The sequence below is a fragment of the Candoia aspera genome, chromosome 10 (assembly GCF_035149785.1).
Source record: "Candoia aspera isolate rCanAsp1 chromosome 10, rCanAsp1.hap2, whole genome shotgun sequence".
Classification (NCBI taxonomy): domain Eukaryota; kingdom Metazoa; phylum Chordata; class Lepidosauria; order Squamata; family Boidae; genus Candoia; species Candoia aspera.
Window position 1 is genome coordinate 8,728,679 of NC_086162.1, and position 288,358 is coordinate 9,017,036.

Genomic DNA, 288,358 nt, shown 5'->3' on the forward strand with positions numbered 1-288,358 from the left:
TCCTAAACTAAAATACTAAAAATAAAGAATGAAACTGACCTCTTTAATGTGAAGTTGCCCAAATTTGAAATAATTTTTTAGAGAAATCGTGATCTCCCAGGAAACCCCTAGTGACCTCTTGGGGAACCCTAGGGTACCACAGAACCTGGTTGAGAAACCCTGAGCTAGGTCAAAGCTACCATGCCTCTTGCAGAGGGAGAGAGACAAACAGTGAATGTTCGCTAATCTAAACTCTGAGAAGGGCCATCAACAAACAACTGATGGTCATGTCTGTAGATTTTCTCCAGGATGATTTGTGTCCAGCTTGGTTCTTGAGGTCTTCCAGAATGAGGAGATGGGTGTTCAGAGACTCATACCAAGATTGCTCTTTAGGTTTATTCAAGAGGGGAGAGTCTAAGAGGCAGTGCAATGGAATGTGACCAGAGATCACTTCTCAGGGAGGACCTATTAAGAAACAGACCACAGAAAAAGAACAACAGAACACCACTGGTTGTCACCTACAGCTCACAAATCAGTCAAATGCATTATTAATAATTCACAGCCCATACTGGACAATGATGCTGCACTTCCTCAGGCATTTGGTGGCAGACCTGAACTTGCATACAGACAACCACCCATCCTGAGGCAGATTCTCACAAGTGCTAAGAATCAACAGGGCAATGATGCTAACAGACATCAACAAACCTTAGGTCTACTTTGCCTCCACAGCTATACCAACAGCACCATCGCAGGGCCCAACAAGTACCCACACAAGGTTTCAGGTACCTTCACATGTTCTTGTTCTGGTATGATATATGCCCCCATCTGCCAGCAATGCCCCTCCGGATTCTACATAGGGAAAACAGGACAAACTTTGTGCAAAAGAATTGATGGACACAAATTTGACATTAGGACTCAAAATGGGGACAACGTAATATCAAAGCATTTCATCCTCCCAGGACTCTCCAAGTGACTGTTTTGGAAAAGCAGGAGTTAAACAGCACCACTGAGTGACAAGTGTTGAACTCACATGCCTCAGAAGGTTTCAGACCATCTCAGAAGGTCTCAACAAATGCAATGGGTTTTTAACATGCTAAATTGTTAAATGATAAGGTACTTGCAATCTGTCTCACAGAGAGCCAGTTTGGTGTAGTGGCTAGAAACCAGGCTAGAAACCAGGAGACTGTGAGTTCTAGTTCTGCCTTAGGCTCCTGGCTTCTCTATTGTTCTGAATGCTTGGCATTGACAACTGGGCTATTCCTTATGATTGTGCTTATGATTCAGTTCTGTCTCAACAGTGATAGGGGCCATGACAACCTGACCTTTGATTTTTGGGCAGTTATAGCCTGAAATGATTTTTGTTCACTGATATCTGAGAGTGGCTGCTTGGGTGAGATTTCTTGAGTTAAGATTTCACCAGTGCCATGTGCAGGAAAGAAGCCTTTTCTTTGTCATGCAATGCTCTTTCTTAAATTAAGCAAGAATATCTCCATATACCAACCTCCATTTTTAAAGCATTGCTATTTCAGTGTTATATCCTAGAGCAAAAAACTGTCCAGAATTCCTTGTGTGTGGAGGGAAGATGAAGTTGCTAATGTCTTTAACACACCAGAAGTATCAGCCAATCACCTAACAATTGTGAGATTAAATGTGAGTGTGTGTGCACACACACAGACACACACTTGAAATCAATTGTCTTTGATGAAGAGGAGAAACTTAATCAGCAGAATATCCCATTTTTCTACGAAGGGGAAGCCATGGTTTCAAGGAATGGAAACTTACACGATCACACTTCTTCCTGACCCTGAGTGTAAGCTGTGTTTGCACAAGCAGAAGAAATGAGCATTAATGTGAAGACAATCACACCTCAAGTAGGCACTGGAGCTGAAATACTGCTTTCTGAATCTTTGTTATTTTTTTAATAACCAGCAGCCTTCAGGCAGAAGCATTTCTGGTTATCTAAGTAGTTAACTCCTTAAAAAAATAGGAAAAAAGAGAATAACTTAAACAATTTAGCAACATTTCCAGAAGAGGCTGGTTGTGACCTTGTCTTGCCTTGTCGCAAAACATACAAGACGACTAATGGTTTTTGGATAATGGCTGAGTTATATTTCCCTCTTGGCAAATACCAACATCATGAATCCATGCATTTATAAACATAGACTCTTCCACCAAAGTCATTCTGGGCTGTCCCAGAATATGCCTAGATCTCCAATAAGTACTGAGGCCCTTCTATGACCATATTACTTTTAACTAAGAGCTATTATTACTTAATGTTAACTTTCCTGGGTGACTTTGGGGAGTCTGAATATTTTCTGAAATGGCATCTTACCTTTTCCCTATGAAGCTCAAGATGGCCTATTTAGGATGAACTCCTTTTATCTTCATAACAACATCCCAGGGAGGAAGGATGGGCTGAGACTGTGACTAGCTCAAAGTCACCCAGGGAGCCCCATGGTTGGATGGGGACTTGAATAGGATTCTCACCAGTCCCATTCCATCTCTCTGACCCCTGAACCACACTGCCTCTGTTGCTATTACATGTCTCCCCTCCTGAATAAAACTATATAACAATCTTAGTATAAGTTGCCATCTCCAGAAACCCGTCTCCTTACTCCTGAGGACCCTCTATTGCAGGGTTTTTCAAACTTGGCAACTTTAAGATGAATGGACTTCAACTCCCAGAATTCCCCGGCCAGCATGCCTCCTTATATTTAGGTGTTGGCAGAGTGCTAGGAAAGCATTTGGCCCAGGAGAGATCAGAAAAGTCACACCAGGCATTTCTATAACAATTTTATTTACAGAAAGCAAACATGTTTAAAGGCTGTTTGCTGAGAGGAGAGATTTCTCTCAGCTGCATATTCTCTGCAAGCCTACACAGAAGGGAAACTGAAACTAAAACAAGTTCAGGCATGTTCCTCCCTTAGGCAATGCAACCATTAACACGTGAAAAGGGGACAATTAAATTCAACCTCTTCAAAATGATTAGTTACCATAGTAACCTTAATCTGTAGTAGAAAACATATTAACACTCCCCTTTTTATACTACAGAGTAAGATGCAAACCAATTTTCTTTGACAACTCTGTATGTCTTTCCATTCACAATATTTAAACATTATCTCCCCTTTGGTTTAACAGAAAGCTACCATCCTTCTTCCTGTGTATTTCCAAACCTAGGTTATTTCTTGCAGTTCCAAGGCTTTTTAATGTGAAATGGCTTTTCATGCAGGCTTCAAAATCAAGCCTTTGTTTTTCTGTTGATGTGAACAGCAGCAAATCATCAACATAAATGCACAGATACATACAGCCTTGTTTGTCTTTCTTCATATATACACATGGATCTGCTTTTCCTTTTTCAAAACCAAAATTCTGCAGTTTTTCATCTTAATTTTTGGTTCCAGGATCTAGCAGCTTGTTTTAACCCATAGATTGACTTCTGCAGTTCACAGACTAGATTCTCCCCTTTTTCATAGCCAGGGGGTTGCTGCATGTATAATTTGTGGTCTAAATCACCATAGAGAAATGCAGTTTGAATGTCATAGTGGTGAACTGACATTCCTTTGAGTGCAGCAATTTTTAACAGTAATCTAATTGATTCACCTTTAGTAACTGGTGCAAAAGTCTTGTCAAAGTCTAAATCTTTCCTTTGAGTGAACCCTTTTGCAACTAACCTTGCTTTATATTTTTGGATTTTGCCATCAGCATCCCTTTTCAGTTTGAAAACCCACCTACAACCTAGACAGCGTTCATTGGGAGGTAGATTTACCAGTTTCCATGTTTTATTTTCTTTCAAGGATGCTAACTCCTGTTGCATGGCAGAATGCCAATTTTGTGCAATCTCAGGTGGTAAAGCATTCACTTGTTCTAAAGACTCAGGTTCTGTGAATATGTGAAAAGCCTTTACTGTTTCAGCCTGAAAACGTGATGGAGGAATGCCTTTATTACTCCTCTGAGATCTGTGAGGTAATACAGGGCTTAAATTTTGACTCCTATCACTTTCCTGAGAAGCATCTGTCTCATCAGGCAAAAGATCACCATCAGCAAGTCCCTGCTGTTCTCTTGTGGTCAGATCAACTGGAGAGCTAGAATTTAATCTCCCCCAGTTTTGTTCAGCAAAAGAAGCGCTTTTGCTAATTATCAATTTCTCTCCCACTATGAACCTGTAGCTCCTCTGGCTTTGTTCATAGCCAACAAAAATGGCTTTCTTTGTTGTGGGGCCTCCTTTCCTTTTCTGTTTTTTTGGAATATGAACCCAAGCAGTACTACCAAACACTCTAAGATGGTTTACCTTTGGTTTCACACCATAAAACAAATGGAATGGAGTGTCCTGAATCACAGAGTTATACAATCTGTTTTGTACATAACAGGCAGTACATATTGCCTCTCCCCAATACTTAAACGATAAATGTGAATCTTTAAGCATGCATTCCATCGCATTTTGCAAGGTTCTGCCCTTTCTTTCAGCAACACCATTTTGCTGAGGGGTGTAAGGGTTAGAAATAATTTGTTCTATCCCCTTTTCCACTAAGAACCTTTTGAATTCATGAGAAAGGTACTCTCCTCCTCTGTCACATTGGAGTGCAGATACAGGCCTAGGGAATTTTCCATTTGCCCATGTCACAAAACCTTTAAATTTCTCAAACCTCATCTTTATGTTTTAAGAAGTAGATAAATGTGTATCTTGAGAATTCATCAATGATGGTCATTGCATACCTTGCTTGTCCAAGACTTGGAGCAAAAGGACCAATAATGTCAGAGTGTACAATTTCCAAAGGTCTAGTTGTAACTCTGTCACTGTGCTTACTCACAAGAGCTTTTAGTGTTTTGCATTCTTTGCAAACTACACAATCTAAGTATTTGTCACAGGGTTTTATCTTTAGGTCAGCACACAGCTGTGGGATTTGTGCTATATACTTGAAATTAGCATGACCAAATCTCCTGTGCATCAGGTGTACACATTGGTCATGATATGGAGTGTTGCCAATTGCAGCCTTGCAGCTTGGCTTCCTTGCATTTTGCACAATGTACAAGGAGTCTTTTAATATACCAGTAGCATACAATTTCCCATTTTTACGTATCTCACAACCATTTTTCTTAAATGTTATGACATACCCTGTTGCAGCCAATTGTGCCACAGATAAAAGGTTTGATTGTAAATTTGGCACATACAACACACCTTTTACAGTTTCTCCCAAGCAGGATAAATACAAGTCACCTTGTCCCATAATTTTAGTTACAGACCCATCAGCCAAAGATACACTTTGTCTTTCAGTTTTAGACAGTGACACAAAAGAGCTTTTACAATTACATAAATGACAATTGGCCCCAGAATCTAACACCCATACATCAGAATTACCCTTCTCAGCAACCTGTACAATTTGGGTTGTCTGAAGAGCCTTCTTCTGTGTTGCCCTTGTGTTCTTCTTCCCTGTCTTTCTACTCTTGGGTCTCAAGGCACAGTCTTTCTGCAAATGTCCAGCTGAACCACAAGTGAAGCATCACTGGCTGGCTAGTGCTGTGGCCTCAGCTTCCTTTCCCTTCTTTTCCCTTCTTTTCCCTTCTTTTCTGGTACTGCAGCTGTCCAGAAGAGATGGGGTGTGTGTGTCTTTCCTCTCTCTTCTCCCATTCAGCGAGTAAGCGCTGTGTAACATACGATGGGGTGAGGTCTGCTTCAGGCATAGCCTCCAGGGTACAAATCAGTGTGTCCCACGTTTCATTCAGTGAGGACAGGAGGATATAGGATTTTGTGAGAGGTGTAAATTCCATTCCTCTCTCCTGCAACTCAACAAACAGCTGCTGAATATGATGCAGGTGCTCAGGAAGGCCATCTCCTTCTGCAAGGTAGGCTTTGTACAGCTTTCTTGTCAGGGTAACTTTACTCCCTGCTGTTGCCTTTACATACAAGTCTCTCAAAGAGTCCCAAAGTTGCTTTGCAGACTGCATACCTCGCATGTGGACTAGCTGATTGTCCTCAACTCCCAGGATAATGGTGGCTCTAGCTCGCTCATCCTAAGCCATTCAGCACTGGGATTTTGGGGGGTTTGCTCACCAATTGGCAGCCAAAGGTTCTCTCTGCAAAGATACATCTCCATCTTCAGGGCCCAATTCAAATAGTTGGTCTCTGATAGGCGCTCCAGAGGCATCGCTGAGGGCTGGAAGGTAGTCATGGCTTCTTCCTTCTTTTGCAAGTTACCTTAGCTGGCTTCTTTGTCCTGTAGACCGGCAGTTGCTGGAAAATCTCCAGGTGGCTCCAAAGAAAATCTTCACAGGTTTTTGTTACCTGCCTTTAAATTGTGCATGAGGTGTGGAGCTGATCTCTCTATTCTCTCTGGGTTTTACTGGGCTGCTTACTGGGCCCATAACCTGTTGGCAGATTGCTAGGAAAGCATTTGGCCCAGGAGAGATCAGAAAAGTCACACACCAGGCATTTCTATAACAATTTTATTTACAGAAAGCAAACATATTTAAAGGCTGTTTGCTGAGAGGAGAGATTTCTCTCAGCTGCATATTCTCTGCAAGCCTACACAGAAGGGAAACTGAAACTAAAACAAGTTCAGGCAAGTTCCTCCCTTAGGCAATGCAACCATTAACACATGAAAAGGGGACAATTAAATTCAACCTCTTCACCTGGCCAAAATGATTAGTTACCATAGTAACCTTAATTTGTAGTAGAAAACATATTAACATTAGGGACTTAGGGCTTCCTCCTTATATTTGCGTATTTGGAAGAACACCACAGTGTAAACCACTGTGACATTTTTGTTCAAATAGGAAGCAGCACCCAACTCTTTCAAAGAAAGAAAGAAGTTGCAGCCCATGGCTTCTCCGTGAGCTATCCAAGGTCCTGCGTGGCCTTGCTGTCTTTCGCCTGATTTAACTTGGATGTGCCAGTAAGTATCTGCAGGAGTAGTTCCTCTGCTCCCTGAGATAGGATAGGACACACACCTTACAATTGCTCTCCTCTCCCCCGTGAAGCACTCAATCCCTTTTCCCGAAGAGAATTATATTGGTATAAAAGTTGTATATGCTTGTTTATGTGTAAAAGGGCAAAAGTAGAAATCATTGGTGTAATGTAAGTAGAAGTAAACCTCTTGCACCATTAACCAGTACTAACATTTGATAAGCAATGATATTGCCCCCATCGTTGCCTCCATTTGAACAACTTTAAATCTTTGCAAACGGGTCCGAGGACATTTAGCTGTTCCTGTTTTAAAAAATCTGCAAATGGAACGTAAACTGGACCAAAACAGTTGGCAGGCTGGTAACCCATCTTCTTTGTTGGTCTGCTCTAAGACCACAGAGCATGTGCAGAGTGCTAGATTGAGATGTCTTCCTACATATGTTATCCCAGTGGATTGTAATAAAACTGTTATTGTGCAAAGGAAAAACCTGGGGATAAGCTACTTGCGTATTCACTTGGTTTTAATTAATAATTGCCAGGTGGTTTACACTCTTTTTTTTTTAATAGCAGCCTGTTTGCTACACAGAGGGGAAAATCTATCCATCTTGATTACTTATTTCTGCAAATACATGAAGTTTAGTTTGTTGAACTTGAGAATTTGTTTCAAGTTTGCAGTAAAAATTGTACGTACCTTGCTGCACATTTCTCCCCACCTTTTTGCTTGCAGTTTGCAGACATGGTTTTCCAAATGCACCTTTTCTGTAATATAACACATTCCAAAACATTTGCTTTCATAACTCTTTGGACCCAGGGCATCCCCCTCCCCCACAAAAAAGTTCGCTAAATAGGATTGTGCAATTAATAGAACTGTGAATTTGGAGTAAGAACTACCTTGCTGGCTTATCTTTTGACTTGAAAATTCAGAGTTAACTAAGATTGCATTCAAGGGCAAACTCAACAGAATCTCCCCCCTCTGCTCCTTAAAGCCACCATGTGCCTCAATGGTCAGTGGTGGGCCAGGAAAGCTGTCATGGAGGATAAGTGCAACAGGCCCTTTAGAGTCAAGTTAAGCCTCTATCCCTGGGCCATTGTGCCTTTTTAAGTTGCAGATTGCAGCCCCTAGTTTCTGACTCCAGCAAGATGCAACTGCCTTGCAAAGCTGAGCTGAGTTAAGCTGAGCTGAGCTTCCACAGTGAAATCTGCTCTCTTGTCACTCCTCCCATCAGCCTTAAAGCACTTTGACACCCTGGAAAGACCTCCTGGGCGTTTGTTTTCAGAGATGGGTGAGTCTGTTCTCCATGCGGAGAGTGACCAAGAGGCCTAATCCCCTCTCTCTTTAATTGATTCCACCCAACCCCACCTTTTTAGCCTCAGGCGATGGGAATGGGGACCTACAGGCTGAAAAAGATTAGCACCCTTTAGTTAACAGATCAGACAGACTTTTCCTCCTGCTCCAGCAATGCCTAGAAATAACACTAATCTCATTAAAGCCCAGAAAGGAAACCTTCAGAGTTTATTAATAATGGGAAAGGACAATTATGAAGCTGGCTTCAGATGTGAAAAGGGGGTGAAGGGATCACAGACGTGTTGAAGGGCTTGCATTTGTTGTTGTGGGGGGGGGAATCTAAGGTGAGCAAGGGGTGAAATGAATTTTTTTTAAAAAAACAAACCACCTCTTTTGCAAAGAGAAATCCAAATGCCAAATCCCACAGAGCAGCATTTCAAGTTGTTGTTTAAATGAAATGGATGCATTGGTATCTGGTTAGAGATAAGCCATCGTAATTGTTGTGGGTTCTGAAAGCTGGGCATGTTGCCTAGATTCAATATATTCTGCTAAGAGATGCTTGGATGTTACAGGTAGTCCTCACTTAACAACCATTTGTTTAGGGACAGTTCAGCCTGACAACAGTATTGGAAAAAACGACTTAGGACTGGCTCTCACACTTATGACCATCGCAGCATCCCCATGGTCACGTGAGCACAGTTTGGGCACTTGGCAACCAGTTCACATTTATGACCGTTGCAGCGTCCCGGGGTCACGCGATGGCCATTTTCAACCTTCCCGGCTGGCTTCTGGCAAGCAAAATCAATGGGGAACTGTGTGATTTGCTCAATAACCATGCGGTTTGCTTAATGCCTGCAGTGATTTGCTTAACGACCACCGCAAAAAAGGTCGTAAAATCAGGTCGGATTTGCTTACTGACCACTTTGCTTAGCGACCAAAATTCCAGTCCCAATTGTGGCCGTTAAGCAAGGACTACCTCTAATATTTTTTTAAAAATTTTGAAACCAACCAGCCCAAGCTTCTAGACCTTATGACTACAGGCAAAACTTCAGAAAACTGGTGAGGGGCATAGGGGTGACAGTGAACAGAACTTGCTTCTTTCTTTTTCTTTTTCTCTTTCTCTTTCTCTTTCTCTCTCTCTCTCTCTTTCTCTTTTTCTCTCTCTCTCTTTCTCTCTTTTTCTTTCTCTCTCTCTTTCTCTCTTTCTGTGTCTCTCTTTCTCTCTCTCTCTCACTTTCTCTTTCTCTCTTTTTCTCTCTCTTTCTCTCTTTTTCTTTCTCTTTCTTTCTCTCTCTCTTTCTCTCTCTTTCTTTCTCTCTCTCTCTCTCTTTTTCTGTCTCTTTCTCTCTTTCTGTCTCTCTCTCTCTCTTTCTCTCTTTCTCTTTCTCTTTCTCTTTCTCTTTCTCTTTCTCTGTCTCTCTCTTTTTCTCTCTCACTTTCTCTCTCTCTCTCTCACTTTCTCTTTCTCTCTCTTTCTCTCTCTCTGTCTCTCTTTTTCTGTCTCTTTCTCTCTCTCTTTCTGTCTCTCTCTTTTTCTCTCTTTCATTCTCTTTCTCTCTCTCTCTCTCTCTTTCTCTCTTTCTCTTTCTCTTTCTCTTTCTCTTTCTCTTTCTCTTTCTCTGTCTCTCTCTTTCTCTTTCTCTCTTTCTGTCTCTCTCTCTCTCTTTCTCTCTTTCTCTTTCTTTCTCTTTCTCTCTCTCTTTCTCTCTCTCTGATGGAGATGGCATAGGACACGTGTCTCTTTCTTTTTTCTCCTAGTTTATGAAGCAGGAAGAGAGCAGAAAAAGTCCTCCTGGCTGTATTTAAAAGAGACAGCAAAAGAGGAAGAGGGTGTTCCATATTCAGCAGCTATTTTTATTTTGGAACCGACTGGAGAATAAATGAGGACGTCTAACGTCTTTGTCACACGGCTTCGGAAATCCATCTATTCCGAAAGCTGTGAAAGCCGCTTCTCAAACTATCATTTATGATAGATCATTTCAATTTCCTGCTAAGTTTCCTACAGGCTTTGTGACTCTGGGATGCCCGTTTTTCAAAAATTTATTCTGCATAAAGTGGAGCTGTATTGTATCACAGCACAGCTCTTTGATATATTGGCCAGCTTCAGAGGAGGAGCCGTGATACAAAGCTGTAACGGGCAGCGTGATTGGTGACTCTTCCACGCACAAGCCCCACCTTACGCAGGGGCTCGTCAGAGCAAATAGCCCCACAAAACCGGGGCTTTGCATACGTACAGTATATTACTTATTAGCGCCATGCAAAGGAATTCTCCTGGGTGGTTTTCCTACCAGTTCTCCCTTGGTGGGATGAATGAGGATTTGCTTTGACATTACTTTCAAAGGGGAAGAGGTTTGCAGAGAAAAGCTTCCGGGTGAAGCGGGGTGTTCTTGCACTCATGAGTGACACAACAGCCAAGAGGTGTGTGTTTCTGGGTGTGTGAATGTCTTGTTTTTCACTGCCCAGTCCTCCTCCTGGTGGTCTGCCATGGGGCTGGCTTTCTACAACCAATAAAATCTCAAGGGAAGATACAGAAAGGTGGGGGCAACCAGGGAGGCTTCAGGGTGATGGGAAGATGTGCCACAGTAAACAAGCCCACAATGACATTGTCACATAAACAGCCCAGGAGAAATGGGAAAGAAACCCTCACACCTTCGGAGGATAAGGTGGGGAGCCTAAGCTTCTTTTCCAAGGGCAGAAGACATGCCAGAAATTGCACATCCAGGTTCACCACAAAATTCATATTTATCGGTCTCCCGCATCCTCGGGATGCTCTCCGGTGTGTTGGATTTCAGCTCCCATCATCCTCAGCCTGAACACAGATGGTTCCAGATTTCCCTCCTACCTTCTATCCTCCATATATTCTTTCCCCTTCTTCTCCTCTCCCTACTCAAATTGGAAATGCTTTTAGGTCGTATAACAAGTCTTAAGTTACTCATTTTTGAGACTGTGTAAAAGTTCAGTTCATTACAATGTTTCTCAACCTTGGCAACTTCGAGCCCTGTGGACTTCAACTTCCATGCTGGCAGGAGAATTCTGGGAGTTGAAGTCCACACAGCTCAAAGTTGCCAAGGTTGAGAAACACTGAGTTCATTAGTTTCTCCCTCCATTCCCCAAATAATCACACCAGAATGTATAGTTGTATGTTTGCAAATGTTTGTTTTTAATATTGTTTTTAGCCAAAATTCTTTGTATTTCTAACTACCCTGATATTGTCAATTCATTTCTGGATATTTGCGTACAGATTCCCTTGTGCCGTTTAATGACTGCCGTAAAGTTTTTTAATCTTTCCAAATGTAGGCATACATGATTTTTGTAACCCACTTCCCTAGATACAAATACCTGTTTGTTTTTCTCAATATGTACGTTTTTGTACATGCATTTTCCCCAATATACACTTTTCTCAAGAAATGATAAAATGCTGAGAAACCCAGCATGAGACTGACTTTTGTGCTACATAGAACCCAAAGTTTTGCACTGCAGTCATTAACAGCTCTTGCCTACTTTTTTTGCAAAGAGATGTCCATGCTGAAGACAGACTGATCAAATGACAACTTCCCATCAGGCTCAGATGCTCAGCCCCACTCTCTGCTCCTTGCATTTTTTTTTCTGTTGGGACATGGGCTTTTGTGACTGCTGCGTCTGAATGTGACATGCAGTCATGATTCCCCTTTCTATTTGGAACATCCTAAAGAAGGAACAAGAGAAGAGGTCGCCAAGATTCCAGTTTTTTAGATGTCCCAGAAGCAGCTGAAATTTTCTTGGGTCGTGTTAGGAGGGCTGGATCCCCAAATGGCATTCCATGGGTGTCTTGAATATCATGGAAGGACCTGGGAATTTTAACTGTGAGAAGAGAGGACTGAAGGTGTGGTGGACTTCGGCAGTGCCACTGGTTCTCAGCTAGCAAATAAAGAACTGGAGTTTGAATGGATTGACTCTTTGTTGTTCTTGGGCTGGGCACGACAGAGGGACGATACAAAAACGGTCTTTGAGGGCCTGAAGGAATGTCACAAGAAGGTCAAATCCTGTTCTCTAACATCCCAAAGTGCTGAACTTAAGTTACAGGAAGGCAGATTCTACTTGCATGTCAGAAAAAACATTGCAACAGGAAGAGCAGCTTGGCAGTGAAATTGATTACCAAGGAATTTTGTGAGCTCCCCTCAATCAGGAGTTGAACTCTTCCATTTTTTTAAAGCACAAACTGCTGTGGTTTAAGACCCCAGGGTTAATCGTGTGCCCACTGATCCCATGATGAAAGAGACCAAGAGTTTGTTTATCCAAGCTCCTCAAATTCTCTCTAGGTGAAGTCTTCTCTGCCTTTGTCAAAAACTCCTGGGATTCCTGTTTAATGTGAGTGAGAATTACCTCTTAAAGTTTTTTTAGTATATATTTCTATAGTAGTTGTGTTCTACCAGTGTTCCTCCAACTTAATGCCTTCTGGATGAGTAGGACCAAAAGCTCTCAACATTCCCTGTATGTCAGCTGTGGATGATGGGAGTTACGACTCAGTACTTCTGAAGGGTGCTGGGTTCAAAAAGGCCAGCCGGCATACCATTTCATACTTCTCTTGTTCCACCACCCTGGCAAATTTGAGTGAAAAACAAATCTGCAGATGTTTCCCAACTGAAGACTCTCCACACCTGTTGGACTACAACTCCCATCATCCATAATCAGCACAGCTATGGGAGGACAACAGGGACATCTGGGGCAGGGTCAGAATAATCAAGATGGCAACCACAACCATGTGAGCACAGCCCCATCTTCACTTTTTTGATTCCACCCCCCAATCTTCTGGAGGACAGGGGGCTAGAAAAGGGTGGAGCTTCCTAAAGTTGGTTGAAGCACTGCTTAAATTTAAAATATAACTACATAACCTGTGACCCATTGGGTCATCATTTCAGAGATATTTCCTTACCAGATTCCTCAATGCCTTCAACAACGGGGGAGCTTCTAATGTACTGGGAAAGTTCTTAAAAATTCAGGGAGACATTCAGAGTTGTATCTGCCTTGAAAATAGCCCATGTTGAACTGTATAGCCCAGTCAAACATCAGGAGTTGACCACAGGAAATGTTTTATGACATTTTGTATTATGTTATAAAATGTTTCATGATCATTTTTATGCCATAGAATGTTCTATAAAATTTGCCAAATTTCTATTCCACAGGAGTCAGGGGTCCCAGATTTTGGACGCATTCTTTGAGTTAGCCTATTTGAGGTATTTTGGTTGAAAACGTTTTGCCCTGCGATGCCCCTTTTCGCCCAGGTAAAGGTTACAAAGTATCAAACAGACACGAGAGTTTTAGTAGTATATCAATAGATGTGGTTCAACAGTGCTTAGTGAAAATTCATCTGGAACATGGGGGAAGGGTTAGAAATTTGGGGCAGGGGGAGCTAGGGCAGCTGAGGGAAGAAAGCACAGAGGAGGGAGGGTGGGTCCTCATCTCCTTTCCCTCTAGGCCTAACCTAATCATGATCTCTCTGCTTTAATACTCTACCTAACACAGCATGCTTTTAAATAAAATATGCAAAGATTTCTCAAATTATTTCCTCAGGGCCCAGCACACTTCCTATCTTCTCTCGTGCATGTTAATCTGAAAAATGTAAATGCCAAAAGAAATACACACACCAGCAATCTGTTGAGATATGCCCATTTATTATGTTATTCCTCCCCCCCTCCTTGAATGTATTCCCCCCCACCCCCCATTCTTACAGAAAAATGGCTTTTAAAAATCTGGTTAAATGCAGAAAACATTCTGTTTTGTTGTGTTACCTCGCTCCAGTTCTCTGCCTATATTTATTTAGAGGAAACAATCTTTCCTTGTATGCATGTGAGCGTGAGGATGTTTGTGCCCGTTCTCTTATAACCAGGGATCACACAACGCCAGGCTTCAGACCACAACTGCTTTTCTCAGAGATTACATGGGGGCCCTGTAACAAAATGTTGCTGTGTTGGCCAGCCCTTAACAGAAGTACTTCACTTCAGGGCTCGGCCTGCTGTACTTAGAGTTTTTCTAATGCTGCTTGTGGGTTGCTGGGGCCAGGAGGATTCCAAGAACTAGGGAAATGGTTTAATTTCATCCCCAACATCCCACACTTTTGCTAAAAAGCATCAAACCAGACTTTCTTAACTGGTGCTGCGCAGGTCAGTAGCACTACAGTTCCCATCTTTCATGGCCACAACTCATTCTGCCAGGATGTGCTGGGAGCTGTAGTCCAGCTGGCCTGCAGTGCACCTGTGCTTAAAGGTCTGCAAGGGTTAGCCAGAGCCAACTAAGCCAGGGTAGATTATCACTATGTCTAGCAACCCCAACACGGAACCCAGGTCACCACTGAGCCCCTGCCTAATGCTTGACTTGGTTTTAGCAGTTTTTTAATGGTAAAAAATAGTATCAGTAAAGGAATGACAGACTTCAGAGCAGCATCAGCTTCTAATATCATTATTTCTGAGAGTTCCCCTCTGCTCCACATGGGTCTGTCTCTCTGTCTATCCATCATCTAGCTATCTACTGTATCTGCTCTGTGTACTCTCTCTCCCATCTACTGTATCTATGTATCTACTTATCTTTCATCTATCTTTCATCTATCTTTCATCTATCTTTCATCTATCTATCTATCTATCTATCTATCTATCTATCTATCTATCTATCTATCATCTATTGTATCTATCTACTCATCTATCTATCTACTGTATCTGCTCTATCATCTATCTATACCTCTACTTATCATCTATTATATCTATCTGCTCATCTGTCTGTCTGTCTGTCTGTCTGTCTATCTATCTATCTATCTACTGTATCTGCTCTATCTATCATCTATCTATATCTCTACCTATCATCTATTGTCTATCTACTCATCTATCTATCTATCTACTGTATCTGCTCTGTGTACTCTCTCTCCCATCTACTGTATCTATGTATCTACTTATCTTTCATCTATCTTTCATCTATCTATCTATCTATCTATTTATCTATCTATCTATCTATCTATCTATCTATCTATCTATCTATATCATCTATCTCCTGTATCTGCTCTATGTTATCCATCCATCCATCCATCCATCCATCCATCCATCCATCCATCCATCCATCCTCTTTCTATTTATCATCTATTGTGTCTATCTCCTGTACCTGCTCTATCTTCTATCTATCTATCTATCTATCTATCTATCTATCTATCTATCTATCTATCTATCATCTATTGTATCTATCTACTCATCTATCTATCTACTGTATCTGCTCTTTCTATCTATCATCTATCTATATCTCTACCTATCATCTATTGTCTATCTACTCATCTATCTATCTATCTACTGTATCTGCTCTGTGTACTCTCTCTCCCATCTACTGTATCTATGTATCTACTTATCTTTCATCTATCTTTCATCTATCTATCTATCTATCTATCTATCTATCTATCTATCTATCTATCCATCATCTATCTCCTGTATCTGCTCTATGTTATCCATCCATCCATCCATCCATCCTCTTTCTATTTATCATCTATTGTGTCTCTCCTGTACCTGCTCTATCTTCTATCTATCTATCTATCTATCTATCTATCTATCTATCTATCTATCTATCATCTATTGTATCTATCTACTCATCTATCTATCTACTGTATCTGCTCTTTCTATCTATCATCTATCTATATCTCTACCTATCATCTATTGTCTATCTACTCATCTATCTATCTATCTACTGTATCTGCTCTGTGTACTCTCTCTCCCATCTACTGTATCTATGTATCTACTTATCTTTCATCTATCTTTCATCTATCTATCTATCTATTTATCTATCCATCATCTATCTCCTGTATCTGCTCTATGTTATCCATCCATCCATCCATCCTCTTTCTATTTATCATCTATTGTGTCTATCTCCTGTACCTGCTCTATCTTCTATCTATCTATCTATCTATCTATCTATCTATCTATCTATCTATCTATCTATCTATATCTCTACCTATCATCTATTGTATCTATCTACTCATCTATCTATCTACTGTATCTGCTCTATCATCTATCTGTACCTCTACTTATCATCTATTATATCTGTCTGTCTGTCTGTCTATCTATCTATCATCAATCTATCTCTCTCTCTCTCTCCTTATCATCACAAAACTCTTGGTGGCTCACAAAATAAGAATGTACTGATACTATTTTTTACCATCAAAAAACCTTTGTTATGAAACCCACAGGAATTTTAGGTTATATTGTGTCTCTCCCCTTGCCTGTGGCTTCTGATCTTCTTTACAGCAGTTATAAGTACAATTATAAATTTACCTCTTTCTCTAAAGTTACAACATGTCTCTCTTCTTTCTATAATCTGTCTTGTCTAATCATCAAAAGCGTAAATCATACGATCATTTTTTTTTCTGCTTTCCACAAAAAGCCCATAAGGGGTTTCCAATCAGCAATAAACATAGATATTGTTTTTTCTCTAATCAAAGAACACAATTTGGCCATCTCAGTGAGTTCCATCATCTTTACCAACCGTTCCTCCATTGTAATGCCAAATCTTTCCATCTCTGTCCACATAATAATCTCGCTTCAGTTATCATGTACAAAAACAAAGTTCTATGACTTTTTTCCAACTGTGTGTCCATTAGTCCCAAAAGAAAGACCTCTGGTCTCAAGTATATATTAATCTTTAAAATCCTCTGTACCAGCATATGTATTTCAATCCAAATTTTCCTAGCTGTTTTACATGTCCACCAAGCATGATAAAATGTTCCTTCTTGTTGTTCACATTTCCAACATGTATTTGAAGTACCTTTATACATCGTAGACAATTTCTCTGGTGACATGCACATCATTTTGTAAAAATTCTCTTTAAGATTATAACATAGTGAAGACCAAAAAATTCTGGGACCAAATGTGTGTCAATATACAAAAGATTCTTAAACTGGACTTACCAAAAAAACCAAACAAACAGAACTGTTTCTCTTGGGAGTGATGGAGAAACAGCATGAGCAACAACATGCAGCAAGACTTTTATATGCACAAAGATGGAAAGATCCACAAATTCTTACAGTAGAGGATTGGATTATTAAGTGGATGGAATTGGCCCAAATGGTCAAGTTAACAGTGTTGATAAGAGAAAATACCCTTTCTCGATTTGTTTCAATTTGGCAACCACTTCTAGATGATTTGCTTGCGTCAGAAAAAAATGAAGCTTTAATCTTGGGCTTTGATGATTTAAATGTTCGATTTTATAGAAATAATGTTACTAAGGTTTAACTATCGGTAAGAGATTATATTTATAAATGCCCTTGGAGAAAGTCGGAAGTCACTTTCCTATCTCTTTCTAATTTTGCACTCTTATAGTTTTTCTTTAGAACTATACTCTGTCTTTTCTGTACTCTATTTTGTATTTTAACTGTGCCTTGAAAAATAATAAAGTTCTTTAAAAAAAAGATTATGTTTTGGTTATTTGATTGAATTTTTTTTTCGTTACTATTGCTTGTGTGTTTTGTAAATTGGATTTTAAATAATTTTTTTAAAAAAAGATTATAATATAGTGTACTGTAAATTTCAATCCTTTCAACCACAAATTTCAACCTTTCAACCACATTTATTTATTTATTTATTTATTCATTCATTCATTCATTCGATTACTATAGCCGCCCATCTCAGCAAGTGACTCTGGGTGGCTTTCAGGTGAGGATCTATGGTGGACTAGACATCCCTGAAGGAGGGGGGGACGGCATTGTGGCAGAGATCAGTGGCCAGATGATGAATTCTGGCCAGTGTTGTCTTTCTGGGTAAAGGAGAGGTCGTGAGATCACCCACTTGCACTCTGGACAGCTGCTCCTCATGAGTAGACTGCAGGAAATGAGTTTTTGGTGGTTGACTCATGAGCTGAGCGGTTGGGAGTCAAGGGATTTCAATCAAGTTTACAGCTGTGATGCAGCCTATATGGATGCAAGGTTAGCACAAGCCTCATTTTCTTAAACATTTTTGGATGTAATTAATTTATAGCTAGAGAGGGATTTTCTGAGTGGCAGGATAAAAGAATTCCACTTGGTGAGTCAACATTCCTTCTGGACTAAAAAGGAAAAACAAGGGTTTTAAAGATTTAAAAACTTTTGGCAAAGCACTTAACAAGGAGTGGATCTAAGAAAGTTTAAAATGGATAAAGGAGAGAGGGTTTTTTCAAAGATTATTATTTGGTGAAAGTGCTTTTGGATAAATTGGAATTAATATAGACAAACGAACCAGACCTTCGTGGGAATGCTTTTGGTTTACTATTAAAGAGTGCAGACAATTAGTGGATTTTACAAAACAAAAGATAAAGGTAATATGAGCCAGACTGTGATGCTGACTGTAACCACAGAGTGTAACGGTTGCCTATTCTAGAACAGCATCAGACTCATGAGCAGGATCACAAAGATATCTGATTTATTAAAGAATAGTATGCAGGATCACAAAGAAAGCTGAGAATGAAAAAAGCGCGCCAAAAGCGCAAACTAAAAACCCTCGGTACGAATGAGATCCCTCCCCCCATAGAATCTTCCCAAGCTCACAATCCCAGGTGCTCCTAACGGCTTCTGATGGTCCGCGGGAAAAGTCCTTGAGCAGAGCACATAACCCAAACACATTCCATTGAAATGAACATAGATACAGAGCTTGGCACAAGGTTTCACAGCAGCTCCCTCCCAAACAGAAACGTGCATCAGCACCATGGCATGTGAAACGTTACGATGTACAGTGCACATTGAAACAGTAAACATGACATACTGCCCCCCAAAAGAAAGAAAATACTAAGCGGCAGGCTTCAAAGGGTAAGCCAAGTGGAAACAGTTAACTAAATCAGGAGCATTAACGTGGCGAGCAGGCACCCATTCAGGATGAGGAAAGTGTTTCCAGTGGATCAGATACTGGAGGGTGCCTCGAAGCTTGCGAGAATCAACGACCTCCTTGAATTTGTTTAGGACTGAGACGCCGGGGGGTGCGGAGGGCTTCCAAATTCCTGTGATCAGTCCAAACCTTGAAAGGGCATTTAGCACCTTCCAGGAGGTGACGCCAGGCTTCCAAAGCGGCTTTTACAGCAAAAGCCTCTTTTTCCCAAACTTGCCACCGGCATTCAGTTTCAGAAAATTTTCTGGACAAATAAGCACAGGGTTTCAAGTGATTTTCAGAATCTCCCTGTAACAATATAGCCCCAACTGAGGAGTCAGAAGCATCAACTTGGACCACAAAGGGGCGTTCAGGATCGGGGTGCTGTAAAATAGGCTCAGCAGTGAAGAGGGTTTTTAACTTCTCAAATGCTGCCTGGCATTCAGGCGTCCAATTCAGCACTGCCCCAGGGTTTTTTACTTTGTGTGTCCCCCAAACCCTTGGTATGGAGTAAATCAGTAAGGGGCAAAGCAATCTCAGTGAACCCCTGGATAAATTGGCGATAGTAATTACTGAACCCTAGGAAACTTTCTTCAGCAAAGGATCGTTACCTTGTCGTGGTGCTGGAGCTTGAGCACCTCAATGATGCCATGAGCTAAACCATGAAGGGCCACCCAAGCCGGGAAGGTCATGACAGAGAGGTCAGACTAAATGCGATCCCTGGGGAAGGTAATGGCAACCCACCCCAGTATTCTTGCCATGAAAACTAAATGGATCAGTACAACCAGAGATATGTCGGTATACCATCGGAAGATGAGACCCCCAGGTTGGAAGATGGTCAAAATGCTACTGGGGAGGAACAGAGGATGAGTTCAACTAGCCCCAGACGTGATGACGCAGCTAGCTCAAAGCCGAAAGGATGGCTAGCGGCCAACGGTGCTGGTGGTGAATGGCGAATCTGATGTTCTAAGGATCAACACACCATCGGAACCTGGAATGTAAGATCTATGAGCCAGGGCAAATTGGATGTGGTTATTGGTGAGATGTCAAGATTAAAGATAGACATTCTGGGCATCAGTGAACTGAAATGGACTGGAATGGGCCACTTCACATCAAATGACCACCAGATCCACTACTGTGGACAAGAGGACCACAGAAGAAATGGAGTAGCCTTCATAATTAATAGTAAAGTGGCTAAAGCAGTGCTTGGATACAATCCAAAAAATGACAGAATGATCTCAATTTGAATTCAGGGCAAGCCATCTAACATCACAGTGATCCAAATATATGCCCCAACCACAGAAGCTGAAGAAGCTGAAGTAGAGCAGTTCTGTGAGGTTCTGCAGCACCTACTGGACAACACGCCTAAAAGAGATGTTATTTTCATCATGGGAGACTGGAATGCTAAGGTGGGCAGTCAAATGACACCTGGAATTACAGGTAAGCATGGCCTGGGAGAACAAAACAAAGCAGGACACAGGCTGATAGAATTTTGCCAAGACAATTCACTCTGCATAACAAACACTCTCTTCCAACAACCTAAGAGACGGCTTTATACATGGACTTCACCAGATGGACAACACCGAAATCAGATTGACTACATCCTTTGCAGACAAAGGTGGCGGACATCTATACAGTCGGTAAAAACAAGACCTGGAGCTGACTGTAGTTCAGATCACGAACTTCTTCTTGCACAATTTAGGATCAGACTAAACAGATTAGGGAAGACCCACAGATATGAGTGAGCTAGATATGAGCTCACTAATATTCCTAAGGAATATGCAGTGGAGGTAAAGAATAGATTTAAGGGACTGGACTTAGTAGATAGGGTCCCGGAAGAACTATGGACAGAAGTCTGCAACATTGTTCAAGAGGCAGCAACAAAATACATCCCAAAGAAAGAGAAAACCAAGAAGGCAAAATGGCTGTCTGCTGAAACACTAGAAGTAGCCCAAGAAGGAAGGAAAGCAAAAGGCAACAGTGATAGGGGGAGATATGCCCAATTAAATGCAAAATTCCAGAGGTTAGCCAGAAGAGATAAGGAATTATGTTTAAACAAGCAATGCGTGGAACTGGAAGAAGACAATAGAATAGGAAAGACAAGAGACCTCTTCCACAAAATTAGAACCATCGGAGATAAATTCCAGGCCAAAATGGGTATGATCAAAAACAAAGATGGCAAGGACCTAACAGAAGAAGAAGAGATCAAGAAAAGGTGGCAAGAATATACAGAAGACCTGTATAGGAAGGATAACAGTATCGGGGATAGCTTTGACGGTGTGGTCAGTGAGCTAGAGCCAGACATCCTGACGAGGGAGGTTGAATGGGCCTTAAGAAGCATTGCTAATAACAAGGCAGCAGGAGACGATGGCATCCCAGCTGAACTGTTCAAAATCTTGCAAGATGATGCTGTCAAGGTAATGCATGCTATATGCCAGCAAATTTGGAAAACACAAGAATGGCCATCAGACTGGAAAAAATCAACTTATATCCCCATACCAAAAAAGGGAAACACTAAAGAGTGTTCAAACTATCGAACAGTGGCACTCATTTCACATGCCAGTAAGGTAATGCTCAAGATCCTGCAAGGTAGACTTCAGCAATTCATGGAGCGAGAATTGCCAGATGTACAAGCTGGGTTTAGAAAAGGCAGAGGAACTAGAGACCAAATTGCCAATATCCGCTGGATAATGGAAAAAGCCAGGGAGTTTCAGAAAAACATCTATTTCTGTTTTATTGACTATTCTAAAGCCTTTGACTGTGTGGACCATAACAAATTGTGGCAAGTTCTTAGCGGTATGGGGATACCAAGTCATCTTGTATGCCTCCTGAAGAATCTGTATAACGACCAAGTAGTAACAGTAAGAACAGACCACGGAACAACGGACTGGTTTAAGATTGGGAAAGGAGTACGGCAGGGCTGTATCCTCTCACCCTACCTATTCAACTGGTACGCAGAACACATCATGCTACATGCTGGGCTTGAGGAATCCAAGGCTGGAGTTAAAACCACTGGAGGAAACATTAACAATCTCAGATATGCAGATGATACCACTTTGATGGCTGAAAGCGAAGAGGAACTGAGGAGCCTTATGATGAAGGTGAAAGAAGGAAGTGCAAAAGCTGGCTTGCAGCTAAACCTCAAAAAAACCAAGATTATGGCAACCAGCTTGATTGATAACTGGCAAATAGAGGGAGAAAATGTAGAAGCAGTGAAAGACTTTGTATTTCTAGGTGCGAAGATTACTGCAGATGCTGACTGCAGTCAGGAAATCAGAAGACGCTTAATCCTTGGGAGAAGAGCAATGACAAATCTTGATAAAATAGTCAAGAGCAGAGACATCACACTGACAACAAAGGTCCACATAGTTAAAGCAATGGTGTTCCCCGTAGTAACATATGGCTGCGAGAGCTGGACCATAAGGAAGGCTGAGAGAAGGAGGATCAATGCTTTTGAACTGTGGTGTTGGAGGAAAATTCTGAGAGTGTCTTGGACCGCCAGAAGATCAAACCAGTCCATCCTCCAGGAAATAAAGCCAGACTGCTCACTTGAGGGAATGATATTAAAGGCAAAACTGAAATACTCTGGCCACATCATGAGAAGACAGGACAGCCTGGAGAAGATGCTGATGCTAGGGAGGGTGAAGGGCAAAAGGAAGAGGGGCCGACCAAGGGCAAGGTGGATGGGTGATATTCTAGAGGTGACGGACTCGTCCCTTGGGGAGCTGGGGGTGTTGATGACCGACAGGAAGCTCTGGCATGGGCTGGTCCATGAGGTCATGAAGAGTCGGAAGCGACTAAACGAATAAACAACAACAAGGAAACTTTGCAATTGCCTCCGGGTGCGGGGACGTTCCCAACTTAAAATCGCCTGAATTTTTGCAGGGTCCATTTCCACGCCCTTGTCAGATACCCTATAGCCTAGATAGTCAAGTTGGGTCTTGTGAAACTCACATTTGGAAAGCTTGGCATAAAGCTTGGCATCTCTAAGCTTGCTTAACACCTGTTTGAGGAGGCATTCGTGTTTGTCCTCAGTTTCAGTGTAAATGAGCACATCATCCAAATAAACCAGGACCCCTTTAAACAAATGGTCATGTAATACTTCATTAATCAATTGCATGAAGACTCCGGGCGCCCCTGCTAACCCAAAAGGGAGGACTTTGTACTGAAATGAACCCAGTGGACAATTAAAAGGGGTTTTCCACTCATCTCCAGCTTGTATGTGGATGCGGAAATAGGCTTCACGAAGTTCGAGCTTGGAGAAAATCTTGCCCTTAGACAAGTGAGCTAACATGTCCTTCATGAGTGGCAGAGGGTATTTGTTGCAAATTGAGATGGAATTTAACCCCCGATAGTCCGTACAGAGTCGAAGCATGCCATCTTTCTTTCACCGGAAGAGCACAGGTTCAATAAACCCCCTTGACAGATTTTTGTCAATAAAGTCCCATAATGCCTCAAGCTCCTTCTGAGTCATTGGATAAATTTTTGGCTTGGACAATTGAGCGTTGGGAACCAACTCTATTGCACAATCAATTTTCCAATGGGGGGGTAGCTGATCTGCTTCCATTTCCCCAAAGACATCTGCAAAGTCTTGGTATTGATCGGGCAAGCCTTCTAAATGTGCCAAACTAGGGCGCGGCATGGCAATTGCAGCCCTTCCAACCCCCGCACTTGAAGCTCTCTCCGTGGTAGGGGCTTGGTAAAACCCATCCTTAAAAGTCAGAGTTCTGTGTTCCCAATTTATATGTGGGCTTCGATAGGTCAACCAGGGGATCCCCAGAATTACCAAGGGGTTGCCAACAGGTGCCACTACAAATTTTAAAGTCTCACGGTGGCTGCCCATTTGCATTGCGACAGTTCCAGTGAAATGGGTTGCCGCCCCCCCCCCCCAGCCATTGAACCATCCAACTGTGTGAAGATCAAAGGCTGCTGGAGGGGGAAGCTAGGCAGGTCCAAAGCAGCAACCAGATCAGGGTGAATCAGACACCTGGAACACCCAGAGTCAACTAAAGCCCAGACCTCTGTAGTTTTTGTGCGGGAGCCCAATTTCACTTTTACTGCTAAAGTGGGACAGTCAGCACTCACCATAGCATCCTCGCGCCCATCCTCCTCCACCTGCCCACAGGCGCTCTTCATGGCAGGTGGCTGGCATTTCCCGCCGGCTCCTTAGAGTCATCTTCAGCCTCTCCCGAGAAGTAGAATACTTCCTCAGCATTGGCTGCCCCCTTGGCTGCTGTCATCCGCCGCGAGGGGGGGGCGATTTGACCGGCAGCTTGCCCGCTCGATCTCCAGCCTTGGCTTTTGGGCAATCAGCTGCTCAATGCCCTTCCTTTCCACATCATAGACACTGACCCCTTGCATAGCGCCGATCTCTCTCCTCTTCCCAGGCTCTATAGCCTGGCTGGGTAGCAGTTGCAGCACTTCGGGGTCCCCTCATGGTGGCTGGTGGTTTTTCAGGTCTTCTGGTTTGCATGAAGGTATGCTGAGCGTGCTCAGCCTTGCCGGCCAGACAGATCCATTCATACAATGTCTCTGGGTCGTCTCTACACAACGCCCACCGCAGGACGTCCTGGTTGAGTCCCTCTTTAAACCGTTCTATTAAGGTTGACTGAGACCAGTCGGGGATTTTCCCAGCTAAAGCCTTAAACTCCAGGGCATAATCAGCTACAGACAGTTGGCCCTGGATAAGATCCTTCAGTGCCTTTTTAGCTCTTGCCTTGGCCAGAGGATCCTCAAAATGCAGCTTTAACACCCACATGAAGTCCTCAAAATACTCAAGCTCAGGGGAGTCAGCCTCACTTAATTGAACATACCAGTCAGCCGCTCGACCCTTCAACTTGGTGGCAATGGCAGTTATTTTAGCCTCTTCAGAAGGGAAGTATGCTCCAAACTGCCTCATGTAACTTTTAGCATTAGTGAGAAAGAAAGATAACTTGGTTGGATCCCCATCAAACTTGACAGAAAAGTCTTTCACCCCCACTCCTGTTGGTGCTGAATCAGCGGCTGCTTGAGTGGTTGGGCCCCAGGTTACCGTATTTCTCCTTCCACAGGGTGTGGACACTGGTGGTTGAACTCTGTGGGGTGGAGATTCACCCTGGAGCTGTCTCCGGCCCCGCTCCACTGGCAGTCTGGGTGGGGGGATGGAGGATGATTGTGTGGAGCTGGAATCTCCTTCGCGCCTCAGCTGCCCCCCCCCCCATTACAGAGACAAGTTTCTTAATATGTACTCCATTGATTCTATTTTGGCCTCCATCACTCTTAGCCTTTCAGGGGTTTGAGATTCTTCCCTCCCTCGTGTGTTAGGCTGTCTCCCTGTTGATACCGTGGTAGATTCTACGGTTGGGATCAGCGGGAACCGATACTTCCAGGATACCTGGGACGTCCCTGGCTGGGGTTCTCCCATTTCATCCCAGGTGATCAACTCTGCAGGCGATTCGCTGAGTGCCAGTTGCTCTGGTTCTCTCCCATCGTTGGATTCCTCCACATCAGGGCTGGAACTCGAATCCTGCCGGAAACCTGAAGGTTCTGGGGTGAGGCTCAGTTCTCCGCTCTTGACCGTTGACTCGGGCATCAAGCCAGTCGGTTCCTCAAGTCCCCTGGTCGTGAGCTTGGACTCGGCCATTGTCAACTATTTTCCCTCACAAGAAACTAATCTTGGTAGGAGCTAACGGTACAACTTCGGTGATTCTCAGCTTTATGTAAGGAATGCCTATTCTAAAACATTCTCAGACTCATAAGCAGGAATGCAAAGATATCTGATTTATTAAAGAATAGTATGCAGGATCACAAAGAAAGCTGAGAATGCAAAAAGTGTGCCAAATGCAAACTAAAAACCCTCGGTACGAATGAGATCCCTCCCCCCGTAGAATCTTCCCACACTCACAATCCCAGGTGCTCCTAACGGCTTCTGATGGTCAGTGGGAAAAGTCCTTGAGCAGAGCACAGAACCCAAACACGTTCCATTGAAATGAACATAGATACAGAGCTTGGCACAAGGTTTCACAGCAGCTCCCTCCCAAACAGAAACGCGCGTCAGCACCATGGCATGTGAAACGTTACGATGTACAGTGCACACTGAAACAGTGAACATGACACAGAGTGCCATTTGAGACAAAAGTATTAAAGGCACAGGAAGACAAAACAGAGAAAAAAAAGTGGGGGGGGGGGAGCCTGCCTTTTACTCCTTCCCTCTCAATTGAGACACTTTCACTTTTGGATTACAATATTACAATGGCAACTGCCAGCGAAACAGCCAAAATAGCAGAGGGGAGGAGAGGATTGCTAGAGCAAGCTGCAGAGAGAGGAATCACACCAGATTTACTTCAGAAACTGTTTGAGGACTTGGGCAATAAGTTAGCTGAATCATTTGATACTAAATTGACAGCTTTGAAAAAAGAATGGATTGAAGACTTGTAAAGATGAAAGAGGAGATGAAAGAAGATGTCAGGAAGAGGGAAAGCTCTGTAAAACGAGTGTCTGGAGATGTAAAGCAAACTAACGACGATTTAATGGATGAAAGGGTGGGTGCTGCTGAGAAATAGAAGGCTTTTGGAATTCAAAGGATGTGACCTGAGATTTGGGTGGCATGGGTATCTGTGATATGACAAAGTCAAGATTAATGTGGATTGTAAAAATCATTATGTTAGACGTGCCATATTGAGAATATGGCATAGATACAAATCCAGGTTGTGCCTCAAAACATCTCTGTGGCTCTCAGCACGAGAAGCATTTTATAGACGAGAAATAATAGGCAAAGAGAAATGGCTAACTTATCATGAGATACCGGAATTTTGTCAAGGGGAATGCAAAATAAAATCAAGAGAAGAACTGATGGCAGAGGGACATCGCTGCTGATGGTTTTCTTATTTACAGTTACTAGAAAGATACAGTAGATAAAAGAGTTTTTGGCTTTGAACATTGTAAGGCTGCGTTTGAAATGGAATTACGTACAAATGAACATGTGACTGCTAAAATGTATAAACTTCTATTGAAATCTGAAACAGAAGAAGAACAATTGAAAGGATGTATGATAAAGTGGGCTCAAAATTTTGGTTATATTATACAGATGGAACAATAGGGCAATAGGGCAGTGTTTCTCAACCTTAGCAACTTTAAGATGCGTGGACTTCAACTCCCAGAATTCTGGGAGTTGAAGTCCACCCATCTTCCAGTCGCCAAGGTTGAGGAACACTGCTATAACCATTGCTTTTCATTTTTCCTTTGGGTTTTCTTTAGATATTGGATGCTCTCTGCAGTCCAATATCTCAACAACGACAGTGGCTCTTTAAAAAAAAAAGGGGGGGGGGAGCATGCTCTTCTTTATTGCACTTTTTTTTTCCTTGCTAAAAGATGTCTGCAAGGGGAACTGCCAGTCTGAAAAATGATCCTTGCTTTTTGCCCATTTTCTCGGTATTTTCCTTCTAGCTTGTGATAATCTGTTCAGGTAAAACCACAGGCACATTCATTAAATCTTTGTCTTTGACACCTCAGCTGGTTTGCTGCCCTGGGCTCCCCCCTCCTTGTTTTCCTCATTTCTCTTTTTTTCCATATATATATAGAAAAGTATAGATCTGAACACCAGTATAGATCTGAACCTTCTCAGTGGTCCCCCTAACGTGAGATGGGCCGCATTTCTGGGTACATCATAGCCATTTTTTCCCCCTTAAATTTAATTTCCACTGGTAAACTGGCCTCTGCAAATCTTATGTAAATGTGGTTTCCCATTTATTTCCCCTTTGTTTTTGCTGATAAATTTCTTTGCCTGATCAGCTAAGAGAAAGGCTGTTGGAAAGGGGGAATCTGCAGTCAGTAGATCATGTGGATTTTCAGTCATGTGTGTATCAAATGTTGTGTGCTGGCCAGCAAGAAGAAATTTATCAGCAAAAACAAAGGGGAAATCAATCGGAAACCACATTTACATAAGATTTGCAGAGGCCAGTTTACCAGTGGAAATTAAATTTAAGGGGGGAAAATGGCTATGATGTACCCAGAAATGCGGCCCATCTCACGTTAGGGGGACCACTGAGAAGGTTCAGATCTATACTGGTGTTCAGATCTATACTGGTGTCACAGCGACAGCGGCCGACCATACCTTCGTTACTGTAAAGGACAGTCCTTTGTTTCAGAAAGCTGTCCTTTAGATTTATTTAGATTAATTATTTACTTTCTTGGTTTTGCTCTTGAATTTTCCTTTCTAAAGCAAAGTTAGAAACATGAACCGTTGTTATTTGTTTTTTCAATCCTTATGAACCTCTTTCAGATTGGCCCTTTTTTCAGGTTTGTCCTTTAATTTTTTTCCAAGAAAATACGGTCATTGTAGTTATAGCCCATCCCTGTGACAGCTGCCTGAATCCCTTAACACACAACACATGCTCACACTTGTCTTCCTGACATTCTCTCCCTGCTTTTCTGATCATTATTTTGGCTACTAGAAACAAGAAGAGGGTTGATTTATAAGCAGGGAGATGCCAACTGAGATTTTTTTTTAAGGGGCATTGTGAAATTGACTAGATTGAATTTTCTGATGAAAGCGTTGGGGAATTGACGAAGGGAGGACAAGAGGTAGGCACCTGTGGGGGAAGTTTGCGTGTCTGTTTCTATGTGTACACAAACACATTGGCACAAAGAATTCTTTTGCTACTGCTTAATTGCATCTCTCCTCTCACACACACCCTCACCCACTCAAGATTCCCTGGTGTGTATGACTTTTCCAGATATCAGACATTCTGGGGGAGACAATTGTTTACCAGGGGTGTGAACCAAAGCTGCCCCAGAAAAGAGGAGGTTATTTTAAGAATCTCAGAGAGAGACAATTTTTTTTTGGATTTTTTAATAAAGAAAGTGGACCATTAGAAAAGTGAAGAAGTGTGGAATGCAGCAGATGGTCTCCAAGTTACCACCCCCTCCCATCAAACTCCCCCAAACCAGGAAGGTCGGAAGGATAGAGCTACATGACACAGATATTTGAGCCTCTCTCTTTGTTATTCCTATTCATTTCTTAGCACAGGGGTAGAGACTCAAAATCCTGACTTCAGGCTCAGCTAAATGGCTAACCTGGATTACAGTGATTGGATCAAGGTCACCCCTTGATCTGAGCTGAGTGCTTAGCTTCGAAAAGGGCTACCAGACCAGAGCTGCAAAAATCCAGATGACCAGTAGATGGCAGCAAAGAATCAGACTTTGCTGCCACCTAGTGCTCTGGATAGGTGCAGTCTAGATCTAGATCTAGTTAGTCCTAGTCTGCAATCAACAGGTCTCTCAATAATGCGAAGACCTCCCAGCTTAGCCTTCAGTGGTCATGAAATCAAAACAGAGTCTTGAAGCATCTTAGGGAGTGAGTTTCATCTTGTGGAACTCTCCTCCCGAAGCTTTCAATCTGTCTTCTTGTTCTTCTTGAATTTAATCTAGCTTGTTTTGGTCATCCTTGGCTCCTCAGCTCAGCAGACCTCCCCTCTTTCCATACTGAACTCATAGTTGCATTGCTTCATTGTAAAAATCAAGCTTGCTACTATAGGCATCAGCTGGTGAGGCATGGGGTGGAAGGCGATGATGTCAGTGGAGCAGCATTGTGGTTTATTAAATGTTCTGCTTTCAGGGAACTATTTCCCATGTCATCTTGTTGGCCAAGGAACTTTGCACATTTGCCACAGAAGTCCAGCATAGGAAAGAGATTTTTTTAGGAAGGCCCATGTCATGAGTACTGATGGCGAGCAGGAGGGGGCCTCTATCCAGGGGGGAAAACGCATGAGGAATTAAGCGGCCATTCAAAGAGACACAGATCAGACCCGCCTTAGCTTTTGGGGTTTATCTGTCTGGGTTTTCCCATGCTTCTTCAGTTTGTTAGGATTTTCTGTCTTATGTAGCAGTAATAAACACTAGAGACCTATTCCTCGTCTCAGCATGATTCCTGACTGTTAGGACAGCCCATTTAAGTTTGCGCATTCCATTATACCAGCCTTTCTCAACTTTTTGACCCTGGAGGAACCCTTAACATATTTTTCAGGCCTCGGGGAACCCCTGCACATTCAGGCTCAAAGGTAGGCCAGAAGTTACAAAATTATTATCTTCGTTTCATGGGTAGGCCTGTCTATATGCATGAACGGTGTTCTTAAACTGAAAATAAAGAATGAAACTGACCTCTTCAGAGTGAAGTTGCCTGAATTTAAAATAATTTTTTAAATAAATCGTGATCTCCCAGGGAACCCCTAGTGACCTCCTGTGGAACCCTGGTTGAGAAACCCTGCATTATGTGATCATTGTTTGGATTCACACAACATGCATACATGTAACAATGGTGCAGGAGGCTGCAGAAACCCAGCCGTTGTCTTAGCATGTGGTATAAGCCAGGCCATCTCAATAAGTCACATTGTGCTTATCGGTGAGGGAAGGGGGGCATCGCCTGCTATTTGAACAAAGCCATTGGATGTCACATGTTGCGTGAACCCAGCCTCAATGTTGTGAACTGGGGAGCCCTAACCATTTCTTGATGCTAACTTAATTGCAAAACCTGATCCCCAGTGAAGGACCCAGGGTGTCTTGCGACAGTTTTTCCAACTGGTTGCAAAAAGAGAAGCCCTTCTGCAACATCAGTGGGGAGATATACCCAGCCACCATAGGAAGGCCTCTTGGAGCACTCTAGCAAGACTGCCTTGCATGCCACAATTCACCGCAGCGCACTTGGGGGCCAAAGAGGCTTCGGGAGGTGAAGGCGTCTCTGTGCCCTGCGATGCTGTGAATTCCTGCCGCGTTTTGTTCACAGGAGAGGCACACCGCCCGGTGCCCTGCTCCGAATTAATTATCCGCTGACACGATTTCGCTTCTCTCCCTCTTTGTGTTATTTTAATTAACGGAGCCCTCCTCCGAGCAAGCCAGCTGTCATATAAATTGTAAAACTGTCAGTGTGTGCAGGAACTTAATGGGGTTGGTTCCCCCCTCCTTGTTTGAAAAAGCATGGCATAAAGGGGATGGGCTTCTCTCCCCCACCCCCATTTGTAAACTTTAAGTAAAGTGTGAAAATTGTCAGGGTGGGTATGGGAAAGTGAAGCAGGCTGATTACAGAAATAAAAGTGCCTCCTTCTAGGTCAGGGTTTCTCAACCGTGGCAATTTTAAGATGTGTGGACTTCAACTCCCAGAATCCCCCAGCCAGCTTAGCTGGCTGGGGGATTCTGGGAGTTGAAGTCCACACATCTTAAAGTTGCTAAGGATGAGAAACACTGTTCTAGATTGTTGGGCTGGGTAGATAATTTCTAGGGAGGGGCCTTACTTTAATGGGAAAGCCTCAAGCACAGGTCCTCCGCAGGTCCCCCACAAGAAGAGGATCCAGGGAGCCAGTGATGAGAAGACCCTTTCTCTCTTTGAGACTAAAGAAAATATTCCCCCCAGGCAAGCGCCACTCCCTGAATTCCCTCCGCATGGCCGTTGCTGAGAATTCTGGGAATCGAAGTCCACGTATCTGAAATGCCAAGCGTGAGAAACTCAGCACTAAATGGCTGAATAATTCCATCAGGTCTAAAGCAGCTTCCGTGCCAGCTGGACTTGCACATCATGCTCAACTTTGCTTTGCTTTTCTGTTATGTGAACGAACCACGATTGGCTGGGTTCACATGCTATTCTAAGCTGGGGCTGGGCAACGCAAGACATGTGTCAGCCCTTCGAGGTAGTCCAGACAAGAAACCAGTGGCATGAGTACTAACACTATCTTTATTCTAAGGAACAGAATCTTGCAGGTCTGAAAGCACATCTCTCCCCCCTTGCCTTTACTTTCCAGGGAACTAGGGAGGGGATTTCTGCACCCCCATTCCTTCTGTGGGCTGAGATGTCCCTTACGTCACCGTTGCCCTGGCTGTGGCTCTTCCTCCTCCTCTTTCTCAAGGATATTCCCACAGACCATTACATCATGAGCCCCCTTATCTGATATTTGTGGCTTTTTGGAACTCCCAAATCTTACACCACTGAAATTCCACAGCAAAAAATTTGGCAATGCAACCATTTTGTTTGTACGTGGAAAAGAGGACAGAAGAGGCATAAATCTTCCACTAAGTTTCGTATCTTGGGTTAACTCCTCTCTACCATCTCTAAAAGGGTCCCAGAACATCCAGTCCTGTCCAGCCCTTGGCCCATGTTTGTATATTCTGCAGGGCTCAGTCCTCTCTCTGCTCCTGTTAAACATTTACACGAAGCTGCTGGGTGAGGTCATCTGACCGCACAGGTTGAGATACCCTCAGGATGCTGATGATACCCAGCTTCAAATCTCCACTTCAGCTGCCCCAGAGATGCTGTGGAGGTTCTGTCTTGGCGTCTGGAGGCTATGGGGATTTGAATGGGGAACAACAGGCTTCAGCTCAACTCTAGCAAGACTGAGTGGCTTTGGGTATTAGGGGCTCCTAGTCTGGAAACTTTCCATCTCTAGTTCTGGATGGGGTTGTACTACCCCAAACAGTATCTGTGTGCAATGTACTCTTGGCTCCTGTTCGAGGAACAGGTGGCAACTGTGGCCAGGAGGCCTTTGCACTACGTTGTTGTGTGCCAATGGCACCTGTTCCTGGACTGTGAGGCTCTGTTCACAGTCAGTCATGCCTTGGTCACCCAGGTAGTCCTTGACTTACAACCACAATTGGGACTGGACCTTCCGTTGCTAAACAACTCAGTTGTTAAATGCGTCACACCCGATTTCTGGTTGCCAGAATGCTTCCAAGTTCAATTCCAGGCAGGGCCACAACTGGGGGAGGGGGGAACTGGGACACATGCCCCAAGTGCCGGGCTGGTGGGGCGCCAAAATGAGTGCTGGGGGGGGCACCAAAATGCTGAGGGGGGGTGTCCCAAAATGGGCACGGAATCCACATTTGCCCTGGGCGACACAGACCCTAGTTGCGGCCCTGATTCCAGGTGATGGCAATGACCTATAAATCCCTTTATGGCATAGGGCCTGGTTATTTGGGGACTGCCTGTCCCTACCATCCCATTAGGTGTAAAAATAAAAACTTTTGCAGGGGAAGAAAAATGCTATGAATATGCAAGACAGATTTTGACTCTGTTTTTGGAAACTTATTATACTTGGTATCACCATTGGCCCCAAAGATCTGACATAAAATCAGTCCAGGTTAAAAATGGATTTGGTGAGGAAAACAGTACTTTTTCTGCCCTATAGCCAAAAGATGCCTAATTCACAATGTCATTTTGTGTTATGGAGTTCTTGCACTCATTTAGGCTGATGGAGCCTTTCACTCCATGTTTTTAGGTTTGAAGGACCTTCAAGAGTTGATGCTTTCTGACCATAATGGAAAGCCAGACCTACAAATGTCTCTCATCTAGTGAAATCAAAAATGTTTTCTTTGGAAGTTCTCAAATATGTCTGTATGTGGAGGATCAGTTGTGCTATTTATGTTAATTGGAATCATATGTTTTTGTTTAAAGGCAAGAACAACAAATACAGACTGAGGGTGTGTGTCCGTATGTGAGAATACCACATGGTTGGAGTTCAGGCAAGGATACTTAGTGGAACATCTTGTTTCTTGCATTTTTTTCACATGCTATCATGTTTTCGTTTCATGCCATACTTATCTAGCATATAATTTGCCTCCATGTTCCAGCCCATCAGACCTTGACATTTAATTGTGCTAAATAAACACTTCACACCAATTCCGTCACTGCCAATGTTTCAGGATTTAACTTAGAATTCTTAATGCTGAAGCATTTCCACATGTTGTGTTTGGAAATTTGGCTGTGGAAGGAAACTTCCAATAATTTCCCCTAAAGCAGCTTTTCGCCATCGATTCCTCCACCCCACCCCCACCAGCCAAACAAGTTGCAGTGGTTTCAGGAGGTCAGAAGTAAGAAGTTTAGTAGTGCCAAGTATTCTCAGAAAATAATTTTCTCAGATCACATTTCTAGGATTTTCTTTTGCAGTCTTGTTCCTTGAATATCACCCCAAGAGTATTAAGCAAAATGGCCTTTTCCCTATTTCAACCAACAAGTTTGGGTTGCAACCTATTTTTAATTATTAGCAAATATTATTTTTATCCATCTCTCTTTCTCTCTATCTCTCTATCTCTCATATTTATATAGCTGCCTATCTCACATAGTGACTCACAAACTCAGAGAATGGGAAGGTGCCTGGTGGTCTATAAAGAAATCTTTGCATTAAAGAAATCTTTGTCCAACCTTTCTTTGCTTAAACATCTACAACAAGAATCAGTAATCCTACTACTGTTACTACTACTACTAGGTTTCTGGTGGCTTGTCCCAGGCAGACAGACTGTATTGCAGTCATTTATGAGAAACACAAAACAGTGCAAACCTGAAAATCTACTTTCTCAGTGACTCTGTTTAATTTGCCTGAAACAAATAGCCTGTTTTTTGTAATATAATCACTGTTTGATGAACTTGGCAGTTCCTTGCCCAAAACGTCACTTCTGTTGCTGTCATTTCTGGATTATGATTGGATTAAAGATAACATAAATAAAAAAGAGACAATGAGATCTTTATGTGATTCCCAGTTGAAGGATCAGTAGAATAACACATGGTTTATCTAGTCCAGCATTTTTTCCCAGTGGTGGCCAGCTAGATGCCTTTGGGAAGCTAACAACAAGTATCATGAAACAACACAATACATGTTTCATAACAAATTGAATGTGAAGGTATTTTTTATTAGAGATCCTATGTAGCCACAATAATTAAATGCCACTGATAGAGTTATCCTTCTGGAATCTGTCTCAGCTAAGTTGATGGCCACCAATGTCTTGTGGGTTCTTGCCATATTTATTTATCTATTTCTTATTATATTTAGATACTACCTTTGCTCTGTGAGCTGATGCTCATGGGAAGAGTCCCCGTTTATTTTATTCTTAAAACTACTACCATCCTATAGGCTGGCTGAGAGAAAGTGACTGGTCCCAACTCACTAAGGGTGCCCTTTAACTGAATAAGGATTTCAACCTTGTTTTCCTTGATACTAGTCCAACATCTTAACCAGTCCAACACCTCTCAACCAAGCCTGGTGAAAGGTGAAAGGTCCCCTGTGCAAGAACCAAGTCATGTCTGACCCTTTGGGCTGACACCGCTTTTGCAACATTTTCTTGGTGGACTATAGAGTGGGGTGGTTTGCCATTGCCTTCCCCAGTCGTCACCTTCCCCAGCAAGCTGGGGACTCATTCTGCCGACCTCGGAAGGATGGAAGGCTGAGTCGACCTGAGCCGGCTACCCGAGAATCCGGCTTCCGCTGGGATTGAACTCAGGTTGTGGGGAGAGTTTTTGGTTGCAATGCTGCCACCTACCACCCTGCGCCACATGCAACCAAGTCTACGCTCTAGTAACTTAAAATAATTAAGTCCTATCCCCTTGGGCATCTGAGAATGTATGTTTGTTGTCTTTCATGTGACACCCTTCAGTCCTCTCCTCTCCTGTCCAACATGTTCATTTCCATTCCATCTTCATCTCTTCTGAAGCTGTGCAGCTCTATTTAAAGCCAAGTCAGAGGCTACCTGGTTCTGAAGCAACAACCCAGTTCTCTGCTTGAGAAATTTCAAGTGCCGCTGTCCAAGGTGCTGCCTGCTCTCTGAACTCTGACTTGCCAGAACCTAGATCAGGGTTTCTCAACCAGGGTTCTGTGGCACGCTCGGGTTCCACAAGACGTCACTAGGGGTTCCCTGGGAGATCACGATTTATTTAAAAAATTATTTCAAATTCAGGCAACTTCACATTAAAGAGGTAAGTTTCATTCTTTATTTTTAGTTAGTGCATATATACAGGCCTATCTATGCAATGAATGTAATGATTTTGTAACTTTTGGCCTATATTTGAGCCTGAATGTGCAGGGATTCCCCGAGGCCTGAAAAATATTTTAAGGGTTCCTCTGGGGTCAAAAGGTTGAGAAAGTCTGCTGTAACTTCACATGCATTTTCAAGGAAAAGATCCTTGTTATCTTTGGGAAGTATCCACATCAACCTAAAACGTCCTTGGTAATGCCCTAGAGCTGGATTGAATCCAGCTGTTTGCCATACCAAAGCAATGTTTTTGCTCCTCAGGGTTCATCCTTCATCCTTGACCCCATCTGGTTGCTGAGGCAAGGCTTTAATGTAGTGAGGCTTCTAATTAACAAGATTTGGAAGTTAATTATGATGATCTTTCAATCTCATTTAGATCTTTCAGTTAGAGCGAGGCACTCTTCCTGAGCGGCTGGGAAGGCACCGTTTCATCTGTGTAGAATGTGGTGTGAGTGTCTGTTAGGACTCAAGATGAGAGCCCTAGATGTCCTTTCAGATACTGTAATTAGCAAGTGGCAAGCTTACACTTTTATACATATTTTTATAACATTTTTTTAATCAATACCTTCTATTCAGTCAAAGTAAAAATTCACAGACATCTAACGTTCTCCAAAACAACTGAATCTAGTATTTGGCTTTTGGAATTCTTCATCTTCTCAGATCCTTTTCTCTTTGATTCTTTTTTGAATCAACGTTTATATTAATTTTAATAATAGAAGAGGTAAGGCAACATTTTACATTTTCTTGAGGAACTTATCCTGCAATTTCAGCCTACTGTGTGTGAACAAGGTAGGAATGAAAGTTCTGAGAACTGGCCAAAAATGGTTTATCTGGAAATCTATATCAATTTAACTGTGCTAATTTTTTGAAAATCTGTTCTACTTCACTAGCACAGGGGTTCTGCCATCTGAACTCTGAGGCTGGATGGGTGTATTTTTGCTTTCTCTAAAGGATTTTGTTGAGGGTCAACATTATGTTACTTTTTGTTAGCTATTGATCTTGCATTCTTTTAGCTGATTTTGATTTTACTGCCAACTCTTATTAGTTAAATCTGATTTTAGTTTTGTACTACTCATATTTTGTTTTTCCTGTAAAGTGTCTAGAAAAGGAATTTTTAAAATATGGCAGCAAAGGGTCACAGGGACAAGATTAGGCCACAAAAGGGGGTAGGTAAGGTGTCTGCAGGGCGTCATATATGTCAAGATATAACAACTGCACAACTGAAGCCCTGCCTCTTTTTAACATGTGCTGCATCCATCACACATATAAAAAAGGGCAGAGCTTCATCATGCAATCATGGCTGCCATCTTGATTTTTTTTATACTTCCCCATGATGCCCCTGAGGGAAGAGTTGAATGCTGAAGGCCAATGAAGGTTTAACATGCTTCTTTTCATGAATTCCCACTGGTCATTTTTTGGCAATTCTGGGGCAGCTCCAGAGGTCTGTCTGTCTGTCTCTGTCTGTCTCTCTCTCTCTCTCACACACACACACATGGATTAAGTGGGCCTTGTATCACTCAGCTGTGAATTAAGGTCTGCATCACCACGGTCAAATCTATCTTTTCTGGATAAGGGCAGAATTAAAGCACCAACTTCTGCTAGGCAAAAGACCTCTTGAAACTAAGTGCCACTTTCCTACCAACCCTTCCAAGATGAAGGCCTGTGTTTGGAAGGGGAATGTCACTCAGAGTTGGCTGATTAGCTTGGCCTATAAGCCCTGCAAATAAGTAGATAAACGGAGTTCCATTCAGAACAGGCAGAATTTTTATCAATACAAACCCAGCAGTCCTATAAAGTAAGAACCTTTCTGCTTTCTCTAGTTTTCAGTTTTAAGCTGCACTGAGCCCTGGTACTAATTCAACACTCTTGTGACTTCTCTGGTCTGGCCCAGACAGAAGATTAGTTGGGAAGTTTCCATACTTCAATTAACCACCACTAAAAGAAGGTGCCATCTTATTCTTGTTGTCATGAGGGCATTCTGAATGAAGTGACTTTAATTTAATATAAAATTCACGCTGCATATTACCAACTGGAGGTAGAAGTTGCTACTTCAAGAACAAAAGTGTTAAAAATCAAACTTTCTGAGCCCTTCCTTTAGCGTACGAAAGAGAGCTCTCTGTCTTCCATCCATGCCCCTTTAGAATAATCAAGCCCAGAGTTTGGTGAGGGTCAGACTGATAGCAGTATGGTCTTGGAGCAGTTTTGCTACAGAATGTAAGCTTTCCCCTATCTTCCTGAGACATCACTCCAGATTATGCTGAAGTTGATATGATCAGTGTAATAATATTGTTGGATTGTCCCTAATTAGTTCCTCTCTAATTATGTTATGAACCTCGGAGAAATCTTTTAAACAGCATGGCATTGTCTGAAGGGCTTTGTGCTTTGGACAGCTATGAAATGAAATGGAAAAATAAATGTGTTGGCTATTTGGAAACTGGAGGGCAAATGCTGGGTTTTTTTCCAAGTCAATCTGACAGTTCTGTGCAACTGATTGGATGGTGCCCAGTTGAGGAAAAGAACATGTTGCAGGTAAAGGTAACCAGAGAAATGCCAAAGCTGGTTTTTAAATAGCAAATATTTTAGCCAGCTGCCTAGCAGCCTTTCCCCCCAGGCAGGGGTGTCCATGGTGGAGGTCAAAAATGTCCAGATGGCAGCTGCAACTGTGGCATTGAAGCCCTGCCCCCTTTTTATGTGTGACACATGTGAAAAGGAGCAGGGCTTCTATCACACAGTTGTGTTCCAGCACAGCCCAGACAAGGTATTTGGACTGACAGATGATGGTGAGGCAACACAAGGCCAGATCCAAGCCCCGCTTCTTTTTAACAGGTGCCACACCTATCACATGCAAGTAAAAGGGGGTAAGGGTTGATTGATTGGTTGTGTCTGGTTACTTCCACATCCTTGACTGGCCCTACACACTCCCCAGTGTCTCTCTTTGGCACTTTGTTGATTCAATAATACATTTTCTAACTTGATCTTATCAGAGAACCTGATATTATCAGCTTCAGATTTTGAATCAAATCAAATTACACATTCAGTCGTATCTGACCCTTGGCGATTCCATAAGCCAGCTCTCTCCATGATTTCCGATCTTGTACAGCTTCTTTCAGTTGCTTTATATTTTGGCCTGGGTCTGCTTTGATTACATCCAACCAGCGTGTTCTTTGGCTTCCTCATCTTTTGCCACTGACCGTTCCAAGCATACCGTCTTTCAGATTGAGATGGCCCCAACCCTGTTAGCCTTTCATAAGGCATTGAAGACCTGACTGGGGTTTAGTTTATCCTTGGCTTATGTTTGATGGGTTTGTTGGTTAATCTTGTAAACCATCCAGAACCACTTGTGTGAGATCAGCAGCTATATCAATCACATAAATAAATCTCTTAGCCACTTGTCCACTTGAAGTTAGCTGATTGTTGTTCGAGTCTAGAACATCCTTGAAGACAAAAGTGCAGTTCCTAGGAAGATCATAATAATGGGATGATGGGGGAAATTGAGCTTTGCAAACTTTTGTTCAGTTCTAGATATAATCCAGGGACTGGATTCATGTTAAGATAGAGCTAACCAGCTTTGTACTTCCCAGTCTCTGAGATCTGAGATGCATTCCTAACAATTATTCATATGGATCTGTAGTTTTCGCCCGCATTTTTAAGTAGGAAACTTAACAAGGCCAAATTCAACATCATTCTCATCATGGGATGACTAGGGAGAAAAATTAATATGGTGCAGTAAGGCAGCTGTTTTCAGAATTCATATTTTGGATACTTTGAAACGTGCTTGAGGGGGTTTTGTTTTTGTTTTGAATTAAATGAATCCATTTTATTAATGCAAATAATGAATATTGGGAGAAATCATGAAATTCAGTGCCTAATTATTCTCTTACACTGAAAGGGTAGAAAGCCAAGTTTTCCGATATCATTGCAGGCTGATTATCTATAATACGAAATTATGCCAGCCTTTCCTCTCTCCCACCTTCAGCCGCCATCTCAGTGAAAAAAAAAAGCCTAGAATAATAATTAAAAGATGCCTAGAAACACTCTTGGAACAGCATAAATTCTGAAGATGAAAGTAAATTATTAAAATAATTAAATACTTCAAGTTGACAAGCAGAAGCAGAATCTTGCCAACGGACATTTGTCGGTAATTAGTTAATTAATCCTAACACAAATTATAAGCCATAACAAACCAGTCAGGCTGAACACAGCCGGCTGTTCAGAATTAAACTTAGAGAGGAGGAGAAAAGGAGAGAGAGAAAAACGAAAGAAGAAAAAAAGTTTGCAAGTTTCTGGCTAATGGAATGGAGGTAGTGTAGCGTACCAATTTTTTGGTAAGTGGGAGGTGGCAAATGAATTCCTGGAGAGGAATCACGACGAACACTTTATTTTATTAATTATTTATGTATGGAATTTGCACACTGCCAAATCCGGTTGTATTCGTGGTAGATCATAGAAAGACCACCAAAACCTCCGCAATTTAACATAACAATATCAACAGTGCAATGTCTGCAGTAATGCGGTAACACTAAAACATTCATAACCATCAAAATAAATAAACAGCAACATAAACACTCTCGTACAATAATTAAACTAATAATGATAATTAGTTTAACAATCCCAATAACATCCACACAGAACAATCTTATGATTACATGCACGATGACACTCCACCATTTTTCCAGCACGTCGGAAGCTGCCTCTGCTCCCAACATTGCACAGACCTTTGCCAATGGCCAAGCTACACATTATACATAAGCTTGAGTCATTGAAAGCATGGTGGACACTTTAAAGAAGAGGCACATGAGTACTTACAGTTTCATGCAGCCTATAAAAACATTGACTGTGGTCCTCAAGCACCATAAAATGTCATTTTCAAATGGTAACTTTTAAATTGATAGGAAAGGGATAATATAACATGTGCAACTGGCATCTGATCTTAATTAACTCCATTGCCATATAAATGGCATGAAACCAACTTGATCCCAACTACTATTTTTGAGAGTAAAGTTCATAATTTGCAATTTCTCTCCCAAGATGCCATGAAAGGTCCTGGACTTGGGCTGTGCTTGTGCTGATTGTTTGCCTCATTGAAATGAACCATTTCAATGGTGCTTATGCAGGAAACTTGCCAATGAATCCTGTTCTGTGGATTAAGTCTCTCTTCTATATCCTGGGTTATCAGTTCAGATATGAGTTTCATCTCAAAGCTTAATGTAATAGTAAATTTTAAGAAGATAAAGCAAGAGTTATAATGATGGATAATTTATAGCATGGATTTAAGGCATTATTTAATTCATTCATTTATTTGTTTATTTGTTTGTTCTTGATTTCAGGGCTGCCCAACTCCTTAATGATTCAGGGCAGCTTACAATTAAAAGAAAAACAACATATATCAGGAAAAAATACAACTAGCCTATATATAGTTTTATTATGTGTAGTTTTCTTTTAATGATTTGAACTGTGTTAAACACGCATTTTTAGCTTAAAGCTCAACAGGGGCATGTGGATTTTGATTAGAAAATGGATTTGAAATAGCTTACAATGCTACAAGATTCTAATGATGTCTTTGAATGTCTTTGTTTTATATTTCATATTAGTTGCTTATTTGCCCATGTTTCTCTACCTGTACATGATTTTCTAATCTATGCCATTTATGTCTTAGATTCTTTCAAAATACATTATAATAATATGTAAAAAAAAGTTTTATGTGTAAGTCACCACATACACCTTTCAGTATATTCTTTTCATGGGTAGCCTCAACAGGTTGCAGCATTTAAGTGACCTTGTCTGAGCTGGGAAGCTCAACAGGGTTGGCCCAGGTTAGTGCTTGGATGGGAAACCACGAGAAAAATCCCACAGCTGTTGGGTAGACTGGAAAGTTGAAACAACACTCTGGAAGAAAGCAAACTCTCTCTATGCATTGCCAAGTCACCAGGATCTGAGGCTGACTAAGACAAGTTGGGCTCAGAGTCCATTCTTTTTTCTGATAATGGATATTATATAAACCCCTTTGTGATTTAAAAACACTTGGCTTATTCTCGAGGAAGCAAAAGTTCTGGTACAGGCATGAGTGTATTTGTGCATGGATGCACGGGTGTGTTTTTAAGTGTTTTGCACAATGTGAGCTCTGACCTTCAGAGGGGAACAGCCGGAAAATGTGCTCGCCTGAGGCTCTCGCTGTCACTGCAATGTCTGTCTTCCATAATAATTTCAATTTGGATGACAGGGGACCAGGCATTTTTGCTCTAAACGAACGTACTGCACCAACTGTCAGATGGGATTTGTCTCAAGTCATGGTGTTTCCAGAATGCCACGTTCACAAGTGCTGGCATTCTGACCTGTGGAACATAGCACTGCTCCTTCCCACCCAAGTGGACCTTCTCAAGGCCTTCCGAACTGGGCATTTGGGATGGCATTGAATTAATTAATATTTTCATTACAGTCACTGACCAGAACTGCAAACAAACACATTAAAAAAAGAAATAAAGTAAAAACAAAACAAGATAAAATATTATCTTGGTGGTGGGTTTGTCAGTGGGGTGGCATTGTTCTTCTTTATCCACTCCTTGGGCACCTAGGCAAAGGAATCAACATGTTGCACTCCTCTGTTTTCCCTGTCCTTCCTCCCTTACAGAGCCAGCTAAAATCTACTTCAAAAGGGACAGAGTAAAAAAAGGAATTTCTCCAGTCTGGTGCCATCAAGGTAAACAGAGCCAGCAACTCCCAAGAGCAGTGTTTCTCAACCTGGCCAACTTTAAGATGGGTGAACTTCAACTCCCAGAATTCCCCACCCTTCTTACAGTTGCTAGGGTTGAGAAACACTGCCCAAGAGTCTCGAATTGTAAGCCCAACCCAACTAAGTTGAGTCAGGAATTGTAAGCCCAACCCAACTAGGAAGCACCATGTTGAGGACAATTGGCAAGGTATGACGCAGATTTTTTTTTAAATACGAGTAAAAATGTTTATGGATAACAATGCCAAGAAATTGGAAAATCTCTTTTTATTGAGATGTGTATCTTAGAGTCAGTGTAATGGAGGGCTTCAGGGGTTGAATCTGGGCTGGGAAACCCAGATTCATTGTCCACACTCAACTATGCAGCTCTCTAGTTGTCTTCAGGCAAGCAATTCTTTATTAGCCCAACCTAGCTACGGGGCTTGTCGTTAGGGAAAGAAAATGAGGAGAGACATCCCCACACACCATCCTGAGTTCCCAGAGAAAGGATGAGGTATCAGTGACACAAATAAAATAAACACTTCTCAGTTGCAATTGTTACGTTATTTACGTTTATAATTATTGGCTGTGCTTCTATTCTGTTTTTATCCTGTTTTAACGGTCCGCCTTCCCAGAGGTCATGTATATGAGGTGGGCAGCCATACAGATTTATAATAAATCAAATCAAATCAAATCAAATTTTTATTTACCGTCCAAGACCAAACACAATTAAAGACCAGCATACCATACAATAACCATAAAGGAACGTTTAAAAAGTTGCAAGGAAATCCTGTTAGGAGCTAACAGTTAATAAGATGGAGGAAGAACTAGAAGGTTTCTAATAGTCCTAGCTATCGATGAAAAGTTTGCAACCTTCTTAGAGGAGGCTGACTGTGTGTCCCGTTTTGAACGGGACAGTCCCTTTTTTAACGTTTCCAGACTGTCCCGTCGTTTTAATATAAATGTCCATTTTGTCCCGTTTTCTTAAAAACCTTACTTAAAAATTTGAACGTTCCCGCAAACCTGTCAGATGCAGCCTGACTTTGAGGGGAAGGAGGGGGAGCTCAGCAGAAATGGCGGGAAAAAAGCCGCAGAACTCAACCCGGCGGGGAACCTAAAAAGAAAAAAACAGCATCAGCTGATAGGTGGTGATCAAAGGGTGAGCCGATTGGCTCCTGCCTTGAAACAGTGGGAAGAAAAGAACATAAAAGCAGAGCTGGAGGAGGAAAGGCTTGTCGGGGACAACCATTCACTAGACTCTCCAGCCCAGCCTTGCCTCTCGCAAACGAAGGAATCCGAAGATTCCCAGCCCGAGAAAACCGGAGAAGTTCCTGCCTGCAGATCCAGCCTGTTGCCCAGCCCTGCCCCATTTTGCCATCCCAATGTCCCATTTTTGTCTCAAGGAAATATGGTCAGCCTATCTTAGAGGTTTCTGAAGAATGGTCACCCAGGAGAAAGGCAACAGCCTCCTGGTCACAATAGAAATAATTAGAAATTATTAACAATTGGGAGTATTAAACTTGATCACCATTGGGTGTACAATGGACGTTTTAATAGCACATGTGAGACAGATTCCACCTCCAGATCTGAACAGAAAAGGTTTGGCTTTCATAGGGGACTTTCATATATCTTCCAGTTGTTGCCCTAACAGGGAGTGCCCTGATTTGGGCCAGAGTAAATAGTCTCCTATGTGGAGCATGGAAGAAGTTTATAGAAATATCTAGGGACAGACCAGGAAGGAAGAGTGGTTGTGCTATAGAGGGGATGGGAGCCATTGGCTCTGTCATTTTGGATATCCAGATCCCAAATCCTAAACCAAATCAATTGTAGAAGGCCTAACAAGGTGGTCATCACCATTTGCAGGGGTGAAGGTATGATATATACCTGGATCGGGAGGCCCTTCAGACAGTCACCCTTGCCCTTGTTATCTCCCATATAGACTATTGCAATGTACTCCACATGGGGCTATCCTTGAAGAGTATCCAGAAGCTTCAGCTGGTCCAGAATGCGGCTGCACGGGCTATTTTTGGTGCCCCTAGAAGGGTGCACATAACACCTTTGCTTCGTGAGCTGCACTGGATACCAGTTACCTGAGGGACCGCCTCTTCCCCGCTTCATCAGCCCGTCCCACCCAGTCATGCAGAGAGGGCATGCTGCGGACCATGTCTGCAAGAGAATTCCATCTGGTGGGGTCCAGGAGGCGGGCCTTCTCTGCAGTCGCACCCGCCCTTTAGAACATCTTGCCCCTGGAGGTGAGATTAGCCCCATCGCTCCTGGCCTTCCGGAGGGAATTGAAGACTTGGCTCTGCCATTGGGCTTGGGGCAGGGAGGAGAATAATTATACTTGGGGTTGGCTAGTGCCTTGAAGTGCCCCTCCTATGCAAGGATTGAATGAGACCATAGCCATTGGGATTTTATTATATTTGGTAGTTTTTTTAATTGTTTTAGTCTATATTTTATATTGGAATTTTATTGTATAGTTATTGTTTTATGCTGTAAACTGCCCAGAGTCCCTCCATTCAGAGGAGATGGGTGGTGACAAATTTGATAGATAGATAAATAAATAAATAAATAAATAAATTCCTCTTTTAAATAAACGGATGAGTAAATATATCAATAGTAGAAGTAATGAAACATGTCCAATCTCATCTCAAAATGACATCTGCATTTCAGGCCCTGAAAACTATCTAAACCACATGGTGGCCGGGTTCATACAACGCACAACATCCTAACCCAGGTTAAGAAAATACAGTGCGGTGTTCACAAGACACACTGGGCCAAAACAAATAAGCCACACATGGTACTATAAATGATGGCCTGGTCCACCTAACATGGTAGAAAATGGCATAGGTTCCCACAACAGAGTCACAAGCTGCACAGCACCATTTATTGTGTCTAGGGTTAAGATTTCTTGAAATAGTCAGAGGCTGGGGTTGTTGTAAATATTTAGTAGTGAAGACCTCCAGGCTTTGGGAAACCAATATTTGAGGTATTGATCAGGTTTTTTGCAGACATTGGCAGACGTTTTTGTAGTATTTTTGCAGACCTTTCGCCCCGCGTCCCAGTTGTGATGTTGTCATGGTCCCTGTTCTAATGTTCCTGGAAACCATTGTAACCTGTTCCCATGCCATGCTGGTGCTGACGCGGGTTGCTGTCAGGGAGGGGGCTGCTCCTGTTCCCTTGTACCAGGCTGCGGTGCGAGGAGTGAAGAACGCATGTTTGGGTTATCTTGCCTGGTCAAGGACATTTTCCGAGGACCGGCAGGAACCGTTAGGGGCATCTGCAGGGCAAGGAATTGTACTGACTCTGGGGGGAGGGACTGGGCACTGCCTGGGTTTTTACTGGGAGAAATCCCACACTTTTACTATTCTCAGCTTTGCTTGTGATCCTGCATACTGTTCATTATTAAATCAGATATCCATAGAAGCCTTGTGTGAGTCTGATAGTGATTTTGAATAGGCAATCATTACAGATGTCTGCAAAAAACCTGAACAATATCTCAGTTCTGATCTCCTGAAGCCTGGAGAACCTGTCTACTAAATATGCAGTCTATTGTGCTGTGTGAACCCAGACCTTCTGTCAGTAGATTTCATAAGCAAAAAGTGCACTGGATGAAATCCTTTCTCTCTTTCTTTCTTTCTTTCTTTCTTTCTTTCTTTCTTTCTTTCTTTTTCTTTCTTTCTCTCTCTCTCTCTCTCTCTCTCTCTCCCCCTTCCTTCCTTCCCTCCCTCCCTCCCTCCCGTTTCCCCTCCTCTCTCTGCTGGCTGCACTTCTGCCTGTCCTGAGCATCTAAGTGCAAAAAAAAAAGCCCACCTCAGTTCAGCCAGCATGTCTTTCCAAAGTGACAGCTGACAGAAGCTCTCTCTAAAGTGATCCCAGTGGCCGTGGTATGATTCTCGCCTTGGCTAGCAAGCCCCTGGAAACAGATTGGAGTGCTAATCGCCGCCATTGACACCACTGGCAGAGGAACCCCTATTCATTTTCACCTGCAGGGACCAGTTGATTTTCCCCATTTCAGGTGGAGAGCAAACACTCCTTCTGCTAATTGGTGAGAGGCAAAGGTGGGAGGTGGGGAAGCATTGCTGGGAAAAGAACTGGTGGTATGTTAACCATCAGATGTTACTTTGGAGAACGTGAAGATACCTGCATCACAGATGGATCCATAGACCAGCTTCCAAAGCAAGGAATAAAAAATCCATTCTGCACCAAACACAGTCACCGTGCCTGGAAATTCCAGGAAAAGTTATTTATTTATTTATTTATTTTTCACATTTGTATAGCCACCAATCCAATCTCGGGGTCAATCTGATCTCCAGAGGGAGAATATTCCACAGGGTGGGCACAATGGCAGAAATGGCTCTCCTCCTACACTCCTTTGTAGGAGTAAAACTTGCAAGATTTACTTATAGCGTTTTACTCATGGTTGGTCCATCTTGTCTGGACTACCTCGAAGGGCTGACATCAATCTTGCATGTCTGAAAGGACCTTTCCCCTCCCTTACTTTTAGTTTCCCAAACACTAAAGAAGGTCCCTCCTGAGATGCTTTTTCCACCCCACCCCCCCTTTCAGACTCAGATTTTGTTTATCAGAATACTGTCTAGGTTGTGGCTCCTCCTCCTGTCTCCCAAGGTCATTCCCACATACCATTACACCCAGTCCCATGCCATGTAGGGCTTCGTAAGTCATTACCAGCACCTTGGATCAAACCCATTTCAATTATCCCAAACAGGCAACTTTACATCACTTTATAAAAAGTCAAGTTCACTTTTCTGTCTGAGTTAGTTGAGCAATAATAGTATTGCAGTCTGCTGTTTCCCTTCTCCTGGATTAAAAAAAGAAAATCGTGGAAAGGTCTGTAAGAGGGAATCTTTCTTTCCAGACTGCTAAATTTCTCTCTCAGTTTATGGGATAGGTTTTTAGTATTTTCAAGTTTGGGCTTAGAGGAAGCTGCAAATTTTATCAAATATTTTGAAGTTGGGGGAGGGGAGTTATTTTTATATTTTAAAAGCTGTCACTTGTGCCAAAAGTCTGTGTAATCACTAGGAGTTGAGTTTGACTTGAGGTCCTTAATAGTCCTTTAAGGATTGATTTGCTAACTGTTTGCATCTCTACATCAGTGCTTTCCAATCATGGTGTGGTTGACTTCATATCCCAGAATTCCACAGCCAGCATCACTATTGATGAGAATTCTGGGAGATGAAATTCCCACCCTCTGGAAGTTACGAAGATTAGGAAACACTGCTCTACATCAGTGTTTCTTAAACTTGGCAACCTTAAGACAGGTGGACTTCAACTCCCAGAATTCTCTAGCCAGTGGTGGCTGGGGAATTCTGGGCATTGAAGTCCACATCTGAAATCTGCCAAGTTTGAGAAACACTGCTCTACATGATCCCCCACATAACAGATTTGGGCAGGTTGTGTTTCCCCTTCTTGTAGAAGCTCGGTCCTTGTTTTAGCACATTATGTGAACACAGCCATGTGTTTGGTTAACTTTAGTCCAGGGCTTCCCATCTTGCACAGATCCAGTCAAGGGCTTTTGAGTACTCTGTGGGTACATATGAACCTAGCAGAGCCTTTGGAACACCATTCCCCAACCCAGCGCTCTCCAACTGTGAAGGACTTCAACTCCCAAAATCCTCTGCGGTCTACCACTGCGGGCTAAGAATTCTGGGAATTAAACTCTAGCTCTTCTAGCCCAAAGGCACCGGGAGGAGAAGGCAAGGGGCGGGACGGGCCTTGGGGGAATCACGTGAGCACTAAAGTTCCGGCAGCCTCCTGGGTAAAAGGCGGGCGGAAGAGAAAGACGGTCTGGGCGGCGCTTGATAGAAATCGAGGGAGGACGGGGAGGAGAGGCAAGACCTGCCCACGTGACCTTCGCGGGAACCATAGAGGCTACGCCTAGAAGGAGAAGGTAGGTGATCTCGCGGGACGTCTCCGTGACGTCACTCCTCCGCGCCGTGGCGCCCCGGCTTCTCGCTGTGTCACCGCGGCTCGGAGTTACGTTTCGGTCGCCCGGGCAGGCATGGAGTACCTCATCGGCATCCAAGGGCCCGACTTCGTGCTGGTGGCCGCCGATACCATCGCGGCCTCCAGCATCGTTCACCTGAAGCGCGGTCAGTCTCCGGGTTTCACCCAAGGGGGCGGCGGTGGTGGCGCTGAGACCGGTTGGAGGACCCTGGTCTGGGCATGAGGGGGAAGGAAAGCCGGGGCGCTGCGGAGGCCGGGATGAGACCGTGGGCCCTCCTTCGCGTTCCCTCGCCGCCGTCTCCAAAACGAAGCCCGCAGGCGCTCTTGGGAAGGGAAGGGCCGAGGGGTCGCGCGGGGCGCTTGCCTTGCCTGGCTCGTGACGGGACGGATCGAGCAGGAGCCGAAGGGAAAAGCTCTGCCGCGCCTGAGCTCCTGGGAAGAAGCTGCCAGTCAGAGCACGCCAAACAGTGCGGGCCTGGCCTGATCACTTTCTAAATTCCGGAGTTATCGTCAATCTTCTCCAAATGGGTTAAATTGCTCTTCTCGCCTGTTGATCCGTAGAATGTATGGGAGGGGATTGGTGACATTTCTCGAGATTTGGAAAGTTGGCGGGTGTGGGGGAGCCTCTTAGCAAAATGGCAGTCCGGGGGAAAATGAAACTAGGTGCAATAAATGCTTCTGAAACAGATTGTCTTGCACTGGATTAAAATATCAAATTGTATTGTTATATTTATGAAATATATAGGATAATCTGGTGTGTGCGTCACAGAGAAATATTACAGTAGCGGAGTACACTCTCGAGTGAAAATGTATACTTAGGTCCGCACCATATACTTAACTTGGTTACTAAATTAGCTTGTGTTCTGGATTTGCATAATGCATTGATTTATAGACTAGCCCAGTAGGCTGCAAATGCACAATATATTAAGATATAAAAGGAAAAGTAATCAAGTTTTGCCTGTGGTGCAGATGAAGCCATTAGGTTTGCCAGTGACTGGGCTAAGCAAATGTAAGCCTAGCCTTAGAATTAGATTTTTTTAAAATGTTCTGTGATCTGGATTATCTGTGCTAAACTGGTTTTTGCTGAGAGTAGGAAATACTAAAATGAAAATAGAATTTGCTGGATCAGAGTGTCAGAAAAGAGCAATTAGCAGCTCACCCCAGTGTCAATCCAGTGGTGATTAGCTTCCAGACTAATAGGCCATGTTCTAACTCCTATTTATTTGTATATTGTAGTAGAAATGTATTTTGTATTTGCATGTTGGCTTAGTTTCTAACATGTGCAGGAATTATTCTTTAATGTTGTGGATTACTTCCAATATACACCTTTGTGCTATACTTTCTGAGTACTGAAATCTTGAAAAGCTTTTCACTTCCATGCATTTCATAATGGAGCTTTTTCCCCCTAGAGTTTTCCCACTTTCTCCCCCCTAGAGTTCTCCAGAATGTCCCACTGAAAAATTGAATCAAATTTCTTGAGTGGGAATATCAACTATAGCAACTTTGTTCTTTATTCGTTCAGTCGCTTCCGACTCTTCGTGACTTCATGGACCAGCCCATGCCAGAGCTTCCTGTCGGTCGTCAACACCCCCAGCTCCCCCAGGGACGAGACCTCTAGAATATCATCCATCCATCTTGCCCTTGGTCGGCCCCTCTTCCTTTTGCCCTCCACTCTCCCTAGCATCAGCATCTTCTCCAGGGTGTCCTGTCTTCTCATGATGTGGCCAGAGTATTTCAGTTTTGCCTTTAATATCATTCCCTCAAGTGAGCAGTCTGGCTTTATTTCCTGGAGGATGGACTGGTTTGATCTTCTTGCAGTCCAAGGCACTCTCAGGATTTTCCTCCAACACCACAGTTCCAAAGCATCGATCTTCCTTCTCTCAGCCTTCCTTATGGTCCAGCTCTCGCAGCCATATGTTACTACGGGGAACACCATTGCTTTAACTACACGGACCTTTGTTGTCAGTGTGATGTCTCTGCTCTTAACTATTTTATTGAGATTTGTCATTGCTCTTCTCCCAAGGATTAAGCGTCTTCTGATTTCCTGACTGCAGTCAGCATCTGCAGTAATCTTCGCACCTAGAAATACGTCTTTCACTGCTTCAACATTTTCTCCCTCTATTTGCCAGTTATCAATCAAGCTGGTTGCCATAATCTTGGTTTTTTTGAGGTTTAGCTGCCAGCCAGCTTTTGCACTTCCTTCTTTTACCTTCATCATAAGGCTCCTCAGTTCCTCTTCGCTTTCAGCCATCAAAGTGGTATCATCTGCATGTCTGAGATTGTTAATGTTTCTTCCAGCGATTTTAACTCCAGCCTTGGATTCCTCAAGCCCAGCACGTTGCATGATGTGTTCTGCATACAAGTTGAATAGGTAGGGTGAGAGTATACAGCCCTGCCGTACTCCTTTCCCAATCTTAAACCAGTCCGTTGTTCCGTGGTCTGTTCTTACTGTTGCTACTTGGTCATTATACAGATTGTTCAGGAGGCAGACAAGATGACTTGGTATCCCCATACCACTAAGAACTTGCCACAATTTGTTATGGTCCACACAGTCAAAGGCTTTAGAATAGTCAATCAAACAGAAATAGATGTTTTTCTGAAACTCCCTGGCTTTTTCCATGATCCATCGGATATTGGCAATTTGGTCCCTAGTTCCTCTGCCTTTTCTAAACCCAGCTTGTACATCTGGCAATTCTCGCTCCATGAATTGCTGAAGTCTACCTTGCAGGATCTTGAGCATTACCTTACTGGCATGTGAAATGAGTGCCACTGTTCGATAGTTTGAACACTCTTTAGTGTTTCCCTTTTTTGGTATGGGGATATAAGTTGATTTTTTCCAGTCTGATGGCCATTCTTGTGTTTTCCAAATTTGCTGGCATATAGCATGCATTACCTTGACAGCATCATCTTGCAAGATTTTGAACAGTTCAGCTGGGATGCCGTCATCTCCTACTGCCTTGTTATTAGCAATGCTTCCCAAGGCCCATTCAACTTCACTCTTCAGGATGTCTGGCTCTAGCTCACTGACCACACCGTCAGAGCTATCCCCGATATTGTTATCCTTCCTATATAGGTCTTCTGTATATTCTTGCCACCTTTTCTTGATCTCTTCTTCTTCTGTTAGGTCCTTGCCATCTTTGTTTTTGATCATACCCATTTTTGCCTGGAATTTACCTCCGATGGTTCTAATTTTCTGGAAGAGGTCTCTTGTCCTTCCTATTCTATTGTCTTCTTCCAGTTCCACGCATTGCTTGTTTAAACATAATTCCTTATCTCTTCTGGCTAACCTCTGGAATTTTGCATTTAATTGGGCATATCTCCCCCTATCACTGTTGCCTTTTGCTTTCCTTCTTTCTTGGGCTACTTCTAGTGTTTCAGCAGACAGCCATTTTGCCTTCTTGGTTTTCTCTTTCTTTGGGATGTATTTTGTTGCTGCCTCTTGAACAATGTTGCGGACTTCTGTCCATAGTTCTTCCGGGACCCTATCTACTAAGTCCAGTCCCTTAAATCGATTCTTTACCTCCACTGCATATTCCTTAGGAATATTAGTGAGCTCATATCTAGCTGATCTGTGGGTCTTCCCTAATCTCTTTAGTCTGATCCTAAATTGTGCAAGAAGAAGTTCGTGATCTGAACTACAGTCAGCTCCAGGTCTTGTTTTTACCGACTGTATAGATGTCCACCACCTTTGTCTGCGAAGGATGTAGTCAATCTGATTTCGGTGTTGTCCATCTGGTGAAGTCCATGTATAAAGCCGTCTCTTAGGTTGTTGGAAGAGAGTGTTTGTTATGCAGAGTGAGTTGTCTTGGCAAAATTCTATCAGCCTATGTCCTGCTTCGTTTTGTTCTCCCAGGCCATGCTTACCTGTAATTCCAGGTGTCATTTGACTGCCCGCCTTAGCATTCCAGTCTCCCGTGATGAAAATAACATCTCTTTTACGCGTGTTGTCCAGTAGGTGCTGCAGATCCTCATAGAACTGCTCTACTTCAGCTTCTTCAGCATCTGTGGTTGGGGCATATATTTGGATCACTGTGATGTTAGATGGCTTGCCCTCAATTCAAATTGAGATCATTCTATCATTTTTTGGATTGTATCCAAGCACTGCTTTAGCCACTTTACTATTAATTATGAAGGCTACTCCATTTCTTCTGTGGTCCTCTTGTCCACAGTAGTAGATCTGGTGGTCATTTGATGTGAAGTGGCCCATTCCAGTCCATTTCAGTTCACTGATGCCCAGAATGTCTATCTTTAATCTTGACATCTCACCAATGACCACATCCAATTTGCCCTCGCTCATAGATCTTACATTCCAGGTTCCAATGGTGTGTTGATCCTTAGAACATCGGATTCGCCGTTCACCACCAGCACCGTCGGCCGCTAGCCGTCCTTTCGGCTTTGAGCTAGCTGCGTCATCACGTCTGGGGCTAGTTGAGCTCATCCTCTGTTCCTCCCCAGTAGCATTTTGACCATCTTCCGACCTGGGGGTCTCATCTTCCGATGGTATACCGACATATCTCTGGTTGTACTGATCCATTTAGTTTTCATGGCAAGAATACTGGGGTGGGTTGCCATTACCTTCCCCAGGGATCACATTTAGTCTGACCTCTCTGTCATGACCTTCCAGTCTTGGGTGGCCCTTCATGGTTTAGCTCATGGCATCATTGAGGTGCTCAAGCTTCAGCACCACGACAAGGTAACGATCCTTCGCTGAAGTATAGCAACTTACCTTCCCAATTTTGCTAGAAAGTGAAGCCACTAAAGTCACGAATCACATTTGGTGGAAATCCCCACTTTAGGATTACTTTTGCATTGGAAATGAATGTATTAGACTGTGTTCAACTAGTGAAATATTTTTCCAGCCATAAAGTGCTATGGCTTGGTTCATGCATCATGTTAAGTTCTGATTTGTTGAACAAGCCACAGGTAGGTTCACATAATACCCTAAGGGCCTAAGCAAAGCTTAAACCGCATGATGGCTAAGTACAATGTGTTGTAAACAGAACTTCTGCAAAATCTTAGTGGATCTATTGTTAGTGCTGGTAGTTTGTGCTAAGGATGCTTTACAGTAAATTATGTTGTGTTGATGGGTTTAGATTAAGAGCTACTTTGTTCACTGGCCTAATGAGAATTAGGACACTATCTTGCTTCTCAGTGCTTTGGATTTTGGATTCAGCTTGGATTTTTGAGAACTGCCAGTATGAACTCTCTTGGTACCTTGCTTCTCTTCTGTTACATTCTAAACAGATGCTTTTATTGATCTCTCTTCTTAATAGTTCTGGCTTCCATAATGCTGACTTTGTAAACATATTTTTAACAGCCACAAAATACTGAATTAATCCTATTAAAAAACCGTGGCATTAAACATGCCTTCCAGAGAAGTTAATTCAGCAGTATTCTAGAGGTAAAAATGAAAGTGTGATTCTGATATGGAGATTTAAACTGTTCAGTGGAGGATGCCCAAGAGATTGAGAGAACTACTTTATTGAAAAATGCAAAATGCTCCTGGAAAATAAATATATGTATTTACTTGCCATCTCCTAAATTCAGCCAAAGATAATGTGGAAGAGTCATTAGTAACACAACCACCCCACCCCACCCGCAATCGTGGGGATCCTGCCTCCCCCAGTTGGTTTGCTCTTTTTTTCCTTCTGCTTGAAAGGACCTGTGCTTTGGTTGTGGCCAGCAATATATTTGAAATGCTATGGCCAATGTGCCAGCTGTACCTGAAGATGCAAATTTGGGTCCTACATCTTAATGATGTGCCATATGAACTGTCACAACATCTTATTTGTGGGCCTTTGATAACTTTTTGAAAATTTCAGCTGGTCCAGAATCATCTGGACCAATTGATAGTGCTAGTTATAGAACACTTGTTATCCTATGGTTAAAAATGGCTGTTGTTCTAATTTGGGACATAATGATTTTCATTGATTTATTTATGTTTATATATACAGCACCACCATAATCTGCACTGGCTCAGAGTTGTTTAGAACAATCAAACAGTAACAACAATGTATAAAACCATAGACTATAAAGCTTTGTGAAGGGACGCGGTGGCGCTGCGGGTTAAACCGCTGAGCTGCCGATCGGAAGGTCGGCGGTTCGAAACCGCGCGGCGGGGTGAGCTCCCGTTGCTAGTCCCAGCTCCTGCTTACCTAGCAGTTCGAAAACATGCAAATGTGAGTAGATCAATAGGTACCGCTTCGGCGGGAAGGTAACGGCGTTCCATTTAGTCATGCCGGCCACATGACCACGGAGGAAGTGTCTACGGACAGACGCCGGCTCTTCGGCTTTGAAACGGAGATGAGCACCGCCCCCTAGAGTCGGACACGACTGGACTTTACGTCGAGGGAAACCTTTACCTTTACCTTTTATAAAGCTTTGTATATGACATGGAACCAGGCTATAGCTACTAATCAATCCTGCCTGATCATTATGACCTTCTCCTAGTCAAGTGGAAATGCAAGGAAAGATCTTCTTTATGAATGCTCTCAGTCCTTGGAAGTCCCTGACAAGAGAATTTAGACTAGCACGCTCTCTATTATTGTCCTGCTGGCAGGCAAAAATGTCTTCATTCCAGCAGGTCTTTGTAGCAGAAACTGTTTAAGTTGTGCTGTAATTGGTTGGGTGCTTTAACTATTTTCATGTTTGTAATTGTGTTTCTTATATTTGTGAGCTGCCTTGAACATTTAATAGTTTGGTCTAGTGGTTAAGGCAATGGGCTAGAAACCAGGAGACTGCGAGTTCTAGTCCCGCCTTAGGCCTGAAAGCCAGCTGGGTGACTTTGGGCCAGTCCCTCTCTCTCAGCCCAAGAGCCAATCAGGCCTGGTATGAGAGTTCTAGTCCCGCCTTAGGCACGAAAGTCGGCTGGGTGACCTTGAGCCAGTCCCTTCCTCTCAGCCCAACCCACCTCACAGGGTTGTTGCTGTGGGGAAATAGGAGGAGGAAGGCGTATTAGGTATGTTGGCTTTCTTGAGGTATTTTTAAAAATAATAAAGGTGGGATAGAAAATAATAAATAAATAAATAAATAAAATGATGCATTCAGTTGCCAACTGATCGGTCATCTGCCCTTTTGACTGTTTTGTAAATTTAAATATTTTTACATTACAAAAGCTTAAATCTTGATGGTTATTAGAGAACAAGAATCTAAACAACTTGGTTGTTTTTTGACTCTTCAGTCATATGTAAGGCTTGTTTATACATTTACTTTAGATCATGGAAAGTGAAAACAATGCTGTGGAATTAATTAGAAGAGTCATTACTCCCCTCCCTTTTGTTTTTCAGTATGAAAACTTCACATCTGGTTATTCTTTCTCTGACAGTGGTGCCTTGCTTCTTTTCTTCCTCCATAATGGTATAGATCATGACAAGATGTTCAAGATGAGTGAGAAAATCTTGCTACTGTGTGTTGGGGAGGCTGGCGATACTGTCCAGTTTGCAGAGTACATCCAGAAAAATGTCCAGCTCTACAAGATGAGGAACGGTGAGTGGTGTAGCTGAGTTCTCATGAAAAGGAGACAGTAAGAAGCTAGGGCTCCATATTACCACTGATTTATATTTTGATGTCTTCAGGTACAGAGTAGAAATCTGTCTATTCCTTCACCTATTTATGGCCTTATCTCAGTTGCTCAGTCACTTTTGTTTTCCCACCTATGGTGAACAGTATTGCAGGGTGACAGCCAAAAGTGTTGTAGACATTTAGTTTCTTGTACTTTTGCTGTTGTCTTGAAGTTTCTTAAGTCCAGTTTGCATATTCAGAGTAACAGGAGTGTATCTGAGTGAAGGGGTTTTTCATTAAATGCCTCTTATATTTGAAGTAAATGCAGCCACTCTGATTTCAGAAAATTAGTATTTCAAGTGTGAGAATAATAGCTTAAAAATATTCCCCGTAACATGCAAGACATGGGAATTTTTACTCCACCTTAATTCCTTTGTCTGCGTATCCTATGAATGCTAAATTTCTGTAGCACTTGACAGATTGACTATAATTACTCTACATAAGATTTTTTTTTCTGACTTCACTTTATAGGTTCTATAGATTTCTAGCTTTGTCCCCCGTCTACATGCATTTTTTGTAAGCACAGAGTTTGGGTACAAGCATTTTTGTAGCTGCTAACTCTATTTAGGTGTGGCAAGGGTATGTGCGAGTAAGGCTTTAGAGGTTTAGGGGACAAGGCAGCTAAGTCATCTTTCTGTGCAGCCACTTGTTCACAAGAAATTGAAGTCCTGCTGTCCTAGTTTAGTATTTACTGCTTTGCGCTCTAAAATTTAGCTGAAGCAGTTGCTTACGATGAGTCTAGAATGAATTTTACATTAGCCGTAGAACATATGATTTTGTCATTTTCTTAACAATAGGATACGAGCTGTCTCCAACTGCAGCTGCCAACTTCACACGCCGAAATCTGGCCGATTACTTGCGGAGCAGGGTAAGTCAGCCAGCTTTTATCAGCTGTTTGTGTTCGAATATGTCATGCCTTCTATCCAAGTCTTAGGATAAGAGAACGTAATGGAACTTGCAGATGTGTCACCTCCATCATTTCCTGATCCTTTAAAGATCCATGCTGTCTGTCTTTGAAGATAAAGGGTTGATCTGAAAATAATTTCAAGTATAGGACGGGGTATGGGAGCATGTTGAATAAGAAGTGAACTACCCAGCTACTTAGACATTCACTTTAGTTGGTGGATTCTTGTTGGAATTATCAGGGGTCAACTCAGCATTGTCTCATAAGCATAAGGGGGTCTTTCTAGTAAACACATCTCTATTGTGCTTATGGGATGTCACGTGGGTCACCTGATTTCCGCTTCCTCCTCCTCCTTGGGTTTGGGGATTAACAATCTCCAGTACCCTTCTGGCAGACCTGCAAGCAGGAGGTGCTGCAGAATGCAGCTCTCGTCCTCTTTCATCTCGCTTGCACGCAGACGTTTCTATTCCACATAGAAATGTGTCTACAAAGAACCAGTGATGATTAAGTGTTTTCTACTATGAATCTACCTATATCCAGATCTACTGAATAAAAGTAAGCTATCTCTATTTTTCTTCATCTAATTACTATGTGAAGACTGAATTTATTTCTGAATGTAATTAAGCTTAATGTGCAAGTTCCCTTTCGGTTCATGCTTCTACTTTGCCAGATTGTTGTTAGCTGCTTGGAGTTCTTTTATTAACCTTTAAAAACTCCATCAATTCTTCCCTTTTTCACTCTTCCCATGCCCAGCCCCATCCTGCTGGGGGAACCGCTGATCCTCCAGTGAGGCTTTTTGGGAATACAGATGGCTGCCAAGCAAGGATGGTTCCTCTGTAACTTTCTTATCTTAAGGTCCAGCTGTTCATTTCTTGCAATTCTGCCATTGCTTTAAGGAAACCGTCTACAGCCTGGTGCCTCCCAGATTCATTGAGTTTCGGCTTCCATAATCCAACAACCTGGGTACTTAAAACTGGCTTTAGTCTTTTAATGTTCCATGATTGTTCATAATGGCTAAGTGTTACTTCCCGAGTGACACTTCCTGCTTCGGTAGTGACCAGGATCTCAAGGGTGTGGCAGTTAACTTTGATAAAGGTGGCAATTGGCCACAAATAACTACCATGGCTGAGGCCATGCGTGAGAGATTGTTGGAAGGCTGAGATGGTAACAGAAGGTATGTTAGACATAATCTGCCAACAGATAGGAGAGGAATTTGTACAGGTAGTCCTTGCTTAACAACCACAATTGGGACCGGCAGCTTCATTGCTAAGTGATGCAGTCGTTAAGCAAGACATCACGTGACCGTGACAAGCTTACGACCTCACTTCCACCATGGCCGTTAAGTGAATCACTTGTGGTCGTTAAGCAAGACACCACGTGACTGCAACTTGCAATTTTACTGCTGGCTTCTCCATTGACTCTGCTTGTCAGAAGCTGGCTGTGAAGCACGCAGATGGCGATTGTGTGACTGTGAGACACTGTGATGGTTGTAAACACCCACCAGTTGCAAAGCTCCTGAATCTTCATTACATGACTGCAGGGAAGCTGCAACAGTCTTAAGTTATGTATCTTCAAATGGTCACTAAACAGGGCAGTTGTTAAGCGAGGACTACCTATAGCTTCTCTCCTAAACAGCAGCTCAGTCTGGATTGGAAAAAAACTGGGAAGAGGGATATTCCAAATTTCTATCACTGCCCATCTCTCCCGAAAAGGGGACTCTGGGCGGTTATTAGGGGAAAGATTGTAACACGGTGATGGAACAGTTCTTGGGTCCCTTTGAGACTAGCAATTCCTACAAATCTCAGTGAGGGCAGACAACTGGTTATAATGGTCCAACCCAGGTGCCTGATGTATCCCGTCTGCCTTTCCGAGTGACCTTGGGGCATTTCCTGCCTCTTTTGTCAGTAACACTGTTAAAGCTCTGGCTGATCTATGAAATATAGAGATGGCCTGGGTGGTCGAGACTGTTAGGTGCTTGAGACTGTTGTTCAACCTACTCTCTCTAGAAGAACTCAGTCTACACCTTGAGAGAATGAAATGGACAGATAGATGCAAATGAAGGAACAAATGAGACTGAACATGAAGTGGGGCTTTCTTTGAGGCCCAACTGAAATTCAGTTCCAAAATTCATGAAGGTTTACCTGTCTGCCTCCATTGCATCTGCACAGAACAGGCTGGCAATGCTTTTCCATATTGTGTGGGATCTCATTCATCAACATGTTGGGGAAGATGAGCTGGAACAGTTGGAGGCTCGCTTTGAGCAATTTTCCTTGTTCTCTGCAGACAAAGTTGATTGGTTTCGCCTTGGACTGTAGAATTGGGTAGTCACTCATAAGGAGGTGGCCTTAGCAACCACTTGTCAGGTTCATGTGGATTCTTTTCACCTTGTAGATTTCAACAATATGGACAGGTTATATGGTGAGATGAGGGCCTCCATTTGCTTGCTAAAGCCTTGCCCTTCCTGCCTGATTAAATCAGCCAGGTTGGGGCTGGGCCCATGGTTAAAGGAAGTGATTATGCCTCCTTGAGCACAGGATGGGTTCTTGCATGTGTAAAGGAGACATTTGATGTAAGACCTTTATTAGAAAACAACTCTATTCTCTTGACCTGGAAGAACTTTCTAATTATAGGCCAGTCTCAAATATTCCATTCTTAGGTAAGGTGATTAAGAAAGTGGTAGCCTTTTAGTTTCAGGTACATCTGAATGAAACTGATTTTCTGGACCCACTTTATTTGGGTTTTCATCTGCGATACGGTATTGCTTTGGATGTCTTGGCAGACGACCTTTTCTAGAAACTAGGTGGGAGACATATAAATCTGCTAGTTCTCCCAGGCCTCTCAGTGGCTTTGCGGCCACTGATACTTTCCTGGGCCGTCTGACAAGATTGGGCCTTGGGGCACGGTTTCACAGTGGTTCTGGTGCTTTTCATTAGGATGTACCCAAAAGGTGTTGCTGGGAGGATCTACTGTTCGACACCTGCTCATTGGCTCCTGGTGTTCCTCTGGGTTGGGCCTTGTCCCATATATGAAACCACTGAGGGGGGTTAATTCAGAGCTTTCGAGTGGGATACCATCACACTGCTGATGACAGCCAATCTTATTGCTCCATACCTTCTAATCCTAAGGAAGTCATCAGCATACTTGATTGTCTAAAGGGGCTGGATGAGAGAGAACAAGCTGAAATTAAAGCCAGGCAAGACAGAAGCACTGTTGGCAAAGGAAAGGCTAGACTCTGGGATTGAGGTGAAGTTTGTTCATCTCAGGTTTGCAGTCTGGGAGTGCTTCATGACCCCCAGTTGTCACTGGATTCGCAGTTCATAGTTGTGGCGGGGAACACATTAGCACAGTTACAGCTAGCACACCAGCTGTGACCTTTCCTGAGATGGTCAGACGTAACAACAGTAATCTACACCTTGTAATACCCTTTATGATGGGGCTACCCTTGGAAAAAAAAAAAAAAGTCCAGAACTTGCAGTTGGTGCAAAATGGGGTGGCCAAGCTGCTGACTGGTACCGGTTATGGGGATCATATAGTGCCTGTACTGAAGGAATGGTACAGGCTCACTGTTAACTATACCCAGCACAGTTTGAAGTGGTGGTGTTGACTTTAAATGGCATGAGGCCCAATTATGTGAGAGACTGCATCTCCCACTGGGAACCTGACCAGTAACTCAGATCAACAGGGCAGTCCCTTCGGAAGATGCCCTGTTACTTGAAGCTCCATGGACTTTCTCCTGCTTGGCTCTTACAGAGCATCTTCCCTAAAGAAACACGTTCAGCTCTCATTCTCCCTATGCTGAGGAAGATGGGAAGAAATATCTTTTGCCAAGCTTTTAATTACTAATGATTTTAATGACTGCTTTTAATTTTGATTTTCAATTGTAATAGTTTTATTCTGGTTGATACTTGGTGAGCTGCCTTGAGTGTTGGAATAACCAGAGAATTAGGTACGTCTTAAAAATAAATAAAGTAGGTGTTTTTTATGCAAAGAGTCTGTAGAGTGTCCTAATGGAGAAGATGTCCTGTCTGAGTCCCTGAAATTGCTGCTGTCAGTCAGTGTAGCTTAGCCATACTGATGTTTTGGACTACAGTTCCCGTTATCCCTGAAGGCTGGGCATACTGCCTGGATAAAATAGCAGCCTAAAAGTTCTAGAGGGCACCACGTAGAGAAGTTTGTGGATACAGGACTGAGATACAGTAGGTAATGAACTGATGGCTTGTTTTCACATCAGATTGCTTTTTGTGATCCAGTGTATCACAAATAGCCTCCCACCTGAGATCTGAGGGATCCCTACCCTTTTAGCCTTCCAGAGGGCCATGAAGACCTGGCTCTTCCCTTGAGCATTGGGCTAGAATGGGGGTTGAGCAGGAAAGCTGTTTGGTCTGGCTCCTGGGGAGAAGGGTATTTTGGTTTTTATCTCTGCTTTTATGGATTGTTATGAGCTGTCTAGAATTATTATAAGAGATAGGTGGCCATATAAATCCTGTAAATAAGTAAATAGATTTTCATGATCCATAAGAAAAAGTAAAGTCTGTGGCTTCTGCATATTTAATGAAACTGAGCAAATATGTATAATTCTGGAATTTGGTTTTTGCCTCCTTTATTCTGATATGCTAATTGTAAGGAGTAGGAAAGCCAAAAGTATGGAAATCAGGCTCTGGCCCAAGGACTTTGTAACATACATTTGCAGTCCCAGCAGCAAAAGAGCTCTAGGAAGATGGGCCCTGTGATTAGCATGGGGCTAAACAGTAGCCACTGTGCTGCTGGAAGGTCCCAAGGCATAGTTGCCACTGCTGAGCACAGTTGCATAAATTATGCTCTGAATCCTAGAAACTGTGGATTGTTCTAAACCAGTGTTTCTCCAGCATGGCAACCTTAAGATGTGTGGACTTCAACTCCCAGAATTCCCAGGAGCATGAGAATTCTGGGAGCTGAAGTCCACACATCTTAAAGTTGCCAAGTTTGAGAAACACTGTTCTGAACCATGGAATAAGCACTGATTCTCTTCCATCATTTAAGGAAGGAGATGAAAGCTCTTAAGCACAGACCAAGTGTATTTGCCTTGACATCTGGAAGATGCTTTTATCTTGTAAGGCTAACAAATATTTAAAGTAGGAAAGAGCATTCCTTGCATTGCAGATTAAGACTCAGAGTGGCTTTCTAAAACCTCCTGAACAGCATATGGTGGGTATATGATTCAAACCATCGTGAGCTTGTAGCAACTACAAAACACCTGCTCTGAGCCAGGTCTTCAGAAAGACAAAGAAAGCATTTATGTCCTCTTTCCTCATTCCCTTGAGTTCCGTGGTCCAGCATTTTTCTCCCAGCTGCTTCTGATATGGTTTGTGTCGTATCCTCCCTTTTAGGAAAATAAATACAAGCATGTGCCTACTCATGACTAAATGCTGCGGGGCAGAAAAAGCCAAGTAAAAAATGGAAGTTGCATGTGATCGGCCAAGTTTGCCTCATAGCTAGAAATGGTTGTTTTTACAGAAGGGAGGGACCCTGGCTTGGTGGAAGAGGATACCGCTGTGGCAGGCAGTGGGTACTAGATTAAATTTTTGGCATCTACAGGTGAAATCTCTGACTTGGTCAGAGGAAAGCAGTCTGGTGCACTAGATCTGTTGAGTGTCAATTCCCATAATCCCCAGGCATCAGTTTGTGGAGGACAAAATCAGCTAGATCAGTAGTCTCAATTCAGCAGTGTCCAGTGTTTGTGTTCTTGTTTAGGCCTGTGAGTTTTTAATTTAGGGTTAGTTTCAAAATCTACCTGGCCATCACTTAGTTGCAGACCAGGTTCCTACACAGCCATAAGTGACCTTCAGCATGTTCGAAATAATGGCTTCAGTGAAATCAACATGAAACAGATCTGCATTGCAAAGGCATATTTTTCTCTGGACTCTGCCTGTTGGTGCTGTTAATATGACACCGCTGCCCTCTGAGCTTCATTGGCTGCCAGTTTGCTTCTGGGTGGAATTCAAGGCGCTGATAGTTACCTTTGGGGCCGAGTTATTTCAGGACCATCTCTCCCTGGTTGTTTCTAACCATCCTATCCAATTCGCCAGAAGGGGCATGCTACAGGTACCAGTGTTGACTGGCAGAGCCCAGAAGGAGAGCCTTTTCTGCTGTTGCACCTGCCCACTTAAACATCACCCCTTCTGAGATTAGGCTGGCACCTGCTGGCCTTCCATGGGGCTTAGAAAACTTTGTTCTGTGCTCAAACCTTGGGCCCTGGGCATGTGACAGAGCCTGTCTCCTGGTTGTGTTGATGGTTCTTTTTATGACTTTTCTGGCTGCTGGGTGTTTTATAGTGTGTGTGTGTGTGTGTGTGTGTTTTAATGTGAGCCACCCAGAGCCATGTACTTGAGATGGGCAGCCACACAAATTGACTGAATACATAAATAAATAAATTCATCTGTTCCTGTTTGCCACCTTCTTTAATAAACCCCTTTGCATCTCAAATAAACCTTGGACAGATCAGTGCTTTACTGTACCATAATGGTAAATGCCAGCTTCTGAATAAGTTTGCATTTCATTCCCAGCTGATGTTCATGAGGATGCTGCGGGGTGCTGTCTGTGCTAGTTATGGAACGGCAGAGCGGTCCCCCCCAGAAGTGATGCTTGAGCAGGGTGTGATTCTGCATTGTCTGCTAGTATAGGTATGGTCTGTGAAGTTGGCCCAGAAGGCTCAGCTTGTTGAGAACCACACTGGAAACATCCATGGAAATAATAGTAGATGCCTGAGACAGACAGCCCTCAAAGGCCACGGTCACTCTCAGGCCTTCCTTGCGAGCTTCCAGCCTCACTGGCCTGACTGCTGTGAAAATTAGACCTCCTTGGTTCTAGCCAGCGTAGCAGTTCCAGCGCGTCACGTGCCAGAATTTTTTGTCCTGGCCGGCACTTCCATCCTCAGTCTAAATGATCCAACCTATAAAAGAGTTGATCATTCCAAAGAGTCAAAGAGCATCAGGATGGGAAACATTGGGATGTTCCATGCCCAGAGCATGGCAATTTTCTTCTGGAAGCAGCCAGCCTGGCCGCTCTGAGGGTGGTTTGTCATTTGTAAATTCAGGGCATTCCGTCCAGAATGTTACCGCTTGCTTTCTGTTCTGGAGAAATCGGTGTGTCTTGGGAAACAGCAAAACATCCTGTACTCAGAACAGAGAGATTTGTAAGACGTTTCTTGGAGGGTAATCTAATTTTTAAAAAGGGATACAGAAGTTTTCAGTTAGTTATGGTTATATATATGCCTGGAGTTTATTCCTAAGAAGCAAGTTGACATGAGTACAAGTTAGCTTGGTCGGTGGGCCTTGAGGCTATGCTGGGTTTGGGGCAGAAAGTTGGAAGAGCGGAATGGCAGGACTCTGGGTGGAAATATAGCTATAAAAGTACCTGCATGTGAATGGCAGCATGGCTTTCCTTTGTACAGAATTATGTTCTTTGCATTGAAACAAGGATATGCCACATCTTTCAAGATGGAATTAATTTAGTTATATGCAGACCATCATTGTTCCAGGGGGTCCAGCTTGTGCAGGGGTCAGGCTATACCTGAGCCATTGTCTTGCCCACTGCAACCCTTGCCTTCCCAAGGAACTGATGTGTGGCATCTAGCCATCAAAATGTTGCCTATTCCTGCAGAATCAGCACATTATGAGATTGTTTTTCTTTTCTTGCCATTCTTGATGCCATCCATTTTGCTTTTCTCACACCTGTCCTAACATCTGTCTTTTTCACCTGTTCAGCTGTGCATTTTACTGTTGTTCCATTGGCGTTTATGTTCTTCCCCCTCCTAGCCCAAGCTAGCCTGGCATATTGATTGATTGATTTAACTTACTGTATTTTCAGCTGCCCAGTTTATCTTTGAGTATGTTATGTCCCTTAATATTTATCTGTATAGAATTGAAGGAATGAGCAAACTGCAACAAAGCATGAGACAGTTTGGGTGGCCTGCAAAGCAAATGCCATACACCATTTTATTGCTTAGTATGTTTTAATGTGTCATGTTATTTTGCATTAATTATTTCTGGCTTGTTTGTCTTTTGTACACCACCCAGGGTCACATAGTTTGAGTGGGGTGGACATATAAGCTCATGCATGCACAGACAGACAGACAGATGCTTATGTCAAATGCTTTATTACGCCATCCTGTTTTTGCTGTGATAGGACTTCTTTACATCTCCAGCAATTGCAAAGCAAAGGATAATCCCACCCCACAAATACACACTAGCAACCTTAAATAGCAGAAAGAAATTAAACCATAAAAATAAAATAAGCTGAAATAAGGCCTCCGGTTCTCAGGCAAATCAGCAGATTCTGTTTAATTTCCCTCTGAAGACAAGTTAATAGAACAAAGTTGTTTGATTTAAAAATTGAACATGAAGCTTACAGTAAATGTAGTAAGAAGATCTTTGTGTGTATGTATATACACAGACTGGGTGTGCCATAATAGTTCAGTTTCTTAGTCTTTCTGCAAGAAACTGCCTCTTCCACAACTTCTTGAAAAGACTAATTTTTAATCTATTAACTTGTGTATTTCTTGACCCTCCATTGGGTTACATATCCCTTTCATTCCGCAGGGCAGGATTAGGGTTGAGATACTTCTTTGATCGATCACCAGCTATCTAATGCTCCTTAATTGTGATCAGCTTTTTCCATGAAGCCCAGAGACACAGAGAGACGAGGGTTTGCCAGTTGTGCTGGCATGGCAAGCTGGTCTCTCTTCATTCCTGACTGAGGACTACTTGCTGTCCAGCCCTGCAGGTCAGGTTCGTAGAATCATAGATTCAGAAGGGCAGTTTAGGCCATTGAATCCAGCCCACTGCTCAGTGTTAGAATCCAAATTAAGACATCTAAGGCAGGTGACTGTCTAGCATAGCCATTGTTTTCAAGCCCACCACCTTCGTGGGAGAGAGCCAGTGTCTGGCTCTCTGTGCTGTTTCCTATGGTCACTCACTGGTCTGAACAAACCATAGTTTGCCACCCTCATTAGGGTTGGAAACTTTTATTTGACCTGGACTGTGGTTTGCATAACCCAGGAACTGGAGCATGTGAGGGGAGGAGGCAGAAACATGCAAGTGTGAAGGTCATTTGCAGCTGAATTGATCTGAACCTTGTGATGTGTGTAATTTTGCAATATAGGCATTGCTCAGTTCATACTGACTTTTCTGCCTTTAGCCTTTCACTATAAAGATAAATTTCTTAAATCTGCAAATGGGATTGTTAGCAATACCTATATTTAGTGTGCTGAAAGCCAAAAACCATTTTAATTTCTACTGACAATGGTCAGATATCAATTATATTCTTGAGTTTAAGTTTCCATCTAGTTTTCTGTTTGTTTGTTTCTGTTTTTGCTGTAAATCTTTCTGCAGCATTAATACTTCCATTTTGGGAGGCTTTGGCTTGTCAGTTGAGTCGGTCTCTCTCTTGATTTTCAAATGAACACCAACCTGGCCGTTTTATATATTCTGCAGGTTCTCTCTCTCTCTCTCTCTCTCTCTCTCTCTCTCTCTCTCATCAATCAATCAATCAATCAATCAAACACATGGTTTTAGAAGACATATCTAGGTCTTAGGAACAGAAGAATCAAAGAAGGAATATTCTACAAAGCACTTCCCTTTTCTTTCTTTTTCTTTTTCTTTTTCTTTTTCTATTTCTATTTCTATTTCTATTTCTATTTCTATTTCTTTTTTTTCTTTTTTTTTTTGGAGGAGTAAATTTTCAGCTGTTCTGTTGCAGGCTGTAAGGAAGACCTCTGCTACTTCCCCTTCCCCCTGCAAGGATGTGTATGCATACAATTACTGGTCTACTTCCAAATGCTCTCCCTGCTGCGTGTTGCCTGCTTCCATGGCCTTGCAAGTTCACGTGACCTTTGGAGCAGATGGCCCAGGTGACACTGGCTTGGAGCATCTTCACTAACGAAGGCAATTTAACGTGCCGCTTGGCAGAGCCGGGTGAGCAGGATGTGACATGGCGAGACCGTGTCTCCTTCCTCTGTATGCCAGGTCCCTTGAGGCCTGATCCTGCCTCCTCCGCTCCCTTCCCTCCCTCCACGTCTGGGTTTGCCTTCTAGCTCACCTGCTCCAGATGGGCTGCGCAGCAGGGAGGACACTGGCAGAAGCAGATGTGTTTGTTTACCGGAGATGAAATGTTGCGCTTTGCAGATGGCAGGGCCCTCCAGCAGACAGTGCACTTTGACACCACCGTCATGCCACTTGGCGCAGCAGGGGGGGAAACGTCTTCGTCTTTTAATGCTGCCCCGCATTGCATTCTGAATGAAAGGCAAATCCACGTTCAGCACTGATTGGCACTTTACAGCATTGGAGAACCCATCTTTTTTTTTTTTTTTAAATCTTCCAATCTCTACAATATCGTTTTAGAGGCACGGTGACCAGGACCGCCTGTTTCAGATGTAAACTATCCATAGGTTATGTATAAGGTCATTATGTTGTGGGCAGTTCTATTTTCAGTTTATTTTCTAATGATTCCAAATGAAAAGAAAATGTTTTGGGGGGTGTTGGGGGGTGTTTAGGGAGCAACAGCTCACTGGGTTGTAATTCATCTGCTGTAATTCCCAAGGTGCTTTCTTTGAAAGTCATAGGAAGTCCCTCTAAGTGTAGATGAAGTCTGGGTGTCAGTTGCCCACGGAGCAGAGAACATAGCCAAGCAGGGAAGTGATTTCACAACAGAACTGGTGTTGCTAATTGCCAGAGCTGGGATACGCTCAGTGATCTACTGCTCAGTTCCCTTCTGTCCTGTGATTCTAATCACAAGATGCATTAAAAGTTTTTGGCCCTTTTGGCCGTAAATAAAATGGAATTGAATTAAAAGGGAATCTTATCATTTTCCCTAAAGGCTGAGACATCAGAAGGGCAGTGTTATGTTTTTGCGCGCCCACGGAAGTGAAAAATATGGATCTCCTAAAGTACAGTGTATCTGAGGCTGGATTGTGAAGGTCATGGTTCTTGAGAGAAGCATTTGTTGTCTTCACCCTCTGGGGTTTGGACTGATATCACAGAATAAGATTTTTATCTCCTTAGTCAGGCTTAGCTGATCACCACAATTAAGGCCAGTGTTTACAATCTTTACAAAGATGTCCTTTTTCAACAGAACTTGCACTTTAGGGCCCTTCCAGGGTTGTCATTCACTTCAATACCAACAAGCAAGCTATTTATGGACTGTGTGCTATTGATTAGTTAAACGGGGGTCTCCGATCTCTTGGGGCCAGTGGACATACTTGGCACGTTGAGGGGTGCCATTGGACGTGTACCCATTTGCAAAGCAGTGCACACTGTGGGAATCGCCCAATTTGATTGACTGAATACGTGCCATGAAGTCAGTGTTGGCTCTTAGCAACACAGATACTCTTCAGAACGGTCTGTCTTCAATTTGGCCTTTTAGGTCTCCCAGTAGTACATTCATTTCTGTTATGACTGAGTCACCCACCTTGCTGCTAGTCATCCCCTTAATTTTTCTTCAACTTTTCCCAGCACTATGGACTTCTCAAGAGGTCTTTGTGACATGTCCAAAATATGATAGTTTGAGTCTAGTCCTTTGTGTCTCCAGTGAAAATTCAAATTTATTTGTTCTATGATCCATTTGCTTGGTTTTCTGGCTCTCCATTGTATCCTCAAGAGTCTTCTTAATGGACCAGTTCACCAGAAGGCAAACAGGTGAAGTTGATTTCTGCCATTCTGTCTAGCAACCCTGGATGCTCATTGTCATTCCCCAGCTTATCTTTGTCTTTTGGGGAGCCAATTGGTGCATTTTTCTGCAGGTAGTTATCAGTTTGTTTTCAAAGAACACCTCTTCTCTAAAATAGAGAAGGGTAGAGGGTTTACCTGGCACCTAAGATGGAAATCTCAGGAGCAGAAGGTCGGGGAGGAGATGGGACAATTGTATAGCCTTCAGCCATAGGTGTGTTTTGTTATAATGTTGCTTTTAAAATTTATAGTTCACGTTTCGAATTTCTAGGTGCCCAGGCAGATGTGCAGAAGAAACAATCATGCACAAAGCAACTGTATATTTACAAACTGATTACAAATGTATATTAAAATCATCAGCATATTAAAAAAAAAAAAGATAGGGCCTCTTTGGGAGAGTCCTCAGAAAGCTGATCTGTATAGGTAACATTGTATCTTGCAGCTTGTTTCGTAAAGATATGCACACAGCTTAGCTGTGATATGACTTAATATCGTTTCATCTGGCTGCTGGCCTTGGCTACAGATCTTTGTGGCTCCACAAACAAGTTGCAGGACTCTTTTTTTCCAATGGACTCCTGCTTGTTGTTTGCCTGAAGCCTGATTGAAATTGTATGTTAATGTTTCTAATAATTGCCCTGCTTTACTGTCCCCTCTCTTTTCCAAACGTCTCTCTGCAGGGGAGTGGCACGTGTGAAGGTATTACCACCTTGCTCTGCAAAGTATCAGTGTTCTCCAACAAGGTGCCTGCTGAGGCTGGAATTCCTTGTGCTAAATGGCCTTGTCGGAAGCGCAGTGATTTTCTGCCTCCACTTTGCTCCTGGCTAAACATGCACAGTGGTGCTGAATTTCCTGTTCTAGCTCTAATTCATTCAGTCGTCTCTCCAGAAATGGAAAATTTTACCCTGCATCTAGATTGCCTTGCATTATGAATGCTAACTCTGTAAGCATTTGATGGATTCGTTTGGATGGGTGTTATCAGTCAGGGACTTGTGTTACTTGGAAAGGCTGTGTTTAAATGTTCATCCCTCCTTTCCCACTCTTTCCCTGTAATTGCAGTTCTTTAGAACTGCTTTAAATGTGCCGACTGCATCCGACCAAGATGGTAACGCGTGGTTTTAAGTATTCAAACTGTTGAGGACTAAATACTCAAAAAACAAAATCTTCCTTTAATTTGGTATGATCATTGAGCTTTATTGACTCATGTTAGGGTAAAGCTATGTGATCTAGAGTTTAAAATTTAACATGCAGAATTAGAAAATAGATATCCCTGGGGCCAGACTGGTTTGCAAATTCACATGAAATTTCATTGATTTGCTGCTAACTAGTTTAGCATTACACCTGCATAAACTTTTTGCTTACCAAAACCCCCCATCATTTTTCATCCTGCAGGGGTTGTTGTATGTATGTGTGTATGTATATATGTAAAGGGGGGGAGCACAAGAAGGACCTAAAAGCTACCATGATTTTCAAGATTTTCTTCTCAGTAGAATCTCCCTTTTAAAAACGTGGAATAAACAGATGGAAAGTTCCTTTGCAAACCATTCCCTGTGAATGACTGGGAAATGCCCCAAATGACTTTTTCCCCAATGACTTTCCATGTTTTGCTGCAAAAGGGGAAGAATTAGAGAAGCCGTATTCTTGGAGCTGGGTCCCTGAGGTTTCACCCACATCAGCCTATTTTCCAAATACTGAAACGGCAACTTTTCCAATTTGGCACGCTCTGCCCCAGCTTGATTGATCTCTTGCTGCCTTGAATTTCCTTGTCTGTGAATTCATAATCTCTATATGAAATCTGAAATCATTTGTATTTTCCATGTGCAAGTAATTGTTTCATATTTCTAGCATTTCGTTTGCTTGTGGTTTGTAATTCTATATTGCCCATGCTAAAGATTGGTAATTCTGTATTGTCCAGTTAAATACCACGTTATACCTAGTAAACCAAGAGCAATTAACTCCAGAAGTAAATAATACTCCACATGTAGTGGCCTGGGTAGAGAGAAAGGTATCCATCTGTCTGTCTCTGCACATAGGGTCCACAAAGTGTCACTATGTTCAGCCCAGATTTAGTGTCACCCAGAAAACTTGATTAGTGGTAGGTTTTCTTCATAATATTTCCCTTACATTGGAACTTACATTGGAACAGCAACAGCTACCATCCTGGATGGCTTTAAAGGTTAAACCAGGAGAGGATTATTGGGCACTACAGTTCCCTTTCTCCCTCGCAACCATGTTGGTTGTGGCTGATGGGAGTTGGAACACAAACAACTTCTGGAGGGTTTTAGAAGCCTCTGGAGATAGTTGGGTCTGCAATCATAGCTAATAATCAGTGGGAGGCTCATGATTTAGACCAATGGTCTCGTGCCCTACTTGAGGATTTCTGGGGCACTCTTTCTGGCCTCTGAAATGGATTGGGGTCTAATTGAGTCTGACAGTTTTTGAGCTAAAATGTCAAAGCGCATTGCTGGTCTTTTTATAAGATGTATAAGTCTGATAGGGCAATCTGTTTTATGTTACAGCTTCCCTCAAAATAAGTTGGGTGCTCCCTTTTGTCATAAAACCCTACATTTTAGCTTGTGTTATAATTCAGAGGAGCATCAGCGCTTGATAGCTGTTTCTCCAAATTCTTAATTTTGAAAAGCTGTGTGTTATTAAAATGACAAAGTAAAGAAGAAAACTAATGTTTTTGAGGGATGGGGTGGGGGAAGTAGCAGTCTTTTCAGGCAAAAAATTGACCTTTCAGTTAGAACAGATCATTTTCACCCCCCATGGCTTTCAGCTCTTGCAACATCTTCAAGATTCTTTTCCTGGTGAGATGCTTCCAATTCAGATCCACCTCCCCTGGCCTGAGGTCCTCTAGATACATTGGGTGGCAACTCCAGGTACTCCTTGTGAGCCCGGGAATGCCCAGGCTGTCCAGTAATTCCGTGAGCTATATTCTCAATCCATCTGGAGGATGCTTGAATGAGAGAGGGTTTTTTGAAGCCATCAGTGGGTATAAGTTGAAGTTAAGATTTTTTTCCCCTTCCGTCATTGTGCATCAGCTTATGCTGGGCTGAGTTGCATTGGCTTTTCTGTTCCCTCTGTCTTATTTGAAAGCTATTCTCTGTTCTTGGGTTTTCTCTTTTCCACAAATTAGGCGACCTTACAATTTGCTCCTGGCTAGATCATTTATAAATAATAGCAAGTGTCCCCACAAAGATTTTTTTTATAATAACTTTATTAAATTTTAAAACAAAGAGATGAAATCTAACAAACTAAGAAAGAGAACAGAAGTGCAGAAAGAAAAAAGAAAAGAACAGAAGTAGAAAAAGGAGTAACTCCCGACTTCTTTTACAACAGATATAAGTAAAACTTAACATTAAACCCTAACTCTAAGGTTACAACGTAACAATCATTTTTTTTTATTGTCAATATTATTAATCATCAATTTCATTCTTTTCTGTTTTATGCCAGAAGTCCAAAAGGGGTTTCCAGTTCACCATAAAATTAGTCAATGTCTTTTCTCTAATCAAAGCTGTCAATTTCGTCATCCCAGCCAACTCCATTCTACCATTGTAGGTAATATTGAGTCTTTCCACCTCTGAGCATATAAGTCTTGCTGCAGTTATCATATATAAAAACAAAGTTCCATATGACTTTTCCAGTTGCTTATCCATCAGTCCCAAAAGAAATGTCTCTGGTTTTAATTGTAGATTAATCTTTAAAATCTTCTGGATTGATATATGTATTTGAGTCTAAAAATGTTTAGCTTTTTTACATGTCCACCAAAGTTGATAAAAAGTCCCTTCTTGTTCTTTGAAGTCCCATTATACATTTTTGACAATCCTCATAAAGATTTTTGAGACCCACAAGTTACGTCTTTTAATGTTATTCTTCCATCTGTTCCCTTTCTCAGCCCTTAAGAAGATGAGAAGTCATTTCTGAGTAGCTGTTCTCTACTTGGGAACTTCCCCTGGATGGATGTCAGCAGCCTTGCTCTTTGTGTTTTTTTGTTTTGTTTGTTTGTTGACCACATTTCTTTTAGATTTCCACAACGCTAATGCTAACTTCCCCACCATCTGGAATGCTGCAAACATCAAGCAAATTTTGGAGGGTTTGGCTAGGAGTCAAGGGTCATGCTTGGCTTTTGAATGATGTGCCAGGAGCTAAAAAATTAGGCAAGACCAGGAAATTGAAAAAAATGCGGCTGAGACCAAAACATGATCATATATATTTATGTCTAATTATGATGAAATTAATTATATGCAGTTAATATGATTACTCACCATATAATACAAGTAATTTCCCAACATTTGAACTTAAAATTCAGTGCCTACTTTTGTAAGGGCTGCGAGGCCACGCTTGAGGCTTTTACTGGCCTTAGGATGTGCCTGTGTGAGTGATGTGTGTGTGTTTGTGCACGCATGTGGATTTGAACCTATACTTCACAACGCCTAGCTGAAAATCCATTCTGGCTGGCTCCTGTAGTACGGAGACCATATTCAAGAATCCTAAGCTGATTGATGATGGGGCAGCTGCATCCCTACAAACACCTGTGGCCAAAGGGAGTGCGGCAAAGGAAGCCTCTTGTCGCCCAAAGCCCGTTGATCGTCTGCAGGAACCTCAGTAGCGACAGGGTGCTTTTACATGCTAAGCATGTTCCAGCGCTGCAGCACACATGGGACAGTTAACGTCATGTCATTGCTAACCCAGAGCTTTTTGACTAACTTGGCGCTTGCTGGTCCTGCAGGGTAGATCATTTGACATAGGACTTCTCACTTTCCTTAAACCTCATCCTCCCATTTATCTCTGCGAATTGCTGTTGAGTTTGCATAGAGAACTGCAGGGTGCCATCCCTCTCTCGCTCAACGTGTGCATTGCCCTTCCCCAATCAAGTGCAGCTTCTGATGAAGCATTTAATTATAGGTGGCTCAGCCTGGCCTAGGTCCAGAGGCAGGGTATCGGTTCCTTGCTGATGGTCCATGCTTGGTGGGATGCCTTCCTCGCGCCCCATTCTCTCTTCCTCCCCTCCCTTGTGGCTTTGGCTTTCTCCAGATGTCGGATGCCAGCCCCCCCCCCATCTTCCGTCACCAGTTTTGTTGTGTGTGTGTTGATGGTGTAGTTGTCACCACTGTTCCTTCCAGTTGTAAATGTTGAAGGATGTCACGCTCTTTCTAATCACCGTTGTTATTTTAAATCAGAATAAAGGGGGTAGGGATGCATTCTCTCCCCCCATTTTTCTAACATTGTACTGACATTATTTCTAAACGCTCCACCTGAGTGTGCCCTGATAACCTGCCAGCCCGCAAGTGAATCTTTCCTAACTGCCCTTTAAAAAATTAACAGTTGTAATTATACGAGTCTAAAGTCTGAAATGAATCTTGATGCTTGTTGTGAGGGTTCATAGTTTAGAGGCAGGTAGCAATATTTAATTGAGGTTCCAGTTGCTATTCAGCTACAATACCTCCTGTGGAGCAGCTTTATTTTTTTCCCAGCAAATCCAGCACGTACCCACCTTGCCAGCAAAGGCAGACCAGAAATAAGCAAGCAAACAAGGCAGGAGCATTGTATCATACAGGGGGGCAGCAGGCAACTTCCATAGCTAGATAACCTAGGTTTATAGGACCCTTTGCTCAAGTGGTATATATTATCTTGATCTGTGCTCATTTATCTTTTCTTCCTTTCTGGGCAAAAACATCTAATGTAGGTCCTTCTTTACCTTAAAACAGTTAAGTTGCTCTTGGTGGGCTTTGCATGTGGCCTGAATTAAGCCTTGAAGGAGAGAGCTTGGAAGCTTGCAGCCTTCTCCAGCCTAGTGCCTTCTAACTGCCAAATCCCACGTTTCCCCAGCCAGCATGCCCACCCTTGCTAAGGAATTACAGGTAGTCCTTGCTTAAGGACCATTTGTTTACCAACAGTTCAGACTTACAACAGCGCTGTAAAAACTGACTTGTGACCAGTCCTCATGTTTACAACCGTCGCAGCATCCTGTGGTCACATGGCTGCCATTTTCAACCTTCTCAGCTGGCTTCCGGCAAGCAAAATCAGTGAGGAACTTCGTGATTTATTAATGACCACTTAATCGTTCGCTTAAAGGCCCTGTAATTTGCTTAGTGGTCATGGTGATTCACTTAATGACTGCTGCCAAAATGTCATAAAATCATGTCAGATTTGCTTAATGACCACATCGCTTAGCAACTGAAATTCCAGTCCCAACTGTGGTTGTTAAGCAAGGACTACCTGCATCACCTTCAGCAAAGGATTGTTACCTTGTCGTGGTGCTGGAGCTTGAGCACCTCAATGATGCCATGAGCTAAACCGTGAAGGGCCACCCAAGATGGGAAGGTCATGACAGAGAGGTCAGACTAAATGCGATCCCTGGGGAAGGTAATGGCAACCCACCCCAGTATTCTTGCCGTGAAAACTAAATGGATCAGTACAACCAGAGATATGTCGGTATACCATCGGAAGATGAGACCCCCAGGTCGGAAGATGGTCAAAATGCTACTGGGGAGGAACAGAGGATGAGTTCAACTAGCCCCAGACATGATGACGCAGCTAGCTCAAAGCCGAAAGGACGGCTAGCGGCCGACGGTGCTGGTGGTGAACGGCGAATCCGATGTTCTAAGGATCAACACACCATTGGAACCTGGAATGTAAGATCTATGAGCCAGGGCAAATTGGATGTGGTTATTGGTGAGATGTCAAGATTAAAGATAGACATTTTGGGCGTCAGTGAACTGAAGTGGACTGGAATGGGCCACTTCACATCAAATGACCACCAGATCTACTACTGTGGACAAGAGGACCACAGAAGAAATGGAGTAACCTTCATAATTAATAGTAAAGTGGCTAAAGCAGTGCTTGGATGATCTCAATTCGAATTCAGGGCAAGCCATCTAACATCACAGTGATCCAAATATACGCCCCAACCACAGATGCTGAAGAAGCTGAAGTAGAGCAGTTCTATGAGGATCTGCAACACCTACTGGACAACACGCCTAAAAGAGATGTTATTTTCATCACGGGAGACTGGAATGCTAAGGCGGACAGTCAAATGACACCTGGAATTACAGGTAAGCATGGCCTGGGAGAACAAAATGAAGCAGGACATAGGCTGATAGAATTTTGCCAAGACAACTCACTCTGCATAACAAACACTCTCTTCCAACAACCTAAGAGACGGCTTTATACATGGACTTCACCAGATGGACAACACCGAAATCAGATTGACTACATCCTTTGCAGCCAAAGGTGGCGGACATCTGTACAGTCGGTAAAAACAAGACCTGGAGCTGACTGTAGTTCAGATCACGAACTTCTTCTTGCACAATTTAGGATCAGACTAAAGAGATTAGGGAAGACCCACAGATCAGCTAGATATGAGCTCACTAATATTCCTTAGGAATATGCAGTGGAGGTGAAGAACAGATTTAAGGGACTGGACTTAGTAGATAGGGTCCCGGAAGAACTATGGACAGAAGTCCGCCACATTGTTCAAGAGGCAGCAACAAAATACATCCCAGAGAAAGAGAAAACCAAGAAGGCAAAATGGCTGTCTGCTGAGACACTAGAAGTAGCCCAAGAAAGAAGGAAAGCAAAAGGCAACAGTGATAGGGGGAGATATGCCCAATTAAATGCAAAATTCCAGAGGTTAGCCAGAAGAGATAAGGAATTATGTTTAAACAAGCAATGTGTGGAAGTGGAAGAAGACAATAGAATAGGAAGGACAAGAGACCTCTACCAGAAAATTAGAACCATCGAAGGTAAATTCCAGGCCAAAATGGGCATGATCAAAAACAAAGATGGCAAGGACCTAACAGAAGAAGAAGAGATCAAGAAAAGGTGGCAAGAATATACGGAAGGCCTGTATAGGAAGGATAACAATATCGGGGATAGCTTTGACGGTGTGGTCAGTGAGCTAGAGCCAGACATCCTGACGAGTGAGGTTGAATGGGCCTTAAGAAGCATTGCTAATAACAAGGCAGCAGGAGACGACGGCATCCCAGCTGAACTGTTCAAAATCTTGCAAGATGATGCTGTCATGCTATATGCCAGCAAATTTGGAAAACACAAGAATGGCCATCAGACTGGAAAAAATCAACTTATATCCCCATACCAAAAAAGGGAAACACTAAAGAGTGTTCAAACTATCGAACCGTGGCACTCATTTCACATGCCAGTAAGGTAATGCTCAAGATCCTGCAAGGTAGACTTCAGCAATTCATGGAGCGAGAATTGCCAGATGTACAAGCTGGGTTTAGAAAAGGCAGAGGAACTAGGGACCAAATTGCCAATATCCGCTGGATCATGGAAAAAGCCAGGGAGTTTCAGAAAAACATCTATTTCTGTTTTATTGACTATTCTAAAGCCTTTGACTGTGTGGACCATAACAAATTGTGGCAAGTTCTTAGTGGTATGGGGATACCAAGTCATCTTGTCTGCCTCCTGAAGAATCTGTATAACGACCAAGTAGCAACAGTAAGAACAGACCACGGAACAACAGACTGGTTTAAGATTGGGAAAGGAGTATGGCAGGGCTGTATACTCTCACCCTACCTATTCAACTTGTATGCAGAACACATCATGCAACGTGCTGGGCTTGAGGAATCCAAGGCTGGAGTTAAAATCGCTGGAGGAAACATTAACAATCTCAGATATGCAGATGATACCACTTTGATGGCTGAAAGCGAAGAGGAACTGAGGAGCCTCACGACGAAGGTGAAAGAAGAAAGTGCAAAAGCTGGCTTGCAGCTAAACCTCAAAAAAACCAAGATTATGGCAACCAGCTTGATTGATAACTGGCAAATAGAGGGAGAAAACGTAGAGGCAGTGAAAGACTTTGTATTTCTAGGTGTGAAGATTACTGCAGATGCTGACTGCAGTCAGGAAATCAGAAGACGCTTAATCCTTGGGAGAAGAGCAATGACAAATCTCAATAAAATAGTTAAGAGCAGAGACCTCACACTGACAACAAAGGTCCGCATAGTTAAAGCAATGGTGTTCCCCGTAGTAACATATGGCTGCGAGAGCTGGACCATAAGGAAGGCTGAGAGAAGGAAGATAGATGCTTTGGAACTGTGGTGCTGGAGGAAAATCCTGAGAGTGCCTTGGACTGCAAGAAGATCAAGCCAGTCCATCCTCCAGGAAATAAAGCCAGACTGCTCACTTGAGGGAATGATATTAAAGGCAAAACTGAAATACTTTGGCCACATAATGAGAAGACAGGACACCCTGGAGAAGATGCTGATGCTAGGGAGAGTGGAGGGCAAAAGGAAGAGGGGCCGACCAAGGGCAAGGTAGATGGATGATATTCTAGAGGTGACGGACTCGTCCCTGGGGGAGCTGGGGGTGTTGACGACCGACAGGAAGCTCTGGCGTGGGCTGGTCCATGAGGTCATGAAGAGTCGGAAGTGACTAAACGAATAAACAACAAAACCTGCATCACATTGTAGGCCTACACAGTAGGGTCTTGGTACATTACAATGTTGCTCTTGTAATCTCTATATTTGATTTCTGGATGCTCCACCTTTCCATTCAAGAAGGGTAGTTAAAGCTACTGAAAATGTAGTTGAAAACAAAACACTAAAACAATTAAAATGAATCAACCCAAGAAAAATAAAATTCAAAACCTACGCGAACTAATTGCTCCTGAAAATATGTCAAAAACTTTGTTTGTAAACGTACATCTTTCCTAAAGGTGAGGGAATAATATGAGTAACACACACACACACCACACCCATGAATTACATGTGACAGTATTATTTCTTATTAAAGCTGTTTACTTCGCCATTTGAGCCGAGTCCATTAGTTTAATTATCCATTCTTCCACTGTAGGTATTTGTGGCTCTTTCCATCGTTCTGCATGTACTAATCTCGCAACAGGGATCATATACAAAAGCGAAATTCCATGTTGTTTTTCCAAATCTTTCTGCATCAAACCCAATAAGAACAGTTCTGGGTTGTTGTTGTTTTTTGTATATTCACTTTAAGAATCTTTTGGATAGTAATACATATCTGATCCCAAAATGTTTTAGCCTTTCACAGGTCCACCAAAGATGATAAAAGGTTCCTTCACCCTGCAAACATTTCTAACAAACATGCATTATACCATTAAACATTTTTGACAACTTATCAGGAGTTAGATACCAAGGATACATCATTTTATAAAAATTTTCCTTTAAGTTACAGTTCAACGTACATTTCAAACCTTTAGTCCACATATTTTCCCACTGCTCCAACATAATACTGTATCCAGAGTTTTTAGCCCATTTAATCATACATTCCTTGACTTGTTCATCTTCCACATTCATCTGTAACAACATCTCATACATCTTAGTAGTGACACGTTCATCATTTGTACAAAGCTGAATCTCAAAATAAGTTGCTTCATTGACAAATCTATAATTCTTTTTATCCACCTTAAAACGTTCTAACAATTGCATATAGGTAAACCGATGTGCTGGGACGCTTTGATCCATTGCACCAGAGCTGCTAGTGGGTAACAGCTCGACATTATGGAAGCGTACGCAGCATAGTAACAAGACCCTGGGTAAATTGAATTACGCTTTGCCTGGAATGAGAGCAGAAGGTGGTTTGGTGGCAGCCTTCTGTCGTAAAGTGTGGCTCCCTGTGTCTGTGCTTCTCCCTGCAAACCATGGGAAAGGTGAAAGGAGACATTTTGAAAGAACTTTAAGTGCCTTCTGCAGTCCCCTGCATCAAGCAAGCCTTCCTAATCAAGTGGCTGCACAGCTGTCTGCCTCTAATTAGCTTGCACATCATTTATGTATGTATGCTTTGACATCTGACACAGACACGGCTCAAAGTTGGCATCTAGAAGCCATGTTTGTGGCCCGGAACTTTATTCTCCAATTACAGCAGAGCTTTGTGTTGACGGCTTCTAGATGTGCAAGATGCTTAGGTGTAAATAAAGGAGTGTTAACGTGGGCTAATTAATCAATGCCAGAGTTGAGGAGCAGCTTTCAGTCCCAAGCCCTTCTAACGTACTTCTTCCTAAAAATAACCTCTGTCAGTAGAGGTTGATTGTTCTAATACCTTAAAAGGAACAAATCCTGTTTGGAAGAGGTGGGAAACCTGTAGCCCATGGAGCCTTCTCTAATCATATCCCCAAATTGTCATGGGGCAGTTGCTGAAAATTGGCAATTTCCTACGTTTTCAGGAGGAAAACAACTGGTTTGTAAGTCCTCAACTCACTGTTAACCCCTTTAAAAGAAAGGGGAAAAAAGATCCCAATGGATTTACCCCAAAATGGAGACAGGGTAGAACTGGAAAAGTCATAAAGTGATAAGGCTTTCCCCACTCAGCCTTATTTCTGGGGAACCACCCCTTTTTTAAAGTTTTGCCTCCAGCCAGGACAACGTTAAGCCCTCTTCCTATAAGACGTGAAATGGGAGCTCGATAGAAATGGCCATAGTTGTATTTATCATGGTAGATACGAATCTTTTCTTGGTTTTAGGTTTAAATGACGTAAACTTGCTGCTTCCTTTCTGTGCATGAGGTTCTAAATACTGTTAATCTTTTGTCAGCGTAGGTGTCTGCTGCTTCAACCATCTTGGCTTCTTTGGGGGAAAGTGTGGATAAAATTGTATGTTGCCTGACCGTGGTTAAACAGAACTCTCTTCCCCAACCTGGTGTCTTCCCAATGTATTGGTCTTCAATTCCCATACTTAGGCTGTGTGGACAGGAACAGGACATGAAAGGCTGATGTTTAGTTTTTGTCTGCCTTTGTCTATTGTTTCTGGGGGGCGTTTGGTACCTTTGAGTCAGTGTTGACTCCTGGTAACTGCCTGGACTAGTCCCTGTAGTTTTCTTGGCAAGATTTCGGAAGTGGTTTGCCATTGCCAGCTTCCTAGGGCTAAGAGCGAGGGACTGGCCCAGGGTCACCCAGCTGACTTTGTGCCCATGGTGGGACTAGAACTCACGGTCTCCTGGTTTCTAGCCTAATGTCTTAACTACTACACCAAACTGGGTCTCACTATATTTATATCTCACTATTTATATTTATATTATATATTTTATATACTGTATATTATATATTTTATATTATTTATGTCTCACTATCACTGTTTGTGTTTATGGACTATCAATTCAACTTTCTCCCCTTCGTGAGCAGTGATGGATTACAAATACCCCACCCCAAAACCTGAAGTGTGGCTCCTGGAAACTCACCAAAAGTTCCTACTGATCTCTAACGTCCAACATCCCAGAAGGACTGAAGTATTAAACACTTGGAAACTAGCTACGTAATCACATTAAATTAAGTGAAATCAAGTTTAATTTTGTCCCAGTCCAGCCCACTTTATGGAGGGACACCATTCAACACCAAGTTCAACCTTTAACCTGAAAAGAGGGGTGTGCCCCATCCTCACCGCTTGGTGATCTCTAAAGGTGTTGGGATAGCGACTAAATACGTTAAAGGATGGCAATGACATCTCTAACTCTGAGTTCTAATCAGTGTTTAGCATTTGTTCTTGGCTAGTCTTGTGCCTTCCAGATCATTTGGGCTACATCACATATTATCTCAAGCCAACATGGTTTATTAACACACACACCCTTTTGCCTTGGTTTTGTTGCAGACTCCTTATCATGTCAACCTCCTCCTCGCTGGCTATGATGAACAGGATGGTCCTTCACTTTATTACATGGATTATCTGGCCTCCTTAGCAAAAGCTCCCTTTGCAGCCCATGGGTACGGGGCATTTCTCACGCTCAGCATTCTTGACCGCTACTACAAACCAGGTAAGTTTGACAGATGTGAAGCAGGCACTTGTGGGAACATGGAGGTTTCATCTTTGTAAAACAAACCCTTATCCATTGAGGTTTGTAGAAGGCAGACTTGGCATTGTGTAAGCCATGTGTTATTAATCAAAAGTTAGGCACATGGACCTAACCAACTTTTCTGGACATTTGGAAGCATCTAATACACTATGACTCTTCTCTAGATCTGTAGAAATCATTCTGTAGACTTCTGTAAAATAGAAGGGGGAGCTGGGCAGTGATTAATTTGGAAGATAGATAGATAGATAGATAGATAGATAGATAGATAGATAGATAGATAGATAGATAGATAGATAGATAGATAGATAGATAGATAGATGATAGATAGATAGATGATAGATGATAGATGATAGATAGATGATAGATGATAGATGGATAGATGATAGATAGATGGATAGATGATAGATGGATAGATGATAGATAGATAGATAGATAGATAGATAGATAGATAGATAGATAGAATCCTCCCCCATATACTTTTTGCAGGTTCCAGATTCTTAATGCAGATACGGGTAGTCCTCACTTAATGACCATTCGATTAATGGTGGTTCAGACTTAAGACGGTGCTGCAAAAATGATTTACAGACGGTGCTCATACTTACAACCATCACAGCGTCCCCGTCACATGATCACAATTTGGGAGCTTGACAGCTGGCTTGCATTTATGACTGTAACAGCATCCTGTGGTCACATGATTGCCATTTTCGACCTTCCCAGCTGGCTGATTTGCTTAATGATTGCCGCAAAAGACCATAAAATCAGGTCAGATTCGCTTAATGGCCACTTTGCTTAGCGACCAAAATTCCAGTCTCCGTTGTGGTCGTTAAGCGAGGACTACCTCTATACATACACATACACATTTTTTAAACATGTTTTGATTTCAACCCAGCCCGTGCTGTATTGTTTGCACTTGGGGCTGCTGCTGAAATCAGTATGAAAAGTTCGCTCAGACTGACGTCCTGCAGAATTCAATGGGATATAAGTACAACTAATTCAGTCTGCATAATGGCAGAAAACGACAGTGTGTGTGCTAAGCTTGCCCTTGCTTTTAAGCTGTTTTAAGATGTACTTGGCTGCTTTTTCTTTCCCGCAGCTCCACCACCCCCTGTGATGGAGCAGAATCATACTCTCTCACCCCCACAGTACTTTTGTCACACTTTGTTATTCTCAGCATGGATGAAGCTTTCTTCCGAAATGTAAGAATAGCCGAGGCACTTTGCACACGTGCCACTTTCATTGTTAAAACCGAATGCCCAGCAGGGAGCGAAGCACTAAAAGTCTGTGGAACACCTCCTCGCTCCCTTGAGCGATTCGCAGCCAACCATGGACAGATGGAGCTGATTTAAGGCACTAATAAGCTCAAGAAGGCTGAGGTGCCCGGTCTCTCCAGCACCCGAGCCCCTGGCCGTGGGAGGCAGGATTCTGCTGGGCTTCCCATTAATGCAGAACAAATCGGTTTTGGACGGCTCGTTGGGCCAGAGCGCTGGGGCACAGGTGGTCCTTCCTACATGTGGAATGAGTTTTCTCCGAGCTGGGAAAGTGACTTCAGTTCCTTTGTGCACCACTGAAAGGCTGTTCAAGCTTCATAAAGGAGTTTTGGGAGGGAGGGGGCTCCGAGACTCGGCCACTAATTAAAGTTGTCTGCCGGGGTCTCCTTTCCTCCTCCAGGTATCACCCGTGAAGAAGCACTGGAAGTTCTCAAGAAATGTCTGGAGGAGGTGAGTGACCTGCCTCGGCCCGGGAGACCAATACAGTACTCGCTTCCCTTCGTTCAGCCCATGGTTTCCCCCTCTTCTACCGCTGTGCTCTCTCCCCCTCCGCCCACCCCGGAGAAATATTCTTGCCAGCCGGAGCAATCTCTGTAAGGCAGCCAGATGTGAGATGGACTACTGGAGAATAAACCTTCCCCTCCCGCCCATCTTCCTTTTCTTCACGTCTTCCAGGTTCTAAATCCCAACTTCCCCTTTTAAAGACATTTAAAAATCTGATTCCGCTGTATCTAACGCTGATCGCCTGCCCAAGGGCCTCTTCTGGCCAAGGATTTTGTCTACTTGATTCTTGGGTTCATCGTCACTAGAAACGGGAAGGATGGAAATCGGTGTGCCCTGAAGGAGGACTTGGGGAGGTTTGATCGTGAGAAGGTCCCAGTCCAGCCAAATGCGACCCTTTTTGTGCTACTTCCAGAGAGGATGGGATGAGAGAAGTTGCTAAGAAGCACAGTTCTCTGGTTGAAGGTGAAATTTTCTGGTTGCCGTTCCGGGCTTCCTAAAACAGCCTTCAGGGCTGGGAAAATCCCAGTGGCCTTCTCAGTATAAATCTTGGCCCTCCGTCTTGTCTCCTCCTCGCATATTTTTTGTTAATCAATTCAGAGAATATTTTCTCATACTATACCTCAGTGTTTCTCAACCTTGGCGACTTTAAGATGAGTGGACTTCGATTCCCAGGATTCCCCAGCCAGCCTTGCTGGCTGGGGAATTCTGGGAGTCGAAGTCCACTCATCTTAAAGTCGCCAAGGTTGAGAAACACTGGCATACACTGATTAATCTGGAGGTTGATGTACAGATCCTTTACCTGCACACGACAAAAGGAGACTGCCATGTTGAAATTCTCCTGTCTCCCTCCTGATCCCTTTGAGCCTCTTCAACTTACGAGCAAGTTTCTCAGCTGGCGAAACTGTCTGCGCACTCTCAAATTTAGACTTTAAGGCACCCTGTCCAGTGTCAAATTGTGCAGTGTTCCTCCATCTGGAAAGTTGTAAATTCCTTGTTCCGTGCGGCTCTCTTACCACCGACATTCCAGAGATGAGAATACGCTGTGCTCCAGCCTCTAATTCAGTTTGGCGGTTTGACGATGGGTGGACTTCGACCCCCAGAGTTCCCCAGCCAGCATGGGAGTCAAAGTCTCCAGTTCTGGTGGTTGAAGTCCACCCATCGTCAAGATGCCGAGTTTGAGAAACACTGCTCTGATACAATCTGCAGGACTGCAGCCCCTGCTACATTGTTATCACGAGGCATTAAAGATACCTGTGGAATGAAATTCTCTGTGGTGGGTACCATATCTCCTCCGACATTCAGAAGAAAAGGAGATATTTCTTTTATGCCCTTTAGGTGATGATAAATGCTGCTTAGGTGGAATTTTCAAAGTACTTTCCTTAAATTTGTGAGGAGGTGGAACCTGGACCCTTCTCTGGATTCACTCCCCCGATAGGTTCAAACTGACATTAATTTCGTAGATGCTTAAATATGGACCATACAAGTATGCTGTTGCTTAAATATAAAACAAGACATTTCTTCCTAAAAAGATCCGATACGAGAAAGCTGTTCTACCAGGGGTGGGCAATCTGCTAATTGCATATTTTCCTGGTGTCCCTTTTTTTGCAGTTCTTGGTCCTGCTGAGATTGCAGGGCCAGAAATCAATGATGTGGTTTTCCATTCAAAAACCAACGGTTGTGTGTAAAAGATGGCTGTATGACTAGCATCTTAACTGCAATCTCCTGTGAATGTTTTACGGGTCTCTGCTTAAAAGAAGCGCAGCTTTCCTTAACTGAGCGTGCCCCAGATATCTTGGGACAGCAGCTCCCAGAATTCCCAGCCCTCAGGAGGGCACCAGTTTGGGGATGGTTGTTGGAAACAAAAGTTCTTTCTGTCCTCCATCTTTGCACTTTGATTCTAATGCTCCAAGCTTCTTAACTGTCCAAGCAGGGGTGGAGGGTGGCTTTAATATGTGGGGTGGGGGGAGGTAAGGGCATCATGGGCGCAAAGAAACCGAAAGAGGCTCCTGAGAAATAATACAAGTCTTAGGTGATTTGCTGCGAGCGCTGAACAAAATTGGTCTTTCTCCCCCTCACAGCTCCAAAAACGCTTCGTCTTGAACTTGCCTTCTTTCAACGCTCGGTTCATCGATAAAGACGGTATCCACGAACTGACCGACGTCCCGCTCCTGAAATCAGTGGCCTGAGCACCCAGGCCCTTCTTCCTTTGCCAGTCCCCGTTTTCCTTTTTGTACTTGTTTGAAAACCAGGACGACTTTAGTTCTGTTTGCAAATGCAAATAAAGATTTACTCTCTCAGTGCCTTTTCCCCCCTCTCTTTTAAACTACTTCTGCAAGGCTTTGTGCATGGTTTCTCATGCAAGGGTTAGGTCAGCCCTCTTCTGTGGCTGTGTGTGTGTGTGTGTATGAGAAAGAGAACTATTGAGAACCTAGCTCAGGTTGCTGTTTTTTAATTTGGTGTTTTGAAATAAAGTTTGCTTCTAGATTTTGTTTTAGGCAGTACAGCAGCCTGTAGCATTTAACAGTGAATTAAGTTTCCATGAAATAGAAGTGAACAAAGTTCCCTTATTCGGATTAGTTCATATCCCCCACTAAACCAAACTGCAGTTGCTTGGGTTCAGACAACAGAGAAACCCCTTGTGGATACACAAGATGTATGAATCCCAACAACAGAAGCAGGCACTGATCTATCTGGCTCAGCATCCTCCCAGATTGTATCATACTGGCCTGAGTCAGTGGAAAGCAGGAACAGAGGTACCACCGCCTGCTAAAGGTGTCCCTTGTGTACTGCTGAGGTTGTGGAGAAGGGTTGCAAAGTGTTTCTCATCCAGTGGAGGATCATCCTGGCTGCCAGAAACCTGGATGACTGTGTCAGAGTCCTGGCCAAACAGAGCAGTGTTTCTCAACCGTGGCAGCTTTAAGCTGTACGGACTTCAGCTCCCAGAATGGCTGGGGAATTCTGGGAGTTGAAGTTGAAGTCCATACAGCTTAAAGTTGCCACGGTTGAGAAACACTGAAATAGCATGAATCAACTTGGTATCTAAGAGACCTGAGAACTTCAGGAGACTGGAGATAAAGTAGGCATAACCAGGTCCAGCTGATCAGGGCCTTGGGCGATAGAAAGGAGTGGGCTGTTGGTACCCTATTTCTACCTGGATAGCCTTGCTGTAAATCTGACACGAATGAGGAAAGGTGTGAGCCAAGTATTTCATAGTATATATCAGCGTTTCTCAACCTCGGCAACTTTAAGATGCGTGGGCTTCAGTTCCCAGAATTCCCCAGCCTCATGCTGGCTGGGGAATTCTGGGAGTGGAAGGTCACACATCTAACAGTTGCTAAGGTTGAGAAATGCTGATACATGTTACATTACTGTAAACATTAGACATTGTGGCCGGGTTGACACAACATGCTACAATAGTCAGTTTTTGGCTTGGTATATTTTGCAAACCCAGCTGTTGTCTTGGGGGGTGTGGAGCTGACCACCGTGTTAAGTTAATTGATGTTTGTTAATGTTGTTTGCTAGCAGTTGTTTGATAGGGCTCATGTGTTGTGTGAACTTGGCACACTGGGTAGTGTCTTGCTTCAAGAACAGTCCTGCCTAGAATGCTCGCCAACCTATTTTTCTCCCATTTGGTGGGAGGCATTACTGGGCATCTCATGATGACTTTGAATTTTGAGTTACGGATACCAGCCTGGGCCTATTGTACTTAGCTGGAAGTAAACCCACTGAGGATTTTCTTTCAAGTCAACATTTTCCATCTTTAATTTCCTTGCCTTGGAGGTGTGACAAGACTCTTTCCTTTGCCCTTTCTACTTGCTGGCAGGGGATGCTGGGTATTGTAGTCCCACTATATCTCAAGAGCAGTCAGAGATACAGCTCTGGCAATTCTCACTGATCTGAAGCAGCGAGGATGGCCAATTTCCAACATTCTTGATGTCAGTTCCCTCCCCCTTTCACCTTGAATTAATGCCGCTCCTTTAATCGGCCTTTTAATTAATTTCACCATGGATCCCGGTGGCTTTCTGCATATTTTGTCATCCACCAGAAGTCACAGGTGCTTGCATGATGCTGAGTTGTAGTAAGGGTTTCTGTTCGTTAAATGTTGGGCAGAAAATGTATTGGACAGAGCTGCAAGTGAAGATGACCTTTGTTGAAGATGGGAGGGAAGAAAAAAAAATTAATGCTCATTTTTTTTAAAGCAAACGAGTGGTGTATTGCTCTGAGGATGGCCACTGTTAAATTGGATCCGCGCCTTGTGTGTGCGTGGGTGTTTGTGTTTGATAGTTGGTCCTGCTCTGCAGGCAGGTGTTAGTTTTATGTATATTAATGATTTCACCCTCAAACAGCCTGGTTGGAATTGCATTAGAATGGAACATATGTTTTGCCTCAGGGCAATGGACCAACTACAAAATCCCCTCTGACTCTATAGATATGGAGACACGTTATGCCAGAAAAAGGCAGAGTTGCAACCTCAGGGAGAAAAAAATAAAAAATGTTCCTGCATTAAGGTACAGACAAAGAACTGCCCAGTTCTCCCAAACCATTTATGCAAATCAAACACCATTTTATTCCACTTGATCATATTATTTTTTGAAGGAAAAATCAAGTTTTAGGCTATACTTGAATTTCACTTGATTACTTATGAAGACCCTCCAATTTTCCTGATTGGTTCAACCTTTTGTTCGCTTGTTTTGAATAAAAGAGAAACAGCTAAAGGCAAAATGCCTGAAATAAATAACTGCCATTTGCAATTGAACTTAGCTGCATATGCAACCCAACCTTTCCCACTCCCAGATTTCAAGAAAGAGAGCAATTGCCAGTGTTGGAAACAAGCAAGGAATAAAGCTAGTTGAGCTTGTATGTGTCCTGAAGTTACAGGCATAGCATTCAGATCTTGCGAAGGGCAACATTTCGAAATACAAGATCCTAGTCCTTATGTATGCAAACATGGAACTAACAATATCCTAATCAAGGAACTACCAAGGAGAGAACCACACCCCTACCAACACTGGCAGGACAAGCTACTGCATATAAATGGAGCAAACTCCACACTCCCTCACACTGATGGTATTACCTAGCTGGGTAATGCAACTGCAAGCAAAGAACTCAGAGAGCGCCAAGGACTCCACAAACATGGAACTATAGAGTGGCTCTTCCATTGTTTAGGGTATTTATGTTCTGGACGCTAAATAATATAAGGCAAATAAAAAACAATGCTACTTTGTATAACACATAAATACATAGTTAAGGTTCATTTGCTGGCTTCACCAACTGCTCGTATTATTTAAAGCTGGTGGCTGCATAGTCTACCTTCCAGAATGACTGACTGCGGGGAGCCTTTGAGGGAAACTAAGATGGGAATGATAATTTGGAGAAGGGAACCCATAGAGTAAACATACAACTATAGTACTTGTGCTGTAATAATGTGGGTGACCACTAGGAGGCAGAAAAAAGGAACAAAAAGGAACCTCTCTGGTTCCATCTACTGGTTGTCTCAATTTCTGTAGCCCAGACACTCTCCTTGCTATTGTCCCAAATTCCTGTGGCCTGTGGAAATGCAGTAGCTATACTAAAGAGGGAACTTTACAATGTACAGACTCTGCTTATGCTTGGTTCTAACCACTACAGATAGTCCTTGCTTACCAACTGCCTTGTTTAGTGATGGTTCTAAGTTAACGACGGTGTAAAAAAAAGCTTGTGGTCACTAAGCAAGGACTACCTGTACTGTCTATGACTGGTATGTAGGCCCTAAGAGATCACACTTGTAGGAATCCTTAATGCACACACATTCAGGGGACAAAAATCCCCCCCTTCCTTCTTTCTCAGGTAATTTCTATCCACTGCTTCTGAGTGTGTAAAGCAGAGTTTCTCAACCTTAGCAACTTTAAGTTGTCCGGACTTCAATTCTCAGATTCTGGGAATGTATTTATTTATTTATTATTCACATTTCTATCACCGCCCATCTCCCCCTAAAAGGGGGACTCTGAATTCAGTTGAAGTTGCATTTGAAGTCCGGACATCTTAAAGCTGGTAAGGTTGAGAAACACTGCTATAAAGGCTTTCACGTATGTTATATTGTTATCATTCTTGTGCTATGCTGCTAAAACAGGCCAATATTACTTATCTCCATGTTACAGATGAAGGCAGAAGCTGAGAATAGGTAAAGGTAAAGGTTTCCCTTGACATTAAGTCCAGTAGTGTCGACTCTAGGGGGCGGTGCTCATCTCCGTTTCAAAGCCGAAGAGCCGGCGTTTGTCTGTAGACACTTCCGTGGTCATGTGGCCGGCATGACTACACGGAACGCCGTTACCTGCCTGCTGAAGCGGTGCCTATTAATCTACTCACATTTCATGTTTTCCAACTGCTAGGTTGGCAGGAGCTGGGACTAGCAGAGGGAGCTCACCCTGTCACACGGATTCGAACCACCGGCCTTCCGATTGGCAAGCTCAGCAGCTCAGTGGTTTACCCGCAGCGCCACCGCGTCCCTTGAAGCTGAGAACTGTTGGACCTAAACCCATATTACTGGTTCACAGACAAGGGTTAAGGGTTTCCTTCTGTCCCCAGCTCTTTCTGGGTTTACAAGCGCAACCGAAAGAAGTGCTGGAGTCTTCAGATGGTAGAACAATTAAAACTACACCTCCTTCTCAACTGGTTGTTCTCCACACAGTTGGACTTGGACTCTCATTCGTCTTCATCGGCATAACCTTTGCCTCCTTCAATTAAGCTTCCAGAACTTGGACAAGACTTCTCCAGGGCAGCTATTCAGAGAAGAAAGAATAGCCACCCAACTCAGATCAAGAGGCTACTTCTCTGTCTCACAGTGGCCAACTGGATGCATTTGAGGAGTTCACAGGTACAGACAGGAGGACAGCTGTTCTGTTCCATTGTGGCTTCCAGCTCAGGGATGTCCACAGGATGTGGTCCAAAAGTCAAGACGGTAGCCATTCCAGTGTGATTGAAGCTCCACCCATTTTTATGTCCATCCAATGCATATAAAAAACACATGGAATTTCAACTGTACCATCTCGGCCACACCTTACGGACACCCTTGTCCCTGCTGCTGGCGTTTCAGGGGTGCTACCTCTAATTCAGAAAGTAGCAGGGGGCCCTCAAGACTAGGAGCCACTGAGAATCTGATCCTGCCTGTTCCCCCTTTACAAGCACTTTAGCTGCTGGCCATCAGCTCATTCTGAGGGCAGCACATCCCATAGTTGAACAACGCATTATATAAAGGAGGAAAGGTTGTTACTGGTCTTGGATCGCATTTTCCACACCATGTCTGGATTTAGATAGGCTGCTCTTCTCTAACGGTTTCCCTTGGCCATCTTTGTTACAAGCAAAAATTTGATTGATCTTTTCCCCTGATCTACAGTATCCAATATTCCCAATGTGCTCCCAAATGGGGCAATTTTATTTTCATTTCCATTCCTAATCAATCCAGGGGCGAGTTCTCCTCCTCCTCCTCCTTCTCTGCAGAGCTCCCTTCTCTGGCAGCAAAACCCTCATTTGCATATAGGTGAAATTTGGCCCTTTTTGCCCTACTGCGTGTGCGTTGCTTTGCATTTGCTTGCATGAAACTGCGATGGATAATTTACAGCTCCGTTGTCATGGAGGGACCCCTCTGAACTCTTGACAAACCTTGTTTCATTTTTCCCACCCTGCCTAGCTTGGGGTCATCAGCCAAAATGGTCCCTGCACTGTTTACTCTTCACACCAGGTAATTTAGAAAAAAAGTTTTAAAACATCAGTCCTGAAACATCCTGGGAGCAGAGGCCCACCAGGATAACGTGTATTCCTCCTTTTCTGCATCACGGTGCCCGTTCGGTTGTTCGTGAGCCATGAGATAAAATATCGATGGGATGTTTTTATTTCGTACAGCCAGAAGTTAAAACGTCCAAGAAAAATGCCCTTTATTAATGAAAACTGATCATTCAAGGAGGCAGTGTGTTGAATAACCCCCAAGGCACTTGAGACTAGCCCCCTCCTCTGCCTCCCTGCACGGCCACAGACCTGTGCTAGTTTCCAGGTCAATAAGGTTTTTGATACAGAGGCTGAAACATGCCTTGTCCAAATCTTTGTTAATGAAATTAGGCACTCAGGAAGTGGCAAAGGCTTGTAATCCCAGAATGGGCCTTTTCATTTGAAAACAAGAGATGGGGAGGTGGGGGAAAGTAAACCCTTGCATCGACATGCCAGCGTTTCCTCCGTTCCTCTGGACAGCTGGCTCCAGTTAAGCTACATGAACGCCCTTATTGGATAACTAGCTAATAGCACATTAGTGCCGAACCAAACGGCTCAGAACGTCATTTTCCATTTTCGAGACGGCTCCGTTTGTTTTAATGCCTAACGGGGGGTGGAGTGTATGGAAGCTTCCGAATTAGAATCAAAACATGCTGGTGGAGCAAGGGGGGAACAAGTAGAGTAAGCTGGCTGCCTTCTGAACTAGCCCCACCACCTGGGTTTGCACAGCTTGCAAGCAAAGTTCAGTGTGCGAGCGTGCGCTTGCGCACATAGACACTACACACACATTGCATCTGAGCCAGCTCAGCATGTTGTGAGAATGAAGCCATTGGAGTCTTTAGTGCAGTGTTTCTCAACCTCAGCCACTTTAAGATAGGTGGACTTCAACTCCCAGAATTCCCCAGCCAGCCACGTGAATACTGGGAGTTGAAGTCCATTCATCTTAAAGTTGCCAAGGCTGAGAAACACTGGTTTAGGTTCTAGGCTGAATGCTTTTAGAAGGAGCCCTTTTCTCTCTTGGATTTATATCTGCCTTTTGTACGAAAGGCAAGTTATAAATCCAAGAGAGGAAAGGGCTCCTTTTAAAAGCACTCAGCCTAGGATATAAACCAGTGTTTTTCGGCCTTGGCAACTTTAAGATGCGTGGGCTTCAACTAAACCAGTGTTTTCCCATAGCTAAGTTTTACACCTTGCAGAGTAGACCTATAATGATTAGTCTAAAGTATTTAATCTTTTAGCAAGGTAATGCCTGCATCTTATTGTTGCATTTAATTTGAATTTGAATTTTATTCCTAATGTACAATCAGTCCTCATTTAGCAACCACAACTGGGACTGGCAATTCAGTCATTAAGCAAAGTAGCCACTAAGTAAAGCTGCGACTGTGCTTATGATCTCACTACAGCTTTTCTTTGCTATACAGACCTGCGAAGGTTGTAAATGAGAGGATCGGTCACAAAATTACTTTTTCATCCCTGTTTTAACTGTGAACCATTGCTAAACAAGGCAATCACCTACTGAGGTCTACCTGTAGCTAAACATTTAATTGTACTGCATTTCTATTCTGTTCACTTCTCTTCCCCCCTACACTACACTACACTAGCTCTCTTCTATGGTATTTTAATTACGAAGTATATAACTGATTTGAAAAGAAGCCTCATTTTGCTTGGGAAAGTCATGGCATTTTAGATGATAGATGGAGAGAGATCCCCTGGCTTTGAAATGTTTGAGGAAGGGAGGGAGGGAGGGTCTTCTGGCATTCCTGTTCCAGCTGGCACAACAGCTAATGGCAAAGATCTTTGTTATGGTCCCCATCGCCAACCATCCGGGGTCCCTGATGAGCTTCGGATCGTTGGCCTCTGGCCATTCTGGGTCGCATCACCATTTGAGAAGCTGTGACTCAGCACTTTCACAATTACATTAGGAGTAGGCAACAAGGAGCCCTAGGGCCACATACAGCCCTCCCCACCACCGCCTTGCTTTGATGTCCCTGATATCTTTTCCAACCTCATTGCTGAATTGTAGCAACGCAATTTGTCAGTTATTAAATAGAAAATGCATTACAGCTGTTGCAGAAGCCTTAGAATAGGCTTAACCCTAGAGAGCAGTCTTTCTCAGCCTTGGCAGCTTTCAGGTGGGTGGACTCCAACTCCCAGAATCCCCCAGCCAGCCATGCTGGCTGGGGAATTCTGGGAGTTGAAGTCCACCCACCTGAAAGCTGCCAAGGTTGAGAAAAACTGTTATGGGGATAAGCCTAAATCGCTCCCCACCCCTCCATCCCCCCAAAAAAAACTGGGCAAAAAAAAGGAAAACCATATGCACTGGTGGTCTTCCCCTCATTTTGCTGCCCCTCTCACCTTCTGCTGTCCTTAAGCCCTCCACCTTAAGTGAATCCCACCCACCCCCACCCGCCATTCGCTGCCATAGCAAAATACAGGCCCGGAGATAGGTTCCAAATAAAAAGAGATTTTATTCAGATAATGGCGGTGACATTTTTGTTTGGTGGAATTCATACATCTATTGCAGCTTTTCCAGAGAAACAACAGGAAGTACAGAAGGGAGAGGAGGAAAAAAAAGATTCAAATGTGCTCAAATGTCTCTCGTTTCTTTGCATCGCAGGCTGTAGTCCATGCTACCACGTTGTGCATCCAAAACCTCATTCCAGAAGATTGCAAGGCCTGGCTTATTTTTCATAATGAAAAAAATTATAGAAGTCCCAACTTAATTGTTTTAAATAATGCACACTGGACATTTTAAAACTTTTTCTTTATTTAATTACACATAAATAAATATATACAGATTTCATAACAGTTCCATTTGGCCTCTCCTTCAAGGGCTATTCTTGTGCTTCAAATCAGTTATTATTAATTTATTATTTCCATTATTTAATATTAATATTATTATTATGAACGTTTTGGAACTTGGGAGGGGAGGCTTGGCTGAACAAGCTCACTCATCTTGGGTCCAGAGAAGCTGAAATGGCATTTTGCTAGTACAGAGAACAATAGCAGGAATTTTGTTCCGTTTAAAGTGGGGTGGGGACTGCCATGATGGCTCTATCAGCACCTCCACCATGAGGTCTACCTGGACCAAAATGTGTAAACGAAGTTGTAGGACATTTTCCAAGACTGTATCACTGGGACGTTTTCTTAGCCATTGAGACTGTAGCAAAGGAAAGCCACATGAAACTTTAGGATTGGTGATTTATAAGATCATGATTAAGAGAAGTGTTGATGGAGCCTACACTCGCTGGTGCAGATCTCCGGGCCTGTCACATGAGTCAAAAAAATCCAGTAGTCTTTGACTCCAAGCAGGCCTTGATTCTGAAAAGATCTCCTCTAGATTCTACCTGAAGACCTCTTTGTCTTGGCTTGCTCTTTTGCAATGCTCTCTGGAACCTCTCGACCTCTTAGGAGCATGGACTTTCCAAAGAAACAATAAAATCATCAAAATAATTGCACATGTAACGAGGCTTCCGGTCTCTCCTATGGAAAATCAGACGTGTCAACCCAAACCACCGACCGCTCTCATTTTTTTCTCTCTTTGTGGTGAGGTTTGCTCAGCCTCTTCTTCTTCAATCTTCTCTTTTCGTTGACTTAGTTTCAGAAACGCATCTGTCACAGTTCGGAAAACCTGGCAGGAGAGAGGAGGGTCCCTAATCTTCCCCCCTCCGCCCCCCAACACTGATGAGAGTGTTGAAGGACCTTCCTGTCTCACATCCTGGAAATGGGAAGGATCCCTCCAATGGGGAGACGTGGTGGGCCACTGCCTGCAGAAGGGGTCATTTCCGATGCTTAACATCCTTTTCTGACGTTTTGGAATCGCCCACCGGGTGGCTGTTGCCTGTGCTGTTCATGAACATTTTGTCAAGCCCTTTCAGGGACTCTACCAAGTAGTTCTGGAATGCAGTGAGAGCCGCACAGATCGCCGGCCCTCCGAAACCGTGGGTGATTAAACTGAAGTGCGTCAAGCAGCTTTGGACTCCAGGTTCCAGGATGAGTGATGGGCGGCTGTTTCCCAGCGGGGAGCGATCTTGAGCCATCATATCAGCAAATTCTTTGCAGATTTGCCTGGAGTGAGACAAGGGGAAACGGGATCTTCAATGGGGGGGAAAGAGCACATGTGATATTGCACCTCATGTTGTGCTCATTTTGGCACCCACCAACTGGTACTCCTGCAGCCCCCCCCCCCCAGGTTCAACCCCCTCCCTTTTCAAAGGAGCTAAGGGTGCTTTGCAAAGATTTTCTGTACTTCTAATGGTCAGTGGATGCCCTTTGCAATGGAGAAGGCTGTATATTTATAATTGGCCACCTGCAACTAGTCCTACACTTCCATGGAATTTTGCAAATTGCTTGAATTGTTTGCACCCAGAGAGAAAGCACAGATCAACTTTGGAGCAGCCTTCACTGACTTACAACTTTGGGGACACCAAGTGAAGTGTTCAAATAATCCGCTGAGTGAACTTGCTGGTGGCTATCCCAGCCACCTCCCCATTTCTACCTGGCAACCTCCAGATGTGTTGGACTACCTGCTTGTAATTCCCACCATGCTGGAAAAGGTTGCTGTATACAGTACCATGAAGGCGGGTGGAGAGCTCATGGCATTGTTGGGTTTTTTGGTGCCTTCTGTGTTGACTCCTGGCAGATGCCTGGAAAAGTCCTGTGGTTTTCTTGGCAAGATTTCAGAAGTGGTTTGCCCTTGCCTGCTTCCTAGGGCTGAGAGAGAGTGACTGGCCCTGGATCCCCCCAGCTGGCTTCATGCCTCAGGTAGGACTAGAACTCACAGTCTCCCAGTTTCTAGCCTGGTGCCTTCAGCATTACACCAGACTGGCTCCTCTACCCATTCTTGGTAGTCAACACAAAATATAAATGTCCAGGAGATTCAGCAGAATCCAGGACTTCAGTTCTTCCTGAATTCCTGGGACATATTCTTTGAGCAAGGACTAACCAGCATGTCTGCATTTTATTATTAGATTTTATGGGATTTTGGCTTAGCAAAGCAAGTCAGCAACTCTGTCCCATTGGTGGCCTTGAAGTGGGAATGGCCAAAATGTTTCCTTAGTTTTTTAGTTGTTGAAGGTCAAAGCATCTACTGAACCCATTTTTAAACTCCCTCCAAATGGGGTGATTTCCCCCCCCCCCACCTCCAGTTTGGTAGGGCTTTAGGGACAAAAATGTTGTGCTTCACAGGGCATAAAAGCAAATGATTTCCCCGGGATTAAAAAACTTTGACCACTCCAGTTTTAGCAGAGTGCTGGTTCAGAAATACTAGGCTAAAGCCAATTAAAAATACACTTAGTAACTAGATAATTAATAAATGGAAAACTGGGTTTGAGCTGGTGTGTATCTTGTCTTCACACCAAACACTGAACTTGGCTACTCAATGAACCCGTTTTCTGAACTAACATAATAATCTGGAGTTCGGATTATGAATCATAATCTAACCAAATGAGCTGAGTTTGTAGAATGCACCAAACCACTGAAACACTAGCCAAATTTAGTACTAACCAAGCCCAGCAGATGACGTGAATGCAATGCTCCTTTTTAAATTGACCTGGTCAGGTGTTTTGTGGGAACACAGCTCATTTGTATGCATGTGTGTAGGGGCATCGCAGGGAGGTCCAAAAAGTTGAGACAACAGCCGCACTGGTGCCATCAAACCCCTGCTACTTTTTAAAATGCTTTGGATGGGGCTTTGACCATGCAGTTACAGCTGCCATTTTGGTTGTTCTGACTCCCCCCCCCCTGCGTGATGGAGATGCCCCTCTGCATGTGTGCATTATCCTTCAAGCTGACCTTGATGCTAGCTTGTCTTCCAACCCAAAGGGTCATCACAGGTAGGATCTGATTACTCACTTGGTTGCTAGGAGCATGTTTTTCCGGGCGTGAAGTTCGCTGGGATCGGAGTGCTGGCGGCAGAGGTATTCGGCGGCAGCCTTGGCTGGGAACTCTGTTTCACACACATAACCAAAGTCTCTGGCAAGATGAACAGCCTCCCCTGGAAAATTAGAGCACCCGTAAGAAGGAAAACCGAGCTGGGTTGGTACAACTGTATTCTCTGGCTTACAGTCCTAGTGAAGGAAATCTTCTGGATCTGAAGGCGGCTAACTCCCTCGGTAACGTGGGATGGGACTACCATCATAACTCAGCCATCCGCCAACATTATCCCTGATTTTTAAGCGACTCCCAGACAAGTCTACAATCCCGTTGACTTACTTAAGTCTATATAAGCTGCACTGAATTCAGTGGCACTAACTTTTGAACAAGCCTGTCTGGGTTGATCCTGTATATGTTCTGGATTTCTACCCCACATTTCCTTCAACTGATCCAGGTGGTATATAGAGTATTCCCATTTCCATTTTATCCCTACAGCAGCCTTGTGAGGTAGGCTGGGCTGACTGAAAGCGATGGCCCAGTGTCTCCAAGGGAGTTTTCATAATGTGGTTGGACCTGAACCTGTCTCCCCAGACCTCTAGCCACTATTCCACACTGGCTGCCTTTCTTCCAAGATTGGTAGGCATAAACCTGTATAACCATGAGAGTTACACATTTATAGGATTTGCGCCCTGGCCTGATAGTTGATTCGGCTCAGAAGGACTGAACAGAGGCACCAGCTTTGCACCGGGAAGGAAAGGAGAAAGGGAGGCCAGCAAGTAGGTTAGTGCATTACAGGATGGATGGCTTAACCCCAAACACAGCAGGGGAGCCAAAATGAATTAGCTCTGTCTGTTTAACCTGGATTTCGGGAGCTGGGTGTGATCGATTGCCCATCAGCTCCAATTACTTCCACAGCAATGCCTGCAGCTGGATCAATTTCACCAATGAGGGGGCATTTCCACAGAATGATGGATCCCCTGCCGGACTGCAGTTGCCCCAAGGAGATCTGGGGCTTCTGCGCAGAGACCATGTGGACAGGCCAAGTCTCCCTTCCACATCCTTCCCTGTGTATAACAACACTGGCAGATGCCACCTCTTACCCTAAACCACGACTACCCCCACATACACCCCATATTGGTGCCCCTCCATGTGCACTGGGATTAATGCCACGCAAAAAACTTCATGTGCATTTTTTCCTATCAGATTGCGGAAATCTCATCTGAAAAGAGAATTTTGGAGAAGCCTTCCTGGACAGTCAGGGAGGATCTTGCACTCCGTGAATGACAAGGTGGCCAAGGCGGATGTGGGAATGTCCAGTGTTTCATTCTGCAATCCGAGCACCTCCCTGGATGCATTTTCAGATTGGGAAGCTGAAGGCAGCTTGGGAACCCCAGAAAATGCCTCTCTCAGGTGTAGCCTCACCTGCTACCTGTGGTCAGCTCCAAAGCCCACCAAGTGGAAAGAATTTCTTAAGGTAGGAAAACAGAAGCCTCTTTCATCGGGTAAGGAGGCTTTTGAGAAAATGCACTGTTAGGCTGGCTGGAAAATACGTTTCCCCCCCAAAATCTCCCCCTCAAGCACCACTTGGGTCATTGTCTCACTGGGGCTGGGCTTGGCAGCTTTTGAAAGGCTGCGTGGCTGGGATGAAGACACGGGCCGAACCAGCCCCGAGAGCTGCTTCCCCAAATCGCACCATCTCTGAAAGTGAAGCGAAGTGGCCGAGGCTTAGCTTCGTTTTGCTCCCTGGCAGTTTTGAGCCCATCCAGCCCTTGTGATAGCGGGAGAGGCTTTGAGCCCCCTTCTCAGGCTGTGAACATCACCGGAGGAGGCTCAGAGGGGGCTGGGAGGGGATGGAAGGGCTTCATCATTGCAAATCACATCGCCCCTCTGCCTTGAGATGGAGAACTTGAGTAAACGTGGCAGTACAAACTGCTTCTCTGAAGCAAAGCCAGTTTGCACGGGGACACTATATCCCGCAGTGTTTCTCAACCTTGGGAACTTTAAGAGGGGTGGACTTCAACTCCCAGAATTCCCCAGCCAACATGGCTGGCTGGGGAATTCTGGGAGTTGAAGTCCACCCCTCTTAAAGTTCCCAAGGTTGAGAAACACTGATATACCATTAACTTTGGTTGACTTTGATTTCCCTTTGAAACTCGGAGCTTGTTCCAAATAGTGCCTGGACGGCGGATTTTAATTTCTGCCACTACATAATTCATTCCATGAGTTCCTAGTAAGTTTCCAAGCTCAGCTGAAGCTGCTGACCTTCTCAAATCAGCTGCTGATCTGGCAGACTTTCCTGCTGATGTCAAGAGTCGGAAAAGAGTCGGGTGTGAGGGCTGGCCTCGCTGCCTTCTGGGGGCTGTTTCAGGCAGGATGAGATGTCAGCTGGGGCTGGCTGAGATGTCAGAATGGGCCTGGGTGGTGGGAAAACTGAGATTAACAAGTCCATCCAAGACTTAAAGAGTGTGCCCCGAAAAGAGCCAGGGACAATAAAGGGGGGCTGACATTCAGGATATTCAAATGATGAGACATTGATTTCTATGGTGTGATGAAGAGAAGGCTTTGGGCTGCAGAAGAGGAAGTACATGCAGCTCACCTTTATCATGAACTAGAAACACAGAGTCATCAAATCTTTGAATTGGAAGGGACCTTGAGGTCATCCAGTCCATCCCGCCTCTCAATGCAGGAATCCAAATTAAAGCATTCTATCCAGCTTTCGTTCAGACCCTTCCAACAAATAGTGGATGGGAGCCAGGAGGCATTGGTGACTTTAAACAGGCTTAATCTGTTTTATTAGCTTATAGGTTCCATTTCTATTCTTTTTTTTTTTTTAACACAGACTCTTTTTTTATTAGTTTTAACAGTTCCTAGGAACACAAATTGATGGGGAAGGCAAGAGAAGGCCATTTCAGGAACATGCAGTTTGGCCTGTGCCTCAGTTCTAGCAAAGCCATTTCTGCAAGGCAAAAAAAAAAGGCGGGGGGAGCTACAGGAGATGCTGGGCCCAAGAAGAGGACCCAGCTTTGCAGACTGGGATGTTTAGGCCCCGGCGCAAAGTCCTGAACGCTTCCCGTTCATTTGAAAAGAACCTCCTCTATCTCACCCCTGTTGGAAGGGCTGTGGCTGGGAGGAGACCTTTATGTTGCCTACCCCGTCTGGCCTATAAGTGCTAACTGGGGATGAGCAACTCCCTAAATTCACCCGAAATGCACTCTCCTGCAGTCCATTGATTGAGAGGAGCCCCGTAGATAGAGGGCTGCCCTCTAAGAATTCTTCAAAGGGAGGGCTACCCTTTGTTGAGTAGAACTGATTGTCCTTGGGCAAACAAGCCATCGACTGCCACGTCAATGACAGCTCCCAGCTGTCTGGGCCTAGCCCGAAATGTTTGTTTCCCTGCCCTCCTCTTCTTCCTCCTCCTCCTCCTCCTCTTCTCATGGAAATAAACTATTCAGGGGCGTCCGGTCCCGCTGCCTTCAGGAACAACTGCGGTTTCACGAGATCCCCCCCCCCATTTCATCTGCTGCCAACAAAGCCAAGGGGCTTCCTCTGTTCCTCTCCAGCAGCTGCCTTTCCATCACAATGGATGGCAGAGCTCAGACCGTCCCAAACTCAAGGATGCCTTTCTCCCCATCGTGGCTTTTCACACTGAAGCTGTCAAGGTGACAAATTCCTCAGCTTGCAGCTGGGAGCAGCAGAGAAATCCTGCAGCATTTTTTCCCCGACCGGCTCTCATTCAATCTGGTCAAACAGGATTTGCTTTCCAAGAAGAGAATGTTGGAGACATCTCCATGGATGGAACATGTTGCTCTTGTCTGTATTTAGTGACAAGGGGACCAAGGGGTGGCCGTCTTTCACCACATGATCCTCTATCCAGAGGTCTGCATCCTCCCTAGCTTCCCATCTTCCCAAGCGTTTGCTGCCTCCTGGCTCCCATCCTTCTGTTCAACTCCAGGGAAAACCATCAGGAGGGGATTCCTCCTGGGGAGCGTCTTCAGGTTGGAAAGTGTAGGCAGTCAGGGAGGTTTCCCTGAAGGAAAGCTGTGCAACCAAACACAATCACAACGATCAGACCTTGCCACTACCATCTAATCAGCTCAGAAATGCTACCGAGAGAAATTTGGAAGAAATTCTCAAGCTCCCCGTAAACAAGGTAGAAAAACAGAGGCACATCTTTGCCATTTATATTAAGGGCAAGGACAACCCCATTCTTCTTTCACAATCTATTTGAACTGTTTGACCACAATGCTTTTCTGAGACTCTTCCCAAACAGGCTATCCCTTGAAATCCATTTCTCTTCAGGGCAATATTACGGTATACAGAAGGCAGCAGGTCCAGACTGCTGTGAATTTACAGTTGAGATGCCCTCTAGAGGTCTACAGAATCCTCGCTCTCACAGTCAATCCTATGTCCTCCATATGTTCTGGACTGTAATTCCCACAGTCGATGGCCATTGCTCCTACAGCCCGAGACTAATGAGAATGGAAGTCCAAAACTTCTGGAGAGCACCCAATCGCCTGCCTGTGTGATTAATGATTTTGGATTAGGATGTATGAAGGACTCTTTGCTCCGTATCAGCACTGCTGCTTGCATTCATCTCTGGGAACCTGTCTCTGTAGCCTGTTGCATTCTCATGTTCTTCATTTGTGGCACCTGGACTATGGATGCCACCAAAGAAAGCTTCTAGAATGGGCTTCAGTGATAGAAATCAGCAAGACACCGATTTCACTCAGGTGGGTATGACAGGTATTGGGAGGACTCTGTGTGATACATTTGGATCGTACGCATGTTTTATTTGGGGGAAATGGGCAAATCCTATCTGACAGCTTACACAGTTTTATTGTTGTTTCCTCACAAAGCTCAGTAGAAATCATGCCTCCATTTCTTCAATGTTTTGCTGAACAAATTTGCACAGAAAGTTTGGCTGCATGGCTTCTGAAGGATCCAGAATGGTGGAAAATCAATCGCAAGCAGCTGGTGGGCTGTTGATGGCTTGCCCTTGCTTTAAGCAGGTGGTGATGACTTAACCCAAATAAATAAGCATCAGACTTTGAATCAAACTGAAATATCTTCTTGTTAGAGATTTTAATCCTCTGTCCAGGGGTGTCTACGGGGTATGATCTAAACAGTCAAGATGGTGGCTGTAACAGTGCAGTTGAAACTCTGCCTGTTTTTTCTGCACGTCGCACATTTGACACACATAAAAAACAAGTAGAACTTCCATCACAGCCACCATCTTGACTTTTTTGATCGGATCCTTCAGATACCCCTGGCTCTGCCTTTTTTATTGCTCTGTTTTATTTGCTTCCTAAAGGTTTTTTATTATTATTATTTTGCGTCTGAATTTTAATTCTTTCTGTGAAGCACCTTGAAAAGGTGAGTCAGACTGATGCAGGGCTGAAGGTAGTCGATCAATCAACCAACCAAGGTGTCAGAGAGATAATTCAAGATGGGTAAGATCAACCTTTCTCACTTTTAATGTAAAACGAGGACATTTAAAACCCCAGAATTCCTACCCACCCTCCATATCTGGCCATATCTGAAAGTCTTACCTTCTACCAGTGATGTTAACAAGGTGACGTTTGCTGCTTTGCGCCTCCCAGCAGGTAGATTTAACCCTATCTTCTCCAATCTTTCCCTTAAACATCTTCCACCATTTTTAGATTTTGCCCTAAAACGGGAAAGCAGAAGAATGAAACAATCTGAATGAGATGGAAAAGAAGACTAAATAATGAACCAAATCACCCCTGATTTCCACAATCTGTTCTTCTAGGAAAAGTCATATGACTGTTCATAATGAGCTGAGATTGTGTCCCTGTGGACAAGGGGCTGTTGAAACTACAGCTCATGTCCTGCTATATTGTACCTTCTGTAAGGACTCACAGACCAATTTTATCATGCTCTATTTGATAAAATAACCAGGAAATTCTGATCTTTTTTATGTACAGTTGTTGTTATCTGATCAGTATGATTCAGTTTCTTTGAATGTAGCTAAATTTTGTTATACTGTCTGTAAACTTAGGCTTTGATTGCCCTCTGATGATCCCACCATTAATATTATCATGTTTTGTCTTATTTCATTTTAATGCATTTTACTTCATATTTGTACAAATTTGTATTTTATTTGTAATTCTAGTTTGTGACCATAATAAAATATTGTTCGGAAATGTTGCAGCAAAGTTGTGGTAAGGGTTTCATGGTATAGCGATGACTTCTTATATGCATCAAAATTCATGTCAGAAATACATATAGTCCTATCTTAACTTGAGAGAATCTGTTCCGGGTGAGATTTTACCAAGATATTTTGGCTGACCAGCATTTGTATTTATTCATGACTGTAAAAACACACCCATCAATCACAGTTTAACATAGCCAATGTATGGGCTCGGCCCCACCTCCTCCTCCACCTCCCCACTGCCCCTTACTGTCAGAAAGTTTATCATCTGGTGGATTCTTTATAGGAAATCTGGACATTTTATACAAACAGGACCCAAGACAGCAAGGCCAGAGTTAGCACAGAGAGACAGAAACTCTTCTTGAAATCAGCAACAGCTAATTGCCAGTGGTCATTACAGGAACAAAGTGGTTCCAAAGCACTGATTAAACGAATGAATGTTCTGCATTCTTACCGTCGAAGGACACCACCCAGGAGAGAAGCGTTGAGGCATTCAGGGGGCGAGAGCCTCCTCTGAACCTCACCGACGGTCACTTTGTACTTGGAGGTGGAACTGAGGAGGGACAATCGTCCAGGGACAGAGCAGAAGACTTCATTTGGATTGGTCACCCCTCCTATCAGGGTGTCTTTGTTCATGGTCAGGCTAGAGATGGTCCCATTGGCCTTCGAAGGGATGGGCACTAGAAGATCAGAACAAACCAAGAATGAAGGCATGAAAGCTCCAAAGGAGCATGGGTTCATTGGGCTGAGCAGCCCCAATAACACAGCCATGGAGTAAGAATCCTAAGCAGGGGACCGGAGGGTGGGAAATGTGAGAGGAGCTTATTATGGAGAACAATCCTTCAGCAAAATCTTTCCAATCCACCAGAGTTTTTGTCAGCAGTGGAGACATATGGCCTTTAAGACAACCGAAGTCTCACCTTTGTTTTTAAACATGTCTAATGTTGAAAAAGAACATGGGAAAGACGAGTGTTTTCTAGTCAGAGTGAAGACACTGTAAAGACTGAATACCTTTTCATAGCATAAAATGAGCTTCTAAACAGAGATGATTCAGAACTGGAAAAGGAGAAACATTTGGCAGAGAAGTCATCCCTAGTATAAGACCATTGCCTCTAAAAGCAACTCAACCAGCCGAAAACAGAGGAAAGGCAGACATGCAGCTTTCCCATGGACTGGTGGCTTGTATGGAAGTTAGGTTTCATGGTGTTGTCAAGATAGGATTTGGGGACAAAAGTCCTGGGTCTCTAAGAAAAATGATCTGGAGAGTCTTCCAATGTGACAGGTCACTCTGCTACTATTTGTAAGGAAGTAAAGCAAGATACATTACTGCATAATGAAGGAGAGCCTCATAAAACATTCAGAACCTGACATTTCTTAACTGCACAAGGTGTGTTTGTAGAAAGGTGGAGCTGCCTTGTCTTCCCTTTGTGGGGTTGATGAAATAGTAATGGCAGGTGCAAAACTGAGTGGAAAAGAAGGGGAGAAAAGTTTGGGACGTGTTGGTCTGGACAGGAAGGAGGACAATAGCAATTAGACCACTCTGCACCCCATCTGCCATTTCACAACAGCCCATGAACTCAGTTCACTCGAATTGCCAAGCTATGTCCTGAAGCTGAATCTGAATGGCTTAACCTGAATTTGAACTCATTTGAACTAGAGGAACTCAACCATCACAAACAGCATCCAGGCTAGCACAGTGGTTCAAGCGCTGGACTCAGATGAGAGAGGCCCAGGATCAAGTTGCTACCTGACCACAACACTTCGGGCCACCAACTTTCACCCCAAGCTACCTCACAGGGTTCTTGTGGGGTGAAATGATGGGCGGCCTCCGTATGTGTCCTTGAAAGGAAAAGTGGAATATACAGACAATAAATAAATAAGAATAAGACAACTCCAAGGGATCCTTGCCACTTAGTTCCTGGCCAAAACTCTTTAAAAACATTTTTCTACCCTATTACACCCTGGTCATCCAACTCCACAAATCTTCTCTTTTGATTAAAAAAAAAAAGGAAACTTTCTCACTCCCAGCTTTTAATTTGTTTTGACAACTTAGGACTGGAAACAAAAGTTGTTTTCCTCTACATCAGTGTATCTCAACCTTGGCAACCTTAAGATGTGTGGACTTCAACTCCCAGAATTCCCCAGCCAGCATGGCTGGCTGGGGAATTCTGGGAGTTGAAGTCCATGCATCTAATTAAAGTTGCCAAGGTTGAGAAACACTGCTCTACATGGTATATATGATGCCTGGGAATATACAATCCGTTGTACAAAAACAACTTATGTAACCTGGAGTTCTTACACAGCAGATGGATGGATTTGTGATTCAGTGGTGTGACCCATTTTGCAGCCAATAAAACATATCATTGTGAATTCATAGGCACATGATGAATAGTGATGTATGAATTAAGAATTCAGGCAGAGACCTGTCCGCATCACGCCACTTCCCACCCGTTTTCTACCAGGATTGATTATATTAATGATAGAGAAGGAGTCATGGCTCTCCATTTTTTGGGAGTCAGAGCTAATAGTTTCTGCCTTGGCTCACACTAGGATGAACAAATCTGTCAATTGTGGTTTCTCTCCCCTTCTAATTTTTCAGTTCTGAGTTGACTCCATCCTCTTTTAGTTATTTATTTATTTATTTTGTTTGTTTAAAGGGTGCATTAAATTGTTTAGGTCATTTTGTGCATATTTCTTTTAACATGCCCATTTGGTTTGCCATTTTGCCTAATACACAGTTTTTGCAAAAGAAGAAAAAAATGCCATAGCATAATGTACATCTACACAGTTTTAAGGTGAATTTTGTGCAGATATTTCCCTGATATACTTTTTAAAAAATTGCAGGCTGCCCTGCAAAATCTTTTAATGCTCGTTGCTTGTTTCATGGTTTTAAGAAGACCCATTAAAATAAAACCAACTTCCATTTGTTATTTACAGCTTTTCCTAAAATGCAATATTTTTAAAACACAACTTGTTCTAATACATGTTGATTTAAATGTATATTTCCTTGAAATACTACTTTAATATTTCCTGATGCTTTGCACATTTATAAATATGAATTTCCCACTTTCTAAACCAGATAAGGACCTGACTTTTGGTTTCAATTGTAACCTAGTTCCTTGATCAGTTTGGATGCTTAAGATTTGGCTACTAGATTACTGCTTATTCTTCCAATTACTACGAACCCAATTCCGGCTGGGTTTATACAGGGCAGCCAAGATTCTGATAATATTAGATTTGTAACGGATATAATTGCTTTAACTCACAATAGATAGAATCCAACAGCCACGATGTTTTTGAACACTGAGGAACCTTTTGATATACCTTTTCTGAAACAGGTGTTGATTTATGGGTCTCCCCAATGTTTTAAATATATTCTGAATTGACAGGTTTTATATAACACCTAAACACAACTGATTAATTAATGGCATGGCTTCCTCTTGATTAAACCTATGCCATGGTTCCCTGGCAGGAATGTTCTCTTCTTAATTTGACTTTTGATTTTAATAGTTCTTGCTGGAGCTATCAGGAACCCTGAAATTATTAAAGAGATCATAACAGTGGACCATAGCATTTCAAGGACACGTTATTGCAGATCTCTAATTAACCATTTTGGAAAAAAGACACTTCAACAGTATAATTAAGCAAAAGATTGCAGAACATCAAAAGATTTCAGGCTATCTCAAAAAGCCTCAACAAATGCAATGGGTGTTTTACATGTTACCACTGTTAATTGGTAAAATATTTCTAATCTGTCTCACATGTAACCTGCATCTGCATAACTAATCATCCTTCCCTTCCCTTCCCCTCCCCTCCCCTCATCCCAATTTAAATCCTATATCAGTTTAGTCAATCCATGCATCTGATGAAGTGAATTTGTATCTTTTAATAAGATTTGTTAGTCTGAAAAGGTGTTACCAGATTCCTTCTGATTTATAGCAGGGGAAGCAGATGATAACATTCTTTTATACGTGAATGATAATGGTATGTTTTATACAGAAGCCACAACCTTCCATTCCTAATCTCTTTTCATTAATACATGGTGGGTAACCTGTCTGATTATCCTATAAAATGGAGCAAATCAGATTTGATGCCATTGGGTTTCAGTAGTAATGTTCATATGTACAGCGATTTGAGTTTTAGGTTGTGTTTTAATGCTTTGTTGACCCTAATATAGATTCCTAGAAACTCTCACAAGTGGTAAATTTGACAATATATTACATAGGGACATAAAGGAAAGAAGATTAAAAAAATAGCTGGTAAAGCCGTATACGGCTTAGGGTGAATTGGGCATTTGATGGTCTCATTACTTTGGATCAGGTTTGTTCTGATAGGGCTGTTTCTAAATGTTTGTAGGACTTAGAACTGATTTTGATTTCTCTGAGCGTGTTTCTTCCCAGATTGCTTAACCTAAGGTCTTTTTATTTTAGATCGTTTTGCTTTGATGTCATTCTGAAATCCCATGGCTCTCAGATGGTTTGAAGGACTCAACGGAGGTCCTAAGCCAGTAATCTATTTCTTAAGAAGTTGAAGGAAGTTGATGGAACTGATATGAACTCCCTACCTTCGCAACCTTTGGAATTACAAGCTGGAACTTTCTGGTTTTGTAAACCAGTGGAAGGTCGCTTCAAAGCGTATGAAATTATTTCCTTTTATCTTAAAGTGAGGTTAATACGGCAGAAAATTCTTTCACGTATACTGGATACCCAAGAGAATGTTTAATAAAGGTTATTGATTGTTGCAGATGCAATTCAGGAATTGAAATATTAATTCACATGGTCTGGACTTCTCCTCGTATTGCCTCCATGCCATATTCAGGGTTGAAATTTATAGGACTGTAAATATGATTAACTGTTGTAGGTAAAGGACAGCTATATTCAGCTTGGCTATATTCCTGGTATTTGGATTTCAGAAGTTGTGGCTGTTTTGTGCACAGGGATGGTCAAAATAATTGTTACCCAAAAGTGGAAGATAAATCTACACATTGATTTGCAGCCACAATACACACGTGGTTGGTCAAAAGTTGAATTGGCCAAAGCGGCCAAGAAAGGGTCAAATGTCTTGGAGTTGTTTTGTTTTTGAGATACTTTTCCAGCCTCCTCTTTTTCCTTGCATTCCTAATTATATTATTATATATATTATAATATTATAATATTATGATATTTTGTTAAAAGTGCTGTATGCATGTAATTCTTTTTTTCCCTGCTAATTAGTTTGAGGTCATAAAGATACGTTTTTAAAAAAAGAATTTAAAACTATTTAAAGCACCTAGATTCCCAGTATGTACTCAGCTTTTAGAATGGCCTATTCTTTTTCATACTCAATTTTTTAGAAATCTGCACTCTTTTTTAGGTGCTTCTTTTTGCGGGGAGGGATTAAAATAGAACATCCTTGGTTCTGTTTAGTAATGCTATCTATGCTGTGGTGGATTCCTCTTTAGTGGACTTTGTCTCATTGAAAAGTGTGGTTTCTTATACTGGATTTACAAAAGAGGCTTGTTAAAGCTTTGAAGAATTTGGTGAGAAGGGATAAAGAAAAAATGAAAAGAAATCAAGTTCTAGGACACTATTTGAAGGGACTAAAGATCAAGACTGTTGGAAGTCAAAGGAAGGAATATAGAGTTGGTTTATTTGCTCAAGGTTAAAATAGATACGTTGTTATCTCTGGTAACTCTTAGTGGACTTTTGCTGATCAGGACTGAACGATGAGGTTTTAAGGATTTGTTTATAGACAAGGGATGGGATATGGGAAGAAGAGATCATTTGTTGTATTTTAAGAGAAGGTGATAAGTTACTAAAATGATTTATACTTGTTGTGATGAAGGGGGAAGTCACTTCTTTATATATTTTTCTTTTTCTTTACTGTATTCTTATTTTTTCTTTCTTTTCTTTCTATTTTTTTTCTTTTCTACACTTTCTGTTTTTTCTTTTTTCTTTTTAGTTAGTTTTTTTTTTATCTGTTCAACTGTGTCCAGTTCTCAGAGACTGCCTGAACAAGTCCCTGCAGTTTTCTTGGCAGGTTTTTCAGAAGTGGTTTGCCATTGCCTCCTTCCTAGGGCTGAGAGAGACTGACTGGCCCAAGGTCACCCAGCTGGCTTTGTGCCTGTGGTGGGACTAGAAGTTTCACAGTCTCTCTCTCTCTCTCTCACACACACACACACATATAAAGGGGCAGGATTTTAACTGTGATGCTGCAATCACCATCTTTCCTGTTTTGACCCTCTGTGCACACAGTTGCTAGCCATCACCTTTTTGGCTTTAAGCTCAGCTTCCTGCCTATTTCTTATATGGACCTATAAGAAATGTGCAGCTTTTTAACATTCTCCAGTCTCGCGGCCAGATTAAAAAAGATGAAAAAGTAATCCTGTTTATTCCTGTTGGCTTTGATGGTGTTTGGGCTTTGTCTTTGTTTAATTACAGATGGTTTTATGCACATGTTAAGCAACAATGCTGGATTGAAATGGAAGGAAAGGTGGAGTCTAAATATTTTAAATAAACATATTCTAATGTATTAAAACCTGTGTAGAAGATGAGGGTGCTGCAGAGGAGCACTGAGATGACTTTGGAGAGGGAATCTGGTGATTGTAAACAAAACATGGGAAAACAGGAAAGGTTCAGAAAGAAACGTGAGACTGGCTCACCTTGACTATCTTGGATATAAGAGGGAGGGGAAGGGGAACACTGTCTGGCTTTCAAGACGCTGTTATCAAATCAGAAATGTTGCTGTTACAGGGTCCCAGGACTTCTCTTTAGCACACAGTATCCAAGAAGATCACACTATGTGATCTCATGTGCCACCCTGCCCAGATTAGAGTTGGTTTGCAGAGGATGTCGCACCTGGTTTAAAAAATAAAGGCAAATACAGGTGTCCTCGCTTAACAACCATTTGTTTAGCGATGGTTCAGATTTACGATGGTGCTGGAAAAACAACTTGCGACCAGTCCTCACGCTTACGACAATCGCAGTGTGGTCACGTGATCACGATTTGGGTGCTTGGCAAACGGTTCACATTTATGACCGTCACAGTTTCACGTAGTCACATGATCACCATTTTCAACCTTCCTGGCCAGCTTCTGGCAAGCAAAATCAATGGGGAACCATGTGATTCACTTAACGATCAAGTGGTTTGCTTAACACCCATGGTGATTCACTTAACGACTGCTGCAATAAAGGTTGTAAAATTGGATTGGATTTGCTTAATGACTGCTTCGCTTAGCAACTGAAATTCTGGTCCCAATTGTGGTCATTAAGAGAGGACTATCTGTAAAGTTGACCTTCATGGTCACATTCAGAAGTGGTTTGCCATTGTTTTCTTCTAGTCTATTTTTTTAAACTTACATTATTTTAAACTTTCTGGTCTAGCTTAAACCCCTGGAATTGGTTGCTTATCCAAGTTCTAACCAGGCCTGACACTGCTTCCTTCCAAGCCCAAACAAGGCTGGTCAGATGCCAAAACTAAGGATCAGCTTATTCCTGGGCTCCTTTTGAATGCCATAAGCCATCTGGGGTAGAATATCATTTCAAAGCAACAGATACTGTGTCTTGCCAGTTGTTTTGACAAATGGGATTCATAGGGTGATACCTTATGAATAATGTAATTTCTAGGCACATGCATTTGGGGGAAGATTCAAATTATTTTTTTCCTAGCTATTAGATAGGTCATGGCAAGTCAAGAGAACCTGTTTGGGTGCTTTGCAGGTTGTAAAGTGGAAAGCGGGGTTGAAATCTTTCAGCTGCTACCTTGCATTGGCCACATCTGCTTACATTGTTCTAGAACACCTTTGTTACTCATCTTTAATAGTCTAATCATTATGTATGAAAACACATCGTGCCTTATTCAGCCAGTTTAACATATATATTATGTAGGTCATCACTTACATGTTTCCTGCATGGAAGTAAAGCAATCCAGATCTAATCTAATCTAATATGTAGATCAGTGTTTCTCAACCTCAGCAACTTTCAGATGGGTGGACTTCAACCCCCAGAATTCCCCAGCCAGCATGACTGGCTGGAGAATTCTCAGAATTGAAGTCCACCCATCTGAAAGTTGCTGAGGTTGAGAAACATTGATGTAGATTATTTTCAGCAACCAAGAGATGCAGGGGCAGGGCAGGTGGTGTCACAGAGGTCATGACATCAGTGCACAAATGACACAACTTATGTTATTTGTACATTATGTAATTCATGCCATTTGCATTATGATATCATGACATGTGTGATGTCATTGTGGCTTCTACCAGATGCCTAGGTGCTTCTCTTACCACTTTTCCTACTTTTAAAAAGCAATAACAGTGATGAACAGAGAGGGTAGTGATGGCAGGAACAGGTCATAGTTCTGGACTTGACTTGCCACCAGCAGAAGACAAACCATTTTGGTATCTCAACAGCGTTTCTGATTCCATCAAGGAATCTCATTTCTCCTCCAAAATACTGGTTTGTGATGGAGGGATGGATGGATCAGCTGGCTAAGAAATGTTTTTAAAAGGAAGTAGGAGTGTCTGCAGGGGTGGCCAAAAAGGTCAAGAGGGTATCTGTGACAATGCGATCAAAACTCTGCTTGGTTTTTATAGGCTGGCTACTACCTTTATTTATTTATTTATTTATTCATTCATTCAGTTTGTCCCCACCCATCTCTTCCTATCAGAGGACTCTGGGCTGTTTACAATAATCGATTAAAACAACAACCGCACAATAAAATAAAATATACAAATATAAAATTATTCTAATAAATAAATATAAATAGGAGTAAAAAAGTCCAGGTGGCAGGAGAATCTAAAACAGTCCAAGTGTGGGAGGAGTGGTCTATAGCAGCCATCCCCATGTAGATCTATTCCCCTCTTCCCCCCAAGCAAGGCGGCAGAGCCAGGACTTCAGTCTCCTCCGGAAGGCCAGGAGCGATGGGGCCAATCTCCTCACTGGGGGCAGCATGTTCCACTTGGAAGGGAGACTTATATCTTTCATACCTTCTCTCTCTTAAAAATATTTTTAGATTATATACTTTAGATTTTATCTCTTTTATCTATTCTGTGTCAGAGGGAGACAGCCAGTTTGGTGTTAAGGCACTAGGCTAGAAACTGGGAGACCATGAGTTCTAGTCCTGCTTTAGGCATGAAACCAGCTGGGTGACCTTGAGCCAGTCCCTCCCTCTCAGCCCTAGGAAACAGGCAATGGCCAACCACTTCAGAAATCTTGCCAAGAAAACTGCAGGGACTAGTCCAGGCAGTTGCCCAGAGTCAACACTGCCTCGAAGGCACACACAAAAAAAGTCACATATATACATTTTACATTTTATATGACAACTTCTTTCACAATTTCACTTTTTTCTGTCTTGTATACCTTCTATCATAGATACATATTTTCTCTTGGAGTGCCTCCAACAGATCGCAGGAGCAACATCAGAGCTCTCTGTCCAGAAGATGCAGTGCTAGGAACAGCTAAGATGCTGCCCAGAACCCTCAAACTCCCAGGCCTCTGGCAGAGGACTCAAGGTTGAGGAAGACACATACCACCCATAGGGGTGAGAAGGGGAATTTTTTAAATTCAGCTTTTTACTTTATACAACTTTTAATTTTTTATGTTTTTCTATTGTTTCCTAGTGACCTAACCCCATCCTTTCATGCTGATCTATGACCATAATAAAAATTTATTTCCTATGATCACACCCTGACGGGTGGGAAGACAAGTATCTTTGGGAGTCCTGGCACCCCTTCAGCTGGCTCAGATGCAGGTGTTAGGCTAGCCACTGCATCAGCCTGATAGGGCAGCAGATGAAAGAGATGTACAGAGCCATTTGTAAATATCCACCCACACACACGACGCCTTTTCCATCCTTTTCCATCCAGCCGTTTGACATGGGGTCTACTTTGCTGCTGCTTCCGTAAGCAGTTTTGGGTACCAGACAGCTCTTTTCGAATCCAGTCTGCAAAAGGATCCTAAAAATGCACCACGCAAAGATGCACATGAGATGCCAGGTGCTGTTTCACAGAAATGAAGTGCTGCTTTGGCGGGAATTGGAACGAAGCAGAAGCAATAGGAGATGAGGAAAGAATTGGGGTGGGGGGTAGAAATAGCCCTGCTTCTGCTTGCCGTCCTTTTTGAGCTTCAAACTGGCCCACGAAAGGGTTTTTGTGTTTATTCTTAAAACAGCACGGGAAGTGTGGGATGTAAATTTTATCAATAAAAGTGTGGGATGTAATTTTTATCAATAAAACATTTAAATACATATACACATAAATAAAGCCAGACAAGAAGCCGCATTAGAACTCTGAGAGATCCTTGGGGGACTGAGACCTCCTTGGTGAACTATTCTTGAGCATTTGGACCTTTTTCTGAAAAACCTAAGCAGAGGTAGACCTGGTTGATATTGGAGAGAAGACCACAAGGAAGTCCTAGATTCTAGGTGGGAAGTCAAAAAAGCATCCAAGAAGAAGGGAATAGTAAACCACTTCCATACCTATTGCCAAGAAAAGATCATGGACACACCCATGTTGTCCATCACAAGGAGCGTTATATTTTTAATGCTGGAGGTGATGAAGGCTACAGCTGCACTGATGTTTTCTCTGGCACATCTTTCCATCATTTTAAAGCCTCCTTGGCTTTTCACACTTCCTACACTGAAGGAGGCCCACGGGAAGCATTCCTTCCTGACATCTTTCCTTGGGATTTCATAGGGGCCTGGGAAGCCAGGGAGGCTGCAGATGGCTGGAGAGACGATGGCATGGTGAAAGACAAGACATGCTCGCACAATCCTAGGCCACCTTCTAACTGAATCATTACAAGAGCATCAGCTTCCATCTCTAGACACCAAATGAAATGGTTTTCAAAGGAATGAGAAAACACCCCAGAGCAGTGTTTCTCAACCATGGCAACTTCGAGCTGTGTGGACTTCAACTCCCAGAATTCCCCAGCCAGAATCACTGGCTGGGGAATTCTGGGAGTTGAAGTCCACACAGCTTGAAGTTGCCAAAGTTGAGACACACCGCCCCAGGGGATCAGGGTCTCGGTGGCTACAATTCTAGATGGCTGTTCACTATCTCCAGAATCACAGGAAATATCCCCAAAATCTCAGCTGCCAGGAAGGGTGTGATTTTGAAACAAGATCGTTCCCTCCTGCCCATCTTTGTCAGCTTCCTGAATGCATCCAGTTAGCCATGGTGGGATATAAATAATACACTAAATGGACCATTGGCCTGATTCAGCTGGGCTTATGCCTCTATAGAAGGTCTCTCAAACTCATAGGTGTCTGCATGGGGAAAACATCAAAACATGCACTGCAACAACGCAGCCCCAATTCTGTGCCTTATTTGCTTGCACGGGACAAAAGGATGGGTGTCCGTTGTGACATCGCAATGCACATTTCATTGTTTTTGCATCACAGTGCTTCAAAACAGACTCAAATTTCCTTCTCCCTTGAAAGAAACATTTAAAGTAAATCCTCTTCAAATGCAGTGAGAACTGGGATTAAAACATGCAGGAGTTTTGCAGAGGACAACCGGATCGTAGCCTTCCCCAGCCCATGTGCGCCAATACGTTGGACTGCAGTTTTCCCTGCCAACTGGGGAGTTCCTTCCCACCATCATGGGGGAGATAGAAAACAGGGATGGGTTCATGAAAGAAGGCCTATCATCCCTCGCAGGCAGCTTTTCCTACCATTAAACCTATCTTTAATCCAAAGTGATGCGTGCACATTAAAAAGAGGCGGGGTTTCGGTTGCCTGGCTGCAGCTGCTGTCTTGACGTTTTTGAGCCCCTAACACGAACACCTCTGCTCCGAAGCGCCCCAGAGTTCACAGGCTTCCCTTTTGCTAGCAAGCCAGCAGGGGAGGTATTTATGGCAGGGTCTGCAGAGGTCAACAGCCTTGGCCATATTTCAGGCTGTCCTCTGTCATTTCTCCTTTCCCCCTGAAGGGCTTTGCTTGTGCTTTTCTCAGATTTGCTCTCCTTATCTGGATCCTGTCATCTGAGGGCAGCCTTTGAGCCCAAGACAGCTGAAGCCTCCTCTTTTGAAGTGGGAAGGCAGCACTGTTTCCTGCATCTCTAGAATATGTTAGATGCTCTGGGTCGCTCCAGGGAGAGGGGCAGAAGGACCAACCGGCAGGACAAATGTCATGCAGCCAAGGAGGAAGAAGGGTTGCCAAACACCGGATGCCGGACTGCAGAAGGCCTCCATAACAATGGAACCTGCGCACAAGGAGCTTATTGTATCTGATGATCTGGCCGGGGTGTAAAAGGTACATGTACACTCAGACCTCAGGAAGGGACTAATCCTTGGAACCACGTGCCGCTGGAGCTCACTTAGCCCCCTCCTTGTTAATTTCAGAGATGGTCTGAAAAATTTCTTTTTCAACAGACCTATCAGAATTTTGGTTTTTATTTTTCATTTTAAAAGAGATTTTCCTTCTGGCATTTAATCATTTAGAGATAGGTATATAGAGATAGGGATAGAGAGATATAGAGTTAGATATCAATGTTTGTAAGCCATCTAGGGCAGAGTTGCTCAAGCTCAGCAGCTTTTAGCGGTGTGGGCTTCAATTCCTAGAATTCTGGGAGTTGAAGTCCACAGTGCTTAAAGTTGCTGAGCTTGAGAAACACTGATCTAGAGCAACTACAAGGAGTGGGCTGTGTACAGAATTTTTAAATAAATAAATATTATGCTATACAGAAGGACCCTGGACTTTAAAAAGCAAACAACCATTCCCTCTGTTCCTGAATATAACATGCATTGTTAGCCTTCTCCTTCTCCTTCTCCTCCTCCTCAGGAAAAACATTCTTAGACTTACTAGCTGGAAAAACTCAAATGAACAGTTTCAGATCTTTTAAATAAAACAAATCACCTAGTATTGCATTCCATTCCAGCAGATCGCATTGTTATCTAAGTTAGGCAACAACTGGTCCTAATAATATTTTGCAAATTTGGGGAGGGGGGGCAAGGAGGGAGGCCATAGTTGGACCAGCAGGCAGAAACTTAAGCAGTTTAACCTGCTGAATTCCTGGCTGATGATGCAGGGAAGCCCAGTGATGCATGCCTGCAGGCTATGTGGGGCTGTGACAGGCGTTGCAGCAGCCCTGCTTTGACACTGCTGTTTTCACTTGAAATGGGGGTGGGGGGTGAGGGGCAGCTAAGCAGCTTCCCTTCCTGTTGGCCATAGAACCAGGCTACCACAGGGAGTGGGTTGCCGGTCCTATGGGGTAGACCAGATCAGGAAACTGACTGCACAGGAAGATTAAAAACCAGGAGCCCAGATTCCACCTGAGAGACAGTACCCCACGTCTATTTGAATGTTGGCTACCTTGAGGAATTCCTGGATGTCAGCTTGAACAAAGGATTTTATCCCCCTTCCAAACCTCTAGCTTTTGCACCTGCTCTTGTGCTAACAGCTTCTGCTCTCTTCTCTAAGGTCATCTCTATAGCTCCCTACGTGGGTCAAGAGGAGCAAGCATGGCAGAGATGCCACGTAATGCTATGTGGGAACGACCTTGGGAGACAGGGGGAAGAGCCACCGCTGGGGAACAGTCGGATAAGAGGCAGCTGAGCCCGCAGCAGGAATGTGGGTGTGGGAAACATCTCAGAAGGGACCCTCCAGGGTTTCTTGGGCTGTAAAGGTGATGGGAGGGGGGAATTTACTTTCAGACTTGCAAGATTGATGTCAGCCTTGCAAGGCACTCCTGACAGGAAGCATGATCAGATGGACTAATTCTGCTTTATGGTAAGGTTATATTGACAGAACCTTGCAGGTCTGAAAGGTCCTTGTGGTAGGGGGCCACATACAGTATTTCCGTGTCTGCCCTATTGACTTTTGGTGGTATTTTCTGTGCCTACTGCAGAGTTTGATTGCTAAGAATTGGCTATCCCATGCAGGAAAGGCAGCGATATAAAATTACCCACTCCTGATACAGGGAAATTGTGATGAAAAATAACAATGCCTCACATCTTCATGATCCTGAAATTGGAAAGGGTACACTGAACATTCATGGGAGGGCAAAGAGGAAAAAGGAGGAATACCTTGGTCCTGCCTACTTGAGTGATATGGCTTCACCCCCCTTTGTTACATGGCCACACCTCTTTGCAATATGGCCCCACCCACTCCAGCCCTTGCCTTTCCCTCTAATATTAAAAATGGCTCTCTAGCCATAAACGTTTGCAAGTTTCCTATGCTCCCATTTTTGGCTCCAGTAATATCACCCTAGACCAGTGTTTCTCACCCTTGGCCACTTTAAGATGTATGGACTTCAATACCCAGAATTCCCCAGCCAGCATGCTAGTTGGAGAATTCTGGGAGTTGAAGCCCACACATCTTCAAGTGGCCAAGGGTGAGAAACACTGCCCTAGACCTAAGGAAATCAGAAGGACTGAGCTGCTAGAGAAGAGTGGTAGGACTTCTCCCACAGGGAAACTGGTCAAACAAGTTTTATTTCCATGCTTCAGGGCTAACAGATCATTCTGTTTGGCGCAGATGAGGAATTTCCCCAAAGATCAAGTGACCTTTGGTTTGCTGTATTGACAAGAAAGAACAATGAAGAAATCTTCCACTTCCATTGGGATCTTCTCATTGGCTGGGTTCGTAGAACATGCTGAAGTTGGGTACTGAGCTAATTCATTTCCTTGATTTGCACAACCAAAAACCTCTGGTTTAGTGCCATCTTAACACTGAATGGTCGCTAAACGAGTGGTTGTAAGTCAAGGACTACCTGCAGAATTTTACTCTCCTGTGTACAGGTAATGCACTTATGCAGCACTCAAGTCTTCAGCATTTGGGATTTTGTGTCAAGGGTTTTCGGCCATGGCATCTGCAGTTTCTCACTGCTTTTGTCAGACTCGTGAAAGCAGCTTTGCAGCTTCTCAGCTTCTCGACACAAGCTTTGCCCCTTTGGAGGGTGCATGAAACATGGCAACATGGCTGGCTGGGGAATTCTGGGATTTGAAGTCCACACGTCTTAAAGTTGCCAAGGTTAAGAAACACTGCCTTAGATTATAGCCACCCGCCATTTTTATTTTCAAAAAATGCCTCTGGTGCTTCTGAAGGACACAAGAGATTCCCACCATTTTTTTTTATTAAAATATTAAAATGGTGCTGGGTGCCTGTCTGCCACCTAAGGAGATATCTACAGGCACACTGGTCCCTGACTGCGCTATGTTGCCTACCCTTGCTCATGCTTAATATTTTTCTCATCACTTCCACCAAGGAGAAAACAGACAGACTGTAGTTCTGTGCTCACCCAAGAAAAATGTTGTTCTTGATCAGCAGTGTTCACAGCTAGCCATGACAATGCAAAATGGCGCAGTGGCGTCTTGGCACCTGATACAAGTCCCTAAGTCACAGCATCTGCAGGATTACAAATCCACCACATCAAATCATTCAACCCCTTGCTGTCCCCTGTCAGCGGCCATGTTCTTCCCTGAACCTGCTCCTTCCTTTGCCAAGGAACGGATTAAGTAATGGCACTAGGCTGGCTGGTCACATTTAGATCAGGGTTGGGTATCTTCTTGGATATTCTAAATGGCATGTAGAAGCGTTTCCCAGCTAAGAAGGAACCCAGGGGCCATTAGAAAACATCAGGTGCAGAAGAAACATAGGTTATGTCCAGAGAGGTGGGAGACCACTGTTGAGAGACTCAGACTAACAGAAGAGAATCTCTGTAGCTCAGGGTTGAACTGTGAAGTCCTTGGTGCTCTCTGAACTTGGTTCTTTGCTTGCAGACGTTTCATGACCCAGCTAGGTAACATCATCAGTGTGAGTGAGTGTGGGGTTTGCTCCCTTTTAGACCATTGTATACTCAGACAACGCCCCCCCCACCTCACCTCCCTGGGAGGGAAGGGAAGACAAGGCAGATGCGCAAGACTGGGTGTGGGGTTGAACCTGTATCATGGTTGTGTTGATTGTGTTGGTTGTTTTTATCTCGGCTATTGTACATGTTATTTATTGTTTTATTATTGTTTTTTAAATCTTGTTTGTATTCATTGTAAGTCACCCACAGTCATATCTTAGAGATGGGTGGTCGTATAAATTGAATTAATAAAAATTAAAAAAAAATAAAACATCTGTGTATGCTTGTCTGTAGCCATGCGTGTGCTGATTTATGTAGTGTGTGTGTGTGTGTGTGTGTGTGTGTGTGTGTGTGATAAATTTGCCAAATCCCATAAAATTTTGTGGAACCTTGCATCAGAACATTGAAACAGCATGACCTTTCAGGCAAAATACCATCAATAGATGGGCCAATTTTCCACTAGCCAAATGCATTCTATGCAATTGTGATTCATTTAAATTTTAGATATTATCACCTTTCTGTAATTTTAGATGTTATATTAGATTATATAATTTTAGTGTTTATTTTATAATTTAAATATAGACTGCACCCTGGACCTCACTCAAAGATGTTAGTTAGGTTGTTTTATAAATGTATTTTAATTTTATCTTAAATTTTATTTTGTTAATAGATTAGATTTATATACACGCACTGAACACTCTGTTTGTACTGGTCTATGACTGTAATAAATTGAACTGAAATACCATCAATAAAATCTCGCCAGCCATCATGGGGAGAAGGCTATGATGCACCGTTGCAAAGTGGCTGGAAAGACTGCCGCTCTGCATATCAGACATTTCTTTGACTTCAGCAAAATATAAGATTAAAAAAAAACCTCTGCATGGAAACTGGTTGGATCTTTGTGCTTCTTTTCACAGACCAAGGGGGGTACATTAAAAAAGTCAAGATGGTGCAACCAAAATCTGCCCCTTTGCATGCATTTAAAAAAGAGGACTTCTATTGTGCAAATTGGTTCCCATTTTGACTTTTTTTGACACCCCCCCCCCAAGAAGCTGCTGCTTGGTTCAAGATGGCTTTCAGTATTCTTCCTGGTTCTAGATCCCTGGGCAGTCCTCTCCCCCTTCCTATCCCCATAAACATAATTTTAGCTATTTGGTTTATTTTCTTTCTTGGGACATTCAGTTACTCCCAGCAGACTTCACCAAATGTAAGAAAGGAGTTTCTGTGGGTTACTTCAAGAAAATGACTATTACACATGATGTACTCGAGGCACTTTCTGCAGAAAGAACTGGATGTGCTCAGTTGGGCACCTACGAACCACAGGACATGTTCATGAACCCAAGAGTCAGGAATAATGTTGCCCTGTCTTTGCCAGGCAGGCCGCTGTTCTCATGGGTGTGTGCTCCTCCATTTGTTTGCATGCGTTTTCATTTCCCACAGCCAGGAGTATCTCTCAGCAAAGTTTATGCTTGGTGAATTATAATGACGATAGCAATCATCCTTGTATCATCCTGTCTGTAACACTGGCAGGCAGATAATCCACCAGGCTCTGACGCAACCATCTTACAGCCGTGGCTTTCGGAATTCAAGCGTGCCTTTTCCACTTGCCCTTGTAGAATTTCTTAGCTGCAGTTTTTCCAGGCAATGCGTACCAACATTTCACTGTGTCAAGCTGGACACAAGCCGTCAGACTGTCTGCACTGCAAGATTTCTGCTGCAAGGGCTTGCTCTTAATTATCGTTGTGGTTTTGATAAGATGGCGCTTCAGTAAGCAGTTTGTCATCTAAAACAAAGGTGGGAGGCTCCTTTATAACCCCGTCCCAGATTACAACTGCTGAAAGCTGACAGCGCTGGTCCCCCCCACCTCACCCTTCCCAGCTTTGAGGCAGGAAGGACAGGAAAACTGTACAGCAGTGTTTCTCAACCTTGGCCACTTTCAGACGGGTGGACTTCAACTCCCAGAATTCCCTGGCTGGCCAGGGAATTCTGGGAGTTGAAGTCCACCCGTCTGAAAGTGGCCAAGGTTGAGAAACACTGCTATAGAGCAAGCACCAAACCAGGCAGATCAGTTTGAAAAACTAAACTTCCGACAGTGTCTGCTCAAACCCACTGCTCGTTTTAATTTAAAGCAGTTTTTCGTTTTGTTTTCAAGATGGTTCAATGTGTGTTGATTCGTACTAACAGACTGGAGAACACTTTTAAACACTGATAATTGTGAGCTGTCACTAGATATTGTGGATTGTCCCAGAAAAAAAAGAAGCAGTGCAGATTTTAGATCAGCCTTTCTCAACCTTATGACCCTGGAGGAACTCTTGAAATCTTTTCAGGCCTCAGGAACCCCTGCACATTCAGACTCAAATATAGGCCAGAAGTTACAAAATGATTATATTCGTTTCATAGGTAGGCCTGGATAGAGGCATGAACAGTGTTCTTAAACTGAAAATGACAAATGAAACTTGGCTTTTTAAGGTGAAGTTGCCCGAATCTGAAATAATTTTTTAAATAAATCGTGATCTCCCCGAGAACCCCTGGTATCCTCTTGCAGAACCCAAGGGGGCCACCGAACCCTGGTTGAGGAGAAGCCCTGCTGTAGAGATTGCCTGATATAGAAAACTGAAGAGAGAAAGATGCTGGACTCGTCGCCAGAAGCTCAACTGTGAGAATTTGGTTGTGCTATGACAAATGGCCGTCCAGCAACCGGCAGTCGAAGTCTCCCATTTTCAGGCTGGTGTCAGCGGAATGACAGCCAAGGAAATTCTTGCGCAAGAGGGAGCCTGGGATTAATTAAACATGGTAAATAGTGCTATACCAGCAGCCAGGACTGCTAGTTCAGACAATCTGACACCAAAGTAAACAGGTATGTCAAAAGGTAATGCGTGGCAGCTTCCAGTAGCTGAAGGGAGTTTCCTGGGGATGAATTGTGTTTCTGGATAAACTTCATTCCTCCAGGAACTGCCCTGCCCTCTGAGGCTGGCCTGCTTCCTCACCGTTGGAAGGGAATTAGCCAGACTCATGTTAGCAAGGTCCATCTATGGCTATCTTCCAGGATAATGAAATAAAGCCTCCAGTGCCAGAGGCAGTATGCTTCCAGGACACTTTTGGGGAAGCCTCAGAAGAGAGAACAGCTCGTACGCTCTTCACATCCTTCAGGAATGTGAAGTCGTCAAGACAGCAGCCACAACAGTACGATTTTTATGTGCAATGCGCATAAAAAATAACAATGCACATAAAAAACAGGCAGAACTTCAGTTGCACTGTTGTAGCCACCATCTTGACATTTTTGACCATGACCTACAGACACTCCTGACATCCTGCTTGGCAATTAGTTGCCCGTTTTCCTGGAAAATCTCCTGGCTGGCTGGACCAATTCTTTAGTGTTTTGGATCTGGGTGCATTTCAGTTTCATTGTTTGTGTGAAGGGCATTATATATTTTAAAAATTAAAGCTGTACTTTAAATGTCTGGAATACATTTGGATGATGTTTGATTCAGAACATTCTGATATATATCACTGCCAAGCAAGATCCCAAAGTCCTGGTATGTGAAAGGTTGGCACATTGTGACCCGTTTTTCCAGTTCAGACAGACCAGGATGGCAAGCACCCCCCAAGCTCACTTTTGTGGCTCCCAAAATCTATTTTGATCAAACTTGCTCAAATCTGATAATCTGTATTCAAAACTCATTTTCAGATGGATACTGTAATGCAGTGTTTCTCAACCTTGGCAACTTTAAGATGTGTGGACTTCAGCTCCCAGAATTCCCCAGCCAGCTGGGGAATTCTGGGAGCTGAAGTCCACACATCTTAAAGTTGCCAAGGTTGAGAAACACTGCTGTAATATAATCACTAGAATAGACTGCAAATTATGAACAGAAAAAGGGGTGGGGGAAGAAACTGACACACAAACGCACACACAGACAACCCAGAAAATACTCTACCTACATGAATGATACTGCTCTGCCTTCTTTGCAGTATTGAACAGGGTCCTCCTAATTGTTAATTGCAGCCCCCAGCTATTAAAACTTGCCCTACCACTGAGATAAAAATGTATCCGAACAGGGTTGGGACCTATGAAGCATGCCGACTGCAAACAGAAGAGATTTCATTCATCATCCTAACTTCAAGGGCTAGATGAAATAGGAATGGAAATTGTTCCTCTTTCACCCACACAGCAGCCTTGCAGAGTAGGACAGGCAGAAGGTCATAGAGTAATAACTCAATTAAGGTCACCAAATGATCTTTAGACAGCCTTGTAGCATTTTAAAAAGGATCTCGGGCCCCAAATCTTTCAGCTTCAGGAAGCCACCGTTCCTAAACTTTCGCATACTTGTTCACTTGTAACTCATGGTTTGAATTCGCCTGCCCTGCTGCTCTTTGGACATATCTATCGATTTTAAAAATGTGCAATTCTCCACGCATTTGCTGCAGAAGCCCCCCTCTGCCTCCCACGACATCCACACCAAACCTGAAGAAGCTGTGAATGGAAAAGAAAACTTAAAGGATAAGTCCATCTCCTTAAAAGGCTTCTGGATTATGCCCTTGTTTTGTTTCAGAGCTGAGGTTCATGCGTCCAAACCTCCTAAAAATTATTTGCCAAAGACGGAAGATCCAGCATGGAAAAAAAAAATCTTTAGCTCCTTAAAAAGCCTTCAGCAGCTCACTTGCCAGTCTGAGCCATGCCTGATGATGGCGACCCAGCTGTGGACCTAAATCTGCAAAATCGCTTGGTGAGTCCAGACACCCAAACCTGGTTCATACCAGCATCCCTTTTGTACAAAAGCCAAGTGCTGCTCTTTCACCTGTCAGGGGCACAGGGGCACAATCCACTGTGTTTTGAACCTAAGCGCATATCCGCAGGAAGAAATATTAACTGTAGAAAGTCTACACCGTTTGGGTGACCAATGAACTGGCAATGCAGCTTAGAGTCACTCAAGGTTGTTTTCTGTCCATTTTCTCTCTGCAGGGGTGCGCAGTTTTGAATCATCCTTCCTTCATTCCAATGTATTTGTTTAAAGAAATGAATCACTTCCCGCCCTTGGGAAAAGCCAGGATCTGAGATGTCCATTTCCTCCTATCCTTCCCTTGGCAATTTGTCTGCTCCCTCTAATCAGTTTTGCAACCCCACGTTCTAGTCAGTTTCACAACCCAGTTTTGTTCAAGAACCTCTAGATAGTTTCACAACATCAACAGAAAATTCCCAGCGTTGTTTTCCCCTGCTTATATAAGCTCTGTGTATCTTCTCCCAGTAGCATTCCATTAGTAATACCACCCCTCTGAGACATCAGAGTACTTTTTCCAACTTATTTTATTAAAAGGCGTAAGCGTTCGTGACGTACAGCTCATTTTACCAGATGAATCTATCCCATTTTTTACTACCATCGATTAGCATGGTTCTCCTACAAACACTGAAATAGGTACTTGGCAAGGCTTAGAAACTGCATTTGCCCAAAAAAACTTTTCATAAAAATAGCCAGACCCAAGAAAGGAGGAAAAAACAGATTTTCAAGGGAAAAAAAGCATCAGGAGGGAAGATTATGTATTCTGTGGGTGATTCATTTGTCATCCTGATGGGGAGAAAATCTGGCTATATGCACCTCAAGTTTCCACCACTGTGTTGGGCTGGCTCTGAAAGTAATGCCAGGGGTGTGTAAAACTGTCCCTGCAAGATTGTCAACATTTCTGGAATCTTAATCAGGTTGTGGCCTATTCAGGGTTACCCACCATTGAACTATAGGGCAGACGGCATAACGCTTCCGTGTGAATGCTGCCCTGGATATTCCTGCAGTCAGCTCAGCTTTGACACGAGCCTGTGGGATTCCAGCAGAGACATTTTTTTACACACTCCCATCGTTGTCTTTAAACTGGGACTTGGTGTGTAGCCTCAGGTTATTTTTATCTGCAAAATGCTTAATCACAGGGTTGTTTTAAGGGCAACTGCAATACAAATTATGACTTCGTTTGCCAAAGAAAGTGTCATGTCAGTTGCAAACAAGGGCAGGAATACTGGAACCAAACCTGGTAGAAGCTTGGATCAGTCCCCATTGAAATACAAACCTAACCATGATCCCAGCAGGAATTACCTACACATTAGTTAGGATTCACACAAGTTCCTTTGTCCTCTTCCAGTCTCAGCAGCAGCTTTGGCTGGTTTATGGCGTACAACTCTGGTTTAGTGTAAAATTCAGAGCATTTGTTTATGGTTTTCCAGCTTATTCTTGGTCTGTATTTGCATCCCATCAAGCCAGAAAAGCACGTGGCAAAACCAAACAATGAGGGAAAACAAACTAAGAATTAATCAAAGGAGCTAGATTTCTTTGCTCTCTAAAAGACTGGCTGGCTTGTTCCACAAGCCATAGTTCGGAAACATGGCTGAGCAGCATGTGGGAAACCCAACATTTCCTCCCTCACCAAATTAAATGGAAAAAACACACTCGCGTGAGTGCATGCGTGTGCTTGCCCATAACGCCAGAACTGAGCCGCCAATATTCTGCAATCTGCTCCCCCTGAAGCCAAACGGCTCCAGAGGCCCCATTTCTCAAAACTGACAAAACCCACCAGCTTTGCATAAATGGAAGTGCCGCAAATGAGATCCTGTGCCAAAAAAAAAAAAATTGACTTTTTGAACATTTTACTCCTACCTAAAGCAAAACCCCCTCCGATTTGTGAACATGCACACCTCTAATTAGACAAGTTATAACAAAGTAGTAGAACTGAGACACTAAGTGCCTGGCAGGCACGCAAAGGAGAAGGAAGCGTTCGAATCCTTCCACGTTGCCCAGAAAACTTTATCTTGTGTACACATGCACACCACAAAAGACACACACACACATTCCTGGCTTCTATATTCGTCTTAATTAAGCATTATAAACATCATATTAAAAAGGGGGGTTGCAATTTAAGCTTGGCCCTGAGGGAGAAAACTCTCTTTTAAGTTGCCTTTGTTTCGCTGATGAGGTATTTTTATACTGAAGAAAAGCAGAGGAGTATGCCTGAAAGAGGGAGAAGGAATTGCATGACATTATTTTTGTTAAAATGCTGAATTTTTGAAGGGAAACCACAGGGCAGCAGTTCACCATCAAGCCCCTCATAGCCTCCACATCACTTCACATCACAGCTACTTAATTTGAGGAGAAATCCTCATTTTCTGGCAAATGGGAGCTGGATACGTAGGGATTCAAGCACAAGGTTATTTTGAAGATCAGATATTCTGTAGATCCAAGTGTTTTGCTTTCTGCTTTCAGATCCTTTTGAATTTACATTTTAATACATATTTGTAGGGAGCCAACCATAATGTGAGAGGAAGGCATTTTACACGTTCAAAGATTTGGGGATTTGGTTCACAAGTAGCACTAAGATAGTGTTTCTCAACCTCAGCAACTATAAGATGTGTGGACTTCGACTCCCAAAATTCCCCAGTCAGCATGCTGACTGGGGAATTCTGGGAGTTGAAGTCCACACATTTTAAATTCACCAAGTTTGAAAAACAGTGCACTAGAACATGTTTACTTTATGATTCACATTAAATCATAAACCAAGATTCACAAACTGCTATGGCTGGGTTCATACAATATAGAAGACAAAACAAACTAAAAACACATTATGGTGGAATGGGGACCTGCAGGGGGTTCAAAAAAGTCAAAAAAGCAGCTGCAGTTGTGTGAGAGAAGCCCCCATCCTTTTTTTACTTCTGGCGTGCATAAAATGGAGTGGTGCTTCAGTGTGGCAGCTGCAGCCACCATCTTAAATTTTTTGACACCTCCTCCTCCCACAGATGTGCTTGACACTAGGTTAAAACAAAAAACACTTGTAAGTGGGACAAAAGGCAAATGATTTGGCTAAGCTTCTCCCAAGAAAATCTTCCAGGGCCTATATCTACGAAGAAAATCAGTTCACACTTGCAAAATGTGGAAAATCCTGAAATGGCCAAGAGCTAAAACAATAAAAACTAAATAAAGTCTGAAATTCCAGTGATGGTATTATGGTGTCTGCAGCAGGATACAAGGGGAGGCAACTGATTGAAAAACGTGCATGGTCCCACACGTTTCATGATTGCAGCATTGTTGTGACTAGAAACCTACACCATGGTGGGCTTGCCACCTGTTCCACATTTCAAGCAAGTGCTCCTTATTTAGAACTAAAACCCCTTGTTCATTTTTGAATGAATAAGGAACTGAGGTTCCTCAAATTCATGCCACTTTAATCTACTTTTATTCAGACTAGATTATTCAAGGGTCACACAACGGAAATCAAGATAGTCAGTCATCACGGCTAAGAAAGTCTCATGAATTTCCACGGCCTTCTTCATTTGAATGCCACTCATCAACTGGAAAAACAACTCGCTTAGAAAGACGGTACATAAACCTCTGAATTACATAAATAGGTGTGACAATATCGTCTCATAAAGTCCTACTTATGTTTTGGCACTTGTAACGCTCTTAGTTCAAGCCTTCCAACATGTTCTTTCTTTTGGAGCTGTTGCGGTGACAAGCCGAGATCGGTGTGAAAATTACATGTGAATTTAGAATTCTGGCAATCCCTAAGGGCGTTTCCCAACGCTGCAGAGACAAGGATGCATCGTCTCGATCCATATGAAGACCCAGGAAAGCAGGGTCTGCATTTTTCAAAAGGGTGAGCAGCCATGACCTCCAGCAGAAAATCACGGGTTTTGTTAAAGGCTTGTCAGCCAGCCTCTGCCCTACCGTCCAGTTACTCCAGTGCTAAACAGATTGTGTTAAATTCTCACTGACTCCGTGTAAGTATCAATTTGTGCTATGGGAATATGGATCTGCTCCAACCAGATCTATAATTACAGCACTGCACTAAAGAGGCAGGGACCAATGTGCCCAAGGGGCTTTTCTACAGGCAGGTCCTCTTGTTTACAAGCCTGATCTCAGGTCAGTAATGGAAAGAATTCCCTTTTCTTCAGCTTTGCTTCTGCCCGAATAGATCTCTTCCTTGGTTTCAGAGAAAGACCTTTGGGGGCCACATCTGGTACAGGGAGACCTGGAAGCAACAGTTTGCTCCTAATTTCCCCTGGTTCTCTCATTCTCTCATTTCTTGATTGCTCTTTTTAAGCACAAGGGTACATTTGTCCAATCTACGGAATGAGCATTTTATAGGATTGCTGATTTAATTATGGACAGAAAAGCTGTTACCGCTGAACCAATTCTACAGAGGAACTGATTCCAAGTTGCAAGCAGGAGAGACGGGTTTGATCATTCATAAGCTGATCAAAACCAATCAGCTGGAAGTGTCAGCCTCAATGGAGAAATCGCGAATCTCTAACTCATTTAAAATCAAGGGAATCTCTTTGACATTATGTAAAACGCTTCTTTCAAGCGCAACAGTCTCCCTTGAAAGCCTCAGATCATTTCAACTTGATGGTTCTGATTGAAATAATTTTTGGCCTAAAATACTTTCACATCTATCTTAGCCAGTTTTCATGACTTCACCATAAAAACAGTGCGTCGATGTCTCTAAATGCCTCTAAAATTGTGTTATGTCAATGGTTCCCTTTCTAACTTGTGCTGGAGGGATTGTTAGCAAATGCTTAGTACTGGTGATGACAGTGCCCAGCTGATGATTCATTTTGGTCCACAGTTTTTGAAGAAAGTAAACACATCTGCTGACCAGCCAAATACAATTCCATTATATTTGCATCGATCAGTTAACACCTGGAGTACAGCCTCCAGTGTGATGCCACCACATTTTAAGAAAGATGTAAATGAACTGGAAACTAATTCTTACAAAGAGTGATTTAAGGAGTTTGGATTTTTTAGTCTGGGGAAGAATCAAGTACCATACAGAAGAACCTTTTTGGCACCATCTAAAGAGTGCAGGACACAGAATTAAGATTCCAGACAAGTGCTAAGAAAACCTTCCAAAGACAGCAGTTTGATGGTGGAATCAATTACATTCAGAAGTGGTGGCCTCCACTTTGCTGGATGTGAGGAGGCTAAATGGCCATCTGTTGAGGATCCTTTCATCTGGATTCCTGCACCGAGCAGGGTGTTGGACCTAAAACCTAAAGACTTCCTTCCTGTGCTAGGCTTCTGCGATTCTACGATCACTCAACAGTCAGAGGCAATTAATCCTGCTCTTGGTTCACAGATGATTTTTTTTTTAAAAAGACTTACACATTGTGTAACATGAAAAAAAAAATGGATTCACTTCCTACTGTTAGCTGCCAGACATACTGTCGCAAAACTGGAAAACTAAAATACATCTCACTTTGAACATGTGGAAAATTGCATTAGCTGAAAAATTGAATGTAACAGCAAAGAGCTTTGAAGAATGTTACAAATAAAAACAGTTTGTACTCATCTAGTCGCTTGGCTATATTATTTTTTTCCCCCTTCAATAAATGACTTTCATCTGTACAAATATATTTCTGGATAGAAATCTTAAATATGGATAACTTTCTCCATATTATAAATACCTCCATCAAATTCGGAGCTATTTTCCTCCTTTTTGAGGAATATTAAGGGGCAAGATGGCTGTTGAGTTTGTAAGGCTTAAGAAATCAATACTGGAATATCCCACACTCTCAAAAATATTGAGTCGCTCGATGTGTTGTGGGCATAGGCCTGTATGAGATTATGGCAGAGACAAACAAACAAACAAGGTTAAAAGTGACAGGTTGCATTTTCCCCCTCCATTTTCTATAACTTTAGAATATAGGACCATCCCACAAACTTGATTAGATGTAGATGTGAGACTGATCCTTACTCAATTTCTTTATGGAATTTGCTGACCCAAGATGTGTCATTGGGCTAACAGCTAAGATGCGTTTAAAGGAGGGATAGACAATATCTATTTATTTATATTCAGAATGTTTGAATACTTCTTGCTTCTGATACATGAAATAAAAAAATACAATATAAGACTATAAAATGAATGTAAAATTAAAAGCAAGTCAAAATAGCATCAGAACAAAGCCAGAAGTGACCATGTCAACCTGAGACACTACCAGTAAGAAGACCACCATTTCATCTGTCTCACCTGATGGGACACTCTGAGACTCTTGAGGCCTAGCCAGGTACATCTGAGAAAAGATACCTCAGAGAACTTAATAACAGCCAGGCATGCCTACAATCCAAAAAGTCAAGATGGTGGCTGTGAACACACTATCAAAGCCATGCCTTTTCATAAGGGCCGGGGTTTACATTGTGGCCACCATCTTGACTTGTGGCAAGATTCTCACTTTCTCCAGCTCTTTCTTTCTGGGCTGAGTGACCACCACTGGCACTTTCTTTCCTTTCAGTGTCCCTTAACGTTTTCTTCTCAAGCAGGAACACACTTCAGGTTTTCATCTTCAGCACTGAAGATTGAAAATGACATAGGAGACTTCACCCAGAGAAAGCCCACAAAACACACTTCCCCTGGTCAGTTACAAACATAGCAGCTGCATGGCTCACATTAACCCTGATTAGATTTGGAAGAAGGTTGGGTTAGCATGTTGGTGTAAATCCAGTGTGTAGTTAGAATTCAACACAGTATGCAAAACCAAGAAAATAAGCTAATTCAATAACCAGGATAAATAAATAAATAAAATCTCTGTTGTCAATATCTGGTTTGACGTGAGCCAACCCCAAGCACACATTGGTCTTTCACTGTATCACTGCTTTCTTCCTGGGTCCCATCAGCTTTCCAATCCTCCATCAGAAGATACTTTAGCTAGCCAGGTAGACTCTAAGAAGCAACAGATCCCTTGGGCTGGATTCCTGTCATCAAACAACTGTTCCTGCTTGTCTCCTTTCCCAGGATGACTTCCATCACCCTAGGGAAACTCACTGAAGAGGCTTCTTCAAAGGTGGAGGTGAGATGAGCAGAGACACATGATGCAATCCTACCCCGAAATAAATGCAGTTGTGAGGGAATTCATTTTGCTTGATGCCAGTTATGGTTCTGGGTGGCCTGTTTCATTCTCTTGTTGCTGGGAGGGGGCCTTCAAGTCAGAACTGACTCCTGGTGACCATGTGAACAAGTCCATGCGGTTTTCTAGAGAGCATTTTCAGAAGAGGTTTCTTCCTAGGGCTGTTTAGGGCTATCAATTTGGGGCTGGAAAAAGGTGGATGACCAGTAGATGGCAGAAAAGATTAAGGGTGTTCTATATCTCTCTGCTGGTCATCTAGAGTTTGGCAGTCCTGATTTGATAGCCCTGCTGTCCTTATTTCACTCTCCCCTTTAAACCACCTTTGATTTAAAGTAGTGTTCAGTCCAAATCCAGTTTAAGCTTCAGCTTGTGTGTGTGTGTATTTGTGTGCACGTACACACACACACACACACACACACACACATCAATATACATTAAATCAGCTTTTCTCAACCTTTTGATCCTGGAGGAACCCCTGAAATATTTTTCAGGCGTCGGGGAACCCCTCCACATTCAGGCTCAAACATAGGCCAGAATTACCTTCATTTTATGGGTAGGCCTGTATATCTGCATTAACAGTGTTCTGAAACTGAAAATAAAGAATGAAACTTACCTCTTTCATGCGAAGTTGCCCGAATTTGAAATAACTTTTTAAATAAATCGTGATCTCCCAGGGAATCCCTAGTGACCTCTTGCGGAACCCGAGGGTGCAGGAACCCTGGATGAGAAGCCCTGCATTAAATGCTCATATTCAGAAGGGAGAATAGCCCAGTTGCCCAGCAGTTTGTCTGGGTTTGTAAGCAAAAAATGGACAAGTCCATAGATTCCAATTTCTGCCTATTTCATTCAGAGTCGCTTGTGAGATGGGTGGTGTAGAAATATGCGAAATAAATAAATAAACAAATAAATAAATTTTCTATTCCCCTCCTGCCAGTTTCCAAAACGCTTTCACAAAGTCATCACAAAAGTGCGTATACCTTTTTGTAAGCATTTTTCAGAACACACACATTCTTCCTCATTGGCAAATTTGACCTGACGTTCTTGAACAAGCCATTTTTCTCCACGATATAAACCACTTTTTCCCCATGCCTTACTGCATGCATTCTCTGCAGTCCGCATGTTAATGTCCTTTTCTCAAAATCAGAAAAAGGCACCACAAAATTCAGAGAACCATGGGACTTAAAAGAGCTTGGTTTGTATATTGATCCAGGAAGTGTGAGTTAAGTAAATTTGCACTGGAATTGGGGGGAAAAAGTCCTCCCTCATGCCTGATGTTAAAGAATTTAGCCTAAGAAGAGCAAATGTCTAACAGAGACCAAAACTGCAGACACGTCCAACTGGCAAACACGCTTAGCCTTTTAAACTTACGTTTCTTTAAACAAAGACTCTTCAGATCTTGGATACAGACCTTTACTCTAGCCAAAGAGCCTAAGTGGATTTGTTTTCCACATAATCATGAGTTTTGACAAGAAATTGGACCACGCTGCGATTACAACTACATTTTCCAGTCTTGTAAAAAAGAATATAAATAAATTAATCATTGCTGAAACACATTTTCTCTGTGTTAATTTGGCATATGAATGCAAAAAAGAAAAAAAAAAGACAAATAGTTGCATGAAATGAATGCATAAAACACACCCTGTGTACCAGGCTGGTAAACCATTTCTTATTCAGCGGTATTTAATGAAAAGCCTGTTATGTTCTAATTAAAGCAAAACCGGAAACCAAATAACCAATCATTACGGTTGTTAGTGTTCAGCTTTCTTTTTTCCTTTCTGCATTTTTTTTCTGACATAAAGAAACATTAATCTAGAAGAACAATTTTTCTTTATTGGAAAGGATGATGTAGCCCGCCGGCAGCTTGGTAACTACTGCTACATTTTATTTATCTGTGCTTTCAACCTCCATCATGTAAGGAGGCATTAAAAAAAATTAAGGATGAATTTTATGCTTGCGGTGTGACATATTGACTGCACCAACTATCTGGGGTGGGGAACAGGAGCTGGGTTCACACAACACGTTGAACCAGATGAATCCTACACCTAGCAGCTGCAATGGGTGAAAAAAATCTGTTAATTTCAACCTTTTACATGTATTTCCCAATTTCTACATGCTTCACTAGGCATATTACTCTGGATGGTGCACAGCAAGTGCAGGAAAAAATAAACAGTTCATAAACACAATAATCATCTAATTAAAAATCCAGTGAACCAGTTAGTTGCTAGTTTTTCCGTTTTGTGTAAACTCAATTAACCAACCCAGCCAATGGGTGAATGTAGAGTTCACAGGATTGCACAATTCAGTCCCCTGCTATAATTCCAGTATGGGGAAACAGTGGAGTCTCCAGATGCTACTGGACTACAGCGTCCATAATCTCAACCTAGCTAGGCCGAATAGAGACAAAGGGAGAGTTGTCATCAGTCACCACCATCTGTGGTCCTGCAGTTGGGAAAAACCAGAGTAAGTACCTTTGGTCTTATCCAGCAAACATACTTCTGATAGAAGAGAATCTCTGTAGCTCAGGGTTGAACTGTGGAGTCCTTGGTGCTCTCTGAGCTTGGTTGTTTCCTTGCAGACGTTTCATGACCCGACTAGGTAACATCATCAGCGCTAGAAGGGAGTGGGGATTGCTGCCTGTTTATATACAGTAGCTTGCCCTGTATGTACAGTATACTTGCAAGCTACGGTATATAAACAGAGAACACACCCCACTGCCTTCCAGCACTGAAGATGTTATCTAGTCGGGTAATGAAACGTCTGCAAGGAAACAACCAAGCTCAGAGAGCACCAAGGACTCCACAACCATAGTTCTGTTAAAAACGTGTCCAACTGGCTTCTGTACAGCATTGCCACCACATAAACAAACACAAATTCACATGTGTGCAAAGTGGAAGAATCCTGTTTCACATGTTGCTCTTGGGTCCAGCAGCAGAGTGCCAGATCGTCCATGTTTTGGTAAATCAGAGAGGCCAAGTCCACATGACTTAGTCTTCCCAAAGCCAGGCTAACAGAAGACCATTGCCCTATTGCGTCTGCGGTAATCCTCAGAGATGCTGGACTTCAATTCCCAGCATTCTCAGCTAGCAATGGCAGAATGGAGGAACTGAAGTCCCTTCATCTAGAGGGCAGCAGGACAGGAAAGGGTGCTTCAGAGCTTACACTGTCGCTCCATGAACAGCTTAATTTGTACATATATAAACAGCAGGAGCCATGGACTGGGTTCATAAACATGCAACCCCTAAACTCAGGTTAACCAAACTCATATAACATACAATGACCCCCAAAAGAAAACACATCATAGCTTAAGCCAGTGTTTCTCAACCTTGGCAACTGTAAGATATGTGCACTTCAACTCCCAGAATCCCCCAGGCAGCATTGCTGCCTGGGGGATTCTGGGAGTTGAAGTCCACTCATCTTACAGTTGCCAAGGTTGAGAAACACTGGCTTAAGGGATGGCCTGGTTCACACAAAGACGACAATAAAAGGCCGACCCACAAACTACCAGACCCCATTTTTATCCTAGACTTATATGTTGTGCAAGCTACTCAAAGGCTGCCCAGTACTTAAAGTCAAAGGTACTTTTGAGCATGTAGGTGTGCAAACCTCACACTTGTCTGCAATCCCTTAAACCAGAGATGGCTTTTCCTGGGAGGAGGCAGATTGCCTTCAAATCCAAAATGTGGCACAGCCCTTTCAAATACCAGCTTCTCATTCTGAAGGAGCTCCCAGCTCCTGCCCTACCCCTTAAAGCAGTCAAGCACATCCTGAATTTCCAGTGCCACCCCCCAGAATCCTTGAACATGCCCAAGCTATCCCAAAAGATGCCACCGAATGATGATTGTCAAGTTAACAGAAGGAGAAAACGATTATCTGATAGTTTATTCTATGTACGTGTTGCAATCAAGGAGGCTCCTCTTGAGACGATGCACAGAGCAGGTCCTACCTTACATGATTCTCTAATAAACATTAACAACAATAACGATGCCGCTTGGCTCTTCAGAAATTTTGGAAGAGTTTGGCCATCGGATCTGGTTCATTCTCTAGCACCTTCCCTGCTGTGAGCTGATAATCAGGTATGTCGAAGAGCTAAACATGAGGAGCAGTTATATCAATGGTATTTACTTTAATGTTAATGCAGTTTTAATGCACTGTAACTGAAATCAAATCCCATTTGATTTTCGCCCTGGCCTTGGCATCTTCTTTGCTCTGATCCAGATCTCTTTGAAGGTGCAGCCACTGGCATATCTCTCAAACACTCATTTTTAAACACCTAGGAATGGAAAACATTCGCTCTCTCTCTCCCTCTCCCTCTCTCCCTCCCTCTCTCTCTCTCTCTCTCTCATACATACGCACGTACACTCCCCACCGTTGCCCCCACAAAGCAATGAATTGGGATCTCAAAGAACATGACTGAAAGCAGGTAATTCACAATTCTGTTGGAACGGTTTCCAACAGGCACTCCAAATCTCATCCAGATAAAACATGCAAGCCAGGAATGGTTGGAATTAAAGACCAGCACATTTGGAGGCCACCAGTTTGAGGGGGTAATTCCAGTTTTAAAAAGAGACCCCCAAAAATCCTGCCTGCCTGATCACTGTCTCTGCCCTCTCCCTCTCTCCTGGGGAGATCCCGTGCACTGACTGCTTAAGGCAGTGTTCCTCAACCTCAGCAGCTTTAAGATGGGTAGATTTCAACTCCCAGAATTCCCCAGCCAGCAATCTTGAAGTCCACCCATCTTAAAGCTGCTGAGGTTGGGAAACATCGCCTTAAGGGATGTGCAGATTCCCCCTTGCACTGTAAAGGTCCACCCTGGACAAGGCTTGCATGCTCAACCACACACACAAAATTGCGCATTAGAAAGCATGCATCTCAGTCGTTTCAAGATGCTGAGCCTTGAAAGGCTGGAAAATGAGGGCAAATGAAAGAAGTTGGCATGCCTGCCTGACCCCACCTACAGCTCTCACATTTCTCAACAACCTTCCCAAGATCAGAGGCCCTTAAGGTCCTATATTTGCTTGATAATTGAGGCAGCTGATTAAATATAAACAAACCAGAATCCTCGAGAAGGACCATCCATAAGGGTAAGCCTGCTTTGCCCCCTGTTTGTGCTGTCTCCTGCAGCCCCTGCTCAAAAGAGAAAGGGCCACATGGCTGGGTTCATGTAACATGTGGAATCAGACCCGTTACTAATCTAGCTGCCACCTTTAAGCTTAGCTAACATTAACCATGGTTAGTTTTTCTGACTTGGGTGAATCTAGGCCATTTGGTTAGTGTGTGGATCAAGATATTGGGCAAGAATCAGGTTCAAGAATCAGGTTCAACGTGGTGTGTGAACACAGCATATCTTACTACATATCAGCCTGATCCCTGCCAACCTGCCAACGCTCTGATCTAGCAGAATTTTTCCAAGTGCCTGGCGGGTTGTGGTGAGTTGTACTTATGATCTGGTTGCAAGCTCCAAAAATTCCCTAAAAGTGTTTGATAGGTGTCAGCGTGGTGGCCTGCAGAGCCTCTGTCCTACTCCAACTCACCGTCATTGATATCATCACAATTCAACTATCTCAAAGGTCATCAGCCCTGCAGGACAAACCACCCCTGACGATGCTCCCTTTGCTTGGGCAAGAAATCTGCAAGATGTCGTTTGGGTCATCTGAAGACAAGGGAAGCCCTGCACTGCTGCCTGACTAGTTTAAAGCAGCACTTCCAAATCCAGACCATTTCTACATGTGGGCACTTCACTCCCAGAACTTCCCAGCCAGTGAGGCCATTGCTGAGAATCCTGGGGGTTGAAGCCTGTGAGTCTGGCAATTGTCCAGGTTGGGAAACACAGCTTTAAGGTGTGTGCGGTTTGTCTTCCAGAGCATAACAACAACTGGAAAGAGGGATATGGATACTCACCACACTTCTGCCCCTGAGAGGCAGCTCTGGCAGAACTTTGAAGTCCTTCAGAGCTGCCAAACCTGTTTGACCAGAGCAATGCAGTGTAGAGAAAATCTCCAGCTTCTCTTTTGGCCTTTTCTCACTGCCAGGTTAACCAGCTTTCATGCATTCTCAAGTCAGAAGGAAACTCTACTGACACAACATTAGTGGACCCTGTTTTCAATCCCTGTTCTGCCTCTACTGCCTTCGCAATCACCTTTACTCCCCCACCTTCCCTCCAAGGTAATGGGAGATGATGCCGATTACATTTTACATTCCTTGAGGCCACCCTTGAACAGGATGGGAATAAGAGAAAATCTCCCTGAATGCTGTTACAACTAAGGACAACTGAAGACTCTCTCTCCTGGGGTGGGGATGAGATGAAGGAGTCCCATTGCACCCACACACAGTTGGTAGAACATGTCTGTATCATGTATATGGCATGGGGCTGGGGTATTTGAGGAACCACCTCTCCCTGGTCACATCTATGGTGGGGAGCTCTTACAATGGTTGGGTTGAGCTGATGTTGGATGAATTCTGCCACTGATCATGATTTTCTGTTTTAAATTGATTATGGAGGGTTTTTATATGTTTCTATATTGGTTTTTAACTTGTTTTTATTGGATTGGTTTTACCTGTAATAAGCTGCCAAGAGTTGCTTAGTTGAGATGGGTGGCCATACAAATTGGAAAATAAATAAATAAATAACTAAATCGTTAGACACAGATGAGCACATGCTCTTTAATTCCTTTCCATTTTCTTCAATAGCTAGAAACTTTTGAGAACAGGTGTTTAAGACAGAAGCAGCTGGCTTCCTAGGTGGACTCTTACCAGACCAGCGTTCTACAGACTTCCCTATTTCTTTGCCACTTTTCCCCACCCACCCCATTCTGAAAGAGAAAATGGAACATCTTTGAGAGGAGTAGCATTCATCCACTCTTAGACTCTTCTGTTCTTGCTTCCATTTCCTTGTTGAAACAGCTGTAAGCAAAGAGATGGTCAGAGGGCCAATGTGCACTTTGGGGTGGATTGGAGCCCACAGCCATGAGAGGCCAGTGCAGCCTGCAAAATACTTGGCTCCATTCAGGCCACAGAAGATGTTAACACATTGCTGTCATGTGCTCGGCTCCACCTCATCCTATAGTCTTACTTCAAAACCAGCCAACAAGCAGCTCTTGGTAGTGGTGGTGTCAGAAAAGCATGCATGGGACTCCTGCCAAGCTTCCCTTTGACTTTCTGAAGAACTAAGGGGCATCATTCATCAACTAGTACATAATGTATGGCCTGTTTCATTTAAGTTGCACAAAAGGAGATCCCAAATATTACCCTCTGCCTCTACCTTCAGAAGGATAGTAAAACCCAGGATGCATTTATGCCACCCCATGTCATTTCCCATTCTTAGATGGAGCCTGTCATCGTTCTCTTTAAAAGTCTCATCCAGGTCTACTTGCTGGTTTTTCCCTTTTTCTTCTCTCACATGGATACAGCGGTGTCCGCAGGCAGGTACAAAAATTCAAGATGGCAGCCACAGCCATGCAATCAAAGCCCCACCCCTTTTTTGTGTGAAGTTTCAACTCCCATCCATTCTGGAGAAGTTCCAACATCCCTCCCTTGCCATGTGTGGCCTTCCGCTATCAAAATAAAAGCAACCATGACAACAATAATAGCAATAGGCAGCCCCTAGGCAAAGAAAGATTGTCCTTCCCAATCTATAGAGCTCCCCTCACTTTTTTAAAAAAGTATTTATTCTCAGAATTAAATGCAACATCTAAATCAGTGTTTTTCAAACTTGGCAACGTTAAGATGGATGGACTTCAACACCCAGAATTCCCCAGCCAGCATGCTGGCTGGGGAATTCTGGGAGTTGAAGTCTACCCAACTTAACGTTGCCAAGTTTGAAAAACACTGATTTAGACCACCAATTCCACAGACATTTCCTGCCACTGGGAAAGAGGCTTCTGTTTGTCTGCTTCATTCTCCAAGTGCCTGAGAATCTCTCTTCAATTTCTTTGGGTGATGCTTGGAACGGCTTTGGAGGGGGCAGAGGGGGCTACTGAAGTGTGGTTTTCTGTTATGCACACCCCACCCTGAATCCTGCCCCCACTTCCCTATCTGGAAGATAAGCCATGGGAGGAATGGGGGTCTCTCCTTGGGATTTCATTAAACACGAGAAGCGAGGAGACTGCAGATCTCCAGAGAGATGATTTCCCAGTGAAAAACTGGAAACTCACCTGAAAGTCTTGGTGATCCAGAAGATCTAAAGGAACTAAAGACATGCAAGTGCAAAGACATGATACTTCTCCCTGTTGGTGCCCACTGATGGGTGCCAAATGAGGAGTTGTGTGTGCACTGTGTGTACATGTGAGTCACAGACCAGCATCAGATGATGTGATGCAAGTACAAAAGACCAGCCTTGCATTTTGCCATTGCGATCCATGTTTCAACATCTTTTGTTATCACCGCTTCTTCTGGACCCCTTTGCTTCTATCAGAATGTCACTGAAATCCTCTCTGAAAGGACTTTCAGGAGCAAATCCAAAATTTCTCTTTCCTCAAACTGGATGAGAACTAGTGGGGGAAAATGCAGGATTTCCCCCCCCTTCAAGGCACTAACACTGTATTTAGTATAGGTTTATGACTTTCCATACCTGGAGGGAGTATTATGCAGGGAGGTCAAAAAAAAGCCCAAATGTGACCGTGTGCTTCATAAACAGGGGCAGGATTTTGATCACAATATCCTGGCTGCCAATTTGACTTTTTTGACCCCCGGTGGACGCCCCTGCCTGGCCGTGCCCAAAATCAAATGATGTTACATTGGTACATCTGCTTCTTTGAACTGTGTGTACCATTCAAGCCAATAAAAGTATCCCATATCGATTCACTCCTGGCATTCTGCTTTAGATTTTTCAGGAGTGGCTGAGCCTTGGGTAACAGCTGCAAACAAAGACACAGATAAAAGTGTCACCCTGCCTTGGGATGTCACACTACAAAGGGCGAGGCAGGCAGACATCAGCTACCGGGTTGTTTTAAGGATGTGAAATGTGGGTGATATACGCACTGATTAATTATTGGTGTTGCGCTGTTGAAAGAGCGGAGCTCCAGGGCAGAGAGTTTGCATAAACAGAGCCTTCATAACTGACCTCCACTTCGGAGGTTCTGCATTCACTTTGGCTGGGCCAAGCCTTAAGACAAATTGGAAAGCTCTCAAAGAAAGGCTCCAAAAATGATTAAAACGTCTGGAAGGCATTGTCCTATGAAGGAGGAGAGAAGGAACTCAGCCCTAGGGTGTGAAAGGATGGGAGGGGCAAAGGGGGAGGTCTGGGAAGAAAGGAGAGGCCCATCAAGAATGATGAAATATTTAAACGCATGCCAGGAAGAAGAACTATCTTTTACCATATCCACTGGGTATCACAGGACATTGAGGAGGGGGCTGAAATGATGGGTTGCGATGTGTTCAGGAGTGTATTAAAGGGGGAAGCTGCTGCTTGCGGCCTCTCTGTGGAACACTTGGAGACTGGAGCTACAGCTACGTGGCTGGGAAAATTGCTAAAAAGCCTTTGAGGCACAAACGAGTGGTGCAGACATGCGTAAGACGAGACAGAAAGTTTTTTGTGAATAAATTCTGGGGCACCATGTTGTAGGAGTGCAAAGAAAGCTGTGGAGTACAAGGGCCAGACTTCTTTTTTTAGAGCAGTATTTCTCAACCTTGGCAAATTTAAGCTGTATGGACTTCAACTCCCAGAATTCCCCAGCCAGTATGTATGCTGGCTGGGGGATTCTGGGAGTTGAAGTCCATACAACTTAAAGTTGCCAAGGTTGAGAAACACTGTTTTAGAGACACTTGGCTAATGGTTTTCAAAAGGTCAAGTGAAGGCTGCTAATATATTCTTGGAAGTTCTAGGACCCCATTTCCGGTTCCATGATGCTGAATATAATTTAACGGCATTTCGTTCCTGCCACAAACAATGGGACATATTGCCTAACTTGCCCCTTTGATTTCAGTTCAGTCTAAGTTCAAGCAGTGAAGTTAGACCATACATTAAAGAGCATCAGCTGAAAAATATCCTGAATTCAAATCATTCTGGGCTCCTTGGCAACAGTATTTGTGATAAAAAATAACAGGTCTAGAATGTCCCATTAAAAAAATAAAGGCTGTTTCAGGGGAGAGGTCAATATATCCCTCCCTTCATAAATATCATGCAAGCCATCACACTCTGAGCATTCATGAAAATCTACTGCTGAGGTGTGCAACTTTTTTTCAGTGGGGCAAGAGACACACTCAATCTTTCAACAGTGTCCCAAACACGGGTCCCCCCAAAAGAAGAGACAGGGACAGATAAAACTGGAGATAAAAGCAAGACTAAGACAGAATTAGTCTGAAGTAGAATCTAAATTAATTAAGTTGTCATAGATATAATAATTCCCCCAGTTTTGTCCTGTGAAAGTTTATAATTTGATGTACCAAAACACTTCTGGGGTCTCAGATTGAGAATTTTCCTTTCTACTGCATCTCCTGGGCAATTACTATTATTATTATTATTATTATTATTATTATTATTATTGCAATCAAGTAATCTCCCACAAGTAATGAAACACCAAGAGAGCATTATACATTCTTAGAAATTAGGCAGAAGCATTTGCAAACAAAGGACAAGTTTTCTCTGTTTTCCTAATTTTGTAAAACAACAAAAAAAATTAAATCAAAACTGAATTTGGGGAGGTTAGTTCTCCTTAGCCCCCCCCCCCCACACACACACTGCATTTGCCATTGTCATGTAGTAGCAACTGGCTTTTTCCTCCATCTTTTGTCTTCTACCTCTTCTGGATTACAACTCCTATTATCCCCAGCCAGGGGTCCATTAGAGGACAGCCAACTAGGTTAAGAATGTCACAGTGGGGCTTGAAGAAACAACTTCTGTCCCTCTTCTGCTGGATCCTATCTTTCCTCCTATCCTACCTGGCAACATCATGCTGATAAAAGGGTGTGTGGAGCAACATATATACATATACATATACATATACATATATATATATATATATATCCATATATGCATTATACATATACATACACAGTACATATACATATATAGTACATATACATATACGGGGGTGTCAATCAGACAGTTGCAGTCCCCATCTTGCCTTTTTTTATCTCCTGCACTGACACCCTTGTTTTTGACACTTTTTTTTAACAACTATTTTCTTCAAGCTGCACATTGCCCAGCAGATAAAATCCAGAGCTTAATGATGTGCTGGAGTCTTACCAAAATATGGCAAACAGTCCTGACTGATACCTGCCCATCTGAGAGTCAGTCTCACTGAATGGATGCCATTTACTCCAGAGCAGAGATTTGCAAGGCCTCTCTGACCTTGCCTGGGGTCCTTGGATGGGGAAACCTAGAGCTATAAATTAGATTAGGAATTTGAGAAACATCTGGGAGGAAAGCAATCCCCCTTCTCTAGCGTTGCCAAAATATCTGCACAGGGTGGACTAGGGCATCTCCATGAAGAGGCAAAAAAATCAAGATGGTACCCATGACCCCAAGATCAATACCCTGCCCCCTTTTTAACGTGCATTCAATCATGTGGTTATGGGTGTCATCCTGACTTCTGTTTACTTCAATACCCTGCAGATAGCCCTGGGTGGGTGGACCTTATGTCCTTTCTTGAAGCTCATGCTTTCGATGCAAGCTTCAGAATCTGGCAGATCAGCCACATGCCTAATTCGTCCCGCCCACGTATGTGCTATTTTTAAAACATCACACAAAGAGATAAATATTGTTTGTGTCATTTTAAAAAACACGTTAATAGCTTCGCTGTTGCATTTTGAATTGCAGATGCAGGCCGGCAGTACCCACCCTCGGCAGATACACCCATCCTTTCCACAGCCAGTCATCTGGCAGCTGTGCAAAAGTGGTTAAATGTGAGCTTGTTGAGATGGTTAACCACTTGAGGACACACTTCTTTTAGCAACACATAAAACTAGTCCCTACTGGATTTCTACTTCTATGGGAGGGAGGGAATGTTTTTTAAAATAATTGTATCCCATCTTCCTACCCAAACATCTAAAATCAGGGGGGGGGGGAAACAATTATACAACAAATCTTTCTGGCCAGACGTTCCGTTTTGTCCCATATTAGTATTTTTTTTTTAGTCTCTGGGGAGAACATACCTTCGTTATTTTAAGGTAGCCCAAATTTGGGGTGAGGACAAATCAACATTTTTTTAAAGAAAGAAACTAATGGTTCAAGTTTTTTTAAAAACTACTCTGCATAGAGGAAGGAAGATAGCATGGAACTCATTATATTCAGTGACTGTTTCTTCAGAATGAATGCATATTTATTCAAGGAAGGAGGTGCAGCTCCTGTGAAACAGACACCCAACCCCAGACTAACATGGGTAGTTACTTCAGAGGGCTGTATGTGACTGCTGCCTCATCTAACTTATTTGGGTTACAGAGGGAAATTCAACTAACTTTAAGTCCACTTTCCTCCCCAGTGGGTACCCATTGGATTTGCTGTCCCATCACATCTGGAGGAAATCAGAGGGAGCAGGAGAGGGGGAAGGCTTTGCTACTGTAGAGGATATGGTGGGGCTAAGAGCTACCAACTGATGGGAGCCAACCTCTCACTGGAGTCAATACCCCTTAAGTCCAGAAAAGAGAGCCAGTTTTGGTGTAGTGGTTAGAGGTACCAGACTAGAAACTGGGAGACTGATTTCTAGTCTTGCCTGAAGCACAAAGCCATCTGGGTAACCTTGGGCCAGTCCCTCTCTCTCAGCCCTTAGGAAGAAAGCAAGGGCAAAACCCTGTACGAACTTCTCCAGGCAATCACCAGGAGTCAAGATGGACTTGAAGACTGTCCATAAGCCCACAAGAAACAGGGAGAGAATATTGCTGCAGAAGCTGACCCAATAGATGGATTTGGTGTCAGTGACGGTGATGCAATCCCTAAAGTCTGGGCACTTCTTCAGAACTAGTTTGCTCTCCAGCCTTTCCCCATCAAGAAGCCTGCAGAGATGCTCTGCAGACTCAGACTGAATGTTAGAGAACTTTCCTAAGGGCAGTTTAACAGTGGAACCAACTTTTCAGAGAGATGGTGGACTCCCCTTCATTGGAGGTGCTTCCATGGGGATCCAGCTCCTTCCAATACAATGGTACTACATCTCCCATGATTCCCAACCACCTTGGTTGACTATGTAGGTTGACAATGATGGGTGTGGCAAACTAACACATCTGGAGGGCTTCGGGTTGTGGCAGAAGTCTGATGATGATGATGAAGATGATTAGGATGATGATTAGGATGGAAGAATTAAAGTGGGAAAGAGAGAAAAAGAAAACTGGGATACCATATCCTCTCATTTGGGTATAGATCCTATTGAATGAAAATCTGCAATCCTGGCTTCTTGTTCGAGAATAAGCTCCCCACTGCCACATGGAACTTCCTGGCCTGGTTCACAGGACCCATTTAGCTTGGTTACTGAGTTGGGACAGGCTGCAAAACCCAATACTAACCAAGGTATTGTTCACAACAATACCCAAGCCACGCTATCCAACCACGATTCAACCGAAGCAAAGGTATCCTTAAATTCTGACCTGCCTGAGCCGCTTAGTGAACTCAGAGTCTTAACCTGTGTTTCTCAACCTTGGCAACTTTAAGATGTGTGGACTTCAACTCCCAGAATTCCCCGGCCAGCCTTGCTGGCCGGGGAATTCTGGGGGTTGAAGTCCACACATCTTAAAGTTGCCAAGGTTGAGAAACACTGGTCGAACCTGAGCCTGGACCATGCCTTGCCGCCCTGCTTCGCAACTATTCGTCTTTCTTGCCCGCCTCCCCAGGAAGAAGCCGCTCGGGCAGAGGAGGCGGCGGGCTGGAAAAGCTACGAGATGCAGCGACGCCCGGGCGCCTTTCGCTCCCCACGCGGGGCTGAGCCCCTTCCACTCGCCGCGCGTGTTTCGAGCTCCCCCGGCGCGGTTTTGCGGAATTCATTTTTCGCTGCTTCCGTGGCCAGAGCAAGAAAAAAAGCAGGGCGGCGGCGGCTTCTTCAGGCTTCCCCGGGAGAAAGCTCCCTGAAGTCCACGGGACCTCTTCCAGCCGGAATCTAGGTCAATTTTATCCGGCAAAAGCGCAGCTATTTCCGTCTTTGCGAAGTTTCATCAAAGCTTTGCCCGAGGGATGGATTCCGAGTCCCATAAGCTCCCTAGGTTGGGCTTCGCCTTCTATCATCATTCCCGTGCCGGCTGCGGATGATGGGAGACTGGAACAGCTACTGGGAAAGACTGCCGACAGGAAAGCTCCCTTTGAAAACCCAATCATATTGGATCGAAATGGTTTTTTTCAGGGATCTTTCCCTTTTGCTTGCTTGTCCACGTTGACCCCCTTTCCTTCTCATCTGAAATAGACCCAGACCCAGACCCCTCCTCGAAGGGAAAGCCTTGTAAACCGCCTGAAATTATTTCCTGAACTTGAAATGATCTGTCCAAATATTGTCATTTGGAGTTGAAGCCCATCCACCTGGAAGTTGCCAAGGTTGAGGAACCCTGCCTTAACCCCTACACCAAACTGGCTCTCAGTAATTACATGCTGGTGTCATTTGGGGGCGGGGGGGGGGGCTTGCTGACTTAAGGCGGGGCAGAGAGCTCTTCAACTCATTGAACCAGAAGTCTGGCAGCACCTTTGGTGACACATTTTATTCAAATTTGTTCATCAGGAAAGGTGCTACTAGACTCCACATTTTTGAGGCCACCATAGATTAAGCCAGCTCTCCTCCTACAACGTCTCCAACTCATGGGAAATTTTATCCTCGCCCTACAAAGGTAAGATCTTGCCAGTGCAGGAAGTCCAGATTCCAGCTGTTCTCCCTGCTGGTTCCCAAAGATGCATCTTCCTCCTTGATGGGGACAGGGCTGCAGGGAATATTTGGAAGATGCTGGTGGACTGATGACCAGCCCGTGTTGCCTTTCCCACTTCCAAGATACAAGCACCTCCTTCCAAGAACCTACCAATGACAGATCAAGGCAGAAGAGGATGGGGGAGAGGGATGAAGTCTACACATGCTGGCTCCATGGTGGATGAATCAAGTAAAACTGGCTATTGAGGGGAATTTGCAGGATTGGCATGTGTGTTGCAGGGTGGGTGGGTGGGTGGATGGATGGATGGATGGAAGGGAGGGAGGGTGGGAGGGCAGGCAGGCCAATTGCAATTGCTAGGCAAAAAAGTCTCCGAGTTCTAGTCCGGCCTTAAAGCCGGCTGGGTGACCTTGGGCCAGTCACTCCCTCTCAGCCCAAGAGCCAATCAGGCATGGTAGGAGAGTTCTAGTCCCGCCTTAGGCAGGAAAGTCGGCTGGGTGACCTTGGGCCAGTCCCTCTCTCTCAGCCCAAGAGCCAATCAGGCATGGTAGGAGAGTTCTAGTCCCGCCTTAGGCACAAAAGCCGGCTGGGTGACCTTGGGCCAGTCACTCCCTCTCAGCCCAAGAGCCAATCAGGCGTGGTAGGAGAGTTCTAGTCCCGCCTTAGGCAGGAAAGTCGGCTGGGTGACCTTGGGCCAGTCCCTCTCTCTCAGCCCAACTCACCTCACAGGGTTGTTGTTGGGGAAAAGAGGAGGAGGAAGGAGTATTAGGCATGTTTGCCACCTGGAGTTATTTATAAAAAATAATAAAGGCGGGATAAAAATTAAATAAATAAAAATAATAAATAAAATAAAAGCTGGGGCAAATTTCACAGAGAATCTTGAGGGAATTGCTCACCCTAGTGCCATCTTTCACACTATTTCTTTGCAGTAAATTTTATTAAGTCTGAAGAAAAGAATAAAAATTACAAAAAAAAACTGCAAAAAAAAAAGCTTTAAAAAGGGCAAAAACACAGAAGATTTTTTTTTCAAATTTACAAAAAGATGTGGCTTCTGACTTTTAACAGCAAGGATATGCAAAAATGTCCATAATCAATCTCTTACTCTGTATTAAACCGAAACACCACATTCTTTCTATAAGTCATTCCACTTTAACACACAACAAAAATTCCTAAGTACAGTTACTCCTCCCCCTCATATTAAAATAAAGATTTGATTTAATCCACAAGCTCTACTCTCCAGTGCCTTGGTTTTAATTCTTCTGCTTTATGTCTGCTGCAGTATTGAAACTGAAGGCCAGCTTAAGCATTCGGTAGTCCCCCATCCCTTTCAAAGGCACTATCCGGAAGAGTCTAAAAATGCCTGAGATGCTGTCATGGACCACAAGGGTGGCCTATGCTGGAGTTCTGCCTTCAATATATATTTTTTTCTCTGTGGTTTTCATAGTTGAGACTTCAATAAATATCTTCGACACATGTGTGAGGAAATGGTATTTTTTTTAAAGCTATGACAAGTTTAATTTTAAGTTGCATTCTGCCCTCAGATGTGTAAATTGCTTTGCCAAGAAGCTCACTTGTGAGCTGTCCTGCTGTACGCTGGTGGAGCAAAAGAACTTCAGTGAGATTTACTTCCAAGTAATTCTCTACCTGGCAGGCATTGCCATAAACACAATTTGTTCTCTTCCAGAAATAAAGAACAAACCCCATGGCAGCTGAAATAATAATTCTTGTGTAACTCAGCAGACACAACTAAGACACACCACCATCTAGAGCAGGGTTTCTCAGCCTTGGCAGCTTTAAGATGCACAGACTTCGACTCCAAGAATTCCCCAGTCAGCATGCATGCTGGCTGGGGAATTCTGGAAGTTGAGATCCATGCATCTTACAGCTGCCAAGGTTGAGAAATATTGTTCCAGAGCAAAATGTCTCAATCTGATGCCTTCCAGTTCAACTTCACCTCCCATCTCCCACAGTCAACAGGCCTTTTTGAAGTGGAGTCTAGCACAACTGAAGGACAGCAGGTTGAGGAACTCTGCTATTCTCACTTTGCAGGAATAGTGAGGACTGCAGGGAGTGTGGTGTGCTGTAGAACCGTAGGAAGGATCCTCATTTGATTAAGCTCCTGAGCACATTCCATGAAACAAAGCCTTGTAGCGTAAGCTCTGAGCATTGTTTGTAGAGACACTGGTCTAAATCAGGGATAGGCAGCCTGGGAACTCCAGCTGCTTGGGACTTCAGCTCCAATCAGCCCCAGCAAGCATGGTCAGCGGAAGTGAATGATGGGATCTGTTGTTCATATTCCCTGCCCCTGAGATACATTAAATTATAGCACCAAAGATACTATCAAATTAACAGCCATGGGTATTCAGAACAAGCCAAGAGGACATTGTAACCATGTCATTCTGCACAGGAACTGAGCTCTGTGATTTGCATCTGTGCAATGACGTTGTGACATATGTTGTCACCCGCTACCCCCACTGGAATTGCCCATGTTAATAACAATAATACAATCTAAATTACACTTAGAGCAAGGAAGATCATGAACCCTGGCTGTTTTACCGACGGGGACATTGTCTAAGGCACCGTTTCTCAACCTTGAGAACTTTAAGATGTGAAGACTTGCCCGGACTTCCCCAGCATGCTGCCTGGGGAATTCTGGGAGTTGAAGTCCACATGTCTTAAAGTTGCCAAGTTTGAGAAACACTGATTTAGATGATCGGGATAGGTAAGTAGACAGGTAGGCAGGCAGGTGTAGATGGACAGGCAGACAGATAGATGGGGCACCTGCTTGACCTTGTTTGGGGCTCCAGTGCTAAGGAGGGTCAGGCCTCCTTAGTCCTTGGATAGGAAACCACCAGGAATTTCCAGGTCTATAATCCTAGAAGGAATTCCCACTATGTGGGAAAAAACTTCTCAGAAACACATAATGGCCAACTACCACTTCTGCATTATGGCCAAGGAAACTTACATATCCATACGTCAAACTCCAGAATCTTTCAGAGTGGGACAGCTATAATAAATCTAATCAATCAACTTCAGTTTGAGGCATACAGATAGATTCAATATTAAGCTACCCTGAAGGTAAATGTGACTATCTTGCCTCTTTTAACTTATTTTTGCCTATTTTGAGGTTTATGCTACAGTTTTTCTGGTGCTTACGACTTCAGAATGGCAGAAATCCATGCCATTAGTTTTCCTCCACCGTTATTGTTGTTGTTCTTGTTCTTGTTTCAGGTAATCTGAAAAAGGAACTCAGGGCTGCGGGAGTGGAAGGAGAGAATATCTCTTTCTTGTATTTCCCTCCGAGACTAAAATTCCAATATATGGTTTAGGGATTAACAAACATTAGAACAGAATGAAACAAAGGATCTTAAGGATGAGACCCATTCTTTATAATACAAGACTAATTCTTTGCAGCTTCTGAGTATGGTTCTGTCTCACCAAGCTTTCTTCTATCAGCCCAGTTCTGGAGGACAGGAAACATTCCACCCAAAATCAGCTTTAGCAACAGAATAAATCCCAGCTGTTTTGATCCAACCAAATTAATGTAACCCAATGTCCAAAGGAATGATCTCTACCTGGACATACAGTTGGCCCCAATCCTACAGGAGCTTAGGAAGGGAGTTAAGATAATAAGCTCCTTCTCTAGGCTCAGGATGAGCAGAATCCCTAATGGGTGAGTTGCAGAAGTTTCCACTTCTGTTTGCCATTTTATTGTTTAGGTGTTTTAATAAGCTATATTCTTTTGTATTAATTGTAGTTTTCTTTCTGTTTTTTGTATGTTGCCCAGAGTCACATCACTGGAGTTGGGCAGTTACATAAAGGCATAAAATAATTTTTTTTAAAAAATATGGCTAAATGCTACACATGAGACCGAACTTAACAACTCCCACACACGCACGCATGCGTGCACACACACACCAGTTTTCATTCAACTGGAAGTCCTTCTTTGATGTTTTGGTTTTTGTTCACAGCAGGACAAAGAACCCGAAGCTGGCTCCTGGCTGCACCCTATTATAAAGGGGTCTAACCAATCAATCAGCCTGAGCTGTAGTTGATTAATGTGGCAATTTAAGCTATTCAGACTTGCACCTCCATCCAAAGTGGGCAGCTGCCATTTCCTGTCTCTCACATTCACATATAAACCAACATTTTTTTAAAGCAAGAATTTAATTTAAAATGTGTTTGCCCTTGTTGTGTACAATGCTACCTACCAACACACACACACACTTGTTCCCATTTGCGAAGCCATTATGGTATTTGATATGCCTATTAGTGACAGCACACTATAAACATCATCTGGAGACTTAAACAACAGCATTTCTTTTTAAAAGCTGCTGAATGGGACAAGAACTTTGCTTCCTTCCAAATTTTTCCAAATAGAAACGTGATTCTCTCCATGGGAATGACCATGAAGGTCTCCAAAAGCTGATACCAAATGGTACTTTTTAATGTGAGAAAAGGGGAAGATTATTAAATACTAAGACTGTGCAGCACTTCAGAACTGGATCCAAAAAGATGTTTCAGGGGTGTGAATGCACCACCTGTCTGTAACTCTTTAAAGCAGCTGCATCTTTCCCGGGTATTGCAGCTACCCCATCATCACCAGAAAAACAGCAGCTGGGGACTATATTCATGCTCCAAAGGGCTTTTCTGGAATCACATCTCAGGGGCTCCACAACTCCACTCAATACAAAACTGAAAAGTCACCATAGGAGCTATCACTACTTTGAATTGCAAGTAAATGTAAATTAAATCCAGTTTTGGTTTCCTCTGGGCTCCACCCATAACTTATTGATATGCACTGCTGACACATCCTTCAAATGCCAAATGTGATGTCTGGCCTAAGAAGTGGGATGCCATTGCACTCCACCAACCTCTGGGCATTTTTGTATGTCATGCCCCACACAGGAGTGTTGGCCTTGGATTTTACAAATACACAAATATTTGGGGGAACCGAGAGAGGAGGAGGAGGTCTGTTGCTTGAGAGTTCAGCATGGATTGAGCAATATACCACTATCCCTACTAGTTGAGTTTCCTGGAAATATTAAGAATCACCAAGTAGTTCTGGCATAATACTGAGGTTTTCTTGGAGTAGGAAGTGTCCAAGTTTGCATGACCAGTGGTGGTGGGGGGTCACATTCTTTCTCCCCAGCCACTCATTTGTGAGATGTTCCTGGGGAATAGCAACTGATGCTTATCTCACAATCTCTTCGGAACTCCATGCAGCTCCGCCTGAGCTTTAGAAAAACAAACTCCCAACCCAATTTGGGGTAGTGGTTAAAAGGTTGGAGGGAGAGAGAAAAGTCCAAGTCCACATCCAGTGGTCTCAGCTTGCCCGACCTTACAGGATGGGTGTTGTGGGGGGAAAATGAAGGGAGATTCAGTCCCATCTAAGCTACTTCGAGCTTCTGGAGAAAAGGCAGGTTGTAAATCTAACGCATCAATAGATAACAACCCCCCCTCCAAATAGCAAAGCTTGTTGAGATTCACAAGCTTAAGATGCTCCATCTCTTTCTCTTTCTCTCCATTTCCCTCTCTCTCTCCCCTCCCCCCCCTTCTCCTCCCTTCTTGTTCTGCCTGATTTTGTGCAAACTATTCAGTGGGCTTTGCTCCCGGAGAAATTATCACCATATTCCAAGAAAACTAGTGACCTTCATCCCAGTCTTAGAAAAATCATAAATTTGATCTGACAGCTAAAAGGAAGCAATCTGATGCCACCCCAAAGTTTGGGATGACAATGCCCATAATCCCTTGCCAAGTTAGCTGCGGGAGTGGGAAGTGTAGTCTAATGCTTTTGGATAGCCCTCGGCAGTGAAATGCTGAATTAATTTTTAACTGATAGGTCACGGACTCACCACTGACTGGGTCCACACATTGCCTGAAGTTACATTTATTTAACTGTGGTTCTTAGCATGACATTAAGACATAAACAATGATTTACAACCTCAATCGCTGGTTTTACACAACATGCTAAACCCAAACCAAGCTATATTAATCTTAGCATGGTGTATGAACTCAAGCACTGACTCACAGACTGACTCAACCTCAGCATTATTGCTATACAGAGAGACGGCAAGAAATTGAGTCCTGGGTCCCCACAAACCCACTTGGCTAAAGCAGGGAGGCCGAGATGGAATTCCTGAAAGTGTCAGCAGCTTCCAAGAGCGGGTACCACCAACTGCCTGTTCTGACAAGGTGCAAGGTGCGGCACAAAATGTCGCAGTTAAGTCTTCACTGTTCTCATGCTCAGTACCTTTGCACGTCCGTGTTTCTCCAAAATTCGATCTGTCGCCTAGGCTGATAATTTGGAGGTGAACTCAGAAATGGGAAGGATGAATAATGATTCGCTGAGCAATTTATTTATTTATCAAATTTTTAGCACCACCCATTCCCCCCCCCCCGAAGGAGGGACTCTGGGCGGTTATATATAACTAGACATAGTAATATCTACAGACCCACTCTTGATGGTTTTTCAGTGTATATATAGAGAGAGGGGGGAAGATATATATATACATACATAAAAGACCCAGAAAACCAGCTCAGACAACAACTGGATAGAAAGCAAGGTTTGCTTCTAATGCCCCCCTTTGTTTTGCTAAATACTTGACCCTAATGGTCACCCATTAAAAGGAAGGGAAAAAACGCTGCAGACAAGCCCAAACTGCCTTCAGGAGGTAAAGAACAGGAAAACTCAAATCAGCGCAAAGCTGGTGCATCTGTGCTCCTCCAGCTCAGATCCCTTCTGAAAGACCCCCAAATCCAGGAACAGGCAAGCCACAGCGAGGACCCGAACTGGTACCTGGATGGCCCAGCTGGAAGTTGGGGGCGCGCTCACACGCAGATACTCTCTCCTCACCTCTTCCAATTACAACCCCTGAGATCCCCCTTCAGTCCTGGCCATCCACTTTCTTCCTCATGAGCTGCTTTCCCATAAGCCACATCCTGCTGGGGTTATGGGAGTTGTAGTCCACGGGGGATGGGGCTGAGGGAAAGGAGGTTGCTGTGAGCAACTGGACGTAGAAGGACGGACCGACACCCAGAACACCTTGCTAGACCGAAGGAGGCGGATTGGATTGCTTGGAATGGCGGCGATCAGATAGTTCTTTTGGAGCGTGTGGGGAGAGAGAAATGCCCCGCTACTTCTTGGCCAAGACAGACCTTTAATCCCAACCGAAACGTGGAAGTAGCTTAGCTCAGAATGCAGAAAGGGGAGAAAGCAGAGCCAAGAGGCCCGGGCTCAGGACCTGGGTTCAGTCGCCGGATTTCTCTTCGACAGACTTCCCCAGCACCCCAGACTCCAGACTGAGGCTGTTCCCCAACATCAAACGCTCCAAGCCATCAACGCTGCCTTACCTTTCTTGATCACCGACTGGTCCAAAAGGTTCATGCCGGCCTCATCCACCGCCTGAAAGAACAACGGGCGTACATAATTACTCAGCCCCACCGCACAGAGTTCTGGTAAGGATCAGGAGATTAATCTATCCGAAGTGTCTTTTGCCCTCCGGACATTTCAAACGCTGCGAAAAATGAAAGTAAACCAGGAAAGTTAACCCCCATCTTCAAAGCTGGGGCTTCTCTAGAGGGCTTCTTAGAAAGGAGAAAAGTTTTCTTCCCTTATTTTTTAAACAACGCGCCCAACTTCTTCAAACCTGGGGTTTCCACCCGGGGTTTTTCCGAAGAATGAAGGAGAAAGAAGCCTATCCTGCGCTCTCCCATTTCTCAAGCAACCATCAAACAATCTGGGTCAGAGCAATTGATATTTTGAGAGAGTCACAGAAGTCAGCGACTGAACTGACCCATTTTCCGTTTTCAGCTGAACCATTACCCAGCCCAGCGGGCAGACTTCTCACAAAAAACAGAAAGCAAGAATTTTATTATTTTTTTTAAAACCTCCTCTGCTTCTTTAACCGACCTGCTCTTACAAAACTCCATCCTATATTTTTTGAAAGGGGCAACAGACAACCTGGCTACTTCTGATTATTACCACAAACAAACAAACAAACATCTAATGCTTCTAAGAAGCAGAAGAAAAAAGCCCTCGAGAGGATTCAAAATTGCTCTTTAAAGAAGGCAGGGCGTAATTCAGCTAAAGGCATTTTTAAGCTTCATTGATTCCCCAAAGGGAAAGGCTCTTGCATATGTTTAACTATAGCATTCAAACCACTGGGACCCAATCTTGCAATTTACTGTTTAGGAATACTGAAGTCCTAGGAATGAAGGAGGATTTACTCCTGGACAGATGCTCACAGGTCTGGCCAGAGTAAGATTGTAATTTTTAAGGCACCTTAGTCTAGGGCTGATCTCAGTAACACAATTGTAAGAAGCAAAGGTGGAAGAATTCTTTATGGATTGGGGGGGGGGGTGAATTCCCCAGGGAGTTTCCCCTTCTAGCTTTTTATCAAGTTCCATTTCTAGTATAGAATAGAATTTTTATTATGCTCACAGATTACAGATAGAATTTGTTATCAGAATTACAGATAGCAGCACATTAAAAGGTCCATTTCTATTCTGCTGCCGAAAACAAATTGTAACAGGAAGTTTTCTCTCCCTCTCCCTTATGGCACTTTCCTAGCTAGCATTTCTAGTTTTCTTACCTGTCTTAGTCAGTGATTTTTTTTTTCAAAAACCAAAATCAAAAGGCATTTTTAAAGGGACCAATTGTGACCTTTGCTTTTTCATTGAAATAGAAATTATTCTTTACAACAAGCCATATTTTCATTTTAAAATCTTTGCCTTTGGGGAAGTTGTTCCAGTGAGCTGGGAGGAGAGGACAGAATATAGCTGGCAGAAAATGCAAAGGCAGCTGAAAACCAAGGTTGGAGGCAGCAGCTTATTTGCAAGAAGAATTTTTTTTTCCAGAAGGGCTTTGGATTTTTCAACAGGACAAGGTGCGTTGCCACGTCTGTTTTTAGAAAAAAATTCTCGGTGTTAATCGGCTTAATCGGCAGCCGAATAAAACGCGAAAATCGTGGGGGCGGGATCGGGGTGAGAAAGAGAAAGGTTTGATCCGGAGAATAAAGGGCAGATCGAAAGCGATAGAAGGTCTTCCTCCGTTTCAGACAACCACATTCAAAATTATAGAACACGGTTTCGGATGGATGGATGGAAAAATAAAACAAAAATGCCGAACAATAAAAACTATACAAGCTAACATCCACGAACCCTGCACTGAGAAACAAGTCCCACGGGGAATTGAGGGGAGTTTATTAGGATCAGATAGGAGCTGGAGTGCAATCCAAAACAGGGTGATCCACAAGTCCCACTGAGTTAAACAGAGATAGGATTGAAGCCTTTATTTAAAAACAAAAAGCAAAACGGGAGCTATTCTAAGGTGGAGATGCGGTCGCGGATCAGCCGGCTAAAATCCCATTGAATTCAATGTGAGAGCGGTCCTGGGTTTATTCTTATCTTGACTAAAGCTTCCGCTGAAGTCCGTGGGACTGAAAACGGCTTGGACTTTGGCAAGATTTCGCCCAGTCGTTCGAAACAGTTCCGTCCAGAAAGAACGCGAAGACAGAAGCAGCCAGATTTCTTTCCCTTCCGCCCGCGCTCCGAAGCGGTGGACTGGAACTCCCTTTCCCCGTGGGGAAAAGGAACATTGCAGCCCACCTCACCAGCGCCGGGGAAGGCTGCTTAACTGGAGAGGCAGGAAAACCCTCAGGAAGTGTGGGGATGTGATTTACACGGGAGTAAACATGGGGAGATCAGAATAGTGAAAAAACAGCGGAAAGGCGTCGACTTCGGCCCACCGCGACGCAGTCCTCAGGACCTTGCGTTCCCAGGTTAAGAAAGCCAAAACTAATAAACCACGTTTTGATAAACAAGGCCTAGGTCGTCCGGGACCAGACTCCAATAGCTTTGCAGCGCGAAAACCCGAAAGCGGGGCCGGCCTTTGGTCTCCTCCAGGATCAGGGCTCCTTCCCCGCGGCTCCCGGTTTCCCGAAAAGTGGAGACTTAAGGTTTGTTCCCACGGAAAGTGAAACGGCAGATTTGGGGTTGAGATCGAGAGAGGGGAGAAAAGGAGAGAAGAAAAAGCAGATGCGCTGGGGAAGACGAAAGAAAATAAAAAGAAAAAAACCTCAGCCGTGGACCACACCCCTAACTGAAATATCTACTCGGAACTCAGCTTTGCCGATTTTAAGGAGCATTATCTTTCCCCCAAAAAGTAGGCGTACAAAATTAGCCCCCCCCCAGCCCCCCAAACTCTCACCAGCTTATTCAACGTTTTACAGTTCTTTAATTCTGTTTGCACGGTGGAAATATGCAGATCGAATTTGGATTTTTTACTTGACTCGGGAAAGGGTCGGTTTGGGTTATCTATTGCAGACGAATGGTCGATTTGCTTCAAAATCGAGTTTAGGGCCCTACAGTAGTTTATTCTCACTTTTTTATTTTTAAAGACAGAAAGGACAGTTTTAAGCAGCGGCTGGAACCGCGAATGCTGGCCCCGAAGATTGCTGCGGTCAGCCCGTCTTTTCCGCGTTTGGCTCCTCGGGGCGGAGTGGAAACAAACGGGCTCGTCCCAGGAGTCCCCGAGGAACCCTTCATTAACCGGCCGGGCAGATGCCACTGGACCGAGTAGGAAGGCTTCCTGGGTGAGTTAATAGCCCTGGAGGCTGCGAAGAACCCCGAGCCCAGCGCTTCCACTTCCCACCGGGCGCAGTGGGCGAGGCCGGAGACGCGGGACCGGTACCTGGATGTCCTCGAGGCTGGGGTGAGCCAGAGCGTGGAGTCCCAGCGGCCCGTCGGTCAAGGCGTGCGCTCCGTCGGCCAAGCCGTGGAGTAAGCGCGGCACGCCCGGGTAGTCCCTGCGCGGATCCAGGCCGAGGGCGCGGTGCGTCTGCGAGAGGAGGCCCGCCGCCGCCGCCGCTTCTTCCTGGCGCGCCCGCTGCGAGGGCCAGCCGCTCTGCTGGTGCTGGTGGATGGGGTTGAGGCCGCCATAGGGGTCCCCCAGGTGCGGGTAGGCGCCCTCCTGGCTCTGCGCGTAGGGCAGCGGCGGCTGCGGGTAGGGCGGCGGGAAGTAGGGCGGCTGGAAGTCCGAGGCCGGCGTGTGGCACAGCGGGGGAGCCGAGGAGTACGCCGCCGCCTGGTTGAGGGACGAGAGCTGCGGGAGGCGACCGCCGGCGGTGGAGGTCCCGTTCAGCCCATCCGAGCGGTCCTGGAGGGGGGACACCAAGGGGAGGGAAAGGTCACCACACGGCCACCCGCGCTCGGGCGCAAGAGATCGGCCTTCCTCCCGCTCCAAGCAGAAGCAGCGCGCGTCGCCAGGGCGCCCGGTGGCGGCGGCTCCCTGAAGGCCCCGGCTCGCAACACCTGAGCCTCAAGGCAAGGCGCAGCCTTCTCTGCCCAGCCGAGCCTGGCCCTCGCCTTCTCCCCCGGGCGGGCACGCCGAGAGCGCACCGTGCCTTCGGGGCTTGGCGCGGCGCAGCCCTCCTAAGGCCGAGCCCTTCGCCTCCCCTCCCGCTCGTCCGAACAGGACCCGGAGCAGGCAAAACTTTGCCGCTGAAGAAGAGTTGCGGCGCAACCGAGCAAACCAAAACAAACGAGGCGCCGATGGTCGTCTCTTGCCGGCCTTGAAAGCGCGCCTTTGGCGACCGGCGCGCTTCGGAAACCACCGGGGGACCCCGTCTGGAGTCCTTTCCCCCTTTCTTGTTCTGCCTTCATAGGGGAGGCCAACGGAGACCCGCAGACAGGAGACCCCTCCCCCGTGCCCAGGCACAGCCTAGGTTTTGCGAAGAAGGAAGGTGGAGGGGGTCCCTGCCTTTCCGGCCAATCTCTATTCGTTGCAAATCAATCCGATTTACCCCGCAAGGGTCTCTTTCGTTCCTTCTCTGCCCCCCCCCCCCAGTTTTGTGATCGATTCAGCCGTCTCTGCGCACTCCTCCTTCCCAACCCGGGGAGGGGGGGTTAAACCATCAGCTAGGTCACAGTTACAGAGCTCCGACATCTGGGACATATTAAAAGGCAGAATCTCTCTTAATCCGGAGGTATCAGGGCGCTTCAGTTAAGTTGCTTTTCGAAGGAGCCCTGCCGGGAGAAGAAAACTTCCTCGCTTCTGCTCCCTTTCTTTCTTACACGCCCGTAACCGGACACACAAGCACGCCCGCCCCACGAACCCCCGAAATCTAACTCACCATCGCGGAATAAGTGTGCACCAACATCTCCGCGGTAGCCAAACCCCCAAATCGTTTAGAGAAATGCCTCCAGACGGGGGGTGGGTGGGGGGTCAGAAAGATGCCAACAACCGCGACCCGACAACTACCAAAATCTGTAGCCTAGCAAAAGTATCCGTTAAAAGCGGGCGGCGAGCGGCGCCTCCATGGACGATTCTTCCAGCGCGTAGCCAACCGAGCTGTCGGCTGGCAGCGACTCCTCCTTTTCAAAACCCCGACCTTCCCCCTTCCAAGCCTGCGCTTGGCTGCCAGCTCTTACTCCCTCTGAACTCAATACTACTCCATGGACTCCAGTTATAGAGGCGGGAGCGCGCGCCGAGCGCCGGGAGCGCGCCTTAAAGAGACAGAGCGCACTCCGGGGGGACTTCCAAGCGAAAGCTGCAGTGCGCGTGCCTTGGGGAGAGGGAGGAGGGCGGAAGAGCGCTGCCACGCGCTGTGGGTGAGTCTTCAGGGTGCCACAAGGATCTTGGTGGCTTCAGCCCCACGGCCCTCTCCCGAAGCAGCCCAGGAAGAGAGGGACCGAGCGCCCACTCTTCTTCCCGTCTGGACCGGGGCTGCAATGCTACATGTATTTATTTGCAATTGATTGGGACGCGGTGAAGTTCCAGGCGAGGGAAAACGCGCAGGATCAAAGGAGAGAGATGCAAACAGGAAGGTGTAGACTGCCGCGGCCTTCTCTCTAGGAAACACCCTTGGCTTCGAGCTGCATCTTTTGGACAAGGTGGGGGACGAAAGAAAGCCTTACTAGAGCGCTGTAACCGGAATGTAAAGGAACGATTTGTTTATCGGTTTGAGCTATTAATCACCCCTGGCGGAGAATTGTCCGCAGCTTTCTTTTGCTGGGCTCGATAAAAAAATTTAGCCAAACCACAAGCTGTCCCCTCTCCCCGGCGTTTAACAGGAGCGGAGTCTTGTCTGTCTATACTGTACACGCGTCCGATTTCCCTCCCCCGCCGAGCCCCCCTCCCCAAGTCATTGCTTAACTCGAGCGGTGCGAAAACGGGGCAGTTTCAAACCGCGGCCAGCTCCTTTCCTGGGATCTGAAAAGCGCGTTTATTTCTGGCCCTTTTCCTTCAATTTGACAGCACAATAATCCACACGCACACTTCCGCCTCCCTTCCTCTCTTTTTCCAGTCATTTCCAGTCATTCGGGCATTGATATGAAGGACAAAGCACCTTTCGGTCTGGCGTATTTCTCAGTTTCTCAATTAATTCGCAACCGAGAAAAGAAACGCGGGGCTGGGCGGGTAGAAACGTCCCTTATGCCTGCAGATTCAACTGGATTAGTATCCGGGAAGCGCGTCCGCCTCGGGAACAGCGATCAGCAGGTAGATCCCAAGGTTCGGCTGTGGGGTTGGAGGACAGGCGAGGGGGGAGGCGGGGGGGATAATAATCTTATTCGACCCAACAGGGGCTAACCCACCTCCCTCCTGCTTCTTCTTCCGTGCGAAGAAAAGATCGCGGGGGTGGGGGGCACGGCTAGAGGGAAGCGAAGGCCCCGCAGCCAACGGAGATCAAGTCTCGACCCCCCCGCCCCCAGCTCGCTCAGAGTGACTCCGGGACAAAGCCGGCTCCCTGAGCCGGGCTGGTGACACTGACAAGCCATTGGCTGCTCCGCCTCTCACCCGGGGAGGGGGCTCGCACCGTTTTGGGGGGCTTGAGGCCTTTTTGAAACTCGGGTTGGGTTCCTACAAGCCCCTGCACACTGTTTTAACTTTTTAATGATGTTTTTGACCGTTGTAAGCGGCCGATAGTCGGATAAGGCGGCCGCAGAAATGGAAATTTTAAGTACATTATAAATAAAATAAACTTGGCTTGGGAATTAGTCCGTTATGTGGATTTGCAAGAGACACTAAGTTACTACCAAACCGGCTGGGTTAGGACACTAAGCCCCCTTCCCCAAAGCTAACCAAAGTTAAAAGTGTGCGGGTTTATCACAAAGTTGTGCAAATGCCCCTCTAGGTTTACTTGGGGAGACTCAAGACAGAGCGAGATTGTTTTCTTTCCGCTCTTAGTATCAGTGATTCCTCCCCTCACCCCTTCTCCCCCGCCCCCTTGAATTCAACAGCTTGTCAACGAAATTGGGTCCGGAGATTCAAAATACCCGACATCATTAATATTTATTCGGTCCATGGCCAGCAAAATTTAAAAGGAGAAAAACAGAGTAAAACAAGGAGACACAATAATATACTACTGATACCGGACGCCATTGGCGGGACTTCTTTGAAAGAGATGTTTTCCTGCCTTGATTGAAAAAGTCCCCGTCCTTTTGACCATTTTTAGTGCCGAACAGACTTTGGAGTAAGTTCTATTTATTTGTGGGGCTCAAGGCAATTATTCTACCACCCCAGACAAGCCCCGAATTATGCCGAGAAAGGCAGCAGTCTTAGCCCACTCCCGCGCGGTGACCCTCAGCTGCTGTTCTCCGCTATGGAACACCCTTCAAGTCTTAAAGGTTTCTCCCGTTCCCAACTCCCTCGCCACCAGCCATTAAAAGAACAGGCGCGGATACAGTATTTCTAAACGGCAGTAGTATATGGGAAGCAGTGATTGCTGTTGTGGGAACCTGCTTTCCAGTCTGTACAATTTTTGTTTGTTTGTTATTTGGGTTAGATTTCGTCATCACGTCAAGCCATAATGGGGAATGGGGTGCTCTGGTTGAGCTTGTGGTATGAGCTTCGCTGCTGCGGTTTGTAACCTACAATTTATGGCTAGCCCACTATGCTAAGACTAAAAACTGTGGCTTGTTCAACAAACTTCAGTTAAGCAAACCATGATTTAGAACCCTGTGGGGACCCAGCTCTGTGTGCATTGAGAAATTCTTGCTAAAGATTTTTGGGGGAGGAGAGGTGGCTTGTTCATGGTAAAATACATAGAAAAGCCCTAGCTTTCAATTCAAACTTGATCTGCCTTTCAGAACCACAAGATTCCTGGTTATTTTAGCCACACTGTAGAGGTTGATACTGTTGATACTGCAAGAACAGTGATTCTCAACCTTGGCAGTTAAGTCGGGTGGACTTCAACAGGCTGGCTGTGGAATTCTGGGAGTTGAAGTCTATCCATCTTAAAGTTGCCAAGGTTGAGAAACGCTGCTCTAAGAGGGAGCGATTCACACATTGCTCAAAGCCAGGAAGGGCTTAACCACAATGCACTGAATCAAACACAGTTAGCTGGCTTCACACTGGAAACCTAAACTGTTATTTTAGAAAACCCCAAAGAACTAGAGATTTATGCCATACACAGCGCCTGATCATAAGATGCTTCTTGTTTTTATTGCAGTGGACTAGCAAGGCCTTTCTCACTAGGAAGGAAGGAAGGAAGGAAGGAAGGAAGGAAGGAAGGAAGGAAGGAAGGAAGGAAGGAAGGAAGGAGGGTGGGTGGGTGGGTGGGTCTCTGGTAACAGTGGAGGGAAATAGAAACAAGGAAACCCAACTCCTGACCTAGAATTTGTCTTTTCCTTCTTTTGAGGAAATCCAGGTCTTCTAATGGGTAAAACCAGCTACAGAGTCAGAAGGTTGTCTAAGCACTTCTGAGCCCAAAGAGGAAGGACCCAAAATTTAATGAAAAGGGGTAGGATCTTGATTGGATACTTCGTTTTTTTTAACTGCTGGAAAAAATCCATATAAAGACAATTCAGGCGATACTTGGTTGGTGGTTGAAGGAAGAAGTGTTCAAAACCATGTTTTGCATCTAAAAATGACTCCTCAGGCTGGCTGCATGGTCGGCTGAATCTTCAGCATAGCAACACAACTGTTTGACCACAACTGCATGTACACCTGTGCACTTAATTATACACGCATGTGATCTCCTGGCTAAGAGGCAGCCAGTGGTAGGCCTAGCGAACCCAAGATGCTCCTGGGTCCCACCTGGGAGGGGAATAACCTGTCCTCCCTCTCTTGTGAAGATGGAGCTACACTCACCCTGCAGGAATTGACATGCATACAGCACTTAATCTAGTTCCTGTATTCAATCATTTTCTGGAGTTGCACAACACACAAAGCCATAAGCTAACCGGAGGGGCTGGTTTCACCCAATACATTCAGCTTTAAAATTTAACCTAGCCAAACTTAGCCCTTTATGTGAAGTCATCCCCTTGTGTGTTACCTGACTGAGTTACACATTCTCTCTGTCTGCTCCAAATGAAATGGCACTGGGTTCTACCCACCCACTCACTCACTCACTCACTCAAATATTCTTCCAAAGATTCAAAACTATTCCTCCCAGCCCCCCAGCAAAAACAGGCACCAAAGACCCTAGGAAGGAGAGCTGGGGGTGTTTTGGCCCAGCCTTTGCCACCCAGAGTTGGATTGAATGGGAAGCTGGTGTGCCTGCTGGAGCCCAATGCACCTGGGAGACCAAGAGATGACCCCCTTCTGAAAAAAAAATGGATGCTGGGGTAGAGTGCCTCTTGACATGGAGGTTCCAGTTGGTAAGCAGGGAATGCATCGCTGGATCACAGACTCCTGGCAGGCCAGCCAGCATGAGAAATGGTGAAGGCTAGACACCCAGAGGCTGCTTTCTCTCTGGGCATCCTAGGTCGTGGGCTCCCACCACTTCGTTTTAATAGGGAGCTTCAGAAATTTAATTTAATTTAATTAGTGTAGGAATTAAAAACCATTGGGGAGGTTGCAGGGAGGAGCCCTCAAATCCCAAGCAGTGATGTCATGATTGGAAGAAGGGGGGAAAGACCATTCTCTCCCAGAAGCCTCTTCTAAAGTGCTCCCAACCTTTCCTATGGAAAAGAAATCCCGATGAATTTAATGGGGTGCAGGTTTATGCAGAGGGGTACTTACTTCTGAGTAGACAATAGCAGGGTTTTAATACAGCCTTCCGTCACTCGCCTATCAGGAAGCTCCTTAAACCCCGTGCTTTCATTCCGCAGCAGGCAGACTGACTGCGTCTGCACTGCATGCTTAAGCAGACCCGTCAAAGTCCCAGGGGATGCATTCTCACAATACCCTCCTCTCGGTGTGTCTTAGTTCCTAGCCTGGCACATTGCTGTGGCTTCATGAGTTGCGGGAACCAAGCCAGTGATTAACTCCTGACCTGATGAATTGCACCAACTTAAAAAATAAGCATGGCATTATTAAATGAGCATGATTTAAGCCGAGATAAACATGGCTAGTTTGGACTGTCTAAGTCAGTGTTTCTCGATCTTGGCAACTTTAAGATGTATGGACTTCAACTCCCAGAATTCCTGGCTGGGGAAGTCTGGGAGTTGAAGTCCATACATCTCAGAGTTGCCAAGGTTGAGAAACACTGGTCTAAGTTCTCTGAAAATCTTGCCTAACTGGGCCTGTACGGTTGCCCAGCGTCTTCCCTGCTTTGCGGCTGCTTCTGCAGGCTAGCAAAAAGTATTGTCCTGGCGGAAAGAAGGGAGAGAAAATTTGGGGAACCTGATTGGGTGATAAGTAGCCAACGGCTTGCATTTCCACCTCCTCCTCTCCTCAGAGGCGGGCACATCCCCCAGGAATCCATCAATGACGGATCAAAGCGGAGTGGTCACGTGGTCGGGAAAGCAGAAAGAAGTTTGCACACTTTGGCTCTGCCGCGGATTAAGCACGAAAACCTGCTTATTTGGAGGAGCTTGAAGAATCAGCGCTAGGCTGCTTAAATCTTGGTTTGGGGGTACCAGAAGACCAGCGATGGGTGATTAAGAGGGAATATTAGCACCTAACTGTCCTGGCAACTCCACCGTAAACTGCAAAGAAATGGCCTCGATTTCCCCATTTTTTCCCTTAATCGGAACAGCACCTAACACGTTACTAAAATTGCTTTTTTTTCTTCTCCTAGGGAAGGTGTTCCATTTATCTGTGGGTCTTTTGATTGCTCTTCCTTGCACCTTTTCCCGTCCTATAATGTTCTGAATTTTCCAAGGGTTGATGGGTTAAGTCATCAGCCATTTCAAAAGACCCACAATTAACCTCTCCTGGGGAGGGGAGGGGAGGGGAGGGGAGGGGAGGGGAATCACGCAGCAGAGAAAGCGGAATCCAGGCTTCTCAGTTACGGAAAGTAAACAAAGTACAGTAATAATACCAACACGCCTCGTCATCATGAGATCCCCTCGGAGAAAGCGCCTGAAATAAAAGACGCGCAGCTGCTGATTTATAGGTTCAAGATTAAGCTTGTGCTGAACAAGACGCAGGAAAAGGAAAATGCAAGTTCCGAAAGGCTCCGAGACCTCCTTCCTTTCTGCTCATTCCGGGCCTTCTGAATAACACGCAGGACAAACCCATCTTCCCTTCCAAGCGGAGCCCTTTTGAAATCGGTGGATTTCTACACCGGAACTCGCCAACTCAAAAAGTCAGGAGCCTGGGATTAGCGGACGTTGCTTCGGAGTCAGCGGGCGAAAACGAAAGGCTTCCTCGAAAGCAAATCCCCTTCCCCTCCGATCGGCACAAACACCACGCAGCGATCTCTGGGGCTCGCAATCAGGGACCGCGCTGACTCCCGCGCAGCCTCCGCCGAACCGAGCGAGTCTGGCGCCCCCTCGCAGCGCCTTCTCTGCCGGCTGGTCGGCCATCCGTCCCCCTCCCCGTTCCTTTGTAGGGGCTCCCCCGAGCCTCTCGCACCCTACCAATAAATCAGGGCCCCGCTCGGGACGGGGTAGCCCGGCGCCGCTCACAGCTGGGCCTTTTCTTCGCGCCGGGCAGGGGGAGAGGCAGGTGGCCGGGAGACGGCGGGGGAAAGGGGGCGCCTCCCCGCCCGACCGCGAGTTTCCCTGCATTTCCATTATCATCATTCTCTTTAATGACACCGATTAGTATTGGTAACCTAGCCGACATCAGTAGCCAACAATAGACCCCAATGATCATAGTAACGACAGTAACCGCGGTTGGTGAAATCCAGGCACAGCCACAAGGAGGTTGCAAGCGGAAGCCAACCCAGTTCGAGAAACGAGGCGTCGCGCGGACGGATGGACCGACGGCTGGCTTGTTTCAGTCGCTCCCCGCATTTCTCGGAGCGCCTTTGCAAGCAGCAGCCCTGACTCTCGGAGGTGCCCGGTCCGGGCCCGGGAGAACAGCCGCTTGGACGATCCCCAGCCTCGATTACCAGGATCCCGCTGAGAATGCTGACCTTGGGCCCACCGGGTCGCCAGGAGGCTCCCAGAGAGGCGGGGCAGGTCCGTCCGCGGGAGTTTCCACGGGCTCAGAGAGGCATAAATCCCCCCGCCCACTTTCCTGGGGGGCAAGTCTCAACAGGCTGGAGGTAGGGGTACGAATCGCCCCGGCGAGCTGCTTCGGACGAACTGGCGGCTGGAGGGTTTTCCGCGCAGGAAATCTCTGCGATTCCGCCGACGTCCTGCCTGCTGGCGAGCTGCTCGTGCCGTGCCCAGCGCGAAGCAATTCTCCTTTCGCCGAATGTTTGGCCGCGCAGACCCACCTGGTTTTCATTTCATTTCATCGGAGAAGTGCTCTGGCGATTGGAAAAACCTTGACCCAGAAAGTCTGCAGGAAAGGGATTTTTGCGGTTCTGCAAAGCCGGTTCCGTTCAGCGAACAAGCGGAGCAGGAAGGAAAGAAAGCCTGTAACGGCACGAGAGACGCCTTCCTTCTTTCCTTCCTGTTCATAACCCTGACATTAAAGGGAAGTTTAAAAAAAGGAAGGAAGGAAGGAAGGAAGGAAGGAAGGAAGGAAGGAAGGAAGGAGAAGGGGAAAGGACTGGAGACAACCGGAGTGTCACGCCTAGGAAGGCCTCTGAGCGCGAGCGAAATAATTGCCGGCGCTGTAATATAAACGTTCCCGTTTTATGGCCGCAGAAATTGAGGCCCAGGATATCTCAAAACTGGGGGAACAGTTACTACTGCCCACATCTTCAGGTCCCTACGTAAATAAAACTCAGCCTTCAACCCTCCAACCTTCCCTCCCTAACAACAACAAAAAAAAGTGGGGGGCGTACAATCCCCTGGCTGGGAAGGACGCCCCACTGAGCGCCCAGAGATTTACTCGCGGGCAGGCGCCCCTCTTAACACCCGCCCAGCCAGGGCACTGACTCTCACAGCAAAACAGGGATAGGCAAGGGAGCGCCCCCGGGCGAGGTGCCTCGATCCTCCCTGCCCGTGGATGGGGTGGCGCGCGACGCCGGGCCACTCCCGGCGAAACAAAAGTCGCGGAGCCCTTCCTCGAAGTCCGCTGGCGAGGTTTGCTCGGGGCTTTTACGCGCAGCGCAGGCAACGCCGGGCTGCGGCGCGCCTCCCTGAGGCTCTCCGCCTCCCCGCGCATCCTGCCGGGGCTGGGGCTGCACCAGCGCCGGCCACGGCGCCTCCCCGGGCCCTGCCTGCCTTCCAGAGATCAGGCGAGCGAGCAAGCGAGTCCGCGCGGCCCCGGCAGCCGACAGAAAAATTTCAGCTTCGAAGCCGTCCGGAGAAACTCTTCCCAGGCTGCCGCCGGAGTTTAACAGCAGCTGCTCTGCCGTCGCTGGGGCCGCCCGAAGCTCCACCGGAGGTGCCGGCGGCAGTGGCGGCTGCTGTGGGGCCGGGGTGTGTGTGTTCATTTCGGGCGCCCCGTCCGAGCCAGGATAAATCCATCTGTTACTGGCATCGTTTAGCCCCCCTGCAGAAGAGTGCTGGACGGGCCTCCTGGGCCGGTGTGGGGGGGTCGCTTTTGCAGACCCCCTGCAGGGAGGGTGGGGTCCCAAACGGTCAGCTATTATCGTTGCTAGCGGAGCTTTGCAGGGTAGGAGGGGGCAAAATGCAGGGCTTCAAAGTTGCTGGTGCTGAAAGCATCTATTTCAGCCCTTAGCCCCTCCCTCCAAAGTGGGGTGGCCCCCACGTGCAACGCGGAGCTGCCCGGTTAAGTGAAGGAAAGTTGTGCATTGAATTCCTAACCTTATCTTCCTTTTTAACTCACCCCAAACACAGGGCTGGCCAGGGCAGATAGAACATTTCTCTCTTTTTCCAAAGACAGAGGTTTTTCTCCTAGGTGGAAAAAGGATTCCTTTAGAGTGGAGGGTCTGGGGACTGCTTAAGAAAGTTCTTTTTCTTGGGAAAAGAAAGCCAGGCAATTTTAAGGGATGGGGCTGTATACAGCCTGGCAAACCTCAGCTCCAACTTCTTAAAATATAATGATTTGATATATTATTAATATCTTAATGATTCTGCATATACTCCATGTGCTCAGAGGCATTTTTATATCTTGCAGAGTAATAACTATCAGGGCTGAAATCCACCTGAAAGTTCTGCAGGGACAGATCTCGGATTTGGGAGGGAAGTCAATCAATTTCTTTTTTAAAAAAAAGCTTGGGTGGGAGAGAAAATTGGGGAGATTGGCCCCCAGCCAGCTTCAAGCCTGACACTAATGATGATTGTTGATTCATGTAACTCAGTGTTTTTCAAACTTGGCAACGTTAAGGCATGTGGACTTCAACTCCCAGAATTCCCCAGCCAGCCTTGCTGGCTAGGGAATTCTGGGAGTTGAAGTCCACATGCCTTAACATTGCCAAGTTTGAAAAACACTGATGTAATTATATGGAGGAAGTGGACAGGAGGACTAACTTCAAGCCTGCTGCCCCTTTGACCTCCCCTGTGTTCAGCCCTGGCAGCTAGATTAGACAAAACCCACGCTGTAGAGTTACTGCCATGCTCAGATGTCTCCTGGCTGGAGTGACAGTCTGGCTGGCCGCATCTAATTGGCATGGTTTCTTTGTGACAGCTGACTGTGTGTGGTGTGAACCCAACCTATTGTGGTTTATTTGATAAACAGTGATTTATTCGATCATCCTTGGTTTCAGCAAGGCATGGCTAAACACGAGGCATGACCCCAGTACGTATGTATGTGTACACAAATACATTAAAGAAGGATTAGATTACTTGCTGATTAAATAGTTAAATCTGCACGCTAAGTGTTTTTTCTAGGTCTGAGCCCTTTCATTCTCTTTCTCAGCTCCTTCCAATGTGTTCTCTATTAGACTGTGTGCGGAGTGTTTTTCTCCATTTAAACTTTTCCCTCTTTCTGCAGGGATGGATAATAGGGGGCAAAATTCCCTCCCACCAGTTTTAGCCAGTGTTAGAAGTTGTGGTCCAACATCTGGTGGCCCACAAATTTATAGTTTAAAGTAGGTTCATTGTTAGTAACAACAGCAACATTTTGTGATTGAGTTAATACATCATGCTAAGCCACAGTTTGTTTGTTGGCTGAGTTCACACTGTTTGCTAACCATAAACCATACCAAGCCTGAACGTGGTTGGCTTCGCTTTTGCTGAGTGCAGGGCATGATCTCAACTAACATGGTTTGTTAACTATGCTTTGTGGCTTCATGAGGAAGCCACATAATGGTTTAGGGTGATCTGTAAACTTAGCCTGGGCTGATGTTATTGGGTAAACTGGACCAATTGTTTGATTTACCAAAAAGTAGATTAATTTATTTACCTATTTATTTGTTTGTTTTAAAGAACCGACTCTGGATGCCTTATCTAATAAAAGTCAGAATAAAAAAGAGGAACTGATGTGTTCTTGTGTTCCTTTTGTTCTGCTTTTTAAGCAGTGGAGTTTACTTGGGGTTTTTGCAGGCATCCCTATTAGGTGTGTTTACAGTTTGTGGAACTAATGTCTGGGCTCACACCGCATTAAGACATGACACAGCTCAGGACGTTGTGTGTGACTCCTGCCCATGTAGCCTGTCAGTCATGCTTCAGTGCTTAGCGTGCCATCTGAGTTCGGCTACTGTGGTTTGTGAACTGTGTCTTATGGTTAAGCATGTTGGATAAGCCCAGTTTATCGTGACTTACTCAACAAATGTCTGCTTCATTGCATTTAGTCTGAAACTCCAGTTGAAGGAAATGAGGCAGGATTGAGAAGAGGACGGCCCTTGCACCACACAACCAAAGATGAGCTGGTGGGGTGCCATTATCCAGACCCATAGAATGGGTGAACTGGTTCCTGATAGGCGGTCACTTTTCCCTGAAGAATTTCCTCCTGGGTTGGGATATCTTCAGACTTCCCACTACATCACTGAAAGCTCCTTGCCTGAGAAAACAATGTGGAGTTTCTTTCTGTTAATGTTGGGGGGGGGGGGCACGAGAACCACTTTATCCTCAGCTGTAATACAGCATGATGTGTGATAGACATTAGCAAACAGGATCCCACATTAAATTTAATTTCATTCCACTCTTCCTGCCTGGAGCAATGATTCCCTTCATTTTCATTTTTCCTCTGAATTCCCACAACTCGGGCCTCTTTGAATTCCAGGTTTAATTAACAATACTCATTAAATGAATTTTATTCCTTTCTTTTAATATTACTCTGCCACCTGTCTTTAGACATTGAGGGCTGGCTGTTTATTCTAATTTATTTCCATTAAATACGGCATTAAAAGAAGCAACGAAAGCATGCCGGGGGAAGGGAGAAATAGCAGCACCAAGGAGGGGGCCATTCAAAAGAGCCTTTGCTCCATTCCTACCACCCGTCTCTTCTCTTCCTCTGACAAAGAAACTAAAATGGCTTTTAAAGGAAAGCCTTTGGAAGTATATTTTCCACCAGACCTGTTTCATTTGCTAAAATTGGATCAGGCATGCTATATTTTGCAGTGATTTTCCACATCATTCTTAAAACCCGTTACCCATCTAGGCTGCATAACGGCTGTTCTTTATTCAGTGGGAGAGAGCCAAAATGAAGTTCAGAGGTGAGGGAGCTGACCCACGGGCCTCAAGAAGGTCAAGATGGCGTCCTCCGTAAACTAAGCCACAAAGGAGGCATCCCTGTGATTTCTCTTGAAAAAGAGAAAGACAATCAAAGCAGCAGCAGCAACAAAGCATTATACCTTTCTCAGCTGGTTCCAGTTTGTCTTACATTCCAGTACGTAGCTCAAGCCTCCATATGCAGGAGCAGTATTCTCAAATATCAAGTTCTAGAGCAGAGTAATCAGAGAACGTACCCAAAGCAGCAAACATATATATACAGTGATGGTAGCATTTGGTGGTTTCAAAGGGAATATTGTTCCAGCCTGATGCTACTGGAAGGGCTTCCTTGATGTGTTTTCAGTTCAATGCACCAGATGGGCAGGATCAGTCTCTCCATGATCTGACAAAGTTGCTGAACTAAAACTCCCAGTGTCCTTCACTACAGATAGTCCTCACTTAACAACCATTTGTTTAGGGACAGTTCAGATTTACAACAGTGCTGAAAAAACGACTTAGGACTGGCTCTCACACTTATGACCATCGCAGCATCCTCATGGTCACATGAGCACAGTTTGGGCACTTGGCAACCAGTTCACATTTATGACCGTCGCAGCATCCCGCGGTCACGCGATCGCCATTTTCAACCTTCCCAGCTGGCTTCTGGCAAGCAAAATCAATGGTGGGCTGCAGGATTCACTTAACAACCATGTGGTTTGCTTAATGCCTGCAGAGATTCACTTAACAACTGCTGCAAAAAAGGTTGTAAAATTGGGTCAGTTTCGCTTAATGACCACTTCACTTAGCAACTGAAATCCTGGTCCCAATTGTGGTCATTAAGCGAGGACTACCTGTATTGGCCATGCTGGCTGGGGGTGTTGGGAATTACTGTTCAACAGCATCTGGAGAAGCCTATGTCTCATGTCCTGGACTGTGCAAATCAGGGTTGTCTACAGGGTATGATTGACACTATGATTGAGGCACCACCTGTTTTTTTGGGTGTGTTGCATATAAAATGGGCAGAGCTTCAATCATACCACTGCAGCCACCCACTTGCCTTTTTTTCACCATACCTTGCGGACATGCTTGGTATAAAGGAAAAGAATACCCAGCCAGCATGCTTTAAAATAACCTTTTCCGAGACAGGTGCTCTTCTGATATGGTGAAATCGGCCATGCATGGCTGGCATGATGAGTATTGGGGTCCTACATCTGCAAGATATGACATTGGAGCAAACTGCTTTAGAAGGCATCTTATCACTTTGGCTGGCCTAGATTCCCAGACAGGAAAGATGGCAAAGCCCAGAAGATGGGTCTGAAATTCTGCCGCATCCAAACCATTCACCCTTTGATATGCTACTGTTCTACCTGCAGGATGTTTTCCACAAGAACCCTTACCGTGTGTACTTCTGACGAAGTAACCATGTTTATACTTCTTAGGAAGTCAAATTTTGCTTCTTTGCTTCAGTTTTAGCTTAGTGTGCTGCGTCAACCCAGCCAAGTAGGGATTATTCAATAACCAGGTTTCACAAACTGGCTTAGTGCAGTGTTTCTCCACCTTGGCGACTTTGAGATGGGTGGACTTCTGGAATTCTGGGAGTTGAAGTCCACCCATCTTTAAGTTGTCAAGGTGGAGAAACACTGGCCTAGTGTGTGAATACAGCCAGTGGACATCCATGCTATCTCCTAGGAGATAGCCCTAGGAGAACCATGCAGAGACTCCTCCCTCAAACCCCATATTTGTTTGTGTGTGTGTCAGGTCAGCCCTGAACACAACCCCAGTGTGGCGAATATGTACATCCAGCCTGTCTAAACTAGCCTTCAGATGGTTTGGTAGCTCGTCAGCTTTTCCATCTGCAGATAGAACTGTAGAAATCTTGTATTAGCAGTTGGGCCAAAATCCAGAGACCTTAGACTTAAAACTTTTGCTTTCTTCACAGGAGAAGTTCTATGTTCCAATGTGCAAACAAGTGTGCAAGCATTGAGTAGGCCATGTGGGCAGGTATGACCTCTGAGATGCCTTACACCAGTTCATTTTATGAAGCCAGATTATGGTGCTTCATGGCAGGCAGTAGATGGTATGTAACCAGGATTTGTTAATATAGGATTGAAGGTATTGTGTGAACCAGAAAATGTGTTGGTGCTGTAACAAGAGTAAATGGGTTATGTGAATGCAGCCAATCATCTCAAGGAAGGTTTTTCCAGAATCCATTTTTCCTGAATTAAACAAAAGCACTTTGCATCTGATCCGTAGTGAATAAGTCTTCCCCACCTTTGAGAAGAGCTGATTTGGTGTGGTGGTTAAGGCTCCAGGCTAGAAGCAGGAAACTGTGAGTTCAAGTCCCACCTTAGGCATGAAGCCAGCTGGATGACCTTGGGCCAGTCCCTCCATCTCAGCCCAAGGAAGGAGGCAATGGCAAACCACTTCCGAAATCTTGCCAAGAAAACTGCAGGGACTTGTACAGGCAGTCATCAGGAGTCAACACTGACTCAAAGGCAAAAAACAAAACAAAACCCTGGAGCAAATGTACCAGAATTTCTCAACCTACATATACCTGGGTTCACACACCAGCTAGGTCTACTGAAGCAGGCTGCATACATCCAGATGACCACTAAATGGCAGATGGCTTTTGATCTTTCCATATTTCTCTGCTGTCATCTCATTTTAGCAGTCCAGATCTGGTGGCCCTACTCAAGCCATGTTGGGTGTTTTACAAATCATGACAGGTGCTTCTACCTATATGAAGGCCAAACCAACCACATTATGGCTCAGCACCATGTGTGAATGCTACCAGTGAGGAAGGAATGAGGAGACAGAGACCCAAGCAGGAAAGAGCTTTCCACACAGCACTGGATCTCCAGAAAAGCTGAAGACAGTGTTTGGATTCACATCATGTATGGTTTACTTTTTTGCTGTAGCACTAAGGCTCCCATATCTGGGCTGCAAAAATCCAGAGGACCACAAGATGGCAGGGATGAACCAAATGTCTCTTTTTGCTGTGACTTTGTGACCCTCTGGATTTTTGCAGGCTAGATCTTGTCATCCTACCCATTGCACCAAGCCATGGTTTAGCTTCACTGAGGTTTGCTGAATCTGCCATAAATGTCTGAGTTAGGTGGACATTAGTCAGTGGACTAAGCTGCAAATTATGGTTTTCACACCACAATGGCACGGTGTCCATAGTATGTTGAGCCATAAACCATGTTATGGTTTACAGCATGCACTGTTCTAGCTTGGAGGCTGGTCCACAAATTGAATTAAGCCATTGTTTACTTAGGTATGATGTGTTAGCTATACTGCAATTGACTCCATGCATCCCACTCAGCCATAAACCATGGCTTATAAAGTTACAGGGGCTAGGTTCACTCAGCCTACTCAGCCAAAATAAAGCAAGTTTTGCGCAGACCCACGGTAGGCGCAAGGGGTTCAGCTGTGCCATAAATAAATGTCAGGGCAGCATTCACAATTCTCCCCCTTCCTTCTCTCTAAACTTCTGAATAGGGAAGATGGTACAACTAAAGAAATCCACAGAGAGTCATGGACAGCCTTTCCCAACTGGGTGGGAATTATGGAAGCTGTAGTCCCAACACTCGTTGGAGGAGCTTCCGGTTGAACGATTGAATTGGCAAAGGGATTGAAAAAGGAAGCGTTTGCCTTTACTTAACATAACAGTGACCTCTTGTGGTAAATGCTGGTAAGTAACTGACAAAAATGAGCTTGATTTTTTTAGTTCTTCATTACTAGCCTCGATTCACAGAGCCATGAAGATTTTGGCTTCCCCCTCACCCTAAGTTGTAATGTGGTGCAGGTATTGTGCAAATGCATCAGTTGCTTTTGCTTCAACAAAGCATGGGTAAATATAATGTGGAGAGCCAGTCTGGTGTAGTGGTTAAGGCACCAGGCTAGGACCCAGGAGACCGAGAGTTCTAGTCCCACCTTGGGCCCAAAGCCAGCTGGGTGACCTTGGGCCAGTCCCTCTCTCTCAGCCCTAAGAAGGAGGCAATGGCAAACCACTTCTGAAAAACCTGCCAAGAAAACTGCAGGGACTTGTTCAGGCAGCCTCCAAGGATCAGACACAATTGAACGGATGAAAAAATAAATGTGGCTTCCTGCAATTTGCAAAGCCAGCTTCCTGTTTGCATATGGCAATGCTGCTCCTTAAAGATTCCCACAGTACTGAGTTTGCTTGGGGGAAATATAGAGCAACAATTCTCCTAGTCCTAGCCCCGGACTTGGTGATTATGTGCCACCCAGTCAGTGTTGACTCTTAGAAAATCCACATAGGTAGATTTTCTCCATGACGATCTGTCCCTAACCAGGTCCTACAAGTCTCCCAACAGTGCTCCCATCACCCCCATGACTGAGTCCACCCACCTTGCTGCTGGTTGTCCTGTTTTTCACTTTCCTTCCACCTTTCCCAGTGTTAGAGCCTTCTTTGGAGAGTTAGGTCTTTGTGTAAAGTGTTTGAAGTAGGATAATTTGAGCCTGGTCATTTGTGCCTGGAGCGAGAACTCTGGGCTGATTTGTTTGATGATCCATGTTTGTTTTCTTGGCTGTCTATGGTACACTCAGGAATCTTCCCCAACACTAATGGTCAGAAGTGCCAATCCTCCTCCTATCCTGCTTCTTCAAAGGCCAACTTTCCATAGAGTGAACTTGGTGATCAGAGATAATTGGAAGAATTCATTGGTTCTGAATCCAGTTACCCCAACAAAACTGGGCAGAGCCCTAACCCTTCCCGTTAATGCAAGAGAAAAGTACGGATCACCACCTGTTGCATTCCTGGTGTGACTAGAAGCACCTAATTCCAGAAAGGTCTTTGCTGGCTCACTGCAACGCTCATTCTTCAGCAAAGTCAGCAGGGAACTATAGGAAGATGCCCTTTCCAAAATTCCTGTGTCCTTGCAAGGCTGCACCAGTTGAAACCATGGATATACCCTTAACCATTGCTTCTTCCATACAGACATTCAAACCCTCTTATTTTCCCACTACTTTTCAGGCTACTAAGTCACAGAGACAAATTCTACATTAGTTTACTTTTTGGGGACAATGTCTCGTTTGTGACAGAAAGTGTTAATCAGACCTGATACAGTAGATCCCACATCTGTACTCTGATACTGTAATTTAGTTTCATAGTTAATGATATAACCTGTTTTTAGCTTTGGGTTATTCTTGTTATTCCTTGTTATTTTTATTAGTCATTGTCGTAGATTAAGTATTGGTTCTAAGCCTTTTAATTGTTTTGTGCTCCACAGCAACTTCATGATTTTTATCATGAGTTCTATGTCACTGTTTCAGTGTTGGAGTTACTGCCTTCATAGCTTAGAGCAGCATTTCTCAACCTTGGCAACTTTAAGATAGGAAGCTGGCTGGGGAATTCTGGGACTTGAAGTCCACCCATCTTAAACTTGCCAACACTGAGAAACACTGATGCGTATGTTTAAGGAATTTATGTGGCTGCCCAACTCGAACACTGCAACTCTGGGTGGCTTAAAATGAAACCAAAAACCAGTAGGCAGTTGGGTTAAAGTGAAGACAAAACCTCGATTGGCAATCAAAAGCATGCAGTTGTTACCCTCATCCAGACTCCAATCTTCCCAGCCCCAGAGGAAAAAGCCAGATGTGAGGTCCGTGGTCCTTGAAATCTTAAAATCAGCAACTCACAATACACACCATGTAGGATATATGGAAGTTCTTTATTAAGATAGGTACCAGGCTCCCGCAAAGCCACAAATGAGATTTCCTGCTCAAATCTTTCCCTAAAAGCATTTCAGTCTCTCCCCCGTCTCACCCCCTCCTCGCTGTGAATTACTGTCTAGTGAAATTCCCCTTCGTTTTCAAACTCTTACTTCCCTTTCACCTCGTTCCAGAAAGTGCCAACCACCCCACTTTAGGTGCATTCTCGTCTACCCATTTCTCCAGCTGTGCTGCTGGAATGCAAGCCTCCTTCCCCCTCCTTTGTTCTACAGTGCTCTAAATTGCACACCTCTAATCTATACATGTGTCTAAGCTCTACTTCCCCCTTACTACCTAACCCACGTCCAGGCGAGGCATCCGGACACAATTAACTATTGCTTCTGGATTGCTCCATCCTGACACCAGATTTGCAATGCCTTCCTAAAGGTATTGCGTGTTGAGGTGTGGGGGTGGAAATCGTTCCAGAGGGCAGGTACAAGGAAAAAGGCACACCTCCTGGGTCCCATCAGATGGCACTGGGGACCCAAAGTGCACCCACCCTGTTAGGGCAAGTTGGGAGAGGCGATCCTATGAGTAACCCAGTCCTGTGCTGTGTATGATTTATAGGTGATAACCAGCACCTTGAATTGCACTTGGAAGCCCATCAGATGCCAAGGCGTTCTGTTACATGGGCATCCCAAGTGCACCCATAGTTACCAATTCTGGACCAACTGTAGCTTCTGGATGATCTTCAGGGGCAGCCCCACGTAGGGCACATTGCAGTAACCCAACCAGGTGACTAAGGCATGAGTGATGGTAAGCAGAGCTTCTTGATCCAGGAATGGGGCACAGTTGGCACACCAAAGTTGTGCAAAGGCTCTCCCAGCCACAGCTGCCACCTGCTCCTCAAGCAGGAGCCGTGTATATATATCCTAGTTTTCCCTGTTCAGGCGAAAGGACAGACACTACCCAAACCAACTTCAATGAAAAACCTATATGGATTCTTTCCCCTGTCCAACAGTTTGAAGGAATCAATTTGCTTCCCAACTTTTCCCAACTGGCAAGAAATACTTTGGCTCCGTCAAGAGTTGAGAGAAACCCTGATGCTCTACCTCATACTCGTATTTCAGAGGTGTGGCAAGAAACTTGGCAATCCAACTCCCGTCGGCCAGTAGAAACCAGTCCTCAAGTGTGAAAGGAGTTCTTGTCCAAGTACTTGCTTGAGATGTCCTCATCGGGAGCTGTCACTTTGAAAGCAATAGCTAAGAGCACAAAATAATTTTCTCTTGATTTCCATGCTCTGTTGGGAGATAGGTTCAATTCTACAGCAACTAGTCACCTACCCAAAGTTAGCAGTGTACTACATGCCACACAAAACTAGTTATTCATCCTCCCAATCTCCCATAGATCAGATGGGAGAGATTCCTCAAAGAAATTCCCATGTGGTTAAAAAAAGATCAAAACAAACAGGTCACTGCCAAGCTGAAATACGAATTTGAAACTTGCTCAGAACTTGACACACTTTTTTTTTTAATGGAAAACAAGCAAGCTTGCCTAATACATTAGCTAAACAATTTTCTCCAAGTGCCCTCCACTGGGAATTTGATTCTCTTAAGCTCCAAATAACCTTTAGCTACGTTGGCTGGGAATTACAGAAATGGGCGCCCAACACATCTAGAGGGCACAATGGGGAACACCACAGTAGAGACTTGAAAACTGGTTCTCCATAACTGCTTGTTGGTTCTTCTGGGAATATCAATTTGGATGCTGCTGGAAGAGAACACTGGTAGACTGAGACCTTTAGTTGCTTCTAGCACATCTCTTTAAACCTTCAACCATTTGGACTGGCGAGTCCACCCAGATGTCTCCATGAGGAACAAGAGAAGGGCATGAAGAACACCCAGGCGTTCATAACAAGACAAACCACTTTTATTTATTGAACTGGAAAACACCAGGAGAACAACTCAAGGCCACAGTTTCACAGGCTGAACCATCCTCCAACTCAAGAACACAGTATTATTTACCAGCTGCATGCAGGAGCTCACATGCTGAAGAACACAAAGAAGCAAACATCCACAGTCCAGAGAATCTAAATCCTGCTTTGATATATTGGGCCTAGGAAACCCATCTTGGTCTTTTAACAGGAATGCTGCTTTGATCCTCCTTAAGGCCCAACCTCCCTCCTCAGCCCTCCCGCTTATGGGTGGGGACAGGAGGGTGAGGGAAATGGATATTCGCCTATCTCCCCGGACTGCTCACCATTTCTTTATATGATTTCTAAAATATATCCTGCTTTTCACTGATAAAACAGTCCCAAGCAGGGAAGGGACATCAGGATTGTTTTCACTGGATTGTTCTTGGTTCAAGTAAGTGCTTTTCAAACGTGGCGACTTTAAATGGGTGGACTTCAACTCCCCAGCCAGCATGGCTGGCTGGGGAGTTGAAGTCCACCCTTCTTAAAGTCGCCACGTTTGAAAAGCACTGGTTTAAATTTTCATAAGCTGCTGTGGGTGGGTTGTTATTGTTGTTGTTGTTATTATTATTAAGGTTGAAAGATGAAATAGACATCACAGAATTCCCCCACCCCAAACAAAATATGATTTGGCACAAGCTGCCTTTTGAGAAAGTGTTGTTCTTGGTCATCTGATTTTCTCTGCAGGTTATTTTGGAAAGATTTGTACCGCCCAAGGTGGGGTAGACATAATTACATTCAAATAAAGGTGTGAAGCATTTCCTCTCTTCATCAAGAGGAAACCTTCAACCATGGCAGAATCCTGAGACAGCAACTGATTGTTTGGGCCCTTCGACACTAAGGGCATTACTGGAGCCTACCTAAATATGACAGAGGTTAGCAAAGGACACTTGGGGTTCAAACATTATGTGGAGGTCACCTTTACGCCCTCCACACTAGAAAGAAAAAAAAATCCAGACTCCCTTTAGCATCTGTTCAATCTCCCTCCAGAGGAAAAACTGTCTTTTTCTTCACAGTGCATTAAGAGTCAACTGAGCAGCACTAATGTGCATTGCAATACATTATGCTTTATGCTTTTTTTTTTTTACTGCCAGCAAGTAAGACTTTTGCTTCATATTACTCTACAAGATCACAGAGAGCTACAAAACATGCATTGAGACAACACCATTTGCCTTTTTTTTTAAAGTGGTGGTCCCGTCTTCATGGAACTCCCAGCCACAAATATTTGGCACCTCTTCAGCTTTTTTTTTTTTTAAATGGGCCTTAAAGACTCACCCCCCCACCCTGCCCCAATCTTTTAATTAACACCATGTTGGGGCTGGATTGTTTAACTGTTACGTCATCATCATCATCATCATCATCATCATCATCACCACCACCACCACCATCCCTATTATGGATTTGAGTCGCTTTATACTGCTCTTTAAATTTTCAAAAGCTTGCCATTCTGTGTGTGTGTGTTCATTATTTCTGCGAGCTGCCTGGGGTGTCTTTTGCCACCCTGAAAGATGGCAGAAAAACCTCCCAAATAAATAAATAAATAAATAAATATAAAGAATGACAAAGGAATAAACCAACCCCTATCATGTTGTATAACTTTGTGCAAGCTACCTGGGAAGAAGAGAGGCCGGACATACACTATCTCCCCTACGACAGAGCCGCCCCCTGCACGACGCAGAGGGAAGCCGCGACTTTCAGGAGAACGCATCCTTCTCCCACCACCTGTTCCCGAGCACGCTCACTGCTCGGAGAGACACTGTTCTAGAGCAGCCATGCCATACAGACTGGCCAGCTCCAAACCCCGGTGTTGCTGGATCCTCTCCAAGCATGGCTGGCTGGCTCTGGCCAGCTCCACCAAGATGCCCTGGAAAGCTCTCACCACTTCCATGTCCACCGAAGATGGCACCACGCGGCCCAGCAAGGCCAGGAGGTCCTGGAGCCAGCCGGAACGCAGGACATCCTGGGGGAGCCACAGGAAGAGGGGCACGCAGCTAGCGAAGGCCTGCATGCCCAAAAACCACAACTCGCGGATGGCTGGCCAGGCAGCCTTGTAGGCCGGGGAAACGCCCAGGGTCACAATCCCCCCTTCGGCGTTGGCTTGGGCCACGTAGGCTTCGGCAAGGAAACGGATGGCGGCACCGAAGAAACTCTCCGCCTCGGGAGTCCCCTGGAGACCTGAGAGGGAAAACGTAAGAGTTGCATTAGACGGATCGGCCGCAATGCCAGTGATTCTGATCCGGTTGGGAGAGAGCAATTTCCCTCCTCCCACCGCCCCCTGAATCTCTTGGATTTAAGACAGGCCAGTCCAAGGCACATGCAAAGCAAGACCAGTATTTTTTGCCTCGATTTGAGAAGTGCCAAAAACTCGAGCAATCTGGCTTCAGTCCTGTCTTCCCTCCTGAACTGGCCAATCTGGAAATAACTGGCACGTGAGCAGAAGTGGATTGTGTCTGGAACACCACTAGCCATTTTCTGCTCCAGACCATCCACTTCCATAAATGCGGAAACCACTCCTGAAATGCCCAGGTGATTCCGGTCTGGGGGAAAAACATGGGATGTTCCAGAATGACGCTATTCCAACACAATTTGTTTTGCTCATTTTAAGCCTTTCTTCTGATACCCAGAGCATTTCAAAGGAAAAGCAAAGTTAGAGAAAACAGTATTTAAAAGAAGGACATTCTCCAATCAAAATCTGGATGGCTGGGTAGGCTTTGGGTCCTTTGCTACCCAGAGCAGGGAAAGAGTTTGCTTTTTAGCAGCTGCTCTGCTCCTGTGAATACCTCCCCTATCTTGGCTTGCTCCCTTTAACCAACCTCCCCATGACACTAAGGCAAATGATCTATTCACTCCCAATTTCAGATGGGGGAAACTATGATGTTTGGCAACTCAGGGGGCATCATTATAGAATGTGATGGTAATTTCTTCACCTGCCTGCAGGTTTCACTGAAGAGATAAACCTGAAGCTGGAACTGTGAACAGTTCAAGCTGCTAAGGAGATATAGTTGCATTTGTTGCAGCATGGGAAAAAAATGCAACTTGTTAACGTGAAGTCTGGGGCAGCACTCTGCTTGGGAATGCTTTAGTGATCTACGCAGTATTTTAAACGCAAGGTGCTTGGTTACGCAAGCACCCACCCACATTTATGTGAGCCCAGCCGACCGGCAGTGAAGCAAGATCAAAACCATTGTTCCTTGGGTCACCCCTCTGCCTCAAATTACTGAGTGCAGCCAATAAAACTTAAGGCACACCACCGCTTGCCTGGATAAGCGAACAGTTTCCGGGCCATCATTAGCCCCAGTGTTGCCAGGTTGGCGCTCAAGCTGAGATGTTCCCTCTGTGGCAGCAAAGAAGGAAGAGATTTCAGCACCGTGTCCATCAAGGCTGAAAAACAATCTTCTCGGCTGTGGAGGGGGAAAGCAGAAGAGGTGATGTTTTCTGAGTGATTTGCAGTTCCTCCTTCTTGCATGCTATTCTTAGGACGTCTAAATTTTGCTCTCTGCTTGAGCAGCACTAGGTGGATTTGGTATATGTGTCAGGATAAGGGAAAGACAGATCCAAAGGCGCTTGACCCTTGAACTTCATCAGTAGCGATCTAAAGTGCAATCTCTTGAGTTGGTTTTTCACGTTTTACTTTATCTATATATTGAAATTCTGCCCAATTCTGGACCACACATAGATCAGGCATACAGGAATGCCAGGCATACAGGAAAAACCTACCTGGAAGATGGGTTTTTAGAGGCAACCCAAACACATTGGCATTGCCCCTGGTATACTGCACTTCAATAGACTCTCAAAGTCAAACACATCCACGGAAAAACCACCAAGATGAAGGGTGGGGGTGGAAACCAAGCCCTACGAAGACAGCTGAAAATCTTAAGGTTGGTGAAGAAGCTGTTAAGGGCAGGCATGGTGAGCCTTCAAATATTTTAAGGGCTGTCATGCAGAAGATGAAGGCAATTTCTTCCCTTCGTTAAGAACTGTTCGGCAATACAACAAATTGCCTTTCGGGGGGGGGGCTCCCTTTCACTGGAGGTATTTAAGCAAACACTAGACAGCCATCGGTCAGGGCTAAGTAATCCTGCAGGCCAGATCTTGGGCAGGTTGATCTCGACGTTCCTTCCTAGCCTACAGTGCTATGCAAGGGAAGGGTGGGGTCCATGGGAACACATCCAGATGCTTTCAGCACAAACACAATTAATAGGGCTCACAAAACTGCCTGCTGCAAGGAACCCTGCAAAACCTGAGCCCTAAACACAGAGTTCTCATAATCACAGGCAGCTGAATGTGCTACAAATGCTTTTTAGATCTCTGTGTTCAATGCACAAATATCTCTAAGAGCAGCCAGGCGCACGGGGAGACGTGCACCCACTAGCTCTTGCGGATCGCTGGCAAACGCCTACGCAAGACCAATTAGCAGCAACTCCCTGAGGAGCATTTCACTCGAGCAGCAAACCAAAGCAGGCCTTTCTAACAGGGAAAGGAATTGCTTACGCTTCCACCGACATCCATTACCTGATTAAATCCGGAGCAGTGACAACGAAATTCAGGAAAATTTCACAGGATGTTTGAAGACTGGCTTCAATAGCTTTTGAAGCAGACAGGGATTCGGTGTTTGAAACAAAGGTTTCCCAGCGGTTCAGGAAATACTGGCACAAGAGAACAGGCGCCCCCTCAGAAATTAGGATCTCACGGGGGCGATCTTCTGCGGTCAAATGGCTTAAACCAGGTAACAGGAACCTAGAAGAGGAAAGGCAAGGCACCGGAAGTGAGTTAAAGCCAGAGGGTTTTGTATGAACAATTAATTGTTCATACAAAAGTCTACCAACAGCCTCCCAAATGGACTTCCATTTTGGATTTAAAGGCAGAGCTAAAAGTCCTCTGAGGAAACTTTCCCATGTTTCAAAGCAAGGGGTGTGGGTAACCTGCTCAGTCACCTACAGTTTCCACAAAACTGAGGATGATACCGAAGAACTGCTCAGTTGCAACAGAACAGAAAGCAAAGGGTATGAGTTGAAGGTCAACAAATCCAAGGCTACTGGAGGCATTACAGGTCTGGTTTCTCCAAGCCAAGCTCTCAGTGGAGCACCAGCGAGGCAGCAAGAAGTTATCGGGAGGGTGCAGAAAGAGACGCACCAGCATTTTCTTCATACGTGGGCCGAGAATCATCAGTACAAACCGCTGCACAATCCTCCTGAGGTTAGCCGCCTTTATGATACAACCACAGCTAGTGATTGCAAGCCGTCGTCGTTCACAGAAGTGAGACAAGCAAGGAGCCTGGTGGCTTAGCATGGAGAACCTCATTCAGCAATACTCAGAATGTTTTGCTAAAAAAATTTAGGCCAACGACAAGGGATGCAGGGAGCTGTAGGTCAGCAACACGTGGAGGGACACAGAATCCTCATCCTGCACTCAGACGAGGAAATAGGCACTCAACATGACAGTCTGCCCTGGGAAGTTCATGGCAGCCAAGAACGGACACAGAATTTCCTTAGCAGGCGGGAACTGGCTATACTGGCCGAGAAACCTGACATCCAAAACTGGACATCCAATATAATATCCACGACGTACAAATGCCAGAGCATCTCTTTCATGAGATTCAGGGATATGACTCTGCAAAAGACAATCCCGTAGCTCCACGGGGGACAGCAAGCCTCTCAGGTCATCCTACAAGCACAGGATGCAACCACCCCAAGGCCATCAAATCACATACCGTTAACATTATAAAAAGAGCCTTCACTTTTCCCCAAGAAGCAAACTGCTGTCAAAATGTCCAGGCAAGTTTTCAAAAACAGAGGAGCATGAAACTTTTATCGGTTATGCTTCTCATATTATAAAGGGAGAAACTGGGGCTGGGAAGCAATAAATTTAGGCCACAGGTTTGAACCAGGGTCTTTTCTGCCTTTCAACATGATCCATTTGATCTTCAAAGGCAAACAAGATGGAGCTGCTTCATTTCTAACCCTGGAAACAGCAGGTTCGTGAGCCAAAAGAACACGGGGAGGACTGAGCTGCTGGACAGAAATCCTATCCATTATCTCATTTCAGCCACCATCAGCGTTGTTCACCTCAGAGCATCTCCCCGCCAAAGGGGCTCTGGGATGGTGCCTTGTCCAGCCTGCTCCTTTTCAGATTGCGAAGCACTTCGCCTGCTTCTCCTCTCCTCTTCGAACTGGACCTTGGCGTAATACATGAGGAAGGGGAGGAGGTCGCAGATCTCCTGCTTGAGGAAAGAGGTCTCCTCAGCCAGCCAGGCCCCCAGGATTCGAACAGAGGCGAAGATGAAAGGATCCTCCAGCTTCTTCTGCCCAACCTGAACAGCAGAGAAAAAACACTCCAAATATGCATCCACAGGGCAGGAAAGAAGGGCTGCAGCAACCCTGCGAAGCTGACTCATTAGCAAGGCTGCCTGCCACAAGGCAGATGAAGGAGCTGGCACCTGTCAGACCACGAGCTTTCTTGAATGGGTATCTCGGGCACCCAGCCAAAGAACTGAACTTTCCCACCCTTTTCTTTTTTCCTGAAGTGCTTCTTCAGGACCCAACTGGCTCCCTGCCAGGTGTTCCCAAATGACAACTCAACAGAAAGTGAAGTCATAGCAGCACACATTTGGGAAGAACTGCCAAGGAATGCCACTGAAACTCCCCTTTCCACCCTGTTCCGTGGCCTTCTTCTGTGTGCTGCGCTCCTTCCTGTCAGAACTGCCTCTCTTGCATACCAGGGGCACCTTACTAACCTGACCCACTTCACAGCCTCAACCCCCCCCCCACCTTAAAAGGATCATTAACCATCCCGTGTCACCAGGTCTTCTTTTACCTGTCTCAGGTAATGTATGACAGCCCCCAGAGCCTCTTCCAGGATCCCCACAAGCTGCACTTTCTGCGTCTCTTGAAGGAGAGAGCCTTTCTCTCGAGTACATTCCACTATTGCAAGCTCCATCAGGACGTAGCAGGCAGCCATCAGTTCCCGTTTCTTATCCACTTCTGTCAGGTCCAGCTCCTCCAAGGTCAGGCGGACTTCCACACAGGCCAAGTTGATCAAGAGGGCAAAAAATTTGCCGCTGGCACTGCCAGCTGGGATCCATGCTGAACTGCAGGCTTGGGAGAGGCAGGCGGCCAACTTCAAGGCAGGGTCTAGCTGGGAAGCGCTCAGCTTGCTTGTTAAGATGCTGGACAGGCCTCGGTAGAGGGGCAGGAGACATTCAGAGCCAGGGGGGAGAAGGGGAGGCACAAAGCGGGCCAGCACTTCACACAGCTGGAATTTGGCCATGTCTTCAGCCTTCTGGAACTCCGCACTGAGGACGTTAAGCACGCTCATGAGGTCGGTAGTAGCCCTCTGCCAACACTTCGATTCCGCTGATGTCAGAAGCCCCACCAGCAGCTGAAGGGCCTGATCGTAGCCATAGCTGTGGTTCACGTAGGCCAGACAGAGGGCAGAGAGCGCACCCCTGTTGATCAACTCCCTGGGACCCTTGGGGGTAGCCAAGATAGCTCTGAGGCATTGGTAGGCATCATCAATCATGGCACTGTAAGAAGCATCTCTGGTCTTGCTGGCTGAAATCACGTCACCGAAAACAGGAATTTTGTTGAGGATCTGTGGGTGCCGGGCTAAATCTGGATCGGTGCAGAAACAGGCCAGCAAAGTGAGACCCAGGGCTTGGAACGTGTGCTGGGGGCAGCCCTCAGGGGGCTCCTTGGAAGTCAGAAGCCGGTTTGGGAAAGTGAAGCCAACGGCATCAAAAATCCTCCGACGGGCCTTGGAATTGATTTCCCCTGCTTTTATTGCTTTGGTCACCTGAAAAAATAAAGCTGAAGATATCGAAAGGGTGCAAGATTCCAGCTGTCTGCCAGGGCTAACAGGCGGATTAGCTAGCCCTCTCCTCTCATGCTGTCCATCTTTGATTTATATGAGAAGATTAAATGCTATAATTCAACAAATGATCTAAATAGCATTAGGTAGTTTTTATCTGAAGGGCTCACATTTAACAAGTGCCCGACCTATGTTCATCATCACCACCATCACCACATTTTGCAGGTTGGACCCCGGTGAGTTCATCTCCCATAGCTAGCCAGCTACGAGTGAGTAGCTAAAATGAAAGAGGACCTTCTTTACTGCCATATTCGCCTACCAAGTAGTCTTCTCTCACCTGGGCAAGCCCAGCACCTTACCAGAAGCAGAGCTGCAAACTGTTCGCTATCATTGCTTGCATCTCGAAATACATTCAGGCATCTCTCCAGGGTACAATTCTTGCTGCTCTCACCATCGTCCACAACAATTCCTGAGTTTGAGGCCATGATGCCAACGTTGACTATAAAGAAGAAAAGTTTTGGGATGACTAAGAAAGACAGGGGCTCCAATCCAAAGTAATGCTTATTCTGGCTTTTGTTGTCAGGAAGGAACCGAGAGCCGCTGGAGGGGGCCCTTTTTGTCTTCCAGGAGTGCCATCAAGCCAAGGAGATCAAGCTTGGCCCAGCTATTATCAAGAGAAGGAACAGCTGCAGGCAGCTTGCTTCCTCCATCCTGCCAGAAAGAACACTTAGCTCCAACAACCCACAATTCTACTTCTGTCAGAGTAAACAGCACTCCGGTCTCACCCATCTGCCAAAGGAACAAGAACCGTCAATTGTTATTTAAGGAAGAACCCAACAAGAGAAGGGCAGCCCACCCCAAACTGCCTTAATAACAACCTACAGCTCACCACTGTATCCTGGCCTTGAAGAATTGTTCTTCCTTTTAGACTTTCGCTTGCAGGTCTGGTGGCAGAGGGCCTCTCTCTTATTGATGTGAGCTGCTCTGGAAAACAATGGCCTAGTTACAAAAAACATAATAAAGACTTTGCGGTTATCAGAATCAAGGGAGTGTGCTGGTGCACGCTGTCCAATTGAGCAAGTGGATTAGGACGGCCAAGCTTCAGACTAAGTCCACAAATAGATCTAGGGACCTGCGGATCTTGAAGACAGATTTGTGTTAACAATTAAAGATCATGCCGCCACTATCCATATGAATGTGATCTGAAGGTGAAGGACCAGTCTTTTGCCATGTCAAATAACTTTCTGGATCACCTAAACATTGGCAGCTCACCTGAGCTCTGCAGGTGTGGTGGCCCAGTTAAGGTGCCCATCCCAGTGCCTACTGGCCCTCTGGGCACAGGACTTTCCCAGCAGTCTGGCAGGCAGCTCTATATACCTCACCGACCTCTGGAATACGGAGATGGCAATGGCAGTAGGTAAGATTGCCCCCCAAGTGGCCCCTCCTTGCAGATCCCAGCAAACTCCTTGGTTTACTGAGGAGCTGCAGCAGATGCAGCAATTGAAAAGATGCCTAGAGGGAGGGTGGACAAAAACAGAGTAAATTGGACAGCTCATGAGTGCCTATTCACCCTTGGGAGTTCACCATAAAGTGGCAAAATTTTACTTCTCTGCCCTTCCTGCATCTGCAGAGTAGCATCCAGTGATTCTGTTCAGCCTCTGTTTGGGGAGGCTGCTGTGATATATTTGCCAGCTCTTCGCAGATAAAATTACTTGTCTTCTTCTCAGCTGGACTCCTCTTGGAAAGAATCTTGGCAAACGATTCTGGCAAGGGATTCTCTGGAGCTTGTGCAGAAGGATGTGGAGTGGGACTGTGGCAGCCTAAGTCCTGCCACAGGTAAGTCTGATCCATGACCCAGTTGGCCTGTTCATGAAGCTGGATGGCTGGATTCAGGAAAACTAGAGAAGGTTGGGAAGGTAATGGAGTCCAGTTGTACAGGACCCTAGAGGAAATGGACTTTCTTGACTTCCTGCAATATGGATTCAGACTTGGCATGAGACAGAAATGGCACGCTGGTAAATGATCTTTGTTGGGACCTAGATGGTCTTGTTAGACCAGTTTCTCAACGATGGCAACTTGAAGATGTGTGAACTTCAACTCCCAGAATTCCCCACCCAGCTTGCTCCTTGAATTCTAGGAGTTGAAGTCCACACGTCTTCAAGCTGCCACGGTTGAGAAACACTGTGTTAGACCACCAGACCATTCTGGACTGTCTAGAAGGATCTGGGCTTAGGAGCAGTGATTTACAGCGGTTCTTCTCCTTCCTAAGTGGGCAGTTCTAATCAGTGTGTGTGTGTGTGTGTGTGTGTGTGTGTGTGTGTGTGTGTGAAAAGTGGTTGCATGTATGGTTATTCCTGTGTGGGGTTCCACAAGGCTCAGTCCTCTTTCCCATGTTCAACATCTAGATGAAGCTGCTGGGGGAGTGTAGAGGACAGTGGGAATGGCCTCGAGGGACAGGAGGAAGAACTGCTACCAAGGCAACGGTCAGATAAAAGGGGCCTGAGCCCAGGACAAGAATTTAACTTGAGTAAATGTCTCATACAAGCCCCTTGTTAGTTCACACAAAGATACGGGGAATGGGGGGTGAGGTACATTCAGACTTGCAAGGTTCTGTTGCTATAGCTTTACAATAAAGTATTGACCTACATGGCATTGGTTTCCTAGTCTGATCTACCTTAAAGGGCTAACAGGGAGGCCATCTATCAACTGGGAGTGAGATTCCCATCCTTATTTATTAAAGTGGAGTTCCTTTGAATGGTTTGTGGGACTTTTTAAACCAGGAAGCCCTGGCAACAATGACTCATGCCCTTGTCTCCAGAGATAGACTACTGTAATACACTCTATGTGGGACCACCTTTGAAGATAACTCAGATGTTTCAACTAGTTAGCAGCCCGTCTGCTAGCTGGAGGGAGCAGATTCCGCAGTGTTCATTTACTGTGTTGCTGTGGTTATCAGTTTACTTCTGGGTTCAGTTTAAATTGCTGCCTATCGTCTTTAAAGCCTTCCTATGGCTTGATACCTGCAGGACCGTTTTTCTGCCCTTACTTGGTCTGTCCCATGTGGCCTTTGAAGGAGGGCCTGTGGAAGGTTCCCACCACAAATGAATTTGGGGGGGAAGGGTTAGGCACTTTCTCAGTGGCTTTCTTCACAATCTGAAACTCCTTGCCTGCTGAGACACAGAATGCACCCAACCTCTTGGCCTTTCAGAAGCCACTAAAGATCTTACTGTTCTGCAGGGCATTTCGGCGCCAGTGGCAAAATGGCTGCCTTCTGTGAGTTAGATAAGACTGACGTAATGTTTTTGTCTGTTTTGTCGCTGTTTCACTTGATTGTAAACTGCCTTGGCTTCTCAGGAGTGGTTGGTCTATAAATAATTGAATAAATAAATAAAATAAACATGTCAACCCAGGAATTTATCCAAAAAACTAGAACCTAGCACGTATAAAAATCTGTTTAAGCTTTTCCCAAATAATTATTTTTCAGCAATCTAATCCAGGGAGAAGAGTTGGGGTGGGGGGAAGAATGAGATTTTCAACTGGTTCTATTGTTAGACAACCATGAGTCATAAACCTTTGCTACTGACTGTGAGCCACCCTGATTTACCACTTCCGATCTTCTGCCCAGTCCTCACCTAGAAATTCTGCAAAACATTAAGTTAAAAATAAAACACTGTTCTATGTGAACTATTAAAACAATGTATTAAAACAAACCTAAAATTTAAGAATTATCTTCACTGCTACACCAAATGCTGATTCTACATAATTTCCCCTTACATATAAAAGATTGCCAACGTATCTTTAGCCACTATAACTTCCTCAGAAGAGGTTATTTATATTGTTTGAAAACTGTGTTTTATTGCTGTTAAGTTGTTTTATTTCAGATATTTGAGTTCTTTTTAGCTGATAATTAGAAAATTCAGCCAGCACTTCACACAAAAGAATGTTTTAACATATTCGTGCAAATGGTGAAGGAAGCATACTGTCCAATGCCTTCCGAAAGCAGAAGAATGCCCTTTTTAAAATCTTTTGGTCCTTCTGTCCTCTTTTGCGTCTCTCAGCTCTACTGGAGACCACACTGTAAAATATTCTGCAATGCATAATGGTTCTGCAGTAAATTTCACAGCAGACCAACTAAAACGGAAAGATCTCCCTTAAGAATGGAGTTAGCGAAATGTAGCTTTAAAATATTGGAGCGGGAATGTTACATATGCTGCCCAGATCTCTTAGGGAAAGTCTGAATATAAGTCGAAACAATAAAATGCTAAAATTATTATTAAAGCAGAAAACCTAAAATCGACAGAGAAGGGAAGCTTCTGGTCGTTTTGTATTTGCAGGATTAACAACAAGTCTGGAAAGTAAAACTCCAGCGAGAACATGCCCATATTTAAAACAGGTTTTGCACCTGGAAGATGGAAATGTAGTTATTCGCTTAACCCAGGTGTGTGCGCGTGCTTTATTCTTGGACGTTTCTTACTGAAAAGAAAGGAACAAATAATCATGTGACACACAAAGAGATGATAAAAATATCCAGGACTTCATCAGTTCAGAAAGATGGCAGCCGTAGCTCTGGCCTCAGCTCTGCCGTGAGAAAGCACAGAAATGTCGGCTGTTTTAAATTCAGGTCTTCCTGATGGGAAAAATACGAATGTTTAAAATGCTGCCTGGCAGACCCTAGGCTGACGACGTGAGCAAATTAAACATTATTATTCTGATACCAGAATCTAGATTCTGGAGGCAAGGATGGCATCTTGAAAGGCTGGGGAGAGTAATTAAGGGGGAAAGTCTTTCACCTGTGGCCAGTCAGACCCATTCTGCAATTGCCAAGGATGGGTAATCTAAGACAACCCTGTTCTAATTATGCTGCTTCAACCACCATAACAGGAACCGACGGAACTTGCTCAGATCACGTAGTTAATGGCATCTCCAGATGTGCCCAAGTAACACCATTTCTGTGAGAGCAGCACTGATGGCCAATTAGATTTTGGGTGCAATTCAAGGTGCCGGTTTCCATCTTTAAAGCTCTACATGGCCTGGATATTTACAGAACCATTTTCTCCCAGCAGTTTCTGCTCACCCAGTAAGATCTAATAAGGAGAGCCTCAACCTTGAGGGGCCACGGGCCTTTTCTGTAACTGACCCTGTCCTTTGGAATAGTGCTCTATCGGAGGTTAGGTCAGCCCCAACCCTGTTGCTTTTCAGGAAAGCCATCAAGACTTGTCTCTTCTGGAAAGCCTTTGGGGACGTATGATATGGTGGGTCTTCTCCCTGCAGCATGCAACTGTTACGGCTATAACTATTTCCCTTGGTGCATTGATGGTTAGGAAGATTGATTGTTATTGGGTTAAAGTTTTTTCCTTGTGATTTTTTTCTATGCAATTCTGTATAATTTCTAAGCCACTCAGAGCCTTCTTGGAACTGATCAGCATATAAATTGCAGCAATAAATAAATTAATAAGCATACCCTCTCCTCCCTTTGCATTTAGTGTATTTTTACCCTGTCTTTGAAGGAAGCTCTCAAAAGGCACTTTGACTAAATGTTTTAAAAGCAAAACTAACCGTTTAAATACAATACAAGCAAAATCCAACTTGCACACAGAGAGAGAGAGAGAGAGAGAGAGAGAGAGAGATCAACAGAGTCAAAAGTAAGATCAATAATGTGTTTGGAGAAAAGTATTTAAGAAACACTCTCAAAAATAGACCAAGCAGAATTCTTTGAGGTTGGAATGTTGCAAACCTGAAGACATCCCAACGAGTCGCTGTCCATGGTACCAATGATTCTGCTCAGATTTTTGGTGGGTTAATAAGAAGCTGGTCTGAGATCTATGTCAGGGCTCGGGCAATTCACATAAGCACAGACCAGGGGCAAGCCATTTATAGCCTACACGCAGCGCTCGGCTGCAAAAAATTCCTTTGTGCAGTGCCTCCACTCGCTTTTCCAAGCAGGTGCACTGCAGGGTAGCCAGAAATGGGTTGCTGGTTTCCTTATCAGTAAGCGCTGGAAATCAGCAATATGTGGAAAGTGGCTTGGGAGATGCCTCAGTAGTGGTCATAAGGAGCAACAAACTAGCCAATCATGTTTTAACCTACCCATGTAACCACAGCTTATAGTCCAGCGCATAGGTACAACTAGGTTAATGGTGGTTACGTCAACTACAGGCAAGCACGAAAATTAAAAAGGAGAAAGCCGTTCTTTTCTTCCAGCATCACTATGCAAAACCACTGCATTCCTCTTGTTCACCCAGCAGGCAACCAGTGATCTTAAACAGCTTTGCCTGGTGGGAGGCTTCACTTCCTCTTCTCAGTGACCCTGATTAAAATCACCAATTTTTCACAGCAGGAATGCAGCTAATTGCAACTAGGCTGAAGGAGAAACAAAAACCTCACTGCTCTCTTTTTGCTTTCCGTTATGATGGGGGGGGGGGAGCTTGCTGTGTATCAGTGGCGCAAGCATGTTCCTAAATGCTGTTGCAGGCAGCACCTCATGCAATCCCAAGAACCTGACCCATTGCATGCATGATGATGCTAGCCATCGTCCTCCAAAGCTGCGTTCCTTCACCTTGGCAACCAGCCCCACTAGATTCCCAGGAGTGCACCTGCAGAACCCGCAACCCCACCAAGCAAACCAGCACCACCAATGCCCATCTGATAAAACGCAGGGATTAACCGGTGTCAAAACTGATGCAACAGAGGGGGCAAAAGGCTGGACCAGCCCAAGCGCCTCTAAGGGCAACTCCAGGCAAGGCAGCAGTCGAGGTCCTTTCGAAACTGCCCCTCTGAAACATCATCCAGCGTTTGAAAGGCGGGCAGGAATCCACAGCACAACTCGCCGAGCGGGATTCCAGATTTTCCCACGCCGGGGCTACTGGCTTCCACGCAGCAAAACGGCGGAGAAAGGGGGATATCGACATCCGGAGGGAGGCTCCGACTTGCTGTCCTCCGCCCATTCCGGGCCCCCCATGGCGGGGCGGGCCGGTCGCTGCCTCTCAGCCCGACCCGGCCGTGGGGGCTCCGCGGGAAGGGCAGATGGAGCGGGATTGCAACCGGGCCTCCTCAGCCCCGGCTCGGCCTCTCTAACTGCGACATCAGGCGGGAGAGGCCAGATTCCCCCTCCCCGAAATGCGCCGCAGCAACGGCGCGCGCTAGACTAAAGGGCGCCCGCTGAGGGCCCGCCCCCCCTCCGGCTTCCCCCGAGAGGCGGGCGGCCTGGGCCTAGGGGGCTCCCCCACCACCTCGGCGCCGCCGGGCGTCTTTCCTGCTTCGCTCTGCCCTCCGAAAGGCCGCTCGCGTCCCTTCATACCTCCCAGCAGACAGCGACCTTCTCCTCCGGCTCTCCCGGATGGCATCTGCCAGGAGCGAGCGCGCGCCGAAGGACCGTCCGCAGCTCCCTCCAACGCAACGCCTGCCGGCTCTCCCGCTCCGCCCCCCCACCCCTCTTGGCTTTTTTTCCCAGCCAATTCCTTGACGCCTTGTTCATCCGGCTCCCAATCATCTGTCGCGTTGGTGCGACGTCCTCGCGAAGCCGCTGCCGCCATGCCATGTAAAGGCAATGGCAGGTATTTTTTTTCCTCTCTTTCTCTCCCCGCTGCTCTTTCCGCTTTCCCTTTAGAGGAAACGGAGGGCGGGGAGAAAGGCGCTCGGGCAACCATAGCAACGGCGAGAGGAGCTTCCCCCCCTTTTCCGACGGTCGGGAGCGCTGATTGGTTGAGAGGGTCAGCCACGGCGTTGGGGTTTTTTTTTTGCGTTTCCGGCTGAAGGGAAAGGAGCGGAGGGGGGCGGAGAGTGAGGCGTTGCAGTTGGTCTGCCTCCGAAATTGAAGGATTTCGGGGCGGGGGTGTTAAAAAAAATTAATAACTTGGTTGGGGGCTTGAACAGCTGCTGCTGGGGAGCCTGCGGCCTACCTCCTTGCCATGGCGGCGGAAAAGCCGCAGCCCTGAGGGGGATGTGGGCAGGAGGACCCTTCCTTCCAGCAGTTTACCTCAGGGGCCAACCCAGCAGCTCGCTCCCCGCCTTTTCACCTGTCAGCCAAGAACACCTGTCCCCTCACCGCGGCCCGCCATGCTCCCCTGGTAAGTAGCGCCTGCTAGGTTGCGTTGCCTTGCGGTTCCTCGGCGCCTTCAGTTTTGTTGGCTCCCTTAAACCGCAGAGGGCTCCTGGGGCCTCCGTGACTGGGAGTGCTGGGGATTAGCGCCCCCACAGCGGTTGGGGTCTCGGACTACGATCCAAATTCACGCCCCCCCCAGCTCTCTGGCCGACTGTCACTGGAGCCTACCTCACAGGACTGTCGTGGGGTCGGATGAGGGCAGGCGGAGGCGGCTGTTCTGGGAGGCCGCTCCCCTTTTTGGAACAGCTTCTTCCCCCAGGCAAGAATGGCCCCCACTCTTCTGTGCCCCCCCCCCGGAACAGCTAAAACCTGGTTTTTCCTGAGGGCCTTTGATGATTATGCTGTCAGTCAGTCATTTATTTCAGTCACTGGCCAGCGAAACAACCAAAGAGTCACATTTAACTCACTGAATATCAGTAGAGCCTATACAGCACAGAAATTGACCAAAGAAGCGATAACATCATATAACAGTACAAGTAAAATGGTAAGGTGAAGAATTTGAGGCATAAAAATTAATATAGTAAGGTATCATACAGTGTATGTATACTGTAAGGCAATTAAATGATTATTTTTTAAGGTTTTTTATCCTTTTTTTTATAAGTAACTCAAGGTGGCAAACATACCTAATACTCCTTCCTCCTCTTCCCCACAATACTCCCTCCTCCTCTTTTTCCCAACAAGAACCCTGTGAGGTGAGTTGGGCTGACAGAGAGGCACTGGCCCAGGATCACCCAGCCAGCTTTCATGCATAAGATGGGACTAGAACTCTCAGTCTCCCAGTTTCTAGCCTGGACCCTTAACCACTAGACCAAACTGGCTTTACATAATTTAGATTATGCTGGTCACACCATTATTGTCTGTTAGTCTTTACAGTTTTAGGTTTTTTTTAATTATATTGTTCTCCATACTGTGGCTTGATTTTATACACCACTTTGATACTTTGGAGTGAGGTGGTTTATAACTCTTATAAATAAAACCCACCTTGAGTTCTCTAACTAAAGCGGGGGAATATTAGTGATGATGATCCATCCGGAAGATGCCAAGTGGGGGAAGGCTTTCAAGACCCACAACTTATGGAGTGGTGGGGTGGATTCTGAGGCATGCTATTTCTTGTGTACCTGTTGACCTGCAATGTCTGAACTGAAAAGGTTTGTATATACTAATGGGTAACAAAGACAGATGTGACTGTCCATAACTTCCTGCACCACAGCAAAAGCATTACTACACATTATGGCAGCAGAGACCCAGGAAATGGTTATCAGCTCCCCAGGGTTTTCAGGGCCCTGTCTCTCCAGCATCCCCCTTGCAAAGGGTGCTGAAGATTGAGCCTGGGACCTGATAAAACATAGGAGATAGCTGCCCCTGAAAAATGGATCGTTCTTAGTTACAGAACTAACAAAAAGCTCTGGTGCTATGTCAGATATTTAATAAATGTATTACAGAATATAGCTCCTAAAACCCATTAAACTCATGTTACAAAACTGAACTAATACAAAACACTGATGTCTGTGTCATATCTGTTGCTTTTGCCTTTTACTGAAGTGAAAATGCTGGGAATTTAATCTGATACCTTTTCTGTACAAGTGGAAAGAATTGAACCTGGACTTGTTGGCAGAACAGTATGGGAGAAACAGGAATAGTCTTGTTTTAAGGAGTCCATACAGTGGTATGTTGAATATAGATTGCTTTTAGATCCTGGCTGTGGATTTTGTTAATTTGTATTGGTTTTTATATGTTCTTTGTGATTTGATTGTATTGTTTTTTGTACTTCTTGAATTGTAAGTCACCCAGAGTCATACAGTTGAGATGGGTAGCTATATAATTAAAAAAAAATTATCCATTCAGTCATGTCTGATTCTTGGAGACTGCCTGGACAAGACCCTGCCATTTGCTTGGCAAGGTTTTTCAGAAGTGGTTTGCCATTGCCTCCTTCCTAGGGCTGAGAGAGAATGACTGGCCCAGGTCACCCAGCTGCTTAAGACTGAGGAACCAGGTTTATTTTTGTTAAATATTTCAGTGCTGTTAAGAGTTTCCCTAAAAGAGTTGAGTAAAGCAATTAGAAGGTGATTTTTGTAACTTAACATTAAATCATATTTGCTATATTAAGAGCTTAACAATTGTGCAATAGGGCGTTCTGCTAAAACAATAATGAACTTAAATTGAGTGAAATGAGCAATGGTATGTTTATGAATAGTGAATATGCATCCATTTTCATAGACATTGAGGGGAGGCTTTTAAAAAACTGTGCATAGCAAGGAGTCCTTTTCATTTATTAAAAAGTCTGGTATGTTGATAAACAGACACATGCAAATGCCATATATAAAAATATACATTGGGAATGTGTGAAAATATACTGTATATCTAATATATCTTCAGTGAGTACATTTAACATCCCCTTTGAATCAGCAGTGATTACAAATGATAGTTCCAAGTACTGTATTGCATTGGTAGCAAATTGTAATAGACTGTGTTTGATGTATTTGTTTCATACTCAGTGGGTCAGTGATGTGCTCATTCATTTGTTTCACAGGCGGGTCATTATTACATGCATTTTAAAAAAATCCAAAACTTTATTGCTGTTGTAGCATATGCAGTCTTAGGACCAGCTAGATGAGGTATTGAATATGTAAATACATGTAGCATGTTGTCTTCTTACTCATTAAAGAGAAGTCTCAGTGAAACTCTCCTCACTTTAGTTCTAGTAGCAACTTCCTTTTGCTGGTGTCTTTCATCAGCAACATAGTGTAGGGTGAAGTGACTAAGAAAAAAATAATATGGTTGAGGTCCTGATCATGCTATTATTTAAAAAAAAAAATTGGCTTTTGAGTTACTCATACATTCAGTGTAGTGAGTAATTTATTTAGAATGTGACCCTTACTCCAAAAACAGTCAGCAGAAAAAAAAAAATCCTCCAAGAGTCCTTTTTACAGTTTGCCCTCCCACATGTATCTTTAAAACATGCTATCATTGTGCTATAGCCCTTTTATTACAAGAATCAAACAGATTCTTTTATAACTGCCTGCTGTCTCATTTACAGTAATAACAAAAAAAAAGCAGTCAAAGAGAAAACAGCTGGAGTTAAAGTTTGCAGTCAGTGCCCAAAGGTCTCTAGATATATGATTACAACTAATACCTAAAATTGGCCTTTTTATGCAACCTATGATCTTTTATACCAGATGAATATCCTGTTTTGCAACAAAGCTGTTCACTGTTCTATGTAAAATAGACTTCCACATCTACAGGTGGCAGAACGAACTTTGATCTCTTCCTGTGTTCTCAAGGTGCTTTAAAGAAGACTAGAGCATTGTAGCAGTAACCTAATTCTCTTAGTCATCCTAGAGCAAAACAAGAGATTGGATGCAAGGCATAGATGAATTCATCAGCGGTGTTACGCTATAGGTAGACTAGACAGCTAGCTGTCGTAACTTAATAACTCACCTGCCATACATGGGAGTTCAGGCTGTCATGTTTCTTCCAGCATTGTTGACTCCTAATGCAAACTGAAAATGTACCCTAGAATCCTCTGCAGTATTTCAGGAGCTTTTCAGGTAAAATTTTTGTTCATACGCAGCCACTGCAGAAGCTTTACACTGATTCTGGCATGGCAGGCCCTTATATAATGCAGTAATGTGATGAATAGGCTATCCAAGCTGTATCAGGAACAACTTCATATTTCTTTTCTAGGATAGTAATCAATACCAATCCAACCCAGTGCTTATTGTCATGTGAGTATGCTGTTCTATAAAGGAAAGAAAAAGGAATTTTGTGATGTTTCATTATTCATACTGATTTAACAGATCCAAGGTTAAACAGCTAGCAGATTCTGGAACTAGCAAAGCTTACTGGTGAGGCAGTCCAAATAATGAAGTTCCCTGGGATTGTAGTTGCCCCCCCCCATAATTTTGCATTGTTTTTTTCCTCCACTGTTTGTTTTCTGTGGTGGCTTACATTAACCGGATTATAAAATATGCCTTGTTTTGGGAAAGAGCCAAAGATTCAAGTTACATCAAATTTTCAGTTCCAGCAACTGGAATTTTTGGCATCATAACTAAATACAACAGTTAATGACCCCTACCAGGCAATGCAAGTTTTTGTGATACAAGAAAAATGGACATATTCTCTTCATCTATACTATGATCTTGTTGCCAAAATACACACTTTTATTTCGTTACCTGTGGGCTGTGCTGTAGTTATTTTCTGTATGGTCATGCCATGAGACTAGGGAAGTCTATTGAGAGTTAAAACAAAGGTTCCTGATAACAGTTATTCTTTCTGTTCTATTCAGATCTCTTGTAATGAAGAAATAGAAAAGGCAAGATAAATTACCCACTGTAAGTTAAAGATAAATGTAGGTATAAACTAAGCAGAGGAACAATTCCATTCACATTTAATAAAATGAACATGTCTGAAATCAATGCAATTTATAAGGTATCCACAAGTAAGCAAGCATAGGATTGCAACTGTCTCTAACCTTCAGTTTCTCACTCTTCTAGTAGAAAGAAAACTCAGGTCTTGCTTGGCTAACATGACTTTCTCACTGCAGTTCAACTGGGCTGCTTGTTCCAATTTCCTTCTTGTTTTCTGGCTAGCGCCAGGGAGTACAAATAAGCAAATGGTAACATTTAGTTCCACCTGTTCAGCAGATGGACTACATTTGTTGAAGCATAGGTGGAACTAGGAGACTCTGCGTGGATGCTTTCAACTTTCAAACGTGGTGTCTAAAACCTGCACTTAAACTCCATTGAATTAGCATACTTTGCTTTGAGTTTGGTTTGCTTGCATTGCATAGTTTTATAATATGCTTCTGTTCCCAAATGTGGGCTGATTTCAGTACTGAGTGTTTTGATATGTGAACTCAGCTGGCCATCAGTAAACAAATGTCAAGCAGGCAGCCCTTAGGATTATGTGGGCAACTGCTTTGAAGAAATTAGAATTTGCCACATGTAGTTTTCCTTTCATGTAGTTGTTTCATGTTTGAAAATTAGCTGATTTTATAACTCACCATGTGGCCATAGGGGACCCTGCTTTTAACCTAAACGATGTCCAAATTGAGAAAGCTGTATGGGATTTTTAAAGATAAATTCAGGAGCAAATCTTGGGACTTAATAACAAATAGTACAAACTGTTTTTTCTGCTTGGTGTGTGTTCATTGTCTCAATATCCAGGTATAATTGTTTTACCAAAAGTGATCTCAGTTGGAGATCAGGAGTTTTGAAAGTAAATCATATATCTTTTGTTATTTATAGAGCTCTGTGTCTGCCCGCAAAGGCCATGGAGAAGGGATTGGAAAACAGTTTCAGCATCAGCTTTCTGAACACGTTGGTAATCTTCCTTAGAAAATCTGCCAAGTGTCTGGACCGTCTTCCTCTAATCTATATATTTGTCTGCCTCAGTGCCCTCTGTTTCTGTACAGGTGAGACTTTATGCTTCTTTCTGAGATATTTACAATAGTTCTTGGATGAATAAGGATATATCAACCTGTGCAATGTAAACATACTAGATTTATGTTCTATGAATTGTTATCAGTGTAAAGCTTATGAACACCCATTGCTAAGATGGAAATTGTAGGAGGAATGCCAGATTAATCTATGGGAGTCAAAAATCAGAAGGATCTGGTAGCACCTTGTTAGAGTAACAAACTTTATTAAATACATAAATACATCTTATAAAATGAGCTGTTCTTGAAAGCTTATGCCTTTTAATAAATATTGTAAATATGGCTGCACCTTCTTCAGCAAAGGATCGTTACCTTGTCGTGGTGCTGGAGCTTGAGCACCTCAGTGATGCCATGAGCTAAACCGTGAAGGGCCACCCAAGACGGGAAGGTCATGACAGAGAGGTCAGACTAAATGCGATCCCTGGGGAAGGTAATGGCAACCCACCTCAGTATTCTTGCCGTGAAAACTAAATGGATCAGTACAACCAGAGATATGTCGGTATACCATCGGAAGGTGAGACCCCCAGGTCGGAAGATGGTCAAAATGCTACTGGGGAGGAATGGAGGATGAGCTCAACTAGCCCCAGACGTGATGACGCAGCTAGCTCAAAGCCGAAAGGACGGCTAGCGGCCGACGGTGCTGGTGGTGAACGGCGAATCCGATGTTCTAAGCATCAACACACCATCGGAACCTGGAATGTAAGATCTATGAGCCAGGGCAAATTGGATGTGGTTATTGGTGAGATGACAAGATTAAAGATAGACATTCTGGGCATCAGTGAACTGAAATGGACTGGAATGGGCCACTTCACATCAAATGACCACCAGATCTACTACTGTGGACAAGAGGACCACAGAAGAAATGGAGTAGCCTTCATAATTAATAGTAAAGTGGCTAAAGCAGTGCTTGGATACAACCCCAAAAACGACAGAATGATCTCAATTCGAATTCAGGGCAAGCCATCTAACATCACAGTGATCCAAATATACGCCCCAACCACAAATGCTGAAGAAGCTGAAGTAGAGCAGTTCTATGAGGATCTGCAGCACCTACTGGACAACACGCCTAAAAGAGATGTTATTTTCATCACAGGAGACTGGAATGCTAAGGTGGGCAGTCAAATGACACCTCGAATTACAGGTAAGTATGGCCTGGGAGAACAAAACGAAGCAGGACACAGGCTGATAGAATTTTGCCAAGACAATTCACTCTGCATAACAAACACTCTCTTCCAACAACCTAAGAGACGACTTTATACATGGACTTCACCAGATGGACAACACCGAAATCAGATTGATTACATCCTTTGCAGCCAAAGGTGGCGGACATCTATACAGTCGGTAAAAACAAGACCTGGAGCTGACTGTAGTTCAGATCACGAACTTCTTCTTGCACAATTTAGGATCAGACTAAAGAGATTAGGGAAGACCCACAGATCAGCTAGATATGAGCTCACTAATATTCCTAAGGAATATGCAGTGGAGGTGAAGAATAGATTTAAGGGACTGGACTTAGTAGATAGGGTCCCGGAAGAACTCTGGACAGAAGTTGGCAGCATTGTTCAGGAGGCGGCAACAAAATACATCCGAAAGAAAGACAAAACCAAGAAGGCAAAATGGCTGTCTGCTGAGACACTAGAAGTAGCCCAAGAAAGAAGGAAAGCAAAAGGCAACAGTGATAGGGGGAGATATGCCCAATTAAATGCAAAATTCCAGAGGTTAGCCAGAAGAGATAAGGAATTATTTTTAAACAAGCAATGCGCGGAAGTGGAAGAAGACAATAGAATAGGAAGGACAAGAGACCTCTTCCAGAAAATTAGAAACATTGGAGGTAAATTCCAGGCAAAAATGGGTATGATCAAAAACAAAGATGGCAAGGACCTAACAGAAGAAGAAGAGATCAAGAAAAGGTGGCAAGAATATACAGAAGACCTGTATAGGAAGGATAACAATATCGGGGATAGCTTTGACGGTGTGGTTGGTGAGCTAGAGCCAGACATCCTGAAGAGTGAGGTTGAATGGGCCTTAAGAAGCATTGCTAATAACAAGGCAACAGGAGACGACGGCATCCCAGCTGAACTGTTCAAAATCTTGCAAGATGATGCTGTCAAGGTAATGCATGCTATATGCCAGCAAATTTGGAAAACACAAGAATGGCCATCAGACTGGAAAAAATCAACTTATATCCCCATACCAAAAAAGGGAAACACTCAAGAATGTTCAAACTATCGAACAGTGGCACTCATTTCACATGCCAGTAAGGTAATGCTCAAGATCCTGCAAGGTAGACTTCAGCAGTTCATGGAGCGAGAATTGCCAGATGTACAAGCTGGGTTTAGAAAAGGCAGAGGAACTAGGGACCAAATTGCCAATATCCGCTGGATAATGGAAAAAGCCAGGGAGTTTCAGAAAAACATCTATTTCTGTTTTATTGACTATTCTAAAGCCTTTGACTGTGTGGACCATAACAAATTGTGGCAAGTTCTTAGTGGTATGGGGATACCAAGTCATCTTGTATGCCTCCTGAAGAATCTGTATAACGACCAAGTAGCAACAGTAAGAACAGACCACGGAACAACAGACTGGTTTAAGATTGGGAAAGGAGTACGGCAGGGCTGTATACTCTCACCCTACCTATTCAACTTGTATGCAGAACACATCATGCGACAAGCTGGGCTTGAGGAATCCAAGGCTGGAGTTAAAATCGCTGGAAGAAATATTAACAATCTCAGATATGCAGATGATACCACTTTGATGGCTGAAAGTGAAGAGGAACTGAGGAGCCTTATGATGAAGGTGAAAGAAGAAAGTGCAAAAGCTGGTTTGCAGCTAAACCTCAAAAAAACCAAGATTATGGCAACCAGCTTGATTGATAACTGGCAAATAGAGGGAGAAAATGTAGAAGCAGTGAAAGACTTTGTATTCCTAGGTGCAAAGATTACTGCAGATGCTGACTGCAGTCAGGAAATCAGAAGACGCTTAATCCTTGGAAGAAGAGCAATGACAAATCTCGATAAAATAGTTAAGAGCAGAGACATCACACTGACAACAAAGGCCCGCATAGTTAAAGCAATGGTGTTCCCTGTAGTAACATATGGCTGTGAGAGCTGGACCATAAGGAAGGCTGAGCGAAGGAAGATTGATGCTTTTGAACTGTGGTGTTGGAGGAAAATTCTGAGAGTGCCTTGGACTGCAAGAAGATCCAACCAGTCCATCCTCCAGGAAATAAAGCCAGACTGCTCACTTGAGGGAATGATATTAAAGGCAAAACTGAAATACTTTGGCCACATAATGAGAAGACAGGACACCCTGGAGAAGATGCTGATGCTAGGGAGAGTGGAAGGCAAAAGGAAGAGGGGCCGACCAAGGGCAAGATGGATGGATGATATTCTAGAGGTGACGGACTCGTCCCTGGGGGAGCTGGGGGTGTTGACAACCGACAGGAAGCTCTGGCGTGGGCTGGTCCATGAAGTCACGAAGAGTCGGAAGCGACTAAACGAATAAACAACAAAAATGGCTGCACCTTGAATACCATTATCCTGGAAATTGTCTCTATCCTCTTGAGATACTTTAAGCAGGAGTTAGACATAGAGCTTCCCACATTATATGATTTTTAGCCAAGGTTTGTTAAGTTGGCACTTCATCTACCTACGCCTTCGGACCATCTGTGTGCTCTTGAGTTTTCACACAGTGTTTTTTCTCCTTTTAAAATACAAAGCTCTAAATGAGTATGTCTGTTTCTTGTGAGAGTTTGGGTGCACATCTTCAAATATGAAATACATGGCAAATGATGCCAATTATATACGTTGTATGTGTTTAATATGTAATGCTTTTCTATTCCAGGTACAACTTCTTTTCCTTCCACTGATATACATGCACTACTTACAGTAGGACAGGGGTTGCTATGTGCCACACAAAACTGTAATACTGATGAAAGCAGTGGGCTGTAGGGATATATTAGATTGTTTTGGAGAAAAATAGAAAAGGCAAATACTTAAGGGGAAATATTTAACATTCGGATTAATTCCAGAGTCTTAGAAAGATATCATGGGCACTTGCTACTCTCTACATTCTCAGCTTTCTAATAGGACCAAGAGATTAAAACGTTTTAAGACAGATAGGAAATATTGGGAAACATCAGATGAAATATCTAAATAAAGTTTTTGCTTAACAGGTTCTTATAGCAATGACAGGGCACTGTACAAAGACTTAATAGTAATTAGTCATTAAGGAGCCACAATGGTGTGATTCAAGAGTAAAGTTAAAATGGCTAAATAGTTGTGTTTGGTTCAAGACTCTTGGTAAAAGCTTCCTTATATGATACCTTTGGGTTCCAAAACTCATCTGTAAGCTGTGACTTCCAAGGTTGCCCTGAAAACGGAAGGAGGGAGCTTATAATTTATACCACAGCACATGTTGATTTAGCAGGTACTTCTCCATGGGAGAAAGCTTTCCCTTTAAGCAGTCAAAGCAAACAGATCAATGACTCAAGGAAAAAAGAGAGGGGACTCTAGTATCTAGCCTGTATTTCCAAGGTAAAATAAAAAAGAGGTAGCGCTAAAAAAGAATTGCAAGGAGGACCCTTGTAGAATAAGTCAACCTTATGGAGAAAGTGTTAAGCCCCTCTCAAAATAGTGCAGCATTTAATCTCAATTATCTGCTGTTTTGAAAATATTAAAAAAAAAAGCTTACCAACTGGAAAACGAGTAACTTTGGAGGAGGCACTTGAACTCATTGTGTTAGTAACCAATGGTTACACTTGAACTCATTGTGTTAGTAGATAGCAAAATCTTTCTTTTCTTCCCAGCCTCTAGTTTCCGTAATTATCTGGTGGTTTTTTTTTTTTGACATTTGGCAAGTGGGAAACTTGATTAAGTTGATAAGCAGTAAGTGAGTCATTAGTCTTCAGCACTGCACACACAAAAGATGGTTGATTTTAAAATCTTGGATTTATTATCTTATTTTTTGGTTGGGATACAGAGTACAAGTAGTAATCACAGAGTATTTAGTTTGAATGCCTGTGCTTGTTTCTTTGAGGTTAGTTTCCTGTTTCCCTGGTTTCACAAAATTATGTTTCAGTACTGACTTTGGGGGGGGGGTGTTTTTTTAAAACATAATTACAATATTTCAGGAATATTTTAAATTCAGGACTCAGTCACAATTGAGAGAATGAATACCTTGTACTACAATTTTATTGCCTGCTTCTCAAGCATATTGTTTGTACTAAAGAGTTCTCATGGTTCTTATCTTGCAAATATACATTTCCCTTGTTTTCTTCAATTCTCCCCCTGCCCCTACAAAGCTTTAAGCTTTTGTGGGGGAAGATGTTGGCAGTATTATGGCCTTGTTTTATATTTACAAAAAAAAAAATCCTTACAATTACACTTTCATTTCAGATTGCCATGTTCCAAGTGTTGTGCACATTTCAAAATATATACCAAAAGTTTTCTGAGAGGCTAATCCAGGAAAGCTTTAACAACCCTTTAAATTACTTTAGAAGGATTTCTCTAGCAGATTGTACTGGCACAGTCTGTCTCAACACCCCCCCACCCCCCCACGAATAAATGTATTCTTGCAACAGACAAACTTCTGTTCCCTCCTGGACAAGTGGATATTGTCTAGCGCTTAGAGTATTGCATATTAAAAAGTCCTGATTGTTTTCAAACAATAATGTGATTCCAAATTGTTGAAATAAGCATTTTTTCCTGGTTGTTCCTCTGCTGGAATTCAATACGTTCATGTGAAGAAGGAATTTATTAATGCTGCCCAATTGCTTTTTCTTTAAGTTAGCTGATTTTACTTTGAACTAGAATTAGTATTAGAGTAATATCACAGGGTGAGATATTATCATTATACCAATGATACCCAATTGTATATCTCTGCCCTGGGCTGTACAAGTGATGCTATAGAGGTGCTTACCTAGCGTCTGGAGGTTGTGAGGATCTCAGTGGAGATGAAAAGGTTGTGACTCAACCCTAGCAAGATTGAGTGTGGGTTTTTGACTCCCCTGGTTCTGGAGCTGTTCCATTGATAACTCTGGATGGGGCAGCACTTCCCCAGATGGAGTTGGTACGCAATCTGGGGGTCATCTTGGATTCACAACTTCTGCTCAAGGAGCAAATGGCAGGCATAGTTAGGAGGGGCTTTGCACTGATCCATCTTGTGTGCCAGTTGTGCCTGTTCCTGGATCAAGAGGCTCTGCTCGCAGTCACTTATGCCTCAGTCAGTTCCCATCTGGATTACTACAGTGTGCTCTGCTTGGGGCTGCCCTTGAAAAGCATTCAGAAGCTTCAAATAATCCAGAATACAGCAGTGTGCACAGTTTTGGATGCACTGAGGTCTGCCTGTGTAACACCTTTGCTGTGTGAGCTGCACTGGCTCCCAGTGGGCTTACAGGTACACTTCAAGGTGCTGGTTATCACCTTTACAGCCCTACTTGGTATAAGGCCAAGTTACTTGCAGGACTGCTTGTCTCCAATTGTTTCTGCCCATCTCACCAGATCTGGCAGGGTGGGTGTGGTCTGGGTCCTCCCAGTGAAACAGTGCCATCTTGTAGACCCAGGAGACAAGCTTTCTCTGTGCAGTGCCTGTCTGATAGAAGAGCCTCCCCCCAGAGACCCAAATGGCCCCAACCCTGTTGGCCTTCTGGAAAGCTGTAAAACTCTGGCTTTTCCTGCAGGTGTTAAGCTGGGTTTTTAGCGGAGCCCAATATAGGTGTATAAGGGACGCGGTGGCGCTGCGGGTTAAACCGCTGAGCTGTCGATCGGAAGGTCGGCGGTTCAAAACCGCGCGGCGGGGTGAGCTCCCGTTGTTAATCCCAGCTCCTGCACACCAAGCAGTTCGAAAACATGCAAATGTGAGTAGATTAATTGGTACCGCTTTGGCGGGAAGGTAACGGCGTTCCGTGAGTCATGCTGGCCACATGACCCGGAAGTGTCCTATGGACAACGCCGGCTCCAAGGCTTAGAAACGGAGATGAGCACCGCCCCCTAGAGTCGGACTCGACTGGACTTTACGTCAAGGGAAACCTTTACCTAATATAGGTGTATATTGTAATTGTAATTGAAAATGACTAAGATGCCTCAGCTTTTGTCTTTTGCATTCTTCATTATGTTTGTTTTTAATTGTATTTTTTTGTTTTATTGTTTTGTATTGTTAGCTGCCCAGAGTTGTTTGCTTAAGATGGGCAGCCATATAAATTTCCTAAACAAACAAAATAAATATATCATGTTAAATCTGATATAGATTGTTGATTCTATTATTATATACCACTCTTCACTATAAAAATTCCAGCAAGAGGTAAGTACACTATCAAAAGAGTATTGCAAGATAAAAACTAGTCATATATCAAAGGTAGAGAGTTGCAACTGTCTTTTTTTAGACTTGTAGTAATTATAATGGGTTCATGGCACTGTTATAACAGTACATCTATATTGTTATTGATATATATATATATATATATATATATATATATATGATTTTAATTACAGTCATAAAAACTAACACAAACTAAACTCAGAGAAAGAAAGGAAAGTAAAAAGCCAGAGTAAAAAGTGCAAAGAAGGAAAAAGAAAAAAAAAGGAAAAGGAAAGAGTGAGATAAAAAGAAAAGAAATGTATAAAGAAGTGACTTCCAATCTTCATCACAAGTATAAACAAGTTTGGTAGCTCTTCACACCCTATAAGATTACAAACAGATATCTCTTCTTCCCATAACCCATCCCTTATTTATAAGCAAGTCCATAAGAGATGAACTTTTCAATCCTAGTGTCAGCAAAAAAAGGTAAAGGTTGCCAGAACTTTATAAAAACATGTCTTATTTTAACCTTGATCAAATAAACCAACTTTATATTCTTTCCTTTTACTTCTGAAAACCTCAATCTTTAATTCATTCAAATATTGTCATAGGATTTGATCTCTCTTCAGATCTTCTTTGTCTTTGAGGCTTTAACAAGCCTCTTTTGTAAATCCACTAAAAAGACATTGTCCAGGTCATTCTCTTGGTTTACCATTTGTATCTCCCCTTTTTAAAACTTCTTTTGTATATCCAGTAAAGAGCCCTTATCCAGGTCATTCTTTTAGTCTGTCACTTGTATTTCCACTTTAAATGCCTTCTCTGTCTTGTAATCCACACTTTTTTAAAATCCAATATTTCTGATTCTACTATTTCTGCATCAAGCAAGATTTGTTTCACAACTTTCATTCCTTCATTAACGTCTTTTGAACATGGTATCCATAGAAGCAGACATCATTACTGATATTGTTGATATTGCGGCTACTAATTTCGGGCCCCATTCTTCTAAGATCTCCTTTAATATTTCAAATGTTACACAGTGTTTTGTGTCATTTTGTAAATCCCAATCAATACTGACTAAAACCAAAAGCAAGTTTACGATTTTTTTCCCTATTTGCCTGAAATCTTTAGTTCCCCTAGTGTCCAATTTAAATCATAAAGTCTCTAATCTCTGTTATGATTTACAGTAGACAAAATAATTTTAGTTCCCATGAAAAACTGTCTATTTTATATAGTTAGTTCCAAAATCTTACAGTAAAAGTTTCAGTGTTCCAAATTTGTCTGGATTCTTAATTTGTTTATAACTTTCTTAGTTTTTTATTTATTTCGTGTCCATTCTTAGTTCAAAGTCTTATTTAGCTTTTTGCCATTTATTTCAAATTCTTTAACTTACACTTACAGTTAATTTTTCTTAAGATAGACTCACCAGGTGGCTTTTCAAACTTGTCATTCCAAAGATCTCTAATAGCTTTGTTAGATAAGCAATTTCTGAAAGTGATTAGAAAGCGAGGTTAACAAACTTAGTGTCCTTTAAAAGACTCCACTGCAGTTGTGAGCAAGATGACTGATCCCTTAGTCTCCTGGCGCACAAACCTGTGGGAAACTGCTATCCTGCGGTCTTCGTGTGAGGAGCAGCTGTCTGGAGCACATGTGGGTGATCTCCCATCCTCTCCTCATCCAGAGAGGTTCCAAAGAACCGGTCTACTCCCTGGTTCTTCAGTCTTTGCCGCGGTCGTCATCTCCGCTCTCACGGAGATGTATTTACCTTGCCATGCCTCCCCCAGAAGTCCTCTATATTGTTATTGCTACTAAAAATATTTTTAGTATACCTAAATTATAAAATACTGCTAATTTCTAGTCAGTTTTACCTTGCATTCCAGAACTGGGAGGCCACCATTGAGAAGATTATGGCTTCTTTCCTGTTGGTGAAGGAATTATGTAGATTGTTATATTCTCACTGTCATCGGTAGTAGGAACAATATTACTTCCTGAGTTCTTTGAGTTAGGAAGTAGAAAACCATGTATCTTATTCCTTCTTTGTAACAACTCTGCAGAGATCTGGGGAGCATGTGTGCACCAAGGTGTCCATGGAGATAGGTAGTATACATTTGTGTGCAGGTGTGCATTCATTCTGAGAGATGAGGCTCTTGAATGCTGTCCCCATATCTTGTGTAGCCCTCAGTGCTTAAAGGATTCCTTACCTAAGTCTCCTTTAAGGGTCCATATTAAAACTGTCACCTAGTCTGTGAACAAAGAGATTTTGTGATGTGACTCTTTAATGGACAAGCTTACTTCCTGCTTGGCGGTTATTCAAGCAGTCTAACATGCCATTATGTGATCACAATCTTATTAAAGCAAACAAAACTACTTTAGTTTGAAAAGTTTCTAGAGTGTATCGAGAGTTTATATAAGAAATCAAATACTTTTACAGTTCTTCTGCAAATACAATGTTTATATTTGGAGCCTGATTTTATTGTAAACTGCCCAGAGTCCCTCTTTCAGGGGAGATGGACGGTGGCTAAATTTGAATGAATGAATGAATGAATGAATGAATGAATAAATAAATAAGGCTTGAAAATCAGTCACTTCGTTGGTGGATTGATCAGATATAGTTGAACAGTAATTCTCAGATACCTTCACACCAGTCTTCCCATCCTCTCCTCGGTGCAGACTTCAACTCTGTAAATTGTTATTTGACTTTTCCTCTGGTATTTGTTAAACACCTTTTTCTTGGAGGTTCACCAAGGCTAGAGCAAATTTCAGAAATGTATTTGTTTTATAATATGGTTTTATTGTTTGTAGCTTAGTATGTTGTATGAACACAGCCAAAATGTAAGGAGAAAAAATACTATCTGTCTGTCTATCTGTTGTGGCCATATGGTATAGAAGTTAAGATGCTGGACTAGGGGCAGAGAAGCCCAGGCTGAAGTCCATCTGTCAGATTCCTCCGATCAAAGGGTTCACAGAACCCCTTATCGGAGCATCTTCCATCACTTCCTTATCAGTGGGTTAGACTCTCTGTTGCCGGATGGGAGTGGGCGTGAAGTTGGAGTGGGAACTGCATTATTATGGCTACAGATTTATGATGGGGCACATCAAGGCCAATGGTTAGAGATACACCAGGAACACCACCTGGATGGATGGGGGGGTGACATACTTTCATGGGAAAGGGAGGCAGACAAGGGAATGTAGTTTTAAATGTATGTTTTAGTGGGAATTCTCCATTCGCGGCTTTGCTTCTGTCCTAGTCATTTCACGTCATTAAGCAGTTAAAGGTATCCGGACTCCTGACTGTTATTGTGTGAATGCTCGAATGGTCTAGTGCTGACACCATCCTTAGATATGGAAGCCAGCTGGGTGACCTTGGGCCAGCCATTCTCTCAGCCCTAATCAGCATCAGGCTCTGGAACAAGCCTGTTGAAAAACAACCCCCTTGTCGCATCATGCATTCATAAACTTCACTGTAAGAGCATAGCGCAAAGCAAACACTGCAGCTTAGACAAATGCTAACAACAAGCACAACAGATAATGGCCATACACAGAAAACTTTTAAATGTTTTATGTAAGGCATCTGGCAAGAAAATATCATTAGGAATATTTTGCTTTGCCCAACTATATTCAGGAATCAAATGCACTTCCTATCATTTCCTCTCTACCATTCCTTCTCCAAGCTGGCAAGAATATTGTGTCCTCTTTTTAATTATACTGTAATGAATTGTTAGGGTGCTTGACAGATTAATCAATGCAACTGACAAATACAACATCTTGTAAGAATTTAAATTGTTCCTTGCTGCAAATTAGATTTCCCCCATTTTAAAAAGAATACATGCTGGAAGACTGGTGTGAGAGATCTCTAAAGATCTTTTGCAATAAATTTTGGCTGTCAGTTCCCCCAATATTAGGAGCATTCTTTTACTGTTGTCTTTTAGGTAAATTTTGGACTTCCTTCCTTCCTTCCTTCCTTCCTTCCTTCCTTCCTTCCTTCCTTCCCTCCCTCCCTCCCTCCCTCCCTCCCTCCTCCCTCCCTCCCTCCCTCCTTCCTTCCTTCCTTCCTTCCTTCCCTCCCTCCCTCCCTCCCTCCCTCCCTCCCCCCTCCCTCCCTCCCTCCTTCCTTCCTTCCTTCCTTCCTTCCCTCCCTCCCTCCCTCCTTCCTTCCTTCCTTCCTTCCTTCCTTCCCTCCCTCCCTCCCTCCCTCCCTCCTTCCTTCCTTCCTTCCTTCCTTCCTTCCTTCCCTCCCTCCCTCCCTCCCTCCCTCCTTCCTTCCTTCCTTCCTTCCTTCCTTCCTTCCTTCCATCCATCCATCCATCCATCCATCCATCCATAGTTTCATTCAAACGCTTCCTGTTTATTTTTTTTTCATCCTTAAAAATATTCTTAGTGTTGTAATGAGGATAAGGGATGATACTGAAAGATTTTCCCAGGGCCATCTTAACTGAGGTGACATTTGAACCAAGAACTTCCAGTCCATTATAATGACAGATACTTGAAACTAAGAAAGAAAGAAAATGCAAAGAAGCGTAAGCGTAGAAACTATGCCCTTCTATTTAATATTTGCCACTCTATTTTTGTATTTCATTTTGATACAGTCAAAATCTTCTGAGGCTTACTTCTGGCGAAATAATAGGCACAACACTGAAAACTGCAGGAAAAATCCACAGTGCTTATTCTTGTAGCAAAGAAGAAAAATGCCTCTTATTCAGAAGTAGAGGCAGCAGGATGGGGGAAGAGAAGAACAAGATTTTCAAGTGCTTTCTAGTTCTGTTAAACTAGAAAAAAATCCCTCTGCTGTCCTTTGGAGCCAGGTGAAAATTTATCCTGGGTTAGTTCTGTAAATGATGGGGGAAACAATAATAATCCCACCATTTCCTCTTTGAATTTTCAATTTGTTTTTATGCTGTTATGTGTTCAGCAGGAAAAAATTAAAGCATGTATACACCAAGCCACTCAATTAGTTTTTCCATCTGTAATTGGTGAAATTTTCAATGAAAACTAATGCAGAAAGTCATATAATATTGTACTGAAGCCAGGAAATAGAGGGACTTCAGCATTTCTTGTTCTTTTTACCACATTTGTCAGTTATCCTTTGTCTGTCTAACCTGGGCAGGTTAATAATTCAATACTATTCAGTGTGAGCAACATTGTCTCATAGCTCTATATAATATATCAGACTAACCATCTAATGATGAAGAAAATAATAGATAAAATGGAAGTCTCATAACAGTGAGGTCATTGTTATGCACAAATGTGAGCCCACTACACTTGAGAGTGAAATTTGTGTTGTATTCATGAAAGAACAGTGAAACCAGTTTCCAAAGAGTAAGTGAACAGAGCAAATACAGAAGAAGAGTTAGTAGGGATTTGGCAGTTCAGAGAAGTTCAAGGTAAGATCAGTTAGCCCTTCACCCCACTCCAGTGAGATTCCAGCCAGCCTCTCACTCAGAAAACAAAACTCTTTCTGAGTCAGAGGAGGAAATAGAAATTTACCAGGCTGAAACCGGGAAAGCGAAACCCAGAGATGAGTCAGCATCACAGGAAGAGTCACAGGCGCTGATTGGCCAATCTTCGGAGGAGGATTTGAATCCTCCAATCAGCATGCGCCAACAATGGGCAGAAAAGCACATGAAGGAGAAGGTAGCCCAATTTGCTGCAGCAGGGAATAGGTGCGCAAAGGAGCAGCATAAAAGGCAGATGCGCAAAGAGCAGGCTGCCGGAGACAACCAATCCTACAAGCCTGCAGCTTCCGCAGAAGAGTCCTTACCCGCATCAGAGACAGAATCTCTCACCAAAGAGGGATCAGGTCCAGCTTTTTCCACCGAAGGGGACTTGAATCCTGCTCCTGCTGCCACCGAGGTTCTTCTCCTCGCCGAACCCAGCAATCTCAGTCTCACGTCCAGCCTCGGACCTCCGCGATTATCTTGTGCGCATTCCAGGTGCACTTCCAGTCCCGTTTCGAGGTTCCAGCCATGTCCAGAGTCTCCAGTCCAGCCTCGTCATGCCTCAAGTCCGCAGTCTCGCCCTGAGTCTTCGGTGCAGCCTTGCAGTGTTTCTAGCTCGCAGCTTAGTTCCAGGTCTTCAGTACAGATTCGGGTTGCCTCTGACCTCCAGTCTTGCTGTGGATCTCCAGCCCAGTTTAGCTACGCCTCGGGTGCTCAACATTGTTCTGGAGTTTCGCACCTATCTCGTTGCGAACCAGTTTTGCAACCTTGTCTTAGAACCTGTGGTTCAGTCCTGCCGTGTCTCGAGCTTCTTGCCTAGTCCAGAACTTCCAATCCAGTCATGTCTTGTACCTAGCTTCCAGCCTCGTCAGGAATCTTCAGCCGAGTCTAGCCTTGCTCCGAGTTCTCAGCCTTGCTCTGAGTCTCCAGCTCTGAGTATCCAGACCAGCACGAGTCATCGAGTCCAGTCCAGTCCAGTCCATAAAACCAAGACGTATCCAGAGAGTTCCGCCCAGTCTCGCCCAGCTTTCCGGTGCCAGCCTAGTTTGAGTGGTGTTCCAGTTCAAGGTCAATCGATTCCAGTCCCGGTAGCGCCACGTGCTCCAGCTTCTCCCAGCCTTCCAGCCTCCGTCAGAGAATCCTGCTCCGCCTCCTTGCTGCCATCTCTTCCTGCAACCTTGCCGGTTTCCTTGTTGCTACCCAGTTGGTCCTACCCAGTTCCTTCTTGTTTCTAAGGATTTATTTACTGTAAATAGTTATTTAATAAAGAGTATCTTTGATACTTAATCTCTCTGGCCACCTCTAAGTCTGATCAGGACAACTCCCAAATTCAGTGTGTAATTGGCTAACCTGGGAGCCTGGGTAGAAAACAAGATTTAAAAGTCTTCCTATTGGTAATGCCTCCAGAGATAGAACTGAAGATTAACGGATATGATTCTGCAGTCATGACCTTCAGTGTCTGTGCTATGTCTATATTTCTGTCTGAAAGCAACCTTGCAGCGTATTTGAGTAAGTGCAGGTTTGCAGAGGCACCTAAAGAAAAAGTTGGAGGACTGGTGCACTCACTGAACCTGGCAAAATTGTATAGATTATTGTATTAAAATATGTGGTTATTGATATCTATAATTGCTTGCCCAAGCAAGACAAAGGATGCTTTCCAAAAACTAGGTATTTCAGGGATACATGAAGTAGTAGTGACGGAGAATTTTAATTACCCTGGCAAATATTAGAAGACAAATTCTGCCACATACAGGCCTTCCAGAAAATTTATTATTTATCTGTCAACATTTATATGCTGCCTACTATTCCAATTCTACAACTCCACTGTGATTAAAAAAAAGGGAAGGGTGAATAGCAGAAAAAGCCAATGAAAAGTTTAGTACAGATCTGCAAGCAAACAGGTTATATGCAGGAGGTAGAAAGAATGGCAGATGAAGAAGTCTTGAAATGTAGAGGGAGTGCTAGAAAAGTTAAGAGTTCAGAATCAGCTGAGTTTAACAAAGGTGGGGAAGAACAACCAAAACACCTTTTTGTTCAAAATTTTATGGAAGAGGAAGAGAAAGGAGCAGTATACCAGCTGCTTAGTGAAAATGGCAAAATGCTAAAAGATAACAAGGTGGAGCTGCTCAACTCCTCTTCTTGCTTGTTTTTCTCTAAGAAGAGGTTACATGTTTTATCAGGCAGCTTTAAAAAATAGGATTAAGGGCCAGGATCATAGTTTGGGACATAGTTGGAGTATATTTATTTCCTTTGAGTTTAAATCTCTAGGGCCTAATTAACTAATTTGTTAATTAAGAGAGATTAATAAACTTGCCAAACCGTTATGTATGTTATCCTTTGAGTAATTCTGGAGAACAGATGAAATATCAGGGGACTAGAAGAAAGCAAATATTATCTGTATCTTGAAAAGAAAATTAAAGAAACTATAGGTGTTAAAAACAATGCATTAATTACCAGAAGTCAGCATGGATTTGTCAAGACAAAGTCTTATGAGGCTAACATCTATTTTTTGATTAGTTATTGTAATGCCATTTATGTAATACATCTGGATTTCAGTTTGACGAAGTATCTTACAACTTTCTGATTAGTAAGCTAATTAATTCTACGTGGGATGTCATGACAATTGGATACATACTAGCTCAAAAATTAGTGCTCATGTTTTTTCTTCAATAGTCTTTTATATGGTAGTAACATAGTTATATAGTCTCAATACAATATTAAATAATAATATGTAATGCCAAGTATGATGGTTCAGCACTTCAGGTTCAGACTCCAAAAGATGCTTTGAGCATGCAGAAGCATGAATGGTTGCCAGGAAAATAAATGGCTATGGTTGATTACACAAGTGCCACATGATCCTGGGAAAAAGTGCAGTCACTGTAAAGTGTTCCAGACAGTCAAGTACTTGGGGTGGGAGGTAGTTCTGTTTATTTAAACTAGAGTTTTTGCCATGCTTTACTTTTTCATCAATTTATATTCAAATATGTACAGAGAGAAGCTCTTTTGCCATCTTACTAGCTCAAAGGAGATACATCCAACATACTCTCTCTTAAGACCAGTGTTGCAAAAACTCTTGGCATTATTTGAGATGAAAATGCCACAGGAGAAGAGAATGCCTAGCAATAGGTTAGGATGGTTAAGCAGAAAACTTCACAGGACTGTCATTTCACAGAGGTGGAAACAACAGATCTATTTTCCTTTCCATAAAATTATTTTAATAAGTATATTTAAGAAAGGAGGGAAACAAAAGAAATCTAAATTTGGTGTTGGTAGTGATGGTAAGTTAGAAACACAAGTCTACAGGAAAGCTACCCACACCAACCAAGTGCTCCATTACCAAAGTAACAATCCAACCTAGCACAGGAGAAGCTGTGTAAGAACATTATTCAGATGAGCACTTACACACTGGAGCAACCCAGAACACCAGAAAAAAGAAGATCATCTGTACAGCATCTTCCAACAAAATGGATACCTGCTCAACTTTATCAAAAAGTGCCTCACCACCCAACCCACTACAACCCAACCAATGGAAACTATGAAAAGGATAACACTGCCATACATCAGAAACCACCAACAGACTGTTACAACCACACACCATCACCATAGCACATAAACCAACTAAAACTCTTCAAAACATATTAAGCAACCCAAAAGACCCAAGAGCACAAGAAGAAAAAACAGGAGTTATTTACAATATACAATGCAAAGACTGTAACAGCCACTATGTAGGACAGACAGGCAGAAGACTAGCAGAGCGCATCCACAAACACCAACTATCAGTCAGAAGACATGATGAGAACTCCTTAATCTCACAACACATGGACAGACTCAACCATAGTTTTAACTGGGAAACTGAGCATCCTAAACCAAGCCAAATCCCAAAACGCCAGAGAATTCCTGGAGGCCTGGCACTCAGACAAAGCAGCCATCAACAGACACATAGGGGTAAACAACATTTACATACCATTCAAAAGAGACAACAGGAAGGCCAAAAGACCAGGACACTCCCTTGCCAGCAATCAACACCCAGATATGCAAAAATCAACACTAGGATTAACACCAGATGAACCATCAAACAGCACAATACACCCTAATCAAGGAACTATTAACTCAGGCAATCAACCAAGCAGCAAACAACAGCCCAATCAAAGAACTCCCAAGGAGAGAGCAATGCCCCTACCAACACAAGCAGGGCAAGCCACAGCATATAAACTGAGAGCAAGGCCCACTCCCTCTTCACACTAAAGATGTTGCCTAGCCTGGCAATGAAACGTCTGCAAGAAAACAACAAAGCTCAGAAAGCACCAAGGACTCCACAAATCTAAATTTGTTTATTAATATCCATCTAATTTCTCACTCTTCTGTGGTTCAGAAATGTATGCCTTGTTAATTACATATTACTAATTACAATGATGCCTTATTATGATACTGAATCCTTATCTGATTACCAGATTATACTACATGAATCCTAAAAGCAGTTGAATATAGATGAATTAGTTGTCAGTATTCCTGACCTGGGGCAAAGTGACCTTTTAATCATTGTCTAGAGGACTTGCAAAAAACTAGGAAGGCATGAAGATAAGGAGCCTTCTGATAAGCAGATTAGAATTTCAAAACAGCCCTGTTTAGTCAGAGTCCCCTAGATAACTTGCTTTCTTTCTACTTATCTTTTTAAGCACATCATGTAGTACAATGAAATGCCACCATTGATTCATGTTGGAGAGTAGGAGGGTTATGTTCAGTCTTTATTCTTGGATTCCAGTCCTCTTAATATTCTGGTGCAGTGGGGAAAAGCAATGTTTTGTCAAGTAAATATGCTGTAGTTACTGACTGTAAAATATGCATGTGTGAGCTCATCCTTTTTAATGTAATGAGGAAAGAGCAGCATATTTTTGTCACTCTGATACAAAGTCCTAATCAATGAGAAGGTATTTTACTTGTCACCTGAATAGATGGAATTTATCACCTCACCTAAAAATGGCACTGGCAACATTTTCTTGTACAGAAAGGAGCTAGTTATAACTCTAGTGATATACTGCTGTTATTGCAAGCTTCATTTTGGAATTAAATAAGTCTACATACCTCAGTAGATTTGCAATAATTAGTGTAATGCATTTGACAATATTTCCATGCCTTACTGTGAGCACAAGTTATGTTGAGGGATGGGATGTCATAGCGTCAGGAATATAGCTAGTGAGTAAACTTCCTGGAACAATTTTTTTTCCATTGGTGGAATTCAACTATTATTAGGCAAGATTGATTTATTGATTTATTGATTATTGATTTGATAGATAAGGCTGCCCAACTCCATAACAAATTAGCAGATTTGGGGCAGCTGACTTGTTAGTTGTATTATGACACCATAATAGTATGTTCAAGAATAGGAGTTGAGCAGTTCCACGTTTTCTTTATTATCTTTTAGCATTTTGCCATTTCCACCGAGCAGCTGGTATACTGCTTCCTTTTTCTTCCTCTTGTTTTAAACATAAACATTTGAACATAAGAGAGCAAGTTTGTTGTAGAGGTTAAGGTGCTGGCCTAGAAACCAGGAGACTGAGTTCTAGGCCTCCCTTAGGCATGAAAGCCAGCGGGGTGACCCTGAGCCAATCACATTCTCTCCGCCTAACCTACCTCACAGGGTTGCTGTTGTGGGAAAAATAGGCAGCAGTATAAGGATGTTCTCCGCCTTGAGTTGACCAAAAATATATTTTAAAAAGATGGGATAAAAATATCACCACCACCACCATGTTTCTGGATGGAAAAAAGGAAACGGATTGATTTATAACTTTTGTTGCTGTTGTACAGACCAGAAAACCAACCAGTGGTGATTGTTTTGCCTCTGTTTTTACTGCTTCTTTAAAATTATTATAATTTTACTTCTCTTTGCACAGATGGAAGCTGGAGCAGAAGTGCTTGCCGCTCAGGAAAGCCTCTGGAAGAGGGCCATTTGAGGTCATCAGATGGTGTCCAACTCCAGCTGCTGGAAGGATTTCACTCTATCCACTCTTGTCAAGCTGCTTGCTGTCAAACCACAGCCTGTGATGCTTTCTGGCTCATGGGGAATATGTGCATCCAGGTGAACTGTACCAAGTCTCAGAAGTGCCAGGAGATCAGGACTGACACAGTGGACCTCATCATGGTCTTTGTAACAAAATCTGATCTTGATGTAGATCCCCAGCCTGCCAAACAGAGGAAAGCCCATCTTCCCAAATGGTTGAACTGGAGGGAGGGACATCAGAGTAAATCAAGGATACAGAGGTCCTTCAAAGAGCTGCCTGCTCACACAGTGCACTTAGGAAGTGTCAGGGGAAAGTCTCTAAAGAGAGACGTGGACTCCAGCAGTGGAAGCCCAGCGGACAATCCAGTTCCATCAGAAGCTTTGGACAGAATACCTATTCACCAGGATTTTGCAGAACCCCAGTCTTCAGGACTGGAAGCAAACCTTTCAGGAAACCATACTGAGGTAGAAAAAATCCTCCTGCCAAACAGTAAGGATTCGGAAGAACTGAAACCCCTAAGCCCATCTTCTTCCAACACTGATAACATGAACAGACGGCATGACCTTGGTGGGAGTGACTCCTTGGGGGTAAGTGCATCCCTGGAAAGGTAGTAATGCCAATTCCAGTATCAGTGCAGAATTCTATGAATTTGTTCGCTTAAGCCCTGCCTTAACTGTTACCCAACTAGTTCACTTGACTTTAAGCAGTTAATCCACATTCTGTTCATCTCTTTATGTGCAGGGGATTGTTTTCTTTCAATTACAGACTTTTATATTATAGTGGCATATGTATTCCTTAAGCTGACAAAATTGGGTAAATCGTACATACCTCTATCTAAGCAAGCCCTGAAGCAGGGAAGGCTGTGCTGGTTTGACCCAGTGTCTCTCTAAAGCTAAAGCTGACCCTAACCCAGACACTTGGCTACACAATTGCCAATATACTTCCAGGTTTATTTTCAACTCTAGAACTAAAGAGAAAGTATGGATTAATTTGCAGCCATCGGAATGATCTCCATTCTCCTCTGCAGTTGCAGGGTTGAGAATGAAGCTCGTTGCTTATCAGCATGACTGTACACGTGGCAAAAAATAGCAAAGAGGGCTATTAAAAGCTGTAAATATGTTTCCATTTGTTTGGCATGTTGCTTCGAACTTTGCAGATAGTTGTTACCGAAACAGATTGTGTCAAATACAGTATTTTACTGAAATTTACATATGCAATACACCTCCATTGTATCTGCTGCAGGCAGTTCTATAGGAAAAAGCTTTCACTAAAAGCTCACTGAATTGGGAAATAAATTTATTTGTTTGTCAACTTGTCTGGCCCCCATCACAGGATGACTCTAGGTGGCTTACACCATAGCATTAAAGTATCAGATACATAACAGCTAACAACAAATAGACCACAGTATATTGGGGAAGAGAATAATTTAAATATATTCCTTACTGAAAGTTCCATTCAGGGAACAGACTCCTCCATCCTACCTCAGGGCATGACAAAAAAGCCAGGTTTTTGCAGCTCTGCAGAAGCCCAATTGGATCTGGGCCATGTCCTGCTTAACTTTACCTATTGCAAACAGAATGCGACACTTGAAAACTGATCTTCCTATATAACTGGGTGCAGCATTCACAGACTTGGGTCGCATTGCAGCTGTGACATGAGAACTGCCAACCATGTGGAACAGGATGTGGCCCACAGCCAAAGGACATTCCAGGAAACTTGGAAATGGCCTATTTTATATGGGAAACAGCTACATGGCATTGCTTTGTCTTTGCTGACTCTGCTATCCCTCAGCTGTCCCTCGACATTTTAGTCGTTTAGGAATTGTTCAGTTTTTCTGTCTTAGCAATGCATTAATAACAACATGCCCCTTAAAATTAGAAACATCTGGCTCCTCATAAGAGTTTTTTGCTCTGGTATGACAGAAAGATAACACTATGTTCCCTGTGCTGAATCCTTCCTGACCTGGGCAATAAATACACATTTTAGCCGATTCCAAATGAAGCGTACTGCATCCTGAATTGTCAGTCTTCTCTTGATATTCTGATAATGATACTTTGCTGCTATTCCAGCCCATGCTCCCAAGATATGCTGGCAAAGACTCATTTATGACTTTTTGTATAGCAAATTTGTATCACTTAGCTTTCAAAATTATCAAATGCTGGGCTTTGAAGGAACTTACGATTTTCAGAAGTAGAATTCTTTATAACATGAAAATGTGGAAATCAGCCTTTCCTATCCTTATATAAGATTCAGTTCTGATCCTGAATGTTTAAGTATGTTGCAAGCTTGCTGTTTTGCTTCTCATGGTGAATTAAAAGTGAGGCTTATAGCACAATGTTGTGCCATTTCTGTATTCTAGGAGAATACAGAATTCTCCCAATTCATTGCTCCAATGAGACTAGAAAAAGAGCCTTGTGCTGTATTTAGATCTGTTGCCAGGAGAGAGCATTTTTGAGGGTGATGGAAGGATTATGAAAACCCTTTCTGTTCCCACTTTACAAGCCTTCCCTCATTATACTTTAGACTAGTGTTTCTCAACCTTGGCAACTTTAATAAGTGTGGACTTCGACTCCCAGAATTCCCTACCTTAGCCAGCTAGGAGTTCTGGAGAATTGGCTGGAGAATTCTGGGAGTTGAAGTCCACACATCTTAAATTTGCTTTAGACTGCTACTATAGAAGTTGCTAGCCCAAAACTGAACATCTTATAACTATAGGGGTGGTGGAAGAAGAAATGTAATTCTGAAGAATGGGGAAGAAGAAAATAATATGTATTTTTTAGTATTTTTTTCAGTAATAATATATAGTAATGATTTCTTGAGAGCCAGTTTGGTGTAGTGATTAAGGCATCAGGCTGTGTGTTTATTCGTTCAGTCGCTTCCGACTCTTTGTGACTTCATGGACCAGCCCACGCCAGAGCTTCCTGTCGGTCGTCAACACCCCCAGCTCCCCCAGGGACGAGTCCGTCACCTCTAGAATATCATCCGTCCACCTTGCCCTTGGTCGGCCCCTCTTCCTTTTGCCCTCCACTCTCCCTAGCATCAGCATTTTCTCCAGGGTGTCCTGTCTTATTATGTGGCCAGAGTATTTCAGTTTTGCCTTTAATATCATTCCCTCAGGTGAGCAGTCTGGCTTTATTTCCTGGAGTATGGACTGGTTTGATCTTCTGGCAGTCCAAGGCACTCTCAGAATTTTCCTCCAACACCACAGTTCCAAAGCATCGATCTTCCGTCTCTCAGCCTTCCTTATGGTCCAGCTCTCGCAGCCATATGTTACTACAGGGAACACCATTGCTTTAACTGTGCGGACCTTTGTTGTCAGTGTGATGTCTCTGCTCTTAACTATTTTATCGAGATTTGTCATTGCTCTTCTCCCAAGGATTAAACGTCTTCTGATTTCCTGACGGCAGTCAGCATCTGCAGTAATCTTCGCACCTAAAATACAAAGTCTTTCACTGCTTCTATATTTTCTCTCTCTATTTGCCTGTTATCAATCAAGCTGGTTGCCATAATCTTGGTTTTTTTAAGGTTTAGCTGCAAGCCAGCTTTTCCACTTTCTTCTTTCACCTTCATCATAAGGCTCCTCAGTTCCTCTTCGCTTTCAGCCATCAAAGTGGTATCATCTGCATATCTGAGATTGTAAATGTTTCTTCCAGCAATTTTAACTCCAGCCTTGGATTCCTCAAGCCCAGCATGTCGCATGATGTGTTCTGCGTACAAGTTGAATAGGTAGGGTGAGAGTATACAATGCTGCCATACTCCTTTCCCGATCTTAAACCAGTCCGTTGTTCCGTGGTCTGTTCTTACTGTTGCTACTTGGTTGTTATACAGATTCTTCAGGAGGCAGACAAGATGACTTGGTATCCCCATACCGCTAAGAACTTGCCACAATTTGTTATGGTCCACACAGTTAAAGGCTTTAGAATAGTCAATCAAACAGAAATAGATGTTTTTCTGAAACTCCCTGGCTTTTTCCATTATCCAGCGGATATTGGCAATTTGGTCCCTAGTTCCTCTGCCTTTTCTAAACCCAGCTTGTACATCTGGCAATTCTCACTCCATGAATTGCTGAAGTCTACCTTGCAGGATCTTGAGCATTTACCTTACTGGCATGTGAAATGAGTGCCACTGTTCGATAGTTTGAACATTCTTTAGTGTTTCCTTTTTTTGGTATGGGGATATAAGTTGATTTTTTCCAATCTGATGGCCATTCTTGTGTTTTCCAAATTTGCTGGCATATAGCATGCATTATCTTGACAGCATCATCTTGCAAGATTTTGAACAGTTCAGCTGGGATGCCATCGTCTCCTGCTGCCTTGTTATTAGCAATGCTTCCCAAGGCCCATTCAACCTCACTCTTCAGGATGTCTGGCTCTAGCTCACTGACCACACCGTCAAAGCTATCCCCGATATTGTTATCCTTCCTATACAGGTCTTCTGTATATTCTTGCCACCTTTTCTTGATCTCTTCTCCTTCTGTTAGGTCCTTGCCATCTTTGTTTTTGATCATACCCATTTTTGCCTGGAATTTACCTCCAATGTTTCTAATTTTCTGGAAGAGGTCTCTTGTCCTTCCTATTCTATTGTCTTCTTCCACTTCCGCACATTGCTTGTTTAAAAATAATTCCTTATCTCTTCTGGCTAACCTCTGGAATTTTGCATTTAATTGGGCATATCTCCCCCTATCACTGTTGCCTTTTGCTTTCCTTCTTTCTTGGGCTACTTCTAGTGTCTCAGCAGACAGCCATTTTGCCTTCTTGGTTTTCTCTTTCTTTGGGATGTATTTTGTTGCCGCCTCCTGAACAATGTTGCGAACTTCTGTCCAGAGTTCTTCCGGGACCCTATCTACTAAGTCCAGTGCCTTAAATCTATTCTTCACCTCCGCTGCATATTCCTTAGGAATATTAGTGAGCTCATATCTAGCTGATCTGTGGGTCTTCCCTAATCTCTTTAGTCTGATCCTAAATTGTGCAAGAAGAAGTTCGTGATCTGAACTACAGTCAGCTCCAGGTCTTATTTTTACCGACTGTATAGATGTCCACCACCTTTGGCTGCAAAGGATGTAGTCAATCTGATTTCGGTGTTGTCATCTGGTGAAGTCCATGTATAAAGCTGTCTCTTAGGTTGTTGGAAGAGAGTGTTTGTTATGCAGAGTGAATTGTCTTGGCAAAATTCTATCAGCCTATGTCCTGCTTCATTTTGTTCTCCCAGGCCATGCTTACCTGTAATTCCAGGTGTCATTTGACTGCCCACCTTAGCATTCCAGTCTCCCGTGATGAAAATAACATCTCCTTTAGGTGTGTTGTTCAGTTGGTGCTGCAGATCCTCATAGAACTGCTCTACTTCAGCTTCTTCAGCATCTGTGGTTGGGGCGTATATTTGGATCATTGTGATGTTAGATGGCTTGCCCTGAATTCGAATTGAGATCATTCTGTTGTTTTTTGGATTGTATCCAAGCACTGCTTTAGCCATTTTACTATTAATTATGAAGGCTACTCCATTTCTTCTGTGGTCCTCTTGCCCACAGTAGTAGATCTGGTGGTCATTTGATGTGAAGTGGCCCATTCCAGTCCATTTCAGTTCACTGACGCCCAGAATGTCTATCTTTAATCTTGACATCTCACCAATAACCACATCCAATTTGCCCTGGCTCATAGATCTTACATTCCAGGTTCCAACGGTGTGTTGATCCTTAGAACATCGGATTCGCCGTTCACCACCAGCACCGTCGGCCGCTAACCGTCCTTTCGGCTTTGAGCTAGCTGTGTCATCACGTCTGGGGCTAGTTGAACTCATCCTCTGTTCCTCCCCAGTAGCATTTTGACCATCTTCCGACCTGGGGGTCTCATCTTCCGATGGTATACCGACATATCTCTGGTTGTACTGATCCATTTAGTTTTCACGGCAAGAATACTGGGGTGGGTTGCCATTCCCTTCCCCAGGGATCGCATTTAGTCTGACCTCTCTGTCATGACCTTCCCGTCTTGGGTGGCCCTTCACGGTTTAGCTCATGGCATCATTGAGGTGCTCAAGCTCCAGCACCACGACAAGGTAACGATTCTTTGCTGAAGGGCATCAGGCTAGGAACCAGGAAACTGTGAAACTTCTAGTCCCGCCTTAGGCACAAAGCCAGCTGGGTGACCTTGGGCCAGTCACTCTCTTACAGCCCTAGGAAGGAGGCAGTGGCAAACCACTTCTGAAAAATCTTGCCAAGAAAACTGCAGGGACTTGTCCAGGCAGTCACCAGGAGTCAAGACTGACTCAAAAGGGACCAAAAAAAAAAAGTTTCTTGGCTACCAGCATTGATTGATAAATGATTACAGTACTTTAAGAGCATATCTTTTAAGGGCAAATCATGAATTATGGGAAATGGAGGAATTTTAAAATTATTATTCTACTCTTATCAGTGGAGAGATACTCATGATACTCATCTCCACATAATGAGCCTAAGAAAGGAGCGAGACCTTGATATGTGTGGCTGGTTATCATGGTGATGTCACAGCTTCTGCTGGCCTTAATATAACCAATGTCCAAAGTGTTGTAATAAACACATGAGTTTGAGGTGAGAGGCAGAAGGAATCGCATTTTGCCCTACAGCAGAAAACTGTATTTTGAGAGATGTGAAAATGAAGCTTCCTTGCAACAGAAACATTTGAGAAAGTGATCTCAAAATGTACTACAAAAGATAAATTTAGAGTGTGGGAGAATCTGTAGCTATCACTTCCTGTTCCACGCTGTTATTTTTAAGAATATTGTTCTTGACTCAATTTAATTAGCAAAAAAATTAAATACCTAACAGAGTTACAAAATAATAGAATGCCAATGTTTATCCATAATATCCCAAAGTTTACCCAAAAGGAGGTGGTAGGGGGAGAAAAGGTCTAGAAATATCTTTTGTGAACAAAAATTTGACCAGATTGCTTGAAAATCCTCTTCCGTACCCTTTTTGGCAGGGAGGTGGGCAGTGGAGAATACCTGATTCAGATCTTGACAGAGTGCAAATATGTGCAATTCATGGGTGTACTTTTCCTTCCAATATTATATAATAATTCTTTTGACCATCCTCCATGCATACAAAAATCTACAGTTCTGGATGCTGGTATATAGCCAAGTAGAGCTTGTGCAACCTTAACGATTATGTGATTTCGGCCCAAAATCTGGCTATAGTTGTCCAACTGTTGGTATGTGAGTTTGAACTTGACTGCAGTGACTGGTTCAACAGAAGAAATGTGAGGCATAGCTTGCTGATCAAAGTGACTCCTGTTTCACTGCAGAAGGACTGCAGAAGCAACCCATCAAAATTCTGTGCTTGCTAAATAGAAGTACAGTAGCTTTAGCTTTATTCCTGGCGTTTATTGCAACAGTCATCTCTGCTCTTCAGGGAGTACAGTTTTTCCTGACTCCCATTTATATTGTGATGAGGCAAAAACGTGTCTATTTTATCCTGTTTTCCTCCTCTATTTTCTAAAACCCATATTTACACAGTATTTGTATTTTTCTGGATATGATAGAATATGCATTGAGCCCCTGACGATGTAACAATTGACGGTGAAGGCTGTTCATCAAAAGGGTGTGCCGAGAAATTAAGAGGAAGGAAATTGGGTTTTGCCAGTAATGAAATAATTGCAGTTTGAGAGCTAGAAAAATACAGTTCCTAGAAAACAAACTCTTATAAAAAGTTATCTTCCTGTTTATTGTATGTTAACTGTGCATGTGACTTTGTCAATATCTAAATCAGCTCTGGATAAAACTCCCTTTTACTTTGATTCAGAATTTGCTCAGTGTCTTGAGTGTTGTTGGTACAGTTCTCAACCCCAAACACATTTAGGAGCAACAGCGGGTTTTCATATCTTGATAAGGGACTACAGAAACATCGCCAAAAAGCAGTCTGAATATTTAATTCACCTAATGGACTGTATCTAATACTAGCTCTGGGTCTACATAGGCGTTTTTTCCAGTTGTGTTAACATACCACACATTCTCCAACTTGTCCTCCTGGTGCTATTTTCTCTCAAAATTCTGGACTACTTTGATGACAGTTTGTGTTGGGGGAGCAATTCCAGTTCTGACATAATAACAGTTGGAATACATTTCAAAGATACAGAGCTATCAGGTTTATTTCTGGTGTCCCAACTAGGAGAAGGTGCATCCTCTTTATAAAAACATAGAAAATCCAGCTGGGAATTTTTTAATAGACTTGACTGAAAAGAGATTAAGACTGGTTTTCTATTGAAACTGGCTTGTGAAAATTGACACGATAGCAGGCAAATACCTAAGAACAAAGGGGGCACTACAGTTTCTGCTTTCTCCAAGGGATCAATAGGGAGAACAGGATGGAGAGATGAAGAGCATCATAGAGAAGTTAGGATCCATTTATGCTACAGCTAAGCGTAAGGACTGGGCAAACATATACTAAAGCTAGTGGTGAATATTGCCACTAGCATTTGTGCCGTAGATTGGAGTAACTCACGTAAGATTCTGGAAGTTCTAATTGGCTCGCAGTTTTCAAGTGCTATTTTTTTACTCCACAATCTGAAATTGAATGTCTGTTTTGCTCAGTGTTCGGGTTCCAACTGGTAGTGCTTTGTAGCAGAACCTCCTTCTCTTACTGTCTAAAGCTCTTTCATTGGAGACCAAGGCCCAGAGTTTAAGCCAGAGTTTTGTATTCTAAGTCTCTTCTCAAATCACATATTTAATAATAAAAATATTTATATCTACCACAAGAACATATGCTGCATTTTTCCTTATAAACATGAAGTCCAGATTATACATGCTTCTGGATGCCTCGATCTAAGAATTTTATTGATGCTGTATAAAAAGGATCAAGAAAATATGCAATTATACAGATAAGCCGAGTTAAAACTGAAATGTCCGGTTCTTGCTGCTCCAGGCTGCCCATTGGAATGGGGAAGGTCTGATGAAAGAATTTCCTGATGAAAGAAAGGAAATTGTTTTCATCTGTTCCTTAGATTTGTTTAAACCACTCTGACAATTTCTGAGTAAAAAGAATATATATTACTAAAATGAACCCCTCACTCACATTCTTGACCATAAAGCCGGAAATCCTGCTTGCAAGCATGATAAATTTTGAGTGAATGGAAAATAAAATTTTATTTGTCATGTTTTAGATTGCTAGCATAATCTCAATATTTCTGCTATCCCAACTTTAATCATCATTATCCCAATCATCGCCATCCTCTAAAGCAGTGTTTCTCAGTCTTTCTTCTCCTGTGCCCCTCCCCCCCATCCAGGTCCCATTACTGGATACAGACATGGGACAGTATCTGGTGCATTTTCTGATGTCAACAATATAGTTTTTGCAATCTAATACACTTTGCTTTTCTGTGGCCCCCTTGGCATGTGCCTTGGTCCCCGTTACATGTTTTTCACCTGTGGACCCCTTGAAATGTCCAAGGGCCTCCAGGGGGCCATATGGCCCCCAATTGAGAACCAGTGCTCTAAAGCGCCTCAATTTTATGTACCCCACCTCTTGCATAACAATCTACAAAGATGTTGCTTGGCCCAACTTTATTTCGTGAAGTGAGATGTTACATCTACGATACTATAATATATACCCAATTTGAATATTCAGTATTAGGCTGGCTGGCAGGTACTCTAAATAGGGTTTCTCAATGGTGATCCCACAATTTTAGAACTCTTTCCTTGAATAGATATATACAATTTTATTTAAGTAAATAATAAGTATTTCTGGTACAAAAGTGTAAATATTTCTAGTCCTTGCTATAGTCCTAAAAAAACAAAATTTAAATTCTGTTACAATTCTTACAGTACAGTGTTACAGCGGTATGGTATGGTATGGTATGGTATGGTATGGTATGGTATGGTAAATTTAATTTAATTTAATGTTAAATGTGCCATTAGAAATCTGATTTAAAAACAACTAAACGTTTATTAACTAAGTGATATTCAGGAATAATTTTACTGTCTAATGGAAGTGTTTATCTCTATGATTCATGAATGGGGTGAAATTTCTGGGTAGCAGAATTGAGGAAATCCAATACAAAAATTGAGAATTAAGTTGCTTATTAAGATTTGTGATTGATGTTGAGTCTCGCAAACTCTCTGTCTCTCTTACACAAATTCTAGATCCCTACAGGAGCTTCTACACCGGATTCCTCTTCAGCAACTATCTTCCCCAGCCCTGTTGGGAACTCTGAAAAATCCAGACCATCCAACAATGCTTCCATCCAGCCCTCCTCCTTAGAAAAAGCCATCCCAACTTCTAACAGTCTTCTGGAAAAGGGTTCTGGAAAGGTGCCACACGTTTCCCCTGTTCCAACTGGCACTCCCACCAGTGATAGTGTCACTGCAGTTCTGACAGATCCTGCTGTGGTACCTAGTACTCCTGCCCCAACACCAGGTAAGAACAAACTTTGGCTGAGGAGATGCCTCACATCCTTCTTTAAATGTCCTTGGCCAGGTTCCAAAGTCTGGACCCTCTTAACATGGGTTTTGTCAACAATGTTTTGAGAGAACTTTTTTCTTCCAGTACGTTTTAAAAAACAGCAACTCTATTTATCTTAGTTCATAAACTGAAATAACTTTTGTTTCTGTTGTACCAGATCTGAAGACAAATTATTCAGGTGTTGTATCCAATTTGTGATACTTATGTCTTGATTATGCAGGCAGACAATGTTTTGATTATTTTCTGCTTTTAGCCTCTGCTGGCCCAGTATGTTTTAACAAGCCTTGTCTTCATTTTTATTCTTTAGCCCCTAAATAAATACTGAATGTAGGGGAAAAACAATTCTCCACTAGTGTATTCAGTACTCAGGAATACGGATAGTGGTCTGACTTCATTTGAAGAACTTCTTAATATCATGCGAATGTCTTGCTCTTCTTTCTTCGTGAATGTTGAAGGCAGGCTGGTATTTGCTTTCCTTGCCTGGCCGTTGCAAGGGGGCTGTTTAAAGAGAGTTGCGGTGCTTTCCTTAAATTGAAACAAGACTTGATTATCAGATTCAGTGCTAATTGTCTATACGTAAATACTCAAAATACTAGAGAGTTAGGGTTCTTTTGCTCTGACTACGTACGTGGACCTTAAAATGCTTCTCAATTCCCAACTCAAAATACTGACATCTGTACATTTAGGGTCTGCGTCTGAGTTCTAGGTCCTGGGGTAAAGTGTGATAGGAGCCTGTGGTGGTTTGTTGGGGCACCCCGAAAGGATGATATAGGTGCCAGGTTTTCATTTTGTTTTTATGGTTTTTACTGTTTGTGGTTTTGTTGTTGTGAGCTGCCCTGAGTTGTGCTCTAAGATAGGCAGCCATACAAGTCTTTTAAATAAATAAATAGGTTTCACATTGAATAAATCAAGATTCTTGTCTCTCCTTGTATGCAAAATAAAGTTAAATTCTCTCCTGAAATGTATCTAGTTTAGCTGGTCTCATTTGTCACACACTAATAAACTTCTTTGGTAGAGGGCACAAGGTCATACTTGTTGCTCCAGAAGAGCAAAATTTTTAAACTTCTGTGTTAGCTTGGGGGTGGGGCAGGGGGCATAAAATAGTTTTGAGAGATGGATAATATCTGCAAGCCTGAGATTATAATATATAGTTCCAGAATATTAATTCAGAAGCAGTTGTGGCTCATGGTTATTTGTCTATAATTATCTATTGCTTTTATTATTTATTTTATTTTTTAAACTAAGCAAGCTTAAGACAAACAGCCCAGTATCAAATTCTAATTTAATAACTAGTGTCTATAACAAGTCATCTGTAACTGGAAGTTCTGGATGTTTAAAAGCCGAAAGATATTTTAGATTCCTTCATAGAACCCATGCCGGAAGGGGAGGAGGAGGAGCATACATGTCTGAATCTCAATTATGCTTATGCACATCCTAAGCCGTGGCTCTTAATCATTTGTTGCAGAAGTCTTCATATATTAGCACTGTGTAGCATTTCAGATGTCAAAGAAAAAAAGGGGATTTGGGGCTGCATAGCACTTGTTGGCAGCTCTCTCAACCAAACATGACTTTTCCCATCATCCTGTGCAGCTGCAAAGGGAAGCTGCATGGTCCCAGGAAAAGATGCAGCTGCTTTAAGGAGTTGCCAGTAGGTGCTGCATCTGTGAACTCTGAAACATCTGTTTCCCTTTGAATCCAAACTACTGCATACTGCTCTGCATATTGTAATGAAAATATGAAAAATGAATTGACCCCAATTTTCCTGTGTTTGAATGTTAATTCTTCCTCCACAGTTATTAAGAAACTGGCAGTTTCTGCTGGAGACAGTGTCCAGGTGACTCTGCCAAAGAACGAAGTGGAGCTGAATGCATATGTCTTACCTCCACCACCTAAAGGTAGGACCTGAACAGTCCAATTCCGAATGTGGTAGCAGTTGTGAGTTTGTTTATTAAATGCATATAAGTTCAAGACGAGAAATGAAGCTGGGAAATCTTGCCAAATCTGTTTTGGCAGTCAAGGCTTATTCACATAAATAATGGCAGCTTAAAGGATATCATTGTTCTGCACAAGTTGCTCTCACACGGGCCCCAAGCTTTGAATGACTTTTGACATAAGATGCAAATGTAAGGCCTTCCCATAATCTCTGACCTTCTTCCGTTAGGAAGTAGCTACTCCTATGACTGGAGATTGATTACGCACCCCAAGGATTATAGTGGAGAGATGGAAGGACAGCATTCGCAGATTCTCAAGTTATCCAAGGTGAGTCTCCCACTACCTAGAAAGAGCTGCAGGTTGGGAGTATACAAAGTTTACAGTAGATAGATGTGGCAACAAATAAAACATTCCTGTCTGAGTGTTTATCTATTCATAATATAGTGTCCCTCTATTGTCCCACCTGCAGAAGGTTAAATGATTAAACAAGAAAGCAAGAGCAACAGATTTAAGGATCACAAGAATGTAAACATTCCAGAACGATGATGCATTCTAGTTTAACATGTATTACTTTTTTTTAGTGTATGTGAAGAATGCTTTTAAACAACAACATTCTCAATGGGAGCAGCATGTAAAACTGTTTGAAACTTTTCAATATTTCCATCTCATTTTGTCTATACCTTTCCTTGGCTCTTAAAAATTACCTGAGCCTGTGGCAACATCTTTTGGTGACTGCAACTCCTGGTGGAGGAGGCTGTTGGAGGTGGTGAAAAGGGAGGGGAACTGTGATGTCAGAAGGTCTGCCTCAGGCATGCTGCGATAATCTTTGTGATGGAGCTTTTTTTAACATGTTGTCATAGTCTTGCCCTTTCTTTAACAATCCCTGCTCATTTTGTTTGGCAGCTCACAGTTGGCCTATATGAATTCAATGTGATAGTAGATGGTGATAATGCACACGGAGAAGGGATGGTGAACGTGACAGTTAAACCAGGTATGCTCAGTAATTGCATCAAGCTTCTTCCTTTCCTGCATTGTCTTCCCAGGGCTCATTCTTAGAGTTTCCTGTCTCTGTAAACATTTGAAAAGCAAGCTAGGTGACCCAAATTATTGCTGACCTGAATGTTTTCTAAGCAAAAAAGTTTGACTCAGTTTGCAGAGAGGAAAAAGAGGGTGTAATTATCACACCCTTTCGAGCCCTTTCTGTACTTTGTGTGAGCAGCAGCGGTGCTCCTGTTGGTGGTGGTGATTTTATTTCTTTGGCAATTTCTTCATGATGTAAGATCATACCCAGCGACCTATATGAGCACGAATAATACAGACGTACCACTTTATGCCCCTCTGAAAAAGCTATAGGCTTGTCTTGAACTGCAGTTGCTTTCCTGAGTTATCCAGTGGCTTAGCTCTTTGAAAGGAGACAGGTTACATTTTGACAAGACAGGTTATAGCCAGCCACCATTTTCAGAACAGAAAACTCACATCATGCTGGATTTAGTGCACTTTGAGGCAAAACACAGAACCCTCTGAAGTTTTATTATGACCAGCATCTAACCCAGTGTTTCTCAACCTTGGCATCTTTAAGATGTATGGACTTCAACTCCCAGAATTCCCCAGCCAGCATGGAATCCTTCTTACTCCCTTCCTCTTGTAGCTGCATCTACTTAGAGAATCTCTCTGATGGGATTTAGTGTCTGACGAAGTGGACCTGATTCCAGAAAGCTTATATGAAAATAAGTTAGCTAAGAGGCCACAAGACTGTTTTCTACTCCAGCGTTCTGATAAGGCTATCTCCTTTTGGGAGTGTTTACTGTTTACCACGGATTGTTTTAAGTTAGGTAATACAGTGTCGATTAAAATGAAGTTGCCTCGGTTGTGAACTGCAGGAGTTCTACAGGGCTTTTTTTGTATCTTGTCTTGGTTTTGTTTTATTTTTTTATGCTCCCTATTATCCATAAGATTACTTGCATGGCATTATTTGCACAAATGGATTCTCGGTATGAGGGCAAGCAGGGTAGGCATTTCTCTTCAGTGAGTAGTAGTGGGCAGCTGACATTGCTAATGACAGAATTTAGGACTATTATGCTCAAATTATCCATCTCCCTATTTTGTACTTAGAAAATAATTTAACATCTGGATACTACAAATGAATATGAGAATATATTAAATATATGCAGCAAATAGATAATTTTCTGTCCACCCTTTGAAAAATGTTAGAAGCTTCAGCCCGAGGCTGCAGGGTATTAATTCTCCCTATTGTAATCCTTCCCACCTTGATGGCAGGGCTGTTTGATTTACCACAAAAATCCAAGAACAGTAGAAAGAAGGCTGTGATTTCACCTAGTTGTACAGAAAGTGCCTTTCCAATGTGCAGTCAAGAGGACTTAATAAGTAACAAATTAATCCTTACAGCGATTGTGAATAGGAGGATTTTGAGGCTGAGAAGCTGCTGCAGCCACCTAATGTATTTACCTCTTACAACTATTTCTAGATAGCTCAGATATGTTTACATATATTCTTTTATTAATCCTTACAATAGCCTTTAAAGGTGGAAGAGCATACTGTCTCACATTGCACAGCAAACAGGAAAGGGTCTTGGAGTTCCAGAGGGTACATGTTGTTTCAGGCTGCCTAGCAAGTGCAATGCAGAAGCAAGGTTTGGTATTTGTAGTTCCTCTCTCTCCTACTATGCTGCAATTGAATAAAGCGGATTTCCAGAGGAGTTGGCATGGGCCAGGAGTACCTTGTAATACGTTCCAATGGAAATTTGTAACATGTTCTTTTGTCACTGCAGAGCCTCGAGTAAACCAGCCACCCGTGGCCATTGTGTCACCCCAGTTCCTGGAGATCTCTCTTCCAACCACCTCAACAGTTATTGACGGCAGCCGTAAGTACTCAACACAACCGTAGCAATCTGCTCCTGAAACCACCAGAAAAGCTGGGGAAGGCAACAATAATTCATTAAGAAAAAGGGGACATGGCTGAGATATCCCTTGGAGTACTTCAATTGTTAATCACTTCTTGGATTTCCTCATAACTGCCAAATGCATAACTTAAATCAATGTATTAGAGGCTCAAGGCTTTATGCTACTTTCACAAGAAAAACTTAAACACTGCTTTTCAGTTTCCCACTTCTGGTCCCAAACATCACACTGCCATATTTTCAGGAACAAATTCCAACACCTGCTCAGAAATAAGCTCTCTTTTCCTTTTTTCCTTTCAATAACAAAGGAAGCCATCATAAGGGATTTCTCTACTGTATTGAAATGGCTGCAGGTGGTGAGGGCACTGTTTCTCAACCTCCACAACCTTAAGATGTGTGGACTTCAACTCCCAGAATTCTGGGAGTTGCGGAGGTCAACTCCCAGATATCTTAAAAGTTGCGGAGGTCGAGAAACACTGGTATAGAGGATCGTCAACTTGTATGTTTTCTCAGGTCTGTCTACTAAATTGCTTTGAATACCTCAAAGTGCTTTATGCCAGCCTTCCATACTCTTGCCTCCCCTAAGCATATTGGGACTATCTCCCCAAGCCTTTTCAGCCAGCTCAGCCAAAAGAATTCCAGAAGTTGCTTCCTCAGCACTTCCAAAGGACATGGCTTTGGGGAAGGCTGTCTTACAAAGATGTAGCCTGTTAGCCATGTTGGCTAGAATTATCTCGGAGTAACTCCAGGGCCTCATCCTCTGTCTTTTCTAGCCCTGCTCCTGAGATTCTGGAGATTGAAACTGGAACCAAATAAATCTATAACACAGCTTCTCTCAGTGGGCTCTTGATCGTCCCCTGAAAATCTAATGGTTGCTATAGCATCGTTCTTGGAAATCAAAATTAAATGTTGTGACTTGTGAAAGGGGCTAGAACTACACATCAGCTTTGCACTAGTTTTTAAGTAGACTTGACTATTGCATGTTTATTGAGAATGTGGTTTTTAAAATAAGACACTCATTGTCTGTATTCACTGGAGCAGAAAGTACTGATGATGACAAAATAGTCAGTTATCACTGGGAAGAACTAAAGGGGCCTCTTCGAGAAGAAAAGGTATCTGCAGATACGGATATTCTGGAACTGACCAACTTGGTACCAGGAAATTACACATTCCGGTAAGTCAAGGGATCCTACCTCTCAGTCTGAGTCCAAAATACAGTGTTACTTTTGATTACATAATAAGCTTGGCTGCTAAATTAGTTCCAAGAACAGCAGAGCTATTTTACCCACAACATTATTTTATTTTTGTTAGCCTGTGTAGGTGGTCTGCTTATATAAGCAGATACACCTCAGCTCACAACATAATCTGGCAAAGGTGCTACTAGCAACAGTTTGGATTTAGGAGGCTGTTGCTGCATTCATAAAACAGTCAGGTCCCACATTACGATGTCTAATTATGAACATTAGTGGAAGAATATTCTATGGGTTATCATCCCTCATTATTTCTTTCTAAACCTCTCTCTTCCCCTTCTCCCTCTCTCTCTCCCTCACCTGCATCTATTTAAAAAATAGAATTTGCCGTTACATACCTGTTTGTTCAACTGAAGTCTGAATATTTCAGATGGATTTCTTGAGGGTTATAAAAGGTTCAAGAACAAATTATTCTGAGGTTGTACATAGAAAACAAATAATAAAATAGTGAGGATATCTTTAAATTAGCTTATTTTGTAAAAGTGTCAAGTAGAGATATTCTGTAACAATTCTCTGTGGTCTGGGCTGTGTGTGGTTTTAGGTTTTATCTGTTTTGATGTTTTTGGTTTTGTTTTTGTTTGGTTTTGTATGTCACTCAGTGCATGGGAGTTGGGCAGCTATAATAAATTTAAATAAATAAATATTCCATTTTCTTTGTATTTAGTCTAGCTAGCTTCAATTTAATAGTTAAAGAATAAGGATTGCTCATTGGTGCATCTGTCATTTTATTTGTAGAAGAAATATTTTAAGCTTGAAAAGCTTTTTTCTTTTCATCAGTGGTGGGATGATATGCTTCAGATGTTCCGTTCTAAAGAGCTGTTTCCTGTGTTGCTTTGCCAATGATTTTAAACAATTAACTGTTTGCATGGCTCTGTTACAGGCCTCTCCATGAGTGAACAGACAGATTATCTATATAGCAAATAGTCTATATAATTTGGTGGCTTAGATTCCTGTCTGTGTATCTGAAACTAGCAGTGAATCTTGGATCGTGTGCTTGTCTTGATTGCCAAGTTGGTTCTTTATGCTTCTTTTGTCATGCTTAGCAAGGCTTTTCAGCTGTTTCTGAAAGGATTTCTTTGGCACTTTTGAGGAACACTTTAAAAATGTATTTATTTTGGCAGTGAATACCAGCTTGAAACTGGTAATTGCACAGAAGCCTTATTATTCATGGGGCTCATATGTACAGAAGTGCCCACTGCAGAAGATATAAAACTGAACTATTCACAAAACATTTTGGGTCACTTCTTCCACCCACCTAACCCAAATTTTAAACCATTCCTTTAGATTGGCCTTACTTACAGCACATCAGCAAATGCTTAATGATAGAAAATTGCCATACCACACAACCATTATGCCATTTGTAGCATAATGCATTCCGGTATTTATTTTAAAAGATTTACAGTATTAATATTTTATTAGATTTATTAATAGACTATCCAAGGCAACAGACGATATAAAATTACCATTATAAAGGTTGGTATTAAAATAGTAACATTTTTAAAAAAAGAATAGCAGTACGTTAGATATAATTCAGCCAGTACAAGGCAGTCTCCAAAATCACAGCGATAAAGTGGCAGTGCATCCAATAAAAGCCATGATTAAAAGACCATTGAAATAGGCAGGTTTCTGAACTAGCCAACTGCATATCCATTAGGGAGGAGGTCTGTTCGACAGGGGCCACTATTAAGAAGACAACTCCTTGCACTGAGGCCAGCCAGACGTCGCTAATCGAGGCTTGGTGCATTGTGGAACCTCTTCACAAATGATACGTCCTCAGTGCAAGGAGTTGAAATGTCCACATTCTTTGTTAGGTAGCTCCTGTGTACCTTTCTCCATCTGAGAGTAGAAATGCAGGGCTTCAGAGTTACTCTGTAAAGGGGTGTGTCATGCCATGGGCCAGCAGTTAGAGCTGCTCCAAGAAGTAATAAGATTTTACTTAAATTTCAGTTTCATGCAGTATGGGAAATAAATAACCATTATAGTCAGGGATGTTGCCACAGATGTTGGGATGAGCACCACCTCAGCATTCCAGTCAGTCCCATTAGGAGCTAAGAAATGTGAGTGAAAAATTTCAGAGGCAGCATACTTCTGATTGCCAGACATAGCTCTGATCACCACATGCTCAAGTGTTGTTCCCTTTCAGGCCTGATCTTTAAATTTCCTCATTCTCTCTCCCACTTTAGCCTAACCGTGGTAGATTCCGATGGTGCTAGCAACTCTACCACCGCTAGCCTGACTGTAAATAAAGCAGTGGATTATCCACCTGTGGCAAATGCAGGTCCTAACCAAGTGATCACTCTGCCTCAAAATTCCATCACCCTTTATGGAAACCAGAGCACAGACGACCACGGCATTGTCAGCTACGAATGGTCCCTCAGCCCCAACAGCAAAGTGAAGGTAGCAGAAATGCAGGTAAGATCACCAGAATCCCCGTCTAAATGACACCATAAACATTTCCTTAGGGTTAGACTGCAGACTGGCTTGAGATATTGGGAGCCGTGGTCTATTATGTCTTGCTTCATAGTGGCAGCGGTAACAGTTCCTTGTTCACGCTAGGCAAGTTCTAGTTTGGTTGATGTCCACCTCCTCTGCAAAATGCTGCCGTTGCAACCATGAAAGAGAAGCGAGGGATTATGTTACTTCTTGCCACAGGATATTGATTCAAGGTCATTAAATGCTTAGCAATGTTACATGGAGCCCTGCAATTCTTAAGTCTCCTTTTTTTTCTTCTTCTTCACCTTCCTGGAATGTCTTGTTTCATAGGGGGTGAGGACTTCGACTCTGCAGCTCTCGGCCATGCGCGAAGGTGACTACACCTATCAACTGACGGTGACAGATTCTGCTGGCCATCAGTCCACCGCTGAGGTCACTGTGATTGTGCAACCTGGTATGTTTTGAAAACAAACTGTTTTGCATAAAGGAGTTTAAAATATTACATCCCAGAAACTTAGTTATGAGGATAATTGTGGACCAGACATTAAAGGGGGGATTGTAGTGGCGAGAGGCTTCTTGAGTATGATCTTGTGGGGGTACATGCTTTTAAAATCCTATTGATTCAACCAGTGGAACTTAAAAGCCCTTGTCTTGGATCGTGAGTTTATGCTTCTTTTAAAAATTGTTTTCCCCCAAATAGAAGCACCCTCTCTATCTCCCCCCCACCCCCTGCAACTACTTAAAGAACAAAAGGTAGCATTTGAAACTCCCTTGAGTTTTAGAAATGGCATGCTGCACAGCACACAGAGAATTGCTGTTCAGGAAAAAAAAATCTAAAACTTTGCTGGAGAGCAGAGAGCTACGCCTGTAGTTTCTGTACTGTATTTTGAGGTCTTTAATGGAAACACGTTAAAACTCTGCTGACCTACTTTATGGACTCTCTGTGTGCTATACATTTGGTGAGAAATGTAGGGCTGATACGGAATGGAAAATTCTGCCCTATGAGAGAATCAGTACCGTCTGCTCATTTGCTTGATATTCCACTCTCTAGGTCAAGACCTTATCTCATAAATATAGAGAATTAGTACTTAGAAGGCCAGGCAATTCATAGGCCACATGCATCTCCACCCTCATTTTTGTGAACCTAGAACACCCCAAGATCACTTTTCCAAACTTCAGCAGGACATCCATTTTTGATGGCACACTTTGATTTTTTTAAATCTTAAAAGAGAGCATAAATAGGTATCTGAATCCTCTAGTGGGCAAAACGTATCTAAAAATATGACAAAAAATATGACAAATAAATTTTGAATTTTAAAACAGTTCAAGTCCTCAAAAGCAAAAAAAAAAAGACATGACAAAAATATTGACCTTGTACCCTCTAGGGAATTCAGGATTATGTCACACCCTTGTCCCTTCGGTCTGTGTGTGTGTGTGTGTTTTAAGTACAGTTCCTACCAACAAAATAATTGTCTGCTTTGCAGATAGAATATTGTTATTCTGTCAATACAAAAAAAAAAGAAACCCAGGTTTACATCCTCGCGGGTATCTAGGCCACTTACAGTCTCTCAGTTGGACTTACACAGAGTTCTTGCTGAATGCTACCTTGTTCACCCAGAAGATACTGATTATGTTAAATGAATGTATAAATCCCATGAAAATGAATAAAACAAGATATGGCAGTCCCTGGGTAAATTTCTAATGTGTAACTTTGTTTATTTTACCGACTGTTTATGAAAAATCCATAATTCAGGGCATTGAATATATGCCTTGCATGTAAAAAGGGCCGAGTTTGATTCCAATCCGTCCTGCTTAAAGTATCTTGAATAGAGAAGAGTCCTTGGGGTTGAGGGGCATTGGCAGCATGGATTCCAGTGGATTAGATAATGGTCTGATAATGGTCTGACATCCTATAAATTTATTTATTTATTTATCAAACTTTATCACCGCCCATCTCCCCCACATGGGGGGACTCTGGGCAGTTTAAATCAATTTCATCTGTGTTTATTCCTCTTTATACCTCTGCGTGTGAGCATTCTGCCCCATTCTGGAGTATCTTTCTTGTCTCAATTTCTAACCTTTTACTCAGAAAACAATAAGCCTCCCAGGGCAGATGCTGGTCCAGACAAAGAACTCACCCTGCCAGTGGACAGCACCACTTTGGATGGCAGCAAGAGCTCAGATGACCAGAAGATTGTCTCCTTCCTTTGGGAGAAAACACAGTACGTCTCTCTTTCCCCCACCCTCGATGGGTGCTCTTTTGCATGAAAATTTTTTTACAGTTGCTCTACTCACTTAAGTGGGTTGAAGGTCTTCTTGAGTTGGGATTTTGAGATAGGCCTGAAGATCTGTAAGTTACTTGTCACCTCCCAGACTCTTTGCCTGAACTGTTATCTTGAGTGTGGTGTTGAGTACCTAGGCTGGTGACCTTGGAGTACCTTGTATTCCCACCAAGGCGACCTTCTCTGGAGCAGTCAAGACTTCCTTCCTTATGATATAAGATATGTGGTAGAACACTTTTTTTTCTGTCTAGAACTAGGGATAATTATCGGGGCGGGGGAGGACCTTTAAAAAACAAAACATTGTCATGGGATCATCATTACATGATTAGCGTTGACTTCAGGCTCCCTGAAACCTAGATAGAAAAACAGATCCTTTTGCTACAAGAGGTTGATGGGGCCAGATATTTTTCTGGAGTCTCTTGGGAGGTTTTCGTGGCAGTCCTAACAAGAACCTGGTCTCAGGTTGGAACAAAAGCATGAATCAGACTATTCATTGCTCCTGTTCACTTGTAGAACGATGCTGTCTTCTGGATATTTTGACCTGCCTAGTGGGCTTTAAAGGTAGCTTCCTAGGGTTGCAAAATGCCAGAAGATTCTGGCAAATCAGGAAAATTCTCTAAGGGCAACATAACCCTCCTTCCCCACACACATACCCAAACAGATATTTGGGTTTTTTGGTGGGAGAAATTCACATCATCCATTTCTACTAACTGCATCTTATTTTTCCATAAACAAACAGCTGAATGGAATAAAATTCTTTTGACTTTATTCCATTCATTCGTATGGAACAAGAAAAAAAAAAGGATTATGACCAAGACCACTGTACTACTAAATGCATTTATTTCTTCCTGCGCACAACAAATAATTCTCTTACGTCATCTGAAGACTAGGTCTTCCTCAGGTGTCAAAATTATTAACCATCTCTCTTCTTTTCCTGTGCAAGCATTTCTGTCAAGTTCAACTTATTTCTTCTGTGGCTTTGGCCAGGGGCCCAGATGGTGTGAGACTGGAGAATGCCAACAGCAGCATAGCCACCGTCTCGGGGCTTAAAGTGGGAACGTACAAATTTACACTAACGGTCAAAGATGAGCGGAACTTACAAGGCCAGAGTTCAGTTAATGTCATCGTGAAGGAAGGTGGGTAGCAGGTAGAAAGTAACAATATTTTAGTGGCCATCAAATTAGATGGGCCATGCTGGCTGGGGAATTCTGGGAGTTGAAGTCCACACTTCTTAAAGTTGCTGAGTTTGAGAAACACTGAACTAAACCCACACCCTGGCTGTAACTGTATTCTGTAATTATTGTGTCCTATGATGATGAGAATTTTTTCAAAGTATATTTCAGGATTATCTCACCTTCCTTAATTATGAATTCATTTATTTATTTGTTTATTTTCTATCCTGTCTTTATTATTTTTATAAATAACTCAAAACGGTGAACATACCAAATACTCCTTCCTCCTCCTATTTTCCTCACAACAACAACCCTGTGAGGTGGGCTGGGCTGAGAGAGAGGGACTGGCCCAAGGTCACCCAGCCGGCTTTTGAGGGAAATGACTGCCATATCCAGGACAGCTCTGTAGAGCATGTGGTTGATAATTCAGTTGGGTGTTACGGTTGATGCTGATCTCCATGCAGAATGAATGTTCCCAATATCCCTGTCCCGGAGCATCTTCACCTGCTGTTACCATTTGGATTCATTTGCCTTCTGATCCTCCCATCTTCCTTTTTTTGCTCAGAGATAAATCAGCCACCTGTGGCAAAAATTGTGGGGAACAGTGTCACAGTCACTCTCCCTACAAACACAGCAGAGCTTGATGGCTCCCATTCCACGGATGACAAAGGAATTGTCACCTTCCTATGGACTCGGGATGAGAGCAGCCCTGCAGCTGGGGTGGGTAATAAGAGGTCTGCTACTACATTTTCTGCAGTGTTTATGTGTATATATGAGATTCATGAAAGTTTAGCAATATTTTGGACAACTGCATGAGTGATACAGCAAGCTCATGAGCTTGGGACAATCCAGTATATTGAATTTTGTTTTTCTTCAGAGCAATTTTCCTCAGTCAGTTGCCCTCTAAATGGGCTGGAAACAACTCCCATAAATATTGTACAGAAGAAGTCTGTAAAATCCTTATAAAACCAATTAACCCCAAGGGCCCTTTGGAGCGCTCTAATAGAAGATATCCAGAGAGGAAACAATGCATCCTGCAGCTACAGGGCGTTCTCTTTGTATAAGGTTTGCTGTATCTGTGAAATAGTCTTGTCCTGCCCTTAATTTTTAAACCTATTTCACTGTTAATTGGCACTTGATTTTTGCTCATCTTGCCTGCAACTGTATTTAGTCAATAGGATTTCATGTGCTTTCTTCAAAATCCCCGCTGGTTTTTTTTAAAAGCATGCAGAAAGAGGCCTCTCCTGCATTTCTAGTGCTTTACCATTGATGTTGTTGACCAAAAGCTTGTAAGGATACCTGGGTTGCTTCCATCTTCTCCTCCACATGGAGGAGAGGAATCCATTTTGCTATGGTGTGTGTGTTTATGTGAAATGCTTCTAAGAATTTGAACTCTGGAACTGTTTGGAGGATCCTCAAGATCTTGAATTCCTGATGTGTTTCCTTTTGGGCATTTGTGTGAAATACAGGAGGTGCTAAATAATTCGGATCACCATCCCATTCTGTTTCTCTCCAACCTGGTGGAGGGAACGTACACCTTCCATCTAAAAGTGACTGATGCCAAAGGGGAGAGTGATGTAGACAGAGCCACTGTAGAAGTGAAACCTGGTGAGTGTCCATTTCTTTCATCATATCTTCATGTGGAACCAATCATTTTCTGAAAGATGGTTAGTTACTACTATTATGTAGTAATAACAAGTAGCAATAAAATGAATAAGATAACTAATGAAGAAGCAAGTTTGGTAGTAAGAAGTATGCTTGAGCATAACATTCCAAATACAATGATTATTAATATTGTGGATCATGTAAGAGATAAGCCCATCTCTTCCAATTGCAGAGATGGACCTAGTGTGACTTCACAGGTGAAGTGAAATCTCAACCTTAGGCTGCACAGCCTCTGATTTTAGCAGCTGTGCTTCACCCATTTTAAAGTCTAAGATTCTGCATGGGGTTTGACTACTGGTAGTCCTTGGTTAGCGACTGCCTCATTTAGCGACCATTTGCAGTTACAACAGTGATTAAAAAGTAACTTTATGACCAATCCTCGCATTTACAACCTTCACAGGTCTGTAAAGCAAAGGAAAGCTAAAGTAAGATCATAAGCACAGTTGCAGTTTTACTTAGTGACTACTTCGCTTAACAACATAGTTGCGGGTCCCAATTGTGGTCGCTAAATGAGGACTACCTATATATGACATGGTAGGTTTACACGTCTGTAAGCTTATAGTACTCAGAATTAGATCATGTTGCTAGGCACACAGTGTACAAACAACATGTACCCTATTCCCTCCACCATTTATGTGACCCATGTAGTTTTTTCCAGCTGCACTCCTGAATTTCCCTGACTTGACTGCTGAAAAGTTGCATGGTTCCTGCCTTTAAGCTGAAGAAATACACAACAATTCCAACAAGGAAAATGTCCCCCCAACCCCCAAATCCAGGAAAAACTGGAAAATACCAGCCCCCCTTCCCTTTGTAAGTGACAGAGCCACTCACTGTAACCCACCCAAAATGTTTAAGTACCCTCCCCCCGCCCCAAATCAAAGCTTTGCCGCCTCTGTCCTAAACAGTGTGACCTGGTTGGCTCAGTCTGGAATGGAGCAGCCATCTGTCAGGAGCCTTCATGTTCCTCCCCGAAGATTTTGCAAAGAATGAACCTTGGATGCCCTGTGCAACCTGCCCATCTGGCTGGGTTTGTGTTAAACTGAGATAATGTAATGTCTCAGCAGGCCTATTTGGTTTTTCCTTGGCTATTTTTAAATGTGATCCACCCTCACCCCTGAGACAGAGCAAGGTAATCTTCCAAACTCACCAGTGCGTATGGTGGAAGGTATCCTGTACATGTGCACAAGCATTCTAGCACTTACTTCAGTATTCTTCCAGATCCAAGGAAGAACAACCTTGTGGAAATGATCCTAGATGTGAACGTCAGCCACCTGACGGAGCGGCAGAAGGGCATGTTCATCCGTCAGATCGGGGTTCTGCTTGGGGTCCTAGATTCAGACATCACAGTCCAGAAGATTCAGCCGTACACTGAGAAGAGGTAAGAAAAGAAGGGCCGCTCTTCCAACCCAGCTTCCCTCCCCTGGTGGTGGTCTTGGAAGTTCAGTGAGAGGATATCCCACGCGTGAGGCCTTGAGCTCTCAAGAGAAGAGGCTGGACGTGAATGCAGAAATCAGCCAGGTAAGGAGGGTCCCTGCAAGGATCCTGTTCTGAGATAATGGATGTTTGAATATCCCAAGAGGCACCAGCCCCATTTCCTTTCCATAAAAATAGATTTGGAAGTGATACAAAGCAATGCTTTCTTTTGACATGCTCTGACCGATTTATTTTTAAGGCTGTGGTATTGTGTCTTACGGATTTTTTTGGAATAGGAGTAGCTCAGGTGCACTGTATTGCGTGGGCACGGTTCTGTATGTGCACTTATATCTGTACTAAAAAAAAAAAAACTTGGCCATTCACATTGCGAGAGCACAGAGAAATTTAGAGGGCCTTTTGGGTGCACTGATGCTATCAGCCAAAATGTATTTTGGAAGGTTGCAGTTTAGGATGTTGCTTGGTTTCCAGCCAGCGTGGTTTGTAAACTGTAGTTTATGGCTTTCTGTGTTGTTTAAACATACCCCATTTTGTTTTACGTAATAAACATGGTGAACCCCACTATGATACAGTTTTGATGAATCCACTCCTAAAGTGCTTTTCTTAAACTACCTTTGCTTTCTTGAAGCAGGTTTTTAATAAACTTGGAAAAAAAGAGCATCAAATATTTAAACCTATAATCTGTTTGGTACCTGGTTTAAAAAAAGAAGCGGCAGCAAAAGCATTGCAGATGGTCTGTCTGAGGCATGGGAAAGGGGTTGTGGTCCACCATCAGCTCCGTGATTCCACTGAGCAGTACGATGGGAGAGGAAAGGGAGGTTAGTTAACAAAAAGCCAGACCTCCCTTTCATACACGGGTAGCCCTTATCTGCAGACCTGCTTATCCGTGCTTGATAAATAAGGGTCCAGCCCTCAGTATACGTGGGAAGGTGTTTGCATATCTGCAGTTTGGGTCTTTTCTTGTTAGTTCCCACTTGCACAAAATGGCAGATGGGCTTTTGCACATGCATAAAGTATGTTTTTTAAGATTACGGTTAGATCATTTGTGCAACATATTTGCTCTTCATTAGGTTTCAGAGGAAGGAGGACTATCCTAAACACAAGGACCTCATGGTCATTGGGCAAGAAACAGTGGGCAAGTTGTTGATGATTTTGTATTAAGGAAATACTTCCATGGCTCCTTTCTCCCTTTCTTGAGTTGTAATTCTGATCAACCATTTTCTCTTTATCAATTTTCTTGCCTTTTATAGCACAAAGCTGGTATTCTACGTGCGGAATCAGCCTCCTCACCAGATCTTCAAAGGGCACGATGTGGCATGGACCCTCAAGAGTGAGTTGCGGAAGCAACAATCAGACTTCCTTATCTTCCGGGCACTGGAGATCAATACAGTCAGTAAGTCGGCGGATGTTGTAGGAGAATCACTTTAGTCTATGGTGGCCAGAAATCATATTGCCATCTTGCAGGACTTAGGAAGTGTGCCTTTTCCGTGGCAGCCCCCACCCTGTGGCACACCCTTCCCCTGGAGATCCGGCAGGCCCCTACTCTCTTAACCTTCCGGAAGGCCGTAAAGAGCTGGCTCTTCCCCCAAGCGCTGGTAGAGTGAGGTTGGAGCTGGACGATGGTGGTGTTGGCTGCATTGAAGGAGATTGGTTGTGGCACTAGTTCTGAAGTTTGGTTTTATTTTTGTTTTTATGATGTTTGGTTTTATTAGAACTGTTGTGAGCCACCCAGAGTTGTGTTTCGTGGTAGGAAGCATGCAAGTCTTTTAAATAAAACAAATAAATAAACGAGCCACAGCTCACAAAAGCATCCGATGAAGCGAGCTGCAGAAGCTGATGCCTTTTAATAAAACGTGTTAGTTAGGAAAGGTGCTACTGGACTCCTGCTGATTTAAGTCAGAGGAGAAACTGGAGCACCTGTTTCCTGTTCGTTCTCATGTTGTATCACCTCTTGCTAGTGAAAGGTTCTCCTTTTTTCTTCTCTTCCTTTTTCCTAATCCCACTGCAACTATCTTGGAGAGGAAAAAATATTTTGAGCAAAAATTCATTTCCACAGAACCTGTTCCTCTCCCCAGATACATTCCAGAGGAACTGAATTGCTTATACTCCACTATCAACCATCCTAAAAGCAATTCTGGAAATTATGGTGAGGTCCTTCCCTCCCCACAACCAGCTGCAAATAAAAGAAGATTTGGTCATCTTGCAGGACCCAACATACATTCTGCCATTGTCCCAAGTGGCAGGTTTTACACATGTTTTGATAGCACCTCAGCAACCCAAAATGAGCAGAAAGCAAGGAAATGTGTACATTTTTGTGAAGTAAAGAGGTGTTTATTGTGTCTCCAACTTTTCTTAAACATCATTGTTCCAAAGGGTTCATAATTCTTCTTCTCATGCAGCATGTCAAATCCCTGTCCAGTAATGCTGGCTGCCTTTACTATCCCTGCATTGCAGTTGCGAGCACTGGGAGAGGGGAATGGGGAGGGTTAAGAGATATGTCAGGCCACACACTGAATGAGTTTTCAGTTCATTCACAGCTTATTCTATCATTTCTCAAGTTCAAAATAAAATTGCAGCTAAAGAAGAGCAAACGGAGCATTGACTTGGAAGTTACAGGTTGTTTCAGCAAACACATCACCATCTCCTGGCATAATGGGCAGGTCGCATGCATGCATGTGATTAGGAACCTAACTTGCTTCTGCACTTACAATAGAAGCATAAAGCAGTAGTTAACTCTAGAAGTATTTTAAAAATGCCTGCTGAAATCAACTACCAAAAATCTATTTTGAAAGATACACTTTTAGGATGTTCTTAAAACTGAAAAGAGGTCATTTCCCACAACTCAGTAGGGATTACATTCCAGAAATCCAGTTACAAGGATGAACCCCAAGCTGAGCCCACAGCAACTCTAGGCAAACCTCTCAGTTGAATTCAGTGGACGAGGGGGCCAGCAGAATGTGTCCTGTATCTAGAGGCCTTTTCAAGTGGTCTGGACCAAAGCCATAGAGGGCTTTGAAGTTGGTAATAATCAGTACTTGCTATTCACTTGGAAACAAACTGGAAGCTAACGTAATGCCTTTAGCACGGTTACAATGGGATATTTTAGTTATGGCAGAGACCAACCTGGTTGCTGAGTACTGGACCAGTTGAGGCTTCTGGACTGGATACCAAAGTTGCCACACATTAAGTGGAAGTGTACAGGAGTCAAGCATCAAGCATACCTGTGATGCCTATAGAGGGAAGGGATGCAGTTGGTGCAGTGATGAAAATAGTTGCCTCCATCTGCAAATCCAGAAAAAATGAGCAGAGCTATATGCACCTCAAACTGCATATCTGTTTGTTTGTTTTTCTGGGAGAGTATAACCCTCTTCACAATTGGAATATGTATCGCCTCACTGGAAATTTGATCCTTCAGAGTGAGTACTTTTATCTAGCCCAGATTCAGTTTATTATCTCTCATCCAAACCATTACAGACTGTAAACAGCCAGGCAGTATTTGTGTCTTATTCACACATCCTTTGCTTCATGGACAAAGAACCATGAGAAACAGATATAAAGACAGAATTCTTACTCTGTATCCCAAGCAGCCACTGTGCCTGTTCCTGGCAGTGTCTGCCTCCATATTGACTAGATTGTCCTCCTCCTCAGCCTGCCAGCTAAACTGTTCAGATCACGGACTCTGCGACTCTTTCACCAAGCGTTGTATTTGTGATCCCTTTTGGATGGAGAACTTCATCAAAGTGCAGATTGGTGATGGTGAAAGCAATTGTGGTAAGTGAACATCGTAGTTCCATGTCTCCGCTGGACATAGAATGAATTCTGTTTTGCTAGAGGCTGTGTCAGGATGAAGAGCCTAGATGTTGCTTGCATTTTAAATCTTACACCCTGTTATGGGGAGAGGAGTATTACTGGCTTACAGGAAGTCTCTGACGTAGAGCACTGCTGATGATTTCTAAGGTTGTGTATCTCCTGTCTTAAGTGCTGCCTAGGAGGGGAAGGGTCAGTGAGGGCATTCATTCTTGTTCCACAGGAATGTTCACTGGAGATTACAACGATTGCACTTTGCCTAACCTACCCTCTGTCAATAGCACATCCTGGTAGGTCAGCTTGGAGATCCCTTCCAAAAGCAGGTGGGAGAGTGGCCACAGTAGCTACAGCCTGAGATGCCCTGACCAGTTTCTTGGGGCTCTTCTGATTTGAATTCAATCAATCCACTTACAGTATTTATCCAAAAGGACAGCTGAAGTTTCTCCTGAACACAGAAGGAAAAACATGGCAGGTCATTTTAAAAAATATGGTAGCAGAGGTACATAAACTTTTTCAGTTTGATCCTTCAGGTTGAGGGGGGCTTGTCTGATTTTTTAAAAAGAAAAAAAAATCACAAGACTGCCAAATCTCATGAGATTTCTGTGTTTACTGTTCTTGCCTGAAATCCCAGTGAGATTTCAAGTGGGCATGTGTGAAGTAAAACTACTGAAATCTTGTGGGAGTTGGACTGTTTTTTAATATGCTTGTCTGCACACTCACACATCCCTATATGCCTAAAATGGCTGCTGACTCCTGAACTGAAACCAGAGTTTAAATTACCTGAACTTATCTATTGTCAACTGCATAGAAGCTGTCCAAAAACAGGTAAAGTGCAGGCTCTCCTGTGTGATTTCTGAAAGCTGGAGGTGTAGAACAGGTTTTGATCTGGAGCCAGAAGTACGCAGGAGACTGAAGCCAGGGCTCCGTTGGCCAAACAAAGGCAAGACGTCAAGATCCTCGTCCTGGCAATCCAGAACTTCCATTTTTCCAGCCAATTGAGAACCCACAGTGCATTCCCCTCTTCTTGTTATTGTGCCTGAAGAAGGTTCAGAAGCTTCTGTTAAGTCCCCAAAGTCTTACGGTCTGAGAACATTTCTGTGCTTCTTCCAGAATGGAGCGTGCTGTACGTCGTCATTGCTTCCTTTGTGATTGTAGTCTCCCTTGGGATCTTCTCCTGGGTGGTGGTCTGCTGCTGCAAGAAGTAAGCTTCCGTGCCCTTTGCCCGTATTCCCCATGGGAACTGCTAATCTGATTCTGCCTTCCCCAAGTTTCAACTTGTTTGTTTGTCTCCTGAAGGCAAAAAGGAAAACCCAAAAGGAAGAGTAAGTATAAGATCTTGGATGCCACAGATCAAGAGAGCCTGGAGTTAAAACCCAATTCCAAAGCAGGTGAGACATCAGAAAAGAGGTTAGTGATGACCAAATTCTGAGGCAGCCTGTTTTTCATTCTCAAGGGATTTATCTCTGCATGAGTTAAGAGTACCTCAGTTTGGATCCTGACTTGAAAGTGGAGGATCTGTTTTAAGTGAAGCACCCACCAGCAGATTAGATGCATGTTTGAAGATTAATAAAATTGTAGCTTTTTTTCCTTCCATGTGCTGTGACTGGGTGTGACTGATTTGTGTTAAACCTGCCTGCTTTGCTTTTTGTCACACTCAGTGTTACCGATAAGCTTATAGGGGGTTGCTGGCTGAGCCCTTAGCTGTCAAATAGTGCAGAAATGGAAAGTCCAGATCTCCTCCTGTAAAAACGTAGTTCCCGAGACTACAAATCGTTGTGGTAGCTGGGTTGAAAACATGGTGGAGACATTTCCAAAAATGTTGATTGTGTTTCCCAGGAAATGTGAAATTGCAGTAATCATTGTATGCCATCTAGAGTTGCAAGGAATAGGGAAGTACAAATGTGGGCAAATACATAAATACATAAATAATACATTGGGGCAGCTCACATATAAATCCACTTCCCCCAACTTGGTGGCCCCTAGAGGTGTTCCATAATTCCCAGTGAAGTTAGAGAAAGGTGATCCAAAATCTTACGTGGGTATAACTGTATAAAATCATATTTACCTTGGGGGAGAAGCAAAAGGATTCAGCCCAGGAAGAGTGTTGTTTTGCAGTGACATTCAATCAATGTCTCTCAGCTAAATGGGTCAAGGAAATAGCTTCATGAGCACAGCGTTGTAGCAACACTGACAGACTTGACATCGCCCTGGCCCCAAAACTCTGCTCCTTGAATGAAAGCGTCTGGGATGCAGTGCTCTTTAATACAAGGCAGAATAAGTCGTCGTTTTTTGTTTCCTCCTGCAGAGGAATTGCCTATTGTATCATCATTTCATTTCATGATTCCCTGGCCAAGCAGGTGGCCTGTAATGATGGGAATATTCTTACTTCCTTGGGAGGGAGATGGACGGTGATAAAGTTTGATAAATAGATAAAAGGTATTGTGGCAGCTGTATGGTGCTGCTTCTTCCTTTTGGGAGACTTTGTCTGAACCCAGTCCAGCTACCATCTCTCATCAAAGACCAGCTACTGGGTAGAACAGCCACCAAGGCTCCAGGCCTCTGGCTGGGCTTTTGAGAAGCATCCGCTGGGAACAGGATGCTGGACTTGGATGGACGCTCGGTGGAATCAAGCAAGGCGCTTCCCCTTTCTACACAGATGAATCTTAAGAGAGCCCACCACATCCCAGGTTCTCCCTTAATACTGTATTTGCTTAAAATGAATACTTAGAATTGGCCCCCACAATAGTTTATTTTTAAAATGGGAGGCTCATCTTAAATTTGCTGCTAGCAGAGGCAGGCATTTTAATCAGTCCAGTTTTCCCTTTTTGAAGGGGACCCTTAAATCCAAGATCATCTGGTTTTCAAGATTACAGTAGATTGGTTGTTAAACTAAGATTTTTTTTTTTAATCATCTAACCTAGTATATCCTATGCTCTTCGCAGTCCTGTGAGGCTGGGCAAGGGACATGGTCGGTGGGGCCAGGTTTTCCTGGATTCTGGGGTTGGGGAACATTGGGGTTTTTTTTAAAGTTATATTAACTTAAACTAGTTAATTATATTAACTTAAACTAGTTATTAACTAGTGAGAGGAGATGGGCGGTGACAAATTTGATAAATAAATAAATAAATATTAAGCTTATTTCACTGCTTATCCTACATGAATGTCTTGCCTCAGCATGAAAGGGAACCACTCTGCCAGTTTTCAGCATTTGTTTGTTTGTTTGTTTGTTTGTCTTGGCCACCCAACTCCAGTGGATTCCAGCTGTAGTCAAACAGGTTCTAAGAGCCACAAAGAAGAATCTCAGGGATACACAGAGCCCTAAAGCATCCATTCCTGTCACCCCTTCCCCCAACTGCAGCACCCAAGGGGGCTGCCTCGTGTCCCACGTCTCCCCGAAGGAGGGCGGCTAATCCTAACCTTCAAAGGGCCTTCTGCCTCACTGGAACTGCTCTATCTAAGGAGCCTCACATCATGTTTGCACTGCGAGCTCTTGGATGCTGCTCTGCTTGTCCCTCATCCCAACTCCCCCCTTCCAAATTCTCAGTGCTCTTCCGTCCCCTGTGCCGAGTCGAGACAAGTTCTGCTTCTGCATTCTGATGCATCTCTGCCTCTTGCTCCATCTTCACCATCCTCAGTGGGGCAGAATCTCCTCCTCCCACAAGCATTTCCACCCTTCTTCCTACTGCTGAAGTGATGGAATGATGACCACTCTTACATGTTCTTTATAGTCCTATTAGCTAATGTTTTAGAAGTAGTAAGTAGCACAGCAGCCAGGAACCTGGACCCCAGATTGCTAAAGGACAATACTAGTAGTCTTCATTCTTGTCCACGCTACTTGGAACTGCTGGGAGTTCTATAAAGTAGCATCTCAAGAGCTGCAGGTCCTCCATTCCTGCTGCTGTGGAATAGAGCAGCGGTTCCCAACCTTTTTGGTACCAGGGACCAGTTTCATGGAAGACACTTTTTCCACAGTGTCTGGGATGGTTTCAGGATGCTTCAAGCACTTCCTCTCTTTCCTGACCTTTCATTCTTTTTTCTTCGCGCCGTTTGGCGATAGCAGCCAATGGGCTTGCTCTCTCTGACAGGAGGCGGAGCTCAGGCCGTGATGCGAGCGATGGGGAGCAGCTGTAAACACTCAGGCTGTAAATCCGCTCGCTTGCCCACCGCTCACCTCCTGCTGTGCGGCCCGGTTCCTAACAGTACCGGTCCGTGGCCCGGGCGTTGGGGACCCCTGGAATAGAGGACCAAGCATGTGATTCCTTTGCAGTCTTTCCTTTAGTACATTGTAGCTTGTCATCTTCTGGAGATAGGTTGCCTTTCTTGTCTTTGTAAAGGAACTTCTGTTCTGGGAGAGGGATATAAAACAAAGAATGTGCTTGGGGTCTTTCCCATGTGCAGGTTCCCTTACATTTCTTCTTTGTTCATTTTCAAAGGCAGCAAACAGAAATCCCAGGCCCAGAACACCAGCTTGATGCATTCGGAATCTGAACTCGACAGCGACGAAGCCATCTTCACGTGGCCTGACCGGGAGAAGGGAAAGCTGCTCCACAGCCAGAATGGTTTTCTGCGTAATGGGCAGGTGGTGCTCAAGCCAAAGAATCAGCGAGAGGAGATTCTATAGCAGCAGGCTTGTGTCACAAAGGGTTGGCCAGAGACATGGAAGACCACTCTCTTCCTCCTCGGTTGCACGAGGAATCTTGGGAGTACCACTGATGAAGTGAAAGGAGAGCACTTTTCTCTTTACTGATAATCTTTTAAAAAAATTGAGTCATACTGCCAGTACTTGAATTTGGACTTGAAAGGGAAATTAATTTTGGCAACAGAAGCTGTGAAACCAAGACGGTGAAGGGTAGGTGCCGTTCTGAAAACAATGCAGAACTTCAAAGCCGCTCCTGTGAAAAGGCATCTATTAGTGTAGGGCCACAGTACAGATCCACGGCTGCTCACGCCAAAATCTGTTTGCCACAGAGTTGGCAGTCTTCTTCCCACTCTCCCTTGTATTGTTTGTGAGAACACACCTCGTAGTTTGTTTGTCTTAAAAGCTGAGATGCCTCAAACTGTGTTTTTTTTCTAATGCACTCCTGCCACTCATAGAAAAACTTTCCTGAGCCGCCACCACTCGAGGGCTTCACTTTCCAGAAATGGAAGAAGCCAGGCGTTGTCTCCGTTGCAAGAGAAGAAATCGCATCTTGACCGTGATTATAAAGGGTTATTTCCCCTTTTAAGTTTTTGCCAGTGGTGAGAATAGAGATGAGTCCTCCAGGTCTCTGGTTGCTCTGGCTCTTTCCGTGGCACTCTGCATCAACCCTGAAAGCTTTTCTTACTGATAGTCAGTTACACTGTAGAACAGCAGACTCCTGTGCCTGCTGAAAGATATTGATGTATTGTCTTGCAAAAAAAAAAAAAGCCGCCTTTGCACAAGTTGAAAATGAGGAGGAAGGGGGTCAAAAGACAAACACAGCCAAACTGGTTCCTATGCTCCCCAGCAGATCAGTGCCTCTTCCTCTCCCATTGTACCCCTTCCTTATTTGTTGCTAATTCCATGCACACTGTATGCTTCTCAAAGAAAATGTTGGTTATCCCATGTCAGACCTTTTTTTTTACCTAGAGCCAACGCAGGCATCTCCACTGAACATCTCATTTGGTGGAGATAGCCAAGTTACCAAACAGTATGAACCAGCTCCCTTTTCCTCCTTAAGAAGATGGAAGATGTTTCATTAGGGGTGTGTGATTTACCCTTGCTCATCTTTCCTTTTCCCTCCTGTTATTACATGCTTTATTCACTTCCTGCTACCTGCTTCTCACTTGGCAAACATCCTGTTTCCCTGTAAAGAAAAACCTATCCCTGATTGACTCTTCCTTCCTTTTTTTGCTCCCTTTCCCTCTACTTAGTGCTGTCACTGCTGAAGGGCAAAGGACAAACCATTCTAAGTACTTGTGCTTTAATAAGAGGTTCCTGATTTTTAAATTGCAGAATTTCAGGTTTTCTTCAGGTTTAAGATGCCCAGTTGGTGGTCCAGGAGCCAGATATGCCCCTGAACAATTATGTGCTCCTAGAGATTAGTAGACCAAAGGTGAAGGGTTTACAATATTCTGTTCTTTTAATAAAGTGTTTTGAGGTAGGTAAGAGAAAGTTGATAATGTTATGTAGGCCCCAAAATGTTATAAATTAAAAAAGTGGCCCTGAGGACACAGATGCTGGCCATGCTTGCCTCTGGTGAAGAATCATTTTTCAAGTTCTCCTGTTTCCTGTTTACATTGCTGCACTACTGATTTTTTGGAAGATGAAGAATAAATATGCTGCTCAGCCTGTGGGGGCACTTACCCCTTTGAATTGTAAGCATGGCTGTCATTGTCGTCTTTTCCTTCCTTCCAGCGGTAGAGGTCATTTGTTATAAACTCGAATTCCAATGGCTCCCTGAAAATGAACTACTTTGGCCCAGTACAAGGCAGGTTCTTGGGTGTTCCACTTCTAGCAGATCAGAGGTTGGAACAGGGTCTAGTTGCCCTGGGGCGGTGATCAGGAGGAAGATTTGCTTCCTCAGCAGGCACATGCAAAGTCGTTGATAGTCCTGGAGAAATGAGGACTTTAGGGGCCAGGACATAAAATCTCTGTCCAGAACAAATGCCTGTTGCAAAGTCAAGGTCTGTGATCTCCATAACCCATGTGGACAACTGCAGCCTTAAGCTGGTCTTGAGAAAAAAGAGCTAGGCATGGCACCACAAGCATAGTTGGGGAATGTTTTGGCTGGTTTCTTTTCCATTACTGTACTGAAAAGCACCTCCCTTTAGGTGCCTGTGGGTCGTATTAGCTCTCAACTCAGCACTCCTTGACTGTAGATGATCTGCTACCAAATGTAGGAATGTTTGTGCAGGAGTCAGAAAAGTCAAGATGGCAGCCACAACCACGCGATTGCACGGTCACAACACATGTAAAAAAGGGTGAGGCTCCAGTCACATGGTTGTGTCCACCATCTTAACTTTTTTGACAGACACCGTTGATACCCTGATCAGGTATAACTGGGTCTTTCAGCGTGTCTTGTTGGAATGTTTTTTTTGGGTTTTTTTTCAGTCTCAGTTGAAATTTTCAACTCTTAATTTGAGTCTTTAGGCAAATATTGGTAAATTATAAAAAAAAACCTCAGTGGTCATGGGAAGGGTAAGTGGATGAAAGAAGTGGTGTTAGCCCTTATTCCAAGTCCTGTAATAGATATATTTCACATCTGGTAAGTATATATCTATTACAACTCCTTGGTTCTTATCACAAATGAAGTTTATAAATGAGAAGTCCAACCATTAAGCATATGCTGGCCCTAAACCTAATCCAGACTGGCTACATCATGTTGCAAATTGGAGAAATGTTGATTAGAGGAAGAGGTCATACTCAGCAGCAAAGAACGGGTTCGTGCATCACACAAGGCCGTGGTTTTTTGCTGCCGTATTATCTGAGTTCACTTATAATGCGAAGCCATAAGCTATAGTTTACAAAGTGCAGTTGTGGCGTCACACAACATTCTAAGCCAATATCAAATCAGCTTTGACTTACATAAAGTGTGAGTCCAGTTGTGAAAGAAATAATACCTGACCGCTTAAATCCAGTTTCACGATAGATGTCATAAATGACTCGGAGAAGTCCTGAGTACCATCTTCACAGGTCTGACTGCAACCCAAAGCAGACACTGCTTTCCTGCTTTCCTAACAGTTGAATATTGTTAACCACTTGCTATGCAAGTGTTCAGAGCCTGCGTTGACCTTGAGAACTGCTCTGCGTGGTTATGCATTACGATTTCCCAATTAGAGATTCAAAGGTTATAACTTTCTTGTATGAGGAAGCTTAAAACACAAGAGACATCTGCTTTGATTAAGCAGGCCATCCTCAGCCAGAAATCACATTTCATCATTTTCCTCCCTCCATGCTGTCTAAGTTCAGCGTGCATGTGCATCTGTGTCCATACTCACATTTTAAACTTTGGTTACAATTCAGTTTTAAATTGTTAACTGGTTTTCACCTTTGTTGTCTGCTGGAGACCGGCAACCTAATGTGCCTCTATATGAGGCTTTTATTATTCCCACTTACTAAGCCTACTGAGGGTTCAGATATTGTTAACTTAGATATGTAATATGAATCTCTTTCCCTAATGCTTTGATTTTTTTTGATATTCCTAAAAAAAATCCACTAAGAAACAGAAGATAGAATAGCTCCACAGTGCCAGAGTGTCACATAAAAACATTCCTTACTGTTTAAAAAATATTTTGGCTTTGGTTCCTTTCTGAATCTGCTCTGCTATTTAAGAAGTTAGACTTTTATTCTTGTATTGCTGCCATAGATCAATAGTTATAATAACATAAAATGGCAAACATGCATATCATGCATCTTTAAAAGCTTTCTCATCCAAAGTATGTTCCCTGTTTATTGACCAGCAGTTTTCAGATGGAACAGGTAATTACGCAACATTTGGTTCTAGAAATAATCAGAGTACACTGTGTATACCTCCCAGGAAGTGGATTGTGGGCAACAGTGTGTTCGCTTGCAAGGTGACCTCTAGATTAGAGGCTTTAGCTTGCCTAGAATAGTGAAACATGTTTGGAATCAGACTTGGCTTTAATGGTACTTGTGACAGACTGACCAAAATGTGCCTAAGTCCTGTATGAAAAAAATACTAAAAGATTAATTAGCTTCCCAAGGGAATGAATAGAAAGTGGTCATGAAAAAGATGATACAGAAGCTTATTGGAATAGAGTGAAAAGAATAATGTGACAGTGCCATAGCAGTGTGTGAAATGACACTCATCAGAGGTAGGACAAAGGATGCCTGGTGGAATGATGAAGTGAAAGAGGCTGTGGGTGAAAAAATGCATATAAAACTGATAGCTGCAAAAGATGAGAAAATGAGACTAGGTAATGTGTACAGAGACAAAAAAGTAATTGTAAAGAATATAATCACAGAAAAGTGTTGTTATGATTGAAGGAAAGAAAAAATGCAGAGCAGTTTTTATGCAAATTAGAAGTGGGTAAAGGTAAAGGTAAAGGTTTCCCTTGACGTAAAGTCCAGTCGTGTCCGACTCTAGGGGGCGGTGCTCATCTCCGTTTCAAAGCCTTGGAGCCGGCGTTGTCATAGACACTTCCGGGTCATGTGGCCAGCATGACTCACGGAACGCCGTTACCTTCCCGCCGAAGCGGTACCAATTAATCTACTCACATTTGCATGTTTTCGAACTGCTTGGTGTGCAGAAGCTGGGACGAGCAACGGGAGCTCACCCCGCCGCGCGGTTTTGAACCGCCGACCTTCCGATCGACAGCTCAGCGGTTTAACCCGCAAGCTGCCAGCAAAACGAATAGAACTAAACATAAAAGTGATAAAAGTATTTGAGATGAAACTGAAGGGAATGCTGGAAGGAAATTTGTAAAAGAACTATAGCAATAGATTGAATGCTAGCAATGTTAGTTTCCAAGAAAAAGAAATAACTGCTGTGAGAATGTTAAAAAAATGGTAAGATTGCAGGTGTAGATGGTGTAACTAGAGCAATGTTAAAGTATGGAGGTAGTTTGCTTATGTAGTTTAAGACGTGGGTGAAAACTGTACCAGTACCTGACAGAAGAATGCTACTGCTATTCCTTATGCAAAGGGGAAAGTTAGAGAAAATGCAAAAACTACTGGAAGATTAGCTTATTCAGTTTATCTGAGAAGGAGTTTGGTAGAATTCTGGTGGAAAAGCTATCAGAAGTAATAAGCAAAGTTTGGGTACTGCCATGCAAGAAGAGAGTGAACAATTTTTTCCTCTTCAGGTTATGAAGAACTGTATGTATATGAGGAAGTTTATTGTGCATTTGTTGATTGAGAGGAAGTGTATGATAAAGGCTTGAATTACAGAATGTTTTGCATGAGTATGAAGTTGAAGGTTAACGGAATGCACTAAGAGTGGAAATACTGTAAGAATAAATGGAATGGTCACTGAACAGTTTAACACTGAAAAAGGACTAAGAAGGGAGCATGATGTTCCCTCGGTGGTTTAATATGTTGATAGAGAAATGTATGAAGAATGCTTATGGTGACATTAGAAGTATATTGGTTGGAGATGTATACGCACATATACTTCGGTATTCTTGGCTGAGAACTCAAAATTATTTGCAGGGAACATTAGATTATACAATGAAATAAAGATTACGGCTCTGAAAATTAATATATCAAAGACCAAGGCAGTTGAGTTCAGTAAGGAAAATAGAGTGAACTATTCAAAGTTATACAGAAATGGCAAAAAACGAATAAATAGATGAATTTGTGTACATTGGTAGAATTTTTACTAAGGATAAGAAAATGGACAGGCATTTTTAAGAAGTTGCAAATCTGGTGGAAAGTTAACGGGTAGAATATGGTCTGTTGTGTTTGTGAAAAAAGAGAGAACTGTGTATAAGAGGATGTTTCGGTCCAGTTATATGGAAACGAGAGTTGGGTATGACAGGAGAAATTGAAAAGTACCTTGAATGCTGTGGGAGGGGGGTCTTTACATTGGATAAAGGAAGACAAATAGGGTGAAGAATGAAGGAATACAAAAGTGAGGAACCCATCAGAATACCCAGATTTAACATTTAGAGGAAATGAATGAGGACTGAATTGAAAAATATATGAAGGAAGAACAAATGGGGAAGAAGTAAGGGGAAGACCAAGAAGGTCATGGCTGGATGGAGTTGATGAGAGGTAAGAACGTCAAAGAACAAAAGGCAGTGTATAAAGCGGTATGTGAAGGTGGTGAAAGCAAGGATGTTTTTCTAGGACCAAAAGCTGTGGAGAGGTCTAATGAGTGGGCTTACACAAACCAGTTTTAGCTATGTTTCCTTTTCTTACCCCATGCCTTAATTGCTTCCTTACTTCTTTCCTCCACTTTGCATAATGTGGCTTCCTCTGAAAGGGAATACTCTGAGGGTTGGCTATGTATGAATTGTGAAACTAAATGCTCAGCTTTAGGTCTAATAGAAGGTAAAATAACATTCATCTATCTGCCTGAAAGACCTCTGAAAAGCAAAAACAGCTTTGCACAAAGACATCTCTAAATCAAGCAGGGTAAAAGGACATGACTCATTGTTTCCACCTCTCCTATTCAACACTTAAAAAGACTATCTGAATACTTACGAAGTTCAGAAACAACTCACTTAGAAAGACAGTATATAAATATATTAATATATGAGTCAAATTAAATCCTTACAGCAACGTCCATGCTTAACCTTTTCCCCAAAATTAGTCAATTTGGGTTTACGTAATCCACTGAACCATGAATTAACCAAATAGCCTAGGTGCATAACAACACAGTAAACCACACCAAAACTAATCAAGGTTAAAACTAATCCAGGCTTTGTATATTGTGCAACCTATAGGTCTTTTACTGTACTGACTCGCTGTGAAAATTGCTTTGTGAGCTCTATATTCTTTATTTTTAGCTGTTTAGGTAACAGATCTACCAAAAGCCAGTGCAGCAGTGAAAAAATACTTGGGGAATCTTAAATGATGTTTACACGATGCATTGAATGCAAACTGGTCAACTACATTTTTGCTTTGCATCTTATGCACGCTCATGCCTTAGTTTTCTGCAGTGTTTCTCAACCTTGGCAACTTTAAGACAGGTAGACTTGAACTCCCAGCATGGCTGGCTGGGGAATTCTGGGAGTTGAAGTCCACACACCTTAAAGTTGCCAAGGTTGAAAAACACAGATTTACATCATGATCAACTGAATCTCCCTAGCACGGATATGGGCAATTTTACGTATTCATTCATTCATTCATTTTCCACTCTCGGAGCACGGACAGCGTCACTAGGAGGGACCTATTGTTTGCAAGGGTGGATTTCTGTGGTCTCATAATGAGTCTGGAAGGCTGAATACAGTTTGCAGGCACCTGTTCCTCCTTTAGAAGATGTTTGTTTGTTTGTTTGTTTCATTTATTTATCAGATTTGTCACCGCCCATCTCCTCCCACCAGAGGGACTCTGGGCGATTGCATAAAGATGTTGCATAAAACACCCAGTAGGACCCGTTTGGGACAGCAGCCTGGTGGGGAAACCTCTGGAAGTCTCCAACAGCCTTCTGGTGGCTCCCCCCGTCCATTTATGGATGTGATGGATAGATGTGGGATGGATGGGATGTGACTCGGAGAAGCCATGTAGGTGCCTCTTTGCTTCTCCAAATCCCCCTGAAATAATGTTGGCACCAAGGGCATCCAACTTTTTGCTACATTTGTTTTATCTATTGATTCTCTTTTCTCACCCTTCAGGCCTTCTTGCTTTTAAAAAAAGGAGGCCACGCTAGTAACTAGCCTCATTGACAGGATAACAAATGCTGGTATTTCCTTTTGGTTCCATTTGCTGTCAATGAAACTGTCTGGTGTCCATATTCCACAAGAAAATAAGGAGAGGACCCTGGACCATTCTCTCTTCCCAACCGCTACTTTTTGCAGAGTAGAAAATGTAGATGTAGAGGTGACTCCAAGGCATGCTTACTATTAGTCCTCCCTTTGGAAGGAGGAACAACTCAAAAGTAACCAATTATTATGAGTAACACGTAAATCTGACCCCTCTCTTAAACAACCCAATGCAGCAAACATCTTCCCCCCTGCACACCTTTTTTTTAATCCTGATCCCAACACTTCAAGATTGACTAAACAGGCTCATCTCCTGCCCGCCCCCACTTCCCATGACACAAACCTGACTCAATAATCATGTAACTGATTCAGAGGGGCCCAAGATCTTTGTTCAGAAATAGCCTGATGGACAAGTAATAGGCATGGAGCACCTCTACGGATCTGACCTATTAGGCCACTTGACCGGTAGCTAAAAACTACCACTCTGCATTTTTCTATTCAGAAGCAAGTTTGGGTTCAAAAATGTGAAAGATGGTGGTTCCACATTCAGAAGCAAACTAAATTAATTCTGCCACCCACCCGCCCACCCCCGGCTTGTTTGTGAAACGGCTCAGAGATCTCCAGAAGTCGGCAGTCGAAGGCCTTTGGAAGATGTGGCTGGGGCATTTGTTCCCCTCTCCCACATACATACACGAGGCAGCTGCCTCCGAATTGTCCTGACACAATCTCTTTTCCATCCCCTGTGCCAGAAGCATGATCTCTCCCCTCCCTGGCTCTCCCCAGCTCCTGCGCATACTCTCTGGCTCTCCATTTAGTTAGCTCTGGGTAGATCTTTCTACCTTTCCTTATATAGCAGAGGCCAAACAGATTTCTCACTCCCCTTATTAATAGGCGGAGCAGAGTCTGGAGGATCCTGCCAAAAATAGCAAGCAAACATTGCATGGGGGTGGGGGGGGGACGAAGGGAGGGAAGAGCCCGGAGAGAAAAAGGTATGCCCCAGCTTTGCCAATTTCAGCTCTCCTGGGTAAGCAAGGAAGAGGTAGGAGCTTCAGTTTTTCTAACTTCTGGTGTAAAACGTCCCTCTTCTTTTAAAAAAAAATGTTTGATTTTTTTTCCCTTTTACAGCAACGCTAAATGACTTGTCAGGGTCTCTGCCTTGCAAGGCTGGCAAACGGGGGAGTGAGGATGCAGAGAGGGAGGGCCTGTGACCGAGCCCCCCGTAGAGGTCGTGAGCCAACAGGGACTGCAAACTTAGTTTCATCAAATGCTCTGATGGAGAATGTCATCAGCCTCAGCTTCCCGGGATCCAAAGATGTGAAAGGGGGACAAAATCAGAGAGAGGAGGAGGAGGAAGAGGAAAAGAAGAATGCTTCCTTGTGTCTGGCTGACACCAGGATGCCCCAATCTAGTTAAACATGTAGACATTTTTATGGATGAGGATGGGCATCTTCGAAGGGGAGCTATTGTTTTTCAGGCCAGGGAAGGAGGGGCTGCTTATCCCATTTTTTGCTTCAGATGCCCAAAGAGCTTGACTGGCCTTGGGTGCAGCAAAGCTCGAATTTGGGGCTGTGGACATTTTGAGCCAGTTTCAATTTTGGTAAGGATTCCCACGAGAGCTACTTTCATGAGAAGTGAATAGTTTCAGGCAAATGGAAATATTTTCAGAGACACCCTCCCCCTCGGCAGGATGGCCCAGGGCAAGGGTGTGGGTGATCTGCAACCCTAGTCCTGCTACTTCTGCCCCGTTGTAAATTTTGGTGGTAAAACAAGATATGGCAATGCAATTTTCTTTGGTTTTCCTTAGAACAGTGTTTCTCAACCTTGGCAAGTTTAAGATGAGTGGACTTCAACTCCCAGAATTCCCCAGCCAGCTGGCTAGGGAACTCTGGGAGTTGAAGTCCACTCATCTTAAACTTGCCAAGGTTGAGAAACACTGCCTTAGGGGGTACCAAATTGGCATTTAAACCTTCATGTAAAATCATAATTTTTGCAAATCTTCCTAAAGAGTGACAGAACAATTGACAAGGGGAACCCCTACAACAAAATGTTCTCCCAACCCTGTAATATTTCCTATTTGGGATTCCAGCTAGCCTTCCCCAATATAGCCCCCTGAAGATGAAGTGGAGACCACACACCCCAGAATTCCCTTTGGCCATGCTTCCTGGGAATTCTGGGAATTTGGGCTGTACCTTTGGAATGTACCAAGTTGAAGAAGGTTGTGTTAGGCCTCACCGACTGCAGCCCTCACAGTGTGTCGTGTGCCTTTAAAAGTTCCTTGTAAAAGTTAATGAACCCTGTGAAATTAAAGACTAAATAGCTTCCAAAACACTTTGGAAAATTAGACCTGGCAGTTGCAAGCAGGACCTCCTGTGGAGATGGATTTGATTCAACACATGCATCTAGGTAAGATGGGAAGATATCAGAGCCATGCTGAATCTCCAAAGTTAGAAGTGTTGAGGTAAGGAACAGAAAACAGTGTTTCCCTTCCTGAAACCTCCTGCATGGGATGAGAATGAATGGGGTAAATCTAGCCTTCTAACTCTTTCAAAGAAAGGTGATGCCAATTGGCGAGTCTTCTCTTGTCCTTCTGAAGCTGGCATTGGCATCATCTCTGATGGGCTTGTACTGAAGGTAAGTTTGGCCTAGTTCAGGGCTGATGCCAAACCAACTCCTGATTGACAGGCAGATGGAATATTGGCAACCTTTCCTAAGAGGACCCATAATTGTCTTTGCAGTAAGATGATGCCACGATAGAGGAAGCAAATGGCACAATTAAGCCATGCCCCAGAGATTGTAATCACCAACTGGGAATTCTCTTCACTATTTAGCAGCAGGCCCGGCCTAAGCAGAAGAAGTAATTACTTCTGTGGAGGCCCAGACCATAGCTTAGTGATCTCAAGTCTTGGAATAACCCCACCTCCCAATTTAAATGGGGCGGCCACTGCAGTAATGTCAGCCTTCTCTTGGGCAGCTAAACAAGAAACTGTAAGAACAAACTTCCAAGGACACAAAAGCTCTGACAAGATTGACTGTAGAAAAGCTAATGAAGCCATTATGAAAGGATTCCAGCTACTGCTGTGTATCAAAGGCAAGCTCTATTTATGGTGAAATTAAGGTTGAAACGTTTGTAGCTATTTCTCCTGCCTGCATGCCATAAAAGGCTACAAACTACTTTTGTTTGGACAGGAGATATGATATCTCTTGTTTTTGTAATGGACTGTTGTGTTGTCAGGCTCTCACAGGTAGCCTCTTCTCAGTGGCATCTGCAAGGAGGTCCAAAGAGGCAAGATGGTGGTGAAAACCACAGGATCAAAGCCTCAGCTCTTTGTGCTTGCAGGCAACGTTGACACATGTTCAAAAGGAATGGGGGTTTGATTCTGTACTCTGTACTCAAGATTACAAGATTCTATAATCTTGCTTCTGTTGATGCCCTCCCCCCAGACACTGCTGCTTTTTTCACCAACTTTCCCCTATCCACTAGGTCGAGCCTGAGACAATATCGGGTAGGAAGTGTCAATCCCAGTCCTCCCCCCAATCTGTTTCTTTCCCTTTCTTTGCAGTTCTCCACTCCCATCCCCATCACTGTTCTTACTATCTTGACAGTGTAAAATATTTTGATAACTGAGATAGCCTCTTCTCAATCTGGGGCTTTCCATTTATGTAGGGTCAACACCAAGCCAGTACAGGGACCGGTTGGGAATGCTGGGGAATGCACATCTGGAGGGCACCAGGTTGGAGAAGGCTGGACTGAGAATAAGGGAAGGGCGCCTTCTTCTATTCCATACGCTAAAACATGTTGGATTGAGAATTCAATTTTATTTCAGCACAATGAGGGTCCTCCACACATCTGTAACTTTCCTTTCCTCCCTTTCCGTGAATTTTTAGGTTGCCTATAGGGTACCATGTTTGAGAGGAGAAAACTAGGGGTGGGGGGAGTTCTGTCTTCCAAAAGAAAATGTTGGCTCAGAGCAGTGTCTAAGGGTAGGGCTGGTTGGGCATTGGTTGAGATGGTTAACGTAATAATGCAAAATAAGTGGATTAGCAGCTACCACTTACACATGGGACGGGTAGAGGGGAAAAAAAGGAAGGGGCCAAAGAACCCCAGTATCCCATTGCCTAAGAGGTTGTAATAGATGAGAGGAGTGAATATACTCTTGCTTAAGATTATGGATCTTAAGACCTCAAGAACTGGAGGTTTCGTTTTTAGGGCTACTTATCTATTTAACTCTGCCCTCCCTGTCATGGAATCCAAGGTGGTCCACAAGCAATTTCCAAGAAAACTCTCAGCTAAGCATCTCCATATTCCTTGAGATCAGTGTTTTTCAACCTCAGCAATTTTAAGACCTGTGGACTTCAACTCCCAGAATTCCCCAGCCAGTTGAAGCCCACACGTCTTAAAGTTGCTGAGGTTGAGAAACACTGCTTTAGATAATACCCCAAGTCCCTGTCATAGCGATACCTGAGCAAGCAAAGGAGGACATGGACAATAGGAAAGGAGGACTCATTAACTGTTTAACTTTCTTGGCGTCCATGACAAAAATCACAGCAAAAAAGTGCAAAAAAATGTACTTCTTGAACTTTTTCCAGCACCTGAAAGACTAGTTTTTCCATCGCAATATGCTTCCAACGAATCTTTATTTTCAAGAACACATGCCAGCGATAATATAGAATCAACGATAAGACACTTTTCAAATTTCACCCTAGAAATGTATGATGAGTTTGTGATCTCCAGACCCCAGTGATCATAGATTTGAAGGGTCTGGATTGAAGCTGATTGCTGGAATCAGAAAATAAATAGCGTAAATCTAGACTGTCGAGCCTGTGGAGGGACATGGGAAAGAAAGAAGCAGGCGTATACCGTCCAAAGTCACACTGCATGAATGTTTGAATGACTACGGTTGTAAAAACTGTCCAATTTTAAAACACACACACACACACACACTCAAAAAGCCTGATAATATTTGATTTTAAGTCTATGCTTGATGGACAGAGGACATGAGGACAAAAAGGAGGACATGTCCTCCTCCTCCTGCCTGACATCTGGTAACCCTACCCTAGCATAGACTCCAGGCATCTTGGAGATAAGCCTTGCAAACTCCAACTTGTCCAACTTCCACATGCAAGAAGCAGAATGAAGGCCCAAACAAAAAACGTTCAAACCTCTGACGGATCCTGAACCCAGATGTCACCAATTTTTCTGTTCTTCAGCCCCAGCCCCACCTCCACCCAAATCTTGGCTATTTGCAAAGGTGTGCAGAGCACATGCACTTTAACCTGGTCCTTCAGACTTGCCTAGGCTGGGAAGGCAAATAAGCTCCAGGACTATTCCTTGGCAGATGTGGATGAAAGTGAAAAGGGAGTCTACCCCTTTGTGCCAACCTTTGCTGATAGATAAAGCCAGCAAGGCTTCCATTAGCCCACCTTCTAAGTCTGTGCAAACTTCCATTGGCTGTTGGGTGGAAAGGAAGGGGGTGTTGCCTACACAGCTACGTGGACGAAGGTAGGCGGAACTAATAATTTTTTTTCTCCCTAAAGTTGGGGGTGCAGGAGAAGTGGCAAAGGGAACTCTCCAAAGCTTTAGAGAGGGGAAGGCCAGGACGACCTTCATTTTTTATCCATGGCTGTTTTGCACCTGTAACCTTGCAGACCTCAGCAGGCATGCCCCTCTATGCCCCAATATGCGTGTGTGTGTGTGTGCCTGTGTCTATACAAACACACACACAACACAACACATGCACGTCCCAGAGAGAGAGAGAGAGAGAGACATAAATCCCTCCCCTTCATTACAAGGAAGGAACTTCTCAAGCTGAACTGCGAGCGGTTTGCCACTGCTGTTGCCAGCCGGCTTCCAGGGAACAGAATGCAGGAGGCGGTGAGGAGCGATGATGAACTGGGAGTTTTCCGTGGCAAAGTCAATCCCGGTGCCGGTGAGCGAGTCAGCGGTCTTGGCAGGTTGCAGAGCACAATCCCAAAGGCCCATGATCCCCCCCCTTGAAGCAGGGAGGATGGGAGCATCTCCACCAGGACTGTAAGTGATGCTCTGGGGAAAGAGAGCTGGGGGCGGGGGGAGCAGATTGCCGGGCACTGCAGAAGAGTTGGGCGTGTTTAACCTTCACCAGTACGGAGCTGATGTTGCAAAGCTTGGACATTAGAGATGTACCTTTCGTTTGTTTCTCTGTTTTTTTTTAATGCAGAACAAATAATAACCTTGTGAAAATGGTGAAGGGGGCAGCCTGCTCGTACAAACATTTTTGGGAACTAGCATCCTTCAAGCAGCTTTCCATGGATGCGTGCAAGTGGTTTTCCCCAAGGGGGGGCAGGGGGAGACTGCCACTGAGCCTCTTTGATGAGGGGATCTCGACTGCTTTGCAGGTGGTCTGGAATGGACATTTCCCTTCCCCTCTTGCTAGGCTACCCATCACCCATAGGCGGCTTGCCCAGAGAAGGCAAAGTAGGAGTTAAAAAATGAAATTTGGGAGGCAAGAGTTAATCTGGAAGACAGTAGGTTTCTTCCTTCCCTTCTGTATCCCTCTGCATTGAGGACAGTTTGCACTCTGGAGTTTTGCAGAAGTGTCACCAAGAAAAGCATGGATCTCATTTAGGTCTGTAACTTTAGAGGACTTTTCTTCTTTCAAAACACCAGCACCAGCTTGTGTTTGAGGACAGTGCCATTCTTCCTGCCCTCTGGGCAGATGGACTAGAATAAAACACCCCTTATTAAACAAACACACACACACACAACACAGATACAGATACAGATAACCTTGTCATTTCAAGCCCCTCCTGGCATCAAAATCCCAAATCGTTGATGGGTGTATGAATTTTATTTCTGGAGATTTAGGCCTAGATGACTGGGAGGGGGGACAGCCCTATATTGTTGCCCAATGGTGAAAATGTCTTCCATTAGAAGTGCCATACAATGAATACTATAGGTATGAAATCAGATGTACCTCCAAGGGATGCTTAGCAGTGTTGCTTTCATAGGGAATTCTTGAACAGAACATCTGTTGGAGAGGAAAGCTGCCATGACTGCATGATTGAAACCCTGCACCCATTTTTATGTGCGTCACATTCATGTTAAAAGGGGCAGAACTTTGATTGTGCAATCCCGGGTACCATTTTGACTTTTTTGACCACCAGATCTAGATCTTGCTTAATGTTTGAAGGCTTCTATCGCACTCCATCCCAAAATGTAAAGAAATAAGCATAGACGTCAGGTTGCGTTGGGTTCTTAAATTTTTGAAGGGGTTCCTAGGAATCAGATACAGAGAGAGAGAGAGAGGTTGGCTGGGCCATCATGGGCAAAAGGCAAGTACTCTAAAATAGAAAAAACAATGGAAGTTTGCTGTAACTGAATCTTGGCGTCATACTTGGAACCATTGGTAGGAAAGATGCTTAGGAGTTTTGCTTCTGAGTCCACAAATCTTGTTGCTTTTGAAGCAGGGTGTGGATTTAAAGTTCCAGACTTGTTTTCTTGAAGCTGCTCTGTTCCTCTGGTTTTTTTAAAAAAGTGTTCATTTGATAAAGTGGCTAATGCAGTCCCTTTATAATGGAATCGATGGAGCAAGCAGGGAGTGAGAGGAGGCAGAACCAGGAATTGGGCCAAGCAATGGCAGTAGCAAAACTTGGAACATCTCTGTTAAGTGACTGGCTGCAGAAACCCTGGGTTGGAGCTGGAAGAGATGGAATTAAAAAGCAAGAGACTTCCTTTTATAGCAAATGCTGAGCAGTGAAGGGGAGGGGGGTTGCTCCTCGTCCAATCTGCCTTTGGCAAGTTCCCCAAGAAACTTCATCAATGCCTTGACTTGGCCAGACTCCATATTGTTCTGCACATTACCAAACCCTCATTCCAATGCGGAATCCTGAAAACCCCATTCCTGAGCATCTTCTTCACCTAGGATGCCTGAGTACAGTTTTGCAGAGACATCTCACCCTTCTTCTCAGAAATGCAGTCCTAGAAATGTTTAGTTCTCGGATTATTGTGAGCTGGATGACTGGCAACTAGATTTGTTACATATGCCACTGTACTTCCAAACGGCCAGAAGTCCTTGGCTTATTTTACCTCTTATTCATTTCTTCAACACGGTCTTCCCCAAATTCAGTACCCTCCTGATGGGTGGACTTCAACTCCCAGATTCCTAAGCTAGAAGAGCTATAGCTGAGAATCCTAGAAGTTGAAGTCTACTGTACATCTCTGGAATTTATCCCAACTAGAGAAGATCATGCTTCTCTAATAAAGGGACAACTTAGATTACCACTTCCCCCAGTCTTCATGTTGTGGCAGATGGGGATTGAAGTCCAGAGCATTTGGAGGTCATCAGGTTGCCTAGCTCTGCTGCAACATCATGCACGTGATTGCTACTTTATGAACCACAGAATGAGAAATCCCCGCCCCCAAGCTTTTGGCAATCTATAATTGGAGACCAGGACAACAGAGAGGAAGGAAAGCATGAAATTGCAGGCCAATAGAAGAGAATATGGATTCACTTCAGTGACATGTACTTACTGGATGACTAAGGCTATGAGATTGGAGAGGGCTCTGCCAAAGACTTTGTGGGAAAGCTGGGGGGTTGAGCCACAGATTGCAGGGTGAAAGAGAAGCCTGTGTGATCAAGCGGACAGGTGTCCAAGGCATATAAGGGACAGTAAAGAATAGAAGGAGCAGAAGGCTTTGGAGCAGAAGGAGAAAATGCCACACCTAGGGCTGACTGAAATGGTTGATAAGCATTTGGGGTCAATGGGCGCATGTGGAATTTTGAGAGCATATTGTGCAAGCACACACAATATGGCTGCTAAGGGGAGCCGAGATAGTCACCAACATCTGTTTCCCCAAAGGAAATAGATGAGGTTGTTCTCTGTCATCCACTTTTCCCAACCCCCATGGAAGACTTTCCATCATCCCAGCTTGTGCCCCTTTTTCTGGACAGGTGGATGCACTTCCATAAAAGAATTGCAACAAATCACCATTTTCCCTTTTGAAAAATGCTTATGAGCCCAGAAGCGTTCTTGAGCATAAAGGAGATACTAAACACTAGAGCTTTATGGCAAGTTTCCCGTTTATTATAGGGCAGAAACAGAGTCAGTGGCCAGGATGGTGGTGGAAGTGTAGAAGCCCATCAAGAGCTTTGAAAGTAAAGACAACTGTTTGCGATCGATCCAGGTGCAGAAGGAAATCAGTTAAAAGATTTAAGAGGGGACATTGTGCTCAAAGAAGGGAAGGTGTGAATTGTCCTGGCTATGAAGCATGGGAAAAAAAAAAACAGGGGATCTAGGGGGTCCTGAAGGAAAAGATCAGATGGAGAAGACTGCAGGAGTCTAGCAAGAAATAACTAGGCCACAACTTCAATTTTCTTGACTAATGCTACAGGATGTATTCCCCACCCCCACCCCAATGAAGAATTCAGGGGATTGCATATAGTACTATAATTTCTTTTTAAATATGTATGCAATAAATAAATGAAAGCAATACTTGCAATGGGTAGGAATAAAATCGGCACTTCCAGCTAAATCCATTTCAAGAATCCCCCATTTTTTTGCCTGGTTCGGTAGCTTCATTCACACAGCACACCAAACTGGGTCAGTGGCTAACCTACTGCCTGCATTTGCACCACATACAAACATTCTAGCTTGCTTTTGTGTTCATTCAACCGTATGGCTAGTCTATGCTATAACACACGGTATAAATCCAGAAAATGGGATAATTTGGCAACTCGGTTAAATGTGTCATATGATGCCTCTAAATTCAGACTAGAAGGAACAGCCATAATGTTTTCTTGCTAGTTGACAGGAGTCATTTTCCAAAGGTGTGAGTGTGTGTGAGAGATTCCCACTCAATATATTTCTGTAGATTCAGGAAATATCAAAGATCATCCTGGGGCATCAGCTGCACAATGACTTGACTCATCGCCCCTGGGCCACATTCAGCCTTCCAGTCCCATTCCTGAGGCTGATCCATCAAAAACAAATGGGCTGAACCTGGCCCACTGTTGCCTTTTTGCTTACTCAAAGCACATCAGAGCAGTTGTCCCCAATATTATCTATTCTACATCAATCAGAAACAAGTCTCCAGTTTGCCCTAGCCAAGCAGAGTCCTTTCTTGCTAGCTGTTAGAATGGTCTCCAATCTGATGTTCTCCAGATGTGTTGGACTGGGCTGCCCAGAATACTCTGCCAGTGTGGCCTCTGGCATTCTGGGAATGCTGGTAGCATGTTCTGACAGTTGCCATCCAAAACATCTGGAGGATACCAGATTGTAGATGGTGGACCTGCTACTTTAGAACTGGAGTTGCCAAGGACTGGATTTTCTGCAGGCAATGCATGGATTCTACCATGATTACAGTCACTCCAAGAATACCTGGTGAATCAATGGCTGATGTTTTCCCCAAAATGGCTAAGGACAGGGGGTGCCACATGCTTGGGGCCAAGGGCCACCCTTTGCCATTCAGTCATATATGACGGGGCAGGAGACATTCACCCAGGACTTTGGCGAGGGAGAGCGAGACCCCTCGCTTCATCACACTTGCCATCTCAGGGGCAATGAGCAGTCACTGTGTAGCTGGTGCCCCAGGATTATCTTTAATAAACATTTTTATATCTTTAATAAAACGTTTACGTTTTATTCATTTTATGGTAATTTCTTTGATTGTTGTGAGCCACCCAGAGTTGTTGAGGGTCGGGTGGCATACAAGTTTAATAAATAATTATAATTATTCCCAAAACAAAGTAAGGCCAAGACAGAAAAGTAGCAGGACAAGGAGAACAGTGCATTTTATTTTATTTCAATAGAATTCATTGAAGGGAAATGGGTAAATACCGAAACATAAACTTGCCAGCCACATTTTAGCCTGGCATGTGGCATGAATTTAGGGTTCAGTCTGGTGACTCCAGAAAGCTAGATTAATTGAGCATGTGTCATGAAGATAGCCACCAGGGGTGTCCTCCGGGTATGGTGAAAAAAGGCAAGACAGCCATCACAATGGTGGGGTCAAAACCCCACCTGCTTTTTTAATGCATGTTGCACATAAAAATCAGGCAGACCTTTGATCACACCATCATGGCTGCCATCCTGACTTTTTTGACCACACCCTACAGACAACCCTGACAGCTGCAGTTAATCTAATGATATCCCTCGTATTTGGCAACTGCCCACTTCTGCCACATAAAAACATTTCAGAAGCTTCATGCAGCTCAGGAGGGCTCTGAGTAAAGCCCTAAGGCAGCGTTTCTCAAGCTTGACAGCTTGAAGATGTATGGACTTCAATTCCCAGAATTCCCCAGCCAGCATGGCTGGCTGGGAAATTCTGGGAGTTGAAGTCCACACATCTTCAAGCTGCCAAGGTTGAGAAATGCTGCCCTGAGGGGTTCACCATCTCCCTGCCTCCCTCCATCACCCACTCCTGCTTGTGCACCCAGTGATGAATGGCTGAATAAAGAAAGAGTTACAGAGATGCCTGGGAATGAGGCCTGGTATCATCAATATACTGATAATGCCCAATTGTACATTTCATCACTAGGCTGAATAGATGATATGGTGGAAATGCTGACCCGGTGCCTGGAGCCTGTCAGGGTCTGGATGGAGGAACAGACTCCAAATCAATCCCTCCAAGATAAGAGAGGCGTTGAGTTCCTGAACCGAATGATTGCAGGGCAGTTCCCTCTCTGCCTCTGAATGGAATTGTATTGCCCTGTTCAGAGATGGTTTAGAGGTCCTCCTGGACTGACAGCTCCTGCTTGAAGAGCAGGTGGCAGCTGTGGCCAGGAGAACTTTGGCACACTTATACCTGGTATGCCAATTGCAAAATTCGTGGATCGGCAGGATATGCCTACAGTCACTCATGCCCTAGTCACCCCCTGTATGGATTACTGTCAGGTGCTCTACAGGTGGCTGCTGTTGAAGGTACCACTGGGTGCCAGTCTGCTTCCAGGTCCAATTCAAGGTGTTGGTCTACCTTTAAAGCCCTACATGGCATGGGTCCAGGGTACCTGAGGGACCGTCTCATCCCTATTGCATCGACCTGTCCCACCCAATCATGCAGGGAGGGCATGTTGCGGACCCCGTCAGCAAGGGAATTCCATCTGGCAGGGTCCAGGAGGTGGACCTGCTCTGCAGTGTCTCCCACCCTCTGGAACGTCCTTCCCCCAGAGATAAGACAGATTCCATCCCTTGTGGCCTTCCGAAACAACTAAAAACCTGGTTTTGCCCCCTCGCTTGGGGCAGGAAGGGAAGTAATCACTCCTGGAGATGGCTGGTGCCCTGAAATGGCCCTTTAGATATACATGAGTGGTACTGCGACTATCATCGACATCTGGATTTTATACTGTATTTATGCTTACATTATATTTGTATTTGAGACTTATTTATATTTATGGAATTTTGATGTTTTTATCTTTATTGTAAACTGCCCAGAGTCCCCGCTTTGGGGAGAGATGGGCGGTGGCAAAATTTAATAAATAAATAAATATGGAAGCTACAGCTGATGCAGAATGCAGTGGTCCAGGTAGCGATGGGTATATCACAATATATTCGGATGACCTCACTGCTTCGGGAGTTGCGTTGGTTGCCATTGGCTTCCAGGTGCTGACTACATGGCTTCAATCCAAATTTTTGAGGGACAGCCTTCTGCTGTATTTATCTGCCAACCCAGCCAGATCAAACTGGCCCCACTTCTTCTAGGTCCCCCACTACAGGACTGCCATCTGACAGAGCCTCAGAAGCAGGTATTTTCAGTAGCTGCCTCCATTCTGTGTAAATCCTTCTCCACAGATTTGATCAGTTCCAACCCCCCCAGACTTTCGGAAAATGGTGATACCGAATCTGTTCCATCTTGCCCAGCAGGAAGTGGGTTATGACACTCGTGTGTGCATAGCTCCCAGCAGCCCTTGCCAGCATTGAGCAGTGCTGTGACATGTCATTTGGTTATCAATGGAAGGGACATAGATCATTGCTCTACTTCTGGGTGCTAGATGGATCATTTTCCCCTTCCATTGGTCACTTCATCCCTTGGCCCTGGCTAAACCTACACATCCCATTAATCACCACCTGGTTTGTTTAGCTTGACTAAAAGAAGCCATTCTATTTGTAAATCATGGTTTGTTGTTTTGTATTGTGTGAGCCCAGGCAGTGGAATTTAGTAAACCCTGGTTTGAAAACTCTCAATTCAGTGCAATGCAGCCGGTGATCTATAGCACAACCATGTTCTAACTTACATCTTCAAGGGGAGAAGTAGTTAAAATAATGGGGTTTTGACCATCTTATTTCCATTCTATAGCAACTCAGATGTTACAGCTTGCCCACAGAGGAAGTTCAGAAATGCTACCATAGAGAGGACAATGCTAAAAAATTCTCTATCAAATGTCACCAAACTTCTCTTTCCCCAGAAACACAGTTCCCAACTTTTCCTGGGTTTTAGACCTACAAAACAATAGGGCTGAAATAATCCATCCTTATTATGGTGTAACTGCAGGTACTCCCCGATGATTCCTAGTTATCTCTGTAACATCTTACATGTCCCACATAGGAGATTTTTTATCTTGGCTCAAGTTGCTGTGCTACTTCTTAGGGAGACTACAGGCAAAGATATTTGTCTCTTATTCAATAACTGTGGGTGTGAATGCTCAGGTGGAGAGGCTGAGTCAGTAACCCATGCATTATTACGGTATCCATTGTACCACCCATGGAGTCTGGCACTTCTAAGCCTGACTGTCAGAAACGTTAATTGTTTTTCTGATCACATTTTAGTTGTCTTTCCTTCTGCAAGTCCTAACTTGGGCAACTACTATAAAGGCTCTCAAGTTTCTAGCAATGGCTATGGCTTGCAGAAATCAGCTGATACCTTCTTCTCATTATTAATTGCTTTGGCTTTAGTTTGTTTGTTTGTTTGTTTTCTGTATTTTAAGTTCTGTATCTGTGTTTGATTGATCTGGGACCATAAACCAACCAACCAACCCTGGGGAGGAATAAATAAATTCAGATAATTTAAATCCATGTTTTTTAATATAAGTTTAACTCCCTCCAGCCAAACCCAACTTCTGGTGATTTCATGGACCCATCCAAGCTGGGTTTTTTTGGGCAACAAGCTGTTTGCCATTGCCTTCTTCCCTGATATTTTTTCAACTTCTCAGCCCTACTGGCTTGGAATCTCCTGATGGTCTCTCATCCAAGTGTTAACCTGGTCTAGCATCCTTGGGATCAGGAGATCTGCTAAGTGTGGCCTTCTCCTCCTCCTCCTCCTCCTCCTCCTCCTTCTTCCCCTTCCCCTTCTCATCCCCCTTCTCCTTCTCGGAGACTGCCTGGACAAGTCCCTGCAGTTTTCTTGCAAGATTTTCAGAAGTGGTTTGCCATTGCCTCCTTCCCAGGACTGAGAGGGAGTGACTGGCCCAAGGTCACCCAGCTGCCTTCGTGCCTAAGGAGGGACTAGAACTCCCAGTCTCCCGGTTTCTAGCCCAGTGCCTTCACCACTGGGCTGCAACTGGGTGGTGGTGGCGGCAAGCGGGGCATAAAAAGAATTAACCATTCTGTGATATTAATACCAAGGCAAATGGCGGACCCTGCAAGATGTGAAATTGATATCAGAGGATTTAATCTCATGATCCCTGAAAGAAATTGACCTGATCCATCTTTTGTAGTTTAGGCTACAGTACTGCCTTACATCCCCTGTGGTCTCCCATCTACGAACTAACTCAGTCCAACTAAATTGTTCCTGAGAACAAGATGCTGCCAAGATGCTGCCACTATCTGGGCACAGATCATTGTTTGTGTTTACCCAGTTTCTCAGCATCCAATAAAACATGTCCTCTCTTGTTCTGAAGATGGTTCCAAAGAAAGTGTACTCATCAAGTTGGCATCCTTGTTTTTTGAGTTTCAGTGTATCTGCTGAGTGGAATCCTTGTAGTTCTGTCCTTGTGCCAGCGCACGGATAGAGCAGAGTATGGCTTCTAGAGATCTGTTTTTTATGGGAACCCTGGCAATCTCCAACCAGCCAGTGAAGGAGGCAGAGCAGGCCATGTGACTGAGGGGCAGAGTCCATATTCCCATTCACACAAGGCACTAGACCGGTGTTTCTCAACCTTGGCAACTTTAAGATGTGTGGACTTCAGCTCCCAGAATTCCCCAGCCAGCATGCTGACTGGGGGATGCTGGGAGCTGAAGTCCACACGTCTTAAAGTTGCCAAGGTTGAAAAAACACTGCAGTAGAGTAAAATGGATAGGCCGCTTTGTGGCTCAGCCTGGTGCAGGAATGTGGCCTCATATATATTTCGCAGTGAGATGCATTCAAGGAACCCCGGTGTTCTGTGTCGTGAAACAGGCTGAAGGATGATGGTAGCTTATAGTAAAACGGCCCCAACTCTTTTTTCTTTGACCAAGGGCTACTCTTGGTTTTTAAAATAGCGTGCTCCCAGGCGTACTCTAAAAATGTTTGGGACAAGGAGAAAAACCAAGCATAATTAATTTCAACTGAAGTTTTAAAAATAAATGCTACAGCCGGTCCAAAGATAGTGGATTATTCTGTTCCAGCAAGTGCCAGCTTGAGGTCTCTTCCCATCATAAGGTGTGACACAGCAAATGTCTGAAATGCGTAGCAGGGAGGAGGCCAGCCTTAAGCCATAAAATCCAGCATAGGAAGAAAGGGCCAGTAAAGCCACAAGCACGTAATTTGTCTTTGTTTCATCAGGACAATCCTGGAAAGTAAGGAACTGGCATTGCTACACATAAGCACAGGCATCTGTAAGAACCAACGGTATCATCAGCATCATAACATCGCAAGAGTATGCGCACATTACACTATTCCAGGCCAATTTAAATCCCCACTGCACGGATTGAATGGCTGCGTTCACCCAACATGCTCAGCTAGATCAGTTCCAAACCTAGCAGTTGTATTCAAACATCATGTCATGCTTGGTTAGGGTTAACCTTGGTTAGGTTTTAAGGAATGGTTTGTGTTTGGTTTGGCCTAGTCCTCAGCTCAGGGTAGAGAACAATTCCAGCAGCCAAAGGGGTGAGCAGCAAGATATCATCTGGTCCAGCCAAAAGTCAGACTAATTAACCATGATCTGTTGACTAAGCCACAATTGAGCATGCTAAACCGGAGAGCATGGTTTTGCAACGTTTGTATATTTCACCAAGCCCATGCCAAACCATGTTATGGTTTTGTGTGATGTGAATCTTGCATTGTTCCTTTTACTCTTCCTTTTCTGTGGGACTGGTGGTACTTGTCCTTACAAAGGACCGTCTCACGAAAATGGAGCCAAAGAACTTTCTAGGAAGGTTCTTCTGAATGCCAAGACATTGTGGAGCTGTGCCATCATTCCCTTTGATGGGAGGACGATAAAAAGCAGAAGAAGGAATGGGGAAGCAAAGGAGGGTGGTCAGTGGGCGACGAGGTTAGCAGGAATAAGTATACAATTCTGTGACTTAGGAAGATGATTACATCTGAGCTTTTCAATATTTGCAATACTGCATACACACCCACGATGGAAGTCCCGATTTGTGTGAACTCCCCAGATAAAGCTAAGAAATACATAAATATAAAATTGCTGTGATTTATAGATAGCTTTGACTGAGAGGTTTTGCTGTTTCTCAAAACTAACTCCTTTGAGAGCCAGTTTGGCGTAGTGGTGAAGGCACCAGGCTAGAAACTGGGAGACCAAGAGTTCTAGTCCCGCCTTGGACACAAAGCCAGCTGGGTGACCCTGGGCCAGTCCCTCCCTCTCAGCCCTGGGAAGGAGGCAATGGCCAACCACTTCTGAAGAACCTGGCCAAGAAAGCTGCAGGGACTCGTCCAGGCAGTCTCCGAGAATCGGATATGATTGAATGGAGTACAAACAAACAAACTCACTCCAAGCTTTGATTCCTGTTTTGCCCAAGCAAGTTTTGATGGGGCTCCCACTTGGCTGGCACAAGTGTGATCAACTTAAAAAATTTGTCTGGCTTCAGTGTTCTTGTTCCCCCAAGGATTACACAATGAAAGCCTCATTCATTTGTCCAAGAGCATTTTGAATTTAGAGGTGCCCAGGAAGCAATGGTGTTGCTCTGCAAATGTCTCATGTTGGTATTTAAAGATGCAAGCATCTGCCCTCAACGTTGAGGCAATAGAGGCCTCATTCTTACCAAATCATTTACAAATCTAGTAGCTGCTTCGGCCCAATATATTAAATGTGGTTGTTTTTAATCAGAATTACAGTTTTGTTGCCATTTGGTAAATTAAACCTACAGGTAGTCCTCGCTTAACAACCATTCATTTAGTGATGGTTTGGACTTATGACAGTGCTGAAAAAACTGACTTATGACTAGTCCTCACACTTGTGACCATCGCAGAGTCCTATGGTCACGTGATACCATTTTCAACCATCCCGGCTGGCTTCTGGCAAGCAAAATCAGTGGGGACCTGCATGATTTGCTTAATGACCATTTGATTCACTTAATGCCCATGGTGATTCGCTTAATGACTGCTGCAAAAAGGATCATAAAATCAGATTGGATTCAATTAATGACCACTTCATTTAGCAACCAAATTTCAGTCCCAATTGTGGTTGTTAAGCGAGGACTATCTGTTTTATGCAAATGCAGCATATGAGTGGATTTAGTAACAGGGTTACATGTGTTGTCTGAAGATGCCATACAGCTAGTTTTGCTTTGTGTAGACCCTGATGTTCTTCTTTCTCTGTTTTTATGCTTTGTGTGTATGTGCGTGCCCCATGATTTCAGTCTGTTTTGGTCATGGCAAGCAACCAGAGATCTTAACAAAACAGTTTTGTTTCCTAATAATCTGGAATCTCTTTAGCTTTGGTAAAGAGATGCAGGAGGGAAAGGAGGGACAACGGTCAGTTTTATAGTTTAAATTCTGTAATGAAATTCCAAGAATGGAAAATGCTTTTTCTTGCGGGGGGAGGGACTGGCTAGAACTGGGAGTTCCATCTTAGTGTCTGACACAGGATCGCTAGTTTTCCTGCCTGGTCCTGGAATTTTAATCACTCTATTTCTGTTTTGGTATCCAAAATAAATAGTATGATTGTAAGCCTATCTGTCACCCAACTACAGGCACCAAAATCTGCAAGAGGGTGGTTGCGACATTGCAATCATATTACAAAAAACTTGGGAGTGTCAATCACAATTCTGGGGCCACCACCTTGCAGATTTTGGCACCCCCCCCCCCATGGACATCTCTGCTACCAACGCTCTTTTTCAAATTCAAAGGAAACAGCCAGACCTGCCACTGTTTGATCTTCTCATCCATAAGGAAGCGAGGAACATCTGGCCACCTTGATTTGTAATAGCTAGTTTTAAAGTCCATTAGTGACAACCAGAGCAAACACATAAAGTTAATGACTTGCATTGGCCTCTTTCAATTTGTGTAGCCCAAATGAGGAGAGGGGCAAAGAGGACAACCTATGACAAAATTCGTTGTAAGGTCAAGGTGCAAGTGAAGTGACACATAACTGCATCCGACATCAAGACGGAACTACATAATTGCATCATTTGCAGAGTGATGTCATGAGGCCTGTTCATCTTTTTGACGTTGTGGCTTGTTACATAGGCTCATGCATACAATCCTCCAAGACAGTACTGGCTACGATGACAGATGCAAGGGTTAAAGGTGGATTATACCATTTCTTTGGTCAACTTGGCAGGGAAGTGGCCGAGCCCTGCCATATGCTTGGCCGAGTGCAGTCTTCCCATCTGCTACTCGGGGTCCAGCCTTCAATATTACTCCTTCTGGGTACTTTTCTGTTGTTATTCTTTTAGTTTGGGGAACATGCACACTCGGGGAGGAGACATGATACATGTTGAAACAGTCATCTTGGGGCAACCTGGCGCTCTCCAGTGAAGGTGACCGCATCTCCACTGGTTCCTGCCAGGACCTCATTGAGATGTGGGAGTTGAAACTAGCATATGTGATGACTTCTAGGCTGGGAAAGACAAATCAGTGATACGAAGAAAGTTGATAGAGATTCTCTCTCTCTCTCTCTCTCTCCACACAAGATGGTGGAACTAAAGCCAATGCAATTGTGATGTTCGCATCACATGCTGTCCCCTAATAAATATTCAGCTTAGATTATGGCTCACACAACATACTAAGGCAACGGTTGGTTTCCCACAATATGGTGAACTGCAAGAGGGCAACTGCGGCTGACAGCATCCTGAAGAAGCCCGTTGAATACTGTAGGCAAAAAGGCATAGGGGGATGGTGCTCCCCGCAATCTGGAAATAAAAACAGCCAGAACTACAGCTACACAAAGCCATTTGTTGGCAGCAGAAGTGGAAGGCTTGTAATGTGCTCACAGGTGATAAAACCTCCCAAACAGCAGAGCACTAGCTTTTTAAAGCACAGGTCTAGTGCTCTTTCAAAAGAACGCTAAACCTGCAGGTAGTCCTTGACTTACAACCATTCGTTTAACAAGGGCCCAAAGTTACGACAGCCTCAGATTGGTTGCTCTGTGGCCTGTAAAGCACTTTCAACCATTGTAAAATGTTGTTCACACCCCCATGGTCACATGATCGCATTTTGAGTGCTTGGCAACTGGCTCATGTTTACGGCTGGTTGCAGCATCCTGCGGTCACGTGTTCACATTTTGTGACATTTTTTGCCATTTTCTGGCAAAAATCTCCGTTGAGAAGCGGGACTCACTTAATGACTGCAGTGATTCACTGAATGACCTGTGATTCGCTTAACAACTGCCATAATAATGGTCGTAAAATCAGGTCCAGTCATGCGGTGACTCAACTTACAACCGCAATGACTTAGGATGGAAATTCCGGTCCCAATTGTGGTCGTAAGTCGAGGACTACCTCTATATAAGGAGCCCACACCTTCAGAAAATGCCAGTCAGGCATTACGTGGGCAGATACCTCTGAGGAAACCTAATGCCGGGTCTCTTCTGCGGCCTCAGCCAAAATGGCCATGGAGGGGAAGGAGATGGTCCACACATCTTAAAGTTGCTCAGGTTGAGAAACACTGTTCTACAACCTTCAGATGTAAATGATTCTAGATCTGCAAGGGGCTTTTTTTCTAATTTATTGCATTTTTTATCCTACCTTAAGTGCCCAGGATATAGTTCGCAGCTGGGAAAATCCAGAAAATGATTTATTCAATAACCAGGTGAAGATTTGAGGGTAGGAATTAATTTTAACTGCTGTTGTGAGGAGACTGAGCTTAGGAAAAACAAGGAAAGACATCAGGGAGGGAGGGGCCCTGCGGCAGTCCAGTGGCGAAAAATAGTAGGTGGGCCCAACTGTCTGTCCTTTGATGTGTGGGAAATGTCCATGTGTGAACTGTATGAGAGAGAGATAATTTCGGGAAAGGGATCCCAGGTGTGTGGTGGTGTCACATGTGACGGTGTAATGGGAAAATGACACAAATGTTGCAGTCTGTGGGATAACATTGTGATGCACACAACATGTCTTGCCAATCTCAGCAGATACATCTGGAGGGGATCCTGGGAGAGAAGTGAGAAATTGGATTGGGTGGATCTTGGAGTGTGTGAATGTGTGGTTGGGGGTGAGGGGAGAGCCAAGGAAGAAGGCAATCCTCAAACAAAAATAAACTGTGGGACTAATCAACTCTGTGATTTGGTTCCTGGGTAAAGATACTTGGAAGTCAAGTTCACACAATGTGCTTACCTGGTTCCTGAACCAAAAATCATTCTCTGGCTTTGCACAGTAGGTTAAGCCATAAACTCATCAAAGAGGCTGGTTTCTCACAATACAGGTAGTCTAACAGCCATTCATTTAGTGATGGTTCAGAGTTATGACAGTGGTGAAAAAACTGACTTGCAGCCAGTCCTCACACTTATGACTGTCACAGTGTCCCTGCAGTCATGTAATCATGATTTGGGCACTTAGCAACCAGTTTGCATTTACAACCATTGCAGTGTTCCACAGACACATGATCACCATTTTCAACCTTCCTGGCAGCTTCTGGCAAGGAAAATCAATGGGGGACTGTATGATTCACTTAACGACCACTGCAAAAAAGGTCATAAACTTGGGTGAGATTCACTTAATACCATTTTGCTTAGCAACCAAAATTCTAGTCCCAATTGTGGTCGTTAAGCAAGGACTACGTGTATGCTTAGCCTCCAAACTATAAAATCACCTTAACCAAGTTTAAAGCTAACCAAACATAATTTTGCAAATGCAGCCACTAGATTTAAAACTGATCCAGTAAAGCATGTTGTGTGAACACAGCCATATTTTAGCATCATCATTTGCTGGCTTTTGCAAGTTCAGATGGTAAAGTGTATGTTTCAAGAGTCAGACTTACCCCTGGGATGTTATCACAATCTTATGCAAGGTATTTCCCATTTTGCTTCATCAGCTTGCCTATCTGTGAAATGGGCTTAGCTGTATCAGAAAACTGAAAAGTCCTGAGGCTCTGCATTCCCTCAGGCTCAGCCTCGAGTTCAGGTTCTTGGTCTTTTCATCCCACAGCTTGGTTTTCCTGTGAAACGGGTCCACGGTGGCTTTACCCGCAGCAGCAGTCATTGTCTGGATGGGCAACCCTCAGGGCAGTCCATGTCTGAGGGCGCCCCAGACATTTTCTTTTCCACCTGCCCTCAAAGGTCGGAGGCCTCTTTTGTTTTTCAAAGAGAGGCTGCTCATTCTTGGGGGTTTCCCTTTAGCCAACGAACCAGGGGTCAAAAAAGTCAAGATGGCAGCCGCGACAGAACAACCCACATAAAAAAGAAGCAGATCTTCAATCGCCAACCGCCCTCTTGACTTCTGGGACCACGCGCCGAGGATGGCCTTGGCCGAACCCCGTCTGGCATCCTCTGCTAACGGACCGTGACTCTCTTCGGTTGCAGGGCGCTCGGCGGCTGGCGATGGGACCCCGAGGCAGGACCGCCGGCCGGCTGCTTTCCGCCCCTCCCTCCCGAGCCCACATACTTCTTCATATGCCCATATGGAGTCGCCGGCTATGGAATGTTAAGAAGTATGGATCTTGGGGACGGGCCGCGAGCGCGGAGCGTCCTCGCCCGCCGCCTGGACTCCGGGCGGCACCGGCGGCGGCTGCCGGGGGAGGAAGGCGGCCCGCGGACAGATCCGGCTCTCTTGTGCTCCTGGGGCTGGTAAAAAGGAACCAGATCGACTGGCAACTGATTTGGTCCCCTTCAACCAGCTGGGGGGGCACAAACAGCTTCGGGGGCCTTCTGTACACCCACCTTGGGCACCCACAGGAGGGGCAGAAACCTCTGAAGAACTTGGGTACAGCATTTTCCTCTCTTCCTTCCCCCTCCCCTCCCTGCCCACTGCCTCCTTCCTTCCTTCCTTCCTTCCTTCCTTCCCCATCCCACTGCCTGCCTGCCTGCCTGCCTGCCTCCCTCCTTCCTTCCTTCTCCCTTCCCCCTTCCCATCCCCTCTCCCTCCCTCCCTCCCTCCCCCCCACTGCCTCCTTCCTTCCCCCTTTTTTTCCTGACAAAGTTCATAATCCAGAACAGGCATCCATTTCTGATCTGAAGCAAAGGAAATCAACCTAAATCTTGACAAAAGCTGGTAAGCGAGCGGGGAAGCTTATCTGGGTTGGAGTACGTTTCCTTGTTGTCCCTCCCAACTCTACACACCTACAGTTTTATGATCTGGATTCCTGTAAGGGGCCAAGATTCTTGTGATTGCAGCTGATAATAAGGCTAATACATTTTAAAAAGTAAGGTCAGATACTTGAATCATCCACCGTGGGAAATATTCCACCCAGGTATTTCTAACCAAACCTGTTCCCAGCTGGTTGGACAACACTTAGCCCAGACAGTCTCTTAATCATCTACTTCTGGAAACGTTGAGGGCATCAAAGACATAAGGTTGGTACAACCAGAAGCTTCCAGCAGGAGAAACTTGGAGGTGCCTCCCACCACCAGCCAAAGCCACAAGGTCAATGGGGAGCAAGGAAGCTTCTTCACAAAGACTCCAAGTGGCTCAAAACCTCAATGCCACAGCAGCCACGTTCACAGGTCTAAGACAAGGACCATGATCCACTTAGTGGTGGCTGAAGCAGCCACAACTAGACAGGGCCGTTATCAGAACATAAGTGCCGGTGCCCTCCCAGAGGCATTCACAGGAGGGGAGGTGTCCAAAAAGTCAAGCTGACAGCAGTGACAGCCCAATTAAAGCTCTGCCCTTACCCACGTGACCCACAGAAAGAGGGAGAGGAGCTTCGGTCAAATGGCCAAGGCTGCCACCATGACTTTTTTTACGCTCCCTGGCGGACACCCCTGTGCCCGCCACATCTTCAGCCAAGAAATGATGCAAGAAATCCATCCCTACCAAGGCCACAAGAAAGAGATGTCAGGTTTACATTTTATTAGTACTGTATCTGGATTCACAGATTCTGCAGTAGCTCATCCTCATTCTAAGGCAGTTTCTCAGCCTTGATGGCTTGAAGATGTGTGGACTTCAACTCCCAGAATTCCTTGCTGGCTGGGGAATTCTGGGAGTTGAAGTCCACACATCTTCAAGCCACCAAGGCTGAGAAAACGCTGTTCTAAGGGCTTCTTGTCTGCAACCAAAGCAGCTTCTTTCTTCAAGGCTAGTCCTTGAGTCTTCTACCGCTAGTCCTGACTGCTAGTTGAGTTCCAGAGATGATGCTACGTCACTGTGTCCCTGGGTGAAGCCCTGACATGAACAGGGGAGACTAACTAGCAGGAAACCAACATGCTGTTGTGCATCCAGTCACAGCTGGCCAATAGGGAAAGAAGCACCGTGAATATATGAATAACTTTATTGATTAGTCAATTGACCGTATCAAAAAAGAAGCATAGTGGTTTTTGGGGAAACATGGGTTTCCCCCTCTTTCTCAGTGACCAAGATCACAGATTTCGCACTGATATCACAATAGGAAATCAGCCTCCTTCCTCCTGTGAAGACTTTCCTCTTTCTCTGAATCAAGGCTGTGAGTTTCCTATGGTCATCTGTACCAGAAAACAGCAAGAACGAGGAGGTCCCCAAGTCCCTGAGGATTCGGTTGTCTGTCTTGCATTGCCCCCCTTATAAATGGCCACAGAGAGAACTGCAGAGCATAAAGTTGGCCTGAAGGAACAAAGAAGACTTCACCAGGTGCAACATGGATACAGGTTTGGCATCTCCATATTGAGGCCATTAGTGGACAGCTAGGACCACTGAAGGGACGCGGTGGCGCTGCGGGTTAAACCGCTGAGCTGCTGATCGGAAGGTCGGTGGTTCGAAACCGCGCAGCGGGGTGAGCTCCCGTTGTTCGTCCCAGCTCCTGCTCACCTAGCAGTTCGAAAACATGCAAATGTGAGTAGATCAATAGGTACCGCTTCGGCGGGAAGGTAACGGCGTTCCGAGTCGTCATGCTGGCCACATGACCCGGAAGTGTCTATGACAACGCCGGCTCCAAGGCTTAGAAACGGAGATGAGCACCGCCCCCTAGAGTCGGATTCGACTGGACTTTACGTCAAGGGAAACCTTTACCTTTACCTTAGGACCACTGAATGGAGCACAGCTGAACACAGCAGAGAAGCTGTGCACAGAAAAAGAATATTACCTTAAATAGCTTTAATAAGCACATTAGAGAAACATAGGTTATTGATCTTACACTCTTAGCCCTCCGAAGCATAAAGCATTACATGCTTAGACAAAGTAGGTTTAAGATAAGTAAAAAGAGTCTTACTGACTTTATTCTTGCTTCAGTTACATCCATCTTGGTGGAAAAATGAGATTCCTTGTTCCTTCTGTTCTTTCCTTTTACTTAATGAATTCTTAGCCCTATAGCTGCTAAGAGCTGCATGGAAGAATGGGGCAAGCACATGGCATTAGGCCCAAGATGGAGAGAGAAGCAAAACATGCTTCTTCCAGGATGGTGAAGGAGGAAGAGAGAGGAAGTGAGAGAGGAATGTGGGAGTAGCAACAAGCAGCTTCCTCACACATAGAGAGTTTGCATCCTAGGCCAAACTGTCCAAATGCTAATGAGGCATGCTGATTTGCTCAGAACTCCAACACATACCTCACTGAACTGACTGCAATTCAGACTCCGTAATTCACCAGCATGGTGGAGGCTCACTGGTTCTTCTGAGATCATGTCTTTAGCCTCTGGTTCTTGATCTTTGAGATTGGTGGCAGGACCACTGATGCGGGACAAGGCCTCTGCAGCTTCGAGTGGGCCCAGATTCAGTGCCAGGGAGATTCCTTAAAAATAGTTTATAGAATCCAGCAGCCTTTCAAATCTAATCAATAAACCAATATCAGGAGGGATGGTATTCCTTCTTCCCCCAACTCTGCCCCGTTCATAAGTACTGTATATCTTGTTTTGGAATTTGGGGGACTTCTGGTTGCAGAACCCTTAAAATCTCAGGGTACTGGAAGATCTGGAACATCCCTGCCAATTGGTTGGAAAATTTTGGGTTGGATCAGTGTTTCTCAAATTTGGCAACATTAAGACCTGTGGACTTCAACTCCCAGAATTCCCCAGCCAGCCATGCTGGCTGGGGAATTCTGGGAGTTGAAGTCCACATGTCTTAAAATAGCCAAGTTTGAGAAACACTGGGTTGGATGAACAAATGGTACAAGGCCTCTTTAGTTATTTGGGCTGCAATTTCTTGGATTTTCAATTTAAAGAATTCTCTACATGCTACAGAACGTGCACTTGGTATTTTATTTCAATGCCTGCTTGCAGGAATGGCCCATTTGTGTGTGGGGTGGGGGGATCTCCAGCTCTACTTTTGCAGTTTGCTAAGCACCTGCAGATTACACCATCAAACTTCAGCAACAAAACCACTGCTTTTCAGAAGCCCAGATTTTCTTGGGTTGGGGGCAAATTTAGGACAACCTGGGTGCGTAAAGTCTTTGCAAAGGAGCTGTGGTGTGAGGGAATTCTCCAGAAAATACTGTCACACACAAAGTGATTGGGAGGGGGAAATAGCTAATTCCAGGATGGTTGGGAGCAGGCTGTTAAAATCTCAAGCACAAACAGTGAATGACCACCACAGCATCTACGTGTGCTTGGTAGGTAATTGCGCCTTGCAAATTGTTGCTGTAAGAAAGAAGCATGGTTTGGGGTCGCATTCACTGAATACTTAGTACGATCAGCCTATAAAACTCTACTCCAACATATGGGACATTGGGATTCATCCAAGAACTCCCTTGCGGATATGCCTGGCCCAAGCAGGCCCCATCCCAGGTTTTTGGGTCTTTCCTTACAGACTGATGGTAAGATATAATCAACAAAAACTATTTCTTTCAATAGAAGAGAATATCTGTAGCTCAGAGTTGAACTGTGGAGTCCTTGGTCCTCTCTGAGCTTGGTTGTTTTCCTGAAGACATTTCATGACCCAACTAGGTAACATCATCAGTGCAGGTGAGTGTAGGATTTGCTCCCTGTTTATATTCAGGTGTGGCATTCTCCTTGGTAGCTCCTTGATTAGGGTATTGTTTTCTGCTTGATTGCTTGTCTGGTGTTAATCCCTGTTTATCTGGGTGTTGGTTGCTGGAGAGGATGTGCTCTGGTTTTTTGGTCTCCCTCTTAGCTTTTTTCTGACCCCACACTCACTCGCACTGATGATATTACCTAGTCGGGTAATGAAACGTCTGCAAGCAGACAACCAAGCTCAGAGAGCACCAAGAACTCCACAAAAACTATTTCTTTGTTTCTCATTTAAGTGTGCCTGTAATCTTGGAATCTCTCAAAGGAGGTGGAAGTCTTCTACAGCACCAGGTATTCGAAACCCTTTCCTCTTTGTTAAACATCCAGCAGAGAACAGCAGAGCCACTTGAGGTGTGTTCTATGCAATTTTGCCCATAGAGTGCTGTGTTATCTGGAGGGTTTCCTTTTCCTGGCTTAACATACCCATTTTTCCACCTAGACAACTCCCAGCCTAAAAAAACAGGCTGAAAACTATGAAGATTAAGACAGATGCAGATTCAATGAGGGACTGAAAGGAGTTGCATAATATCTAAGAGGGAAGTGGGACTATAAAATTATAACTGTCTGTTGAAAAGAAGGTTGGAAGTCATTATATTACTTAACTTCGGTATTTTTTCTTCCCTTTTTTCATTTCTTGCACTTTTTTCTTTCCTTTTTTTCCTTTCGATTTGTCTTTTACTCTGTGAAGTTAATTTAAAAAAAAAAACAGGCTGAAAACTTCACCCCCTTGAGGATATCCCTCAGTTCCCATAATGTGCAAGACGCTAATCCTGTCTTAGCAAAACACAATGCCTGCACTTGCTGTCCATGCTCTGCTCAGGGCAACAGGCCATCTTGCAGCCCAGCAGGAGAGCCAGTTCATGCAACATGCTGAGACAATGGCTGGGTTCCTACAACACGCGGAGCCAAGCCTTCCAAACCCTTTTGACCTTAGATTCAGGAAGTTGTGTGGATGCAGCCGCTGGATGGCAGCATAGTTCCTTGTTAAAAATACAGGCTGCCTAAACTGAAAAGATAAAACATAGGCTGAGGTATGAAAGATTCCTAACTCCTTATTTCGCAGCTACGCTTTTTATATTATTATTCTCCTTCCCTGTATATTGAGTGGGCAAACTTTGAGGGGTAGAGCCCACCTTTAACCATTTTTAGCAGCTGGCCACAGTGAACAGGACAATGATGCCGAGTTGTCATAGGTGCAGTATATGAAAGTATATGAAAGGGAGTCATCAGTACCTGTCCAGAACACATTCCAAAAGGTTAGGATCTAGACGCTTAGCATCTTCTTGATGTTTGATGGGCTTAGAGCTACCAAATCTGAGCTATAAAACTCTAGATAACAACTATATGGCCGCAAAAACTGGTGAAAGACTTGTGAAATATTGAGATGGCTTTCCTGTTACTAACATCTGCTCTTCTCCCAATATTTGTATTTATATTTTATTTTTTATGTTAGTTTTATGTCTCATCATTTTAAAGCTTTTACTGATAATATTATTAATAATTGCCTTGTAAATATTAACTGTTCTTTAGCTTTGTTGCATGCCGCTCAGAGTCACTTGTTTGTGAGATGGATGGCCATACAAATTTGATGAATAAATAAATAAAATAAATAAAAAGCAGCGATTTGTGCATCTCTTTGCTGCTTTTTGGTGGTAACCTGGATTTCTGCAGGTCAGACGTGGTAGTCCAAGAGGAGACAGGCACTCTTTTCTATCTTCTGTTGAGGCTGGCCAGCTCTAGATAAAAAAGGGGATTTGGATATACATCATTTCCAAAACATACTTTAGGAAAGCAGTTTTTTTTTAAAAAAAACAGGGACTTTAGCAGGGGTCAAAAAAGTCAAGATGGTGGCCATAACTGTGCAATTAAAGCTCCACCCCTTTTCAGAGATGAGATATGGGAAGAAGAGATTTTTTTAAAATTGAAATATTAGAGAAGGTGTTAAGTTACTGAAGTTGTTTATACTTGTCTGGAGGGAGGGGGTGTCATTTTTTAAACATTTTTTTCTTATTTTCCCCCCTTTTTTCTTACTTCCTTTTTTCTTTTTCTCTGCACCTTTTATTTTTTCTTCTTTACTTTCTATATTTTTCTTAGTTTGTATTCGTCTTTTATCATTGTATTTGTAAACTTTAATAAAATTATTAATTTGTGAAACAAAAATATCTGATTTTCTTTAAATTGGCACATGTTAGAGGTTATTTTGTTTTTCAGTTGCAAACAGCGCCCTGCCTTAAAAAGACTGAAAATAAACAAAATGTAACTTACTTTAAAAAGCCAAAGCATTTTCCAGTTGATTCCATCATTTCTCAGGCACAATGTGATCAGTCTGTGCCATTTTCGTGCATGGGTTCTACTCACACAACACACTTTTAACCTGGTTCCTAAATTATCTCATTTTTCGGTGTACACATGATCCAATGAACGATAAACTAACCAATAGGCACGGATTTTCCCTGTATGTTCAGCCACACACCCAAAATTAACCAACCTTAAAACAACTGAGGTTAGTTAGCATGCCATGTGACCATAAGTGACATGGTGAAGCATGCTGTGTGAACACAATAATTATGCTGCTAGTCTACACTCAAAAGATGAATTCAGCCAAGAATGTCCATTGATCTTCCCAAACTTTATCCAGAGGAGAAGGGCATTCTAAAAGCAAAATCAGTATGATGTCAATTGCTGTGTGTTAAATGCTGAAAACTCTCTTAAGAAGGCCTGGACAGTGATGATTAAAGAGCTATTCCCATCCTCAGGACTGCCTCTTTTATCTGCCTGCCAGTGCTGCCCTGGCTGCAAAGTTCTGCAAGCTTATTTTGAAAAGGACAGTAAGGAGTTGGCGGTAAACCTTGCAGATCTCATTATGGCCACCAGAAGGCAGCCTAGACTGCATGGTGTTTCCAAAAAAACCTGCTATTCAACATTTAGCTACTTGCACAGGTGGACCACCTGGAGCATCCTAGATGTTGCTGAATTGTAACTCCCATCAGCTTCAACCAATATGGTGAATACCGAGAGATGCTAGGAGCAGTCTTAGCCTGGATCAGAAAGCAGAAGAGCTGTCTCCAACCTAAAGACCTCCAGGCATGTTAGACTGTAATTTCTGAATCAGCAGCCAGTGTAAGCATGGGTTATGCTGGCTAAAGGATAATGAGTACGGTATTACATCCCAGCGTCCTGGAAGTTACTCAGTTGGGGAAGGCTGGTACAAGATGAGAAGAAGCTTCCTGACTGCTGAAGATGCTTTCTGGATCTGAAGATGGCAGCAGGTGCCCAGCTGAGAAATGCGTCAATCACTTCCAGGCCTCGGTCCTTGGGGGCCAATCTCAGAAGCTCAGCTGTGTTGCTCCATCAAGCCTGTCTAAGGAGACACACGTGCCAAGGCTTTGAGCTATCCCAGCTTGGGGGTGGGGGGCAGGGGCAGATCCAACAGCAGACTTGTGGTGATCCCACCTGCAATTCCATGAGGCCATCATCGGTTGCATGTGATC

At 43.7% G+C, this 288,358-nt stretch overlaps 4 protein-coding genes across 6 annotated transcripts; 2 read left to right on the forward strand and 2 right to left on the reverse strand.

Moving 5' to 3' along the window:
- Positions 1–48,409: 48,409 nt before the first annotated feature.
- PSMB2 (proteasome 20S subunit beta 2) lies at positions 48,410–85,443 on the forward strand. Its single transcript, XM_063312117.1, has 6 exons — positions 48,410–48,580; positions 55,797–55,919; positions 56,792–56,862; positions 81,173–81,335; positions 83,043–83,092; positions 85,225–85,443. The coding sequence occupies exons 1-6, from the start codon at positions 48,490–48,492 to the stop codon at positions 85,330–85,332; spliced, it is 606 nt and encodes a 201-aa protein (XP_063168187.1). The 5' UTR covers positions 48,410–48,489; the 3' UTR covers positions 85,333–85,443.
- Positions 85,444–93,943: 8,500 nt separating this feature from the next.
- TFAP2E (transcription factor AP-2 epsilon) lies at positions 93,944–157,494 on the reverse strand. 2 transcript variants are annotated; one of them, XM_063311855.1, is made up of 8 exons: positions 157,468–157,494; positions 156,027–156,491; positions 152,677–152,738; positions 151,365–151,377; positions 103,387–103,595; positions 102,310–102,428; positions 96,740–96,881; positions 93,944–94,954 (listed from the first exon to the last, which is right to left on the reverse strand). In XM_063311855.1, the coding sequence occupies exons 1-8, from the start codon at positions 157,492–157,494 to the stop codon at positions 94,666–94,668; spliced, it is 1,326 nt and encodes a 441-aa protein (XP_063167925.1). In that variant the 3' UTR covers positions 93,944–94,665. The 2 variants fall into 2 exon arrangements, with proteins under 2 accessions (XP_063167925.1, XP_063167924.1); XM_063311854.1 differs by lacking the exon at positions 151,365–151,377 and having other exon boundaries at positions 103,387–103,612; positions 152,687–152,738.
- A 20,624-nt stretch (positions 157,495–178,118) lies between these two features.
- On the reverse strand, positions 178,119–187,151 carry NCDN (neurochondrin). Its single transcript, XM_063312342.1, has 8 exons — positions 185,847–187,151; positions 185,464–185,558; positions 184,934–185,073; positions 183,582–184,559; positions 182,834–183,078; positions 181,281–181,505; positions 180,027–180,169; positions 178,119–178,943 (listed from the first exon to the last, which is right to left on the reverse strand). Exons 1-8 carry the CDS (start codon positions 186,128–186,130, stop codon positions 178,507–178,509), a joined length of 2,547 nt encoding a protein of 848 aa, XP_063168412.1. The 5' UTR covers positions 186,131–187,151; the 3' UTR covers positions 178,119–178,506.
- Positions 187,152–192,393: 5,242 nt separating this feature from the next.
- On the forward strand, positions 192,394–252,479 carry KIAA0319L (KIAA0319 like). 2 transcript variants are annotated; one of them, XM_063312429.1, is made up of 22 exons: positions 192,394–192,640; positions 196,961–197,006; positions 197,922–198,088; positions 216,732–217,426; positions 226,944–227,217; positions 229,056–229,157; positions 229,424–229,521; positions 230,098–230,185; positions 231,983–232,075; positions 233,153–233,285; positions 235,545–235,773; positions 236,125–236,248; positions 237,884–238,016; positions 239,064–239,212; positions 239,814–239,968; positions 240,718–240,856; positions 242,132–242,291; positions 243,595–243,737; positions 245,993–246,115; positions 247,262–247,352; positions 247,448–247,539; positions 250,585–252,479. In XM_063312429.1, exons 3-22 carry the CDS (start codon positions 197,947–197,949, stop codon positions 250,770–250,772), a joined length of 3,351 nt encoding a protein of 1,116 aa, XP_063168499.1. In that variant the 5' UTR covers positions 192,394–192,640; positions 196,961–197,006; positions 197,922–197,946; the 3' UTR covers positions 250,773–252,479. The 2 variants fall into 2 exon arrangements, with proteins under 2 accessions (XP_063168499.1, XP_063168497.1); XM_063312427.1 differs by lacking the exon at positions 196,961–197,006.
- Positions 252,480–288,358: the final 35,879 nt, after the last annotated feature.

Excerpts from the sequence above, each read along its gene's own strand:
- PSMB2 (XM_063312117.1), top strand. The coding sequence starts at position 48,490 with ATGGAGTACCTCATCGGCATCCAAGGGCCCGACTTCGTGCTGGTGGCC. Across the intron at positions 55,920-56,791 it reads GCTCTACAAGATGAGGAACG|GATACGAGCTGTCTCCAACT; the intron begins GTGAGTGGTGTA and ends TCTTAACAATAG. Across the intron at positions 83,093-85,224 it reads TCAAGAAATGTCTGGAGGAG|CTCCAAAAACGCTTCGTCTT; the intron begins GTGAGTGACCTG and ends TCCCCCTCACAG.
- TFAP2E (XM_063311855.1), bottom strand. The coding sequence starts at position 157,494 with ATGTTGGTGCACACTTATTCCGCGATG. Across the intron at positions 156,492-157,467 it reads TGCACACTTATTCCGCGATG|GACCGCTCGGATGGGCTGAA; the intron begins GTGAGTTAGATT and ends TCCCCCCTCCAG. Across the intron at positions 102,429-103,386 it reads CTGGGTGGTGTCCTTCGACG|GGCAAAATCTAAAAATGGTG; the intron begins GTAAGAATGCAG and ends TTCCCGTTTTAG.
- NCDN (XM_063312342.1), bottom strand. The coding sequence starts at position 186,130 with ATGAGCTGTCCAATTTACTCTGTTTTTGTCCACCCTCCCTCTAGGCAT. Across the intron at positions 181,506-182,833 it reads TGGCGGGGAGATGCTCTGAG|GTTCCTGTTACCTGGTTTAA; the intron begins GTGAACAACGCT and ends TTCCTCTTCTAG. Across the intron at positions 180,170-181,280 it reads ACTGCTCCGGATTTAATCAG|CCGAGAAGATTGTTTTTCAG; the intron begins GTAATGGATGTC and ends CCCCCTCCACAG.
- KIAA0319L (XM_063312429.1), top strand. The coding sequence starts at position 197,947 with ATGGAGAAGGGATTGGAAAACAGTTTCAGCATCAGCTTTCTGAACACG. Across the intron at positions 233,286-235,544 it reads CCAGGAAATTACACATTCCG|CCTAACCGTGGTAGATTCCG; the intron begins GTAAGTCAAGGG and ends CTCCCACTTTAG. Across the intron at positions 242,292-243,594 it reads CAGCCGTACACTGAGAAGAG|CACAAAGCTGGTATTCTACG; the intron begins GTAAGAAAAGAA and ends TGCCTTTTATAG.